This window comes from Pseudochaenichthys georgianus, chromosome 1, assembly GCF_902827115.2.
Source record: "Pseudochaenichthys georgianus chromosome 1, fPseGeo1.2, whole genome shotgun sequence".
NCBI classification, from domain to species: Eukaryota; Metazoa; Chordata; class Actinopteri; order Perciformes; family Channichthyidae; genus Pseudochaenichthys; species Pseudochaenichthys georgianus.
Window position 1 is genome coordinate 10,271,609 of NC_047503.1, and position 264,963 is coordinate 10,536,571.

At 40.6% G+C, this 264,963-nt stretch overlaps 10 protein-coding genes and 1 pseudogene across 18 annotated transcripts; 9 read left to right on the forward strand and 2 right to left on the reverse strand.

Moving 5' to 3' along the window:
* The first annotated feature begins 24,427 nt into the window (after positions 1–24,427).
* Positions 24,428–27,889, forward strand: LOC117452203 (uncharacterized). Its single transcript, XM_071203941.1, is given in 6 exon segments — positions 24,428–24,843; positions 25,263–25,354; positions 25,545–25,927; positions 26,351–26,420; positions 27,173–27,335; positions 27,775–27,889. Coding segments are annotated over 6 exon segments (1,239 nt in total).
* Positions 27,890–30,655: 2,766 nt separating this feature from the next.
* On the forward strand, positions 30,656–83,319 carry ctnnd1 (catenin (cadherin-associated protein), delta 1). Of its 7 annotated transcripts, none has more exons than XM_071204386.1 (23): positions 30,666–30,746; positions 49,608–49,755; positions 52,439–52,513; positions 53,350–53,475; positions 53,879–54,159; positions 54,723–54,813; positions 55,397–55,590; positions 56,374–56,635; positions 58,303–58,374; positions 61,089–61,239; positions 64,663–64,864; positions 69,740–69,857; positions 70,922–71,078; positions 72,343–72,360; positions 72,580–72,645; positions 72,774–72,901; positions 76,201–76,351; positions 76,440–76,635; positions 77,500–77,693; positions 79,835–79,882; positions 80,001–80,083; positions 80,705–80,799; positions 82,504–83,319. In XM_071204386.1, the coding sequence occupies exons 2-22, from the start codon at positions 49,615–49,617 to the stop codon at positions 80,762–80,764; spliced, it is 2,814 nt and encodes a 937-aa protein (XP_071060487.1). In that variant the 5' UTR covers positions 30,666–30,746; positions 49,608–49,614; the 3' UTR covers positions 80,765–80,799; positions 82,504–83,319. The 7 variants fall into 7 exon arrangements, with proteins under 7 accessions (XP_033940993.1, XP_071060487.1, XP_033940676.1 ...); XM_034084785.2 differs by having other exon boundaries at positions 80,705–80,759; XM_034084869.2 differs by lacking the exon at positions 30,666–30,746 and adding an exon at positions 30,760–30,981 and having other exon boundaries at positions 80,705–80,759.
* A 1,173-nt stretch (positions 83,320–84,492) lies between these two features.
* On the forward strand, positions 84,493–109,208 carry LOC117441562 (titin homolog). The gene is made up of 8 exons (XM_034077658.1): positions 84,493–84,574; positions 84,684–84,704; positions 85,419–85,534; positions 86,867–87,828; positions 88,685–88,783; positions 92,998–93,484; positions 105,440–107,455; positions 108,412–109,208. Exons 1-8 carry the CDS (start codon positions 84,567–84,569, stop codon positions 108,801–108,803), a joined length of 4,101 nt encoding a protein of 1,366 aa, XP_033933549.1. The 5' UTR covers positions 84,493–84,566; the 3' UTR covers positions 108,804–109,208.
* Positions 109,209–109,494: 286 nt separating this feature from the next.
* On the forward strand, positions 109,495–112,275 carry timm10 (translocase of inner mitochondrial membrane 10 homolog (yeast)). Its single transcript, XM_034085309.2, has 2 exons — positions 109,495–109,726; positions 111,130–112,275. Exons 1-2 carry the CDS (start codon positions 109,656–109,658, stop codon positions 111,323–111,325), a joined length of 267 nt encoding a protein of 88 aa, XP_033941200.1. The 5' UTR covers positions 109,495–109,655; the 3' UTR covers positions 111,326–112,275.
* A 146-nt stretch (positions 112,276–112,421) lies between these two features.
* Positions 112,422–123,814, forward strand: LOC117452209 (protein unc-93 homolog B1-like). The gene is given in 12 exon segments (XM_034090709.1): positions 112,422–112,611; positions 114,050–114,166; positions 114,279–114,414; positions 114,488–114,641; positions 114,735–114,896; positions 118,737–118,866; positions 118,993–119,086; positions 120,627–120,656; positions 120,659–120,750; positions 122,638–122,820; positions 123,472–123,763; positions 123,810–123,814. Coding segments are annotated over 11 exon segments (1,395 nt in total). The 5' UTR covers positions 112,422–112,611.
* Positions 123,815–125,161: 1,347 nt separating this feature from the next.
* On the forward strand, positions 125,162–146,273 carry LOC117452216 (protein unc-93 homolog B1-like). The gene is made up of 12 exons (XM_071203951.1): positions 125,162–125,185; positions 126,014–126,149; positions 126,223–126,376; positions 126,470–126,631; positions 130,447–130,576; positions 130,703–130,796; positions 132,334–132,458; positions 134,344–134,526; positions 135,179–135,452; positions 135,716–135,837; positions 136,025–136,147; positions 138,522–146,273. The coding sequence occupies exons 1-12, from the start codon at positions 125,162–125,164 to the stop codon at positions 138,765–138,767; spliced, it is 1,773 nt and encodes a 590-aa protein (XP_071060052.1). The 3' UTR covers positions 138,768–146,273.
* Positions 146,274–146,504: 231 nt separating this feature from the next.
* Positions 146,505–195,337, reverse strand: LOC117454776 (beta-crystallin A1-like). The gene is made up of 6 exons (XM_071204478.1): positions 195,262–195,337; positions 151,701–151,777; positions 151,395–151,513; positions 149,545–149,686; positions 148,419–148,561; positions 146,505–146,838 (listed from the first exon to the last, which is right to left on the reverse strand). Exons 2-6 carry the CDS (start codon positions 151,773–151,775, stop codon positions 146,691–146,693), a joined length of 627 nt encoding a protein of 208 aa, XP_071060579.1. The 5' UTR covers positions 151,776–151,777; positions 195,262–195,337; the 3' UTR covers positions 146,505–146,690.
* LOC117454753 (beta-crystallin B1-like) lies at positions 156,430–160,501 on the forward strand. Its single transcript, XM_034093918.1, has 6 exons — positions 156,430–156,467; positions 157,680–157,774; positions 158,158–158,276; positions 159,043–159,175; positions 159,314–159,456; positions 160,330–160,501. Exons 2-6 carry the CDS (start codon positions 157,685–157,687, stop codon positions 160,499–160,501), a joined length of 657 nt encoding a protein of 218 aa, XP_033949809.1. The 5' UTR covers positions 156,430–156,467; positions 157,680–157,684.
* On the reverse strand, positions 181,056–191,875 carry LOC139434235 (uncharacterized; annotated as a pseudogene).
* Positions 194,549–198,402, forward strand: rtn4rl2a (reticulon 4 receptor-like 2 a). Its single transcript, XM_034090665.2, has 4 exons — positions 194,549–194,759; positions 195,289–195,515; positions 195,667–195,900; positions 196,526–198,402. Exons 1-4 carry the CDS (start codon positions 194,702–194,704, stop codon positions 197,378–197,380), a joined length of 1,374 nt encoding a protein of 457 aa, XP_033946556.1. The 5' UTR covers positions 194,549–194,701; the 3' UTR covers positions 197,381–198,402.
* A 31,196-nt stretch (positions 198,403–229,598) lies between these two features.
* On the forward strand, positions 229,599–234,350 carry LOC117448208 (CD209 antigen-like). 3 transcript variants are annotated; one of them, XM_034085433.2, is made up of 7 exons: positions 229,599–229,918; positions 230,213–230,349; positions 230,887–230,985; positions 231,081–231,875; positions 232,409–232,551; positions 232,971–233,080; positions 233,165–234,350. In XM_034085433.2, the coding sequence occupies exons 2-7, from the start codon at positions 230,244–230,246 to the stop codon at positions 233,301–233,303; spliced, it is 1,392 nt and encodes a 463-aa protein (XP_033941324.1). In that variant the 5' UTR covers positions 229,599–229,918; positions 230,213–230,243; the 3' UTR covers positions 233,304–234,350. The 3 variants fall into 3 exon arrangements, with proteins under 3 accessions (XP_033941324.1, XP_033941404.1, XP_033941486.1); XM_034085513.2 differs by having other exon boundaries at positions 230,236–230,349; XM_034085595.2 differs by having other exon boundaries at positions 229,600–229,918; positions 230,261–230,349.
* Positions 234,351–264,963: the final 30,613 nt, after the last annotated feature.

Here is a 264,963-nt window from a genome sequence, read left to right on the forward strand (position 1 = left end):
AATGGTAATGTGCATTATGTTTTAATTATACTTCTTATTATTCAGAAGCTTTTTGTGTGTGTTTATGTTTTACTGAGTGCTTATAGGCAATTTCCATCCCAGTATTCAGTTAACTATTTATTTTCTGGAAACAATACATAGCTAATATTCTACCTACTGCTTGGGACTTTGAGTCTTCAAAATGTCCAATGTCACAGACTGGGACTTACTTTAGAGTCAGTTGTATTTACATTCAGTGTGACTTGTTATGATTCAATGTGAAAGAGTATACTGCTCAATAAATAATGATCACTTCACCACCTCTCTTGACATCTAGGCGCTTGAGAGTGAGTCAGAGGCAGAACACAGGGACAGTGGAGAGAGGTCCGTTGCTGAGGTGAGTGATGAAAGGGAAATGACAGTTTAGAGTAAATTGTGATGTGGACTCTCATCCAGAATGTTAAGGAAATCAGTGGGGATATTGAACAGGAAACATTTCAGTCAAGGGGCATCATATGACCAATATAGACAGAAGAGCAACATTTATTTGAACATTTAAGTCAATGATACCATTCCGAGGTGAACTTAACATCTGTATGGAGTCAGATCAGTCTCAATATTAATAAATGCTCACAGAAGGATTCACAAATGTATTTTGCGATTTATATATAAATGACTCTCCACAACAATATCTCTCAATGCACTCACAAATATTTATTGTTGTTTATAAATGTACAACAAATTTAAACTGCTTTTTATTAATTCAAAGACAGCTCTGAATTAATAATCAAATATGTTTCCTTTCTTTACTACTGGATGAAATTACAGAATGTACCCATCATTTTCCTCATGCTAGTATAGCCACATAAAAGTATCAAACCACCAGTTAAAATGCACCAGAATATAGAAAACCCCACACCCCCCGTTACAAATGTCCCCCCCACATTCAGGATGCTTCCTACGCCCATGGGGCCGCGGGTCAGGGTGAAGACGTCAACAGGGTTGTGAAACTGTCACAGTAACATTCAAAAGGTCAGCGTGACACAGCTCAACTAATGCAGTTATCCTTGCATTTCTTGTAGCAAGAATGGGGTCTACTCCCACACACACACACCCTAACAAAAATGATACATTACATTGCAATTATTTATTGCCCATACCTCTGTCTCTGCACCTCAGCCTGAGAACATCTCCTTGCTTACTCTGAACACAAATTGGCTGCTCTCCTTTTAAAGCCTCAGTCAAGGCTTTGGGGTTGGGCTTGTTCAGATAAGGTTGGAATATCATTTGTTTAGTGTTGAAAGTAGAAAATTGCTTGGAAAAGACAGCCACTCCAATAATTTTGGAAAATATTGGTCGCTTATAATGAAGCAGTAACACTTTATCTCTGGAGAGATGTTTTAATAAGAAAAGTGCATACCTTTTAGCCAAAAGTCAAAACTGGGGGTCCCTGGTGATAAGGTGGAAAACGCTGGATGTGCTAAACTCATCTTTTGTTGGTGGCTCTGCATTACCACAGTATTTAACAAATTCACACTGTACAAATATTCACCGTGAATTAATAATAATAATAATAATTAACCTGGCAACTTTTTGCATGACTTTCACAGTAAGGTTCACAGCAATTTACTGTGAATGTCTTCACAGCAATGTATTGTAATTTCACATCCATGATAATACAATGCATTGTTGTAAAGGTAACACTGTATACTGTAACTTCACAGCTTCAATGACTAAGGAATTACTGTGATATTACAGTATGTTACTACTGATTAACCACGTCATCCAATAGTGTTTGACAGGAAACCAAAGTGTGACCATCCTCCAGGAAGTACTGGAGCTGGACTACAAAAATGCACCTAGGCTATTGTACAATTAAAAACAACACCCCAAACGCACAAATGAGGAGCCCACTGGCATATGTATTGACAAAATTAACCTGCAGAGTAAACAAACAGGTTGAAAACATCATGAACTAGTTCACCTCAACTATCCATAAAAAACTGATAATCCCTTAACGGATCCTTTAAATAAACGGATCCTTTAAATAAACAAATAAATGGGTGAAATCGGCTATAGGCATCTCTGGTAGGAGGGTTCGGGTTCTTCAAACCTCAAAGCGTGATATGATTGGCCGTTCTAGCGATGACGTTCACTGCCTGCGGCTGCGTCGCGTGCATCCGCACAGGCGCGAAGATCACGCTCCACATACAGCAAGCAAAAATGCACAAAAAGCATCTCACCCGTGAGTCCAGTTGGGTCAAATCAAATAGGCTACACTGTACAAAAAAACTCCTAAAAAAACGGTCAAAGTACTGGCAGCAAACAAAAACTGCCAAACAAAAACCCTTAAATTAAAGTAAGATACTTTAACTGAAATAAAGTGCAAAAGCCATTAATTTACGGGAATTGTCCTTAACAGTACAGAAATTACAAAATGGCGACATATGTTCACATTGTCAATTTGAAGGAACAGTGTGCAGAATGTAGTACGTCTAACAATGGGGACATAGGTTCCAGTGTTTCCCCTACCATTGTATTGGAGGGGCGCTGCGCCCCGCCAACGGAGCCCCGTGCCCCCCCTGAAATTCAAGGTGTTTACAAAAAGAAAATGTATATATATATATATATATATATATTAGGGGCCTGGCCGATTATCGGGGCCGAAATTCCGCATTTGACCGATTATCGGTATCGGCCTTTTTTTTTATCAAATTGCCGATACAACTTTGGCTCTGATGCGGCCGTTTCTCTGGCTGCAGTCACCACTCTGTGTACACGAGCAATGTCCCACCCACAGCGCTATCTGATAGGCTATTACTGAAGTGTCAATCAACACTGAAGATTTTCCGGGCGGGAGCCAGCCAGAGAGGCGGGACCTTCTCAGATTACAGGCATGTGCGAAAGAACGCAGACACAGACTGAAGCAAGCAGCAGCGCTGAGCAGCAGAGCCATACATGTGTTTCGAAGGTTGAAAGCCGAAGTTGCAAAAACACCATGATCTTATGATCCAATTCTATCAGTTTCCCAGTTACACAGGGACGCGGGAAGTCAGTCAGAGTTGGGGGTGCGTGCTGCGTCTCGCAGCGGAGTAACTAGGCTTGTTTGAGACAAGCAAGACCTGCGCAGACCTGCCCAGTTGCGATCAACGTCTTGCTCGTGCGTTGCATGATGGTTAGTCATTTTGTCCGACTTGCTCTGGAGGCTGGCCCACATGAGACTTTGAAATCTCGCGGGACAAAGACGCCCGCAGCCTTGAGAGCGAGGCGAGGAGAGTTGGCGCAGTTGCTCTCCACGAGCTGCGGAAGCGAAATGCTTGATGGGAAACGGCTCGCTGGTATCTCGAGCTGAGCGCTTATTGGTGGTGTTTACCACGTGCTGCTGATGAAACTCTCCAATTGGCTGGCAAAAGTGTGTTGTTGTTTTGTGTCAGTTTTACGTCGCCACATCCATTCCCATTTTTCATCATTGTTCCACAATGTTTATCATCATGAAATTAATATCTATATATTTTATACTATACTGCTTACCGTTTTCATACTTTATATATCTTAGCATATTCATACACACTGTTCATACTGCTCACAGGCTGATATCTAGTGTATTCATACCCCTCACTGTTTATTCATCATTCAATTCATTCTATATTTTATTCTGTAGATTGTGTACATTACTTTTCACTTTACTGCTTGTTGCACCTGGTTAGAAGCTAAACTGCATTTCGTTGTCTCAGTACCTGTAATCTGTGCAATAACAATAAAGTTGAATCTAATCTTGAGCAGGAACAAATGTATTTACTTAGTACATATCTGACATTAACGATTAAACACATGTGTGCATTCTTTATAAATGCAAACCGAGTCAAGCCGACTCCGGAGGTGGCGGTATGCACCTTAAAGTTGTTTGCAATCCGCCAAAAAACCGAGAGAAGAAGAAGAAGAATGCGAAGAAGAAGATGAAGAAGAAGAAGCCGACTCGGAGCTGTCCGACTTCAGGCGAGCTTTTTGACACCTCCCCCGGCTGCGATCGGCTACTCTCGTCTACTTTCGAGGCGAGCCGCAATGTGTCTCAAACAAGCCTAGTGTGTGGTGCGGAGGGGGGGGGGCTGCGAGTGGAGCCTCGCAGTTTTTCAGGTTGATATGTGAAGCTCATTAGCTAGCCAACATCATGTATCTAGCAAATGTTTAGCAAAATATTAGAAGTGAGGCTACTAGACTAACGTTAGGTCTACTGTAATAGCCTCACTTTTAATATTTTGCAAAACATTAGCTAGCACTTGTGTTTTGCAGTTGCGAGCAGCTTATTGGGATTTTATGAGATAGACAGGCAGGTTTTGATATAATAAATTAAGCATTATCGTTAGTTAAGCATGTCAGCCCCACTTTTAACTCTCGGTCTCTCTCCAACGGTACGTCCACACAGCAGCTTTTCAAAAATCTTGAAAATCTTGGAGCTGGGCGTGTCTGACAACTTGGGGATTTTTTGCGAGCAACGCGACCAACAACCAATCACATGAATCTCCCGCCCCCGACATACAAAGCAAAAAACCCCGGGGATTTTATGCGAGCAATATATATATATATATATATATAAACTCCCCAAACAGGCGAAAACCTACCAGTTTCACCCACTGTCTCTGCCACCTCCCTCCATGCCTGGTTCCTCCGGTTTGTATACCGGTAAATAGTCTGGTCGTAAAGAACCGGGTGATTTGCTACCGTAATTTCTCGTTTGGAATATGAGGAAATGAACTGCGGTCTGGCTCTCCCATGGTTTGATTGGCTAGCGCTTGTACTGGCAGATTTGCATAAACAGGATTTGATTGGCTGACGCTTCCAGCTCAGCTTCAAAAGTTGAACATTGCTCAACTTTTGAATCCTGAAAATCCTGGAAATCTTCGCTTCGCTCCCCCACAATGCAGTTCGGCGAAAAGCGAGGCAAAGTGACGTCATCCCCATTCAAAGTCAATGGGCAGAGAAGCGTTGGAAGCGGTGGAAGATTCGTCTAAAGCTGCTGTGTGGACGTACTCATTGCAGATGGCTGCACTAAAGAAAAGGGCACAGAGAGGAAACCAGTTGTAAGATGTTTAAAAGTTCATTAAACATAATATATACTTAAATGCATTTCAAAGAAGTTGTGTTGGAGTTTGTGTTATTCAATCAATCAATGTTTATTTATAAAGCCCAATATCACAAATGTTACATTTGTCTCAGTGGTCTTCACAGTGTGTACAGAATATCAGTATGACAATATGACACCCTCTGTCCTTAGACCCTCACATCGTAGGAAAGACTTCCGGAGAAAATCCACAGTTTAAAGGAAAAAATGGGAGAAACCTCAGGGAGAGCAACAGAGGAGGGATCCCTCTCCCAGGACGGACAGACGTGCAATAGATATCGTGTGTAAATTGAAAAGATAATACATTTGCAACATAGGTAGTCCAAATGTTTGGAAATGCACGTGTGTATAATAGGAAGATGAATCCACGAGGATATGTTTGTTTGTTTGTTTGTTTGTAGCCTTTATTTAACCAGGTGAAAGCCCCTTGAGATCAAAAGATCTCTTTTTCAAGGGTGAACTGCAGGACATTAGTTACACATGTAACATAAAAACAACAGAACAACAATAAGGATGACATACAACATAATGTACAGGGTACAGTTTACACAACTCTATTTACAGTGACAGGTACCATGAGTATCAAACAGTATGTCATCCAGGACCTATGATCCAGGACCACAGCCACGACTCAAGATCCAGGGCTCGCAATGCAGGACACAGGACCGCAGGATCATCCATGACTCTGGATCCCAGGGTATATAGACACCAAAAAGAAAGAAATTTGGGGAAGCTGGGTTAATCGGAACATGAGAGTACACAGGTATAGACAGAGAGAAGGAAGAAGTAAGATGTCCCCCGACAAACTAAGCCTATATCAGCAAAACTAGGGGCTGAATCTAATCAGCCCTAACTATAAGCTTTATAAAAAAGGAAGGTCTTAAGCGCACTCTTAAAAACGGATAGGGTGTCTGCCACCCGAACACAAACTGGAAGCTGATTCCACAAATGTGGAGCTTGATAAGAAAAGGCTCTGGCTCCCATTGTACTTTTAGAGACTCTCGGAACAACCAACAACCCTGCATTCTTGGAACGCAATGCTCTAGTAGGACAGTATGGTATAATGAGTTCTTTAAGGTAAGATGGCGCCTGCCCATTAAGGGCTTTGTAGGCGAGAAGAAGAATTTTAAATTCTATCCTGTGTTCTATAGGGAGCCAGTGTAAGGCAGCCAGAACAGGAGTAATATGGTCCCTTTTCCTAACTCTGGTTAGTACACGAGCTGCAGCATTTTGAATCAGCTGAAGCGACTTAACTGACTTCTTGGTACACCCTGATAATAAAGAGTTACAATAATCCAGCCTTGAAGTAACAAATGCATGGACTAGTTTCTCTGCATCGTTTTGAGGCAAGATATGCCTGATTTTTGCAATGTTACGTAGATGGCAGTAGGCGGTCCTTGAAATTGATTTTATGTGGGCGTTAAAGGATAAATCCTGATCAAATATAACACCAAGATTCCTTACAGTCTCACTGGAGGCCAAATTAATGCCATCCATAGTTAATATATCTTTAGATAATTTGTTTTCGTAGATTCTACGGGCCAAGTACAATAACTTCAGTTTGGTCGTGTTTAACATCAAAAAGTTTAAGGTCATCCAGTCCTTAAATTCTTGAATTTTATTTAGATGATTAATTTCATCAGGCTTGATTGATAAATATAGTTGAGTATCATCCGCATAACAATGAAAATTTACAGAATGATTCCTTATAATATTGCCTAACGGAAGCATATATAATGTGAACAAAATAGGTCCGAGCACTGAGCCCTGTGGCACTCCATGGCTAACTTTGGTTTGCGTGAAAGATTCATCATTGACACGTACAAACTGAGAGCGTTCAGATAGATAGAACCTAAACCAGCCTAAAGCAGTTCCCTGTATGCCAACTAAGTGCTCTAGTCTTTGCAATAGGATATCATGGTTGATAGTATGAAATGCAGCACTGAGATCGAGCAAAACAAGAATAGAGACAAGTCCCTTGTCAGAGGCTATTAGAATGTCATTTGTGACTTTAACCAGAGCTGTCTCTGTGCTATGATGTGTTCTAAAGCCAGACTGAAAATCTTCAAATAAATCATTGTTTTTTAAGTAATCACACAACTGTTTTGCGACTGCTTTCTCAAGAATGTTTGAGAGGAATGGAAGATTAGAAATATAATTGGCTAAAACCTCTGGATTGAGGTTGTGCTTTTTAAGAAGCGGTTTTATCACTGCTACTTTGAATGATTGTGGAACATAGCCTGATAAAGACATATTCATAATATTTAATAAAGAAGTGATAATTAATGGAAAAACTTCCTTCAACAGCTTAGTTGGAATTGGGTCTAACATACACATTGATGGTTTAGAAGAGAGAATCATTGAATTTAATTGTTCAAGGTTTATGGCTGAGGGGTGGGGAATCTCCGGCCCCCGGGCCGTATACGGCCCGCGAGACCATTTGGTACGGCCCTCGAGGTAATTTATAAACACACACAAAAAAGAAAAAAATTAAAGAAATCTAGACCGTAACATTTTTTAAAAAGCGAGTGCCTGTGTTTCTTGGCCAAGGTCAGGGTCCTTGAACACAACACGAGCCTAACGTGTCATCACGTGGTATGTCTCGTCTGACAGGGGTGTTAGCGGTGTAGTGCTGACGGAGAGCACCAGAACACCTCTCCGGCACTTCCAAATATTGCAGTAGCCTACCCATAAGGAGCCATACACATGCCGCAGTTTTTGCATGGCTGTGTCTTTAGTTGAAAGCCCAGTGACGATCTGTTCATCTGTCATAATGATCATACAGTCAATAACTTTGTTGTTATTAGCATCTGGTTAGCTAGCTATGCTAACACATATAAGAAGCTTCTTATATGCTAACACATATAAGAAGCTTTTTCTCCAACCAGTGAGGTTGGACATCTTTATATGATCATTATAGTTATTATAAAAAAATAAGATAATAAAGTAAACAGGTATAAAATACTATGACAGTAAGGAAAAGCTGTTATTAATAAACAAGAATACAGTTTGAAAGGAGAGTGATTTGTAAAATGTCCATAATGAAAAAGAAATCTGCTTACAGTTGTGTTTCATATGGGTGTTGAGAGATGTATCCATAGATCTCCTAATGTTGCTCTCAGTGCAACAGATTGATGCTTTTAACTTCAACATGTAAAAAAAAATCTTTCCAGGGGAGCATGCCCCCCGGACCGCCCTGGAGGTTAGGCCCCCCCCCCCCCCACACACTTAAATCATGTCCACATGGATAGGAAACTAAATACATTTGCACACATCTTGTGTCCATATCTTTCTGTTTTGGTGTTCATGCCACAACCGTGCACGTGCATGCATGCGTGAGTCATGGTAAGATATCTGGATTAAGAGCTTGCTTTGTCTTTGCAAAGCATGAAAGAAAGGCCAAATTAATGGGCTGTGATTTTAGTTTTTTTAAGCAGAGGTCAATAAATTATATGGCCCTCGGACTATGTTGAAAAAATTGAAATGGCCCTTGAGAGGAAAAAGGTTCCCCGCCCTTGATCTAGTTCTAGTGTAATATTATAATATACGTTTCCGGGAGCTGTTGATAACACTATACTGGTCAAAGGCAAGAGGTGTTACGGTGTGTGAAGCAGGTAGGACCCAAATGCAGATTAACGTGAAAATTCCTTTATTTCAAGGCTATACTAACAAAGACAGAACAGAACACTCACCGAGGACAAATCACAAGACAAACCAACACTGAACACAGGAAGAGAGCAGACTAAATACAGGGAGGGGTAATCACAAGAAGAGAAACAGCCGGGCAGGGGAGGAGAAACACAAGAGCCACAGGTGAACACAATCAGACAACTAGACACACCAGGGAAACTAACGACAGGGGAAAAACACAGGAAGAAGGACCAGACAATATACAAGGAGGAAAATACCCATAACCAGACATACAAAACTACAAACGTGACAAAACATGAGAATCCTGACAAGAGGTCATTAATTTTGTTTCTAAGAATAACAATTTTATCGTTAAAAAAGCACATAAAATCATTACTACTGAGTGCTATGGGAATAGAAGGCTCAATCGAGCTGTGGCTCTCTGTCAGCCTGGCTACAGTGCTGAAAAGAAATCTTGCATTATTCTTATTCTCATCTATTAATGAAGAGTAGTAGGCTGCTCTCGCTTTACGCAGTGCTTTCTTATATTCATTGAGAGTAATATGCCAAGTTAAACGAGATTCTTCAAGTTTAGTGGACGCCATATCCTTTCAAGTTGTCTCGACTTTTGCTTTATTTTGCGGGTTTCGGCATTATGCCATGTAGCTAATCTATGTTGTTTTATTTTCTTCTTTTTCAAAGGAGCAACAGAGTCTAATTTTATTCGCAGCGCATCTGTAGCACTATCAACAACATGATCAATTTGGGGTGGTGTACATTTTGTATAAGTTTCCTCCCCTACATGCAGACATGCTATCGAGTTAAGTATTGGTGGAATCTCTTCCTTAAATGTGGCTATAGCACTAACAGATAGGTTTCTGCTGCAGGAGCTTTTGACTAATGCTTTGTAGTCTCGTAATAGTACTTCAAAAGTTACTAAGAAATGGTCGGATAAAGCAGGGATTATGCGGTTCGACTAATAGTTGCTCAATTTCAATACCATAAGTCAGAACAAGGTCGAGAGTGTGATTATAGCAGTGGGTTGGTTTATTTACACTCTGAAAAAACCAACAGAATCTAATATAGAGTTAAATGCAACAGTAAGGCTATTTTTATCATCGTCAACATGAATATTAAAGTCACCTACGATAATTACTTTATCTGTTTTAAGAACCAAAGTTGATAAAAACTCAGAGAATTCTGATAAGAATTCTGAATAAGGACCTGGTGCACGGTACATTCACTATTCTACTTGTTGACACCAAGATTTTCTGATTTTACTGCAAATGTATATCGTTCCAAATACCGGTTATCGGTCCCCTTGATTACTAATAATCGCTATCGGCCTTGAAAAAGCCATATCGGTCGATCCCTAATATATATAGCACCAAATTGTAACTAATCTATATCTACTGTCACTTTTCACATTGAGCATGTGCTCTTTTATTAAATAAACTAAACGCTTTCATTTTAAGTTGTGAGTTTAGTGTTTTTGACCCTAAGAAACACTCATGCATTAATCAATAACATTAATCCACAGCTTCTCTCTCTGCTCCAGAGGATTTAAAAAAGATATATCCCAAAGGACCTTTGAAGCAGGGTTGGAAACTTAAACACACTATTGATTGCAAAACAGTTCTTGATAGCATCCCAAGGGAATTTATCCTATGCTAAACCCCTTCCAGAACACCAACTTTCTAATACCTTAGAAACTACAACTAGGCGTTGGCACGAATGTAAGGCTTCAGCTTCCTACAACTTTAAAGCTGTGTGGATGTGGCTCTATGAAGAGTCGTTCATATTTTTCTCATTCATTTCATACGTTTAGAAGGGGGGAACATAGTCTAACAACAGTTAGCTTTTGTTAATGTTACCTCGAGCTAAACTTGTGAGACTTGTTTCTGAAATCCCTTTCTCTTAAAGTGAATACATTAAAAAAACAAAACGATGAAGCTTACCCTAAAACTAACCAGTGGATTGCTTGTCTAACATGACCTAGTCCATAAATGTGGTAAGGGTGGGAACAATCAAACGCACCCTCCCAGGCACTGCGTGTTAGCGAAGTACAACTGGGATTTTGAAGAGGAAGATATGCTTGGTAAATTCTTAATAAAAAAGCAAAAGTAACTAATTGAGCACTTGAGTTTTCATTAGCAGCTAGCTACAGTACAGCTGCTGAGCTTTGGTCAACATCGCTAACAGTCTATTTCCTTAAAATGGTACATATCGCTGAATCTATATTTTCATCTTCAGTTGATGAAATCTGCATAATGTCCGTGTACAATAAGATTCGAGCATTTTGTAATCCAGTGAGGAAATTCAAGACCAGTAAATATTGATTGATTAAACAACACTAAATAAAATCGAAGTGTTTTCTTCAAACTCAGACTCTCTGCTGCGGCTGTACCTTAAAAGACAAAACAATTGTCTGATGATCTTTGTTGAACAAGGTCTGATTGTCCTGTACATGTACAATGTGGGGTATTTTTAAATACTTTACTAAACCACATTGAATATTATGTTAGACACAAGTTAGTTATTACTCACATATAGGGTTGCAAAATTCCGGGAATTTTCAAAGATGGAAACTTTCCATGCAATTGACGGGAATTTAAGGGAATAAACTGGGAATTTTCAAAATTGAAGGTTGGCTCTTCATAGGGAACTTATATATAGTTGGGAAAAGTATATTTCAGCATAATGTGTGTGTTCGGGCGGCAGACACCCTATCCGTTTTTAAGAGTGTGCTTAAGACCTTCCTTTTTGATAAAGCTTATAGTTAGGGCTGATTAGATTCAGCCCCTAGTTTTGCTGATATAGGCTTAGTTTGTCGGGGGACATCTTACTTCTTCCTTCTCTCTGTCTATACCTGTGTACTCTCATGTTCCGAATAACCCAGCTTCCCCAAATGTCTTTCCTTTTGGTGTCTATATACGCCGGGATCCGGAGTCATGGATGATCCTGTTGCTGTGGTCCTGAGTCCTGGATCGCAAGCCCTGGATCTTGAGTTGTGGCTGTACCTGTTGTTGTGGTCCTGGATCATAAGTCCTGGATGGATATCCTCGTGGATTCATCTTCCTATTATACACACATGTATTTCCAAACATTTGGACTACCTATGTTGCAAATGTATTATCTTTTCAATTTACACACGGCATCTATTGCACGTCTGTCAGTCCTGGGAGAGGGATCCCTCCTTTGTTGCTCTCCCTGAGGTTTCTCCCATTTCCCCCTTTAAACTGTGGGGTTTTCTCTGGAAGATCTTCCTTGTACGATGTGAGGGTCTAAGGACAGAGGGTCTAAGGACAGAGGGTGTCGTATTGTCATACTGATATTCTGTACAAACTGTGAAGTCCACTGAGACAAATGTAACATTATTATGCTATTATGGTTGAGGTTGTTGTTCAAAACTAAGAAGTACAAGTGCTGTACAAAACGTTTGATTAAATGAATGTAACTGATTCTCCATCCGCACCGATGTAATCAACATGTGGTGTTGGCCTGTGATTTCACATACCACACACTCCTGCTATACTGACACACCTCAACAGTGTGTGCATGAATCATTGCATGTACAGTGAGTGTAAGACGTTTAAGGCTGCATAATGAGTCTTTTCAGCGTCAACACTTTGATGTGCCCATGAGGAATAGTCACAGAGCTGAGGTATAATATCGTGCTACTACTTTTTCTGGTGATCGATGCTTGAAGAACTTTACAGTCCTCATTCGCCATGAATAATCTACAAAAGTCTGTGTGATATAACATAACTTAATCAAATGTAAGGGTATACACAGTTTGTTTCTTGCAAGTTACATGCAGGTTCTACTTGAACAAGGAACCGTCAAAAACTACAATCGTAGACAATTTCTCAACCAACCAACAGGACTCTCTCGACTATAACTTGAGAATAACCGAGGAACTGTAGAAGAACAACTGAAATAAGGAGATGTGGTTGCAAAACTAAACATAACGACACTTCTTGTATTGAAATATTTCAGCTACAGACAGGATGATGTTGACCAGAAACAAATACTTTTATTTCTTCTTTTGCAATGTATAGCAAAACAAAAAATATTGCATGTTTGTTTCCAATATTCTTCATCAATAATGCAGTTTAAGAAGAGTCAAAACCAAACACGCAATGACTCAATATTCCCACCACCCTTCATTGCTCATGTTTCATTTCTGCTCTGAGGCAATCGCTTGGTAAAAAACATTTAGTCCAATTCAAGTCTGAGCTCCTCCAACTATTACATGAGTGCACAACCTCAAAATAGGATTTGACACTTGTGCTAACATGATGCCAAGATTTTCAGCAGCAGATTTGTAGCCTGGCAGAGATTTGAATACCAAAGGTGCTTAAAAAAAGCCTCACAGACGTATTCCCTTCCCGGTTAGTCAGTGACCATGCTTTTAGTTTAAGGGACACATTACTAGGGTTGCAAAATTCAGGGAATTTTCAAAGATGGAAACTTTCCATGGGAATTAACTGGGAATTTTCTAAATTGAAGGTTGGCTCTTCATAGGGATATAGTTGGGGAAAGTATATTTCAGCATAATCTTCAAGTACACTTGAATATCCATGCCATTCCTCAATCACATGCACATGGCACACTGCTTACTGCATGGCTATTGAGACCACACCCTATGGGCATATTATATATGTCTCATAATTATTTGTGTGAACATAAAAATAATTTGTGTGTAAATATGTGATTTGTAAATGTAAAACACCATCCACAAATGCATTTAAAAGATTTGCAAACTCACAAATAAATGTGCAAGTGTAAAACGGATCTGCAAATACGCTAAATATTTTCACAAATAAAAAAAAAGATCTGTGAATATCTCTTTAACATTTACAACTTTCGATGAGGCATTTGTGAATCCATTTTGTATTTGTTGACCAAAAATGCGCTTGCGGATCTCAAATCTCTGCTCGTGGATCTCACATTTCTGCTTGTGGATCGTCTTTTTACACACACGGAATTTTACTCGGTTATTTTCGGAAACCACGTGATGGCCTGCTGATGACGACATTTCCGCATGATTTCAAAGTAAGAGCATGATGGTTTGTTTAATGCTCTGTTTTTTTATTATAATGAACAGCGGAACGTAAAATACACAACCGGAAAAATCTGCCACTCCTCCAACACAAACGAACGTGCACAAGACCAATGAGGGCACGAGATAAGTTTGTTCACAGATGGAAGGCTGACAGGCAGGTAGGCCATCCACTTATTTGATCCGGGCCGGCTAAAATTATTGGTCGTGCTTTTTAAATCTTTTTATGGATTTTTTGTCAAAGCATTTAATATATTCATTGCTATCGGGATGTTAAGAGCATTCCATGGAATATAACAAAAAGTGTTTCTGAAATAAATGACATTTATTTCCTTTAAGTTTCACTTTCAATTGCAGGATATAGCCCAGTGCAACACCTTCGTCACACATGTTGCCACGTGTTTATACCATTTTCATGCGATTTGTAATCTGTTCTAGAAAAACAATGTGTTTTTGGATATTTGGGGAGTTAGGTGGTCCGCGAGTGTTTTTTTATTCGTTAAGTGGTCCTTGGTATGAAAAAGTTTGAGAAACACTACTAGATGAATACATGTATATGTGATATTTGCTATTTAAACATTAAATACATATATTACCCCATAGGATGGCGGCAGCACTGCAATAAGCTGTAAACTAACGTTAGCAGCCACCTGTTAAGCCCAGTTTCCCAGGCGCAACTTCTTGCAAGAAACAGCATCTCAGGGCTTCTTAACATTTAACAACCTATTAATGATGCATACCCACTTAACGGGAAGAAACTCAGCTAACTGACGATATTAACAATTTTTAGCTAAACGAAACTCAAGTCTAACGCCAAGCTCTAAATCGGCACTTATCGAAAACGGGCTAACGGGGCTAACGCTACTTTAGCACATAAAAGCGATCTTTTCTTCATATTATCTGCACAATCGACATATCATATGAAAGCTGAGATTCCACAGATTCCATTCTTTCACACACACATACGGGTATTGGGCCGAGGGCAACACCGTACTTCCGGTATCCGCCATTTTACGCGAGGTGCAAGCAGGCCAAGGGTTTAGCCGTAGGCTACACCGTCAGGTGTTGCTAAGCTTCCTGTACTGAATATCATAGTCTATTGCCTTAATCAATATCTAGTCAACTCTAAAATACCACATATATGCAATGGCATGATAATATTATTGTGACAAGTGGGGTATTCACCTGGTGTTTCCAGAAATTAGACGTAGATGCAGCCAAAATCGACGAAGGCCACTTTCGAGGGTCGTTTTTCCATACATCTGCAGGCAGTCTGTAAAGGCAATCCGACAACCCACACAGCTCTAGTTTACGGTGGTAATGACCTGGAGCACACCCCTCAAGTCCAGAGATGTCGTTAATTCAGAAAAAAAAAACTAGTGCGCTCTGCCTGGCTACGTTAGCTAGCTGTTTATATTTGCACCTCCAGGATATTTGCACCTCCAGGAAAATGGCGTATTTATATATATATATATATATGGCGCGCGTTGCATTGTGGGTAGTGTTAGAAATTAAAATCAATGTTGATATGGCGTAATTTGAATTAAATACACTATTTAATTTAAATCAGTTTTATTCTGAAAAACCTGAAGTTCACTAACTATTAACTTAATACTTTTATTCTGAAAATTCTTCACTGCCGGTTAGCATTAGCATCTGGCGAAATGCTGCATTTTCAAACCATGAATCAACGGTGAAATGGCATGTGATGTTGTACACTGAGCACACACACTGGGTTTAGCACTCATTTATTACCGCTGAATAACGTTTATTAGGGAATGTTTAAATAACCACAGACACCAGAATGATATAATTTAACAACAGAAAAAGGAATTGCGTTGGACCCGCCCCCCGACGACGCCGGCCAATAGGAGAAGACCTCAGATGACAACAGGAAGAGCAAGCCAAGAATTGACCTCTTCTACCTGCTGACCTGGACTGACTGGTCGGATGAGGAGAGCGCCTCCACTCGCACATTTCATTTTGTACACCACCGCATATTTTGTGTAATTAAATGCTGTTAACTTTTATAAGCTTCCCTTAACTCTTTTCAGTCTCTCCTGCTTTCAGGGTTCTAGAATACACTAACATGGCGTCCCTGGGTGGGCTCTGAAGCGGGATAGAGCTGGAAGAAAGGGGAAGGCTGCAAGCTAACTAGCATCACACTAGGCTGCAGAAAATGAGTTTTTGGCTGGGCCTAAACGAAAGGTGAGACAGTTACCTGTTTAATTCCGTGGTGATTGCGAGTGGTGTGGAGCCGTCCGATTAATGTGAATATTACATAGTATTAAGCACTAGGTTTTATCTGGGATACCTCTGGGTAGGTACCAGACCTGATCTGTTTTACGCTGGACTGGGTCCATTCATGTTAGTCTATATGTTTGATGTGTTAAACCTGCGTAGTCTGGTTTAATAAAGTATATTGTGTGGAGTTTTTAAGCCGAAAAGTATATTTTTGTGTGATGTTCTAAGCCGAAACGATTGTGTACAAGATTGGTATGAGATCAGCTTTTAAGGTCAGCATCTATAGAATTTAGAGCTAAGATAAATGAAGATTGTGTTGTCATGCGTCACATGAGGTTAATGCTATACTGCTAAGCTAGTTAGCTAGCCAGTTAGCATTACTAGATGGTGAAATAGTTTGAGTAAAGATACAACCGGTAACTACTGATTAAATACACAGGGATGGTGTAGATGAACGTTGAGAGTAGATTGAGTTGTTTTGTTTTTCATGCTTTTCAAAGAAAGTCATTTGAACTTTATATTTTGAGAAAATAAACAGGAAGTAGGTTTATGAAGCGGAAGTACTATTTGAGAGGAGTAAAACAGCCTAGTGGACATAATAAGTATTACAGTTAATACATTCTTAAAGATTACATGTGGTTTCTTTGAATTGAAGTATTGTAGTTGTTTTTATTTTAAATCGTATAATGTCGGACTTTTTTTGTCGTCTTTGAGGAAAAGAAATGGGGCTCAGAGCCTCAAAATACTGAAATCTGTATTTTTTTAAATCTTTTCCTTCTAATTTGTTATTCTTTTCTAAATAATACACTGTTATTTACTCAACAGTAACACACAATTATCCTTGTTTTTATTTATTCGAAGAAATGCATGCCTTCTTGAAGAGATGTGAAGGAGTGTGGGAGGACTACACTGGAGAACGGCATGACGTTTCTCCGGCTGTTGTAATGTTGTGGAAGAACGCTGTCAGTAAAGCCCTTCCACGATCAGTGCAGGCAGACCTGGGAGACGTGGTGGGATTAGTCACTAAACCCATTGAAGAATGGAGACTACATCTCATTCACCACGATATGAAATACCAGGCAACAAAGTGGGAAAATTACGAAGAAATGAAAACACTACAACTAAGACTTTTGAAGATACAAGTAGCTGAGAAAGATGCCAAAGCTAATAAAAACAAGAAATCGACAAAGCAGATGACCATACTAGCAGAGAAGGCAGGGCGGACACCTCCAACAGTTCAACAAAGCGGAGGAGGGAGTGTATGTCCACAAAACCAGGTTCAGCAGATACCTGTCCTGTGTATCTTCCTATGCAAGTACAGCCACAAGCACCACAGTATCTTCAACAGCAAACACCTGTGTATCTTCCTACGCGTGATTGGTATTGAAATCCTCCTCTTCCAGCCGCTATCAATGGCATGGAGGTATGTGCACCGGTCTTGGTTCTTTTAGTTTTCTTGGTTCTTCTAGTTTTGGGGCATGTCCCAGGGTAATGTTGCTCGTTTTCGTCGCTACTATTATTCTCAGGAGGAGATGCAAAACTGTGTTGTTGCTGTGACTGTTCATGGTATGGGGCAACCCTGTCTCCTAAAAATTACGTTCCCACAGAACTAAACTGCATTCTGAATTACGTTTAGCTAGAAACGTATTTACTCCCACGTTACGTTTGTTATGAACGTATCTCAAATACGTTTATTTTCTACATATCTTCTAGAAACATATTTTCTCCCACGTTACGTTCCTTATGAACGTATCTTAAATACGTTTATTTTCTACATATCTTTGCCATTTATTGTCTTGCTTATAATAATGATAATAGTCATTTATAAATATCATTTTAGAGCACACCTTTGAAATCGACAATCGGGCTCGATATATGGTTAAATTAAAATCAGTAGGAGAGGCTGTAATTTCTCCAGCTGTTACTCTCATGAGCGAGGCAGAAAATAATAGTTTTAACATGACAAAAAGCTGCCGTGTCGTTTATTACACCTCAAACATTAAAACAAATCCAGAGTTACGTGTTTCTGTACTTCCTCTAAGAAGAAAGGACAGTAACAGAAGAGCTCTGTGGCTTCAGGCTTGATCGCTGTTCAAATGACAGCGTTGGTTTCCCCAAAAGTGGGCGGGGCTGTAAAGTGAAGTAGATTTTACTCTCATCTATTATTCAAAACCATTCTATTTATTCTAACGTAAATTACATGCCAGTGTTTTATCTTTTTATTTATTTGTTTTTATTTTAAATCGTATAATGTCGGACTTTTTTTGTCGTCTTTGAGGAAAAGAAATGGGGCTCAGAGCCTCAAAATACTGAAATCTGTATTTTTTTAAATCTTTTCCTTCTAATTTGTTATTCTTTTCTAAATAACACACTGTTATTTACTCAACAATAACACACAATTATCCTTGTTTTTATTTATTCGAAGAAATGCATGCCTTCTTGAAGAGATGTGAAGGAGTGTGGGAGGCCTACACTGGAGAACGGCATGACGTTTCTCCGGCTGTTGTAATGCTGTGGAAGAACGCTGTCATTAAAGCCCTTCCCCGATCAGTGCAGGCAGACCTGGGAGACGTGGTGGGATTCGTCGCTAAACCCATTGAAGAATGGAGACTACATCTCATTCACCACGATATGAAATACCAGGCAACAAAGTGGGAAAATTACGAAGAAATGAAAACACTACAACTAAGACTTTTGAAGATGCAAGTAGCTGAGAAAGATGCCAAAGCTAATAAAAACAAGAAATCGACAAAGCAGATGGCCATACTAGTAGAGAAGGCAGGGCGGACACCTCCAACAGTTCAACAAAGCGGAGGAGGAAGTGTATGTCCACAAAACCAGGTTCAGCAGACACCTGTGTATCTTCCTATGCAAGTACAGCCACAAGCACCACAGTATCTTCAACAGCAAACACCTGTGTATCTTCCTACGCAAGTACAGCCACAAGCACCACAGTATCTTCAACAGCAAACACCTGTGTATCTTCCTACGCAAGTACAGCCACAAGCACCACAGTATCTTCAACAGCAAACACCTGTGTATCTTCCTACGCAAGTACAGCCACAAGCACCACAGTATCTTCAACGGCAGACACCTGTGTATCTTCCTACCCAAGTACAGCCGCAAGCACAGGCATACATTCCCATACAGCATCAACAAAAGGGACAAGGGAGAGGAAAGCAACGATCAAGAGGAAGAAGGGATGATGGCTGCTTCATATGTGGAAATTGTAGACATTTGGCTAGAGATTGCCCCACTCAGCAATATCCACCACAAGGTAGCACCTCACAATACAGAGGAGAACCAGTGTTAGAAATTAGAAAAATTGAGGCGGAAGCATATGCCAGGGCCATGACGAATATTTCTGTTGGATCAGGTTATTGGGTAAATGTAAAAATCCACAAGATGAACTCGTTGCAACCTGTATGGAGTGGACCATGGGAAGTTGTAGAACGCACTGCAGATGCACTCCGGATCGAAGTTAAAAAAGGAACATGTTGGCACCCACTTACACATTGTGTAGCCGTACCGCCACCTTTCCTGAAACGGCACGGCAGTTAGAACTGATTTTGGAAAACTGGTACAAAACAATAAGGAATTGAACATTTGTAGGAACAACAGCACCAGGATATGAGTAAACTCAAGAATCCGTAGAGTGTAAATACATTGAGAAAAACACATTTTTACACTCAAACTGTTTGCATATCATAGACATGGAATTTAGACAATATAAATAAATGTTCAGCAAAGGTAATAAGTATAATGGAAAGTAGACCTACACTTGGGTCAAATTACATTACTGTGATCTGATTAGTGTGCTCTGCAGGTTTACTATTGTTCTAAGTAACAGTGGGATTTAAAATATTGGAAAAAATATGGAGATGTTCTTTCGTAGTGTGTGGAATATTTGATGCTTGAAACATGTAGGTATTTCAATTATATGAAAGAGTTATGTTGGGTAAATATGTAACAATGGATGAAACCATTTTTAGAGTGAGTTTTTGTAATATCATTAGTAGACATTAATTGTGTTGTTTAGATGGCATTTAACAACTAAGACAGATAGTATAATTAGAAAAAGTGGAAAGGGTTGGATTTATTTAACCTCAGTGTGCTAGACTTCCTATAGGTAATGCGTCCCGAGACCTGGACTCCCCCTCTGAGTCAGAAAGGCTACGATCCCGACCCTCCAAGCAGACAAAAGACCTAACCCAACAGGAGACTCCTCCTTCTCCATTGGACAGACAGAGAACCAGAGCTGAAACAACAACAACAACAACAACAACAACAACAACAACAACAAGAAGAAGAAGACTGCACCCAGAACTGCAGCCAGAACAATCTCCACCTGTGGCATCCAGAACCAAACAGCATGCTGACTAGGGCTGCAACAAACGACTAATTTGATAATCGATTAATCTATCGATTAATGAAACGATTAATCGATTATTCGGATCGTTAAGGTTTTAACTGTACTACTCAGGGTTCGTACGGGTGCTTGAAATCCTTGAAAATGCTTGAAATTTGACGTGGTGTTTTCAAGGTTGGGAAAGTGCTTGAATTTTGGAAATGGTGCTTGAAATTGAGATAAAGTGCTTGAAAATGTAAATGCTTTACTTTTACAATAAATTGCTGTCTGACTGAATAGTTCGCTTTTTAGATTAAAAGAAAAGAATTGCTTCGCTTCTACATAAAACAGCTCCGCTGCGGCCTTCCCGCGCTATGCGCGCGACCTGCAAGTGTTTGTTTTACGTCACGTGTGACCTGGGCATTCTGATGAGAGATAGATGACTGTGTGCCAGGAGGTTGCAGTTTCAACGAGCGTTGGCTAGCAGAAGACAAATACAAGCCATGGCTAAGACGAGGGTCAAGCCCACGAGTAGCCTCCTGCAAAGTTTGCAAAAATAACGATGCGAGAGTCTGCGCTGACGAGCCACATGAAAGGTACGCCGTAGTAAAGCATTTTAGATTAGGCTAACGTTGCATGTTACGTTTGTTTAAGCTAACGTTAGCTAGCTGAATAGCGAACTCGATTGAGGGATAATAATAATTGCAGGGGACAATCATTTCAGAGGAGCGCACCTATGTTAATATGTGCGTTACAGACGCCATCCTGTGGTGTTCAGAGGATGAAGCACTCACTGTATTTCGTGTTATAGTCACGAAATATAATCTATTGATTCGACAGACAGCGATTTTGAAAGCAATGTATTTCTACTGGTAGTATGTTTCGGGCCTAAACCAAATGTGACTTGCTCTATCGAAATCAGTCACATTGACCCGAAGACACATTTTCGTTTGTATTACTGGTCTGGGGGAAGCTCGCGAGTGTGTGTGTATTTTTGCGTTTGTGTAACGGGGAAACACTCACAAGAAACACAGGCTGTTGTTATGCTTGCTGTGATGTTACATTAGTCCGTTCTCTGCTTGTAATCATGCCGTTACAAGCTTCAAAGTTGTATTTATCATCTGAACAAGTTTAATATTCTGAAAGCCAATACTTTGTTTATTTGAAAACAGATGAAAACAAACTGTCTTTTATATCAAATTGAAGTATTATACAAGTAAAACTACATTTTGCTTTAATCCCATGTAATTGTAGAATGAACACAGTCTTCCTTTTTAGATGTATAAGTCAGGTGTCTTGAGTAGTCAAAATTACCTACAAATCATTGTACACATTTGTAAATATTATTTTCCACTTGTTACCATTGTGAGTCTATTTTTATGCAGCTCTGCGTGATTATGTGGCTACAATTCAGACTAATACACTACTACTAGAGGTGGAATAAGTACTCAGATCTTGTACTTGAGTAAAAGTACAAGTACTCAGATCTTGTAGTGAAATTATAAGAACTCAGATCTTGTACTTAGTAAAAGTAGAAGTACCAGAGTGTAGGAATACTCTGTCACAGTAAAAATCCTGCATTCAAAATGTTCCTCAAGTAAAAGTAGAAAAGTATTATCATCTAAATATAGTGGAAATAGCGACAGTAAAAGTAGTCATTGTGCAGATTGGTCCATTTCGTAGCTGGTTGAACCAGGTTGAACTAAAGTCTGATTTAACACTGCTCTCAAAACATGCTCAGACATAAAAAGTTGAACTATTTTTTAGCCTCATTGTAGCCTGTGGCTTACTTAGAGTTTAAGCCTCGCCTAGCGAGCAAAGTTTCAATCACTCAATACTTTCATCAACACTACTCTGGATGATAAAGGATTACCAAACTCTCTCTCCCTTGCCTCTTCACAATGTTTACAGGTTCGCAATGTTTATAGGTTTGAAATGTTTATAGGTTATTGCCAGGGTTGGGTTGTAACGGAATACATGTAACGGCGTTACGTAATCTGAATACAAAAATCAAGTAACTGTATTCAGCTCGCGTTACATTTGAAAAACGAGTGATCTGATTACAGTTACTTTCGTAAACCTGAAGTGAATACATTTTGGATTACTTATTGGAATTATTGGTGGAAAGATTTCCTCACAACATTTAATATTCATTACTAAAGGTACAGCGGAATCACAGCGCACACAACCTATTACCGCCGCAGATGGGCCAAAAAAGCGTTTGAAAAAAAATCGCGGGTCCGCTCGCTCTGAAACAATAACAACGAAACATGGAGGAACAAAAGTCTGCGTTTAAATCGCGTGTGTGTATATAGAGGTTTGTGTGGTTAAAACACATCAGCCTGCGGTCGCCTTACTAATGATTATTTCTGAAGGTAAACACAGTGAAGGCGCTGCGAAAGGCGGTGCGAGCTCGTCTTCTCAGAGGCGGAGTTAACCCTCCCGCTGCCTCCTGGCGCTGCAGAGATGTCATGAAGTGAAGCAGGTTTTCCTTCTATAAAACAGCTGCGGGCAGCAGATACTGTGAGAGTCACAGAAATGAATTCATAGATCAAGGCAGACTGGTGCACACACTCTCCTCTCCTGTTTTGCCGATTAGGTGCTTAAACAAATATAGCTCTACACCCCTGGCCGAAATGTCCTTAAAATGAAGTCCGAGTTCGACATTTTAATTCATGTCCTGCCAACACTGGCAGGACAGAAGGCGACACGCCCTTTCTAAGCCGTGTCCCTCACTCACTCCTCACATCACAAGCTGCATCCCCAACAAGTGTATTATGTTGTTAAATCGTTTCAGATGTGATGTTTCAGTTGTGCTCTTGATAAGCCATTAAAACAGTAAAAACACGTTCAGTTTCCTTTTGCTTTTTGTGTCTCCTGTTCACCAAAACATACCCATTTTAGATGGAAAAAGAAAGTAATCCAAAAGTAATCTAAAAGTAATCTGATTACGTTACTTTTTAAAGACCTGTAACTGTATTCGGATTACTTTCAGAGCCATGTAATCAGTAATCAGTAACTGATTACATTTACAAAGTAACCCTCCCAACCCTGGTTATTGCAATGCGTAATGTTATTTATCTGAAAACACAATTTTTTTTAATCTTATTTGACTTCTATACTATTCTAGCCTAAATTAGCTTCTACTTTTACCTGCATTTTGTACACTGTCCTGTTTTGCACTTGTCCTGTCTTGTCCCTGCACCCTGTCCAATGTTGTCTTTATGTCAGTACCTACCAGCAACACATTTCTAGTATGTTGTAAAACTACATGGCGAATAAACAGATATTGTATCTTGTATCTTCCTCTAGGCCTACTGATTGCCTGCCTGGTGTTGACCGACGCGACGAGGTGTATTGCCTAAATCCTAAATCCAATCCACGGATTGCTTCCTAGTTGGAGGTAGGCCTAGTATGCAACACAGACCGTAGTTTATAGACTGTGCATAACTGCAGTCCCAGCTCCAGTGCTTCCCTCCATGAAGTACTGAAGCTCAGACATTTGTTATCTGTGCAGCACACCTGAGATTAATCACTTCATCCAATACTGTTTGACAGTACATTTATGTGAGCTTACCTCTCTTGCTTCCCTGTGGTGGTTTTTTACTGCCTCTATTCCAGATTTGACATCCTCGTGATCCTGGTGTGCGTGCGCCATCCTCGAGGAAATTGCTAGTGACTGTTCGAGTGTTGTTGCAGCTAAGGTAGTTAACATGGGATGCTCGACTACCTGACCTTGAACACCTTTACAACATGCTCATGTTCATAATCTGCATGCAAACTGAAAAATTCCTTTTGTTGGTTGCCTTTGTAATTTCTCCTTTCTCTGGTCTCCTTTTGTCTAGGTCATCAGAGAGGCCAACCATCCTCTTCAGTGTCAGGCAGCCAGGCTAACCGTCCTGTTCAGTGTCAGGCAGATTGAATTATGTTTGGGTAGGTAACTAGTTACCACGCACAACAATGTTCCACTGTAAATATATTGGATGTCAGCATGTGTCTGAGAAGGTGCATAACTTTATTCAGCACACAAAGCTGCACAGTAATGCCCCCAATTTTCACTATCAGTGTGGGGTGCCTGACTGCTCACGGAGGTACAGAAAACACCATTCAGCAAGCGGTGGAAAAAGAAGAGAGACCAATGCCAGATGAGAGAAGGGCCTTTGTGAACGCGTTGGTGGATCAAATGATGCAGCACGAGCGCAACCCAATCAGAGCCATGTGCCACAGCATCGTCCGATTAATAGTCAGGAGCCACCCAAAAAGCTTTGCTGACATTAGCAGGCGAGGTGAAGTTGTTGGAGATGGATGCCCCTCTCTTCTCCAACAAGTTAAAACTAGAGTGGAATATAAAACTAGGAACAACACTCTGGCTCGACGCCGACGAAGCCGAGAGGGAAGAAGGAACACTGGAGTGGCAGAAGAGTCCAGACTGACGAGAGGTCCTGTCGACCAATACGGGTATGTGTAGGGGTGGACAAAATATAGATATTGCAATTATTGTACGTTGAAGGTTTTGAAGATTACAGTAATAATAATTCCTTGCATTTACATAGCTCTTTTCAGGACACCCAGTGCTTTACAATGGTCTTCTCATTCACACACTGAGAAGCGGTGAACATACAGCGCCAGTGTCCTCTCCATTCACACTCACACACTAATGGCGATCAGCAACCATGCAAGGCACAGGGGTTAAAGGGGCACTGCCATGATAGACTAACTTAGGTTATTTGAATTGAATGTTTAAATGATGTGTGTAGATTTTGTATAATCGCCGTCAGTGTAACTGTGTCCATGATAATTGAAATGTTCCCACTCCAAAACCAGTCCAAATGATCGGCCCCAATAGTATTGATTTAACCTATGATTCCTATCCCTAGGTGTGTGAGGTGGTGCCCAGCAGAGTTACCAGGGGGGGAGACCGAGGCAACGTTGGAGGATTCGAAAAAGGATCTGCGGAACATCTACTCAGGCATTTAGGAATTGACACCTAAATAAACATCCCACATTAAGCAAAAAGGCCACCTTAATATTCAGAATGAGTAATGATGAGAGCATGAAATTAAAGGTTTGACACTCAAAATGTCCCAGAGGTGGGGACATTGAATTGAATTGTTGTTACTTGGGTACTCTCAAACATGTATTTGTATGTCTGTACACAGAGGAAGGGATGGGTGGGGCAGAGAGAGCAGAACCTCTGATGGTGAGGACCTACATCATCCTGCGGAGGTACCTCAACAGAATGCCTGCACCAGCGATGTTGGAGGTCAAAGAGGAATGGCCTTTTCTCTTTTCTCAGAGAGGGCTTTTCTCCCACTTTGGCATCCTGACGGACGTCAACATACTTCAGAAGCTCCAAGAGGCCCTGGGTCAGAGAGGACAGACCATCCTGCATTTCTGCCAGAAACGGGACAACCCGAAGATCAGGGAATTTCTGGCCAGCTATGATCCAGAGGGTTCGGAGAAGGCTGCCTGCATCCTCCAGCTCCTTATGGTCTACTTTAAGGAGCCTACGGAGAAACTGATGCTCGAAGTTTTTTAAAATGTATTTAAATATTTAAAATGCTAAACGAGTGATTACATTAGGGGCAACTGAAGCTCAGTTGGTAGAGCTGGTCGTTCATCGACCGTAGGGTTGGTGGTTCGAATCCTGGCTCTGACTGTCCGCATTTGTCGGAAGTGTCCTTGAGCAAGACACTTAACCCCCAAGTTGCTCCAAATGGGCCGAGCTGATCTGTGTTGAGCTGTAGTGCGCGGATTAGCTGTTGCCTTAGCATCACCCAGGCGGGGGCTACACATTGGTTTGCGGACGTCCATTTGTAAGCGCTTTGGGTGTCTTGAAAAGTGCTATATAAATGCAAGTAATTATTATTAGACCATTTATTATGTTCTGATTTACCTCTGACCAATGAACGATCTTCATCCTTGCATAATGTTAAATCTATGCTATTGTGTTACTTTGTTACAGACCTGTGCCACTGCTGCTGATGTAGTGAATACTGCAGCACTCCCAAGCACCCCCTGCTTGCTCATTCAAGGTAATGTAATGTTCAGGGGTGGGATTTTTCCTGTTTATACAGGATTTCCTGCTTTTCTGACCTGAATGGCTAGACTTCACTGCTGCTTTTATTCTTGTTATATAATTTCTCTTAGGACATCCCTGTTCTGCTCCACCATCGATGAGGTATAGGATACTGAATGGTTACTCTAAAGAGCTTAAGTGTTCCTTTGCATCGAGGGGAGAATCTGACTGAAGGCCTTCCATCTCTCCTGCACTCCATTCAAGTCCAGTCTGTGAAACGACACTTACGATACTCTGACGCCATATGTTTCAGCGATTCGCGTTAGTTAAAATCTCTAGCCTGTTTCAATGATTCAGGGGTCTGACGAGTTGACATGTTCTCGTTCCAGCTGGGCTCGTAAACCATCTACCCATAGAGGAATGAGGTTAAACCGTCTATCCATAAAGGCAGAGGGAGGAGGGCTAGGGAGTTGCTTTGTCTTTCAGCCAGATTCTCCTATCTGCACAGGGACCTTTGATGCTTTTACAATGACTGTTAAGTAGCCTACCTCACTGATGGTGGAGTAGAAAAGTGCTGTCCACCTGGAGGGTTCTGTTTCATGTCCTTGCATGCTCTGCACTGTATATTTTCCTGCTTTTTGGTCCTTGGCCAATCATGAATGTTACTCGGATCTGGTATTGACATCTCTAGCTCAAGTATTATTTTTGATTGATTCTAGGAATGTACCTATCCACAATAACGCATGACGGGGTGTCTGTTCATTTCAGGTGACACAATGAAGCCTTCTGGGTGGATGCTATCCATCGAGGGACAAGTGGTAATGGGCCCACACCCATTTTTTTTGCATGGGGTAGCTGCTTTATTCAGCAGCTACTATGTCTTCAACCTCAAATATCCCGTTGGATCATGCACACTGGAGTTCATCCAAAGGTATTGTAACACTCAAACACATGATCAATGTCATCAGTAAGACTTATCATGCAAAGTTGTGTTTCACTATCTGGCTATTAAGTCCATGCCTTTCTACAGAGGCCATAAAGTAGATTAAATGCTTTGAGTATGAAGCCTGGAACCAACTATGCGAATTGGGACCACACCATCACTTGATGTTGCTGGGCTAAAAATTGACATAATGGTTTAATTCACATTATAGTATGGCTTAAAAATTCAGATAAGTAAGTAAACCTTATGTTAGAGGTACCTGAGGTACTCTGCTAGGCTACAAATAATGTTATTGTGAGAGGATGATCCAACAGGTTTGGACTAGTAACAGTCGGTGTGGGAAAAGACACAGGTGAACACCTTGATAAATGCTGCCTGCAATACATGAGTGTATTTAAAACTGAAACTTATCTTTGCTTATTAACAGGTGCTTCTTGGGCATCAACCCAGAGAAAGGCTCCGAGGCAAAGAAGCGAAGCTCCATTAACCCTCACGTGAGCACCCTTCACCGGAAGCTGATAGACTTAGAATGGTCTGCATAGACTGCATGGTGTGCGGGGACAAGTCCAGTGGGAAGCATTACGGTCAGTTCACCTGCGAGGGATTATTTGTTTAAAGGATCCGTTAAGGGTTCATCTGTTTTTTATGGATAGTTGAGGTGAACTAGTTCATGTTCCTGTTTGTTTACTCTGTTGTTTACTCTGTTGTTTATTTTGTCAATAAATATGCCAGTGGGCTTCCATTGATTTTACCTAATTTATGCGTTTGGTGTGTTGTTTTTAATTGTACAATAAGATTATGTGCATTTTTGTAGTGCAGCTCCAGTACTTCCAGGAGGAAGCTCACACTTTGGTTTCCTGTTAAACTTGGACAGGAAACCATTGTATGAGCTTCCTCCAGGAAGTACTGGAGCTGGGGATTACAGTTATGCACGTGTATCATTGTAAATTCACAGAAAATTACTGGCTACTCCTGCAGTACTTTCACAGTACACATTGTAAATTCACAGTAAATTACTGGCTACTCCTGCAGTACTTTCACAGTACACATTGTAAATTCACAGTAAATTACTGGCTACTCCTGCAGTACTTTCACAGTACACATTGTAAATTCACAGTAAATTACTGGCTACTCCTGCAGTACTTTCACAATAGAAATGTAAAAGTACAGGCCCTTGTTGTAATGCATGTACAACAAAATGATGTAATTCCCCAGTAACATACTGTAATATCACAGTAATTGAAGCTGTGAAGTTACAGTATACAGTTGTACCTTTACAACAATGCATTGTAATATCATGGATGTGAAATTACAATACATTGCTGTGAAGACATTCACAGTAAATTGCTGTGAACCTTACTGTGAAAGTCATGCAACAAGTTGCCAGGTAATTATTGTGAATTCACGGTGGATATTTTTACAGTGAATGTTTTGGGCCGTTGAAACGTGTTTGCACCTCTTGAAACAACCCAATCAGACAAAACTAAAACTAAGTTTTGGCAAGACAGCATTTCCAGTCCCACACACAGCCAGTAAGTAGCACTATAGAGTAACTAGAATGACTACTAGAGAGATGCAGTGTAACAGAGAGATGCAGGTCAGAGTTCCTCTGCACCTCCATCCATGACAAACAATGATGTAGCAATAAGAACAAACAGCCCAAAGCATGACCTGATGCTCTGAGAATTATTGATATTATAAAGAGTATATCATATATCAATATTAATTAATTTAGGAAGTGTTATTGTATCACTTAAACTTGATGTCATTATAAATGCTTCCACATAAGCTGATTAGAAGTGATGTCAGCTTTCTATTAGGATAAATGCGCTGAAGTGTTGAAATCAATGCAAATAAAAAACACAAATGTGCCAAAACACATGCAAATGAAAAGACATCTTCAACAACTTGACAACACATGTGCAGCGTTTACTAAAAGAACTGCAAAAAGCTCAAAATACAATGGAAACGGGGAAACTAAAAAGTGATGAACACAGCGTGAATAAAGTTGGCAAACTGTCAATGGAAATGTACCTGCTATGTAAATTCGGTTTTGGGCCAATGTAGCTGGTTTGCACCTTTCGGCCACCAGTCTTCTGCTCAGTTACATAGATTTTCTGTACAGTGCAGTAGAGGCTGAAGAATTCAGTTACTTTACTTAAAGTCAAGCATTTTTTTAAAGAAGCAGCTCCATGCTAAATTATCTTTACAAACACATTTTTGTGGTCATATAGAATGTTCTATTAATATGTTATTATATTGTTGGTTATGGCTAATATTATAAATGTATTATTATTAGCAATTACAAGCACATTTTTTATTGAAGCTTAAGGCGTGTCTAAGTTTTTATAGCCTAAAATCCATCAGTCAATTAGTCAATCCCCCAAAAAACTAAATAATTATCCAATCAATTAGCAAAAAAGTTGCTTAAATAATTTTGTGATTTTGTCTATTCAATATTCTTCTGGTGTTGGACTGTCGGTCAGAAACAAGCAATAAGAGGACATTACTGTCGGAAATTGGGAAGGGGTTTTCATTTTAGCTTCTGGCCTTTTTATACAAATGATTAAACAACAAATTGTTTAACTGAAAGATAAAATGATTATTATAATCGATATTTGCAGCAATACATATTTACTACTGGGTAGTTTAAGCTACAGTACAATGTTTGCCCCTGACATGTTGTAGAGAACAAGTATAGAGTAGTTAAAATGAGGATACTGAAGTTAAGTGCAATACATAAAATGCCTATAGTCTGCAGCTAGGTAAATGTACCAGTATAGTTACTGACCAGTCTCCCCCAGTGCAATATCACAACACACTTCTAAAACGGTTATTCTGCTCTGTAATAGCACAACCACGGCCACATGAGGGCAATATCGGAACGCTTGAAGTGGCGTCATTATTTTTAGAGAATGCTTCAATATGCTAAATTGAAATAATGTGGGGTGTTGTGGCTGGAAGCTGAGAAAAGGAGAAATGCTGAATTATTATGAAGGTGATGGGCTAAAAAAAAAAACATCGACTGAGGAATCTGAAAATAGTCGTTTTTTTCTTTATTTTATATACGGTACATGCAATTAGATTAACGATTCATTTTACGTTTTAAATTGTATTTTACATTTGGCCTATTAAAGTCAAAAGCCATCCCAAATACAAGTTATTGTAACGTTTTTTGTTGAAGTGATGTAGCCAATCAACAAAAGTTCTCCTACGAATGAAGAATTATAGAAAGTAATATAGCCGGTATGTCAATTTATATTTCAAAAAACGCCCCCCTCCCTCCCTCCATGCTCTTCCATTCCCTGCTGCCGACCCCCACCTCTTCCCCCCAGCGGAGAGGAAGAGCAGAGACAAGTGAACAACAAGCCAAGGCAAGGAAGATAGGACATTACAGAGGTGGGTGTTTTCTCCTTCTTCTCTGAGAGTCTCTCGCCCCGCGGTGGACACTTTTCTGTGCAGTTGTTCGGTGTGTGCTTGACCACGCCGAGCTGTTTTTGTTGCCTCATCTCAACTCTTCTCCGGCTCTAGCTTCGGATAGTGTCAGCACAGCAGCAGCGGCTAGGCTAGGCCTGAATCCACATCGCAAGCATTTATGGACTTTGAAAAACAAGCCTAACATTCTCCAGAATTGGTAATGGCCTGTCTTTTTTGTGTCAATGACCGGTACTGCTGTTTGAGATTTGTTATGTGTGAATAGAGTGAATACCTTTTTATTTTGGGGAACTTGTTTGTTTGTAAACGGAGCGTTAGCAGGTTAGCTAATATAGCACGAGCTAACTCAGCTAGCACTGGTGTATTCCGGTCGTTAGCTTGATGAATAACTTATCTAGAGTGAGACTTCGGGAAAAGTTATATAGAACCAATACATGCAGTTAAAATGGGTTGATATCACGATGATTAAATATGCTAATTAACCAGCTAATGTAACATTGAAAAGCTACTATAGCAGTCTATTACATGAATGGTCTAGTGTACGTTGTCTGGAATAACGTCATGCCATAACATGTCGAGTGGTTTCTATGTGTTGCGTTTAAACACCGAGGCAGCAAGACTTCTGCGCCAGTTTTTTACCGAGCTATCCAGGTAATTACGACAGGTGAGAGTACACGGAAGTGACCGGCCAGCCCGCCCCGTCACAGACCGTAAGATAGGAGTCAAAGTCCAGTCTCGGCTTACTTGACTTTCCTATTATGTATTCTACCTGAGACGCCCACTCTCTGCGGACAGGGAAGCTGCACGGTGCGTTCAGGTGAATATGGGGGGTGTATTTGTCGGTTTATTGTAATTGTTGTTTAGGTATGTGTGTTGAAAATGTACAGTGGAGACACACTGTTTAATGTTTCAGCAGCTGTCTTTTGATGTGGTCTGCAGATGAAGGCAGGAGTGGTGGTGGTGGAGCTGCTAGGGGAAAAAAAAAAAAAAAGCGAGAACCTGTTGTGTGGGTCTGGAAGTGTGGGGTGTGGTAAGGTAGCAGGCGTGATTGTTGCTTCATTATTCAGTCCCTTGTCTACTTTTCAATGTACAGTTCTTTGGTGTGAACGGATGCTGTATTTCTCAGAGGGGCCTGGCTAAAATATGTCTTAGTGGAGCACTTAGACTGAAAGTAGCAAGCTTACTCTATTTCTTAATTTCTGGTTGAGACATTACACGATAACAATACATAAGCAAACATGAGACATGTTTGACAGCTTCAAGTAACTGTGATTTCTCGATTTTCATTGGTACAGTCAGCTGATTGATGAGTTTCAGTGCATGACTGTCACACTCATCTAAATACCCAGCCGGCATGTCTGCTTTTTTGTGTTGACCTGCTGGAACAGAGATGGGGAAAGATTGTGAGCAAGTTTGGACATGCAAGTTTTTCAGAAACGTCCTCTCAATGAGATTAAAAAAGGAGGGGCTGAAAAAAGTTGTGCATTTCTTTTTGCTGCCTATAGTGCCTAGAGTTTGTTACGAGCCATTTTTTCTGTGGGGGCTGAAGTCTTGCTGCTCAGCCAGTTGTTTTAACCAGGGCTATCATTTGTGAGCCTCTGTAATGACGGGCTTTCAGAGCACTCCACGGGTGTGTCCCTCTGACACACAGAAGCTGGGGTTTTCTTTTATTTGCTCCTCCTCCCTGTCGGTTTTCTCTCTCTCCCTTCCTCTCTATATCTCCAACGGTTACACCTGCAGTCTGTGTTTTTATTTGAACTGTGAACACGGCTTTCCGTGCAGGGGCGGACGTGTGAGAAAACAAAATCAAAGTGCACAGATTTATAAAGCCGTGAAGCAAAACTGTCGCACTGTACCCTCTCTCAATGTTCATGGTTAACTTCCTTGGAAAGGGTGCGAGTAATTTTGCACTTTTATGGTCCTCACTGCAGCAATTTATTTAACCCACTTCCTTGTTAAGTGGTAGCCACTCTCTGATTGCAAGTCACCAGTGGGAAATCTTTACCAACTGCTGAGTGCTGGTTCTTAGTTTGCCTGGCTGTTATCATATATGAAATGGCTGGAAATGTTCATTATTTGTCAAGTTTTTACATGTGTTTTGAAAAATGATACTAATATATTATGGATTCTGGTTATGGTAACATCTCATCATTTATTGAGTTGAATTTAAGGACTGATTCCAAGATGAAGAGCTGTTTTATGTTGACTAATGGCACGTTTCCACTGCAGCGGGTAGCTCGCTTTAAGCGTGCCGAGCCGTGCGGGGCCCGTTTTTGGTTGCGTTTCCACTTGGCCTAGTACCGGCTAGCGGGTCCTAATTCACAGTTTTTCTGGCCCCATAAAATCGTGGTTCTAGGGCCAGGAACAACCAGGCTGAGTCGGGCTGAGTATGCTAAACTAGAGAGAGAATCGCTGGCAAGGGGGCTACAACTACAAAAAGATGAACATATTTGACCGTGATTTAATTGTAATACACGTTTCAAAATGATGCCGAAGTAACAACATACTGATACCGGTTAGTAAAAACCATAAATTAATGCTTTGACAAGTCTGTAGACAGACGGCAGGCGAAAAACCCTTTTTTAAAATGCGTGTTTTCTAAATGGAGCTTGGCTAAGCTAACGTTATATATGCTCCGACCGTCCACACTCACAACAACGGCCTATACAGACTAGTGTTGTCACGATACAAACATCTTGGTTTCGATACCGATACCAAGTCAAGAATTACGATTCCGATTATTTTTCGATACTTTTCTTAAAAAAAGGGAAACAGTCTTAAATGTAATTATTGTGCTTTATTTCACACCAGAACCATAACCATAACACAAACTTTTAAACAATGAGAACAATAAACAAAATAAATGACAAGAATTCGTATTAAATAAAATTAAGCATCATCTCAAACAACTTTTTTGTTTTATAAAATATAATTTTTTTAAATATTTTATTAACATGTAATAGTACAGTAATATAAATAACTAGAGAATGCAATTCCTGAAGAAATTGCTAGTGGGAATGCTTTATGCTGAAAAGCTGACGCTAAACTGTTATGCTGAAATGTAATGTGTAAGAAGAAAGTGAATAATTTAGATTGAAATGAAATGTGTAAGAAGAAAGTGAAGAATTTAGATTGAAATGATACATGAACACTGGGGGCTTGAATGTTTGATGAGAGAAGAAAAGAAAGTAAAAAGGCTTGGAAAAGCAGCAGAATATTTGAACCGCAAACTTCTGAACTAAGTTGATGGCGAATGATCTGTCGCCATGGCAACGGCATTTGATGACACCCCATAATACGCTTAGATGCGTTGATGGCTGCATCGTTACCAAACCTATGAAGTCTTGGGCTGTTTGGAGTAATTTCACTGAAGCTATGAAAAAACCGTGTTTCAAGTCGAGCATTGTGTTGCCATTAGGGATGCCAGCGATTATTCGAATATTCGCTACAGTCTCCATAATCGAATATTATTTTTAAAAATCGATTTTATTTATATATATCTTTTTTTATTATTATTATTATTATTATTTTTTCTGGCTTAGTTTCAACCAAAATATATATAAATATATATATGCTAATAATAGTAATAGTATTAATAATTGTAAATGGTCATTGGTCACACCACCAGTTTGTTTTACTGTAAACTTGGAGGAAGCCTGCGTGCAGAGCAGACTGCTGCTGCAGCACGCTACACACCGCCCCCGCCCCCGCCCCCCCTCACACGTGCGACTAAAGATGAACAAAGCGGCAGGTAAAAAGAGTTCCTCCTCGTGGAACTACTTCGAACTTACAAGTCCAAAGGAATTTAAATGCAAGCTCTGCGAAAAGACGTTGGTCTATCACAGCTCAACCTCAACAATGCGTTCGCATTTGAGTGCGAAGCACGCCAAAGAGGTTCCAGAGAAAGCCGCAGCCCAGCCGGCCATTACCAACTTCACTTCAAGGCCACGTCGTTGTGATGACATGCTTGTTTGTTGTTTGTACTGTTAAACATGTTCCAGTAAAGAAAACAACGGAATTCCTTTTTTTTTTCAACGGCATTTTAAGAAATCTCAAAACTGTCCCGTAGATGTCTTCACGGCTGGACTGTTGGCACACTTGTGAAGTTTGAGCACTTTTTGAACATTTGCATAGGAGTTCGAGCGACATCATGTTTCATGGCGAGTGATATGGAAACGGCATATGGTGAGATCTCAGATTTGGCGTAGAGCTGTTGAGGCATGGACCGGTGATATACAAGTGAAGATTGGGGGACGATTGGACCGTGTCCATTGGACTTATAGCGACATCTTGTTTTATGGCGAGGGATGCGTTTCCATGGAAACGGCATATGGTGAGATCTCAGATTTGGCGTAGAGCTGTTGAGGCATGGACCGGTGATATACAAGTGAAGATTGGGGGACGATTGGACAGTGTCCATTGGACTTACAGCCTCATCATGTTTCATGGCGAGTGGTCTGTCGCCATGGCAACGGCATTTCATGACACCCCATACTACGCTTAGATGCATTGATGGCTGCATCGTTATCAAACCTGTGAAGTTCTGGGCTGTTTGGAGTAGTTTGACTGAAGCTATGAGAAAACCGTGTTTCAAGGCGAGCATTGTGTTGCCATGGCAACGGCATTTGAAGAAATCTCAAGGCTGGACTGTTGAAGTCTGCTGCTCTGAGCATGTCAGTTGGAGTGATGACATCATCGTGTTCCATGACACAGGTGTTTATAGTTGAGCTAACGAGCTCTATAGAGATCACAGGTTTCCATTGTTCTGAATGAGAGATGAACCTCTTACATGTGAACGTTTTGTGGAAGAACCGTAACAGATGTCTGTGAAATTTCAAAACGTGAAGCATGTCAAGGAAGTTGAGTATCTGAAGTTTAATTTTTGTGTACTTTCGGGTTAATAATGTGGCCTTTTTGGCAGTTTAACTAAAGGTGTGCGGCTGCTACCGTGAGGAAATATCTGCCTGAAATTACAATGGGCTTCAATGGGCTTGAACGTTTTTGTCACTTCATGCCCTCAAGAGGCATTTTGTTGAATTATTTTGCTTAATTATTTGTAATTTTTCAAGCTACGAGATGTTTTCCTACATTTATCATGACAAATTATGTCCCAGGAATGTAGGGTTTGGGAATTATGGCAGTTTTAAAATAATATATGAAGACAAATTTCAAGATTTCTCACCCTCTAGCTGTGACATCACGCACTCTAGTTAATGTTAAAATGTGAAGAAAACCACTAAAACAAGGTCTGAACAAATGTTAATATCTCTAAGAGTAAGAATCAGATTTAAAAGTTGTTTCACACGAATAATGTCAGAATAATTTGTAACATTTTAAAGTTGGAATGAGGTTTCTGAGTGAAAGTATGAATGAACAGTTAGCAGTTGAAGTCGCATGAAGATTTGTTGAAGTCTGAAGATTTCCTCCATTGACTTCAATGTTAAAAATGTGATGTATTATGGGATGTAGCTCTGGAATTATGAAAGTTATGAATGAGAAAAGTAATAGCCATCGATTCCCGACCGAGCTGAACGTTTTGATGTTTGAACGGAGTTTCTGCGATGTTCAATGCGGGAGAAGAAGAGGGCCAAAATACCGGCGGAATAATAAAAATGTTGTCCGTAGAAGAACAGTTAGTTGGAATGCTGTTAACAGCATTCCCACTAAATTATTGACAAAATGTATATTGCAGATGTTAGCCACATTGATAAGTTAGCTAAAAAGATAGCCATATCAGACAGTTGGGGGTGGTTTTGGTGCAGTGGTTAGAGCGTTGGTCATCAGATCAAGGGGCGTTTCACTCAGAACTCCAGTTCGAATCCCGCCTCGGCCGCCACTGCTTCAGGCCGTTGTGTCCTTGGGCAAGACACTTTACTCGCATTTGCTCCTGTGGGTAATGTCCGCGGTAATGACTCTTACATGTCTAATATGTGTAATGTGTACTTGTAAAGCGCTTTGAGCACCTGTAAAAGCGCTCTAATAAAAAAATGTAATTTATTATTATTATTATCATTGCCATTAATTGCCTCGTCAAACTACGAAAACGTTCGTTTGTCACAAAATAAATAACACTAGTTTGACTTAGATTTGAAAGCATGGGCTTGAGCATGATGTAATTATGTTATCTATCACATTCGCTAACCTGTCTGTCTTTAAATTCTTTAAACAGCTCTGGATGCCGGTCGGCGGGTGCTTAGCCAAGTTTGATGTGTTGGCTCCCTTGGTTTGCAGGGATCTAAAACATTTCTTACAGACAGGCCTCGTGGTGTCCGTAGGCTTGCCTTCACTGTCAGAGATATAGCTCAAATACTTCCAAATTTCGCTTCTGGCGTCTTTTTTGTCAACAAGCCGAGGCGCAGCGGCAGTTGCACTCCCACTTGCAGCCATGCTTCTCGTTTGGTTTTCTCACATGCTCTGGCAGCTAGCGCGTGGCCGAGTGCACAAGAGAGCGGAGGGACTTAGAGCGTACTTGAGAGGGGAGGACCTTATAGCGTGTTTGAGAGGGGCGGGACTTCAGACACGGCTGCAGTGCAGGGAGTTGAAGCAGAGCGCTGAATACACACGGCTCTTATTAAAACGGCGCTTTCTCACCGGAGTACTTTTCCCCGTCATTCTTAAAGTACCGATACTAATGAAACGGAGGAATCGTACCGTTTTTAACGGCAGGGTATCGCGGTACCTTTCAAGTATCGGTACACCGTGCAACACTAATACAGACATACATAAACCAGCGACTGTATTCGCCATGACACAGGCAGTCTGTGGTTTGTACTTGTTTAACTTTTGTCTAGTTTCTGAACAGATATGAAGAGCTATGAGTGCTAAGAGCTAACGGCTGTGTTGTTTTTCTGGGGCGCTCATTGAAGATGACGTCACGGCTCCGCCTACACTGCGTTACTATAGTAACTGCCCCAGTTCCTAAACTGTAATGGAAGCGCACCATTAAAGTGAGCCAGGCCTAACCAAACCGAGCGAGGCCTGCAGTAGAAACGCGCCATATGTCAAGCCGGAAATTATACACCCAGCCAGGCCACTACCATTTGTTTTTTTGTGCCATTTTGCTAGATTTATTTGTCAATATTTACAGTGTTGCTGCCCATAGTGATAGCCCTATAGTTTAGATGTACTACCCAAAAATAAACATATGGACATGGGTTACTATTTATAAAAAAAAAAAAAAATGTATTTGGGAACCTATCAATGTGATTTTAAGTGTGGGTGGACCTCAAATCCTCAAGGGGGGGTACTCCCCCGGTAAGATTTTTTTTAATGTTGGAGTTGAATGCATCAATCTGGTGCACTTTGAGGGGAAAATAAAGAGACTAGATCTATGGGAACACCTATATGAAACAGAACTGTATACATTTCAATAATCATAAAATCATGGCCATAACCAATAACATACCATTTCCAATACGAAAAAACACTGAAACTTGTTTATTTATTTATTTTTGGTTCATTTATAGTTGTGAATGAATGAAAACATTATTACAGACTCAGGGTCCAGATAAAAGACAAGACATTACATAGATAAAAGACAAGGCATTACATATAATAAATTACATACACAGTATAAAAATAATTCATAGTTTAAGAATAATTTAAATCAGTGTCCTACAAAGAGACAACTATACCAATGTCTCCACAGCTGTGATTGGTAGCGTGTAGTACTATACCTTATGTTCGATAAGGCCAAGAGGATTTCATTATCAGTCATTAAGCCGGCAAATACATTTATACATGAGATTTCTTAAAACAGCTTGTAGAGAATTGACTCCTGCAGCCACAAACATTTCACTTGCACTAGATCAGGGGTTCTCAAAGTTTTGATGAGTGAGGGCCAATTTAGGTACCCAATATTGGATTGAGGGCCGCCCAAGAAAAAACGGAACACAAAATAATTCCAAAACAAATCCTTTCTTTATTGTACTAACCAATTACCGCAACTCGCGAGATGCCTAGTTGCCATGCAACCAGTAGTCTAGCAAACTTTCCACAAGCCGTCATTCATAATTTAGGAATGACAACCCAGGGGGCGCAGTTTTACCATTCTTAAGCCTCTTAACCCTGTTTTCTTAAATCACCGTTTAAATGTATTTCTTCTAACATGGTATTCATGTGTTAAATATCAAAATGTTCAGGACAATCTCTGGTCTTGCTATATATGCATATTGCTCACCTTAGAGCACTGTTTGATGAGATAAGTAGCTCAAAAGCTTAAAATGTGACATCCGATTTTTGGAAAATCTTCAAAACTCTTGTGAAAACTCAAATGTACTCATGTGATCGAATTGTTTTGGTGTTTTAGATTTGGTTATCAAAGTCATAGGATCACAAAGCAGTGAAATATTTGAATTACACTGTATATAAATGTGTTATTCATGTCTAAAATAAAAAAAAATTAAATTCAAATTGAGTAAAATAGGTGTTTATCACTCTACTTTCACCACAGCAGGGACTGAGATACATTAGGACTGAATAATGACTTCATGTTACATACCAAGGTTCATGTGATGTGTACAAATACAAATTGAGCATTCAACCTTTTTTTTTCAACCAACAATTTATTATAAATATGTTTTTTTTCAACCAACTATTTATATAAATATAAGAAACTGGAAAATCTCACTATTTACAATATTGAACATCAGAACTTTCAACCAACTATTCATTATAAATGTCAAGACAGTGTCAAGGTCTTTGTCTGTCTTCCAAGACAGTGGGTCTGGCTGCTGTGTAGGTGGGGGTGATGGTGCATGGGCTGCTGTGTAGGTGGGGTGTACAAGTGCTATACGAGACCTCCACGAGACCTCCTTGCTGGCTGGGTTGAAGCTGATGGCTGTGGTGGAGCCTTTGTGCTGAGGTGTATCTTGACCTGGTGGCAGCCGCAGATGGAGGTGGACTGGAGGCAGCTGTAGTGATGCTGGTCTGCTGGTCCTTGGTGGTGATGGCTCTGGTAAAGGCCCTTGAGCCACAGTAGATCTTGACCTGGGGGCCGGCACAGATGGATGTTGTGGCTGCTGGATAAACGCCGCCTGTGTAGGACAATAATTACAACTAATTTAATTGAAATAAAGTTCAAGTAAAATGTTGCTCAAGCACAAATAACAATGCACACATAAAAATAAAGTTTGGGAGGTTGCAGAAGGAGTCTCTCTCTCTCTCTCTCTCTCTCTCTCTCTCTCTCTCTCAGGCACACACACACACACACACACACACACACACACACACACACACACACACACACACACACACACACACACACACACACACACACACACACACACACACACACACACACACACACACACACACACACACACACACACACACACACTTCCAGTTACTTTACTTCAGTATAAAATCACAGACACACATATACATAGGCTACATCTATGACACAGTCTCATCTGTACAGAACAGTATGATAAAATAATCGATGGCAAAAACTTGTCACTGTAAATGTCTCCGTTGTGGGACGAATAAATGATTAATTTAATCATCTACACATGTAATCTCACTTTTACACACCAAAATAACGTTAACACAGAGTAAACGTTTGCTAATGGAGAGTCTGTTTGGTCCCAATATAAAGTTCGTGACTATCGATAAAAAAGATATATCAATAAACCTATTGTTCATTTTTGCGGTATTCCCCACACATTGCTAGTACACTATTACTGTAATATTTACACTTACCCATGTCCAAATGGACCCTTGTTGTTGTCTTTGTATTCTTCTTCTTCAGAAGAGTCGAAGACTTCAGGTTCTGAGGCTGCTAGCGAAAAAAATCTCTAGCGAAGTCGGCAACTGTAAAGTTTTTTTTTTAGCCATTTTCTCTGTCTCTCTCTCTCTCCTCACAGACGTAAACTGATGGGAGACACGTGGTTTATGTTTTTTTTACTTGGTGGGTAGGCCCTTAGTGATTTCTTGATGTCCATTGGTCATTTCAGACCATGATGGCTGCCGGCCGAGATTTCCTTGACGGACACACAAATCCACCAATCCCACACAGTGTAAAGTCAAGCTGCTTTGAGCGGCCATATTGGCTGCTGTGCCCTGGTTACAGTCTCACAGGAGATACCGCTGGAAAGCTACTCTTCCAGCGATTCCGCGGATATCTGAATCATATTTCTACTCCTTATAATCGAAAATATATGATTAATTACGTAAAATTATGCGCACTCCAGAGGGTTAAATTCCATTCTAATTCTTTCTAGATACAACCATGGAGGATTAAAATATAACGCATGCATTTCAGCGTGTCACATTAACTATCGCGGGCCGCCAGAAACATTTCCGAGGGCCGCCATTGGCCCGCGGGCTGAACTTTGAGAACCCCTGCACTAGACCATCGAGGTCTCTTCAGCAATATTCTCATGGCATCATTATAAGCTACTTGAAGTTTCCGTAAACTTGCTTTTCTGTAGTTTGACCACAAATGTGCAGTATAGAGTGGTGTGCAATATGCTCTGAACAGAGACATCTTCACTCCATCTGTACAGTGAGTACATCTGTGCTCCTGAACCAGCCTCTCCTGTCTCCTTCCTCTCCTCCCTCTGCCCCCTGCTCCTCTTTGACGCAGCAGCAAAGACTAGTTTTAGCTTTAAAGTTTTAAAAGTGTATCTTACCTTTTTTCACCTAGTTAACTTTTTGTTTTTAATGCATATTTTGACTAATCACTCCCCTCTCAAATGGAAATATGTGTTTACATAAAACTGTTTGAGACCCACTGAGAACTTAGACTAACTTAACTATCTAAACACTCAGTCCTTTATCTTACCTGAGCTGAGGTTATCCCGAGCTTGAATGACACACAGATTCATCGATTTTTAAATCGAAATCGCGATTTGAAATGATGCGATTATCAAATCGCAAACCCTGCGTTTTTTTTAACATTCTTTTTTTTTACAATTTGTTTTCTTTCTTCTTGTGTCAGTCATCCACACCAATCAGAAGTGCTGTGCTACACATGTACCAGCCATTGTTAACCAATCAGAAGTGGCCCATGATTGAAGGTGATAGACAGATTGATCCAATCACCTGCCAAGTATTTTTGAAAGTGCCTGCCCTTTCCAAATGGCTTCCAATGGAGCTTTCCTAGATGAATTGGTGAAACAAATCATCTGAGTCAGGTTAGTAATGCTCCATCACATGTTTCTATTACAGGGTGAATCTTTAACTGAAGCTTGACTTTAAAGCAACCCAACGGAAGTTTCATGTAAGTTTAGTTCTTTCACTCGTAGCTCGGGCTGCGGGGCTGCTAGAGACGGGAGCATGTTGATGCGACCTTCCTAGCCGCAGATATGGCCGCATTTTACAGTAAACTTCCGTTGGGTCGCTTAAAAACAAATATCGCAAATCGAATTGCAATCGCAATATTTGTCCAAAAAAAAAATCGGAATTAGATTTTTTTATTTTTATTTTTTCCCAAAATCGTGCAGCCCTAACACAGAGACCAATCAAGGGCTTTGATTTATGATCTGTATGACAGTGGCCATGTCGGCAGGCCACATCATGTAGACAGCCAGTCACCCTGTGTGAGGCAGTCGGACCCACATTTGCGCAGCGTTGCGTTCACAATACATAACAAATAAATAAATAAATCCTCAGGCCAGCAGGCCACTTAACAGGGTACAGGAGGCGTAGATCGAGGGATCATTGTCCACAAGTTAATTTGATCGCAGATGGCGTCGTGGCCGCGGATGGATAAAAGTTAAAAAAGAAAAGAAAATGGGACGCAAAATATACTTGGGCGGCCGTTAATATACCTGGGCGGCCCGCCCAAGTAAAGTCTATGTGTGGGAAACCCTGTTGTAATAAACAAGCGTTCATTGTTCATTTCCCACAGCGAAACATTCAGCAGATCAGTCTATCAACTGAAAAATAACAAACAACATTTTATACTAGTAATAAATAAATGATTAAGCAAGAAGAAATACCAAACATTTTCTATTTCTATTTTATTAAACATGTGGTTTTACCTTCATATCCGTTGATATCATTGTTAGTTCAATATCTTGAACTGTTGGCTGGACATGTTTCCTTTTGAAATGGGCAGAAATCAACTATGGATTTATCAAAAAATAATAATCAATTTCTGCCCTCATTGGACAGGATATTTCACCCAAACTAAAAGTAAGTCCATATCATGTCTTAGGAGGAATTCATTTGTAATGTGGGCATGATAGCAATAGTGTAGAGGTATTTATGGTTTATTTCCCAGCTTAATCATCAATATATCTCTTTGCTTCATCGAGGTGGACATAGACTTAAATGGTTGCTCTGTTTTTCGCAGTTTTTTTTGCTCTGAGTTCCAGTTGCCTGCACGTTTCCTTCCTCACTAAGAATAGTAAGTTGGCATTCTGTAGACAGCTGGCCTTGCAGCGGTCCGGAAAAGTGTGAGTGAATGAGTGTAGGTGGGCGTGTGTGCATGTGCAGTTACCACACTGTAGGCCACATGGGAGATAGCTAGCTAGAGAGGGGGGGGGTGTTCATGGTTTCATGTTAGGACGGCAAAGGCGGTAGTATTTGGACTAAAGCCAAGGTTAAAACACACAGCTCACAGACAAAGGCCAAATCTCTCTGTGACCATTCAAATGAGTCTGAGTCAGCGGAGCACTTGGCCAAGCCACAACAGCATTTTACCATAGCTTCACCTTGTGTGTGTGTGTGTGTGTGTGTGTGTGTGTGTGTGTGTGTGTGTGTGTGTGTGTGTGTGTGTGTGTGTGTGTGTGTGTGTGTGTGTGTGTGTGTGTGTGTGTGTGTGTGTGTGTGTGTGTGTGTGTGTGTGTGTGTGTGTGTGTGTGTGTGTGTGTGTGTGTGTGTGTGTGTGTGTGTGTGTGTGTGTGTGTGTGTGTGTGTGTGTGTGTGTGTGTGTGTGTGTGTGTGTATATATAAACCACCAGAGCTGCTGAAATAGCAATGATGGCATATGATATAGTGCAGTCACAATACTCAGTGGGGCACTGGGTGATAGACGAAAAGCCTCGATGCGAGTGTGTACTTCAAACTTTTCAGTTAGTAGTCGACACCAATGAGCAGTAGTGAAAAGTGTACCTTAATTTTGACAAATAGCTTTGGCTATTCTTCCTGGGGTCCACACACATGCACTGCAGTCAACAGATATTAAGACACTAGTCACATGAACACAACAAATGTGAACAAGCTCAACAACACAACGATCAAGTACGGAGGTGAAACAAAAAGGATCCTCCTTTTTAACCATCATTAAGCCAAACACTATATTAATAATCACACTATCTCAATAATTAAGCTGACACTTTCACAAATAAATAGTAATTCATAGCAAATATAATTCCGTAATTTGTATATTTGTCTATCCTGTGCTTTCAGCCATATTTTAATCCAGGACAAAAGTAATGTAATGTAATTGTAATACTTTAGTTTGCCAATGTTCAGCCAATTTAAGTTACTTTGTAAAATCTGGGTCGGTAGTTCAGTAACCCATCGTGTTACATTAATGTAGTTAAAAGTACACATTTTTCCTGTAAAATGTGGTGGAGTAAGAGTATGCTTAGCCTACAATAAATGTAAATGCTGAGTAAAGTACAAGTATGACAAAAATAATAGTAACGTACAATACTTGTAGTAAATGTACTTGGTTATTACATTACATTGCATTTAGCTGACGCTTTTATCCAAAGCGATGTAGAATAAGTGCGTTCGACCAACAAAATATAAACTTGAAGAAAACCGAATCATATAAGTACATCAGGTTTCATAGAGCAAAAACATTTCAAGTGCTACTCAACTAGCTTTCGATAAGCCAGTCCTTTATTAGTATATAAGTGCTTTGTTAATAGTTCTATCGCTCGAAGTGGATGAGTTTTCAGTCTGCGCCGGAAGGTGTGTAAGCTTTCTGCTGTCGTGATGTCAATGGGGAGCTCATTCCACCATTTTGGAGCCAGGATAGCAAACCCACGTGTTTTTGCTGATGGGAACTTGGGTCCCCTTCGCAGCGAGCCGTTTGGTTGATGCAGAGCGGAGTGCACGTGCTGGGGTGTACGGTTTAACCATGTCCTGGATGTAGGAAGGGCCAGATCCATTCGCAGCATGGTACGCAAGTACCAGTGTCTTGAAGTGGATTCTAGCAGTTACCGGAAGCCAGTGGAGGGAGCGGCGTGGTGTGGGAGAATTTAGGAAGGTTGAAGACCAGACGAGCCGCTGCATTCTGGATGAGCTGCAGAGGTCGGATGGCACATGCAGGTAGACCAGCCAGGAAGGAGTTGCAGTAGTCTAGGCGTGAGGTTAGGGTTATATTCCACTGCTGCTGATAAGTGTGTTGGTTGTTGGCTCCGGACTAAGTGGCTTAGTGGCGTAATTCCACACCTATCCCATTAGCAGATATGATTTAGCGCTGCGGCTAATGGCCTTCCAATAGCTCAATGACACTGGCTTTAAGTGGCTAAAGCCATTTCTAACTCTCTCACAAGAAACTGCTCCCTGCCACAAGAATGTAAGTGGCGGGACTCGCATAGCTGTGGAGGTTGTGTGTGTGTTGCACTGAGGCACAAGAGACTATCTTCCTCTCGCTATCAGAGAAGTGTTGATGTTTTGATAGAGCCGTGAGGAACAACCCACACTGTGGTATGTCGACTTATCTGATGTACGGTGTCAGACTCGGTCCCTGATACAAAACTTGATGCCTGCTATAGACTTACCTCAAACATTTATTTGCAGTTTTCTGCCACATCAAGTTTCCTTTTTGTGTTTGGGATCACAGCCTATACCCTAACCCTAGTGGCGAAGGAATGAGTCTAAAAACCTTGAAATGAGTTAGCATTCTAGTACTTTCGGTTCCCTCGTCTTAAAGTCAAAGCGTTTATTAATGGGTTTTTGGTTAGATGCCTAAAATAAAGTTGGTGGTTTACACTAGCTTAAGTGATGTTCTCCTTATGTTCCCCGACATGAATAATGTCTGTAAATACTAGGGATGCTCTGATCAGGGTTTTTGGGGCCGATCACTGGAATCAGAATCGGCCGCTACCGATCCACTCATAGGGTGGGTGGGGGCTATGGGGATCTTCCATTTAAAGTGATGTTTAAAACTCAGTTAATGGGGCTAATTTTTATATTGCTTCAGTTTATAATCGTAACGGATCGAAAAGTTCAGATTCATTTTTCAATAAATGATGCGCTTCCACAAACAACATAATTATTACATTCAAATGAAGTACATTATTCAAGTTTACATTAACTTTGGATAATAACACGGGAGAAATGAGCGGAAGCGCTCTCTCCCCCCTCTCTCTCTCTCCTGACAGCCTGTCAGTATCGTCTCATGCAGCTCACTGATCCAGTGAGTGACCCGACCGTGAAGAATAAACATATGTATAACTAGTTTAGCTAGTTCCAGAGGTAGATAAAATGGCTAAGTGTGTTAGGTCTAACTCTTACGGAGTCTACACACGGCGGCGTGCGTTGCCGCTTGGCGGTGGGCGTGTCTTGAGCTTGGGGAGTCAACGCGAGCAACGCGACCAACAACCAACCACATGAATGTCCCGCCCCGGACATCCAAAGCAAAGCATTCATGCTACATCCATGCTGGCTAAATATACTGTCTATGCTTGCTAGCTGTCCATTCAAACGAAGTAAACTGGATATAAACTCCCCAAACAAGCGAAAACCTACCAGTTTCCCCCACTGTCTCTGCCACCTCCCCCCATGCCTGGCTCCTCCGGTTTGTATCCCTGTATGTAAAGAGGGACTGGTCATATAGTACCGGGTGATTCCCTACCGCCACGATCATTTTCTCCTCCATTATTTGACATATGGGAAATAACTGCGGTCTGGCTCTCCCAACATACACGCGGTTTGATTGGCTAGCGCTTGTACTGTCAGATTTGTATACGCGGGATTTGATTGGCTGACGCCTCCGTAGAGGTGGCAAAAGTAGAACATTGCTCTACTTTTGCAGCGAGCACCGCGAGAGAAGCTACGCTTTGCTCCCACAATGCAGTTCGGCGAATCGTGATGTCACCCCATTCAAAGTGAATGGGCAGAAGCGTTGAAGCGGCAACGCACGCCGCCGTGTGTAGGGGCCGTTAGTGTGTGTTTTGCTCCGCTGACCGGTCCGTCACAGCAGGCGGAGCTGCAGGATTTCTGCTTCACACACACGTTGCATTCCGCTATTTTATTGTGTTTTTCGGACACCTTGAACAACTGCCAGACAGGTGAAGCCATTTTGGCGAGCTTGTTTTCCCGCGCACAGAGAAAAGCGTCATGTATTTTGCGTCATCTGATCGGCTCTCACACTATTAAGAGTGAATATCGGCCGATAACGATTGGCGGCTCATCGATCGGAGCATCCCTAGTAAATACCCCACTGGTGATTAATGAAGCCTCTATGTGTCATAACAATGACAGTTGCTAAGTAGTGACTAAATAAAGACTAATATTTCAAGTTAAGTTGTAATGTACTCTTAGCTTTTCACAGGGGGTTACTTATACCCACTTGAGATCATTTTAAACCATCTATCCATTTGCGACCATTATCCACTGAAGAGGATGTAATGGGGCCCACGCTCTCTTTCCAGGATTGAAGTGTTTGTCTGGGAAGAGCAAACACGTGCTCGTGTTAGAGATGGAGGGGAGCAGCACAATGAGAGAGAGAAGGGCTCCCTTATTAGGACAGCTTCCAACAGCTGAGACAGGATATAGCACGCAAAATCTCACTGTGGAATGTATGACAATGGAGCGTGAATGCCTGTGCTTCTGTCCTGAAGTGTGTTTTACCCTTACACAAATGGAAAAGAGAAAAGTAATCGAGGATATTATCGTCAGCTACGCACACTTGCCACCTTTTTATTTAGTCTCTGACCCACATACACAATCACTCGGCCTGCTCACACAGATGCGTGCTCACACAAACTTCATACAGGAGTCTTTGTTCGCTCGGCCTAGTCCTTTAGGGGCACATGACAGCAGATGTGATCTCCATGAGTCACTGAACTTTGAAGTAGAAAATGTATTTAGCCCTGGTTTGGAGATGAGCCACGCTCATGTCATCCCGTTATTAGACAGACACTGTTCAAGGAAACTTCCCCCGATTCGTCATTCAGGACAAAGTCTGAGAAAATACACTTTGTCATTGTCTTAATTTGGTCTGTAGTGATGTCTTTTTATTTTCATGACTCTGTCTTAGGTTATCTATGGCATGTTTTTAAGCGGCATTGGATTCCACATGTTCTCTTTCTTGCTCATTTGTAACGGAGTGAAAGGACTTAACTTTATTTGTGCAGAATGGATCATTGCTATTCGTCCTGACTCCTGAGTGAATGCTTCCACAACTAGCGGTCTTCTAATTGACCTGCTTGTTTTGAAGTGCATGTTGCGGTCACTTGGAACAGAGTGGTGTGAATCAGCACTCCCTTTTTACATTTGAACAATCATTAAACTCACCATGATAGGAAAGTGAAAGTTCAGGAGGAAGATCAGACCCGCTCCACCAACTTTTGAAAAGTGTGTCAAAGTTTCTGAATTATTCCTGTTGTCTGAGATCACCATTGCTTGATTTGTTTGTTAGAGGGAATACACCTTGGATTATACAATTGTTTGGCACTATTGTGCATCTGGTTTTGTCTATAACATTCAAATCAGCTTCTTGTTGTTGTAGCTCCTAATGTTTTATCAATGGAAGCTATTCGATGCTGCCGTAGCTTCTCATTTTATCGGGTTTATAGATTGAAGTCCAACGCATATATAAGGTAATTGAATTGCTGCACCTTTATGACTTTACTTCGGACTCTCTTTTGCTTTTAGTTTGTAGAAGTAAAAGCGGTAAGGCCTTAAATAATTTGACCTAATTTAATCTGTGGTTACAGTTAACTATCATGTTAAAAGAAATGCACTATTATACCTTGCAGGGTATAGTAAGTGTAGTACCAATAAAGAAAACTAAAAGAATATTTTAAAGGAAAGACATTTTTTGGGGCATTTACAACATTCGTGGGGAACTTTTTAAAAAAACTGTAAATGTAGCTTAAAATGAATGAAATGGTGTTTTATTACGATAGTGGTCTAAACTGGTAAATCATTGTATTTTATCTTGGTGTCACTACTTGCCACAATCAAGTATGTTTTTGGGCCATTCTGATTAAGCCCTTTTGCCTCTCAAACTGGAAAGGAAAACATCTCCTGCCAACTCTCCTCTGAGCTCGGGGATGCTCCTCCCAATTAAAAACATCTCTTGCGTCTTGCGCTCTGTAACTCGATGGTGCGATGCCTTCTCGATAACTCCCCTGAATGCTCTCACATTTTGCACTCGTCTCCCCCTTCCTTCCGCACTTTCTCAGCACCTTGGAATGAAGAAGTGTTAACAAGCTTGGCGGGCTGCTGCAGCAAAAACACCTGCTGTAATCGTCTCTCGTCATGCATCTCACTTTTCCTCTATTTTTAACCGTGCAATGCAGTAGGTGAGGAAACGTGCCGAAGATGTGACGGCTTTGCTTCTACTGGTCCCACCTTGACTTCTCAAGGAGCTCTTTCTTTGTGCCTGCTGTTCCTCTTGCTCCTGTTCACATTTTCTCTGTACCTGCGTCTTTATCTCCGCAGTTCTCGTTTATTTTCCCTTGCCTTTCCTGCGTCAGCACCTGCTGCTTTCCAACCTTTACGTTTCAACTTCATTAGCACCTCCCAGATGTTCACTGTGCCACAGCTCTTCTGCCTTTTTATATCTGTCTACATGGGTGATTTATATGTCTGTTCTTTAATGAAATCCCGGTGTTGGTTTGAATCTCTTCTGCTCTCTGGTGTTGACCTTTGTCCTGTCCTGTCCTGTGCTCTGATCTGCTCTGCTCCCAGCGTGTGAATGGAGCAGTGTGCGAGTACGGCCTCCCTGCTGGCCTCGGTGCGGGAGCAGGAGAGGCAGTTTGAGATGCTGAGCCGAGCTCTTGAGGAGGAGCGGAGGTCGTGTGCCGGCACCCTGCCCCGCCCCCTCCCCAACATGCAGGTAACACGGAAAAAACTCCCCTCGCCCCATTCCATTTTTTTCCCTCCATCACGCACATTTTCCATCGAAAAACGTCCCTCGCATTCAACCTTGATCCGAGCAAGTTCTTCCTATGTTTCATCTCCATGGTCACCTCCATCCCTTCTGTATAGCCTGGCTGGATTGTAGTGCATAAACCAAACCTGCTGGCTAGGTTAAATGTAGATGGTAATGAAGCATGCTTGAATTTTGGGTTAAATAAAGGAAATGAAGCTCCCCCAGAGTGGTGCAGGGATATTTGTAAGCCGACCTGGAAGTTAGAATCGCAAGTGGTCCCTCAACAAAAGTCAAAGGGATTTTTTACTGGATTTTATTATACATCCGAAAAAAAGGTTCTGGGCCACACATTTAGTTTAGCAGGATAATCTCCACATATTAACAACAACTAATGTCAGGCTATAAATAAAACGACATCAAAGTTCCATGGCCTTGCGTCCCAACCGCTAAGGTGTTTGCCGTGATGTCGTTTAGTAGTCTCTTTTAAACATTTGTTAGCAACTGCTGTTTTATGACACAAGCTTCAATATTTTATTTTGTAGAACAGTAACATTCCTTCATGTTGTTTTTAAATGGGCCCTATTATGCTTTTTGGGGTTTTCCCGTTCGTGTAGTGTGTTATTTAGTTTTTCAAAATGCATGCATGTTAATGGCCTTCAAATGCTAACATCCCCAAATTCCCTCCAGACGAGGGAGTTTTTTCTCCCACACATTGTCACAGTAGAGGCACAAAGTACAAATATTAACTTGAAAAAGAGCACATGATCTCCTCTTTAAAAAGACTCCACTTGGACAGGAAGGAACCAGAATTGGTTGCATTTGAACTCACTTCTGGGTTTTGGGACTAATTCCTGCACCACTCTTTAGCTTTCCCGAGGAGGTCCTTTGCACCCTCTGTTGCTCCTCGCGGCTTTTGCTGACCAATGTTTTTCCAGCCTCCAACGGTTCCTCAGTATTCTTCTCATTCAAAACCAAATGTATTGCATCGTCATCCTATCCCTTCACCAATACATCTTTACAACCAGCTGTAACTCATCATGTGTGTCTTGTCCGTGAGAGTTTGCATGCAGAGCCATGACTTGTTTAACATTTTGTATGTTGTGATATTGGCCTTTTTCTGGACCATCATCAAGAGTTTACCTTTGTAGCTACAGTATGTCAGCCGGCTGGTTTATCTACGAATCGCTTTCATGTTCTGGAATAAGGAAGACGTCCTTGGCTACTTTTTTCAGCGGGACAAAGTCCGTTAACTGGTTTTCCTTCAGCCCTGTTTCATCACCTGTGAATTCTTGGGTAAAATCTGAGTCCGAGTGTGTGTGTGTGTGTGTGTGTGTGTGTGTGTGTGTAGCGAATACCATTTGTTTCACTATTTGCTTACACACCCTGTGTAGCATGCATGAGTCATGCCTGGTTCAGGCACTGTCGGGTGACTTCATACTCAGACAGGCACACCTACGCACTCTCGCTCATTCTTTTACTTCCTTATTGACACATTCTGCTATTAGTGTGCGTGAATAAACTGGCACACACACACACACTAGAGTGTGTGTGTGTGTGTGTGTGTGTGTGTGTGTGTGTGTGTGTGTGTGTGTGTGTGTGTGTGTGTGTGTGTGTGTGTGTGTGTGTGTGTGTGTGTGTGTGTGTGTGTGTGTGTGTGTGTGTGTGTGTGTGTGTGTGTGTGTGTGTGTGTGTGTGTGTGTGTGTGTGTGTGTGTGTGTGTGAAATGTAGCCTGTTCTAGTCCTTATCTCTGCCGTGTGTGTTTACATAGCCCAAAGGCTTCGGCATGCCTCTCTCCCAGGCAGCGCAACACAACCTGAGTCTCCACTGACAGGTTCCCACACGCTCACATCTGCCATAACACACTTTCTATTCTTCTCCGAGTCCTTGCCTGAACTAAAGTGTGTGTTCATATAACAAAAACAGATTTAGGCAGAGAATGTAATTACGAGCAGCATTCACTTGTTTAGGTTTTTAAGATTGAGAATACAACATTACTGTCAGTATGACATGACTGTATGCTATCTGATCACAGAAGGGATCTACCCCCCATGCAGTGGAGATGAGAGAGGTGCGTAGAGCTCCCCCTGTGGCTGGAATGGGAAGTTAACACCCATCACCACTCCCTGGCTGGACATGCCGGTGGTGTCGAATTTGTTGTTTTTGTTTGTCTCTCTTTATGGGTCATTATTTATTACTAACTATTTCATCTTTTCATTGCATTTCACAGTTCATTCACAAGATTGTTAGATGAGTGTGTTCATGTCATCATACTGTTTTTCTTTTTTATGAGAAACACAATGCAAACATACTTTTTAACTTTCTCTGACTTTTGATAGGTCTTTTTGAGAAGGTTTGTTTCTGGTCGGCTGCCATTAAGAAGTTGCTTGGGTTGAAGAATTGAAATGCTTGCTTAGTGATTATTTTCATTGACAATTCCTAGCGTAATGTATTGTAGTTGCATCACTGTAAGGAAACGCATGTAGTTGAGCAGCACGGTAATCACAGCACTGAAGCCTTCCAGAATAAAGCTGCTTTCTCTTTACTGTACATGAGTAGCCTGTCACTCTGGACGCCTTAAACGGCTCAGTCATTCCAAGCAGTGATTGTGTGTGTTGGATTCCCCTCATGTATGTTTCTTCTCTTCAGAACGGTCGCATTCCTTGTGATGCAGACATAGAGAGGCTAACACTGAACGAGGGTTACATCAACGGGACACATCACGTAAGCATATTCTGAAGACAACTTTTTCTTTCCGTGCCGTTTAAATCCTAAAAACGTAAGGGCCGCCATATACACCAGGGACCAGGGTTCAAATCTGGCTTGGCACCACTTGACGCATGTCATCCCCTCCGTCTCCTTGTCTCTAAAATAAAGTCACTTACCGCCCAAAAACATATTAAAAAAACATATCCTTAATAAGACCTATATTTAAGGGTGGGCGATATTGAAAAATATATTATCACGATATTTTTCAAGCAGTATCACGATAGACGATATACATCACGATATTTTTTCATGTCGGTTATTATGGTTATTTTTCAAGTTACTTAACAGTACAAGCACCTACAAGGTAACAGAAACTAAAACAAAAAGGAGCAACAGACCAAAATAGCATTTCAAGCTGGTTTTATTTCTGAAATGAATCTCTGAATGAACAATTCAACATTTTGATATGGCTTCAAGGCACAGTTTCTCAGTATAAAAATGAACTTTCTGAGGTAGCACTAGCAGTGAACATCAATAAACATGGAAATGAGGGTAAACATAACTAAGTAAAACATAAAACATCAATGAGGAAAAGTCAGTGCCAAACAATTCAAATGTAAACTTTAGACTTGAAGTGCAATAAAATACTTTAGCATAACTGAAGGGAAAAGTTTATTTTTTTTATAGTTTATTTATTTTTTTATCACGATAGATACGATATCTCTGAAAAAGCATACCGTGGAGACCTAATATCGTCACGCCGATATATATATCGTCACGACGATATATATATCGTCATATCGCCCACCCCTACCTATATTCAAGTTTTTTTCCCACTGACATATGTGCAGTTCAGGATGGATCCTGGACAGATGGTGCAGGAGACGTACACGGTGCAGGAAGACCCTCAGGAGGCTCCACCTGTTATCTCCATGGAGACCAATGAAGACGGGACCACGAGGCGCACAGAAACCACGGTAACTTGAGAGGATAAAAATGGAAATGACGAATTGACTATATAAAAAAGAGTTTTGAGTTGCATACATCTGAAGCACGTCAGTGACATTTTCTTTAAGATTGCATCTCTAGAATTACTCCTAAGTAGGGATGCACCCATTGCAGTCAATACCAAATAACAATTTGGCTGAGGCTGATTCCTAAAAATAACTGCAAAACAAGCTTTTAGTTTATGGGTTAATGGGGACATAGAGTACCTAATGACATGGCCCAGCAACACGGATACACATTAGCTCCTGCCGTCAGCACATGTCACATTATTTTCCAATATGGCTAACATACATTGGTGCGTCTTTACTTGTAAGTGACATCATTTTAAGCTTACATACTAAATGTTGTCTCTTCACCCCTGCGTTCTTTCAGGTAAAGAAAGTAGTAAAGACCACTACCACTCGCACAGTCATCCCCTCCGTGTCAGACACACTGTCCCTGGATGGGGGGGGTTCAGTGACAGGAATGAGTTCCTGCACTGGACCGGTCTACAGACAAGCACAACCAGCTGGACCCATGGATTACCCCACTCACACTGTGCCCCGCAACTACCAATATGGACCGCCAGCGGGCTACGAAGACTACCGCACCGGGCCCCCGTCGGAGGCCTACACCAGCCTGAGCCGGGGGGCGCGCATGGACGATCGCTACAGGTACAGTTTGTTGTTGAAAGCCATCAAGAGAATCTGAATACTTCATTTATCCCGATGGGAATCAGGGTATTGTGATAGTTTCCTACTTTAGAATAAAATAAAATGCAAAGATATATAAAATGTTTTAATTGGTGGTGGCTCAGGGGTGAAATAGGCCTCTGCCAATAGGAGCGGCAGTGGTTCGATCCCGACACATGCTGTCCGTACGTCGAGTGTCTTTCTGCGAGATACCTGCTCCTGTAGGCAAATCTATGGGATGGAAAAGTATGCAAGTTGCTTTGGATAAAAAAAAAAGAAGAGAAAAGCATCACATAAATGACGTCATGTAGCGTAACATAAACAAGTTAAATTAAATAAAACTGATTATGAAATAAAAAATATGAAATATTTGTATTGACCTAAGAGGTCAAATATGTGCACGTTATACTATATAAGTAGCAGTAAAATATGTAAACATGTGTATTACAATATATACCGTGGTGTATGAGCATTAAAAAAGACAAGTAGACTTAAACTTTGAAACTTAAGAGTCATCTTCTCTGCCCCTCCCTCCCCCTCCCCAGACCGGTCCATCCTGACGGTTACAGAACTCTGGATCTGAACTACAGAGCCGTCAGCAGGAACCAGCTGGACCCCTATGCTGCTCAGCCTCAGGTATGATCAACAATCAGCAGCTCTGACATGCTTTCACCTCTGAACCCAGAGGAGAGTCTCTGAGGCCTCTACGGAAACACTTATCACACTATACATCATAACAATTATACAATTCAGGTTCAATTCCGCCTGCAGTTCAGTTTAAGTTTAATGAGCTTTTATCACATGACTGTCTGTCATAGCTGAGTCATTAGTGACTTTCCAAGTTGCTCCAAGGTGTGGAGAATTTTATGTTTTCACAAGATATGCTGTCTGGAAATGAAAACTGTTGTCAAAAAGTTATTTTGATAAAAAAAAAAAATCACTATTTTAGATTTTGTTCCTGACCAAAGCAAGGATAATTATAAGGAACGTTTGAATTTGAAAATTAGACAATCATTTCTGTTTTGCTAGTTTCCGACTATGATAAATAAGTGCAATAAACAAATCATCATCATCGTTGTTGGGTTCAGAGGGTTAATTGTTATCTGACACACTAAATTCAGTGCTTTGCTTCCATGCTGTATGTAGTGAACACATATGCAACCCGTAGCATGGGTTTACCAGCAGTATTTGACTTGTATGATTTCTTGTCCCTGTGAAGGTCGGGCGTATGGGAAGTGCCGTGGAGCTCTCCTCCATCCCCAGGTTTGTCGCGGAGCCGTACGGTCTGGAGGACGATCAGCGCAGCATGGGCTACGACGAGCCCGACTACGGCATGGGACACCAGATGCACTACAGCACCGTGCCCCGCAACCTGCATGGCTACCAACATGGGCCCCCCCCACGCAGGGCTGGGTAAGACACGTTTTTTTTAAGTGACACGAAGAATTATGATTCTATGTGTGTATATGAGTGATGTCCCGTCTGCAAACAATTATATTTGAGAGAAACGTCAAAGTAAAGAGAAAAATATATCGGATTTATATGCGACAGGTGGAAGTGATATTGGCACACCAGAGAGGGCAACGTTTTGTTTACCAGACACAAGGAGACCACAGGAAAGACAAAACAAGAAGACAGGAACAGATACTGCCGTTGTACTATAGGATATTGTATCTTTGAAAATAAACTGCACAAAACAACGTTCTTGCCTGCGTAAGATTCACTAGCTGGTGCCCGAGCAGCAGTTCACATTTTGATTTCATTTTCAGTTTTATTTCTTTGCAGCTAAAGACTGCCGTTTAGTAAGTAATGTTATTCTCTTAATTCTCCAATTCCAAGTGTGTTATATTGCCTTTATCCACACAACATCAATATATAGGGTTTTCTGTCTAAAACATTTTGATATTGCAGCGGACTCTAAGGACCTTCACACTAACACCGTAACAGTTAGACAGTGCAACCGTAGGAACATAGAATATTGAGAGTTTCCAATTGTTTTCTGGTTACGTTTTTAGCTTTGTTAGTAGACGACTCACACCTTGTGTATTCAAAGGTAGTAGATGTTTGTCACTGCTTTCTCCCAATTTCTATTGCATATGATTTTCGGCCCTAACACAAACTTTTTTACACTTTCCCTCTCTGCTTGCATTGTTGGATGTCTATTATCCCTCAACTCATATTCTCCTTGCTCCTCAGGAGTTACGAGGGCACGTTGGATGGCGACATGAGCGGCCCAGGGGACCAGTACTACTGGGGAGCCGGAGCCCCACTGGCGCAGGGGGAGAGGGGCAGCATGGCCTCGTTGGACAGCACTCTGAGGAAAGGTCCGGGTCCCGGCCCCGGAGGCTGGCGTCAGCCAGAGCTGCCAGAGGTCATCGCCATGCTGAACTACAGGCTGGACCCCGTCAGGAGCAACGCAGCGGCCTACCTGCAGCATCTCACCTACAAGAACGATAAAGTAAGAAGTGCAAGCGTATATGTTTACGGTTTATATCGTATCCAGTGTGATTTAGACTGGACTTTGACTCAGGGTAATTTGATGGGGAGTGCAGAGGTCAGAGCACCTTCTGTCATGACTCATGATAATGAGTCGTGTGTCTTCTATGCTTGATATGGGCATGTATGATGGAAGAGCAAGACAGTCTGTTGTTTTTCTACCAGAGTGGGAGTAAAACAAGTAGTGGATGGATGGGTAGAACCCTTCATTTAAGAAAGTTTTGAGAGGAAAGCTTTTTTTATTGCTTTTCTCTTATTGGATCATTATCTATCTAAATCAAAATACTTTACTTTCCTGGGGGCAATTGCGTTTTGTCACAGTTGCTCTATTTTCAAATGAAAAATTATTTGAAAGATAAAAAAAATTGATTGATTATTTAATAATAAAGTTTCCTACCATCAACGCAACATAAAGTTTGTTCTTCCTTTTCTCTGTTATACGGCATAAGGCTGCAAAGTTGTTGTACTGACTAGAGAGGCGCTCATGTGAATTCAGGACCCCCTGCAGTTTGTTTTGTCCATAGGCTATTCTAATAAAGTTTATTTGAAGATAACACACTGCTGCATCCTCAATAGTGTGGACAAAAGATAGCAGTGTTACTTTGTACAGATCTACAAAGTAACACTGCTTTAGTGTCGTCGTCGTCCCCCTGCCGGAGCGGAGCAACGAAACGGAAATTAAGAAGCAGTTTCTTACGGCGCGTTATGCATGGGGCCCCCTTGAGGGGGTTTCCAGACATGTCGTTTGTTTGTTTGTAGCCTTTATTTAACCAAGTGAAAATCCCATTGAGATCAACGATCTCTTTTTCAAGGGAGACCTGCAGCACATTGGTTACACATACAAACAAAAAGGACATCAATACAACATAATTACAGGAGTATACATTAGCAACCTATTCACAATGACAGATATCTAATAACATTTCATCTATCCGAGCTTTAAAATGATGCAAGGGAACCAAAATGCTCAGTTTCAATTTGTTTTACATAGTGTTCCAAGCTAGAGGAGCAACACACAGAAAAGCTTTAGTACCTAAACAGTCCTAGCCCGTGGCACATGTAATTAAAAACACATCCTGGGATCTCAGGCAATAGCTACTTGCCACTCTCTGTGAGATCAGAGAGCATATATAAATTGGTAGTTAACCCCAGCATGGCTTTATAGATGAACATGTACCATATCGCTGCAGTACATTAAAGGGTGTTTCATGCTGTCGTTGCTGTGGACCTACTTAATCTACCTTCTTTGGGGCCCCCTTCTGGTCCAAGCACTTGCCTGTCGACAAATGGCGCCCCTACACACACACACACACACACACACACACACACACACACACACACACACACACACACACACACACACACACACACACACACACACACACATATATACATTATTTACATCAGAATCAGAACGTTTTTATTTATTTTTATTTTGTATAATGTAAAACAAATTCTAATGGGACACAGGGTTCGGTCCGGATTCGGACCTTGGTCCGGAGTTTGAGAAGCCCTACAGTAGAGGAACAAAATACAAATACAAATGAAACCTGAAAATGAGCATTGAGGGCCGCTTTAAAGCAGCCCCCTTCCACATCTCCGCTTTATGTCCATCCTTTTGTTTTCCAGGTCAAGACTGATGTGCGTCGAATGAAAGGCATCCCAGCACTCGTCTGTATGCTCGACAATCCAAACAGAGAGGTGAGGCCTGCTTTCTGTTCATTCCTTACTCAATAGAAGGGTGTTTGGAGAGGACTAGGTGGGGTGAAAGAGAAGCTTAAGGGATGTAGTGTATTTGTACAGTGCGTGTGTTCATTGGACTCCGACAAGGTTAACTTAACAAAGGAACTAGAAATATGCATTACGTGTTTGACATCTTGACTTGGTCAAATCCTGTAGGTCAACATTTGTGCTAAATATGGTTTTGGCCAAAACATTTTGTACGTTTTTCTTTCTCCATGATTCCCTTTCATTTAGCAGAGGCTGTGGCTAGGTTTTGCTGATCTTAGTGTGGGCATTACCAGACAAACCACATCATACATTCCGTTCTGAAAGCAGAGACACATCTAAATTTGACATTACATGCTCTAGAGCCAGGGACAAGTTTGATGTCTGTGTGTGTCGGATGACTTACTGGCTGGAGAAATGGGTCAAACAGCGACTGCATCTTGAGAACGTTTCGAAAGAGGCCCTTTTCCTTTCCTATTAGTCTGTCGTATTTGTGCGGGCCCCTCAGGGCTCATTCTGATCCTATGGACCGATAAGACATATTTCAGATAATTCACAGATATAATGCATCTGACATGGTGGTAAACCAAGAGACAATCAGGCTGTTGCTTCTCAGTTACACTCACGACATGTTTAGGTTGATGAGTTTTATTACACTAAACTATTGGACTGTTTGTCTTCATGAAATTGAGCCCTAAGGTAACGAGAGCTTCTCTTGAGATGTGTAGGTATTTTGGTATTTAGAAAAAACAAACAGATTTTTTCCATTAACATTTTTAACAGAAAACTCAGATAATAATCGTATTAATTCAGAAAAGCATGCATTACGTTTAAGTATATGTCCGACTAGGGGTGGGCGATATGACGATATATATCGTCGTGGCGATATTAGGTCTCCACGATATGCTTTTTCAGAGATATCGTCCTATCGTGATAAAAAAAAAAAGCGGGAGGGGAAGAAGCTCTCCGTGCGCGGCGCAGGGGGCTATGACAGCGGACGGAGAGCCTCTTCCCCTCCCGCTCCCCCAGCCTCACCTACTGATTTTAATTTCACCATATATCAAGCCCGATCGATTTCACAATGTCAGCGCACCTCTGCTTTCGTTCAGTCCGAGTTGTTTGACACGCTCCCAAAGTCCCCGCCCCCTTTCTTTGCTGCGAGGAAAAATACACTGTTGGCAGTCTGCACGCACAGCAATAATGGACGGAGAGTCAGATTCTGATGTAGAAGAATTAGATTTAGTCCCCAAAAAGAACTCTACGTCTGTGGTATGGAAATATTTTTGATATAACACAACAGACACGGAGCAAACAAATGTAATTTGCAAAATGTGCAAAAAAGGAAATTTCAAAGCGACAGATGGCAACACGTCGGGCTTACGAGACCACCTCAAACGCAAGCACCAGAAAGAGCATGCAGAGACTGTAGAGTGCAAGGTCCCCCGCGTGTGAATGCAGCGACTGCACCAAAACAAACTACCATAGGGCAGGCATTTCATAAAGGGGCTCCTGATGAAAAGACTAGCAAACGGTGGAAAGACATAACTGACGCTGTGGCGTTTTATGTTTTTACCTTCAGTTATGCTAAAGTCTTTATTACACTTCAAGTCTACTCTAAAGTTTACATTTTAATTGTTTGGCACTGACTTTTCCTCATTGATGTTTTATGTTTTACCCTCCTTTTCATGTTTATTGATGTTCACTGCTCACTTGTTCATTCAGGGATTCATTTCTGAAATAAAACCAGCTTGAAATGCTATTTTGGTCTGTTGCTCCTTTTTGTTTTAGTTTCTGTCACCTTGTAGGTGCTTGTACTGTTAAGTAAGTTGAAAAATAACCATAATAACCGACATGAAAAAATATCGTGATATATATCGTCTATCGTGATACTGCCTGAAAATATCGTGATAACATATTTTTCAATATCGCCCACCCCTATGTCCGACTATCGAATATACACGATGACTTGCACGAGTAGAAAACCTCAGAGCTGTGTAATCAGTAGGGATGCACGATATTGGTTTTTTGAAACCGATACCGATAACTTCCTGCTTCTCAAGACCGATACCGATAACCGATAATAATATAATATATATATATATATATATATATTAAATGTACCTGTAGTTTTTGCACACCTGGTGGTAAAAAAAAGACTAGTCGTGAGCAAATGACATGAGCATTACTACTATGAACAAAAGTAACCCTGGGGTCGTCTCTGGCAAACTTCTTGCCTTTTTCAAAAGCCTCGTCGATAGGTAAAAGCCCCGGTGCCTTTGCAGCTGGCTTTGGATTCGCCACTAGTTTAGCAGCGCAGGCGTCTTCGTACGCTTTTAACACCATCGTAGCCATGGCGATGTTTCAGGTGACTAATCAGGTTGGAAGTATTATAGCTCGTTGCCTTTTTCCCTCCTCGTGGAACTTCTGCATTGCATTTGTTAACACAAATAGCAAGCGAACTATCTAACTCTGAAACTTTGAAATAGTCCCATACTACCGACGACATGTTTGTTTACTGTCCTGGCTTCACGGCCGCTCACCATTTACGTCACAGCCAGGCATGAGTTAGGGAGCGCTGGATTTGTGAAAAACTCCCCTCTTCCTAAAATGTGAGAGCAGTGCTCTGCCTTAGTGCTATTCCATTGTTACTCATGGCTCAATGACCTCTTAATGCGTCTTTGTTATAGGTTCACTACGCAGCCTGTGGAGCGCTAAAGAATATTTCCTATGGCAAAGACCACGACAACAAGATCGCCATCAAGAACTGTGACGGAGTGCCCGCTCTGGTCCGGTTGCTGAGGAAGACCCACGACCAAGACCTCACTGACATCATCACAGGTGAGAAGGTCACATGACCAATCGGCTCAAGAGTCACAATGCAGAGGTTTCTATTTTCAATGCACACTAGCTAAAGTGTAGTTGTTGGCAATAGTAGGGATCGACCGATATGGCTTTTTCAAGGCCGATACCGATTATTAGTAATCAAGGAGACCGATAACCGATATTTGGAACCGATATACATTTGCAGTAAAATCAGAAAATCTTGGTGTCAAAATATCTCGGCGGTTGACCTGTCACAACCAGAGCTAACTGACTAAGTGCAACTGATACAGTGGTGCAAGTAAAATACAGGAATAAGCAAAGATTGGAGAAATGGCAATCAGTGAAAACATGAACACATTCATTAAATATGAATGCTGATGATAGCTGCGTTTTCAATAAGCAGTTTCTTCAATATCTGACTTTTATCACTCTTGTTTCATCACGACTTTGCAATAATAATTTTAAATGGAAAGCATACATGTCTTTTTTATTGGGGAATAGAACAATAAATGATGAATGCCCCATTTATAAATGCTTCTTCCTTTATCTTCCTTCGCTTCTGCCTTGGCACATAGTTAGTCAATACCAAATATGTATACCAAAGGATTTGCGGAAAAAGCCTGTGTGCGTGATATATTTGTATGTTTCTCCAGCTTCATATAGTATTAGAGTTGTTTGTAAATGTTTTATGCTCTAGCCATGTCGTTTATTATGCAAGAGTGAAAGTATATTTTGGAATATGTTTTTGTTTAAAACCAGTTTAGCCCCGAGCCTGTTGTTCAGGCCTCAGGCTCGAAAATGACATTCCCAGAACAATTGACTATATCTTCCCTCCTAAAAGGGGTAAAGTAATAATCTCAAAGCAATGATAAACCTGTGAGTTGGATGTAGAAAAGTCAGAATCAATACAGATCTTTTTTTATTTTAAAGTAAATTCAGATTGAACATAGTAAACATTATTAAATGATATAGTGTCCGTCCAAAAAACATTACTTATAGTGAAAACCACCCTTGAATGATGATAGTAGACTAAACGTTTTAGGAATCCAAACTATAACATATAATAAGTACCCTGTATCAACATTGATGCAAAACAAGTGAAATTTGACCTTTTTAGAGAGATTTAGAAAAAAAACCTCTTCTGGGGTCATTTGGGTGCATTTTCCATATCTCTGGAACCCATCGGACGATTTTGATGATTGACATCTCTTTTTAACCGTTAGAGCCAATATTTGCTTCCCCTGTCGCGAGATCTGATCGCTCAGTGATGATACTTATGTCTGGAATCTGTGGAATCTCAGCTTGCTAATCAATATCTTGTTTGTAAAGATTGCGTTAGCATTTTTCGTTCAGGGCTAATTCAGAGCCTTTGTTATCACCCTTTTGTTTCGTTTAGCTAAGCATGGTTAATATTGTCTGAAAGCTGAGTTTCTTCCCGTTAAGTGGGTATGACACATTCATAGTTTATTAATTTTTAAAAAGCCCCCAGACGCTGTTTCTTGCAAGATGTTGCGTTTTGCCCCGTGGGGTTTAACTGGTTTTAAATGCTTTATTGTGAAGCTTAACTTCTAGAAGGTATCAAAACATGGTATTACTGTGCTACTTTTCCATTAAAGCCAACATAATACCAAAAGAAAAAAGAATAACTCTAAAACAGTGGTTTTCAAACTGTGGGGCGCGACCCCTGGTGGGTCGCAGAGGTACTGCAGGGGGGTCGCGGGAAGATTTTATTATTTTCTCCTTTTAGCTTTGTGAAGCACCTTGAGAGATGACATTGTTTTTAAAGTGTGCTATATAAATCAAATGTATTATTATTAGGGCTGTCAAGTTAACGTGTTAATAACGCGGTAACGAACATTTAAATTAACGCCACTAATTATTTTAACGCGATTAACGCATGTGTATTTTTTGTCCTCGGCCGCCCCGTAGTTTCAGAGCGCATCGAGATTAAAATACCATCTACAAGCTGATGCTGACAGCCCCGCTCCTGCCGCCCGCTTGCGGCAGACCACACTTCCACGCTCACCGGCAGGCACCGACTGGCCATCGGGAGGACCGGGAGGGTGTGTGTATGTGTGGCCCGAGCGAGCGAGAGAGACCTTACGTGCATTGTTGTTGTTAGCATCTGGTGCTAGCTAGCTGCGCTAACGGATATAAGGAGCTGTTTAAATGAAAACAGAGGAGCGACATTTCGCCACAACTGCGCCGAGCACTTGACTTTATGCAGGAAGCAGACAGTGGGACATTGTAGGAGAAGTCAGCACGGATAGTGCAACATGATTGCAGCGTCCAGGCAGCTCCCGTTCGAGCATATGCCTTGAGTTGCACACACACACACACACACACACACACACACACACACACACACACACACACACACACACACACACACACACACACACACACACACACACACACACACACACACACACACACACACACACACACACACACACACACACACACACACACACACACACACACACACACACACACACACACACACACACACCATTTGTATTGAATGAGAGAGCTTCCAGGTTGTTGTGTTTAATATTCATGAGAATATTTGTCATTGTTCAAATGATAATAAACATTAGCATAAAGCATATTTGTCCACTCATATGTTGATAAGAGTATTACAAACTTGAAAGATATTCCTCTCAGGTACATTTAGAACAGATAAAAAATGTGCGATTAATTTGCGATTAACTATGGACAATCATGCGATTAAATATTTTAATCGACTGACAGCCCTAATTATTATTCAATTGTAAACAAACACTGCTCGAAAATATCTCATTGGTCAGAGAGCTGTGGGCATAATGCTGCCTTTTGCAACATCCTACTTGTGTGAATAGGCTTTTCTGCTGTTGCTGCCATCAAAACGAAATGGAGATTAAAGCTGAACATTGAGAATGAACTGAGAGGGGCAGTCTCAAAACAACAGCCCCGGTTTGAGAAGATCTGCAAGGGAAAGCAAGCACACACAAGTGATTGATAGGCTATGTGTGGAATAGGAATGGTAAAGTGTTGTGATCGTTTGCAACCTGCAGTAGAAATAGTAGTTCATTAATATATTTTCCTTAAATACATTTGAATTTAAAAATCTACTACTCAGGGAAGAAGGCCAACCAGTTTTAATTAGGCCAAATTAATTCACAGTATCTATTACAAGCACTTTTGTTCATGTGTAATCCATAATAAAATATAAAATTATAGTTGGATCTTTATGTCTTCTTATTATCAGCAGAGAAATGTTATGTTTTTACAACAATATACAATTAATCCTACCAATATAGATGGGAACCGGGTTGGGGGGGGTCCCGAAAATATTTCCAATTACCCAAGAGGGGCCCAACTGAAAAAGTTTGGGAACACTGCTCTAAAATATAACTATTAAATAAAGTACAACTCAATATTATCTGTTTTCACCAGGGACGCTGTGGAACCTGTCGTCTCACGACTCGGTAAAGATGGAGATCGTGGACCACGCACTCCACGCCCTCTCCGACGAGGTGATGGTGCCCCATTCTGGCTGGGAGCGAGGGAGCAATGGAGCGGGAGGGGGGGAGGAAAACTGCAAGCCCAGACACCTGGAGTGGGAGACGGCCCTCACCAACACGGCTGGCTGTCTGAGGTAAGGGAGGAGCAGGGCTATTCAATTACACAATCAGTTGGGCCAGATTTTATAACTACACAATTCAGCTGGCCAGACATTCAGCGGCCTGTAAAAAGCGGGTAATGACACATTTTAAACCAACACATATTACTGCGATGAGAAACATGCCATTATTATTCATTGTTCATCTAACAAAGGTACGTCAAAAAAGTGCATACAAATACAACACATTAGCATTAATTTAACAGAATCTGAGGCATCTCAAAGTGCATAAAAAAAGTACATTACATTTGTTTGCTTTAGAAGTACAATATTCAGGTTAATTTTTTTGAACCAGGCACATCACAACGTGCATTTAACTGAATACAATAATAGCAGTCTTAATGAATGTCCTCACATACAAAATAAAATTGGATACATATGACACATGCACATCAAAATTGGACATTGGTGAAGAGTGCTGTCAGACAGGGAGCAGTGAGTGCTACTTTGTATTGAGTTAATGTGGGAAAAGCTTGATTCACGTGTATGTTGATCCAAACATACTGAGCACACAGATCGCTACTTTCCGAATGTTAGGGAACTGCTGTTTGTTAACGTCACTCCAAATCTTCGCTGGCCCGTTAGTGCGCTGCTCTTGTGCCATGGTTACGGATGAATGCATGTCAATAAGTTCCAGTATAAATGTCCCCTCGTCGATGGAGGGGACCACTTCCTTTGCTCTGGTGGATACGTCCCCCTCTATTGCAACAGTGAAGGGGTCTCTGGCAAAGCCCATCACCTCTGTGGGCAGAGCAAGTCCATCCAATCGACCGGCAAAGTTCTCTTTCAACCTCGCAATGAAATCTGTCATCACATCCGTGATTTGTGCCGGGGATGTGATGTGTTTGTGGAGCGTTGGAAAATGCAGTATCTGACCCGTACTCAAGTTGGTCGTGAAAAGGTCCAGCTTGACTTGGAATGCGCGCATCTGCTCCACAAGATCAATGACCGTTTTGTCTCTGTTTACGCTTCAGAGTTGAGAGAGACATGTTTTAGAGTTGCTATCATAGGGCCACCGTTGCTAGCAGCACTAGATGCACTTTGAAAAAACGTGCTGCGTTTTGGTTTGGTGGTTTGGAGTGTCGTGTTCATGGTCTGTACTGCCGTGGGAGGCTGGGCCGCATCTGGCCCGCGGGCCGCCATTTTGAATAGGCCTGAGGTGTGAGGAGGGAGGGTTCATGTACTGAGGAAGATGGAAACAGGCCTGCTCAACAGAGTGGCAGAGGTGGATGAGGAAGGCCATAACAATTCAACCGAATAGAAAAGAATGCGCCAATCAGCTGACTGGCCCATTCTACAAGCTTTTGTTGCACTTCAAGGAATACTTCACCAGCTAACTGTACATTTGTACATCATCTCTCACCCCATGTTAGCTTTTAAACTCTTGTACAGACTTCATTTTCCTAAAATGCCCTCTGTTGCAAATATGGTAAATTCTTGATACATTTAAGTTAACAGAAGCCGTGCTCAACAAACAAAACTATATAAACACATCAGTTTACAGACTCTCGTTCAGCTTAATCCTTAAACTCTTATATAAAACACTTCAATGAAGGTCGTTTGTGTGAAAGTGCTTTGAATGATACAGTTTTCTTAAAAATGAATATGTCAAGAAGAAGGAAAAGTTAGTTTTGCTGTCAGACAAGGCCCACATTTAATACAATTCCACATTTTATTTAAAAGGTTTTTCAGGTACTTAGGGTAACATGTGATAAACAAATAATGAACAAATGGTTATTTTGTGGGATTATAATTTAGCTTCAGATTGCTTTTAAAAAAAATGTTTGGGATAATATCCACATTGACAGCATTTAAACCAAACGTATAGAAAGCTACTCTTTCAGTAAAAAGAAATAGAAGGATTCATGTGGTTTATTGTGCACGTCAGAAGCCTTTACTTTGACAGAAGATCTTATTTGTTTGCCCATTAAAAGACTTAAAGGTTATTTATTAAATATAATATCTGCTTATATTTAATAGAAGTGTGTCCTCACAGTGACTCTGTGAGACCGGGCGGGGGAGGAGGGTTCACAGGGAGAGGCGAGCAGAGGACGGTGGGGCATTGACTCGCACAGTGAGAACAGTCTGTTCAGGCTGTTATCTATGCATTCCCTTTGACCACTCGGTTCATTACAGAGAAGTCTGTGGGAATAACTCTGTATGTTAAAGGTTTATAAAGTTCAGTATTCCCCGCAATGATCTGGACAGTATCATACACTTATGACCAGACGCTTGAGTTCAAGATCATTACAAATAAAATTGACCAAGAGTAGCACCGCATAATATGTAAAAAAATAGCTTATTGCGATTATTTGACTGGTTTTTAAATTGCGGTATGGTCCTCTAAATAAGAGGGAATGACCCTATTTGTAACACAATTTGCATTATCCTTCAAAAGTCCAGGGACTACAGATAAAAAATAGCCTCTTGGCACATTTACAGAAATGTGTAATAATGTGCAGCATCCCTGTTAATTAAATACAAATATTTAAAATGATCATGGTGTAATTTACTAAGAGGATCGGTAACAAACACGTGCTTTTTAATATATCTTTAAAATACTATTTGTAGATCTAATTAGGTAATGTAGAGAAAATGTGTTTTGAAACTGAGTCTATATACAAATTAGACTTTATTTTGGTTTAGTCTTTTAAGAAGAGTTTTTTTTAATATGACTTGGGAATTTCAGAAAGGCAAAGAAATGAACATAAAGTATAGAACTTGTCAAAAGCCACGTTCAGATGTTGCCTCAATGGGACTCACACTGACAGTAGTATGTAACACTGACGCTTCTATTGGCTATTGCTCCAACACATTTAAGTTGCGGGTATCTCCATCAGGTTGACCAATCACAACAGAGCCAGCCAGCTAACCAATCAGAGCAGACTGGGCTCTGGTTTCAGACAGAGGGTGAAAAGAGGTGCTGCAGCACAGGCAGTATGAGGAAAAATAAAGAGCTTTTTGAACATAGAAGCATGGAGACATGTCACAGTAGGGCAGGGGTGCCCAGCCTTTTTTGAACCGAGAGCTACTTTTAAAGTTGCCAGTCTGCCGAGATCTACCAGTCCAAATAGAGAGGCGTAGCCATTACTGACAGCCTGCTACCAGGTAAATACACACTTCTACTTGTATAAAACTGACCTTTGTACGATTAATACTCCATAAAATACTGCAGATCCTTTATCTTACCTCTTTCTAATCTACACACATACAAGTATTTAACTGAAGTTACACAACAGTGTTGTTGATACAGAGTTGGAGTTTATTCACACGTCACTACAGTGGGTAATGTTTTCAAGAAACATTGAACAGTGCTGCCACATATGACACAGGAAAAAAAGAAAAGACTCTGAACGCTTTCTTTGCCATTATATACAAATAGTGTTGCTACAAAAGTATAAATTAGGCTTACTAACAAGACAACTCAGATCTGAAGCTACACAGGAATCTGCTGCCAAAGCGAAATAAAAAGACAAAATGAATAGAATCAAACCCTTTTTTTTGCATTTTAGTCGAGTATAAAAAGAAATGCCTTTAAAATAGGATGCAAGCAACACTAGTTTCTTAACCTGAATTGATAATAGACTATAATCAATTTAAGTTTGCATTCTTATACCATTTTGTACAATAATTATAATGAATAAGTTCAAACTAAAACTTACAGCTGATTAATAACGATATCTAACTTGAGTTTTTATTACATCAAAAACCTGTTGAAATGCTTCTGTTATTTTTACTGTCCCCCAAAGGTGCGTCGCATTATATATTTTGGGCTTTTTTGCTTCTGCCATAATTGCGGTCTTGTGTGTGTGCGGAATGTCCCTCCTGTTGCCAAGGACAACGTCAGCGAACTATGCCCACTACCCACCAGCCACGCCCCGACACATGGGGTCACGCCGGCCAATCACAAAGCTTTGATGCGTTCAAGTGCATTATTCTGGCACAGGAAGATTATGTTATAGGACATTAACGATAAAACAGAATATTGTTGTTCTATTTTTAGACACATCTCGCGATCGACTGGGAATCTCCCCGCGATCGACCGACTGGTTGGGCACCCCTGCAGTAGAGGCACCACATACACATATGAACCTGGAAATTAACATAATATGGCCCCTTTAAGTAACTTGCTGAAAGTGGTTGCTCCAGACTCCATTGACAAAATAAGTAAATTACTCGCCAAACATAAAAGTTGCTTGTATCTACTGTTGCCTTGATTCGTCAGCCATATTGTGTTATTGTGTGACTAGTTAAACCGAACCAACCCTTAAACACCAAAGTCACACAATAACACAGACCTTTGTTTGCCGCCTACAACGTGTAAACAAACCTCCTGAACTACGCAGTGAGGTTAAATCAGTGCCCCATCCTCTGGTAGGAAATGTGTCCTGGCATTGTGTGAGAGGGGCGGGGCCTGTCACTGGGAATATCGAGCCAAAACAAAAGAGCAAGGCTGAGTATCATTCCAAACAGCCCCCCCCCATCTTCCTTTCTTTACATGCCTTCCTCACCAATGAATGAACTCACCGGGTCTCAGTTTCAACAAGTTTCAATCCATCCTGTCCTAAGTAGCACTGAGTCATAGAGAAATTGGTCCAGAGCTGAAACTGGATCCCCCCCAAACTGTACTCTCTTTGTAAAGCAGGAGTTTCATTCAAACAACTCTTAAGGTGGGGGCGTGTTCAAGCATTGTGTGCAGGAATCCTTTTGTAGTCATTTTAAATGAACTCGTTCCCCTCCTCTCTCACCTTTAACCTCTTTAACCGCCTCAATTATTCCCCCGACCTTTCACACCACTAATCCACGTTTTGTTTTACATTCTCCTCTTCTCAACTTTCCTCTATCCTGAAGAAATGTGAGTTCAGAGCGGAGCGAGGCACGGAGGAAGCTGAGGGAGTGCACGGGATTGGTGGATTCGCTCATGTACATCGTCCAATCCCAGATTGACTGTAAAGACGTCGACAACAAGGTAAATGAAACTCTGATCTGTTTGCCCGTCTATTTTTTTATTTTATGTAAAGGACGACCACCAGGTTTTTATTTTTTTAATTAATGTTGTATCTAGCAGGAGCAAATTAAGACACTGCTCTACAATCATCAGCATAATAGTGGGGTTGTGTTCAATTTACATTTCAATAAACTCCTAATGACTGGGTTCTTAAATGTAATAAAGATTACATTTAAAGTAATTTATTTGAAGAAAAGGACAACTGGTCACAACACATATGCTGTGTTTTTAGAAGGTATTAACTAAAGACATCAATATTTTGTCTCCACCTGTCTTTTCACTGACTCAGAAATACTTTTTACATTGTTATTAAATCTAAATATTATTATATACATTTTAATAAACTGTTATATTAACATAGAGTTAAAGTAAAAATGTGCACATTATACTACAATATATATATATATATATATATATATATATACAACAATAAACATGTAATAAAGTGTATATTACAGTATATAAAGTAGAAGTAGTGTATTTGTATTAATAATGATAATAATGCTAAAAATCAGTTTATATGACTCAAACATGTTTTATTTCTGGGGGAAATTTAATTTTATACCAGTTGCTCTAATTAATTTTATTTGAACCTGCATATAGTCAATTTAAAATAAAAAATGTCTATAAACATAGAGTAGTTAAAGTACCAATGTGCACATTGTACTATAAAACATAATGATGAATATGAAACATGAGTGTTGACTATATTAATGCTGAAAACCCCATTCTTACACAAAATGTGAGAACAGTTATGAGTATTGCTCTGATTGATAATGAATTGAGAATACGACACAGTTGAATAAATACTGCAGAGTATTGCTTAATCCATATTTCACAGTTTAGAAGGGATCAATCTGCTCCACTGCAACACCCCAGCAGCTTGGCTCTGTGTGATGATGCGTGTTTGTGACTAATCTTTATCACGATCACGGTCCAGATGTTTTAAAAACACGTTGCATGGCAATAATTCCCCCTCGTCTCTTCTCTCCACCTCACACGCCGTTTTCCCTCCGTATTTGCAGCTGATAGAGAACAGCGTGTGTCTGCTGAGGAACCTGTCCTATCACGTGCACCGTGAAATCCCCGGCTGTGAGCGATACCAGGAGGCCGCGCCCCTCAACCAGGGCCCCGCCCCCTCCAGCCAGAAGGGAGGCTGCTTCAGCTCCCGCAAGAGCAAAGGTCTGTGTCACAGAGAGTCAGGAGGAGGAGCAACATCTGTGGGGGGGTGTCACTGTGACAGCAGTGTGTCGCTACACTGATACCAACACACACACACACACACACACACACACACACACACACACACACACACACACACACACACACACACACACACACACACACACACACACACACACACACACACACACACACACACACACACACACACACACACACACACACACACACACACACACACACACACACACACACACACACACACACACACACAACCACTCGCCCACTCAGGAATGTCAGCAATTTCCCCAACTCTGAGAAAGCTCATCCTCTCTCCTGCTGCACTCTGTTTGTGTTTCGCTGAGAGTACAACCCCCCCTCCCCCCATCCCCCTTTCTACCGTTTTGTGGCTTTGACCATGTTATTATAAAGTCCCTCAGCATCTGGCTACAGTGTTAATACCCTCCCTCATAGTTTCCTTTTGTTTTTGAAATGTTCCTTTTACTTTGATATAATGAGGCAATACAGAAACAATGTTGGGCATATAAGTAACATATGAATATCTATGTTTTCCCTTCTGTCTCCCCATTTCAACTCTGTCTCTACAATGAGGGCACTGGTTTCATATATAAATATTTTCTAGTTACACAAGTCTATTGATGGTACTCGTTTTATTCGAAATAGCCTGCTTTTCTGTGAAATATAAACATACATGATTCTTTATATCAATGGTTTTTAAGCTTGACAATAAACAGATAACATTCGACATTTTGAAAGCACACACAGTTTATTAGTTTGTGGATGAAATGCTTTTCTGTGTATTTATAATATTCAGGTCGGTTAAACGGAAACATATAACCGCAACAAACTGATACATAGCTGTGTGTGTGTGTGTGTGTGTGTGTGTGTGTGTGTGTGTGTGTGTGTGTGTGTGTGTGTGTGTGTGTGTGTGTGTGTGTGTGTGTGTGTGTGTGTGTGTGTGTGTGTGTGTGTGTGTGTGTGTGTGTGTGTGTGTGTGTGTGTGTGTGTGTGTGTGTGTGTGTGTGTGTGTGTTTATAAAATGACCTGCTTTAATTGGCCTTCACACTTGGCATGTCTCATTGCTGATCTGTGTGTGGTGGCAGGAAGTGCTGTCGGGATTTGAGCAGGTGTTAACTGGGTGGCTCAGTTATGGCTGCTTTCCTCTTACTTACTATAAATGCTTTCTCTTCCTCCTCTTCCTGTCTTCCTCTCCCTATCTCCCCCTTTCTGCGCTGGGCTACAGATGAGTGGTTTTCCAAAGGTAAGCTCTTTACCTCTGTATGACTTCACTTTGCTTCCGCTGCCTGCTGTTGTCGTAGTAATGGAGTAAATGACTAGCTAACAGGTCGGAAGTACTAACATGCACGCCTCACGCATCTCAGTGTTCAGTCATAGCATTCATTTCACCTAACGAGAATAAACAGTAGAACTAATTAATCTAAATGAATGTATTATATTTAGATTCTGTGTTCAATTTCAGGTAAGAAAGATGACGATGCAGCTGCAGACATAATAGACATTCCAAAGAGGACCGTGCCTGCTAAAGGTAACTACACACGTTTACAGTACATAACAACTAAGAAGAATTATGTATTTCTTCAAATTATATATACGTTTGCTTACCACTTCATCTTCCCCTCTCTTTCCTGCTATCCTCTCTTCTTCCCCCTGCAGGCTACGAGCTGTTGTTCCATCCCGAGGTGGTCCGCATCTACACCTCTCTGCTAAAAGAGTCCAAGAACCCCACCGTGCTGGAGGCCTCGGCCGGAGCCGTTCAGAACCTGTGTGCCGGACGCTGGACTGTAAGACCTCCTATCCATTATCATCTTCTTCCTATTTCTCCAACACTCCCTGTGCTGAGGAAACACACAGTGTCCTAATGCATTCACATAATAAGGGATTCTGTCTTTACTCACTCAGGTTGGGCGGAAACAAGTCAGTTCCATTTAGATTGTATGGTTAGCTCCCCTGCTATCTTATGCCGCTACATACAGCTCTCATCTGATTGGTTGAGCATGGGAAGGTCTGTGATGTCAAAGTAAATTAACTTGAACTCTGAGCGGTGCGCAACGCCGAGGGGGAGAGCTTCCTCCACAGAAACTAAACGGTGACATCGGCACAGAGCCGTTTGGCTGCTTGTCAAGTGAATGAAGCTTTAGATTTTAAGAACCCGAGCTAGCATGGACCTGTGTACAGCTCCTAAATCATGCAGCATGTCTAACAGTAGGATATTAGTCGTTTAAATGTTTAAATGTTTTGGGAATGGACTAAGGCTTTTTTATTGGAATTGTCCATGACCCCAAATACCTCTTATTTGATCTTGTCAATCCACTCATTACTGCAGAGGAAACAGTAACTCCTGGGTTAAAGGACTTATATCCAGTCTTGAATGACTTTATAAGGACTGTGGCTAAGAGGTGAAGACTGCTGCACGTAGATTAGTGAATGGAACAATCCGGGGAAATGGGAGTTTGAATACTAGTTGTTCAATAATAATAATAGATGTATTTTGTTAGCGCTTTTACAGGTGCTCAAAGACGCTTTACAGATATAATGAAAAGAAAAAAACAACAAATAAATATATATATAGTTAAAGTCAAATAATACAAAAACAATCACACATCAAAAGCCAGATTGAAGAGGTGAGTTTTTGTAAGTGTTTTGAAGGTGGTCAAATGCCTTTATTTAGAAATGTCCACTCCACATTGTGTTCAAGCCCACCTCCTTAAATGTCAGAAATTAAGAACTAGAGGTATGTCAATTGTTTTTCATTGAAATACCTTGAAGAGCCCAGTAATACAATTGTCTAACCCTATTGTAGTTATGTGACTTTATACAAATGGAAGGGATTGTGGGGCTTAATTTATTTAAATCAAAAATAATTATTGCAAAAGAATCGATAACATTTTGTAACTTGTGATTATCATCCCTAAGAATCAGTCCTTTCGCACTTGTTTATATAAGAATATATTGAAAAGGTTAGAAATAATTGTATTGCTTTGTAAAAGGAGACCACTTAAAAAATGACTCATGAATAGGGTTGGCTACCGAGAACCGGTTCCAACATTTCGATGCCAACGGCATCATTTAGAAATGTGAATTTCGGTTCCGCTTTTCGATGCCTGAGGAAATGTTTCTCCCGCTCTCCGTAGCCTACTGTATGACTGCGGCGGGGCGGGAAATGTAGCGTTGTACCTACACTTCCTGAGACCAGGGCCGGCCCGTCGCACTGGCGTTATAGATGTTCGCCTAGGGCGCCAGATCTGTGGAGGCGCTGCGCTGGCAGCTCTGGGAGGGAAAACAAATGTTTTGACCGTTGGGGCTCATCCTAATTTTCGGCCTTGATGTAACAACATTCATAATTAAGTAAAGGTAACACCCTTTTCATCCGGTTACACTTTTCATTCTCCCTGTACGATGGGCGCTGTAACGGCCCCTACACACGGCGGCGTGCGTTGCCGCTTGGCGGTGGGCGTGTCTTGAGCTCGGGGAGTTTACGCGAGCAACGTCACCAACAACCAATCACATGAATCTCTCCTGTCAATTGCATAAAAGGTTTTACATGTCACACTTTATATGATGAACATTTATGACATTAATGCCTATGGTGCTATTTTACGCAACATTCCATGCTGGCTAAATACTGTCTATGCCTGCATACAAAGCAATAGCAATGTTCAAACGAAGTACACTGGATATAAACTCCCCAAATAGGCGAAAACCTACCAGTTTCACCCACTGTCTGTGCCACCTCCCTCCATGCCTGGCTCCTCCGGTTTGTATCCCGGTAGGTGAACAGGGACTGATCATAAAGCACCGGGTGATTCCCAACCGCTACGATTATTTTCTCCTCTATTTTTTGGCATATGAGGAAATGAACTGCGGTCTGGCTCTCCCAGCATACACGCGGTTTGATTGGCTAGCGTTTGTACTGGCAGATTTGCATAAACGGGATTTGATTGGCTGACGCCTCCGTCGAGGCGTCAAAAGTAGAACATTGCTCTACTTTTGCAGCGAGCACCGCGAGAAAAGCTACGCTTTGCTCCCACAATGCAGTTCGGCGAATCGTGACGTCACCCCATTCAAAGTGAATGGGCAGAAGCGTTGAAGCGGCAACGCACGCCGCCGTGTGTAGGGGCCGTAGTGATGAAAATGGGGGATGTTGGCTTATCTGGCGCCCGCAGCTCACAGCCAAAGTGCGAGTGAGCGAGGGAGAAAGGGAGGGTGCACTGGAACCGGCGCTGTTGTTATTAGCATCTGGTGCTAGCGGCTCTAACGGATAGAAGAAGAAGATGTTTCTACAATGATGTGGAGGGAGAGTCCTCTCCAGTCAGACTGAGAGGCTGTTGACTACAGCTCAGTGAGGTAAAGGACTCTGAGTGTTTAGATAGTTCACTTTAGTCTAAGTTATCTCAGTGGGTCTCAAACGTTTTGATCACAATTTATGTAAACACATATTTCCAAGGCTCTCCTTTATAATTATTGGGATAAAACAGGTTTGAAATCATTCCAATGTAAACTATAGGACAGTAAACCAGACATATCGTTTTAAACTGGAGAGATAAAAAAATATGCATAAACAAAATAGTAAAATAAGATATGAATGAACAACAAACATAAAATACATTACATGTATTTGTTATTGGTTATGTTCACATACTTATTTAATTATTAAGATGTGAACCGATCTTTTTCATATGGGTGTTTATGTACCCCCTAGATCTAGTCTCTAGTCATTCTGCTTAAAGTGCACCAGATTGAAGCATTTTGCTTTAAAATGTTCAAACATTTCTTCCTGGTATGCCTGAGAAGGCAGATATGCTTGTTTTTCTCAACAAGAACGTAATCTTTTTTTTTACCCTGCCCCTCAAAATCGAAAAGTAGAATCAGAATCGTGGAAATTCAAACGATACCCAACCCTACTCATGAATCATGCGTTTAAACACAATAGTCTTTAAGGTCCCTTATAGCACAGTGGTGTTTCTACTCAGTAGAGCTCCTTTAGCAGGAAATACACACATTGCTCTCATAAAATGCAACAGTCTGTGTCATAAGGAGTACTTGATGCTCTGATTTAATGAAGGAAAATTGTCTGTTTCAGTATGGGCGCTACATCCGCGCCTTGCTGCGGCACGAGAAGGGGCTACCCATGATGACGGAGCTGCTCGCCCACGGCAACGACCGCGTGGTCCGTGCCATGTCCGGAGCCCTGCGCAACATGGCCATCGACGCTCGCAACAGAGATCTCCTAGGTGAGACTAGGAGGGAATGAGCTAAAAGCGTCAGTATTTAAGTATATTATCAACATTTTTAACGCTCTTCTCATGCTGCTGTTGTCAGGGAAACACGCGGTGCCTCACCTGGTGGCCAACCTGCCCGGCGGCGGGCAGAGTCAGCCGGTGCGAGCGCTGTCGGAGGAGACGGTGGTGTCGGTGTTGAGCACGCTCCAGGAGGTGCTGGGCTCCAGCCTGGAGTCTGCCAAGACCCTCAGATCCTCGCAGGGGATCGAGAGACTCGTGCTCATCAACAAGGACGGGTAAGGGTTCATGTTTGAGATCGTTCTCTGCCGGGTCACATTCACAACCAGGGTAATTGCCAAGTAGGTTTACACATGGACATTTGATGTAGTGTTTAATGGTGCATACAAACAAATAAGTGCAACAATAATGTGAGAAATTACTATTAAAGAATATAATAATGTGCATTATATCTGAATTTAGGTGTGGAAGAGCTGTGCAATTTTTAAGAGGTGTTTTACAGGTTTTTCTCCAGTTAAACCTGCACCTTTTGAAATGCGTGCATCCATTATGAGTTTAAAAAAAGAAAAGTAATTATTGTTCATAAAAATACTATAATCATAAGAGAAGAAAGGATGGTCTTAGCCTATTTACCTACTTCTATCTGCAGTCCCTCCCTGGGCAGATACACGACTAACAATGAAACTAACAGTGAAAACATTAAACAGTTTTACACTTAAAATTGTAAAACTGATCAAATACAAATAAATACAGTCCATATACAATGTTACAGTTCATTGCAACTAATACCACCATTTGCAGTCAAGGCATGACTGTTTGCTCAATAGCCATTGTGTAGCACCATGGGAACAAGAAAGAAAGTCTGTGCTCGTTTAAAGGTCAGCTGGAAGCATATTCCAATGCTTGATTGTTGTGAATGAGAAGGCCGATTGTGCGAAGTCATTCGGTCAGGGTGCTTTAAGGATTTGTTATCAAACACTTTTTATGAAAAAGCTCACTTGGTTTCAGCGCAGTCTCACTTGAGACCAGCAGGTGATGCAATACTGAAGATTTAAGAGAATCATAGCGTGCAACAATGTTTCAGGTGCTTCTATAGTTAGATTGTTATTGTGAGAATATGTCTCACTCCCTTCCCTCTCCAGGAATCGCTCTGAGCGGGAGGTGCGTGGAGCCGGCCTGGTGCTGCAGACCGTGTGGGGCTACAAGGAGCTGCGGCGCACTTTGGAGAAGGACGGCTGGAAGAAGACGGACTTCATGGTCAACCTCAACCCCCCCAGCAACAACACCAGGGCCAACGGAGGATACGAGGACAGCACCCTGCCGCTCATAGACAAAGGTCAGGAGCCAGAGTGGAAGCAAGTGTCTGATGTCTATTCAGTAAAAGGATTGTTTGTTGAGAAGAATTTGCGTGGCCTCCTCACATTGTTTCTCTAAGCCACTTCAGACACCTTTTAAAATAGACCTTTCCAACTGGTAATCTTTCAAGCTTTTAGCCTGATCCTAATTGGGATGACTTGTCTGGCTTGTGAAGCTGGCTTGATGTTGTCCTTCTGGAGTGAAAATATAACAATTCACAGAGGAAATAGGCCTTTCAGAGGTGAAACAAATCGAAAACTCAAACAAGATGATTCAATTGTCTTTTTTCTATTAAATATATTTTAATCTCAAAGAATCCAACGGTTAAGAACTTTCTCGAGCTTTCACGCTGCCGTAGAGCTCACCTTTCAGACCTAGCGGCCCATGTATTGGGGCTCAGTTACTGTGCGGAGAACCCAGGTTTGAATCCGGCCTGCAAGCGTTTACACATTGCACCCACTCGGTCTCCCCTTTCAACACCGTCACTTTCCAATAAGAGAACACTGTTGTTGCTTCTTCCACACAGTTTGACCATATTGTCTCTTTTTAACAGGCTTCCTCTTCACTTTGTCCCAAAACAAAACTTGCTCTAACAGCATTATTAGTTCATAGTATATTTCATTGTTAATTTAAAGTCAAAAACATAAAGATGACTTATTGTATACTGGTCGAAGTTGAACCGTTGGGGGTTAGATGTAGATCTTTAGATGTAGCTTTGTACTTGACTTCTGAATGACTTTGCACACAGGTCAGATTCTGGTTGATTAAAGACTGATTTAATGAAGATATGGAGTTTGCCGCTTTTGATGTAGGGCATTGAAGAGCTCTAATTCTAGTGTTTCTTTTGGGGAAACACTAGAATTAATCTCCACAGTAATGCTTCACATTTTACAAATGTAACCGATGTTTTAAAAATAATCTGCACTCCATTTCCACGTGCTGCTGATAATAAGTTATTCATATAATATGACAATAGGCTGTTTGCAGACCTTTAGGGAATGAAATGGGAGTTGTAATGGACTCGTTTGTCTCAACCTGCTTATCATAGGACACATTAAAGGGTTTACACTGTGGGGATTTTAAGATAATCCTTAACAGGGTTATCTGTCATTACCTTTATGGAAAAGAAAAATCCCCTTCAAATGTTCAAAAGATCTTTTAAGCTATTTGGCCCTGATTTGTAACGTTACTAAAATCCACCCATCACACAGTGTAAATAATATATTTGCAAAAACTCGCTGGCTCATGTCTGACACTTGAAACTCTTCCAAAACACTCCGACACACTAGGGATGTAACCATACCAAAAACTCACGGTACGATAATATCGCGATAACAAGTCCACGAGAGAGGGAGGGAGAGGGGAAAAGAGAGGATCCGTTTCTCCCGTGTTATTATTCAAAGTTGATGTAAACTTCTGAATAATGTACGTTATCTACTACAAGTAGTTTGTTTGAATGTAATAATTATGTTGTTTGTTGTTTGTGGAATCATTTATTGAAAAATGAATCTGAATTTTTCGATCTGTTACGATTATAAACTGAAGCAATATAAAAATGAGACCCGTGAACTGAGTTTTAAACTGAAGCATATCTGCTCATAGTCCGGTAATTACATGCTAACGGAAACTCTGCTACACAACTATTATTATTATTATTGAAATATGACCGGTAAGTTTCAAATTAGTCCGGTAAAATAAATTCTGCCCGGACATTTGACCGGCGAGAAAAAATCCTAGCGGAAACCCTGTTGTCAATGTCTCTAGGTGTGTAAATGTAGCCCTGTAAATATGATGTCCTTTTGTGTTCTGTTGTTTTATGTTCATGTTGTACCCTACTTGCTGCCATGTTGGACAGGTCTCTCTTGAAAAAGAGATCGATGATCTCAATGGGACCGTCTGGTTAAATAAAGGTTTAAAACAAAAATATATTTTTAAAAAAATTAAAAAAGCGAGGTAGATTGTCAGTCTCACGACGGTATTGGGACATTTATTTACCGCGATATTCGGTATATCGTTGCATCCCTACTACACACTGATCTATCTTTGGCAGGAGATGGTCCGGCTGCTAACACTGGCTCTCTAACTGCTATAACATTTCTCATCTCTTTTTTGTACACACAGGGGGCAAAGGGGACCGGGAAATGATTCCACTGAACGACATGGGACCAGGCAAGTGGGACAATTAAAAAAACACACGCACACAGCTTTATAATAGGCTAACTTGTCAATGTTAGTGATATTTCTGCATTAAAACACCTGTGGTTTAACATATGATTTTCTCCCTCAGATGCCTACTCCACACTGGACCAGAGAGGCAGAAGGAACACTCTGGATAACACACTCGAATCTGCTGACAGAAATGCAGTACAGGTAAAAACCTGGACACAGACACACACACACACACACACATTCTTCTCACTCTTCCCACACACGTTATCCTGCATGACTGCACTTTAAGGGGATAGTTTGGATGTTTTGAAGTAGGGTTATGTGAGGTAGTATCCATATGCAGTGTATATATAAGTATGGAGCAGCAGATTGGGGACCCATCAGCATTCTGGGCACCGAGCTGAAACATTTGGAAATATGAAAGTTGTTAATCATGTGCAACACACACACAACTTTTTAAGGTTTCAGGACAACACACGGACCAATATCCTCACCTCCTGCTAAGAATGTTAGCGTGTGAACGGACGTGCTCTCACACACACCCACAGACAGCATGTCTATGCATGTCTTGTTAAAGCACTGCGTTTTGATCCGTGTGTTTCACACACATTTCTCACCGATGTTCTTTTTTCTCCCCCTGAAACATGACCTTACAATAAACTAACCTTTTTATAACCCTTCTTTCTTTTCTCGTCTGATGACCTTATTTCCCTTTTACTCGTTTTCCCTCTATAACCCTCTCTGTTCACCACCTCCTGTATGTCACCTTTCTCTATCACACACTCCTGCTCTTTCTTGTGTATCTCTCCTTCTCTCTCTCAGGGAGGGATGTATGGGGAGAGGCAGGCCTCTTTGCCTCTAATGGATTCTTACGATGGTTAGGCTTCACCCACTGTCACACTGCATGTCAGCGCATGGTATGTGTGTCCCACCAGCTGCTCCTCTCACGGCATGGCCTAATATCTCAGTGGACTAAGAGCTGTGACTATTTGTGTTAGACAGTGACCAGTGTTGCCAATGAGCTTCCATTGTACTGTTTTTGCTCCCCCTGCTGGTGAAAAGTGTATATTTATTTCTCCTGAGATGTGATGTTATTTATTTCTCTGTGCACAGTTTGTGTGTCTTTGTTCGTCTACCATGTGGTGACTTTGTTGCCAGCAGCCACTTTTGTGCAATGTGTTTTTTTTTTTTAAAGCCTCGTCTGTGAATTCTTTGATTTTTATTTTATTTCTTTCCCGTCTCACATTATGTCTAAATTCCAAACCGACCCATACACAAGCCATCTCAGTGATGGAGTAAACTCCGTCTGTAGTCTCATTTTTTTATGTGGAGGGTGCAAATACAGCGGCATGCTTTGGGACTCACTTCGTAACCATGGTTTGGTATCAGTATAAAAAAAATTGTCGTAAAACTCAAAGAATCTTAAGTGCCATTTCTTTTTAGTCTAGTTTGTAAAATGTGATGATTATGAGCTTCTTGGTTTTTGTTCCTGTAAATATAGAAAAAAGCTATCAGGCAAATGCACACGTCAACCATTTTCTAGACCACACCCAGGCATATATGGTCCCAAGTAAACCCTGAAGTTGTTACATAAAACTAGCTTAGTTTGCACAGTTATTTGTAAATGTTTGCACAAAACTATTTGTACTCATTCGTTCCATAATACGTTGCGGATTAGCTGTTGAAGGGTAAATTACTACCTGTAGGAGAGTTCGATAACCCCCGCTCCCCACAAGTTAGTTTGGAATGGCACTTAATGTGGGGGACACTCTTTGCGAGGGTGTAAGGGTTGGTTATGACCCAACTGCCCAGTTCCAAACCAACCCCTACACCCTTCCATTCCGTGTTGGTGTGGAGAGTCCACCACATTAAGTGATGGTCCAAACCAACACGGGGGAGTGGGTTATCAAGCCCTCCAACAGCGAGTCTGCATCGGCCCTGACTATCCACCTGCACTATCTGATCACATGCAAACAGTGTTTGTGTATGTCAAGAAACATGCTGTCGACAAACAGTTCCATATCAAACATTTATGAGTAAACTGCGCAAAATAAAATACATGTAATACTGTCATCCAGATGATAACTTGAGGGTTACTATAGAAGGTTATTATACCTGTGTCTAGTCTAGAATATGGTAGACTTGTTAGATACTTTATTGATCCCACTTTGGGAAATCATTTTGTTACACAAGCAGCAGTGTGTTCAGACATTGATATACAAATGCTTAAAAAGTGGAATAGAGAATTTGATTGTAACATTTTCTATGGACTGTTGCAAAAACCAAGCAGCTGATAAACATCTGATTTGAAAACAAAAAGAGGTTTACAGAAAAGTAATTGCCACAAGTTTTTGGGAGTTTTATTATATTATAATTTAAAAAAAATTTGGTCCGAGTGGTGCCTATTTGAAAGCGTTATTGTGAAAATGACATTTTTCTGGCGGAGAGAGTGTAGTTGGACCCGAAACTTGCTGCTGTATCTATGCCCTCTAACTGAAAGAAGGGAGCCTCCTTCAGCTCTGAGTGTGACTACAGACGGATTGGGACCCCATAGGGGTAGGTTTAGAATTGACCCTACCTGTCACATGTGATCACCTCTGACCCTTCTTCTCCTCCTGCAGAAAAACTGATAGTGTGCATCACGAGACGACAGCCTCCTCCCACCTACTGCCCTTGCTGAACTGACAAATGGGGGACCACAACACTACAGATGGGACTCAAAGCTCCATCCTTTACACTCAACTCTCCTGTCCCCTCTTCACTCTTTTTGCAGCTCCTCTTCTTTCTCTCTTTCCCTTTTGGTTACATTCCTTTATCGCAGCTTGGAAAACTTACCAGAATCACACGGAGACAAACGGACGTGGATCTACGCTCCCTGTGGAAAACCGGACGAGACACTTTGACCACTTTTGTGCGCCACGAGACCCTTAACTCCAAAACCACTCGATCAGACACCACGGCTACAACACTACATCTCCAAGCTACACTACGACACTACAACTCGCCTGGACAACATTAATTCTCTCTTCAACCAAAGGCAGAGACTGTGGTCAGAACAGGACCCTTTTTGGTGAACTTTTACACAACACTTCAAGGACATGTCTTTTTCTCTCTCTATGATTGTTCAATACTACAAACAAATGTTTTTCTTACCATTGATAACCAATGTTTAATGATCTAATCAGATATGTGTGAAATCTTCTGCTTCTGGTTGTTCCTCTTCTTGCTCTGCTCTGTACCACAGTTAATGCTCATGTGCCAAATGACACTGCTACCGCTGCCAATTCTAAATGCAACAAACCGGCATCTGCTTTGTTTTGTTTGCAGCTTGTGACGTCAACATGATGCATGGGGACTGCTTCGTATTTCTGTATAGGTTTGTGATCTGTAGATGTAAAAGGGTGGAGGTGCCAGTATAAATACAAAAATAGAATTATTCTCCATCTCGTCGGTGTATTCTACGTTTCTGTTAAGTGTAAGCATCTTAACTTTGTGATTCTTGGGAGATATTACAGGATTCCTGGGCAGCATTTCCGTCTGTAAATCTTATGAATGTGTTCAAACAAACAGCATCTCTGTATGTGGGCTAACTGGAGTGCCTCGCTTATCAGGATAGTTCTGATGAGTGAACATGAAATAGGGGAGGGGGGAGGTAACCAAACAAGGTGTCTTTTTCTCAGCAGTTGGGGAATACTGTACATTAAACTCGCCTGTTTTCTATTCTGCAAAAAATAATGGGACAGGATCTTGTTTGTGTGATGTATTTGGAAATGACTTTTTATAAGGTATACAACTCTAATGTACTGCTTCAAAGTCTACCTGGCTTTAACACTACACAACAGTACATGGGAGAAGACACACCCTACATTTCTTACATACAGTTATGTAGAAAAATGCTTAGTGCCGACTGAGATGTAGATAGAGTGGATGATTAAGGGGGGGTGGGGGGGGGTAATGTATGTTTTCTACCTTTCCTCATGTCAATTGAATCACGACAGGATGCCTCATTTTTCTCAAATGTAACACGTTGTCTTCAAGAGTGGACTGAAAAGGGGAGAGTAAGGGTTGGAAAGTTGCAGTGTATTGAGGCATAGACCAGAATTTGCTATTAGCAAAAAAGCAGAGAAAAAATAAAAGCACATTTAAACTATATATACAAGAGAATATTTGTTAATTTGAATGGTTTTATGTATTTCCTTTTTTTAAATATTGATTTGGGTTTAATTTTTTCGGGTGCTCTTGGTGAATGCATATGCAATCAGTTTTTATGTTTCAATTAAAAAACATTCAGCTTCATGTCTTAATTAAATGCAAAACGAGTTAGCTAAACAACAATCCACCAACGCAGCCATCAGATAGCCTACTGGAACATTCTTGGAACATCTGATTCTGGACTACCACTTAATCTCTTTGCCTTGGCTCTTAAAAGTTGCACATTCTCATTTATGAATGAATTATGTAACTAGCAATACTGTTTTTAATAAAAAAAGAAATGATTTCTCGGAGCTTTTGTTTTTATTGTCACCTGTTTATCAGCCTGTGCTTTTATAAAGAAGAATAACATTAATTTGTCAATTTGTCAATTTATGCTAGTTTTCCTAAGTGTCATTTCACAGAGCGGCTAGCAGGTGGCGCTTTGAGATTAAGACGCAACACCTTTAACAGTCTATGCGCAACACAACAGATGCGACGGTAGGAAACGTGTTAGTTTATGCATGTAAAGCTTCTTCTCCTTTGGAAAACATTTGTCATTTTTGCAAATACACTTAAGTAACCCAAAATACCACTACTCGTGCAACAGACGGTGTGTAGAATGCTCCAGGTGAGTGTACTTTCCTGCTAATGCTATCCGACGTTAGCTGCATAGCGCTTAGCTAACAACTTGACCACACTGAGTTGCACTGCTGTTAGTTTAAATAGGTTAAATACACATGTATTGTAACAGACTGAATTATTAAACCAGTGAGTGTGAATACGGTGGACATTGCATGTTTATTATTTATTTTTGGTTTATTTTTCTGCTAACTTGCTAGCTAAATTCTAGCCCCAATGTGCTGAATGTTGACTATGGTTGGTAGAATAAATGGGAGCGGGAAAATACAATATTACAAACAAATGAAATGTTTAACCATCACATTCACCAAGGTTGACATTGCTCGAGTGCAGTTCTCCACGTGCTGCGTAGGCTATGGTAATTATTCAAAGCTAAAGAGTGACATTTGTATATTTTAGGAAACTCAAACCTTGCTTGCATTTAGAGAAAAACTAGCTTTAAAATGTAGTAGATACATCTATCGAGTGTATATGCATGTATCCGAGGGGCTTTAACAATTGACAATTAAATAAACGAATCGAGAATAAAACCCATTCTAAAATGGAAATGACGTTTAATTTGGGCAGTAGCCTACCAGTGGTCAGGTAGACTTATACGTACATGGTAGCAACAGTAGAAGGTGTAAATGTGTGAGTTTCATAATAATTCAAGCCATACTGCTTTATCTGTCCTCCCCTTGTCTTTCGTCCCTCCTCCTCCCAGTACCCATGTGGACATGCAGCGTTACAGGTGGCCAGATTATGAGATGAAGCTTCTAGAGGAGCTGCAGAAACAACAACACAATGCCCGATTCTGTGATACCTTGCTGCAAACTGAGGGTGAGGATGAGCTGTGTGGCAACCTTTAACGTTAACGTTTTAAAGCAGGGGTGGGGAATCTCCGGCCCGCGAGGCCATTTGATGCGGCACTCGAGGTAATTTATAAACACACGGAAAAAAATTAAGAAATCTAGACAATAATTAAACAAGAGAGTGCCTGTTTTTCCTGGCCGAAGTCAGGGTCCTTGAACAAAACACAAGCCTAACGTGTCATCATGTGGTATATGTCTCGTCTGACAGGGGTGCAGTTCTGCCGGAGAGCACCAGAACGCCACTCCAGCATTTCCAAAAATTGCAGTAGCCATAAGGAGCCGTACACATGCGGCAGCTTTTGCGTGGCTGTGTCTTTAATTGTAAGCCCAGTGGCGATCTGTTCATCTGTCATACTGATCATACAGTCAATAACTTTGTTGTTATTAGCATCTGGTTTGCTAGCTATTTCTACAACCAGTGAGGTAAAGGCACATCTTTATATGATCATTATAGTTATAACAAAACAAGAGAATAAAGGAAAAACTGGTATAAAATACTAGATGACATTAAAAAAAAGTTGTTATTAATAAACAAAAATACAGTTTAAAAGGGGAGTGATTTGTAAAATATCCATTAAGAAAAAGAAAATCTGCTTACAGTTCGGTGTTGAGAGATGTATCCATAGATCTCCTAATGTTGCTCTCACACCAGATTGATGCTTTTAACTTCAACATTTAAAAATATATATTCCCGGGGGAGCATGCCCCCTAGAGAAGGTTAGGCCCCCCCCCCCCCCCCCCACACTTAAATCATGTTCACATGGATAGGAAACGAAATACATTTGCACACATCTTGTGTCCACATCTTTCTGTTTTGGTGGTCATGCCACAACCATGCACATGATTTATTTTTATTAAGGATCCCCATTAGCTTTTGCTCTTGGCAAAAGCTACTCTTCCTGGGGTCCAAACAATACAACAATAATACAACAATAATACAACAACATTCAAGACATAATTCCTGACATCATTAACAACATCACAATATCATCAACAATTTCCAACATCATCAACAATCTCATCCACTTCCAATATTAATCTCAGCCAAGTATGGTACATGGTAAGAGTCATGGTAAAATGTCTGGATTAAGAGGTTGCTTTTTCTTTGCGAAGCATGAAAGAAAGGCCAAATGAATGGGCTGTGATTTTAGTATTTTTAAGAAGAGGTCAATAATTTGTACGGCCCTCGGAGGATGTTGTAAAAATTGAAATGGCTCTTGAGAGGAAAAAGGTTCCCCACCCCTGTTTTAAAGAGTAGTTGAACATTAACCCATATTTCTTCTTCTTACTACTTGTAAAGGTATCTCAGTCCCAACCCACAGTTGCATCCTTGCAGCGCTGAGTCCTTACCTGTCTGAGAAGCTGTCAGCCTCCATGTCTCCTCCAAGGGGCCAGAAGCGGCAGCTCCGGCTCCAGGCCCTGAAGGGCCAGACGCTGCTGAAGCTGGTTAGCCTTCTGTACTCAGGGGAGCTGGAGGTTAAAGGAGGTGTAGAGCAGGAAGACGTGCTGTCTGTAGCCCGAACGTTTGGGATCACAGACCTTGTTCAAGGACTGGAACATTTGGAGGAAAAACAGAGGAATGAAAGCAGAACAATGCAGGATGCACAAGTTCAGAATGAGATGGCTGAGAGGAGAGACCAAGAATCTCCATCCAGAATGGGAAAATGTGTATCCATAGGCACGCAAACTGCTGAAAATATAGTGGGAGGTTATTTTACGCAGTCAACCCAAACTGAACATCCAACCCCAGGGCCTTTATCCTCTGGAGTTCAAAGTATGGATTTCTCACTCCAATCTCAAAACATCACACTTGATAAACATTTCCGTTCCACTTCCTGCCCACATATTCCCACTATGCACAATCAAACACAGAGCAATGGAGAGTCTACGTTAGACTGCCCCTCTGACAGTGAAGAAAATCCCACGCCGGCTTTGTCCAGCAACGTTGTGACCTTTCCTATTTCACTTAATGTTGACTCAATCTCAACACCTCAGGAAGTGGCCGCCCACCAGCAGTCATCTAAATGTGAGAACACCCTACAGGTGCTGGCTAAGGAAGGGACTAAGAAAGGATCGGAAGATGGAAAAACAAATGGCAAAAGAGCTGACGATAAAGAAAATGCGGAGCAGCCAAGCCACAGAGATGAGATGATAAGACAGGGAAAGTCTACACTGAAGAGACTTGCACATGTAGCGAGTAAGAGTATGTCTAAGATGAAGCAGGTGCACCACATGATGGAGACCACACAGATTGCTATTAAGGTAAGTAGTAGTTCATTATTTCAAGTAGAAAACAATCTGGAATCTCGCATAGTGAGGTATTTGCATAAACTCTGACGCTTAATTATGTTAAGCTTGTGAAGCATGTCGAATACACATTTCCACTGACTTTTATACATAGTCAAATATTTAAGGCCAAATTATCCCTGGGATATGGAGGCTCCCTTTGGGCTGAACGAAACCAAAACAACGTGCAAATATATTGACTAAAATTGCAATTGCGATATGATTCACAATTTCCGAGGAATTGATCATTTATTTTCAGCATCATTGAAAAATATATTAAAAAAAGTGTGCCATTTGTATCTGTACTAAACAATGATATTTGTTATTAAATCTGTAGAATACCATTTGTATGCCAGACCTCTATGCAGCAACACAATACAATACTTCATTTAGAAACATGTTTACACTTATTTTGCCTTAAAACCTATTGTGCCTCCTGCCATTTGACTATTACACTAGCCCACATCATTTTGCAGCACAAATGGCAGACATTTTAACTTTTCCTGCTGTTTCCGGTTATTTATCATTTAAAAATGAATATCTATGGAATTATTTCATAAACAAAAATGACATTTAAAGATATCAACATTAACTGTTGTAGCTAATTACGTTTTCATCCATCAAATATGTCAGGCTATCAAACTCACTCAACCACTGCAGCCTTACATTTTGAGTCACAACTGCACTAGAGTAGAAAAGAAAGGAACAGAATTTAGTTTCATGACAGAATAATGGCGTCTAAGCTATGATGTGTTTAAAATGCTTTCAGACTGTCATAACATATCTCTTTTTTATCCTTGATTTGAATCTTTTCCCTGTATTGTCTTCCCAGGTGAAGCTGAAGAAGAATACGGAGACAGGAGAGGTGTGGGAAGTTGTGAGCAGGAGAGAAACAGAGGAGACGCTGACACTTCCTTTCACCCTGACACAGGTAGATAAGTGTGACCATGTTTTCATACACAGACAGTTATCATCCAATTCACTTGGATTCTATTTGATGTTTGTTACAATTGATCCCTCACTAGAAACAATGCATGGAATACTAAAGGTGTTTAAAGGGACAGCAGCTCAGCATCACGCATTGTGTAATGAGGGGGCAGACACAGCTTCAGCTGTGTGAAATAGAGGATTATATTCAGTCTAGGGCTGCTCAATTCATCGTATTTTAATCGCAATTACGGCTTGCAACGATTACGAAAACAACGTAATCCAAAGATAACGATTTATTTGTATTGGTTTTTCAGTTGAGTTATACTTAAAGTTCAGGGTAATCACCTGTTAAAAACATACTGTTCAACATTTTTTTCTCCAATAATTTGATGTTTTCAAAGTAAATGGATAATCGTTTTTAATAATCGTGATATCAATTATTGACCCAAATAATCGAGATTATAATTTTTGCCATAATCGAGCAGCCCTAGTTTCTAGCAAAACATTTTTAAGAGATGACATGAGCAGCCCTACCACCATTTGCCATGGTGGCCAAAACATTTTTATTTGGTCTTAAATTGTAGTTCAACATTTATTTCCTGTTACTTCTGGACCATGACGGTGGGCCAGCCTTTAATGTTTAACTGAGTTGAATATGTTTTACCAAAATGTTGGCTATATGGTAAGGAGTTGTCAGGTTGTGACAGTGCACTGCAACATGTTTGTTGATCTTGTTTATTGGTATTTATTATTTTGATATTATTTATTTAAATGTAGATACAGTGTATGATATTAAGGATTTTGGGAGATGGCCCTTTGGGCCATCTAAGCTAATTTACAGATGGCCCTGAGCCCAATAGAGATTGCCCTGAAAAATGTGTGCGGACGAAATGGCACGAAGGGTTTGGGGGGCCTCCCCCTAGAACATTTAGATTTTTGCAGGTCTTAGATGCTGTCTGGTGCATTCTCTAGACTGAATTATAAGATGAACCACCACAATATTATATTGTACAATTTCAATTGTATTCTTCATTTCACTTGTTTGTTTGTGTTTGCTCGATTGCATGCCCTGCATAGCTATAAGAAATACTTAAGTTGTTGGTCAAGACCAGGGGTGCCCACACTTTTTTGGCTGGTGAGCTACTTTTGAAATGACCAGCTCACTGAGGTCTACCAACCAAAAATAAAATCCCAAATTGCAAGGGTTTCTGAATAACACGTTTTATTTATACATGGGATAACTACAATAGGGCTGCAACAAACGACTAATTTGATAATCGATTATTCTATCGATTAATGAAACGATTAATCGACTATTCGGACTATTACTGTATGCCTTGCACAATTTCTCAAGCGCTCTTATTTAGCCATCAACTTTTAGATTTAGCTTGAGGTTGTTTTAGGCATGTGGAAACTAACAATGAAGACAATAAAGATGAATACTTGATTAAAAAATACATATATTATTAAATTAACTTAACAAATTGTGAACAAAATTAACATTGCTTTTTATTTAAATTAAATAAATAATATTTCACATCAAAAGAAACAACAATGTTTTAACAAATCGTATTAAATAATCTGATGACAGAACTGTAAACAGAATAGCTGAAACTTTAACAAAATAAAGAGTAACTCAGTTACCTCTAATCATTAACCCATGCTTGTATAATTGTGTTAACTCCGTGTGTTGCTGCTAGCATACATAACACCTGACGTGGAAACGTTACTCGTGGATGGGGGAGCTACAGAGCTACTAGAAAGACAGTCGAACCCGGTGCATTCCTCCGTCTGAATGTGGAGCACTTTTGCTAAATGTTTAGACAAATTGCTCGTGTTACCGCCCTTACATGCTAAACTCTCTTGGCAACGAGCATTGTTCACCTCAAGACAGGTAACATTTAACTACACCTTGGAGCGCTTCTCTCCGCCATCCCCGCCGTGTGTTACTGCATGTAGCAGCCGAGTGTGTGTAAACTGCCCCGCCCCCCTCGCACACGGGGGAGAGAGATCCCGTTTCGATTGGAAAGATCAAAAATACACCGACCATAGACGCATTTGTTTGTCTTTTAGAAACGAGTTGGCGACACTAAGACTGCGAGATAATGTTTGTGTAGCAATAATACATGACCTTTCTCAACTCGCTACTCGGAGGGAAGTCGCTGTCATATGCCTTGTGAACACTCCGATAATGCCTCCACGTTACATTTCTTTGGCAGAGCGACGCTTGCTTTACAAATAACCTTTGAATGTGACATCACAAAAAAATATTCTTCCTCCCATTCTGCGTGGAAGTGGTATGTCTTTAGCTTTTTGCTCGGTCCCGCACTCATTTTGTTGTTTGTCTCTTTAACTTAATTTGAGTTTTCCCGGCACTTAATAATAATAATAATATATTTAATTTATATAGCGCTTCTCATCTGCCAAGACAAATCTCGAAGTGCTTGACTGATTTTGTATCGCTTTGCATTCTGGGTTAACAGACTGGAAAGCGATAGGTCGCTTTTTCTGTCAATCAAGTAAACTCCTGAAGTAAGTGGCAGGGAGGCCAAGGGAGGAGGGATCAAAACCTGTTTTGTCTATTTTAACGGTCGACCGCGGTCGACGTACTAGGCACCTCTGGTCAAGACACTTTCCATCTGATGAAGGCAAATGCCTTCCCAGATGTAAAAAAGTAGAAAACATTACATTCAGTTATAACTGCCAAAACAAACATTATTTACACTATTATAGCCCCTGTTAAAAATGTTTGTAATGTTATCTACTGTAAGTTGGTCGAACGAATACCTCTTCATCCGGAAGCTGACCGAGCAGACCCGAGCAGCAGTCGAAAGGAGCCGAGCGCATCCGCGAATCACACAAAATGGCGACGTCAGAGTTCCCGTTAGCCGGCAAATCTAAATCTCTTCGGTCAAAATGTCCGGTCAAAATAATTTTCCTTTAGCGCAATACCGCTTCAGTTGCGCCACTTATGTGACAGACAAAAGAGTATGTGACAGACAAGAATAGTCAACTCTAATGTCTAACACTTAATGTGTAGAAAGAGATGTCCTGTATGGGTTGATTGTGCGTTGATCTGTTGGTAATGCCTCGGGGTTCCGGTGGGCATGTAAACAAATGCATAATGCTGCGCTATACTTTGCGGCCTCACCCAGTTGCATAGCGACACTTATTGTGTAGGTGTCTTTTAATAAGCAGGTAGTCATATCATTAGCTAGAACTAGCTGGATCTGATCGATATGGACATAAACGCGAGTGAAGTCTAATCTGACGGGAGAGAGAGATCAGCTGCTGCTGACAAGTCGACACGCAGCTCTGCATGATCACATGCAGCGGTGAGCGGACAAAACACACTTCAGGTTAGAATATCACACGTAGCTGTTTTAATTACCTCTCAAACTACCTAAAATAGTTATAGATATGTTTAGTTTTACTGTCGGGTCACTCATTACTGGATCCGCGAGCTGCATGATACTGGCATAATAGATTGCCCGATCGGGCAACCAGCAGTTGAGGTTTCATTGCCCGAGCTAAATACTAGATGGCCCCGGGCAGTCGTTAATGTCGAGCCCTGAGATATGAATGTATAATTTATTTTATTTTATTTTGTATTGGTTTTTCAGTTGATTACCCTGAACGTATAATTCAACAGTTAAAAAGTATTTCTTTTAAAGAACAATAAATGGATTTTTCAAAGTCAACAAATAATCGCATTTAATAATCGCAATTACAATTATTGACCCAAATAATTGAGATTATGATTTTTGCAATAATCGATCAGCCCTAATTCAGTCGGTGTGTAAGTTATGTAGAAAAAAAAATAGTCTGTTCCACGGCGTACCAATTGCTGGAACTACGGCTACAGCAACGTAACTTGAAATGAAAGCGGCACTGATCAAGGTTTTCTGTAGCTGTCCGAGTCTGTTCACATTTTCTTTTCTATTAACCAGTCTTTTAACGTGTCTTCTCATACCGTGTTACCTTAAGTCTTTACTTCCTGTCTGTCTTCTTCTGCTGATGTCTCTGACGTCCAGCACTCTTTTTACCTCGCTCCTTCTCTTGCGCTGCAGATTGATACGAATGCACATAGTTCCTTGATCCTCCTTAGCAAAGGTCTGTCCTCCTTAGCAGCCGTGTAATAAGGAACAGATATGATTTGAATCTTATCAACTTGACTTTTTTTAAAGATATGTGATCTTCATTTTTTTTCTAAAGGATGGTTCCAACAACAAAAGGCCACAGAAAAACCTTACAGACGGTGAGCCTCCTACCTCCTCTGTCCAGCCCGAGACCCCGATTCTTCAACCTATTGCTGCTACCCCTGAACTACATTCTCCCCCCAACCCCACCTCTGACTCCCAGCTTCTCTCCACTGAATGCTTTGCCCCAATCCAAAACCAAAATGTCCTCGAGTCAGCCCCCCCCCCCAAGCTTCCTGGCCCAACTGAAGAGTGTGATGAGCAGATTGGCAAGCTGCTGGAAGACATCATGATGGACCTGAACATCCTGCCAGGCGTGGAGAGAGACTCCAAGAAGTCCAATTATCATCAACCAACCCAAAATGAACCAACCGCCATTTGCCATACCCAAGCTTCCGAAAATGAGCAGCCTACGAGTCTGATGCATTGTGCTGCTAGTGCTGCCGGGTGCGTGTGTTACCAGGATTTTGGGACACAAATTGGTCACTCATCATCAGCTACAGGTATTTAGATCAATTTTTTTTCCTACAATTTATTATTTCCTCCACCTAACGTAATATTTGCAAGGTGTTCTTTAACAATAGAGTGGTGCCAACCCGGATGTTGGCATCACAAGTGATCCCTCCACAAGCAATAGGATTTCCCCATTGGGGTTTTTCTTTTATTGCAAAAAATAAGCTTTGTGTTCTGCAAATGTCTATCACATGTACACGTTTTTTGCAGCAGGATAATCTCAACATAAATCTCAACGTAAACTTTTTAATATGTTGAGATTATCCTGCTGCAAAAAACGTGTACATGTGATAGACATTTCAGTGTGCGAAAAAGTGCACGTCCCACCGTCCGGGACGTGTTATTTACAATATCGGACAAGTAGATCTTTCAATTGACTTGTCCGGCAGACAAGTGACGTTTTTCGCCCCGATTTATTGACAAATTATTGATAAATTCAGTTTACAAAAGGCAGAACTCATCCGCCATTGTTCGTTTAGAAATGTTAGTTTCGGTTCTGCTTGTCGATTTCTTGGCCGGGTTGGGAAGCAAAACTCGGTTCCGAGTAGGAACAAATAACAATTGTCCGGTACCGGGATTAATAAGAGTTGTGAGGACAGGAGGCGAGGCCGAGCCCCGCGGACTGCAGCTCTCTCTCTCTATGCTCCGTATCAGCTGATCGCTGCACGGTGCAGCTCAGCGTCTCTCTCTCTCTCTTTCTACACACAGCGGATCCGCTGCCCGTTTAACAGCCTCATCTTTGTCAAACTTTCTATGTTCTTTCTCTAACACGTAATGAAGGTTATTAAGCGTTTTAGCTCCTGTGTTGTTAATATTGACTGCCATTTCCTTTTATGAAGTGAAGCAGCCTTCCTGTCTGTGTCCTCGCGCTGTCCTCACATCCCCGAAACCCCAGACTCGGAGCAGCGCAGGGATGTCAGTATTGTTTATGAAGCAGGGTATAGAAAGTACATTATTGAAATGAAAATACTATTTATTTACTTTTACAAACAATGAGCAGCTGCACCATGTGTATTGCAGGACATGTGTAAGCGTGCAAGCGTCTTTGAGTTGTAGAAAAGCGCTAGGCCTATAGGCTATAAATATAATGTATTATTATTATTAGGCCTATGTGTTGGACATGTGTGGTTGGACTCTGTCTCACAGGCAGGTTGCAGTGTAACATCAGAGGAGACTGGGCCAATTGTACATTCTCAAACTGCACCACTTAGAACTAACTAAACAATGCAGAGATTATTTTTATATAATTTTATTCAATAACCGTAAGAAATTCAACAGTATGAAGTGATTTGTAAATAGGAATACAGATTTGACTTAATGTTTTCATAAATATATTTTTCTCCCAGTTTGTCATGGGACTTATTTTTACCCTCTCAAAGAACCGGAATCGAGAACCGAAAATAACTGGAATCGAAAAGCAGAAACGGAATCGTTAAAATCCAAACGATACCCAACCCTATGTGTGATGCAGTAAAATCTTACTGCTCACTTACGTTAGCGGTGTCGTAAAAACCGTGGGAAAATGTAAAATACGATGGCGAAGAAGAAGATTCCAGTGGCCCCAATTTTTGTCCATTCTGGACAAGTGAAAAATGTATTCGGACAAGTAAATTGCCAAACTCACTTGTCCATGGACAAGTACTCTCTAAAAACTTTTTCCTCACACTGGCTTTAACCTGAGCCTGTTTTTCAGGTCTCAGGCTCGAAAATGACATTCCCAGAACAAATGACCATATCTTCCCTTCTAAAAAGGTTAAATTAATAATCTTTTTTCTCAAAGTAATGATAAACCTGTGAGTTTGATGTAGAAAAGTCAGAATCAATATAGATGTTTTTTATTTTAAAGAAAATTCAGATTGAACATAGTAAAAAACTGTAAATTATAGTGTCCGTCCAAAAATTATTGTTTACTTATAGTGAAAACTACCCTTGGATGATGGTCAGGGAGACTAAAAGCTTTAGGAATCCAAAGTACAACATATAATAAGTACCCTGTATCAAGATTGATGCAAAACAAGTGACATTTCACCTTTTTAGAGAGGTTTAGCAAAAGAAAACTCCACCTCTGAGGTGATTTGGGTGGAAATGGAAGTTTTACCGTTTCTCTGGAACCCATTGGTCGATTTTGGTGATTGACATCTCTTTCTGACCGTTAGAGCCAATAGAATCAAAGGGGAATCTCCCCACTCACACACATACTAAAACAAAAAGGTGGGGGCTTCGGGCACGCAGTTTGCATCAGAGTGAAAATATTTCTAGCTCTGACATCTAGAAACGGAAAAGCAGGTTTATTGTTTATGGATTATCAGAAATCATTTCAAAGGGACTCAGACACATTGGATTAACCTATGGATTAACTTCAGCGGCGTTTTTATCGTTTTAATGCCATTGAAGACCACTTTTGACCAGACTACGACACAGGTGAGCCATGTTAGCGTTTTTAGCTACCTAGCGCCACATGTTTTGATGTCTGTTCTTGTTATTTTCTCCGCGAGTTCGTATCATTGAATAATAATGTCTGCACCCATCGATTCTGTGTCACCTCACGATGTGAAACGATGTGTTGGATGTGCAGCAAAGATAAATAATAAGGTTTTGTGAGTGTATTTCGGTGCAGTCTGTTAGCATTTTTCACTCGTTGCTAATTCAGAGGCTCAGCGTTAGCATTGTGTTTTTTTTTGAAAAAATTTTAAATGATCAGTTGGATGAGTCTCTTCCTGTTACATGGATATAAAACATTCATAGTTTATTAAATGAACATGCCCTCCGACACTGTTTCCTGCAAGAGGGCCCCGGTACCGGCTCTCTCGTGCTTAACAGGAGGAAATATGTCACAGTCCCATGGCTTCACATTACCACCGCTAAGCTAATGACAGCTAATGTACAAGTGACATGTAGTCACTTGTTAGCAACTGCTGTTTTTACGACACATAGAAGCTTTGGACTTTCACCAGGGGGGTATTTCCTGACATATTTTATCTTGTGGAACAAAACATTATAATCTGTTCAGCTTGTGTTAACCACATATTATAATAACCATAAACACATAAAAAAAACGTTGAATTCAATACAATGGAACCAAATTAGTCAAATGCTAACTAATTTCCGGGTTTTATAACTCATCTCTGCACCAATCTATTGTCTCAATGATACATTTTAGGGTTAAACAGACAGCAGTGTTTCCCATACATTGATTTATTTGTGGCGGCCGCCTGGATAGTGAGGTGGGCTGATGATGATCGGAAGGTTGCGAGTTCAAATCCTGCCTGGAACACCACTTGCCCTTGAGTAAGGCACTTAGCCCTCGGTTACTCCAGGGAGAATGTCCCTGTAATTGGTCATTGTAAGTCGCTTTGGAATAAGGCGTCTGCTAAATGCCTAAATTGTAAATTATATTTTTGGGAGAATAAACCCCACAGATCCTCAACTCCGGTGTAACAAGAGCAACAAGAACGTTGTCTGCTACAGTAGCCATGAACTCACATGTATTTTGTTATTTGAGGGGGGGTGGATGCGTGGGCCACCCGAATAGGTTAAGGGGCCTTTGGCTTTTCTTTTTTTGTGCGGTGCCCCCACAAATAGAATCAAATTCTGTGGGAAACACTGGACGGTTTACTCCAAAATAAAAAAAAAACCCATATTTTTTCGTTTTATCTGTATTAGGGCTGTACCAGAACGTATTGGAGTATATTACTCCAATACGTTCGTTGGAGTACTATTCGGGTTTCAATTTCGTTATTCGGATATTCGTTGCACTGCGGCTGTCAAATTGAATTTATTGGAAACTCCAATATCAACGTAAGAGCTTTTGCCTCTTCGGGGGGTGCTAACACTTAACCATAAATGTTATCGTTTACTTTCTCTGTCTTTATACGATACGATACGATATACTTTATTGTCCCCGTAAGGAAATTTGTTCTGGGCTCCATCCAGCAGTTCTGCATACATGTACATAATATACAAACATAGTGGACATTTAAGAGGCATACACATATCATCAATCATACACCGTTTGAACAAACACAATACACACAGACGCACATACTGACAATGGCGACCTATTGCACAACCCTTATGGCCAACATTTAAAAAGTACATTTCATTACATTTGACTTTTGACTAAATTTCATTTCCTGTGAATGTTAAGAAGCTTAACGGACATTGGTAGGAATGAGTGCTTATAGCGGTTCAGCCTGCTCTTGGGAACCCTGAATCTTCTACCAGAAGGTAGGAGCTGGAATTCTGGGTGGAGTATGTGGGTGGGATCAGACACTATTTTGTTTGCCTGTCTGATAATGGACTGCTCATATATGTTTTGAAGAGATGGGTGTTTTTTAACCCCCATAATTTTCATAGCCGTCTGTACCAGGCGAGCGATCTGTGACTTTGACTGCACTGTCAAGTTACCGTACCAGGCAGTGATACCATACCTAATGATGCTCTCCAACACTGCATGATAGAACAGCAGGGTTCCCCACACATAGACTATACTTGGGCGGGCCGCCCAGGTATATTAAAGGCCGCCCAAGTATATTTCGCGACCCATTTAGGTTTTTTTTTTATATAATTTTTTAATAATTTTTTTTTTAATAATTTTTTTTTTTATTTGTCCGTGACCACGACGCCATCTGCGATCGATTAACTTGTAGACAATGATCCCTCGCTCCCTTGCACTGATCTCGCCTCCTTCTGGCCTGTTAAGTGGCCTGCCTCACACAGGGTGACTGGCTGTCCACATGATGTGTCCTGCCGACATGGCCACTGTCATACAGATCATAAATCAAAGCCCTTGATTGGTCTCTGTGTGTCATTCAAGCTCGGGATAACCTCAGCTCTGATGAGGTAAATGACTCTCTGAGTGTTTAGATAGTTAACTTAGTCTAAGTTCTCAGTGGGTCTTAAACGGTGTGGTCACCATTTATGTAAACACATATTCCCATTTGAGAGGGTAGTGATTGGTCTAATGCAGGGGTGGGGAACCTCCGGCCCCCGGCCGTATACGGCCCGCGAGACCATTTCGTGTGGCCCTCGAGGTAATTTATAAACACACGCAAAAAAGAAAAAAATTAAAGAAATCTAGACCGCTAAATAATTAAACAAGAGTGCCTGTTTTTCCTGGCCAAGGTCAGGGTCCTTGAACACAACACAAGCCTAACCTGCCGTCACGTGGTATACGTCTCGTCTGACAAGGGTGTAGTTCTGACGGGGAGCACCAGAACGCAGCTCTGCTCCGGCACTTCCAAAAATTGCAGTACCAATAAGGAGCCGTACACATGCTGCAGTTTTTGCGTGGCTGTGTCTTTAGTTGTAAGCCCAGTGGCGATCTGTTCATCTGTCATACTGATCATACAGTCAATAACTTTATTGTTATTAGCATCTGGTTATCTAGCTATGCTAACGAATATAAGAAGCTTTTTCTACAACCAGTGAGGTAAAGGCACATCTTTATATGATCATTATAGTTATAAAACAAATAAGAGAATAAAGTAAACAGGTATAAAATACTATATGACAGTAACAAAAAGTTGTTATTAATAAACAATACAGTTTGAAAGGAGAGTGATTTGTAAAATATCCAAAAAGAAAATCTGTTTACAGTTCTGTTTCATCTGGGTGTTGAGAGATGTATCCATAGATCTACTAATGTTGCTCTCAAAGTGCACCAGATTTATGCTTTTAACTTCAACATTTAAAAACAAATCTTCCGGGGGGTGCATGCCCCCCGGACCCCCCTAGAGGAGGTTAGGTCCCACCAACTTAAATCATGTTCACATGGATAGGAGTCTAAATACATTTTGCACACATCTTGTGTCCATAGCTTTCTGTTTTGGTGGTCATGCCACAACCGTGCACGTGCATGCGTGAGTCATGGCAAGATATCTGGATTAAGAGGTTGCTTTTTCTTTGCACAGCATGAATGAAAGGTGAAATGAGTGGGCTGTGATTTTAGTATTTTTAAGCAGAGGTCAATAATTTGTACGGCCCTCGGAGGATGTTGAAAACATTGAAATGGCCCTTGAGAGGAAAAAGGTTCCCCACCCCTGGTCTAATGGATAGTGAGGTGGGCTGAAGATCGGAAGGCTGTGAGTTCAAATCCCGCCAGGAACACCACCACTAGTGTGCCCTTGAGTAAGGCACTTAGCCCTTAGTTACTCCAGGGAGAATGTCCCTGTAATCGGTCATTATAAGTCGCTTTGGATAAAAGTGTCAGCTAAATGAAATGTAATGTGATTAGTAAAATATGCATGAATAAATAAATAAAAAGTTAACTAGGTGAAAAAAGGTAAGATACACTTTTAAAACTTGTTGAGAGAAAACTAGTCTTTGCTGCTGCCTCAAAGAGGAGCAGGGGGGGAGGAGGGAGACAGGAGAGGCTGATTCAGGAGCACAGACAGACTCACAACTATAAATGAACCAAAAATAAATTAATAAACAAGTTTCAGTGTTTTTTTCATATTGGAAATGGTATGTTATTGGTTATGGCCATGATTTTATCATTATTGAAATGTATACAGTTCTGTTTAATATAGGTGTTTTCATAGATCTAGTCTCTTTATTTTCCCCTCAAAATGCACCAGATTGATGCATTTAACTATCTTATCGGGGGGGGCATGCCCCTGGACCCCCATAGAGGATATGAGGTCGATCCCCACTAAAAATCACATGGATAGGTTCCTAAATACATTTATAAATACATTTATTTTTTTAAGTAACATATTTCCATATGTTCATGTGTGGGTAGTAGATTTAAACTATAGGGCTATCATTATGGGCCCTGCCTGTACCTGTTCGCTCTGCCATCGTGTGAAGGGTCTGCTAATAAGCGACCAACAGAAAGGTTAATGTTGTTGCACGTCACCTCCCCCCCCCCTCGCCCGCTACCACCACCCCACCCAAGTATATTTCAGATCTGTGGGAAACACTGGCAGTTAATGGACCAGCACCAGAGGTGTTCCCATACACACAGGCGTTGGAGCTGTTCTTCATGAAATCCCAGAAGGATGAAGTGCTCTGACAAACAGTGCCATCTTTGCGCAAAATGATTATACAGGAATGAAAAGTCAATAAATAAACATGTTGTTAAGTTTTCCGCACTCTCACAGGAATATCTCCGCAATGGAGCGAGCTTAAGTTTCATTTTCAATTGCATGATATAGGCCAGCGCAACACCTTCATCACACATATTGCCACTTGTTTGTACCACTTTCAGGCAATTTGTAATCTGTTCTAGAGAAACGATGTGATTTTGGATATTTGTGGAGTTAGGTGGTCCGCAAGTGTTTTTTTATTGGTTAAGTGGTCCTTGGTATGAAAAAGTTTGAGAAACACTGCCTTAGGGTCTTCCAGGTGTTTAGTGACCAGGTGTGTGATGCTATTTAGAGCATCGTCTGTGCCACGCCCTTGCTTGTAGGCAAACTGAAAAGGGTCTAAATGTACATCAACCTCCATCTTTAGCAGCGGCACCATGATCCTCTCAAAACATTTCATGACAATGGATGTCAATGCAATAGGCCTAAAATCATTGTTTACCTTTGGACAAGGTTTTTGAGGGACAGGTTTTATTAGTGATTTTTTCCAGAGGGTGGGGATGGTGTGAAGATCAACAGATTTTTGAAATATGGGACACCATGCTGGTGTCAGTTCTTCTGCAAATGTCTTGAGGAGGAATGCAGAGATGCCATCTGGCCCTGTGGCCTTCTTAGTACAGGTGTGTTTGAAAAGTGATTGGACCTTTAAACGGTCAATCACCACCCTTTCATCCTGGTCACTAGCAGGGATTGTCTCTATGATGTCTGTACATTCAGAGGAGAAGTCCTGGGTTTCAAATCTCATGTAAAAGTCATTCAGTTCATTTGCTTTTTGCAGGTCATCAGAGGTACAGAGTTTTTTTAGCTGGGGTCATATTTGTGATTGCCTTCATAGTGTCCCAAAGTTCCTTGGAGTTCATTGTAGAAAAGTTTTGTTCTATAATGTCCTTATGTCTCCTTCTAGCTTCTCTAAGCATGTGGTTGAGCCCCTTTTGCACACATTTCAGTTGCGTTTTATCCCGGTTTTTAAAAGCTATATTTTTACAATTTATGCAGTCCTTAACCTCTTTAGTTATGTATGGTTTGTTGTTGGGGTACACAGTTATTTCTTTCTGAGGTATTACATTGTCAACACAGAATTGTATATAGTCAGTTATCGTCTCAGTAGCATTATCCACGTCCCTCTCATGAAAGATACTCCACTCTTGGTCTGTGGTTTACTACGCTTGAGAACCGTTTTGTAGGTAGGTATTAGATGAACAGTGTTATGGTCCGAGTTCGAAAGCGGGGGTTTGGCTCTACTCACATAGGCGTTGTTCACATTTCCGTAACATTTGTCTAGAATTTTATCTTCCCGGGTCTCACATGTAACGTATTGCTGAAAACCGAGTAGTGACAGTTCAAGTTTGCAATGATTAAAGTCCCCTAGAATGAAAACCGGAGCGTCAGGAGTGTGTAGTAGCTGCTGGTGAACACAGTCTGTGATTTGAGCTGCTGCACTTGCTGCGTTCCCGCTGGGTGGAATATAAACAGTGCAGAGAATGATATTCCCAAACTCTCTAGGCAGGTACAGGGGTCTTAGGCTCAAGCACATAAGTTCAACGTCGGGGCTGCAGATAGTCTTACGCAAAGTGTGTTGTCTGCACCACTTGTCATTGATAAATACACAGATGCCCCCACCTTTGCCTTTCCCTGACGTTTCACTCCTGTCCGAGCGGATGAGTGAAAAACCCTCCAGTTCACACAAAGAGTCGGGAATATCCTGATGAAGCCATGTCTCACAAAACACCATAATAGACGACTCACGGTACTCGAAACAGGCTGTAGCGTTGATCCGCAGCTCATCCATTTTCCTCCGTAGCGACCTCACATTACTGAGTATCATGGAGGGTAAAGGCGGCCTGTTGCCTCTCCGTCTGAGGCGCTGCCGTACTCCTCCCCTCCTTCCCCTTCTATGGAGACGTCTCCTCGGAGCAGTAGATCATATGTCCTCCAGCAGGTCGGCGGGTGGGAGGCTTCCCGCAGCACGGAGTGCCAGCAGTGCGTCTCTGGTGTATGACAGGGCCAAGTTGTTTCCTCCCCGTAATGTTTGGCATGGTTGAAAAAGTTCAAGAATAAAGAGTGCCAGTAGAAGTTTTGTGTGCTGGTGGACTACCTGAGAGATAAACAGCAGGAGAACACGCCGTCCACCGCAACCATGCTCTGGGGTCTTCTTCGCTGCTTTTGGTGTATTTTGTAGCGGCAGCAGCGCCACTTACAGGCCTGGCATATGTACTACAGCGTTTCCAGCATTTCCAGCGGTCTAGTGTGAACGGACACGTTAATGAATCGAATGCATGTGAACGGAAGCCTTTTTTGCGTTTGCGTATGTGTTTTACTGTATGCGTCCTCGTGGGGTCGGGGTCTAAGCCAAACTATATCCGGTCACAGAGATCTGCTATTTTAAAGTAAGGTCAACACATATCGACCCTAAATATAGTCTATATTAAGAACGAGAAAAGTCTTAACATATATATCGTTTTTTGTAAACATATGACAAATGTGTGAGGGTGATGACGTCAGAGCATCGTCCTATGTGCCGGGCTTAGCCCCGGACAGCCCCAGCCCAATTTAACCCCTGGGTAGTTGTGAGGCAGCTTCTATATGGCATTACCGCTGAAGCTCACCAAAGTTTAATATATTTCATAGTTCAAAGTTTTGTCAATTGTTTTGTTTATTGGTCAAATACTGGTTTCTACTGGTTTCTGAGGGTTCTACTGGAATGAAAGAGCACAGAGGCAACAAAGCAGCACGCTGCATTAAACCTGACCTTCACAGAGAGGTTGAAGTTCATGTGGAGAGGAGGCTTCAGTAGTCTGTCTGCACTCTGTTTAGTTGTGCTATCTTACAATCACTATAGTAAATGTGAGGTAAAGTGTGTCGCCAAGGTAACCGGTTAGAACTCAAAATTGCGATGAGGTCTTAAAATGTATGGAAAGGGTCTTAAAAAAGGTCTTAAAAAGGTATTAAATTTGACTTCAGGATTCCTGCATATACCCTGTATATGTAGATATGACTTTTTCTACATTAATCTCCATCATGTTGCTTCCATAGCAACAACAACTTCCTGTCAACAGCGCTAACTCTCTTTCAAAAATAAAAGCATGTCCATACAAAATAGGAAACCAAGCCTAATTACACTTAAGACGTATACAACTGCAACGAAAGTAACAAACACAGAATATTTGCTGCTGATTACTACCGAATATCCGGAGCCCGAAAAATGGTATTCGGGACAGCCCTAACCTGTAGTAATCTAGTTATAGTTAGGTATCCCTTATTTCATAAAATGTATGACTGAATATACAGGCCGTTGTTATGAAACAAATATTAAAACAAAATCGCCAAATGTTTTCACACCACATCCAATGACCAGTTAGCTCAGGGGTCACCAACCTTTTTTAGGGTGAGGGCTATTTTAAAAAAATAAAACAAGTCGGGGGCTACTTTTACTCCTCTTTTTTTTGTTTTTTGCAGTGTATATATTTAGCACATTTTAACATTATTATATGCTTACCTTTAACCTTTGTGTGCTGTTTGGGTCTGTGGGACCCGTTTTCAGTGTTTACTAAAAGAACATGTATTCAATTTAATTATTTTAACCTGCTTTATTTAGGGGTGGACGGGCCTCACCTCCTCTAGGGGGGTCCGGGGGCATGCTCCCCCAGGAAGATGTTTTTTTAAATGTAGAAGTGAAATGCATCAATCTGGAGCACTTTGAGCACAACATGAATTTATGGAAACAGCTCTCAACACTCATATGAAAGGGAGCTGTATACTTTTCAATAATCCAAACATCTTTAGAATATGATCACAACCAATAACAAATCATTTAAACTGGTTTATTCTTATCTTATGTTACCTAGTTAGCATTCTTTCTTTTTATTTATGCATATTTTTACTAATCATTCCCCTTTTAAACTGTTTTTTGTACTGTCCTATAGTACACACTGGAATGATTTCTTACTTTATCTATATTAAATAGATAAAGGTGTGCTCTCCCTAGCTCTCTCGCTCTCTCTCTCCCTCCCTCCCTAGCTCTCTCGCTCGCTCTCTCTCTTCCTCTGTCTCGCTCGCTCACAGAGGCTGTGTGCTCCTCCGTGGCGACGACGGCTTGCGTTAAAAAAAGAAGCATATTTGTAAAGTGGGGGGACACAAACGGGATTTCGAAAAAAGAGCGGGGGACATGTCCCCAGGTGGAAATTACGCCATGCGTGTCTGCGTCAAGTGCAATAAATATATAAGCAAGTTGCAACACACACAGAGTAAAACTCTGCCCCTCATGTGTTGTATAGGCTGTTCAATGGGGCTGCTGTGTTGTGTAGATTCTGCCAGAAGGAAAATCAGCGGGGAGGTGCCACATTGCTTTTCTTCCCGACTGCAACGCTGGTCCCGCAAATCAAGCAAGAACGTGATTGGTCGATATTCATTGTGGGGGTGGGTGGAGGAGGGGTGTTAGATAGATATAAAGTTGTAGATAGAGTTCGCTATGATTTAGGTTTCGTTTATGCATAGGGTAGATTCTTTTTATTACATTTCCTTTTTTTCGTTTTGTGTATTATATACATTTTGGATTTGCTTGGAGAGCTATTTTTAGAACATGCCCCGCGGGCGACTCTCGTTGCCCCTGCGGGCGACTAAGTGCCCGCGGGCACCGTGTTGGCTACCCCTGACTTAGTTTCATTCCAGACCTCCATGACGTTGTATAATTATCTCTAGTGGATTGAACAGAAGAGATACAAATGAAAGGAGACTCTTTGTTCCCTATTGACTTAAGTTGTTGTTTTCCTCACGTCTGCTTCTGCTTTCCTGTTTGCTCTCACTCAAGATGAATACACTCAAGATTAATTCATGACATTGTTCTTACCTGTCGTACAGGTATCTATTGTTTAACAGCGCAGAACCAGCCCAACTGCTCAAGCCTTTCATCTGTACAGCCCTCTTCTTTGCTTATCCAGCAGCAGCAGCACTTTCCTCAGTATCCTCCACCCTTCACAGCCATGGTGCGAAAAGATGGATCGTCAATGCCCAAAACTCAAAATTGTCCATATCCTGAAGCACCCACAACACGATCAGTCATACCCACAGCTCTATACTCCAGTGGACAGAAAACTGTTACTGCCCTTACCTATTACCCGGTATGTCAGGAACCGTCTGCACAAGGCAATCCGAACATCCTTGAGTTTTTACCCCTGACAAATGGAAATGAGGCGCTCTCCTCACATCCTTTATCTTCCATGGATGATTTGCGGCTTGCTACATGTCTCTCTCCGTTAGATCTCCCTACCATCAACAACTCAACGCACCAAAGCAGTAAAATCCAGCCACATACAACGTTAGACAGGCCACCTTGGCTCAGAGGTAACCCCGGACCACTACAATATCCTTTTAGTGCCATCAATCCCAAACCAAATAAAAGTGCATCTGTACCACAGTATACAAACGGCAGCAGTTGGTCAAGGCAATGGCATCTGGAGATAAATCCTCAAATTTGCGAAACACAGGCCGCATCTTGTACTGTGAATGAGGTGGAGGACAGAGGAGCAATATCTGCTGGCCCTGGAAATCTGGCAAAACCGAAATCTGATCCCAGGATAATGAAGGAAAGTTTAAAGAAGGTTGAAAAGATTGGAGCAATATCTGCTGGTCCTGCACATGTGGCAGAAGAAAAATATGATCCCAGGAAAAAGAGGAAGAGGGTTGAAGACATTGGAGCAATATCTGCTGATCTTCCAAATGTGGCAGAACAAGAATCTTCTTCCAGGAAGAAATCGGGAGGTTTGAAATGCAAACAAGTACAAGATGTCATGATAGACGATGCTGAAGTACCTAAAAGGAGGAAGAGAAAGCACAAAAGTAGTCAACAAGAAGCCAGTTCTCTTTTGTCATTGGAATGCGTGAAAGTCAATAATGGAACCAAAGAGCAGACAAACCTGAGCATTGGTTCGTCAAGCAACAATGTGCTGACGAAGGAAAGAGAAATGGCCGATCATTCTAACAAAGATTTAGAGAAACCAGATGAACCGTCAACCATCAAAGAAGATCTGAGAGAGGGAACCAAAGGGTCCGGGGATCTCAAAACTGAACAACGGACAAGGATCCCGACCAGGGGCTTTTTAAAAAAAACTCAAGAGACGCCAAGTGAATCAAGCATAGAATATTCAGCTTTAAAACCAAAGGCCTGTATAGCTCAGATTGTGAATAAAGAAGGAGAACCTGTCAAGCGGGGACGCGGAAGGCCAAAGAATAAAAAAGTTGTAAGTCCACCGCAGAGCTCTCCTACCGCTGTTGACATTAATTTTGCGGAGGAGGTGAAAGATGAAACAAAACCAAGGTCTAGAAAATGGAAGAGGAATAGAAGTAAAGTAGCTGCAATACCACTGAAGAAGACCAGAAGTGCGAAGAACACCGTCAAGGCCGTAGTAGACGATAACAATGTTGTTATCCCTGCAGGAAGAAAACGTGAGACAACCCAAAAGCCACAGATGGTAATTTTGAAGGAGTTTCAAAAGCTTATCAAACAACGACACTCAAAAACAAGCAGGTCAAAAGAAAGCCAGGAAAATGAAACAAACAGAACCTCAAGATATGTTGAAAGTGAAGGGAAGGAATGCGGGAGCAGAACTGAAAAATTGACTAAAATTGACAATGCTCAGTCTCAGAACAAGGATGGGATTAAGGAGTCTCACGTCTTCAATGTCCCAGTTGATGAAAATCACAATCAAATCTTCCACAAGTCAACAGAAGAGTGTGGCCAATCACAGCGAGATGACGGAAACGGGACCGGTTTGTTTGGGGATGAGCCCCCTCCCGTGTTTTCCTTTGAGTTCTTAGGAGAAGACCAGGCCAAGGTAGCAGCTGAGAGGGAGCATCCGCTAAAGAATCCTGATGAAGGTAGTGTGTTTTTTTCCCTTTACTTGTAATTGAAAAATGTTCACGCCCTTGCATTGTTAACAGAGTAAAACATTTGAAGTATGAACAAATAGGGAAAAGCTACTACTTCTACTTTCACAATTTCATTTATTGGTTAGGTTGGAAAACAACATACTAATGAGACTATGTAACCTTGTCGCATGGTTAGGGGTTCATTTTTCAAGAAGAAACTCAGAAACAACAAGGTATGAGTTTTGTATGTTTAAAGAGGTAATTCAGAAAATACAAGCAAAAAACTTGATTAAAATGTATAAAGTCCAAAATGTATTGGGAAATAAACCAAAACTCTTCGGAGATTAAAGTTGGGAATAACAAGAGAAAGTCAAGAAAATAAAATTGTCAAGGAACCCCTCCCCTTCGCTTTTGAAAGTTGGATCAAACTCTCCACACCACAGATTCTGCCTCTTGCATTGAATAATATCTGGATTGGTTTAACGTAATCACATTTACTTTGTAGTCGGATTTAGAACAATTAACAAACACTTGCCTCTCTTTAGTGCGATGAGGTCAATCCAAACTTGCAAAGTGAATTGATGAAAACCTTTTACCATTTTAGCTGTACATTAGTGACTAAATCTGAGAATTTCATAAAAGTTTTTTGCCATTTTGTTTATTTTCAAATATTATACAAAATATAGTTTTTTCTTGTATATGTTTGAGTTTTTTTTTGTTACATTTTCATTTCATTAGATTTTTCAATTTCACCACTGACGGCTTTGCTACTGTTAAGACAATGGAGTCTTTAATCGAAAAGATCAAAAGATGGGTTTTTTAAGTGTTCAAACTATTTGAAAAGATGGGCTAAATGTTATCAAGGCTGATATCAACACATTTATATAAATAATGTACTAGTTTATTTCCCCTAAAAATGTCTCAAAAATATCTGGATAAACCATCTTGGTTTCTTATTTTTTCAGCTCTAAAAGCCCATGATGCAGGAGTGTCAGATACACATCAGACTTCGTTCAACAATGAAGACTCGTCGCGCAGTGACACCCATCTGCCTCAACAAAACATAACTCCTTTAAACCCACAGACCCCCAAGAGAACTCCCCCCCCTCCTTCAGACACTGTCGGCTTCTGCAAAACCTCAGGCTGCGATCAAGAAGAAAATGAAGAAGAGGAGGAAGTGGAAGTGGAGGAGGAAGTGGAGGTGGACATCCTTCATTACTCCCCAGACAAAGTGCCTCCGAGCAGAGAGTGTTTGAACGGACTTGACAACATTGAAATAACTCCAGAGGAGGAGGAAGAAGAAGAGGAGGAGGAAGATGTGAATGATGTTGATGTAACTGGAGATGAGGCAGAGTGACATTTTGTATTTGAGCATAGTTTTTTGGCTATGTTGTGACAGGTTCAGCACTTGTGGGCAAAGGCTTTTGTTCTCTTTGTTTGTGTATGTTCACAGAGATGCCAGACTTGAGTGAATTTTGCTGTGAAGTATTATATAACAGATAATGTCCTTTTTTACGTTTTACCAGTCAGTTGGTATACATGGGAGAAACACTTCTGGGTTTGACCTTTTGTTAAGTTCAATATACAAGGTTAAAATATGTTTATATTATTTTATTCATGTTTCTATTAATAATATGCAAAAGTATTGATTACATAGAGAAAAAAGTTCTACGTGTTGTTCACATCTGTCTTCATTTGATATTTTCAGTGAAATTTGAATTTTCAGACTGACAGTGTTGTGTCAATTGCATAATTATGGTTTATTAAAAAAAATCTGTATTTTCATGCGTGTCAGTTTTTTTACATAATCATTCAATCAAAATACATTATTTGAGTGCTCAGGTACTGTTGTACATTATAAACAGTAAGACTTTACTAAGGTTAAACACACAAAAACACAAGTAAGTTAATGAGTTTGCAGTTTTATATTTCATGATTTTAAATGTGATAGTGTCAGAATAAATATGAATTATATATTAATCTGGGGAAATGTACAGAAAAGCTAGGAGAGGGCGCACTGCTCTCAGTTTGAATGCAACTTTATTGACACCGGAAGTGCGAGCGTGAACGGCACACGTGTTTTCTTTGCAGGTTTGAAGGTTAAGGAAGAAGCACCGGGTAGTTTCTTGTCGTCTGTCCACTGCAGAGGATCACCAGGGCGACGTGTTTGTATTAAAAGCCGGGGACAGAGCAGCACTGAGGAGCAGACATGGATCCCATGAAGGCGCAGCAGCTGGCGGCGGAGCTGGAGGTGGAAATGATGTCAGACATGTACAACCGGTAAGCCAATACAAGTTAGCCATTAAGCTAGCTATAACACATTAATGCTAGCTTTATGACGGTATTAAACTGTCTTCTGGCCTTCATGCGTAGCTTTTATTAAACGTGTCGTGTTGCAGTTACAAAGGCTCACCTTAATGTTAGCCAGCGTTGACCTAGCTGCACATGAAGAGTCCCTACAATACATGATGCTAGCTACCTAATAACTGTAGACTGACTGCAGTGCATGTGACAGCTTAATTGGTACTCAGCAGAGCTCACACGCTGTAATATGACATCGAGCAACTCGTTTGGAACATGCATGCCACCATTGAAACGAACAGTTGATCGATGTTGAACGACTGAAAGTCCTAGACAAAAAAATCACGGAATGTATGAAACGACAGTAACACATGACCTTACATTAAGTTGACAGCATTGATCTTGTCTCAATATTGGATATCATTTATTTGTTTCTGTAATGAACCGCAGTTTAAATTTGTAGGGCTTCAATTATGATCAAGGCAAGTTTATTTATATAGCACCTTTCAACACAAGGCAATTCAAGGTGCTTTACAAAAATGAAAGACATTCAGACAAAGGCATTTAAAAACAGTCATTAAAAAGAAAAGATAATAAAAGAAAAAATACATGAATAAAAAGTACATGATGTACAATGTAAAAGTAACAATGTAATTGCTATTGCATCTATTAATGGTCACACATTAATATTATTTCGTGTACCCTAGGTGAAGTTGTCTTGAAATATGTTTTATTTATTGTACATATATCTTAGTGATGCAACATTAGTTTACATTTTTTCCCAAAGAAAATAATAGTATTAATGATTATTATTATTATATTAAATACACAATGATACCTATTATTTGTATTATTATGAAAAGTACTACACTGCAAGTATTTAATAGTAAAATAGCTCAATCGGTCTTTGTTATGAATCTGAAATCTAAATCAAGCTTCTCCAATTTGACGTCACCATCCCTTTTCCTAAAAAGTGTAATATTTGTAACAAGAAGAATTAGGAACGATCGCACGATAACTGCTGAACGATCAGAAATAGTCTCTGGTTGCTACGCTTTTTCTCAAGGCAAAAGCATGCAGTCACTCCTCAAACACATTTTAGTAGCAAGCACCAATACAAGAGTGAATCTGAAAACAAGCATACTATGTCCCCTGTAAGCAATGTACTTGGTCAAAAAAGTTGCACTCAAGATCTAGAAAAATGTTTTAGTTCCAGCAGATGGAGCTGTTTTGTTTGCCAAGTGACATTAACTATCTGCTAATATTGGTGGGACATCATATTAAGATGTTCAGGCATTAGTATGTGTTTGCACACAAGCTTTAATATTTTTTTAAACGTGTTTTACAAATCTAACTGTCTCCTGACTCCCATGTATTCCCAGAATGACCAACGCCTGCCACCGGAAGTGTGTGCCACCACATTACAAGGAGGCGGAGCTGACGAAGGGGGAGTCGGTGTGCCTGGACCGCTGCGTGGCAAAATACCTAGACCTCCACGAGAAGCTGGGACGCAAACTGACAGAGCTCTCCGTCCAGGACGAGGAAATTATGAGGAAGGCAGCAGTAGGGAGCGAATAGAGACACTGTTAAACGGAAAGAAGTAGAGCATTTTGTGGGATTTAAAAGTTACGGGATGGGGTCGCCATATCTTGTTTTTTAATGAGTGGTTGGGGTTGGAAATCAAAAAGCATAGAACTATAAGGGTCCAGTGAGAGAAACTACTTCCTCCACTGCAGTAGAGGATAAGGATCTGGTGGAACGACAGCAGGAGGACATCTTGAAACTTCTCCACCAGCCTCGTGTACATTCAGCTTTGCCTGGTCCTTCAAAAATATCTCATGAAAAATAACTGGAAAGAAGAAAAGGATATTATTTCTAAAGTCATACTTTGTGCTTGTTTTTAGCTGCTCCGAAATGAAGGGTGCAGTTTCTACTGAAGAAACTCAAGTAATTTGAAGTTTTGTGGCACCAACCGTCTGGTACTTGTGGCAGGTTAAAACAAACACTAGGAATGATTTGCATTTAGTCCCTGTTTTCCAAATCACCCTTTGAACATGGTTAAAAATCAACTTTCAAAGGGGGTAAAAGTAAACTGGGGTCAAAATGTTGCTACACTACATTGTCTGTTATGCAGACAAGGTTTTGAACAAAACCTAAAAATACAGTAATTTATACACGGATGGATCAGAACAAGCACTGAATGAATCATGTCTTTTTAAACAAGACGCTATGCATAAAGTTGACTGTCAGGGCTGGATGGTGCTTTGTTGGCTCAACAATATCTCCAATGCAGACAGCTGCATCACTCCGGCTTAACGTGGACGTGTGTTGAAGATGGACTGAACTCATAATTGTCATGCTTGTGTAGACTGTATTGTGCCCTATGTGAGAGGACCATGTTTTGACTGTGATGTTTTTTTTTTGTGCTCACCACTGTGGCAGCTTTTTGCTACATATTGTTGAAGCTACACAGTGTTTTGATGTTATTAAGTACTCAAATAAAAATGTCTATTATCATAACAACACAAGTTTTGCTATGAGGGTATTTTTTCTTTTTCCTTCATATTTCTTAGCTATTGAAATTGCCTCCTGTCTCACTACTGTTACGGTAGCACTCAGAGGGCTGGGTTTCCTAAATATGTGCCTGTACCTTTAAGACAGACCGTCAGGCAGATTGGGGTGAGGAAGTGGAGACTTTCGTTTCCTTCACTAAACTTATTTATACCTGCACGTTGTACATGAGAAAGGGGAACTGACAGCTGCTGAAACAAAAGCGGCCCAGGGTAGGAGGGGGTCTGTCGTCTCTATGTTGTAGGTGGAATAACGTTTCAGACCGGTGCGAGGAGCACCGCGCGAGAAACACGGTAAGTGATGTTCAAGGTGTTTGTAAAAATGAGGCTTGTCGTTAGGTAAGTATGCTAGATGAGTTACTTACAGCACACTTGGTATTTCAGAATAGTCTTTTTAAATAATAACCCTAAAATGTGTTTCTGTATTAGGCTACTATTACTGCAGAAGTCGCTATAGGTATGCAAAACTATACCAAAGCATCGTTTGATACCAGACAGTACTATAATGTAGCTCTTTGACCCACCTTTCATTATTCCACTGTTACGTTCAGGATTAAAAGGAAGTCGTTACACGAGTTCTAAAGGTAATGCTGGGGGGAAAGAGCACACAACGTGGATTTTATTTTAATCTAGATAAGGATAGTTCAATGACCCTAAAATAAAGCTTGAAATGTCAATGCTATGTCTTGCTAACATTTTGGAGAACATGTTATGGGCTATATCCTCTTTTATACCAATGTGGTCATGTTTGTTGAGTTGCACTGAAGAACATTTCAGAACATCACTTAGAATCACGTTGCTAGATATAGTGTGTCTATTTTTGTACCTTTTATTGTCTTATTTGCACTGACGTAAAACTGCATACAATCTAGATATTAAATAAAAAGAACTGTAACATGAGGGGTCAATAGCCACAACATTGGACTTTCCACTAACTTAAAGAAAGTAAAAAACAAACACACGTACACCAAGAATTATTTAATCAAAAAACGAATACAATTGAATTGATTTAGAAATATAACACACTTTAATAAAGTATTTGTTTTTTCTATTTCTTTAGAGGAACGTTTTATCTAAAACATTTTCTTTAGCGGAGAAAAATAGAGAAATGAATGTCAACGACAAGAGAATGTACCACTGAATATGTCCCAGAAATACAAAAATAAGCATTTTCCCTGAGCCCAAACATAACCTTTAATATTGTAACATCCGAGGTGTTCAGGCTTCAATGATACTTCAACCCAATGCTTACAATATTGAAGAGACTTCTTAACTCAAAGAAGTTCCAAAATATCATGACTTTTATCTATTGTTATCCAAATAAGGTAGCTAAAAACTCACATAACAAACAGTAATAGCCGACCCTTATCTCACAGTCATCGGAATTCATAGACAATTAAGTACTAAAAAGAAGCACTTAAAATGAAGTAGTCTCATTATAAATATAACAGCTGCCCATGTTATTTACTCCAACATTAAAAGTCCACAATTTAAAAGAGTAATTATATTGAAAATCCAGATGTATCCAGCCTTACATTTTATCTGGAATGTATCCTGAATTTTTTTATGACCTGTGATAATTCAACAAAAAAACCTCTGACTGTATTCTCATGAGTATGAACTGAAGATGGTTTCTACAGAAGCATAATGGGAGTAATGACACAAACACATTGATTGGGTTTGGTCGAGTAAACAAGTAATAATCCAGAGTACTGCCGGGTTTGGTCACTAGATGGAGGCAGCCGATCGAGAGGTGTTTATCAGGGATGATGATCAGTTCGTAGCGCCTCCCAATGGCGGCATAAATGAACTGCTGAATGTGGACCAAGAAGAAAACGCACCGGAGCAGGTACGTTTTCCTGGGAAAACTCCAGTTCTAGTGTTCCAGAGAAAGATGTGATTAAATACTACCAACAAACCCCCCCACTCACCTCTCCTTTGCTTTTTCTTCTTGAATAAAGGAGTTTCTTGGCCCACAAGCAGAGTACAACGAGGAGGAGGAGGAGAGGAAGTACTACAGGAGGAAGAGGCTTGGAGTCATCAAGAACGTCCTTGCAGCCAGTGTTGGAGCCATGATTCTGTACAGTGTGTACATGGGTCAGTATGGAACACAAGACAGTGCATTGGATGAAGGAAGAAGAGCATAGTTCTATTAAATCTTTCTCTACAGGTCTACTGCAGATGCAGCTAATACTCCATTATGATATGACCTACCGCGAAGTGAAGTATAGCAACCTTGGCCTGGAGGACATTGATCACAAGATGCTGATGGGCATCAACGTCACGCCCATCATAGGTCTGCTGTACACCCCCGTACTTATCAGGTAGCAAACGCACAAATGATAAAACCTTTCCTTTTGTAACTGAATGTCCTTGCTCTATAACAACAACATTTCCTCTATTTATATCCCTGGAAGGTTTCTAGGTACAAAGTGGATGATGTTCCTCGCTTCAGGGATCTACGCACTCTTTGTGTCGACCAATTACTGGGAGCGGTACTACACCTTGGTCCCATCGGCCGTGGCTATCGGCGTGGCCATCGTGCCGCTCTGGGCCTCGTTGGGAAATTACATTACAAGGTGAGCAAGCGGATGTGGAAGGGTGGGCGGATAAAGATGTAACATAAGAGGCAGAGGCTGGACCTACGTCATGTGGAAGTACTCATGTGACGTGGACTGACGACCAGTTTCCGATTGTTGGTTTTACCTTCACTGCAGAGAGGTACCAGTTGGCAACCTGTGGCCCTGCCAAGTTGCCCTTGAGCAAGGCCTTTGTTCCCACCGCTGCTTTATAATAGCTGCCCACTGCTCGTAATTCTAGGATGGGTGAAATGCAGAGGTTATATTCACTGTGAGTGCAGTACTGTGTACACGTGGACTTCAATTCCTCAATTCTATAAACCCTAAATATATCTTTATTACTACCCTTTGACCTTTACCATAAATCTTACCATGATCCTTAATATTGAGCGTTTCTAATGGTCATCAGCGCTTCAATTATATAATTTAGGAACTTTTATCCCCTCACATCCAATGAAGGTAGCCAAAAAATCAAGTCACAAACATATAAGGGAGATTTGAGACAATCTAGGAAAATTGCAACTTACAGTAAAAGCAATTAGCTGAAATAATACAGGATTTCAAACCAAAACAACCCTTTAAACACAGGGCCTGAAAAAGAGAAAGTAAAGCGGACCCGCCCCCATGGGTTCATCAAGTCCTGCTGTAGGGAGGCTGTGGCACAGTGGGGTAGTGCGTTGGTGTTCGGATCACAGGTTCAAACCCCACTGCAGTCAGCATGTCGTTGTGTCCCTGAGACACTTCACCCCAAATTGCTCCTGTGGGGATTGTCCACATGTCCTGAGTATGTAAGTCGCTTTGGATAAAGCGTCTAACAAGTGACATGTCATGTAGTTACAAAAAGAAAATCTGACATCACTGATGGAACTTTCTTAACTATCAGACTTTTGTTTATTTAATCCTTTATTTAAGCAGAGTCTCTCAAGCATGTGAGCAGTCAAAGTGGGCACAAAATATGAACCTGGACATTTGCATAATAGTGCCCCTTAATAGAGATATGTGCAAAGTTTAAAACATTAGTTTTACATTAAGGAAAGCAATCACAAGTGGAATTACAAACACTTGATAATAGTTTTTTGAAATGTGAAGTGAAATGAGAGCTTTTACTTTCAAAATCCTTGCTAAGGTGCTGTGTCAGTCAGTACAACTGGAGCTGAAGCATCGTCAGCCGCTGAAGGTGAATCATCTTCATGTCTGTTCACAAAGAGGTGTAGGAATAACAATACTTATTGTTTCCATCAGTGCAATGCCCAAACAATAGTTTACGAGGCTCTTTGTTGTGCAGCGCTGTGTTGGGAACTTTGTCAGCTCTTTTTTTGTGTTCGTGATACAATGCCGTTAGAAACCCAATTCACCAATCCGATCTACGTTTTTTTATTTCCATGCGTTGAATATAGAGCCTTTATAAAAATGAATGAAGAAAAACAGATAATGGAAATCTATATTTCATGCGTGCAAGTCATTATTTAATTTCCCAATTGAGTGGTGCAGTGGTGACTTCTTTTTGTTGGCCGACCCGGAAATGAGCCTACCAAGGGCTGCCTCGACTACAAGCACTGGAATCTTTCCATTGGTTTAGGGAAAGTTGAAGAAAATAAGATCTGTGGCTAACATTTATGATACTTTGACGTTTGCTTCAACGGGATTATCTCGAACATATTGACACCCCTTTTTAGGATGTATTAACTGTAAATCCAATCGCCAAAAGTTAAAAAAGCTAATGCTATAGGCTAGGGGAGAAGGGGGTAAGTTGAGCCAGTGGGTAAATTGAACCACCCCCTGTAACCAGGCAACTTCTTATAGTTGTAATCAAGTGACCAGAAATTATGCAAGCTCCACCCATTTCTCATTGCCTGTGAAAGAGAGATACTCATTGTGGTCTGGTAAGTAAACATTTTTACAAAAAACGTGTTTTGCTTGTCAAAGTAAATGTTCTAGATGTCAGCTATATCGGCTGCCATGTCAAAAAAAAAGTATCCAGGTTTAAACACATATTGTATGTTGATGTGTTGGCAGCGTATTAACCATGTGAATCATCAAGCTAAAGATGACTGTATTTCAATGCTAGGCTATTTTTTCTAAAATGGTGGCTATGGGGTAAAGTGAACCACGGGCCTTGGGGTAAAGTGAACCATGGGCCTTGGGGTAAAGTGAACCATGGGCTTTGGGGTAAAGTGAACCACGGGCCATGGGGTAAAGTGAACCACGGGCCTTGGGGTAAAGTGAACCACGGGCCTTGGGGTAAAGTGAACCATGGGCCTTGGGGTAAAGTGAACCATGGGCCTTGGGGTAAAGTGAACCACGGGCCTTGGGGTAAGTTGAGCCATGGGCCTTGGGGTAAAGTGAACCACGGGCCTTGGGGTAAAGTGAACCACGGGCCTTGGGGTAAAGTGAACCACGGGCCTTGGGGTAAAGTGAACCATGGGCCTTGGGGTAAAGTGAACCACGGGCCTTGGGGTAAAGTGAACCACGGGCCTTGGGGTAAGTTGAGCCATGGGCCTTGGGGTAAAGTGAACCACGGGCCTTGGGGTAAAGTGAACCATGGGCCTTGGGGTAAAGTGAACCACGGGCCTTGGGGTAAGTTGAGCCATGGGCCTTGGGGTAAAGTGAACCACGGGCCTTGGGGTAAAGTGAACCACGGGCCTTGGGGTAAAGTGAACCACGGGCCTTGGGGTAAGTTGAGCCATGGGCCTTGGGGTAAAGTGAACCACGGGCCTTGGGGTAAAGTGAACCACGGGCCTTGGGGTAAAGTGAACCACGGGCCTTGGGGTAAGTTGAGCCACGGGCCTTGGGGTAAAGTGAACCACGGGCCTTGGGGTAAAGTGAACCACGGGCCTTGGGGTAAAGTGAACCACGGGCCTTGGGGTAAGTTGAGCCACGGGCCTTGGGGTAAAGTGAACCACGGGCCTTGGGGTAAAGTGAACCACGGGCCTTGGGGTAAATTGAACCACGGGCCTTGGGGTAAAGTGAACCACGGGCCTTGGGGTAAAGTGAACCACGGGCCTTGGGGTAAGTTGAGCCATGGGCCTTGGGGTAAAGTGAACCACGGGCCTTGGGGTAAAGTGAACCACGGGCCTTGGGGTAAGTTGAGCCACTTTTCAATGGAGAAATGAATGAAAGTAGGCCCAGTTGATAATAAGAGCTCATTATAGGCTACATTTAAAGTTGAATTTACCCTGTGTTTGATTGGTAAGATGTATGACATTGTATCTTTTTCCTTTTGCTAATGTTAAAAAAAATCAATTTATATTTGAAAAACTAAGCTTGTATTTGGTTTGTTATTTATTGTTTATAGTTACCTTTAAGATGTGTTGGAGGTATGCCCAGGTTTGAACAGTGGTTCAATTCACCCCCTGACCTGGATCAACTTACCCCTAACCCGGGGCAAGTTGAGCCACAAGACTTTTTTTTTTTTTTGAAGTAATATTTTCACTGCCCTTGATCAAATATGAATTATTATCATTGCCATTGATAGGAGACATCCTGAATTATAGGTGTGTGTTTTTCATTTTTACTATGTGTCATTTCTCCTTGCTTAGAGGACAGCATAACTAAAAAATGGCTCAACTTACCCCACTCTCCCCTATACACAAACTACATGAAACGGCATCGAAACCGCTAAGCTAAAGGCTCCGCTATTATTCTGAATGATGACATGACAACAAGTCACTCGTTAGTAACCACTGTTTTTAGGACACAATAGCCTCAGATAATAGATTTGGAAAGTTGCTCCAAAATGTCTAACACATCCAGAAGTGTACAGGTAATTCTGTATACAGTCTTCAAATGGACACACACCTACTGAACATAAGATGAATGATTGAATGTATCGGCATGCAGGATGGCGCAGCAGTACTACGAGTATGTGAACTACAGAGAAGAGCATGTGCAGGAGCAGAAGAAGCTCCCTAAGGGCGCGTGCCACAGCTACATCATCGTCTTCCAGTCCATCTTCTTCATCATCTTCCATGTGAGTCTCATTTATGCTGCCGTTTAATCAAATGAACCTAAGATTCTTCTCATGTCATGATCAGTTTAACGTTGGAAAGATACGTTTGAGCAGCTGCAGAAACTAATGCTCTCTCCTCCTCACCAGCTGAGTTTTGTCTTCGCTGAGTTCCCGATGCGCTTCGTCCTCAACGGCTACCTGCGAGAAAACGAACATATCCTCAAAAATGTCCATAACTGCGGTAAGGGACAGTGTCACTTCCCGCCAGTGATGAACCATTTCTAACAGCAATTGAGGATGACTAAGTATTAGGACTTTTAATTCAGTCCATTTTGACCAATGATTTGTATAAAGATTTGGAAAGATGCTTTCAGCTTTTTACTCTCTAAACCCTTTTTCCAGTCTTTTAAGGCAAGGCAAGTTTAGCGATATAGATATTTAAAAAAACAAGGCATTCTAATGTGCTTAAAATATTTAAAGAATCAAGACATAGTGTAAAAGAATCACATATAAAATGACATTTTCAAAACAGTCATTACACAGCTATAAGTAAAAACAAGCTGAAATATAATAAGACATACATAAATGACAAGAACAAAAGTTACAGTACAAATATTTATTGCTATTTGATTTAAAAAAGGCAGAGGCAAACAGATTTGTTTGCTAAGCTAAGCTAACTAGCTGCTTTCCCCACCTAGATATTTACCGTTGTTTCTTTAACTTCAACTAGGTATATTGATTTTGCATCGACTCTCCAAAACAATGTTAACTGATTCAATATCCTATATTGACAATGAGTAAGGGGATTTAGATCATTGCTCATTTTAAATGTAGAGGAAACATATATGCATGTAACTACTGTGCTCTCCTAAAAGCCACCAGACTTAATTGATCAAACAGGAATTGTACCATGCTGATCAAAACACACTTTATTCAACCTAGACAGAATACAAGCAATAACTAGGTTAAATGTTCAAACGTATTTAGACCTAATACTATTCGCATGACTTAATGTCAACACCACTAAGCTTAAGGTGGACTTGGGTTGGGCGTAATGAAGTTTGGCAGTCTTTTGTTTTGTTTGCATTTTATGTCGTGGATCAAAACATGAACATCTTGTGAGCTTGTAATAACCAAAGACCTTACTTTGGGAATACAACCAAAAACGTGGAAATGCTAACTAATTTATTCACTCTCTATTGCGTCCAGAAGCATATGTGTCCATGTCTCGAACTGAAACACAATCCGAGAGGTTCCAGACCAACTAGTATTTTTAATTGGCCTGTGGATGTTAGGTAAGGTCAGTGGTTCTGAAACCTCTTGTGTCAGTCCCCCCTTTAGAAGAAACATCTCCCACCCTTATACTTGAATGTTTTGCATTGCTCACGTCTTTCCACGGCACGTTCTAGACCAACGTATTTTAGGAAGAGAACAGGTAGAAGTTCAGTGCTAGGCTAGTATACATCATTTCTACTTCAGTATGTAGCAACGTGCTACATGAAACTCGAAGTGGCCTCACAGAGCCGCTCTGAAACTCGCGAGGTGCATCACTTCTCCTCAAGCTGTGATGTTTATCATTTTGAACTTCATGCATCATCACTCCTTTTTGATTGTTCTCAACAAAAGGAGGAAGTAAAAGTGTAGCGAGGTAACACCTCAAAAATATGACCTGCTTCTCTATCAGCTTTGGTTATTTCCAAAGGTCACAGATGCGTGTGTTCCGGGCTTCAGCTCTGAGTGGGACTGAACGCTTGTTTTCCCTCTGCTCTTCCTAACGACAGGAGCAAACATCAAAGGTGTGATCCCCGGCTTCACACCACCGTGCTCAGTACGCTGCCTCGCTCCATGCTGCTCATCCAAGTGGAAAGCGTCCTCATGGGCTTCGCCTTCCTCTCCATGATCATCGTAAGATCCCAAAGGCCCCGACAAAACACACACACCTAGAGTTCAGTGTTTTAAGTTGTGTAACATTTATTCATCTGATTGTCTTGTGTCTGTCCTCGTGTCCTTCTCGTTGGAAGAACCAGCAATGCCAATTATATATATCATATACAAATGGCCCTAATCCTATTCCGTACAGTCCCAACAAGATTTAGAACCAAAGTGTTTTGCAGTCTTACTTGCATCTGGATGTGTACTGCATAACTACAATCAATGTACTGTTGGATGTTCTTGTACTTTACATTTGTGTCCAACGCTACTTCAATGAAAGCTTTTATTTCTGCTGGAGGACCAACACACACATTTTCTAAATATTTTCTTTTGAACACCAATAAATAAGAAGCATAAGAGCCAGTACTAAATAACTGCGTCTTTATTAAATTGCTTGTAGAATTACCCTGACTGTACCCCTACCTGGTCTTCTCACGTCTAAGACCCATGTCGGGCTCTTAAACTGTGTGCGCAGGAAGCTTCCAAGCTGCCTGGTGCAGGAAACAATGCTCAGGAGAGCTGTGAGAGTGAACCCAAACAGTCATATCATAATAATAGATACATTACATTTATAAGCACTTTCCTGGTGCTCAAAGCTCTCACAAGCAAGTCAAACAAAATAACAAACAAAGTAAAAAGTGCTAAGCTAGGTGGAATAAGGGGCAAGGGTTAGTGATTAGGAGTTGAAGGCAAGAGGGACAGGTGAGTTTTGAGGGATTGTTTGAATGGTGTGCGAGTGTTGGCGGATCTGACGTGGCTGGGGAGGGGGTCTCCAGAGTGTGGGGGAGGCTGCTGCGTTATCATGGGCCATACAGCTCAGTGGAGCAGAGGGAACTTGTAGGGTGGTGATTCTGTGTGGGTTCATAGTTCAGAGCAAGATCTTTCACATTACAAACATTCACTGATACATTGCTAGTTTTCCTCATACTGCCTGTGCTGCAGCTCCTCTTTTCACCCTCTGTCTGAAACCAGAGCCCAGTCTGCTCTGATTGGTTAGCTGGCCTGCTCTGTTGTGATTGGTCAACCGCTTAGAGATGTCCCTCCCCTAAGCCTTTTATGTACATTGTGTTGGAGCGCTAGCCAATAGAAACGTGAATATAACATAGTGATGTCATTATGTTAGGGTGGCAAACAAAGGAGTTCACTGGAGGTGTTTTAGGCAGGGGGGAGGGAGTGTGTGGGAGAGAAACTCCCTCTGGAGGGAATTCTGGATCTTAGCCTTTGCAGACCGTTGACATGCACACAAACCTATAGAAAACACTACAGGGAAGAGATGAACCCCAAGAAGCAGAATAGGCCCTTTAACATATTTGAGTCGCACTAAGAACAAAGTGTGTTTTGGTCAGGGCGCACTCAGGATTTAAAAACATATCCCTGGACAAGCAGTCAATCATTCCATCTCATTTATTTAGCTGCAATTTTATCCAAAGCGTCTCGTATTGTATTCAACGGACCAAAAGTGCAAGGATCATCAAAGTACAGCAACTTTATTAAATGCTGATCTAATTCTACATTTAGAGACAATAGGAGATGGAGAAAGAGTCTGTGTGTAGAAGAAGCACTCGGATCCTCCAGTTGAAAGCAGTTTAGAGTCTGGCTGTAGAAATGGGTTGATGTCAGTATTGCAGCTTGGCCCATGCATTTCTCCCAGCCTAGCTGTAGTTACAGAGGCTTATTCAGCAACGTGTTTGCATTCAGTTTGCCTTATCATCCAAAGTATATTGTAGAGCCTGTGACTTAGGTTTCCATTGCCATATCTACACTGTAGCTAATGTGCACATGACAATAAAGCCTTGAATCTTGAAACGTATCGTATCAAAACTATTTCAAATGAATTGTTGCTTTTGCTGCTTCCCACAGTTCCTGGTGCTGTGTGGCGCCGCCTACCGCCCCACCGAAGAGATCGACCTCCGCAGCATCGGCTGGGGAAACATCTTCCAGCTGCCTTTCAAACACCTCAGGGACTACCGCCTGCGCCTGCTCTGCCCCTTCTTCATCTACAGCGGCTTCGAGCAGCTGTTCGCCATCACTGGATTCTCCCTGGTACTGCACTTGTACTCGCATTGCTTCATTTGGATAGTGCGCTACCAGAGAGGAGCCGACACATTATAGAAATAAGTACAGATTCAATCAGATTTCAGTCTCTTAAACACAGAATGGATTGTAATATACATCCATAATATTTTAGTACAATGTGCACATTTTTACTTTAACTTCTTGTGTTTACATTAATATTCTTATTTGATCTATTATTGGACATTTTACATTAACTTATATTTTTTTTAATTTTATGTTTTTATTGCACACTTATGTTTATATAATAATAATTCATTTCATTTTCATTAGAGTGCTTTTCCAAGTGCTCAAAGCAATTTACAAATTACATATATTAGACATTTAACAGTTATTACCACATTCTTTTTTATTTTATCTTTTTAAAGCACATTCTTACTTTAACTTTTTGTTTAAAGTAAATACTTGTATTTAGTTTGATGTTTTTTTTAAATGAAATTCTTAGGTTGATATACACATTTTTACTTTATCTTATCTTTAATTGCAAAGGTTACTTTAACTTCTTATGTTTATTTGAATATCTTATTTTCATTCTATTTGTTTATTTATCTTTTATATATTTCATTCTAAAATGAAGCAACTGTGACCGGGAGCAACAGCCTGTTCTGGTTCTCTCCTCAGTCCTATGGCGTGTGCGCTCTGGGCCTGGACAAGCTGTGGCTCCTCATCCTCGTGTACGGCCTCTCCTGCTCCGTCTTCTCCTCCCTCTCCCTCTGCCTCCTCCGCCTTCCGCGCTGGGTGTGTCTGGTGGGGGGGGCCGTGGTGCACCTAGTGCTGCTGGTGGCTCTCCTGGCTTTCTCTCCAACCCCGAAGACGCCTTCATATCTGGGTCCTCTGCTGGTGATCTCTGTGCTGTGGGGACTGGGCAGCGCCCTGAACAAGACGGGTGTCAGCAGTGAGTCACGCTGGTGCTGTTCGAGTTGTTGGTATGTAACTTTGTTCACACGTGACATTATCAGCCTGACTCTCTCTCTCTCTCTCTCTCTCTCTCTCTCTCTCTCTTGTGTAGACTGTATTGTGCCCTATGTGAGAGGACCATGTTTTGACTGTGATGTTTTTTTTTTGTGCTCACCACTGTGGCAGCTTTTTGCTACATATTGTTGAAGCTACACAGTGTTTTGATGTTATTAAGTACTCAAATAAAAATGTCTATTATCATAACAACACAAGTTTGCTATGAGGGTATTTTTTCTTTTTCCTTCATATTTCTTAGCTATTGAAATTGCCTCCTGTCTCACTACTGTTACGGTAGCACTCAGAGGGCTGGGTTTCCTAAATATGTGCCTGTACCTTTAAGACAGACCGTCAGGCAGATTGGGGTGAGGAAGTGGAGACTTTCGTTTCCTTCACTAACTTATTTATACCTGCACGTTGTACATGAGAAAGGGGAACTGACAGCTGCTGAAACAAAAGCGGCCCAGGGTAGGAGGGGGTCTGTCGTCTCTATGTTGTAGGTGGAATAACGTTTCAGACCGGTGCGAGGAGCACCGCGCGAGAAACACGGTAAGTGATGTTCAAGGTGTTTGTAAAAATGAGGCTTGTCGTTAGGTAGTATGCTAGATGAGTTACTTACAGCACACTTGGGTATTTCAGAATAGTCTTTAAATAATAACCCTAAAAGTGTTTCTGTATTAGGCTACTATTACTGCAGAAGTCGCTATAGGTAATGCAAAACTATACCAAGCATCGTTTGATACCAGACTACTATAATGTAAGCTCTTTGACCCACCTTTCATTATTCCACTGTTCGTTCAGGATTAAAGGAAGTCGTTACACACGAGTTCTAAAGGTAATGCTGGGGGGAAAGAGCACACAACGTGGATTTTATTTTAATCTAGATAAGGATAGTTCAATGACCCTAAATAAAGCTTGAAATGTCAATGCTATGTCTTGCTAACATTTTGGAGAACATGTTATGGGCTATATCCTCTTTTATACCAATGTGGTCATGTTTGTTGAGTTGCACTGAAGACATTTCAGAACATCACTTAGAATCACGTTGCTAGATATAGTGTGTCTATTTTTGTACCTTTTATTGTCTTATTTGCACTGACGTAAAACTGCATACAATCTAGATATTAAATAAAAAGAACTGTAACATGAGGGGTCAATAGCCACAACATTGGACTTTCCACTAACTTAAAGAAAGTAAAAAACAAACACACGTACACCAAGAATTATTTAATCAAAAAACGAATACAATTGAATTGATTTAGAAATATAACACACTTTAATAAAGTATTTGTTTTTTCTATTTCTTTAGAGGAACGTTTTATCTAAAACATTTTCTTTAGCGGAGAAAAATAGAGAAATGAATGTCAACGACAAGAGGAATGTACCACTGAATATGTCCCAGAAATACAAAAATAAGCATTTTCCCTGAGCCCAAACTAACCTTTAATATTGTAACATCCGAGGTGTTCAGGCTTCAAAGATACTTCAACCCAATGCTTACAATATTGAAGAGACTTCTTAACTCAAAGAAGTTCCAAAATATCATGACTTTTATCTATTGTTATCCAAATAAGGTAGCTAAAAACTCACATAACAAACAGTAATAGCCGACCCTTATCTCACAGTCATCGGAATTCATAGACAATTAAGTACTAAAAAGAGCACTTAAAATGAAGTAGTCTCATTATAAATATAACAGCTGCCCATGTTATTTACTCCAACATTAAAAGTCCACAATTTAAAAGAGTAATTATATTGAAAATCCAGATGTATCCAGCCTTACATTTTATCTGGAATGTATCCTGAATTTTTTTATGACCTGTGATAATTCAACAAAAAAACCTCTGACTGTATTCTCATGAGTATGAACTGAAGATGGTTTCTACAGAAGCATAATGGGAGTAATGACACAAACACATTGATTGGGTTTGGTCGAGTAAACAAGTAATAATCCAGAGTACTGCCGGGTTTGGTCACTAGATGGAGGCAAGCCGATCGAGAGGTGTTTATCAGGGATGATGATCAGTTCGTAGCGCCTCCCAATGGCGGCATAAATGAACTGCTGAATGTGGACCAGAAGAAAACGCACCGGAGCAGGTACGTTTTCCTGGGAAAACTCCAGTTCTAGTGTTCCAGAGAAAGATGTGATTAAATACTACCAACAAACCCCCCCACTCACCTCTCCTTTGCTTTTTCTTCTTGAATAAAGGAGTTTCTTGGCCCACAAGCAGAGTACAACGAGGAGGAGGAGGAGAGGAAGTACTACAGGAGGAAGAGGCTTGGAGTCATCAAGAACGTCCTTGCAGCCAGTGTTGGAGCCATGATTCTGTACAGTGTGTACATGGGTCAGTATGGAACACAAGACAGTGCATTGGATGAAGGAAGAAGAGCATAGTTCTATTAAATCTTTCTCTACAGGTCTACTGCAGATGCAGCTAATACTCCATTATGATATGACCTACCGCGAAGTGAAGTATAGCAACCTTGGCCTGGAGGACATTGATCACAAGATGCTGATGGGCATCAACGTCACGCCCATCATAGGTCTGCTGTACACCCCCGTACTTATCAGGTAGCAAACGCACAAATGATAAAACCTTTCCTTTTGTAACTGAATGTCCTTGCTCTATAACAACAACATTTCCTCTATTTATATCCCTGGAAGGTTTCTAGGTACAAAGTGGATGATGTTCCTCGCTTCAGGGATCTACGCACTCTTTGTGTCGACCAATTACTGGGAGCGGTACTACACCTTGGTCCCATCGGCCGTGGCTATCGGCGTGGCCATCGTGCCGCTCTGGGCCTCGTTGGGAAATTACATTACAAGGTGAGCAAGCGGATGTGGAAGGGTGGGCGGATAAAGATGTAACATAAGAGGCAGAGGCTGGACCTACGTCATGTGGAAGTACTCATGTGACGTGGACTGACGACCAGTTTCCGATTGTTGGTTTTACCTTCACTGCAGAGAGGTACCAGTTGGCAACCTGTGGCCCTGCCAAGTTGCCCTTGAGCAAGGCCTTTGTTCCCACCGCTGCTTTATAATAGCTGCCCACTGCTCGTAATTCTAGGATGGGTGAAATGCAGAGGTTATATTCACTGTGAGTGCAGTACTGTGTACACGTGGACTTCAATTCCTCAATTCTATAAACCCTAAATATATCTTTATTACTACCCTTTGACCTTTACCATAAATCTTACCATGATCCTTAATATTGAGCGTTTCTAATGGTCATCAGCGCTTCAATTATATAATTTAGGAACTTTTATCCCCTCACATCCAATGAAGGTAGCCAAAAAATCAAGTCACAAACATATAAGGGAGATTTGAGACAATCTAGGAAAATTGCAACTTACAGTAAAAGCAATTAGCTGAAATAATACAGGATTTCAAACCAAAACAACCCTTTAAACACAGGGCCTGAAAAAGAGAAAGTAAAGCGGACCCGCCCCCATGGGTTCATCAAGTCCTGCTGTAGGGAGGCTGTGGCACAGTGGGGTAGTGCGTTGGTGTTCGGATCACAGGTTCAAACCCCACTGCAGTCAGCATGTCGTTGTGTCCCTGAGACACTTCACCCCAAATTGCTCCTGTGGGGATTGTCCACATGTCCTGAGTATGTAAGTCGCTTTGGATAAAAGCGTCTAACAAGTGACATGTCATGTAGTTACAAAAAGAAAATCTGACATCACTGATGGAACTTTCTTAACTATCAGACTTTTGTTTATTTAATCCTTTATTTAAGCAGAGTCTCTCAAGCATGTGAGCAGTCAAAGTGGGCACAAAATATGAACCTGGACATTTGCATAATAGTGCCCCTTAATAGAGATATGTGCAAAGTTTAAAACATTAGTTTTACATTAAGGAAAGCAATCACAAGTGGAATTACAAACACTTGATAATAGTTTTTTGAAATGTGAAGTGAAATGAGAGCTTTTACTTTCAAAATCCTTGCTAAGGTGCTGTGTCAGTCAGTACAACTGGAGCTGAAGCATCGTCAGCCGCTGAAGGTGAATCATCTTCATGTCTGTTCACAAAGAGGTGTAGGAATAACAATACTTATTGTTTCCATCAGTGCAATGCCCAAACAATAGTTTACGAGGCTCTTTGTTGTGCAGCGCTGTGTTGGGAACTTTGTCAGCTCTTTTTTTGTGTTCGTGATACAATGCCGTTAGAAACCCAATTCACCAATCCGATCTACGTTTTTTATTTCCATGCGTTGAATATAGAGCCTTTATAAAAATGAATGAAGAAAAACAGATAATGGAAATCTATATTTCATGCGTGCAAGTCATTATTTAATTTCCCAATTGAGTGGTGCAGTGGTGACTTCTTTTTGTTGGCCGACCCGGAAATGAGCCTACCAAGGGCTGCCTCGACTACAAGCACTGGAATCTTTCCATTGGTTTAGGGAAAGTTGAAGAAAATAAGATCTGTGGCTAACATTTATGATACTTTGACGTTTGCTTCAACGGGATTATCTCGAACATATTGACACCCCTTTTTAGGATGTATTAACTGTAAATCCAATCGCCAAAAGTTAAAAAAGCTAATGCTATAGGCTAGGGGAGAAGGGGGTAAGTTGAGCCAGTGGGTAAATTGAACCACCCCCTGTAACCAGGCAACTTCTTATAGTTGTAATCAAGTGACCAGAAATTATGCAAGCTCCACCCATTTCTCATTGCCTGTGAAAGAGAGATACTCATTGTGGTCTGGTAAGTAAACATTTTTACAAAAAAACGTGTTTTGCTTGTCAAAGTAAATGTTCTAGATGTCAGCTATATCGGCTGCCATGTCAAAAAAAAAGTATCCAGGTTTAAACACATATTGTATGTTGATGTGTTGGCAGCGTATTAACCATGTGAATCATCAAGCTAAAGATGACTGTATTTCAATGCTAGGCTATTTTTTCTAAAATGGTGGCTATGGGGTAAAGTGAACCACGGGCCTTGGGGTAAAGTGAACCATGGGCCTTGGGGTAAAGTGAACCATGGGCTTTGGGGTAAAGTGAACCACGGGCCATGGGGTAAAGTGAACCACGGGCCTTGGGGTAAAGTGAACCACGGGCCTTGGGGTAAAGTGAACCATGGGCCTTGGGGGAAAGTGAACCATGGGCCTTGGGGTAAAGTGAACCACGGGCCTTGGGGTAAGTTGAGCCATGGGCCTTGGGGTAAAGTGAACCACGGGCCTTGGGGTAAAGTGAACCACGGGCCTTGGGGTAAAGTGAACCACGGGCCTTGGGGTAAAGTGAACCATGGGCCTTGGGGTAAAGTGAACCACGGGCCTTGGGGTAAAGTGAACCACGGGCCTTGGGGTAAGTTGAGCCATGGGCCTTGGGGTAAAGTGAACCACGGGCCTTGGGGTAAAGTGAACCATGGGCCTTGGGGTAAAGTGAACCACGGGCCTTGGGGTAAGTTGAGCCATGGGCCTTGGGGTAAAGTGAACCACGGGCCTTGGGGTAAAGTGAACCACGGGCCTTGGGGTAAAGTGAACCACGGGCCTTGGGGTAAGTTGAGCCATGGGCCTTGGGGTAAAGTGAACCACGGGCCTTGGGGTAAAGTGAACCACGGGCCTTGGGGTAAAGTGAACCACGGGCCTTGGGGTAAGTTGAGCCACGGGCCTTGGGGTAAAGTGAACCACGGGCCTTGGGGTAAAGTGAACCACGGGCCTTGGGGTAAAGTGAACCACGGGCCTTGGGGTAAGTTGAGCCACGGGCCTTGGGGTAAAGTGAACCACGGGCCTTGGGGTAAAGTGAACCACGGGCCTTGGGGTAAAGTGAACCACGGGCCTTGGGGTAAAGTGAACCACGGGCCTTGGGGTAAAGTGAACCACGGGCCTTGGGGTAAGTTGAGCCATGGGCCTTGGGGTAAAGTGAACCACGGGCCTTGGGGTAAGTTGAGCCACTTTTCAATGGAGAAATGAATGAAAGTAGGCCCAGTTGATAATAAGAGCTCATTATAGGCTACATTTAAAGTTGAATTTACCCTGTGTTTGATTGGTAAGATGTATGACATTGTATCTTTTTCCTTTTGCTAATGTTAAAAAAAATCAATTTATATTTGAAAAACTAAGCTTGTATTTGGTTTGTTATTTATTGTTTATAGTTACCTTTAAGATGTGTTGGAGGTATGCCCAGGTTTGAACAGTGGTTCAATTCACCCCCTGACCTGGATCAACTTACCCCTAACCCGGGGCAAGTTGAGCCACAAGACTTTTTTTTTTTTTGAAGTAATATTTTCACTGCCCTTGATCAAATATGAATTATTATCATTGCCATTGATAGGAGACATCCTGAATTATAGGTGTGTGTTTTCATTTTTACTATGTGTCATTTCTCCTTGCTTAGAGGACAGCATAACTAAAAAATGGCTCAACTTACCCCACTCTCCCCTATACACAAACTACATGAAACGGCATCGAAACCGCTAAGCTAAAGGCTCCGCTATTATTCTGAATGATGACATGACAACAAGTCACTCGTTAGTAACCACTGTTTTTAGGACACAATAGCCTCAGATAATAGATTTGGAAAGTTGCTCCAAAATGTCTAACACATCCAGAAGTGTACAGGTAATTCTGTATACAGTCTTCAAATGGACACACACCTACTGAACATAAGATGAATGATTGAATGTATCGGCATGCAGGATGGCGCAGCAGTACTACGAGTATGTGAACTACAGAGAAGAGCATGTGCAGGAGCAGAAGAAGCTCCCTAAGGGCGCGTGCCACAGCTACATCATCGTCTTCCAGTCCATCTTCTTCATCATCTTCCATGTGAGTCTCATTTATGCTGCCGTTTAATCAAATGAACCTAAGATTCTTCTCATGTCATGATCAGTTTAACGTTGGAAAGATACGTTTGAGCAGCTGCAGAAACTAATGCTCTCTCCTCCTCACCAGCTGAGTTTTGTCTTCGCTGAGTTCCCGATGCGCTTCGTCCTCAACGGCTACCTGCGAGAAAACGAACATATCCTCAAAAATGTCCATAACTGCGGTAAGGGACAGTGTCACTTCCCGCCAGTGATGAACCATTTCTAACAGCAATTGAGGATGACTAAGTATTAGGACTTTTAATTCAGTCCATTTTGACCAATGATTTGTATAAAGATTTGGAAAGATGCTTTTCAGCTTTTTACTCTCTAAACCCTTTTTCCAGTCTTTTAAGGCAAGGCAAGTTTAGCGATATAGATATTTAAAAAAACAAGGCATTCTAATGTGCTTAAAATATTTAAAGAATCAAGACATAGTGTAAAAGAATCACATATAAAATGACATTTCAAAACAGTCATTACACAGCTATAAGTAAAAACAAGCTGAAATATAATAAGACATACATAAATGACAAGAACAAAAGTTACAGTACAAATATTTATTGCTATTTGATTTAAAAAAGGCAGAGGCAAACAGATTTGTTTGCTAAGCTAAGCTAACTAGCTGCTTTCCCCACCTAGATATTTACCGTTGTTTCTTTAACTTCAACTAGGTATATTGATTTTGCATCGACTCTCCAAAACAATGTTAACTGATTCAATATCCTATATTGACAATGAGTAAGGGGATTTAGATCATTGCTCATTTTAAATGTAGAGGAAACATATATGCATGTAACTACTGTGCTCTCCTAAAAGCCACCAGACTTAATTGATCAAACAGGAATTGTACCATGCTGATCAAAACACACTTTATTCAACCTAGACAGAATACAAGCAATAACTAGGTTAAATGTTCAAACGTATTTAGACCTAATACTATTCGCATGACTTAATGTCAACACCACTAAGCTTAAGGTGGACTTGGGTTGGGCGTAATGAAGTTTGGCAGTCTTTTGTTTTGTTTGCATTTTATGTCGTGGATCAAAACATCTTGTGAGCTTGTAATAACCAAAGACCTTACTTTGGGAATACAACCAAAAACGTGGAAATGCTAACTAATTTATTCACTCTCTATTGCGTCCAGAAGCATATGTGTCCATGTCTCGAACTGAAACACAATCCGAGAGGTTCCAGACCAACTAGTATTTTTAATTTGGCCTGTGGATGTTAGGTAAGGTCAGTGGTTCTGAAACCTCTTGTGTCAGTCCCCCCTTTAGAAGAAACATCTCCCACCCTTATACTTGACTGTTTTGCATTGCTCACGTCTTTCCACGGCACGTTCTAGACCAACGTATTTTAGGAAGAGAACAGGTAGAAGTTCAGTGCTAGGCTAGTATACATCATTTCTACTTCAGTATGTAGCAACGTGCTACATGAAACTCGAAGTGGCCTCACAGAGCCGCTCTGAAACTCGCGAGGTGCATCACTTCTCCTCAAGCTGTGATGTTTATCATTTTGAACTTCATGCATCATCACTTCCTTTTTGATTGTTCTCAACAAAAGGAGGAAGTAAAAGTGTAGCGAGGTAACACCTCAAAAATATGACCTGCTTCTCTATTCAGCTTTGGTTATTTCCAAAGGTCACAGATGCGTGTGTTCCGGGCTTCAGCTCTGAGTGGGACTGAACGCTTGTTTTCCCTCTGCTCTTCCTAACGACAGGAGCAAACATCAAAGGTGTGATCCCCGGCTTCAACACCACCGTGCTCAGTACGCTGCCTCGCTCCATGCTGCTCATCCAAGTGGAAAGCGTCCTCATGGGCTTCGCCTTCCTCTCCATGATCATCGTAAGATCCAAAGGCCCCGACAAACACACACACCTAGAGTTCAGTGTTTTAAGTTGTGTAACATTTATTCATCTGATTGTCTTGTGTCTGTCCTGCGTTGTCCTTCTCGTTGGAAGAACCAGCAATGCCAATTATATATATCATATACAAATGGCCCTAATCCTATTCCGTACGTTCCCAACAAGATTTAGAACCAAAGTGGTTTTGCAGTCTTACTTGCATCTGGATGTGTACTGCATAACTACAATCAATGTACTGTTGGATGTTCTTGTACTTTACATTTGTGTCCAACGCTACTTCAATGAAAGCTTTTATTTCTGCTGGAGGACCAACACACACATTTTCTAAATATTTTTCTTTTGAACAACAATAAATAAGAAGCATAAGAGCAGTACTAATAACTGCGTCTTTATTAAATTGCTTGTAGAATTACCTGACTTACCCTACCTGTCTCTCACGTCTAAGACCTGTCGGGCTCTTAAACTGTGTGGCGCAGGAAGCTTCCAAGCTGCCTGGTGCAGGAAACAATGCTCAGGAGAGCTGTGAGAGTGAACCAAACAGTCATATCATAATAATAAGAATACATTACATTTATAAAGCGCTTTTCCTGGTGCTCAAAGCTCTCACAAGCAAGTCAAACAAAATAACAACAAAAGTAAAAAGTGCTAAGCTAGGTGGAATAAGGGCAAGGGGTTAGTGGATTAGGAGTTGAAGGCAAGAGGGAACAGGTGAGTTTTGAGGGATTGTTTGAATGGTGTGCGAGTGTTGGCGGATCTGACGTGGCTGGGGAGGGGGCTCCAGAGTGTGGGGGAGGCTGCTGCGTTATCATGGGCCATACAGCTCAGTGGAGCAGAGGGAACTTGTAGGGTGGTGATTCTGTGTGGGTTCATAGTTCAGAGCAAGATCTTTCACATTACAAACATTCACTGATACATTGCTAGTTTTCCTCATACTGCCTGTGCTGCAGCTCCTCTTTTCACCCTCTGTCTGAAACCAGAGCCCAGTCTGCTCTGATTGGTTAGCTGGCCTGCTCTGTTGTGATTGGTCAACCGCTTAGAGATGTCCCTCCCCTAAGCCTTTTATGTACATTGTGTTGGAGCGCTAGCCAATAGAAACGTGAATATAACATAGTGATGTCATTATGTTAGGGTGGCAAACAAAGGAGTTCACTGGAGGTGTTTTAGGCAGGGGGGAGGGAGTGTGTGGGAGAGAAACTCCCTCTGGAGGGAATTCTGGATCTTAGCCTTTGCAGACCGTTGACATGCACACAAACCTATAGAAAACACTACAGGGAAGAGATGAACCCCAAGAAGCAGAATAGGCCCTTTAACATATTTGAGTCGCACTAAGAACAAAGTGTGTTTTGGTCAGGGCGCACTCAGGATTTAAAAACATATCCCTGGACAAGCAGTCAATCATTCCATCTCATTTATTTAGCTGCAATTTTATCCAAAGCGTCTCGTATTGTATTCAACGGACCAAAAGTGCAAGGATCATCAAAGTACAGCAACTTATTAAATGCTGATCTAATTCTACATTTAGAGACAATAGGAGATGGAGAAAGAGTCTGTGTGTAGAAGAAGCACTCGGATCCTCCAGTTGAAAGCAGTTTAGAGTCTGGCTGTAGAAATGGGTTGATGTCAGTATTGCAGCTTGGCCCATGCATTTCTCCCAGCCTAGCTGTAGTTACAGAGGCTTATTCAGCAACGTGTTTGCATTCAGTTTGCCTTATCATCCAAAGTATATTGTAGAGCCTGTGACTTAGGTTTCCATTGCCATATCTACACTGTAGCTAATGTGCACATGACAATAAAGCCTTGAATCTTGAAACGTATCGTATCAAAACTATTTCAAATGAATTGTTGCTTTTTGCTGCTTCCCACAGTTCCTGGTGCTGTGTGGCGCCGCCTACCGCCCCACCGAAGAGATCGACCTCCGCAGCATCGGCTGGGGAAACATCTTCCAGCTGCCTTTCAAACACCTCAGGGACTACCGCCTGCGCCTGCTCTGCCCCTTCTTCATCTACAGCGGCTTCGAGCAGCTGTTCGCCATCACTGGATTCTCCCTGGTACTGCACTTGTACTCGCATTGCTTCATTTGGATAGTGCGCTACCAGAGAGGAGCCGACACATTATAGAAATAAGTACAGATTCAATCAGATTTCAGTCTCTTAAACACAGAATGGATTGTAATATACATCCATAATATTTTAGTACAATGTGCACATTTTTACTTTAACTTCTTGTGTTTACATTAATATTCTTATTTGATCTATTATTGGACATTTTACATTAACTTATATTTTTTTTAATTTTATGTTTTTATTGCACACTTATGTTTATTATAATAATAATTCATTTCATTTTCATTAGAGTGCTTTTCCAAGTGCTCAAAGCAATTTACAAATTACATATATTAGACATTTAACAGTTATTACCACATTCTTTTTTATTTTATCTTTTTAAAGCACATTCTTACTTTAACTTTTTGTTTAAAGTAAATACTTGTATTTAGTTTGATGTTTTTTTTAAATGAAATTCTTAGGTTGATATACACATTTTTACTTTATCTTATCTTTAATTGCAAAGGTTACTTTAACTTCTTATGTTTATTTGAATATCTTATTTTCATTCTATTTGTTTATTTATCTTTTATATATTTCATTCTAAAATGAAGCAACTGTGACCGGGAGCAACAGCCTGTTCTGGTTCTCTCCTCAGTCCTATGGCGTGTGTGCTCTGGGCCTGGACAAGCTGTGGCTCCTCATCCTCGTGTACGGCCTCTCCTGCTCCGTCTTCTCCTCCCTCTCCCTCTGCCTCCTCCGCCTTCCGCGCTGGGTGTGTCTGGTGGGGGGGGCCGTGGTGCACCTAGTGCTGCTGGTGGCTCTCCTGGCTTTCTCTCCAACCCCGAAGACGCCTTCATATCTGGGTCCTCTGCTGGTGATCTCTGTGCTGTGGGGACTGGGCAGCGCCCTGAACAAGACGGGTGTCAGCAGTGAGTCACGCTGGTGCTGTTCGAGTTGTTGGTATGTAACTTTGTTCACACGTGACATTATCAGCCTGACCTCTCTCTCTCTCTCTCTCTCTCTCTCTCTCTCTCTCTCTCTCTCTCTCTCTCTCTCTCTCTCTCTCTCTCTCGCTCTCGCTCTCGCTCTCGCTCTCGCTCTCTCGCTCTCTCGCTCTCTCGCTCTCTCGCTCTCTCGCTCTCTCGCTCTCTCGCTCTCTCTCTCTCTCTCGCTCTCTCTCTCTCTCTGTCAGTTCTGCTGGGCATGCTGTACGGTGAGGAAAAAGAGCGTCTTGACTTTGTCTTCACCATCTATCACTGGTGGCAGGCCATCGCCATCTTCATCGTCTACCTCTGGTCCAACATGCCTATGAGGGTATGATTTGTGTTGAGAGAAAGTTCAATGTGTTTGTGTCTCAAGTTTAAAGGATTCAAAGCTTTATATGTCCTATGCACAATAGCTACAGGATAGTGTTGGCAATGAACATCTAAAGCCTCCGACCCTTCCAACTATACAATATACTTACACTATATTATTTTCCTATTTCTGCCCCTTTCCTCAGGCTAAGCTCTCAATCGTGTTGGCCACCTTGCTGCTGGCCTGCTTCTGTTACGGGGTGATGGAGCGCCGGCTGGCCAGGAAGATTCCTTTCAGACTGCCTCGCATCCCTCGGCCCCGGCACAAGGTAACCAGTCACCCTCTGACAGCTGAAGAATAAAGGTCAACCTTTATTAGTCCCTAAGGGGAAATCAGTTGCAGCTTGCAGATAAGGAGAATATATTTTAGGGTATTTAAATGAACAAATTGACAACAGGAATTCATTCTCCACTCCACAGCAAAACTAATATTGATGTCCTTGTGATGTAGAGAAGCAGCCATTATCTATTCTGTACACGTGCTGCTATGTTCATTTGTTATTTTTATTGCAATTTCACAAATAAGCATTTTCTGCTAGTTTGTTTTATATTTCTCATTTCAAGTCAATAAAATGTTGGTATTAAGTTAAAATGTATTTTTTCTGCCTTCAAAACCCCCCCAGAAAGAACCATGTGTTTAGCTTATTGTTCCATTAGTTGGATGTCACCCAACACTGAACGGAGACGTTTCCGTGCACTCCCTTTATATCTCACTTTAAGCCTTTTATACGTGCATTATACATCCCAACTTGTCTGGAGCCATTCATAGTCAAATATGCATCACACAAAAGTGTGATGCGGACATTTGAAATGTCCAGTGCACATACATTGAGGAACCGCAGTGAGGTCAGTCATCTTTTTAAATTAATGATATTTGTTTCTATTTGTTTTAGATTGATTCTAGGATTTTAAGGAAGGAAGAAGGAGTACAGTACAGTAATTGAACTTATTTTTGGAAAACTTTTAACACAAATTGTTATTCAAAGCAGAGTACTTAATATATCTTGATACACAAAAGTAATACTTAGTCAATAGTGTAGTCACGTTTGTGACTACACTATTGACTGTCAAATTAGAGCCATGCGTAAATAGCCTATAACGCCAATTTCTGAAAAAACTGAAGGAACAAACCTCTGTAGAGGAAATCTTTTCGAAATGTGAGTCAGTTATTGTCCATCCATCCATCTTCTCCCGCTTATCCGTGGTCGGGTCGCGGGGGTAGCAGTTCCAGCAGAGAGCCCCAAACTTTCTTTTCCCTGGCGACATCAACCAGCTCTGACTGGGGGATCCCAAGGCGCTCCCAGGCCAGCGAAGAGATATAATCCCTCCACCTGGTCCTAGGTCTACCCCTTGGTCTCTTCCCAGCTGGACGTGCCTGGAACACCTCCCTAGGGAGGCGCCCAGGTGGCATCCTAACTAGGTGCCCGAACCACCTCAACTGGCTTCTTTCGACGCGAAGGAGGAGCGGCTCAACTCCGAGTCCCTCCCTGATGACCGAACTTCTCACCTTATCTCTAAGGGAGACACCAGCCACCCGGCGGAGGAAACCCATCTCGGCCGCTTGTATCCGCGATCTCGTTCTTTCGGTCATGACCCATCCTTCATGACCATAGGTGAGGGTAGGAACGAAAATGGCCCGGTAGACAGAGAGCTTTGCCTTCTGGCTCAGCTCCCTTTTCGTCACAACGGTGCGGTAAAGCGACTGCAATACCGCTCCCGCTGCTCCGATTCTCCGGCCCATCTCACGCTCCATTGTTCCCTCACTCGAGAACAAGACCCCGAGATACTTGAACTCCTTCACTTGAGGTAAGGACTCATTCCCTACTTGGAGTGGACAGTCCATCGGTTTCCTGCTGAGAACCATGGCCTCAGATTTGGAGGTGCTGATCCTCATCCCAGCCGCTTCACACTCGGTTGCGAACCGATCCAGTGAGTGCTGAAGGTCGCAGACCGATGAAGCCATCAGAACCACATCATCTGCAAAAAGCAGTGGTGCAATCCTTAGTCCACCGAACTGCAGACCCCACCCCCACGACTACGCCTCGAAATCCGATCCATGTATATTACAAACAGGATTGGTGACAAAGCGCAGCCCTGGCGGAGGCCAACCCTCACCGGAAATGGGTCCGACTTACTGCCGAGGACCCGGACACAGCTCTCGCTTTGGGAGTACAGAGATTGGATGGCCCTAAGTAGAGACCCCCTCACCCCATACTCCCGCAGCACCTCCCACAGTAACTCCCTGGGAACCCGGTCATACGCCTTCTCCAAGTCTACAAAACACATGTAGACCGGATAAGCGTACTCCCAGGCCCCCTCCAGGATCCTTGCGAGAGTAAAAAGCTGATCCGTCGTTCCACGACCAGGACGGAATCCGCATTGTTCCTCCTCAATCTGAGGTTCGACAATCGGCCTGACCCTCCTTTCGAGTACCTTGGAGTACACTTTCCCGGGGAGGCTGAGTAGTGTGATGCCTCTGTAATTGGCACACACCCTCTGATCCCCCTTTTTGAAAAGGGGGACCACCACCAACCAGTTATTGTGAAACTTTTTATATGTAAATAGAATGAGAGCAAACACATTTTGACTTTGGAACACCTCTCTTTCCCAGCCATCAATAACATATATTATTTGTGTCCGCAGGTCAAAGGCTACCGCTACCTGGAAGAGGACAACTCTGATGAGTCAGACTCTGAGAGGAGTGATGACGAAGAGGAGGGGCTGGACGACGACGACGACGAGCATGTGGCGGAGGAGATGGAAGCTGAGGACGGGGACGGAGGAGGCCAAGACGCAGGGGGCCAAGAAGCAGGGGGCCCTGGAGCTGAGTCACCCGGAGCTCGGAGGAGAGGAGCCGAGGGTCAGCACCACAGAGGGGCGGAGGCCTAACTGAGGGAGCAGGGGGAGAGACGAGGAAGGGGCAAGAGAACAGATGGCAGATATGCAGAAGAAAAAGATAATTAGAGAAGGGCTGTTGGGCCCATTACTCCGTTCATATTTTACACATGTTTTTATACAATCTCACATACGACAATTAACTAAAGCATTTCATATTGCCATTTCTTTTAATTAAGGGCTACCCCATTATGGCAACATCATAGTCATAATAATGAAAATATATTAAATTATTTTATAACAAATATGTATTAACAGTGGATTTCTATTTTAAATTCAACTCGGCTGCAAAAAATACATTTAAAATGTTTAACATTATCATTAAATATATAAAACATACACTTTTAAATAAATTATTTCAAATGATAAAAAAAAGTATTTATCATAAAAAATTAAATGTAAAAAAAACCATGTTGTAATATTCTCAAGAGCTTTAACAACAGAATAAGGTACACAATACTTTTTTCATTATCTTGTTTTTCTTTCCTTGGAAGTCAATATCACAACAGAAGTCCAGAAGAAAGGGAAATCAATGTCAATAATTAAAAGCACACACTCGATAAAACACGACTACAACAAATACTTTTCTTTTAGTGGCCCATTATTATAGATCATCATGTATATAACATATCTGAAAAGAAAAGAAGTGGATGCAACAAAAAGAGATTGCGAAATAGATTTTCTAAGTTTATCCTCAGTGAAGTCTGTTTGGATGGAGTCATGTTTAGAGCTCTGCTGAATGTGAACAATCTTTTTAAAATGTAATTTATGCTAATTTCTACAAAAGAAACGACCTAAATGGAGCTACTAGCTCAGACAAGATGCCTGGCATGTGTCTTTGGAAAATATCAGTTTCATTAGCTTTTTTACAGACAATGAATGTAATTGTTTGCTTTTATGCTTCAGGTACCGGACAATCAGTCATGTATAGCCAAAGTGAGTGAAGTATGTCAGTTGAGGGATATTATAATTACTTATACGTGAAATAGTTTTTTGTATAATCTACAATACAATAAACAAGATTAAGAGTCTACAAAAATGCTAGCAAGTCTATTATGTGCTTTATCAGCTACCTTTATCAGAGTGAAAATGCTGCAGTTGGCTTAGTAAGCTAAGATGTTAACGTTGGTGTATCAAAGTTCAGTTAAAATCTGCAAACATTAGGATGCTAACTTGACTCGTGTTAACTGGCTTAACAGATCTAATGAATGCTCTGTTCACCACCTAACTTTAGTGTGTTAGCATGCTAACATTAGCCATATAGCGCTGTATAGAAAACACAGAATTAACTGTTAACTGCCAAGCTGGTACAGAAAGATTGTGCTGACTATTTCTTAAGAAATGCACTCAAATTAAGGTGTACACATTAAGGTACAAATATTTTATAGATTTGTAACAGTTGAATTAGTTAATGCCTCAAAATGTCTTGAAATTAAAAATGATGTCATGATGCAAATTTCAAATCTTGTTCAACTCCACAGGAGTTATTAAGCTACAGGGGTTTATAAAGTAAAAATATATAATGAATGTATCATTGACATGAATAGCTGGCACATGCAAATGTAATGAAGTTACTTCCAAAAAAACTAAAGAGGAGGGTCTACATGCCTACATGTATGTTGAAGAAAATAATACTGAATACCTGACAGCCTTATTGCCTTATATCTCTATCTTTTATACTTTTCACTGTCTAAAGCAGCCTGCATTTCTTCTTATCCTTTACATAAATTAAGGCATTTCCACCATCATTTGGTACAAAATCAATTTATGGTGGAACATTTGATAGAAATCCCAAAATGCAATGTTTGACTCTTATATTTAGTGCAAATTCTGCATTTTCAGCTAAATTCAGCAACAAATCTACACAGTTTACAGCATTCACACGCATTTTCAGCAGGAAATGCATTTTCTAGTTATTATTATTTCAACCAATTTTTGCCGTCGAATAACTTCAGCCTACTTTCAGCTACAGAAACCATTCAAATATGAAAATATTCAGCCTTTTCATCACATGATGGGAAACCTTTAACCTTTTCAAAATATTTTATACATTTGGAAATATTTAGCTTTTTAAACTCTTTTCTTTTTTAACATGTAACTCAATGGGAGGAACCTTCAAATCCTCTTTTACCTACACCGTGCGCCAAATGCTACTCCTTCCACATACTTTCAGCTAGAGACTTCATTCCAACTTTTAAACGGTCACAAGACCTTCAGCTATAAAACTTATTCTTCAGATTTTTCATATCTTTTACACTTTTTGAGATATTCAAGTTAGTTTGGAGCTTGGTAAAGAGGCCTTCTTCAGATTTTAACATGTGTGTATTGAGCAGCTCGTTAAGGCTTAGTGTGTGATGTCACAGCTAGGGTGAAACGGCTTGAAATTCGCCTTACATTTTTTTTTTTAACTGCCATAATTCCCAAACCCTACACTCCTTTGACATAATTCTATGCTTTAATTGTAGGAAAACCTCAATGAAAAAGGTTGAAAAATGAAAAAGAAAAATAAGGACAAGAATTAAACAAAATGCTTCCTGAGGGCATGAAGTGACAAAAACTTTCAACATGTCTCCATTAAGGCCCATTGTAAATCAAGTCAGATTTGTCCTCAGAGCAGCAGCTGCACACCTTTCGTAAATCTGCCATAAATGCCACATATGGATCCGAAAGTACACACAAAGCAGATTCCGACGCTCCTCACGGTCCTGACATCCTCCACGCGTTGACATTTTATGAAAGCAGCTACCGTTTTTAAACTATTCATTTCATTTCATTTCAAACCTTTATTTAACCAGATTGGTCCCATTGAGATCATATATCTCTTTTTCAAGGGAGACCTGCAACTATAGTTAGATATGTAAGAGGTGTATTTCTCATTCGGAACAATGGAAAGGCTCTCCTTTCACAGCACATCTCCATGGAAACCTTTGATCTCTGGCCTCACATACACAGATGTTTGATAACGTCATCACTGTGGTAACCTTTGATCTCTGGGCTTACACACACAGGTGTTTGTAAACATTCATTCACTATTACTTACATTTAATATCTAACTCCTTCAGCCTACTTTCAGCTACAGAAACCATTCAACTATTACATTATTCAGCTATTTCAGGACATTGAGGCTATACATTTAGTTGTTTATACCTTTTTTTTTTAATATTAAGCTTCTTCACTATTTGTCCTACTCTTCCAGTTTAACATTTCACTTTCAAGTTTTCAACAAAGTCATTGCAATGCATTTGAGCTGTAACAATTTTGATTCAAATCATTTCACTTTTCTGCATTTCTCCGCTAAGTTCAGCAACACACTTACTTGGTTTTTGTAGCTAAGATCTACGGTGGCCGGCAGCTGCAAACGCTGAACAACGGCCAAAAAACGCATACATAAGCAGGAAACACCTACAAATAATGAAATTAAAAACAAACAAACCCTGAAAACAAATACAACAGAAAAACGCTGCATTTACAGAAATAGGTCTCTAGGGGGTGCGCTACGTGGAGCAGAATGATGTATGACCAGACATAGAGAGAACGAGTGATGGAAAGAAAGTTCATTTAAAGGTGGGGTATGTCATTTTAGAGAAACCAGCTCGAGTGCGTTAGAATTTGAAAATACACAACCGGAAAAAATCTGCCACTTCCTTACAGAGCCCCTCCTCCAACACACACAAACGCGCACATGACCAATGAGGAAAGGAGATAAGTTTGTGCACAGATGGAAGGCTGACAGGCAGGTAGGCCATCCAGTTATTTTAGCCGGGCCGGCTAAAATGATTGGTCGTGCTTTTTACAGTACTACGGCTTCCACAGATGACATTTTTGTATGTATTTATTGTCAAAGCATTTAATATATTCATTGCTATCGGAATGTTAAGGGCATTTCATGGAATATAACAAAAAGTGTTTCTGAAATAAATTACATACCCCATCTTTAAATGAAATTTCTTTCCTCCAGATTTCCATCACTCTTTTTCGTTCTCTCTATGTCTGGTCATACATCAATCTGTTCCACATAGCGCGCCCCCTAGAGGCCTGGAGCACTTCAGGTATGGTTTTTTTTTGTATGTGTTTTGGGATTTGTATGTGCATGCTTTTGACTTTGCATATCGTTTTGATATTTGCAGCTATTTCTGTTGCGCTTGTTTTCGGGGTTTGTGTGTTGTATTTAGTTTGCATCATTTCTGTAAATGCAGCGTTTTTCTGTTGTATTTGTTTTCAGAGTTTGTTTGTTTTTCATTTCATTATTTGCAGGTGTTTCCTGCTTATGTATGCGTTTTTGGCCGTTGTTCAGCGTTTGCACCTGCCGGCCACCATGAGGGGCTGGGCGGTGGTGGCGAAGTCGATAGGGACTTGGCTTGGCAACTGGAAGGTCACCAGTTCAAGTTCCGGCAAGACCAAGTGCTACCGAGGTGTCCCTGAGCAAGGCACCGTTCCCCACACTGCTCCCCGGGCGCCGTTCAAAATAGCAGCACACTGCTCCTAACACTAGGGCCCTTTCTCATTTCTCTAACTCCCCTCCTCGACTCCCCTCCTCGAGACTTAGTCCCGCCCACAGGAGATGCGAGCGGAGGGGAACCGAGGAGAGAGGAGGGGAAGCAGCAGGCGGTTAGAGAAATGAGAACTCCTCTCCTCTGAGCGGTCATTTTAAAGGGACGTCCATTAATGATGACAGGAGGCACAGCAGCCCTCTGTCTGACGGACAGATGTGTTCATGGCGACTTCTATATTTACTTTGATTCATTCACAGTGCGGTATAATGAGACAATAACAGGCTACAGATGCGGACACACACATATATATATATATATATATATATATGTGTGTATATATTTATATAAATATATACAATTTCAGAATCAAACAGAGCACTCATAATAACGTAACACTATCAGAGATTGGATATATCCCCCCTCTCCCCTCTCTGGTCGCTGCAATGAGGGAAATAAATTACGGGCCAAAAGTTGTATTTACAAGTATTACAAGTAAGCAGAGGACACCAAACCAACTGAGACCTGTCTGTCCGCTGCATCTACGCACACCTTGTGTATTTTATTATGTGAAGCACTAAATGGTTTTAGAAAAATATCGACTCTTTGTTTGTAGATATCTACTAAACTAAAGCAAATAAAGAGAGTAGGCCTGTTATACTGAGTGATATATATTATACACACTGCTCTGCTTTCTGCACGGACCTCACAGCTGTTCTCACTGGAAACATCGCGTCGCGATGAAAGCAGTTTCTAAAATAATATCCAGGGGATGCATGCAGAGCTGTCATTGGCTGAGATAAGTCCGGCCGTGCGTCACGACTCTTTGAAACATCTCTGTTCCCGGAAATGCATCCGCGAAGCAGCCGTGGAGGACCGTGGAGGACCCATCAGTGTATCCTCGGTTATAGCTCCTCCAGAGAGCCTCCTCGACGCTCGATGCTCGGTCCTCAACGTGCATTTAGAGAAATGAGATGTCCTTCAACATGGTGGCTAAAATTCATTTCCGGGTCACTACCGGAGGACAGAGGAGTCGAGCAGGGGGATTTGATGAAATGAGAAAGGGCCTAGGATGGGTCAAATGCAGAGAAACAATTTCCCCACGAGGGATTAATAAAAGTCCATCTTAATCTTAAAAGCAGCTACAGAGACCATTCAACTATTAACATCAGCTTGTTCGAAAGGGGTCTGCCTGCAGGCCTTCACTCTCTTTGTTGTTCAACTTTAGAAGCGAGCAACGCGAGCACAGCAAAGCGACGCTCCCAAAATGCAGTTCGGCAATGCGTGACGTCACCTCATTCAAAGTGAATGGGCAGAAGCGTTGAAGCTTCAACGCACGTGTGGAGGGCCGTCAGGGGTCCCACCACGGGTCCCGCAGCGGGGTGGAGGTTCCCGGCTAGAACCTCCGCCGCGGTGCACCCGGCAAACACGGTTGTTTCTTGAACCCTCCACTGTTGTCTAGCGGGTGTAACTACAATACAAGATGTCGTTATTTATATATATAAATAATATATATATATCTATATCTATATAGATATAATAAGTGTCAGTGTGATTTCATTTTGTATTAGCGTGCATTTCCTGTTCGGAAAGTGGTGCTGTACTGAGAGTAAACAATACAAGGTGTCCCTATTTGTATATAAACATATATATATATATATATACACATATGTATATAATAAGTGTCAGTACGATTTTATTTTGTATTTGCGTGCATTTCCTGTTCGGAGAGTGGCGCTGTACTGATAGTGAAGATTTTATTTTGTAATTCTTAGCATGCATGCACTTCCTGTTCTGAGAGTGGAGGTGTCCTGAGAGTGGAGGTGTCCTCAGAGTGGAGGTGTCCTCAGAGTGGAGGTGTCCTGAGCTTTATATATACAGTCTATGGTCCTGAGACTGGCACCTGCAGGCAGGCTCCCATGGCTTTTTCTGCACTTTCAGCTAAATTCAGCAACAAATGTACACAGTTTACAGCATTCACACGCATTTTCAGCAGGAAATGCATTTTCTAGTTTTATAATAGAGAACCGAGACCAACTGCCTAATGTTGTTCTAAGTGTATATAACACTTACTGTATCTCCTGCGCCTATTTGTCACTAGAGCTGGGCGATCTGAAGATAACCAAAAATCACATCATTTTCGACCAAGTACCTCAAAATCTAAATTTTAACAAGTGTTTGGAAAGACCATCAATGCTTCAATATTACATTTACACAATGATCATTTGGATAAATTATAATCAGTGTAGGAGCCATATATTAAAATGTATAGTTTGATATATTTGAATATTATAATCCTTTGTTGTTAGTGCTATTATATCATTTATTTGAACCAGCCGTGTGGAATTGACGTTATAGCCGACGGCAGCTGCTGGTGATTGTGTGTGTGTGAGAAGGAGAAAGAAGCACAGAGCAACATTGTTTTTTGACCTGTGAAAATATGTGTTTGTAATTGATACCTTTTGGTTTGAAGTAAAGAGTCAAACAAACTATCCTGAGACGTATCTTGTCCGAGTCAAGCTTATTGCTAACTGTAAATCAAATTTTGGATTACTGGAACTACAATCAGTAATGTGCATTTCTTTAAGGGGCTCTATTAGTAGGGTTTTACCTCTCCTATAGTGTGTCATATCATGTGATGTGCATGTAAAGGCTAAAATCCCATAAGAGTTTCTATTTTTATGACTTTATTTGTTGGCATTTCTTTGGTTTTCATGACCATTTCAAGTGTATTTATAGAAGTTACATCACATTCAGTTGGGAATCACCTGACTATTTTCAGGACTGTATATTTTAGGCTGAAGATCCAGTTCATGCAAGAAGAATAACTGCAGTAACATCACTCCCGACTTTACAATGATGCCAACGCTTTACTTATCACTTTGAAGTTGTTAATGTATGCAATGTCATGTCACTGACTCAATGAGTGCGAAAACTCTGTTTATGCAACATGTTGTACTTCTCACTTGATAATACTCGTACATTTAATTAAAGATGGTGTTGAAGTTAACTGGTGGCGTGATGTCAAAGTCAGCGACTTTATATATGGTCCGGGTTCAACGTTTGTCGCTATGGGAACTCTAAAGCAAGTCCAATGCAAAGAAGACTTCATTAATTTCATTGTAGTAATTGTGACAATTCACATACATACCCACACAAAATATAAATATAGACTACATCATTGAAAACGACTCACAGGAATGACAGAAACGACTTGTCAGGTTTTCAATCTGGGCTTTATTTTATTTGTATTAACAGAAATATGAATGTGAGCTGGGATAAAGAGGTAGCTGCTAAGTCACTGATGGTTTGTGTTGTAGTTAAACCCAAAACCGAAGCTTAAAGTTCAGTTTTCCGGCCTTTAAGTCAGGCGTCCAGGTGTTAGCCTGAGCCGATCCTGCTGGTCCTGGTCCTGGTCCGGTCCTCCTTAGTGCCTGATGCGTCTGATGGACTGGACCTTGGGAGTCTGGCAGTGGGAGCCCCAGTTCCTCCAGTGCTGGTAGTCTCCGCTGTGCTTCTCACACTCCATGATGTACTGCTGGCCCCTGTAGCCGGGGTACTCGTAGCACACAAAGCTGCAAGAGGAAGATAGCAAGTAGGTAAGTAGGAACTGAAATACCTTTTGCTGATCGATTTACCCAAATCATTTTCTCCAGGTGGTTCTCAGATTAAATTTGGATATTACAGAATTAAAGAAATGCTGCTAGGGAGGCTAGGAATAAATATCGAATAGTCCAAAAATCAGCTCCTAACGTCTATTCCTTGACCTCTGTGTGAAACATCACGGGGTTAAGGGATAGTGGATAGGAGAATTCAAAAGGACTTAGGAGAAGAGGCTGCGGTACTTTAGAGAATCCGACTGCACTTTCACTATCCGACGTGTTTATGATGCGCCAGCGGACGTCATGAATGTGCGTCTGCTGCTGTGGGGAAACTATGGAAACTACAGTTTTCTATACAGCGGACTACAACATGGATGTTTAATAAGAACGACGGACTCGTCTAGAGACTCTGCACCGTGCTCTGATGCTGCCGTTTTGCTTTATGAACGTGGACAACAGAGAAACATATTCTTCATGACATGAAGTTGGAATTGAAATAAAAAAGGAAAGTGAAACTTATGCTCGTCACCCTCTCCCTCCGGTCCACATTAATACCAATGATCCCAATACGTATGATTGTATGAAAAGATCTAAAATCAATACAAATGTATTTATTATAAACGTTAGTCCTTAACATCTATCTCTGTGTATATCACCATTCAAACATCTTTTAAAAAGTTGAACAAACCCCACACAGCTCAGTAAAGACTGTGAGATGTTGACTTTATTTGATAACTTCAGTGAAAACTAACGTTCATATTTCTCTCTTTGATTATAATACTGATGACCGTTTAAAACAAAGCACTTTGGTAAGTTACCACCTATGTTTTAAAATGCTTAATAAGCACCGTAACTTTCATGATATCATTTCTCGGTCATAATCGGTTGTTTCCGTGAACGGCCGACTGTTGTGTGACAGCAAATGCTGCGGCTGCAAGGCATTGTGGGGCAGCACTTTCTCCTCTCCTTTAGTAAAGGGAGGTCCAGTGGTTCCTAAGCTAAAGGAGATTATAAAGGATGTTTGAAACCTCCTTTCCTATCATCTAGGGAATTGGAACGGCACTTATCATGGCTGCCACTGAGGGACTTCCGGGTCATTTCACTCCGTTAGGAAGGTTCCTAAGCTAAATGGACTATTCCACTGCAACCCTTGAGAAGTGGAGGGGGAAATTAATCTAACTAAACTAGTTAAATGGGCAGGAGGTGCTCACGGGGTAAATGGGGTCTACCAATCAGAGTTTCAGGGCTTTAATCCCTAGCCCTTGCAGTCAACATGTCAAAGTGTCCTTGGGCAAGATATCCCAAATGTATCCTGTAAGCATGTCTGCATTATAGAAGTGTATGTATGTCGCTTTGGATAAAACTGTCAGCTAAATGTAATGTAATATATATATATATATATATAACTACATTATGGATGACTGTTGCTGTACTGTATAGTACTCCTTTCTGCTCATATCTACAATCACTGCTTCTTTATTTCACTCTAAAGCCGTCTCAAACCTATTTATGCTCTCATTTAACTGGAACTGAAAAGAGTTGGGGTTACTTACGCTCCACTCTGCACGTGCATGGAGCCCACCTCGGGGGTGGCCCAGCCCATGGCCTTCAGGGAGGGGTAGTCGTCGCACAGCTCGGTGCTGCGGCCCAGGAAGTTCTCCTTCTCGAAGATCATCATACGGCTGTTCTGGTGGGACTGTGGACGAGAGGAAGCGGGGAAGGAGGGGGGGGGGGGGGGTGGATAGGGAGGTATTGTTAGGCCTTACAGACCAACTGTTGTATTGTTTCTATATCTGAGCTGTTTCAGCCCCTCGCTGGGTGACTCCTCCTCCAGTCCCTAACTATCCTCCTCTTTGGCCCATGAATGTATAATGAGAACTGGATACAACGTTGGAGGCGGGGCATCGTTCATGCCTAAAGAAGTTCCACATTGGCGCCACAAAGTACAAAATGGCCCGACTATATACAAAATGACCCGGATCATCCAGGAATCTGAGCCCATAGAGCATGCGCAACTGCGTTTTCTTGAAGCTCTGCCTCCAATTCGGGTCAGTCCAACTATTGTAGAGGAATAAATGGATTTGGCTCAAAGCGTATTTTACAACTTCTGGACCTAATGATTCAAATAAGGGCTATTCAAGTGTTTGTGCTGTGGCCAATGCACCTGGGAAGTGAGCCGGGCATTTAAGCAAATTCTCAAAGTGGCCAAACGGTGCCACTATTCTGTTTCACTGACATCATTGGGCCCAAAACGACTCTTTCCTATTGACTTACTTTGGGAAAGGGACGTCTTTAAACAGCAGTTTTAGGTAAATCAACTTCCCAGTACCAACATTTGGATATACCTAATTTAAATCATTTGGTTCTAAAAGTTGTAAAATGTGCTAAAAGCCAAATCCAGTTATTTTCCCTCCTTACATCCTTTGACTTAGTCAAGAGCGGACGAGACAGAGCTGATCGAAGGAAAGCGTAGGAAATAACATATGCTCATGCTCTATGGGCCCAGATCCCTAGATGTTCTGGGCACGTTTGTACTGGAGCCAGGACATTTTGGCTTCATTGAGTAACTGTAGGAATGAATGGGGCTCCACCTCCAACACTCTATCCAGTTATCTTTATACATCCATGATCACTCCTTCCTTCTGTCACTCGCTATCCTCCTTTTTGGTAGATACTCACAGCGCAGTAGATGGGGCGGAAGGACATGAAGTACTCGTTGTGGTAGGACAGGGAGCCGCTGTAGGCCTCCCAGTTGGGGTACTCGCCCCTCTCCAGGATGAACTGCTGGCCCTGGAAGTCATGGTGCTCGAATCCAACCCAACTGTAAACATGGGGGAAAGAAGAGGTGAATGTCAGATGGGTGAGTAGAAACGGTCAACATTGGTTTTAAGTCAGTGTGAACATAACACAATGAGGCGACATTACACAGGGTGAGAGGAGATAAAGAGCACGAGGAAAAGTAGCTGCAGATGGGACATGAAGATGGTCCGTCCCTCTAGTGGTCACAGGAAGCACTGCATGGTAATCCTATTTTCCTTTTTCACTGAATGAAACGTTTTACCAACAAAAGTCCTGATTCTTTTATTTTTTTCTATTACACCCCATAAAAATGAATTTGTTTTCTGTATACTAAAAAAATCCCCCTAGTGGAAACCTGAAGAATAGCATGTATTGGCCCCATAAGGCAAATGTGGAAACATTTCTCAATCTGGTGATACATAGTAAAAAGTAGCATGCATTTCATTGATTGCATATGCCGTAAGCGTAGTAGAATCCAAAAAAGGGATTTTTAAAGTCTTTCAATTGGGACCTTTTCTTTTGTTAAGGCTTTGCTACACAGTTTATAATAGACTTATTATAGGTGCTGAAAAAAACCTCACATTGATATTCTTACATTGAATTGACTTTTGGTTCTTCATTTAGGGTGTAACCTACGTGGCTTGCCCTCCACACACTTAGTTTCTGCAAATGGTTTCAGTGGATATACAGTGATTTAATTTTCCATTTTTTTGAGTCTTGAATTATAAAAAAGGTCCCACCATTTTCCCTCTGGAGCTAAATCTGTATTCATCTGCTGCAGTCAGCATGGGACAACAGTTCAGAGTAACATTTTGTTTAGAAGTGCGTCATAATACAGCGGGGGAACACGTTTGCAAACAGGAGAGGAGAATTGAGCTCTTGAATTATTTAAAAGAATGTAGTGAAGGGAGAGACTGTGCTCTTTCAACCAAAAAACACGCTTTTAAAAATGTATGACATGCAGTTGGTAAAACTCAACTGCATGATTTGGGCCTTAAATACCCACGAGAGGAGAAAGAGTTAATGATACGATGGGTTAATCCAGTTTATTTCCTTAGGTTAACATTAAATACTTTTAAATATATGTGTAAAATAGCGTAATTATAGCGTTTTATTTTGAAATCCTAGCTCCAACTTATGGAACATTTCCTTTCCATGTTGGACTTACCTGGACTTAAAGTCACGACGCCTCCACCACCATTATCATAAAACCAGTGGTATATTATTTGATCAATTTAAATAATGAATATAAACAATGTATGGGATCCGTTTCTTTTTTTTGTATATTTCCTCCGCATACACTGATAAATGGTAAAGTATCACACCATTGCCTTAAATGATCCTCTGCTGACCACAGGTGAGGTATGTACACCAGCTCTGCTGCATACAAGAAGGACCTCAGAGGCCATACGCCTTTAGTGCGAGCCTGGAAACTACTTCCTCTCTCATTGTCTCCCTGCCTCACAGACACAGACTTACATAAACACACACACACACACACACACACACACACACACACACACACACACACACACACACACACACACACACACACACACACACACACACACACACACACACACACACACACACACACACACACACACACACACACACACACACACACACACACACACACACACACACACACACACACACACACACACACACACACACACGTCAGTCAGCTGTCCACAGAGACATGCGGGTGTACAGGCTCGGTGACTCACGCTCCACTCTCCACTCTGATGGAGCGGATGTTGTCCAGGCCGCAGTTGTGGATGTTGCAGCACTCGGAGGTGAACTCGATACACTTTCCCTGGAAATGCTCCCGCTCAAACACAGTCACCTGCACACAGGGGAAGACAGGCATGAGTGTGTGTGTGTGTGTGTGTGTGTGTGTGTGTGTGTGTGTGGTGTGTGTGGAGTGTGTGGAGTGTGTGTGTGTGTGTGTGTGTGTGTGTGTGTGTGTGTGTGTGTGTGTGTGTGTGTGTGTGTGTGTGTGTGTGTGTGTGTGTGTGTGTGTGTACATTTACCTTAAAGTAAGGGGCTGTACCCATGCTTGGGAAAGACATGGGAGAGGTCATGTGGGTTCTGGTAAATCTATTCATCTCTAAATTGAAAAAAAAGAAAAGAAGTGCATTTATAAGAGAAATCATATACATAGTGAAATGTATGAGCAACATTAGATTTATTGGATATCAACAGAATCATTTTCCCTTAAAGGTAAACTTTGAGTGCATTTAAATATGTCCTAATAGTTAATAATAATTGTTTCATTGAACGTGTCATGCAGCAAACATGTTTCTAATGAAGAAACTAAAATGTCTTTGTTAGGAGAAGTCAAAACAAACATTTAATCAGCAAAAACAGTAAAGTCCATCCCGTGGGAAACTTCTGTGAACATTTATTTCCCCGCTACTGCTTACCTGATGCTCTCATCGCGCTCCTCATACTCCAAATCCTATTTACGTAGACTCTGTGTGAACCTGGCGCGCCCGTTATATATACCAGCGTCCATGCGAGGAACCTCGTGCTCGCGCATGTGCGCGTGTTGCCCCATCCACGCCAACGATGTAAATTAAGCGAGTGTGTGTGAGGTTGGCCTGAATTCAGGATCACACTTCCGGTCAGGGCTTTCAAAATACATCTCTATTGTACAATGTAACCCCTGTACAGTGTTACAATGATTATTTGAAGATACAGAGAATAAAAATGAAATATATTTTCTTCTAGATAGTGGGATCTTTTTTGAGAGTTGTAGGCATACATATAACATTTATCAGCAGCTCTTTGGATAATTTAATAATTAAGCCATTTTATGTTATCTGTGTCCTTATGTTTGGCTTGTCACTAATATTTAACAATATTACTACAGTAAGTAATGTTATATACATGACAATTAATTGATTGTTATCCATACATAGTACTCACTTTTAATCAGAATAAGTAAAACATTGTAGTTTCTAAAGAGGACATTGAGTTTCGTTGCATTTGTTCACATTGCAAAATAAAAATATAAGTATAAATAATACATATGGGGAAATATTTATACTTATAAAATATCAGTGTAAATATAAAAAACATGCTTACAAATAAATGCTTTAGATGAAAGTTATCCTGCCTCAGAACTATTTAGGCTTTTATTTTGAAGGCCAGTGGTAAGAGAGTGTCTGTATTCCTATGGCTAACTGAAGCCAACTTTACTCAGGTGAGCATGAACCTCCCATGCGCTCCTCTGTGTTCGTGTTTGTGCGCGTGCGTCGGTGAAACCCCCGCTCAGCCCTCTCTCTCTCTCTCTCGCTCTCTCTCTCTCTCTTTGTAACTCATGGCCTGCAGACTCAGCAGTTTGCGGGCTATACAACAGGCAGAGGTGAGGCTGGGGAATGCGGCCTGTTGTTGCTCTATTCGTATAGGTCAGCAGTGCCTTCGTAGAGCGCAACAATGGCGGGGAGTCCGGGACTATAGGCAGAGAATTAGAAGGATTTGGAGAGCTTGTTTCAATGGAGCCACTCTAAAGTTGAGGTAACAGGCTCAATTAAAGTGAAATAGCCTACTATTAATGAATAATATTAAAAAAAATGAATAGCTGGTGCAGTGATGATGTATGACACATCAGTTAGCATCACAAGGGCTCCCTTGAGAGAAAAAGCAGTGGGATTTTTCAATTTTATATTGGAACATGGTGGAGAATTAGATCTATGGTTAACACACGTTTATGATACTTTCACGTTTTGTTCAGCAGTATCATTTCCACATATTTCCACAACTTTTACGATTTGTTAAGCCTATAATAATCCCCAGAAGTAAAATGCTAATGTTAGGCTGTAAAGGAACTACATCATAGTCACATGGCTGCACTCAACCACCGCTAAATTAACTGCGGCTAATGTTCGGCGTAATGATGTTTAGCAGTCCCATTTAGTCACTTATTCGCAACTGCCGTGTTAAAGACACATAGAAGCTTCAGACATTAAATATTGGAATATTTACTGACATTTAATTGTATTTGTTATGTCAAAAAAATCAAACGTGATAATTCCTTAAACTTGTGTTAATCAGAGATCCAATTTCAGTCACATAAGCAACATGTTCAAACATAAGTGACTCATAACCAGGTCTAAGGACTCATTCCTGCACCACTTTGTAACGTTGAGCATTCATACAATACATACATAGAAAAGTAGTTTAGGAGAATATTTTTGTTCAGGAAAAAAGGCCCTAAAAAATAAAACTTTGTGTTGAAATACTGTCAGTCTGTCACAACCTCAGAATATGTTTGCACTGATGTTGTTTTCATGTAAAACCACCAAGTCAATCACTTGTCACATTTGGGATACAGTTGCACAGCGACATCTCTCCCAGCCTCACCTGGTCCTTGACATATCACCCAGAGCCATGCTCATTGTCAAGCACTCGCCAAAGTCACGACCAGCATCATTTCCCAACAGTTTCTAAAGTCACTGCCCTTCAAACTATCTGCGCCAACATTAATCCATAATCAGAATGCATATTTCAAACAACAATATACAACTACTACTGAATAGGATGAAAGACAAAGGAAGAAAATGAAATATTAAATGTTTTGCTATGTAAAAGCATCTCACTTCTTTCGGGAAACATTTCAGTTTTATACTATCAAAAGCAACAGGACATAAAGATTTATAATGCTATGTTTGAGATATTGAATATCACATTCCTACTGATGAATTGCTTAAAAAACTCTTTTTTCTGGTTCTTCTTGGAAATAAACAAAACATGTGTGTACATTAAAACTCATTTATGTAAAGCTGAGACCTTAAGCATCAAATTGCTGCTAGTCAGAATAATAATAAGACACATGATTATTCAAGCTTGCATTTTTCAGGAAGTGCATGCAAATGTCTTGTTAACTTTTTATATTTAAATTTATCCAACCAATGATTTGCACTTATTTCAAAATTCTTGTTTAAATGTTTTTCATCTTTTTGTTGATGTTTTGCTTTTCCTTTTCTATGTTTATGTAATCAACTGGAAGTCATTGTGGATGAGGGTTCCCCCTTGAAGATCACTCGAATACACTTCAATGTAATGAGATGCTCCAATCAACTTAAGAGAGCTGGGTTATGACGTCATATTTCCTTTCTTATGAAGTACATGGTACACTTAGCGAATGGACATATTCCCTGTTAGTAGTATCTGTGAAAGCATGCAGGACATGGAATTGATTAGACTTTGAAGTTGAATTTCACAAACTTCAGCCCCACTCAGGATATTGATCAAAGGGCTTTTTGAAGAGCATGTTTCTGGTTTAGTTCATCTAGATTAGGCGCTGCATTTTATAGCTCCAGCTAAGAATGAATGATCTCTTTATAAGGAGCTGGATCATAGTGTAAATGATGAAGGCGATGTTTCCACCTGCGCCACGTATAAATGGGAACATTAATTATCTTCCAAAAGTGTATTAATGAACTAATTACAATGATGCTTATAGGGATACTGCCATTTATTACATTTTTCACTTTATTATTTGCCCCTTTTGTTTGTTCACTATGTAAAGTGACCTTGGGTCCCTTGAAAGGCGCTATACAAATCATCTATTACTATTATTATACACATTCCTTTGTTTCTATTTTTTGTTTGTTAATGAATGTCATTTTTGAAATTGGCCTTATTATGCTAATTTCCGGTTAATATTTGTCATCTGACATGTTTCCATGCTTTAGTGTTCAAAAAGCACGTTGTCTTTCTCATACTGCTGCAGCACCTCTTTTCAGCTCTGTAGTGATTGGTCAACGCCTTCATAATGAAAGACTTAAGAATCAAGTCAGAAGGGAAGCACCCCCTTCGGTCTTGTGGAGAGGAAGGAGAACAAGGACAGATGATACTCCCCTTTTTTGTATTCGTTCTCTCAGGACGTCCAATCCTCAATGAGAGGGACGTGAGATCCAGGCCTTCAATCAGTACCCAGTTGACCTTTCCTTCATCCTAACTTGAGCATGAGGATGTAAGGACATACTAATACCATGCACTGATTGATGAGGCCAACCTCTGAATCCAAGACACAAGTAGCTTTTCCTTCAGGTTCTCGCCTGGTGAAGAGCTGCAGCCTTGATTTCCCTCCTGTCCTCAGCAGCACATGTGACCTCCCCTCTAAATTGGGAGATACATTGGACCAGGGTTGCTTGTTCCCTCTTGTGCACTTGAGAATAATCATCTTGCGGATGAACGCCCACCGCATGAAAAAGGCTTGCTTTAATTTAATAGCCTTCTCCTACAATGCTGAGAGAGACATTTAGATTATTGTACACCTGAACCTCTTTCCCAAGCGGAGCGAGGTTATTGCTTCTCGCAGCTTATTGCTTTTCCTTTTATTGTTTGTCCCAGCGCCTCTTCAATTACAGTCCTGGAAGGGATAACCTTGTGACAGGCTCTTAAATGATAACCTGGTCAGGCTGGCCGTTGTTGTTGTTGTGGAACTATTGGTGCCCGCGCTTTGGATGTGACAACTCACTATTGTTTTATTGAAGCTATCAGTCTTCCATCAAGTCCACCGAGGCTAACCACACATTGATTTTTCAGTTTGTCAAATGTTCTCATATTTTTCAAACCTATACCTCTCTGCCTCTCTTTCTGTGTCTCCCTCTCTCTTTGATGATGGGGGTATTTCTATTCTGTGGGGGCTGTGAGCTCAGCGAGTTTGTTTCTGTGTCCATAATCCCCTCTCTCTGGGCGCCAGCATATAAAAGCCACGAGGGGCCTGGAGCAACACACAGACCACCAGTCTCAGCCCCGCATCTACTCGTACGCACACACTGCCACAGGTAAGACAGTGGACACACACCGCACAGAGAGCAGCAGAGACAAGAGGGAGGTAGAGGGTTACAATTACGTTTGACCTCGTAATGACAAAAGTATTTAGTAGTTTGAGCTCGTGATTTGAGAGTCCAACATTGCTTATAGATAGTATGCTAAAACTAATGCTTGTGGAACCCAAAATAGAACTTTAAAATGAAGTTGGTCCTACAAATTCAGAACTATTTTAAATGTAATTTCAAAACTAAAAAGAAAGTTGTATTTTATGCTATATGCTCATGTTAAAAGGGATCATTAGGTTTTTATTTATGATAGCAAAGCCTGCTATTGCTTACAGTTCTATTTTGGACATGTTTGTTGTTTTATTCTAGAAATGTGAAGAAAGGGTGAGAAGGTAGTAGTCTCTATGGTCTGAATTATGCTTTGTTAGAGATTGTATGAACGTTTCTGTGGGGCTCGGAAAAGGGGGTTATTTGTTTGATTATTTTCCTAAACATATGATACTCTTAATCTTTAAACATAGAATCATGTCATCTTTACTTTATTGTGGATACATTTTTTTTCTTAGTAAAGGTGATATTCAAAAGAAATATCAACATCAGTGTTTTTATATATTTAAAAAATAATGTTTTACCTCCCGGTCAGATAATGGAAGCCATCGTGGAAAACCTGTACTCTTTAAAACAGCCAGCAGGGGGCGACTCCACTGGTTGCAGAAAGAAGTCTAATTGTTTAAAAGTCAATGAGAAAAGGACCCTTGTTCTGACTTGATTGATCACCTCAGTAAAGATTGTACTGATGACTTTATAGTCTGAATCACTAGTTTCAAGTTTTCAGAAAAGCAGTATGCAGGATATTTTGTAAATGGGGTTCCCATTTAGACGACAGTGCAAAGGGCGTGACTCGATTGACAGTCACATCCACAGTGCTACTACGATGGCGTTGTTCAGCGTTTTACACTGTTATAGAGTCAACTGTATTTTTGTATGGGAGGTACATTTTAAGCATGTTCTTTCTTCCAAAATGTTCATCCCAATTTAATACCAAAGTTAACGTGAATTATGGATGCACAAAGCGCAACAAGCTCGTGTTAGCAAAACAACATGGCAATGGCTGAAACGCCAGACTCAATGCCTCAGATACAAACCAGTCGTGATGTCGGGTTGGCTTGTCTATGGTTGAACCACTTGTCATTGATTCAAAGCATCTTCTTTCCTCAGTAATCATGTCTGCTGGAGGAGAGAAGTCCAAGTCTGCTTCCCAGACCGACGGGAAGGCCGCTAACAACAAGATGTCCGATATGGGCTCCTACAAGGTGAAGTACACACACGCACACACACAAACAACACTAGATGATCAAACATCTACAGATATACCATACAGTCTTGTTCACACCATGTGATGCAGCTGGCTTCATGCTAACTGGCCGGATGTCTATTCTCACAACCTGCTGCTTCTTAAAGCTCAGTGAGGGGGCGGTCGACAACTACAACTGACAGGAGAATACCATGTAAAGCTTTTGTGCTTTCAGTCATTGTGGAGAAAGCTGTCATAGCATCACAGTCACTTCCTTTTACCAAACTTAAAGCCACTTGTACTTTTCCATACCAATCAGGGTTCTACTCTCATTAGCTTTAACTTTGAAACCACGTTTGCGACCACATTTTCACTGCCATTCTCTTCCCCACAACAATCCAGATGTGCGTGTACGACCAGGAGAACTTCCAGGGTCGCTGCATCGAGATCAACGGCGAGTGTATGAACGTGTGCGACATGGGAATGGACAGAGTTCGCTCCCTGCGCGTCACCTGTGGCCCGTAAGTAGCCTCTGCTGCGGATACACCACCCACCTGCAGTCATCATACTCAATCAATCAATGATACTGCACCCGGCACCCACACTCCTCTGAGCACAGAGCAGGTGATAGCTAAACTGTCCCTCATCATTATGTGACATTTCCCTCTTCACATTTTGAGAATGTATCTGATGCTTTTATCCCCAATGGTTTGCAAAGAGGGCAGATTTAGAGTGAACTTCAATGCCTAGCAACATGAAAAAGCAACAAACAGAAACGACTGAAAGTAGTGCAGCAGTTTTCCACTGATTGGACCAATTAGTGAATCATGAATCAATGTGGACCAATTGCCATTAAGGATATTAGTTATTTCAAGATGCAACAACAAGTAGGAAGAAAGCATATCTTACTGTTATAAACAAACCGTCCTCTTTGCAAGCAGCTTTTTACATTCTACTTCTATTTTATTATTAGGTGGGGACCTCTAGTTGTCGTAATTGTAATTGGATCAAAGAAAAAAGTTGTGATGTAACTAACGTTATATTTGTCACATAGACCGACAGTACATTTACAGTACAGTTACGTAACATTATTCCAACTCCGTAAAATAAATGTACTTACGTAAAACTCGTAACTTACGTACATAATACAGGTTACATATCAAACACATTTATCTTTGTACGCAATCCATGATCTTCTCCTTAACCTTACCACATGGTTTTGTTACAATGCTTAAAAAGCTCATCCCCTTGCCCCCTCGTCCTTGTGACCTTTCCTCCCCTCTTCAGCTTCGTGGGTTATGAGCAGATGAACTTCTGCGGAGAGATGTTCATCCTGGAGAAGGGAGAGTACCCCCGTTGGGACTCCTGGAGCAACTGCCAGAAGAACGACTACCTGCTGTCCTTCAGGCCCGTCCGCATGGTAAATCTCCCGTCCGCTTGTTGGGAAACACGCTCTGAATTCAGCGGCTTCTATCCATTTGGCCTGCTTGGATTCATGTTCTATTTGTACTAATTGCAACTACTTCTCCGTGATTTTCATTTCCCCACAATTTTGTAGGACCCCGAGAAGCACAAGATCTGCCTGTATGAGGTCGGACAGTTCAAGGGCCGCAAGATGGAGATCATGGACGATGATGTCCCCAGCCTGTACTCCTACGGTTTCACCGATAGGGTTGGCAGCATCATGGTCAGCTGTGGAACGTAAGTAGTCTCGCACCATTTTACGGGTCTTCTATTGACTTTTCTATAGATAGAGATAGTTCGACTCATCCAAACAACTTCCCATAAGGCAGCTCACCTCCTGTGGTCCTTATTGACTGTTTTTGGGAACTTAACAGGCAGACTCATTCCATCGTTTGTGTTTCTTGGAAAAAACCCTTAATGGCTTTCTTGCAGAGACTTGAATGAATACCATCTCCATGTTTTGAGATTGGTATTGATCTTCTCATCCCACTGCTCAAGGAGCTGCAGCATACATCTCTATTTGCAGCTACCAGTCGAATCAAAACCTTTTTCATCCTTGTTCTAAGCAAATATTACATTGCATAATTGCACCCAATTTGCAAACGCAGTTGAACCCACATATCCAGCCGCGTGTGTTAAGTAATTTTCAAATTGTGTCGTCATTCTCAAGCTAGCAGAATTCAGAAGGATCACACACTATGTGAAAGCGGCAGGTGTGTGTTAAGGAAAAAAGGATTTTCCATCAGCAGCTCGCAGAGGGTGACATGAACGTCAGCAGCTCTGTCTGCTCTCAGAGGTGTGCCTGACTTCAGACACTTCACTTGTTAGGCTCCGCGCTGTCTGAAACATCTGCGGTCTGACAGCATGACAAACAGATCGATGTCTTTATTCGTTTGATGTTTATCCTCCCTCTACATCTGTGCTAGTCCTTCTCTCTATATATATATATTGTGTTTACCTTTCCTGGAAACAATTTTCTCCTAATTTTCTCTCATCGATCTTGCCACTTTGTCGCAGTCACTTTCTGTATTGTCCTTTCTCATCACATCCACTTTTAAAATGTTTTTCTCCCCCCTGACCTTCTCCCTCTCTCTCTCTCTCTCCCCTCAGCTGGGTGGGTTACCAGTTCCCCGGCTACCGTGGCAGCCAGTACCTGCTGGAGAAGGGCGAGTTCAGGCATTTCAATGAGTTTGGTGCCCGCTGCCCCCAGATGCAGTCCATCAGGCGTATCCGTGACATGCAGTGGCACCCCCATGGCTGCTACACCATGTCCTCCAAGTGAAACGCAGTGAAGGCGAAGAAGAGAGGGATCGGAGGAGGGACGGAGGCCAAGAGCGAGCAAAGAGACGGAGGGATCGGAGGAGGGAGGGCCAAGAAGGAGAGGAGGAAGGAGAGGGTGTAATGTTTTCTCCTCTGACCAAAAGTCCCTTGTCGCTTTGAATACAGAATGAAGGGAATACAGCATGTGATTTTTCGCTGATGGAACAATGTAACCTAGCAAGCAACGAAAAAGTGATTCAAAGTGGAGGAGGAGATGATTACACTGCCCTTCGTGACTGGATCTGATAATAAAAACGCTCTCTCTCCATTTTTGTTCTTCCTCTCTGTTTGTGAGCTCCCAATTTGAATCTCTCATTCCCTCCATGCCTCCCTCCCACACTTCCCTTCAACATCCAACTAACGTCAGCCCTCACACAGCCTATTAGAGCCTCACTGAGAGGGGGGGGGGGTTTGAATATTTGTTAGGCTTTATCTGTGTGGTAGGGGATCTGAGCCACAGCAAAAGGAAGTGGTGGTAAATTCTCGGTGCTCGGCTCCTGCTGTCACATCGACCTTAAACCCCAATAAAGCATCTCACATCCTGCATCCGCTCACAATGACGGCTTATTTGACAAACATGGTTGTGATAATTAAGTCCCAGATAAATGGATCCGATATTTCCCTCAGGAGTTTGAGGAGAATTCCAAATGAATGCTTTCCATCTATTGGATATGGGAATACTAAAAGGAACCTGTAATATCAACATAGAAGGAAATAATATGTCAAGTTATGTTTTAAAGCTTGTTTTTGCCGCCCCCAGGTGACCAAATGTGTTTAAGGGTAGTCATATAGAACTAAAACAGATAATTAACTTAAAATAATACAGCCGCTGAGGCACTAGTTAGCGGATCTTACGCAGGGCAATGATCCAGGTCCAGACAAGATTCTCCGTTGTGCATTTTATTCCTATAACAAAATACAATAAACAGGTTTCCTATATCTCTTTCCTTAAGCCTTTCCTTTGTGTGGCTTGAAACACCCTAGTGCTCTGGCTCCCACCTCCACCTGTCTCCAATATATACAATTACACCAGGTGCTCTAATCACAGTGCCCAAACATGCCTTCAAAATAAGAGCATAGAAAAACTTTAACTTATGAGACTAACTAAGAATACATTTACAATAAACACTATAAAACAGCAAGAAAATAAATGTTAAACTATTAAATAATATAAAGAGATATATAGCTCCAACATTCCGGTCCCTAATTGTGACCAGTGTAAACACACAATTACTTAAATATATATGTATATAAATGGAGCTACTCTATCTTTATCCCATCCATACAACATACAAATAATCATCTGCATAGTTTTCAGGCAACAGCTTCCTGGAAAAGAAATGGAGAGAAAGAAAATAGTCTAAAGAACAAAGAATAAATGTTCATGATGCTACGCTGCTGCATCCAGGAGCAGGCGGATCTTCAAACAGGTCTCTCCATGACACTGGTCTTCATTTGGGGCTCACCGAGCTGACCAATCCTTTTCCGTCCATCCTTCATCCAGGGTCCACTTGTATTTGCAATGAAGAACATATCTCCCGTTGGAAATAATTTTCTGAGCCTTTTCCACTCGCTCTGTCATCCAAATCCTCTTCATAAGGAGGCTCCTCTGTGTCTCCATCACTGTTCACACAATCTATCTGGAGGTTGGAAAGCATTTCTTCAACCTGTGTTTCGGTCTGATGTTTATGACTTTGTTGACTCTCTGATGTCTTGGAGCTGGTCTCCTCTTTGTGGTTTCTTCCCTGCTCCTCACTCTCCGTGTGCTTTTCCCATTGCACTGCTGATGTTTTTTATTTTGAATCATGATGAATGTGAAGTTTGATGAGCATCTTCTCTTGTTGTTCCACTGCAAGCTGGGAGGTTAATACAACAGGGCAGCCAGAGCTGAATCCATTGTCCTGTCGTCCACCGGCCCCAGTATGAACACTTGTCTCTGACTGTCCAGGTGAAACGTGTGCTTTGTTGAAGGATGTGCCTGTATCCTCATCTTCAATGTGAAGGGCTGACAGTTGCTTCTGGTGACAGTGCAATGTCATTAGGATTTACCTCGTCAGAAGATCCACTTCTGTCCTGTGATGTGGCGTCTTGCATCATTTTTCTTTGATTGGCGTTATTTAAATATCCAAATTTGTTATTTTAATCCACAGGAGAACACGCTGATGCATGCGCATGCCTGCGCGTCAGAGTGCGTAATCACTGTGTGCACCTGTTCCACGGTCCGACTATTCTTTAAACTTGTTCCACTGTTCATTAATATGCGGCGAAACAATGACTCCAGCACTCCACTAGCGAGGCCACTTTCCAGCCACTGGAGAAAATGTTCATATCCCGCCCATGTTCCTGTGCCGTTGTTGAAGTCCAGAGCCCGATGTGTCTTTTAAAGTGAAATACAATACTCCACTTCAAACGCGGGCAATCCAAAAATCCAAAAAAAAGAACTTAAAAAAACAAGTCCGCTTTGACGGCACGGTTTTTTACTTTGTAGCGGCCAAAATCATATAGAACTAAAACAGATAATTAACTTAAAATAATACAGCCGCTGAGGAACTAGTTAGCGGATCTTACGCAGGGCAATGATCCAGGTCCAGACAAGATTCTCCGTTGTACATTTTATTCCTATAACAAAATACAATGAACAGGTTTCCTATATCTCGTTCCTTAAGCCTTTCCTATGGCTTTCCCTTGTGTGGCTTGAAACACCCTGGTAAAAAAAACATTTGCCTACTAGTGCTCTGGCTCCCACCTCCACCTGTCTCAAATATATACAATTACACCAGGTGCTCTAATCACAGTGCCCAAACATGCCTTCAAAATAAGAGCATAGAAACAACTTTAACTTATGACACTAACTAAGAATACATTTACAATAAACAGCAAGAAAATAAATGTTAAACTATTAAATAATATAGCCATATTTCACAAACCAACATTGGCCTTAAATTGTATTGCATAAAGGTTTACGGGGGCTGAAAACTACACAAAAAAGTTGCACTTTGGGCAATATGGGAGTCAATGTTCAGACAAGGAAGAAGTAATAAGCAAAAAAATACATATTTCAAGGGTTTGTTCATGCTTGTGATAAAAAGAGGAAAAGTATTCTTTCATATGAACTTAGAAAATTCTCACAAGTTGAACAGTAGTTACAGGTAAATCTTATCATTCAACAAATGTTACGAAAACGTGTGTGACTACAGTCAGACTACAGTCAAACCCCTTTTTGCTTTTTACTTTATATCATGTTCCTAGCCAACTAGACTAATAGCAGGGCAATAATGCGCACATTTCAACTAATGAACTAACATTCTGAGGGATTGGATCGAACAATCTTCAATTGTTCCATCAGCCTATATGTTATTTATTATTTAGCACTCAAAATTGTTAGTTAGGCCTCAGTTAAATGTTAGTTCATTTTCTTTGCTACCGATACCGATTTGCTATAGGAGCGGGTGGTTGGGATGGTGATAAAGATTGATTTCTAGGAGCTTCAGCCATCTGGGAGTTTCTTGAGGACCATCCAAGTCTTTGGGTTTAGTAATCCACCCATGCCCAACTGAGTAGCTTGTCTTGTTCACTGTAACCTTAGAGCTTCATTCACATGATACGCAGTAATATGGCTCTGCAAAGACGTTGTGTTTCTTTGGAGAGAGCCGTGCCACCCAACTAGGCGGAAAGCCCTCAGCATCGCCCAAGAATTGGCAACAATTTTGATTGCGATGCAGTTCAAATGACTTAAACTTACACCTTGTTACCAGACCTTTCAAAACTCTATGTAGCGCCACAAGCTAGCAAGGGAAATAATCACGGAACATAACTAGTTGTTTTCACCAAGAGGCTTTGCGCCAAACCTCACAGTGAGCAAAACGTGTATCATGTCATTGCAGCTTCACCTACTCAATTACACATTACATTATAGTATTTCAAAGGCCTAAAGCATCACATGCACCACTATCGACTTACTTGAAACTCTTCAAATAACTTGAAGAATTGAACGGTTTTGGTATTGTTGGAGCACATTTCAGGTAATTTGAGTTTTCTATCCCCAGTCCAAGCACACTGTGATCGCTCAACATTATGCCTACTGCAGAGATAATGATTTGATGTATAGTGATAGAAAACAATTATTAATGTGTGAAAAAAGAAAGCACTCCGTCTCCTCTACCATAGCACTCTCACAGGAAATATCACATTATGTTGCATAGCTTTTTATGATTTCATGCATTATTTATACATGACTTGAGAGAAAACAGATGCCTTATATGGTCTGAAAAACATCAGCCCCAAAATGGACTCAACCACATATTTCTTTAGAAAATAAATTATTCAATCCCCCCTAAGTCTAATTAAACATTACAAATATCCAAACTAAATCATTTATAATGTCTTCATTTCCTGCGTAATGTGGTTGACCCACAATGTGACGTAGTTGATCAGCTTTTTATAGAACAGGGCTTTGAAGTTGCTGAGAGTGCTTCACATCCTGTAAATACAATGAGCTACGTTTCAGTAAACTGCATTCAATCATTGTTAGCATAGAAAATTATTCTTACAGTAAATTAATATGATTCACTATGTCTTTCAGAATTTTTTCTCTTTTTGCCAACTTGCTGAACCAAACACGTACACACTCAAATATCAAATGTAACACAATAACATGTTTTGTTCCAGTGTCTCAAATGCATCAGCTCTGAAAAGTGGGTTAAAGTTCATCCTCTATGTGATTCCTCAGTACACAGTAGCTATTCCAATATCCTGTGCTAATGCATTAAGCCGTTTTGTTGAGTTGTATTCAGCACAGTGAATTCACAATAAAGTAAGATACCAAAAGAGAAAGGGTCAATAGACTGATGTCTTTCAAGTTTGTCAAAAAATACTGAGTAGCCTATAAAAGCTACAACAAACAAGGAGTTCTTACAACACACCTGAAAAAAGCTGATGCAATCCAACACAAATCCTCTGCTAAATGTAGTCCCTTTGAAGCTTTCAATGTTCAGTCTTGGTTGACTCGGTCACATTGAAATATGCCAGGACCAATTGGTGTCACTTTTGAACGCATTGGTTACCCCATTGGGTTATCTGATAGAAATAAACACATGAATGTTACAGTATGTACGTATGTTAACTACGTAATGTAGGTGATGCAGTTATAGAGTAGTTTAGTGATGACTTAATTTTGTAGGCTGACCTGGTAGTTAGCATCGGAAGGGGTCCCTCGATAAAAAGCAAAAGTATTTCCCCGTTGGATTTATTGAAGAAAAGTAGCTTTGTGGCAAACACACGTTTATTATTCTTAACATGTTTTGTTCAGCAGGATAATTTCCACATATTGACTCCACTTTGTGATTTATGAAGCATCAATGCAATTGGCAGAAATAAAAAGCTACTCTAGCGCTATGAACAAACTACATCATGGTCGCATGACTGCACATCACCAACGATAAGCTAAAGGAGGACTTGTGTCGGCTTGATGCCGTTTAGTAGTTTAATTTAGTAATTTTTTAGTATTTACTGGTGTATTTTATGTCGCAGAATGAAACATGGAAATCACTTCAGCTTGTGTTAACCCCAGACCGTTTTTCAGACTGCTAACTATAAGGGAAACTTCTGCAGCAATGGAGAGTCAGGACTCAGAGAGACACGAGGAGAGTTGGAGCTTTGATGTCAAACAATGATAGTTTATTACAAGGATACGGCCGGAGAATTCATATCACAAGTCACAGCAGCAAAAGGTTCTGACTGCACGGGTGGGTTGTCATGTCAATTCTGATCAGCCTCGCATCTTGGTAGACCTTTTAACTTTACAGAGAGTCAACCCACATATTGGGGGAAGGTATACGTGAACACCTGGAGACACAGGAGATGTCTTTCACATCTGTGGAGCTTAGAAAGACAGTGTTCCCACAGCCGTAAAACTCCCTATCAGGCCATACAACTTGACACTAAGTGCTGGAGCACATTCCTTTAAGCTGGCGTCACGAACAGGATTTGTTATTAACGTCAACAGGCAATAAGGTTAAATATCTTAGGAGTAAGGAAGAAATATTCTCTAACAGTCCTCTCTTTTTATCATCTTTGATAACCTGAAAACATTAGTCTAATAATAATTTGGTCAATACTTAAATCAATAGGCGTCTTCAGATTTGAGTGTGGTCTCACCGTACATCAATTACATCACAAAGTAGAATAAGACTGAAACATTCACAATGATTTCTCAGCCAATCATAATAAAAAAATCATCTCTCATCAATGTTTGGATCGTCTGGTGTCAAAAGCACAATAATGAACACACATAAAACACAGATGCATAATAGCAAAAACATCTATTTCAAAATAATATGTTTTAACAATTAACCATTAGTTGATCTCACTTATCAAACTATAAAATCAAAACCAGCTTGCAGTTTAAATATTTACTTCAAGGCAATCACTAGTCAAATGCATTTAAAACTCAGGACCATAAGAGATCCAGTTAAGGTATAGACTTGTGTGATTTTGATCAATCTGTAATCTGCAAAATTGCAGTGTCTTCAATTTTAGGATTACTTTACATTTACTTCATTACATATTAAATCAAAAGACTATGGCGCATGATAACATAATTACATTACTTCAACTATCAATCATTATGTCATTTCAAAATTAAACAATTCTCAAAATGTTTAACAATCTGAAAAGGAAAAGTTAGGCAAATATTCAAAGACTTTTGTAACAACCTGGAAAGGAAGGTTTACACGTTTAAAACTTGAAACATCATTGTAGGTCTGTCTGTGCATGGGTAATACGTTGAAGAGTAGTGTTGTTAAACCTGATTGCTGGACAATTAAGGATAGTAACATTATCTGTTATAATATTAGAAATATCTTATTGTTCAATACCTTATAATCTGAAAATATCAATTAATTTATTTTGTTTATTGTGAAAGTGTAATCTGATCTGACAAAATATATTTATCATCACTATTTAACACATGTCTGGTCATTCGAAATATAAAAACAATCATCTGGTCATTCAATTCAAATGTTATCTTTGAACAAGAGCTGGAAGAACCTGTCCTCCTGACTCGTCCTCCTCCTCTCTTTATGACACAGAATGTCTGGTGTGTGAAGGCATCCTGATACTGTATAGATTAGCACTGAGGTGCTGATTGGCTCAAAACTGTTCTTCATCAGAGCGCCATATTTCAACCCCCCAATTGCTCTGCTTTTGTGGATCATTCAGTGAGCACTTTATGATCTCCCAGTGAAACAGAGGCTCATCTGCCTGCATTCCTTCTGCTATCTGCTTGAGAGCAGAGCCTATTCCAAGTGGCGCATCCAGGTCTCCCCCCGTGATGGGAGAGATTAGGAAGACATCTGCTCCTCCAAGAAACATGGAACCTTGTATTATAGAAGCCTCTGAAGCCATCGCTCGTCCGGCAGAGTTGTCTGCTTGAGCCCACCGAGCAGAAAGATGAAGATTATAATCCTCTCATCTCGAACGACCTCGTGCCTCCTTGTCCGTGGCTGGGGGTGCTCTCTGCAGCCGGAGAGTGTGACCCTCTCTCTCTGACCCATGGCCTTCAGAGCTGTCCTAGTTATTGGGTTAACACTTGATAGGGATGTTTTCCTGAGTGAAAACAACTCAAAGTAATGGATTAGCACATTATCATTTAATTACAAAAATAGGATAGGCCCCTCAGAATTATTTGGGAGCCTTCCTGACACATGCACATGCATACATGTAAGGTTTGTGTTAGTCATTTAACATGCAAGAATCATATACTCATCAGTCCAAAGCAGAGAAATGTTATTGTAAGTTAAATTTGAGCTAGTGCCTGGATATAACCCCTTCTCAATGATTCTAAATGTTATATTAATTCACCATTTCCCATTTGATAAAAGATTAGTTTATCAGAAATACATTTCTTCTTCCATAAAACATAGGTTTGAGAAATAAATGTTCCAATATGAAATCAATTACTCAATATAATTGACTCTCCATAAACACGTTCAAAAAAACGTTGACTTCAAACAAGGAAGCCGGAAGTGGTAGAATGCTAAAGTATGCTGCATGCAGTACTATTCTGTTGGGTTTAGCCAATACAACTTAACGGTTAAGCATAGGAGAAGATCATGGTTCGTACGTATGTTGCGTTAGTTAAATTAAGTACATAGGTTTAAATAATGTAATATCTACCTTTGGTTTCAAACAGGACATGTACAAATGTTTACGACTTTAAAGAAAATGAATTAAAAACAGAATTAAAACTGAGATGTCTTTTAAAAGGAAAATTGGACTCATTGATTATAAAGTAAAACAGCAGGAGGGAAGTAGACTAAAACTGCAAAAAAAAAAAGCACTGCAGTAAAACAAACTCAAAGACTGAAGGGTAAGTTCACATTTTGTAGACTTCTGTTAATATGTAATGCTTTTCATCTCTGACTCAAGCCAATGTTGGGAGAAATATACATTACATTACATTACATTGCATTTAGCTGACGCTTTTATCCAAAGCGACTTACAATACGTACATTCGACCAGGAAGACACAAACTTGAAGAAAACAGAATCATATAAGTACATCAGGTTTCATAGAGCCAAGTATTTCAAGTGCTACTCAACTGGCTATAGATAAGCCAGTCCTTTATTAGTATATAAGTGCTCTGTTAGCAGTTCTTTGTTAGTAATTCTATCGCTCGAGGTGGAGTCGAAAGAGATGAGTTTTCAGTGTGCGCCGGAAGGTGTGTAAGCTATACAGTTGCAAAGACCTCTGAATTTAATTCAGCTCTGCTTTATTCTGGCTGGCTTCTTCTCAATAGTTGCTGAGACTAATGGGTTAATAAGATTAAAGTAATTATCCAACACAAACTGAAAAAATGTGATAGTGTTATATTAGTATAATTAAACCAATCCTTGATGCCATATGACAGATTCAAATGTGGCTCCACTCTCTCTGCTCCTCCTGGGGACACTAATTGACTGACAGGTGTGGGTCATTCAATTTGGAGAGTAAATTGAACGTCTCATTTACTACATGAATGGATATAATACAGCAAAAGGAGACCTCACAGACACAAAGGATACAGCTGTAGCACGCTGTCGTCACCACACTAACATGTAGGAGGTGAGAACAACATAAATAGCAACCAGGAGGTGGCCTGCCAGCTGAGAAACAACATATTCACACTTAAACAAACACAACTTATAACGTAATTGCATTCACCTGATGTTTCCTATTTCTTGAGTCCCTTTATATCTGCACAGGAAAAATGTCTCTGTGACGCCACATGGAAACATTTGGACCCAAATCTAAGCAGAAGTTATTTTTGTTAACGGGGTAAAGTGCTTTTAAGGTGTATTTGCATATGTGATGATGACGCATCCCTTTTCCTCATAATTTTTTCATCCAGTATCTAAAATACTTCTGTACCTGCACTAAAAACCCAATTCTATCACAACAAATGTCAATGCCCTCAACCAAATAAACTCCAATTATCAGCTTTGCGGTCTTTCTCCATCAAACTAAAGAGGGAGAGGATCACTTCACCTGTCACAGACTCTCACCAAGTTTAGATCAGTCTATAAATACTGTGAGATAAGACACCTACAAGGTGCTATAAGCCATTCTGGCTATAGAGTTAAATATGGATTGGAGGAGGTATTGACGTCACACTGACACACACGCGCACGCTAACACACACATTTGCACGTTCATCTGTGAGGAGTCACACACATACAGGCAGGCAGGCAGGCAGGCAGGCACACCTTCTTTCCAACCCTGCCTCTGATGTCATTCTGTGAATTGGGACTCTTTCAGCAGCAGTGCATTATGGGATAGCTTATAAGAGCTTAATGACTCCATGCGGTTGAATCCTGCAAAATTAGAGGTTGAGAGAAATAGAGATAGACTGTGTTCAACACACACACCCTCACACACGTACAATACATATCCGCCCAATCTCCACCTTCACACTTCCTATTCCACCGCAACACTTCTCACTCTGTCTTCTGAGTTAGTAGCTCTCACAGCTGATTGGCTACTCAGACGGGTGGTCATTCACAATTGCAGATAAAGACATATCCCGTCAATAAGAAGCTGATGTAGATAATGAAGTGTGTGCTCACCAATCAAATTCTGCTTCCAGAGGGATGAAGTCCCAGAATGAATTGTGTGTAACGACAACACATAGATTTGCAATTTCCGTGGAAGAGAGGAAGATGAACTACTTAATGTCTAGGTTAAACCATTTAATCCAGCAAGTGCACTTCGCTCAGCGGCAGCATCGACTTGCTACTCCATCACTGCGAGTGGGAAAAACACGCCTGTTTGTTATCCTGGCTCCTAAATGGTGGACGGAGCTCCCCATTGACATCAGGATAGCAGAAACTCTGCATATCTTTCGTCGCAAACTGAAAACGTATCTATTTTGATTATTGCTGAAAAATAAAAGAGAATGAAGCACCTGTTGAGCTAATTTAGGCCTTGTAACTGATTCACCAGAACTTGTGTGATCTTGCTTGAAGTGAATATATCTGCACTTCCCTTGTTGTTCGGAGTTTGAATCTTTATGGTTCCTCCACTTATTGTAAGTCGCTTTGGACAAAAGTGTCAACTAAATGATATGTAATGTAATGTAACAAATATGTGTTATTATATATTTTTACATTATATATATATTTTTTTACAGAGGATGGAGCCTGTAGGTAAAATAACAACAACACGACTTATCTCATGATCTCTCAAAACCATTTTTATTTTGGTCAATGCACTTCAGTTCAGCATCATGGAAACAACCATAACAATGGAGCATACACACGAAGATGTTCCTGGAAATTAATTTTGATATTGGCCTCCACTCTAAAGACGAGCTAGCCAGCCAACTTTGGATCCCGCCGCCTTCCGTAAGGGAAATATGACAGCTTCAGTTGCTTGGAAAAGGGTGACATGGGGCACTAAGTTTGACAAAGTTACTTTTTTTTCAAACCACAACTGAGACAAGAGTTAGCTACCTAGCGCACACCATGGTTAAACCCTGTCAATCCGATGTGACCATGGGGTTAGCGTCGGCACAATTTAGAGTTACAGTTGCTAATTAAAGCTTTTTTTTATGAATTCTTCGTCCTCCCTGGCGGAGTGCAATAAGGCGAGGGGAATACGTGTTTCCCTAGCTGGCAAACTCTTGTATTCATTATTCAGATCAATGTCAAAATAATATTCTATTAACCTCTACCATGTTTTCTTTTGGTGCGGAAATTGAAGTTTATATATCGAACTTTAAACGTTTTGCAAAAAACATATTTTGAACTCTTTCTCTTTTTAACCTTGGAACCATCCCACTCTATGTCACTTCTGGGACTCATTAGTTTCTTATTCACATAATTTATTTGACTATTATGTTTATTTATTATGCACTTCCATCTTGTGTTAATGGGTCATGTTGATCCTTCATAAATTCGGCTGCCGACTTTATCTTCCTTTCCACAGAGTGCATTGCAACTGTTTCTCAGGGAGCTTAATAGGGTTTAGTCAGAGTTACAGGCAGATCAAATACAATCAGAGTGGATGATTCTCTGTATTGCTTACTCGTATCAAAGCCACAGCTTAATGCTGGCAATCGTGTGTGTCATCAGTACTAATTTTAACGTGATATTTGAATAACAAAATCCTACGAGAAGCCTTATTCATCATTCATTTACATCCTGGCATTGTTAGGTGCAGGGATTGTGATGTATACTTTTGAGAACTGCTTGCACACGTAGGAGTGAACTGACGATTTTAGTTTCATTGTCCAATTATGAGTAATGTTAACTAATCATTGTAAGTTGGAGGGAAATGGGTAAGGAATCGGACCATATGGAGAAAGAACTCTGTGCTGTTAGAATCTGTGGAGCTACTTTATGCCTAAATCTGTTCGGCAGCTACACAAATCAACGATATGCACAAATCAATTGGCACATATATTTACTCCTTTTCACACACACATGTATGCAAACACACACAAGCACATACTTCAGCCTGACAGTTGGTGTGCGTCATGCAGTGTTGATGCTCATTCAAATGCCTCTATGAAATGTCTGCGGCTGACGGTTGAGTGATGTAAGATTGATATGTAACTCCTCTTCTTTCAGCTCAGACAAATCAGGGGGTGTGTTCAGCTTTCAGGACGATGGAAGGGGGGATAGGGAGGGGTAATAATTTGGAATAATACAATGCTGATTATGTTTTAGGATTCTTGACATGTTTTACAGCACAGCAAGGGAATACATTTTTTTTAGCTGGCAGGTATTTTAAATGATGTGACAGGTGACACGTTCTAGGAAGGCTACCTGTTTCGCTCCTGGTGTTAAATCAGGGATGAGAACATTTGTGCCTCCGTCTCCCTCCACCTCTCCCTTGTCTCCAAGCCTTTAACTGAGTCTCTCTAACAAGAACCCCTGTATCTGCCTGTTTTCCTCTCTCATATCAGTCACCGCCTTCACTGTCTGCAGCCCAGGCCTCTTCCCTTTTTAGTTTACCATGTCCACATTGCGTGCCCATATGCGTCACGCAAGAGGCAAGGCTGAGGGTTAAAAATAAAATATGAGAGGGGAACAGACGGATGCAAGGAGAAAGGAGAGGGAGTCTGATGACTAAAGGTGACGATATGGAGGGGAGAGGAGGGAGGCCTAGCCTTAGAAGCAGCAGTCTGTGGGAGAAAAGCAACAAATCCAACCATTAATAGTTGTTTGTTCTTGTTTTTACTCTGCAGTCCGTCACCTATACAAGTGGAGCCACTGAAAGCTCTCTGTCCTGCTCTGTGTCAGTGGTGCAGATCCAAATGAAAGTGTGGGAATCCTGAGTGATGGGAGATAATCCACCGTCGATACTATAACCGGTAATGTCATGTTATTCCACTTTGACCCAGGCCGGATGATGAAATAATACTTTGAAAACTGAAAACAAGTTATTTGAAACTATCTGAGTTGTTTCTGTGATTTGAAGATTTAACTTGTCTTCTAGGAGAGACTGTCTGGGAATGTGCGTCCAAAGTTTTCTGGACACATGTCTTGCCCATTTAAAGTTTTGTTTGGAACAGTTTCATACGCTTTTGCATTTGGATGTGCTCAGAAAACACTTTATACGAAGGGATACACTTGCTAAGGGGCACCTGGGCAAAAAAAGCTTAATTTCTATTACATCTCTAGCATTTATACACCCCCTAACCTCTTTAAATAAGTCACAAAACAGCTAGGAAATCCAAGAATGGATCGAGTATAGAATTGTATGGATCAGGATATTTAATCATCATTTGAAGAATGGCTATTTCATATCTTACAATGTATTACCATTGCAGGTTACATCGTGTAACCTAAAATGGTTGTAGATTACACAAAATAACTGAGGGGATGTAGTGGTAAAAACAAGGTGGGTAAACTTTACACCTTCGCTGACTAAACTCAAAACCCACCTGTTTTTAATGCAAGTAATAGTTAATTCCTACACTGTAAAATGTTTGGCTGTAAAATTACAGTAAATTACTGGCTACTAGTTGCATGGATTTCACAGTAATTTACTATAAATATTTCACAGTAATTGACAGTAAATATTTCACAGTAATTTACTGTAGATATTTTACAGTAAATTAGAATACAAGTACAACTAACTACTGTGACTTTACAGTTGCCATGCCCATGGAATTACTGTGATATAGCAGTACAGAGCTGTGGTATTATGGTACCTTGCTGTACATACATTACAGTAATTACCTGTATTTTTACACTTTTACTGTAGAAGTAATGCAACACATTAGCCAGTAATTTACTGTAAATATAAAAATGTAAATAATACGATATTATATTGTAAATCTGACTAGTTAACTGGGAGTTTACCATAACTACACAATTCAATCAGCTCAATCAACAAAGAAAAACAAAGAAAATGCAGATTTTAACTTTGTATTACTTCATTGAAGTGCAAAGTACATTTCACAGTGTCTTGGACATGTTGTTACGGCCCCAACCTCTACTCCGCAGTAGTGGCTCGTGCTGAGACCCGCAACATGAAAGAATACACGCAATAACCGGTACTTGGTATCGAGCATTTATTGATAATCAGCCGTTTGCTCACACAAGCGAAACGGGAAACAAAAAGAGGTCTGGAGGACTGGCCAAAAGGTTGCAGGCTAAGAGCTCAACTCAGTGAAAGCACTGCCTGCTGACCAATCAGAGCTCAGTGTGTGGAGTTTAAAGCGATCAAGTCATATTACAGGAGAAAGGAAATACAGAAAAACTGCCGTTGCAGGAAAGATGGCCGGCAAAAATCACCGACTGTGTGAACGTGAAAATGAATAGAATATCACCTCCATCTTCAGAGCAATCTGACTATTATAACATTAGCGTTAAGAAAGCTTACTTAAATATCTGCCACAACATAAGTACACTGAGTGCAGACGTCGATGTGTCCAATTATCATTCATATCACATCATATCACATCATAATGTATCATATCTCCTTATCTGAGTCAGCTTCTTGAGCCGTATCTGGCCGTGCAACACTTACAGTGTCACATACTGTATGCAGAAGTATTATTTTAAGCAACACATTAAGTTGACGAAACACTCGAGTCAAATGTAATTAAAGTCAGATCGTGTTTTAGACGGGCAGTGATATCATAAACCTGTTAATGTACGCATTCAAACACTTTTTCTTGTACCAGCTGTATTCACCTTGCAGGTGCAGCTATGTGGCTTTTATCCTGGATAAAGTGTTTAAGTCATGGATGTTTAAAGTTTAACTTCTTCATATTTGACTAGTATTAAAGTTTCAATGTAAGTAAAACCTGCACCAAAGAAACACATTTGTATTTAAAGCCAAGCAAGAGCGATAAAAGCAAGAAAATCACTTAATTTGTTGTGTTATCACAGAGGATGGTCTGAATACAGTATTTTACTGTGAAATAATACAGTGTTGTGAAATCCTGGTAATCATTGATCCTGTACATTCACAGTAATTAACTGTGCCTGCATTGATTTCACTGTGAAATTCTAAATTACAGTATTATATTGTGAACATTACAGGTAAAGACTGTAAAGTGGTAAAACAGTAATTTATTGTAAAATATTACAGCTAAATATTGTGAAATCATGGTAATATTTTACAGTGTAGATTACTTTCTGATCAGCAAAGATTTGCTGGAGAGTGTTTCAGACTGCTTGATTGGACCTAGCATTGACTGATCATGCTGCAGTTCAACTATAGATAGAATCGGAGGGATGAAACCCTCTTTAATGGTCACACATGCAGAGCACACAGCACACACAGCAACATTTGGCCTCTGCATCTGACCCTTCCTAGTACCAGGAGTCTAGTGGGCAGCTATTGTACAGCGCCCGGGGAAGTTCTCTGCATTTGACCAATCCTATTATTAGGAGCAATGGGCAGCCATTAGGTACGGCGCCCGGGGAGCAGTGTAGGGACAGTGCCTTGCTCAAGGGCACCTCGGTAGTCACTTGGTCGTTCCGGGACACAAACCCGTAACCTTCCAGATCCCACGCCAAGTCCCTACGGCCTGAGCCACCACCGCCCTAGTGCTAACTATGCTTAGTAATGGAGCCAGATGGGGTTAAGAAAAGCAAATGGAGGATGAATGTTCCCTTGCTTCAGGACACAGACAGAATGTAATAGTTTAATGGCAGAGAATCTTGAGAGTTTCTTTCAGGTGAACATTGGGTCAACAGATAAAGTAGGGACAGACTGGGAAGCCTCTAAAGGCCCTGACACACCTACCCGATTTTGGGAGTCAGAGGCCGCTAGAGGCAGTCAGGCATTCGCGGCGCCCTACTCAGGTTGGTGTGTCCCGAATCGGCCAAATAAATCACTCTGATTGACTGTTGCCTCTTTTGAATGACGAATACACACTACCGCTGCCTGCTGGTAAGGACAGTTATTGCCACTCGTCGACTGAAGTCTTTGCGGAGTGTTCGTAGGCAGGCGGTGCAGGCGGGCGGCGTAGCCGACGCAGGCGACGTAGCGGACGTAAAAGTCGGGACGCATTCGGTACGCGTTCTTTGGCCTCAGGTTGGTGTGTAGCGGCCTTAAGGCATATATCAGGGGGAGACTAACCCCTAGTTTCCACCGGGTCCGTCTGCGGCGCATTATGGGCGTGTGGCGGCTGCACCGCGGCATCCGCAAGGATCGCGGCCACTCTAGTCAATGGGTGCTATTCCACCAGACGCGCTGCGTTACGGCTCAGAAGCGTCCCAGAAGCGTCTTGCCGCTGGGCTCCGCTCGAAATAAGATTGAAGTCTATTTTTCGACACAACGCAGCCGTAAGGTAATGTCGGGCAGGAAGTGGAATGGTGACAGCATCCGGCCCACCCCCCAAATAAACTAATTTGCAGACCCCCCTTCACTTCCAACCCAGTCTCACGGCATTTCGTGTTCACCAACACGATTTTTAATCTATTGATTCGTGTTCACCAACACGATTTGCCCCTTTTTTTCGTGTTGCACAGCACGATTTTAAAAGCAATGTATTTCTACTGCCTGCAGCACGTCTTTTTCTCCGGTCGGGTCGAGGAAGACCGGAAGCTGTGTGGTTCATAAAAACATGTTCTTACTCAATATCAAGCCACAGTTATTGCTTTTATTTGAAATCGTATAATTTCGGACTTTTGTTGTCGTCTGTGAGGAAAATAAATGGGGCTCAGAGCCTCAGGATACTGAAATCTGTATTTTTTAAATCTTTTTTTCCTTCTAATTTGTTATTCTTTTCAAAAATAACACACTGTTATTTACTCACCAATAACACTCAATTATCCTTGCTTTTATTTATTGGTTTAATTCCATAATCTCGGGCTTTTTTGGCGTCCGTCAGGAACTGAATTTCAAAATAAAAATAACCGGAAACAGACGTAGGCATTTCGAGCGATTACCCAAGATCCTCAGCTATGGTTTTAAGCTCGCTTATTGGATGTTTTAGCCGCAATGTATGCTGGGATTTAGTGTTTATATGATATGAAATCCGGAAAACATTTTAAAGGAATAAAATAATACTTAATTCCGAGTGTTCTTGCTTTTCTCTTTGAAAGTAATCACATAACGGCATTGTAATACACGGTTCGGCTCCATTGTATATTACAGATCTGCCGTAGTTCTTTATTTATAGAGCCCTGATGAGAAGACCTTTGGAAAAACTGAGAAAATGCCGCCGAAACTGAATACTTGACGTGGATCATAAATATATTCAACAATTAAACAACATCTTCAATTTCTCTTCACACAATACATCTCCTTGCAGTATCAACACTAATTCGGCTGACTTTTACATTTGATCTAATTCACAGATAGGTTATATTTACACCATAACGGTACACAGCTGATATAAAAGGACTAGTAGTTTTTAAAGATATTACTGATTTTCTTTGAATGTAAGAATGTAAATACTGAATCTGAAATAGTATAGCAATATGCTGTAAAATTATGTGAAAGCATGAATAAAACGTGTCCTACACTAATAATACAAAGTTATTATGGCTGTGTGTACCTTGTGTGCACCGCCTAGTGGTTAAAGCACGTTATTGAATTATTGTTTTTATGTGTTATAATATAACACATAAAAACAATAATGTACTCTTAATATTTTTTTCATCAAATATTATTTGAATAAAAATATGAAGAGTACATACTTTCATAGGGGGAAAGTAGAAGGTCTGTGATAGAAATATAGAATATAAAAAATCAAGAAGATACTATAAGTGATCTCTACAATAAAACAGTTTAGTGCAGGATGTACAAAGATATTAATAGGAGAATGTGCAAAACAGAAAAACGAATTAACCTTTATTTAAACATTAAATAACAGATTAAGGTCTTCTTTTAAATAAGAAAAAAACTTTGGGGGTATCTATCTACAGATAAATATTAAGCCTGACAAAGTACTTTATGTCTAATATATTGCTTTCCTGCAATGTTAACTATGTTGAAGCACTTATTTTAACTGATATTATACATATGAATTATACTCTTATGTATGTAGATAGAATAAGAAATGTGCAGAATATGAATATGTTTAATGGTGGAGGTACACACATATTGATAGATGTCTTGTAATGCACTGTTGAGGAACCTGTGACCCAAGTTTTTCATTCATTGCATAACTACACCGTAGTTGTGTATATGATATGTCAATAAACCTTTGAAAATCTTGAATGGGATGTGCAAAATAGCCATAATATACAGTCTTTAATTAACTATTAGAATAACGAGTAATGAATATACTTTATTACTCGTTTCCATTCATGTCAATTGCAGATACATGTTTAGTCTTCTCAAGCACCAACTATCAAATATCTCTCCTGATTGTTGGCACTTGACAATCACCTTACCTGAATTTTACTCAGGTCACGTGTAACTAAAGTCTGATTTAAGGGTTGTTTATATTTCACATAATTAATCAGAATCTGCAAAGTAACTCAAATAAATGCAGTGGAGTAAAAATACCAGGTTAACCTCTGAATTGTCGTGGAGTAGAATTACAAAGTAACAATGAGCTGTCATGTGGGTATATATTAATGCTGCGCATTATGGACACAAGCGATTTTCACCCATTTATTAATTATATGTTTTACATTTGATAACACCAATGTGTTTAATATTGGCAACTTCTAATTGTGGGAAAAACGAAAACGTTCAGTAGAGACGTCCCATAGAACATTTTGCGAAACACAATAGCCAGCATGTGTAGTTCTGGGGGGGCGTTCGATTCCAATTTTGGATAGTCTGGCGTGGTTTCGTTCCATTTCACACAGCTGTTTGACGCTCTGCGTAACCTTACGGGGACTGTAGTCCCAAACGATAGCTGGGGATTATGGGTAGTGTAGTGTCTTCGGCCATCCTAAACTCAGAGATGTTGACAATCGCAATGATGCTCGAAATGTCCCTTATAGGCCTACGTCTGTTTCCGGTTATTTTTATTTTGAAATTCAGTTCCTGACGGACGCCAAACCAATAAATAAAAGCAAGGATAATTGTGTGTTATTGGTGAGTAAATAACAGTGTGTTATTTTGAAAAGAATAACGAATTAGAAGGAAAAAAATATTTAAAAATACAGATTTCCGTATTCTGAGGCTCTGAGCCCCATTTATTGTCTGAGCCCCATTTATTTTCCTCACAGACGACAACAAAAGTCCGAAATTATACGATTTAAAATAAAAGCAATAATTGTGGCTTGATATTGAGTAAGAACATGTTTTTATGAACCACACAGCTTCCGGTCTCCCACGACCCGACCGGAGAAAAATACGTGCTGCAGGCAGTATAAATACATTGCTTTTAAAATCGTGCTGTGCAACACGAAAAAAAGGGGCAAATCGTGTTGGTGAACACGAATCAATAGATTAAAAATCGTGTTGGTGAACACGAAATGCCGTGAGACTGGGTTGTCACTTCACTACATCGTCTCCACAACGACACGCACAATGGACGACAACGTTTTTATATTGGAAGTGGAAAAAAAGTTGATTTTATATGACACAATCGCTGGAATTTGTGGAGTGGAAGGTGAAAACTACTAATTAGCCAACACATTAATGTAATGAATACTTGTAGGTACAGTACGGAGCCATTCAGTAGTTTCAAATCTTGCGAAAGTCATTTAATAGCTTTTCAGTAAACTTGCATTTCACAAGAAAGTAAGATCTTATTTCCTATATCAACATATGCCTGTTTATATATATATAAATATAAATATATATATTTTCATATATCTATGAACTGTATACATATATGTATATATATATATATACATATATGTGTACATATGTATACACTTATATGTATAAATATGTGTATACATGTGTATACATATATTATATTATTTTTTATTTATTTTTTGATATATATTGTTTTTTTAACTATACTTTAGCTTGTTAATTTCACCCAGGGATCAATACAGTTTTGTGTTAACCTATTATAATGATAATACATTTTTTTATGATAATTGTTTTTTATTCATCTTAATCTGCAAAGTATAGCTGTCCGAATTTTTTTAAATTAAGAAAATAATATTTCCCTCTGGAGGTGTATTGTAGTAGAAATAAAACAGGAAATGGTATTTCTCAAGTATGCACAAGTGCCATTGTACTGTAATTGTATTGTATTACATTTTATTGTAATAGTACAGTAATTAATCAAATCTAGGGCTACTACACTTTAATTGAGATTTTTTTTACATCATTGAAAGAAGTTCACTTAGCTATGTGAGTATAGTGTTATAACAACTACACAAAGTACTGTCAATAATGTTTAAATACAGTATGCTGTGGTGGTCCTTTCATTTCTAGTCTGAAGATACATTGTGAGGACAGACAAGAATCATTTGTCAGACAAAACAATTTATTTGAAAAGAAATAACATAACATATTACAAATAAAGAAAACTTTTTTACAAATGCAAATGGTAGTAAAATAACTTTTTTGCTTTTTATAATTTTCTGGAATGAAAAAATAACACATTTTTCAATCGATTTGGCGGTGTAATAACTATTGTGTTCCAGTAATCACACCATCCTGTCCTGCCAAGTCACACTGCCCTCAGGAGAGTTGAAGAAGGTGCAGAAAGCCTCCCTCACATTACAGGCATCTCTTGATGGCCTGTTTCCTCCCATGTTTCTCACTGGTGCCATGCGTCTACCCTGCTGCTCTGCCTCATCTAGCAACCTCTGGTTTTCACTAGGGGCAAGCAGGAAGTTGTGAAGGATGCATCCTGCCACCACTAGCGTGTCTACGTTTTTCGGTAGCAGGTTGATACGGCGATGGAAGATTCTCCACCTGGAGGCCAGAATGCCGAAAGCATTTTCCACCACCATCCTTGCTTTTGACAGTCTGTAGTTGAAAATCCTCTTTTGATGAGTGAGGTTCTTTCCGGGGTATGGTCTCATGAGGTATGGGGGAAAGCTGCGTCACCCACCATGACAAATGGCATCTCACCCAGGTGAGCAGCATCAGGTAGAGAGGTGCTGGTTGGTACATGAAGAGTTTTGGTCTCCATTCCTTTCCCCAAATCCGATCCGGTATACGTCCCACCATCACTTGTTCTTCCGAAGTCCCCCACTTGAATGACTCGGAACCTGTAGTCAGCATCAACAAGTGCCATAAGCACTATGGAAAATGTCTTCTTGTAGTTGAAGTACTGACTCCCAGACAGTGGTGGTGCTTGAATGACGATATGCTTTCCGTCTATTGCTCCCAGGCAATTTGGGAAATTCCATTTTTCCCAGAAGCATTGTGCGACCTCCTTCCATGTGTCTTCTGTTGGCCTGGGTAGGAACCTCTCCATCATTATCTTCTCAATGGCTGCATACACCAAATGGACAGAGTTTGTCACAGTAGAGCAGGGGTGCCCAACCTTTTTTGAACCGAGAGCTACTTTTAAAGTTGCCAGTCTGCCGAGATCTACCAGTCCAAATAGAGAGGCGTAGCCATTACTGACAGCCTACCAGGTAAATACACACTTCTACTTGTATAAAACTGACCTTTGTACGATGAATACTTCATCAAATACTGCAGATCCTTTATCTTACCTCTTTCTAATCTACACACATACAAGTATTTAACTGAAGTTACACAACAGTGTTGTTGATACAGAGTTGGAGTTTATTCACACGTCACTACAGTGGGTAATGTTTTCAAGAAACATTGAACAGTGCTGCCACATATGACACAGGAAAAACAGAAAAGACTCTGAACCCTTCCTTTGCCATTATATACAAATAGTGTTGCTACAAAAGTATAAATTAGGCTTACTAATAAGACAACTGAGATCTGAAGATACTCAGGAATCTGCTGCCAAAGTGCAATAAAAAAGATAAAATTAATAGAATCAAACCCTTTTTTTGTTGCATTTTATTAGAGTATAAAAAGAAATGCCTTTAAAATAGGATGCTAGCAACACTAGTTTCTTAGCCTGCATTGATAACAGACTATAATCAATTTAAGTTTGCATTCTTATACCATTTTGTACAATAATTATAATGAATAAGTTCAAACAAACTAAAACTTACAGCTGATTAATAACGGTATCTAACTTGAGTTTTTATTATATCAAAAACCTGTTGAAATGCTACTGTTATTTTTACTGTCCCCAAAAAGTGCCTCGGAAGCCTCCAGGAATGCTTCTTTCACAACTTCGCCATCTTTGAAAGGCTTCATGTGTTTCGCAAGAACGTGACTGACACGTTAAGATGCTATGGTAGCAGCCTTGCTCTTGTTGTTGGGCCTGGTGAAAATGGACTGCTGTGCATTTAGCTGTCCTTTCAGGTCCCTCCCCTTTTGGAGCGTAGGGCAGAATTAGGAGGGAATTCCGTCTCGTAGCGTTTGTGCACTGTTTTGAAATGCCGCTCCTAAATTACCCTTCTTCGATAAAGCCACGCTCGCATTGCAGATGAGACAGATGAACTTTGAATTGGAATAGATACAAAAATAATCATCCTCCCACTAGGAGTGAAAATTATATATTTTGGGCTTTTTTGCTTCTGCCATAAAGCCACACCCCGACACATGGGGTCACGCCGGCCAATCACAAAGCGTTGATGCGTTCAAGTGCATTATTCTGGCACAGGAAGATTATGTTATAGGACATTAACGATAAAACAGAATATTGTTGTTCTATTTTTAGACACATCTCGCGATCGACTGGGAATCTCCCCACGATCGACCGGTCGATCGCGGGGAGATTCCCAGTCGATCGCGATCGACCGGTCGATCGCGATCGACTGGGGAATCGACTGGTTGGGCACCCCTGCAGTAGAGCATCCCAGGTGATAGCTGAATGCTAGGCTGACCAGTGAGTCCCAGGAAGCCAAGTATCTGTGAAGGGAAAAACAAGCAAAGAAAAATGTGTGAAATCATTTTATTCATCTGAATCTATTCTTTATTTCAGTTGACGTTTGCAAGGCGAGGTGGAAGTCACTGAGGGATGCCTTTGTCAAAAACAAAACAAAAACTCTCCCAAGTGGATCTGCAGGTGGAACACATAGGGAATGGAAGTACACAGAGATCATGTCCTTCCTTTTGCCCTATATACAGCCAAGGAGGTATGTATGCAAATATTTTAAATGTATGTAATTTTGCATGAAATTAATGAAGTCTTTCACAATAAAAACTTTGTAATTTGTCATGATGTATTGCAAAGGGTATGAAAGAGTTTATATTAAATTACATAAATATGTTACTATTGCATAAATTAATCCCAAGAAAGAAGCGTACATTTTTTTCCATGCTGTTGTTTCTTTTCATATAGTTCAAAAAGCAGCTTGGGGAATCCTTCTCCAGTTGACATGGAGATATCATTTACACCAGATTCGAGAATCACATCTGCATCTCCAGCAGCACTACAGCCAACCACACCACCTGAGCCCCACTACATCCAACCCCACCACCTCTGGTACCCACAACCTCTGGGGAGAGGCAAAGGCCCTCTAGGTCCCGTAGCCCTAGGGATCCCATTTCCGCAGCAGCGGCCCAGTGTTCCACACGGGACCAAAGGAGGAGGCCACAGAGCACAGACCTGGGAGAGCAACTGTTGTCTCTATTACAGGAACCTCCAGCCAAAGCACACATGCCAGAGTCAGAACTGGAGGAGTCCTACCACTTCGCTCTGAGTCTTGTGCCCATTTTACAAAGACTGGACAAAGACAGGCGACATCAGGCCAAACTTAGTATTTTAAACACCCTCCATAACCTGGAAAACACACAGCACCAACATTGGCAGCCTATTGATCATCCCCCCATGTCACAGCATTCAATTCACACCTCCAGGCCAGTAGCCTTTCGGCCAAGTGTACCACAACCCCCACAAGGCCCATCAACACCTATAGGGCCTTAACACAAATGCTGTCCTCCCCAGGACAGCCAACCTGGGGCTCATATTATGAAGAGTTGTAGTACTCAAATTGTGTTTGTTGTAAATAGTTTGTTTGTTGAGTTAAGTTTCCAATGTTTTTTGGGTGAAATTGTTATAATTAAAACGTTTATTAAACTTGTGGTCAGGGATTTATTGTCTGTGAAATGTGCATCTTACCTCAGTGCAACAGCCAGTCTCTGCTTGGGTTCGATGGCAGCTCTGTAATTTGTCGATTGTCTGGTCAGTTTAGGGCCGAGGAGGGACAGAAGTTCATCCATCTGCTCTGCACTCATCCTAAAATAGCGATGATGCCGTTGGCTGTCCAGCCTCAGCTCAGCCACAAGGTGATGGAAATCACCTCGTTGTCTCCTTTGCTGGTTGAGGGGGTGCACCCAAAACCGGTTCCTTCTCCTCCCCCCATCCCTCCTCTGTAGCAGTAGCAGAATAAAGGCCAGCGTTCTCCTTCGGTTTACAGGCACTGTGTGTAAATTATATAGAATAATTATGATGATGAATGCATTTTTTTTACCACTAAAATACAGCAACCCATCTTTGAATCATGTTGTTTTTAACTGGACTATTACAATTATTATTAATTATGTCTGTACAACACAACAAAATAGGAAATAACAACAATATGCACGATTTAAACAGACAAAAAAATAAACCATTTAACTACGTAGCCTATACTTACTTTCTTGTAGAAGTACAAATGTCCAGGAAATATGCCCAAATCAACAAGAACTGCGAGCCGGCATGCACGACGCTCCGCTTCCGTAATGCTTCTGAAACGCTCCTGAAACGTGCCCAGTAGGCTATGACGCCGGAGGAGGCCGGACCAAAATCACGCCGCAGCCCTAACGCGCCGCAGCCGTAACACGCCGCAGCCGTAACACGCCGCAGCCGGACCCGGTGGAAACTGGGGGTTATAGCCTATTCCAGTAGAAAAATAACACAGCAAACACAAAGGGTAACAAATGTACTCCTCCATATGGAACGAACAACCCCTCAATCTGTATAGGGAAAAAGGTATTTTTATGGCATACATGGTTGGCAAAGGGATACATGTTGTCAATGATCTCTACAGAGATTGCTTGTTTATGTCATTTGAGGACCTTAAGAAACTATTTAACTTGACTGATAAGGGGATTTCTGGAAAGATCTACAGCTGAGGAGCAGCGTTGATTCGGTATTTGGACTGATAAGGGATGAGGAAGAAGAGAATAAGATTCAAGAGTTTCTAAATTCTCCCCATACTCTACACTCTGCCTCACTATTCTATAGAAATATTTCAAATATTCAAATTAGACTATGTGAAATATGGCAAAAATATCTAGGTAGTGAGATTAGGGAGGATCTATGGCAGGATATAATCTCGAATGTAGGTTGGGCTACAAGGGATGCGAGAAGCAAGGTTATCCATTATAAAATTGTGCATATATTATTTCCCACCCCTGAAATTGTTTAAAATGGGCTTAACTTAGGACAATACATGTTGTAAATGTAATAGAGAAGTGGGCACATTTCTTCATGCTCTATGGGATTGCCCAAGGGTACTGCCTTTTTGGAAGGTGGTATTAAAAAACCTTGAACACAGCTCTGTTTGCTAGAGCAGTGGTTCTCAAATGGGGGTACCCCTAGGGGTACGTTGGAGTACTGCATAGGGTACGTGAGATTTATTTTATGTTAATGAAAAAAAAACATGAATGCATTTAAACAAACTACTAATAGTAGATTAACTACTTTATTCAAAGGTTTACAGTAATTCTGAATAATAAAATGGGAAAAATAAACGGGGTGCTCTCTTTTCTTTTCCCTCTCCTGACAGCCCGTCAGTCTCGTGCAGCTCGCTGAACCTGTAATAAGTGACCCGACAGTAAAGAATAAATATATGTATAACTAGTTTAGCTTGTTCCAGAGTAGATTTACTAGCTAAGTGTGTTAGGTCTAACTCTTAGTGTATTTTGGTCCGCTCACCGGCAGTGGCGTTTTCTCCCGGAGGCCAAGGGAAGCCAGGCTTCCCCTGTTTTTTCAGATTTATAATTTAAATAAATAAATAAAAACACTTTGTTTTGTTTCGATAATTCTCCTTTGCTGTGTGTTGCTGCCGGCCGTCTCTTCCCCAGATTTGGCGTACTTAATCAAACATAACTTTACTAAACTTCCGCTACAGCAGCAACTAAAAATTAAATCAGATGACAGGCCAATGCCCGCACTCGAGCTGTGTGTACTGTACACAGAGGAAAAAGGGAGAGAATCGGATGTTCAATGAGGACAATTATGTCCACACGGAGTGGCTAACTGGAAGCGCTAAACTTCATCGTCTATTTTGCTGGCCATGTCTTCTTTTTGACAAGGATTCGTGCTCCCTGAACAATCCTTGGGCAACTTCAGGATTCATCGACCTTGCCAACCTGTCATGGGCAATTGAGAGGCACGGTAAATCCAAAAATCACATAGATTGTGTGATTGTCTGCATACATTAATAAGTAAAATGCTTAAATGAATAAGGAGAGAGTTTCAGCTAGAGAGTGCGTGACTAAAAAACACCAGATTATCCTTGTTAATTACACAACATTGATTGGTTTAAATTGTGTGCAATGCTTTTGTATTTTTCCCCTTCGATTCGGAGAAACAAATATATTTTCGGAGTAAAGGATGGCAGAAGACACTACACTACCCAGAATCCCCAGCTATCGTTTGGACTACACCATGTGCTCTACTGACAAGGCAATTCATCTTTCTGTGTCAACACAAAAGACAAAGGTTTGTTCAGAAATGCAGATCAGACGAAGTAGCTCGAGTTAAAACAAAAAAAGATAAATAAAACAGTGTTTTTGAGCTGAATGGAGTATAAACACCTATGGAGTACAGAACAAAATTATGTATTGTGTATCCTTGAGACCTGACAATCATTTAGTTGGAATGCTGTTTACAGATTATCCTGAAATTACATTTCAGCATAGCAGCATAGTCAGCTTTTCAGCATAAAGCATTCCCACTAGCAATTTCTTCAGGAATTGCATTCTCTAGTTTTAAATGCTTTTCCTACAAAAAAGCAGATAATAGATCCTGAGTATCATTTTCCAAGAATTTGCAACATGCAACAGCCATGACTGAAATTCAACCAGGGACCTGTCATTGTTAAAGTTATCGGTAGTATACAACTTTTTAATACGGACTCACATCATGACATCCATCGTCGACAAAACGTAACACACTTTCAAACTGCATGCTACGAAGCCCTAAGATGCAATTGAAAAAAAATGTACACAACTCTGACGTGGGGGGGGTTGACTCGTGAATCGTGAACGGGAGCACGCCACAGCGTAAAGCAAAAACTCACAGACATTTCAATGATATGTACGGCAAAGTTAGGTTTGGAAACTATATCATTATCTCAAGTCTAGAAACTGTTACTGTAAAACAACATGGAACACAGTGGCACCAATAACAGGTTAAAAAACAAGCCCTTCATGTTTCATTGCCTGGATTTCAAAAGATCGTTTTCAAACTGAAGAGAGATAATACAATTTTAAATATGTTATTCATTATTTTGCTAGTTAGGGTTTGGTTTAAACGGTAGACTTGACGTGATTAAGTGTAAGACCCTTAGACACTCTGCATCTTCCAGAAATTGTATACAGTACAGCTCTGGAAAAAAGATACCACTCCACATTTGTCTTCAATCTCAATCTCTACATCCAGCCATTCCATTCCAGTGTCTGTTGAATTCCAAGACAGAGAAACGTTGTCAGTAGTTTATAGAATAAAATAAAAATAAATCTTCATTTTACTCAAACACACATATAGTAAGACCAGAGAAACTCGTAATTTTGCGGTGGGCCCTTCATTTTTTTCAGAGCTTTCCTTTTTCTATTGAAATGTATAATTGCTTTTTTTTATCGACATTCTTGAAGACGCTGTGCTTACTACACTTATGTTGTCAATTCATTCTTTCAGCGACAACATAAAGGACGAAGGCTATCTATTCTGGTATATTTGTTTACCCCATAGTAATAAAACGTAACCATTCCTCTACCATAGTGCTATTGGGGACCAGTTCATAACAAACTCATCAGGAGTTCCTCTTATCACATATAATAATCTCTCCAATGACATTTTCATATATTGTCCCATCAGCCGAGGTAGCTACATTGATAATGAAAGAAAGAGAGACAGAGAGAGTGTGGAGTAATAGCTTTCATGTTGGTGATAATTTGCGAGTGAGAAAACAATGAACACATTGGCTGTGAAGACAAATGGAGCGAGTGAGTGAGCGAGATGTTGAGTGAGGGAGGGACGGAGGAAGAGGAGGGAGATTGGACAATATTGATCACAACACATGCAAAACACATATGGCTGTGTGTTACACAATTGTTTTGCTGTTGATGAGAGAGGAGGACAGGAAGTCGACCAAAGAAAGCAGAGTGGGCTCAGCCTCTCTGCTGTTGAATGTACTTCCTTTAGTGAGTTACTGAATGTCTCCCAGTACAAAGGAACGGATGTCCAAAATGTATTAGGTTCATCATAGCTACTCTACACTTCTAAACTGTACTTCTGGCCATCCTTGTGTTGACACACAAGGATAAGTATGTCCGTGCTCACAGACAATATCACTCACCAATAATTCTTGACCAGATTTCTCTCTTCTACTACAGAGTTTAACGTTTCTTTACCCTGCACTCTAGGCTGGGTGGTATTTAAGAGCAACAACAGTTCATGGAGAGTACGACTGAGAGTAGGAAGTTCTTGTTGTTGCTCATTCAGCAACAACAAGAACACTGCAAAGTTGCTACAAGACCCGTTTGTTATGATTGTGGCATTTGTGGTTTTCGCATACTACTCCTTCTTCAGCAGCCTGAGACATATATTCTTTGGTTTACTGGGTAATATCAGTTTGAATCAATACAAGTTTTCATATCAGACAATCAGAAGATAGATCATAGCGATTCAAAGTATTTACATCTAATATGCGTATGCCCACTTAATGCTTTTAATGAGCTGCAAGTTTAATAAAATGGGTTATAGCATTCTTCCATTCAAAACGCAGACAATAATGCAAGGGTTATTCAATGTCTGTTATTGATTAGTCGGACTGGCTTTGGTGGCAAAGTGGTAGGTTAGTGTGTGTGACGAGAGAAACATCACATCATACAGTCCTCAATTGATGGTGCTTTGTTTGGCAAAATGGTGCCATAAATACAGGAATTAAAACATCATTATGCATCAAGGGATGGTACAGACAGTCTGACAGTGGATACATACTTTATAGCATCACCTGCTGCTAGAAAACAATATATTATTATATATTATATATATAATATCTTTCTGGAGAAGAGTAAGACGTTTTTAGAAGAGCTTCGTAATAGCCCATAGAACACACCTCCTACACAGTATGCCATTGTTGGTCGGAAAAGCAGCTATGTAAACGGTGATGTCATGACGACGCTCGGAGGAAAAAAGGTTCTAAAGTGGTTACAAGTTGAACTAACTGCAATTAAAGTTAGCCCCAGTTTGGTTCTAGACAGCAACTCATGTTAGTTAAACCCGGTATAGGAGGAATGGCATACTCAGTTTGCTCTTCATAACTTACAAATACACACAGTTGGTGAGGATCACAGTTTTTTGGTGAAAACACAAAGGTATTTTCTTGTAGAGAGGTCTTCCTTGAAAATTGTAAAACATTTAATATTTCAGATCAAACACTGTAATTGTTCTAAATAAATTCTTAAGAGGATAACCAACTGCGAGTTCGTTTTTTGCAATTTGATCATTAAAGGTTGAACATGTCAGCATGCATAATTGCAGAGCAAAAGGAAAAGTACCATGATTAATTTTCTTGAAAATGAAACCCTGATGACATTATCTCACTTTGCATGGATAATTCTTTCAAATGGTGCTGTTGTAATACTAATTTCAGCCACAAGAGGCTGAAATGCACCTCAATATACAGTAGATATCAATATCAGCTCACCTTGAAGAAAACACAAATGCTTTGGTTCGCTGAAGAGCATGCCAAGAGCACCTGTTTTTACAGAGGATACAAACAAGGTCCTTGCTAAAACATTTGTTCACATATGAAAAACTATTTGGTCATCTAAAAGAGATTATCCTGGCAAAACTTCCTCAGGCATTAACCTGGCATTTGTATTTGTCTCATTTGCCTTTCAGGGCTTCCGTAATCCTAATTGGCTGTCTAGCTTTTTACAAAATCCATTTGTTGTTGCCTTATAAGAAGAACAAATAATTACATTGCACTAATGCAACCAGTGTTCTGCAGACCGTGTGCCAGTATGTGGAAGAAGGCAGCAGTATATGGTTGAGCGGAAGCAGTGACGCAGAGGGGACCGAACAAATGAAAGACGGAAAAGGGAGGGAGAATTGGAAGACAAAAAGAAATGTGATGTAGCAGAGCGGAGTTAGACGCTGAAATATCACGTGTGTCTTTGTCGGACACAATTGAACAGGCTCTGAAACATGCTGCTGCTGCTGCCTAGTTTTCTGTAAAGCAATATGACACGTTGAGTCACCTTTCACGAGTACTTCTGGTTTTCTTTCACTCGTTGTTTTTGTGCGTGACACAACTCTGTCTTTAATTTCTTTGTGTCTTTTGCTGCATGCACATCACCTACCACCTTTCTCCATATTAGTCCTGCCCAATGGGAGGCAAACATGTCTTTTGTGTCCACTAATGAGATAAACCATGACAAAGATCTATCCTGACTCCCTAAGTGACCCCATTACATCTACCACACTCCAGGATGTTAATGAAGAGAAGCAAATGTGCAAAAAGGGGTTCAATAACCGGAAGACATTATATATATTTAATAGCTTCGAGACCGGCCGGAGAACAGTGTGATGTGTGTTGTTACCTTGGCAACAGTCACACCTATACAGTATTCCATGACCCTCACTAACAATCCCTACGAATTCCTATCAGTGTTGACGTCACACAGGACCGAATTGTTGCCGCACTTGTAGAAAAGAGTCCAGGATTTGGATTAGATGATCGAAAGTGCAATTAGTTCATCTCCGGGAGTCTCCTGCCACGCAGAGAAAGATACCAACACCGTGACGCACAGTGGATCAAAGCCGAGTAAGGAGAAAATAAAGTGAGATGCAGCGAGATGCAGATAGAGGGACCGATAAAGAGAGCTTGGACAAAGAGACGGGCCAGCACATGTGCAGGAGTGGGTGTGGGCCGGGGAAGCCTCTATTTGATTCTGTGTGGGTATTACACAAACACCACGTTGTGAGCATCACACTCATTGATGAGACGGTGCCTACACACGCAAACTTGCTGTGTGGGTGACTGGCACAACAGGGATTGACTGACACTCCGTGGTGGCATTTAGACAAACTTGTGCCTCAGCAGCCACACACACTGGCACAGCTGGTGCTGTGGGTGAGTGTGGAGGGGTGGCCTGTGAGGTTTTGGTCCCGGATGGTCACTGGGTACTGGAACTCGTCCATTAGACCAGTTAAGGACAAGGCAGGAGGTGTGAGGGAACAACAAGACCACACACACCAGGTTATGGGTCCATTCAATTACTCATGTCATTAAAGCCTGATGCTTCTGTTTGCACACCACTATATGTGACGATTTCTTCCATCATACTCATCTGTTGAGTGTTAATATAAATGGATGCACTTCTGTCTCATGACTTTCATTCTGAAAGCCTACATTTACTTCAAATGTCAGACATACAAAAAAGCAAATATTTGCCATGGTCTTCTTTTTTTCTTCTTGTCAAGTGTTCCACTAAAATGCTCTTAAGAAACTATGCTATAGTCACTGTATACCATTTTATATTGTGGCTAGTTCTAATGCCGGAATCTGTGTTTTGTGATTCATCACGGTTACAGGTTCATAGCTCTATTAATTTATGACTGCTATTTCACATATGGGCAATTCTAGTGCTACACATGAACTTGTTATAATGACATTACTCATTATGAAAAACATAGCAAGTGAACTAATTTGTTAACATGACAATCATCAAGCGGATACAACAACCCAAGACCTAGCAAGTGAACTTGTTAACATGACAATCATCAAGCGGATACAACAACCCAAGACCTAGCAAGTGAACTTGTTAACATGACAATCATCAAGCGGATACAACAACCCAAGACCTAGCAAGTGAGCTAACTTAGTTCTGTTACCCACCTAGCTCCAGGTCTGGCACAACACCAGCACTGCTCCCAACCAGCCATCACCCCAGGCTTGAAAACCTTGTTCTAGGTAAACAGCAACACTGCCCTAATAGGCTAAATGAGCTACCAGCTAACTAGCTACGGGCAGTTAGCAGATAGCAGTTAGTGTTTAGCTTTACTTTTGCAACAGCAAAAGCTTTCTGTTTTTCAGGAAACTCTGTATAGGCCTATCACAAGGCAGAGCAACCAAAATACATCATGATATCAAATCAAGTTTCACCGAAATGTATTTAGTGCCATAAAACTGTCAGGGGATATCATATCAAAGTTACACGTTGCAGACATTAGAGTTTGGGCTGCAGAGGGGGACTGAGAGAGGCACATTTCCCCGTTTTTACAATTATGTTTTTCATCAAGTTTTGAAGCTGCTATTATAAGAAACAATAGGGACATAATGTTGCATTTCTTCAAGGAATTTACAAGTCTGACTTAAAATCTCATTTCATCTTGGAAGCCTGCATAAAACTCTTGAACTGATTATGTCCCAGAGCATAATCTGTACCTTTCTGTCCCACTCAGTAACTAGATGTCGAGTCACTGCAGGAGTGCACTGCAGTAACACAATAGGAAAGAAATGCTTTAAAAATCTAAAATGAGTATGATGATAATAATAATGAGATGTTAATGTTTGTAATAGAATGTTGGCATTACCAGGCGTTAATATCTATTAGCAGCTTCCTATGATGTTAAGAATTGCCCAAAATGGTAATAAATTCTGTTTAATGGTATTTAGCTATAGTGATATTTCCACCTTTACTATGGTTAGATATTTATTTTGCAATGGATCACTGGATGACAGAGCAATATGTACATACAGTGACCAGGAATATAAAAACACATGTTTTATGTTTTATGACAGGCAACATTTAAGCAATATAAAGTACACAACATCTTTTCAGTAATACACAAACATTTCAAACATAATGCAACTTTACAGAGCTGTTGTATTGCTTTGCATTAAAGAGCTTTAAATCATTCCATTAAAATAGTAAACATTTTGATTATATTTGTAGAATGAAAAGGCAATCATTTTATTTATCACACTAGTATTATTGTCACCATTGATGCTATCTTGCTGTTTGGTAGTGTCATCAGCAGCTCGACAAAACAGACTAGAGAAAGGCGAGAAAATGTAGGCGGTTGTGTGTTGCTGTCTTTCTGGATTAATGGCGTCCTCCGTTTTCCTAATTGATCAGCTTAACATTAAGTAGTACTTAAGTATTTGTTCTTCTTTAAGTAAAAAAATACATATTAGAGCAATTGCACTTTTACTTGCTTCAACAGTCTTTGTATAAAAATATCCAATGGGGGAAAATAAGAAAAACCCACTTACATCTAACCACTCTTGCCTAGTGCATTCACTTCTCCCACTTCATCTAAGAAAGCAAACAGCTTGATTGGAGCATGTCGTATTTAACCTCTACAGCACATACTACTCAATCATGGTTGTTTTCAATGACTCTCTTCTGGCACTGAATTGTCCCTTGTCGTTGAATCATAATTTGGGGGCATCCTCTTTTCTTAAAACAGAACCATCTAATCTCTCTGCATCTCTGTGTCTGGCTGCAGCGCGCCGGAAGTAGCCCATAACTGTCTATGAGAGAGCCAGCCAGGAAACGAGCCATGCGCTCTTCTCCTACCCGTTCTGCGCTCCTCCACACACAGAGCCCAGTCATCATCAATGGGCACCGTGCCTTGCCCCCCTCTCTTTACTGTGTCTTCACTCCATCTCCCTTCCTCCGCTATGTGCGTCGAGAACGTCTCCTCCTCTCATTGCCTGAGCGCATGTCTCCAACCAGCCCAATCTTTACGCGCGTACAAGCTCTCCAAGAGAATCCCCGACGGTGGGGCCCCTCCCCTTTCCGTTCCCTGCCGCCCTCACTCATTCATGACCCGGGATTGGTGACGTAGGAGATTCCTCCTTGCCCACTGCCGTAGGCAATAACGGCATGCTTGAGTATATATGGGACAGAGGTAGCCAACAACCGGCACAGTCGCTCCGAATCGGGAACTAGGCATCAGCAGAGATAGCAGGCTTTACCTCGCCCTATTAGGCTAACTCGCTTTACGCTTTGGTTCAGGATGGACACCTCTTCGATTTCTCGGAGCCGACGATGCTTCTTTATGCGCAACTGCAAAAGTAAGTTTGTCTTCTTTGGTTTTGGATTCCTGGATGCTACAGTCTTAGAGCTAATGCTGAATTGTAATACTTGTACGACTACTACATTTCTAATCTAAGAAAGATTGATGTACTTTTGTATACATTTTAAATGTAACATCAAATATGGATTAAATAAAAACGAGACTTTGACGTTCTGCTTTGCAACTGTCTTATATTATGACTTATAAAATCTGATTTATATACACACTTATATAGTCACATTTCAAAATGTAGAGAGGAATACAACAATAACGTTGTATAGAGCTTAGAAGAGCTGTTGCGTTTGAGATTGTTGTGATCATTGTGTGCGTAATGGTCCGTTTAAGTGTACTCTGATGCGTAAACTCCACTTATTGTAAAAATAGAAAGCTCTAAAGTTGAGACCAAATCTAGATTTGACTCGAATGCCAGTGCAATAATAGCAACCATACTCATTCAGCATGCTGGTGTGATGTGTCAGTACCACGGACAACTCGCTTACCTTCCTCTCTCCCCCGTTATCTTTCAGGCGGTCTCTCCCTCTGGCTGGTGGTGTGGCTGGTCCTCGGCAAGCCAAGTCCGGCATCGGCGTGTCCGCACAATTGCGTGTGCTACCCGACGCCCATGACTGTGAGCTGCCAGGCGCAGAACTTCACCGCCGTCCCAGTTGGAGTGCCCTATGAGTCGCAGCGCGTATTCCTCCAGAACAACCGCATCACGGAGCTGAGAGTTGGCTCTTTTGGATTTGGGACTCAGGTAAGAAGGAATTTAAAAACGGTGTTTTCAGAATGGGAAGGATAAAGCTTGATTTTTTACTGAAATTATTATTTGTATTTCACATTTAATGTTTAATAATATCCACCGAGGAGAAAAATAACCGTTCAATTCATGCTTTTTCTCGCATCAGGTCCTGTGGCTGTTCTCTAACAACATCACGTGGATTGAAGCTGGGGCTTTCAGTGAGCTGAGGGACTTGGAGGAGTTGGACTTGGGGGAGAACTCCAACCTCCACAGGCTGGAGGGGGGAGCCTTCCGCGGCCTTGAGAAGCTCCAGAGCCTCCACATGCACCGCTGCCGGCTCACTGCTCTGCCCCATGACATCTTCCACAAGCTTTACAGCCTGCAGTTCCTCTACCTGCAGGTAGGGACGCTGGAGATACATGCAATTAAATGCGGTTAGACTCAGTGCTGGCCTTGTTGAGCATCAAATGAATTATTCTGATCTTATTACTTTAATGAAAGTAGCAATACTATGATATAGAAATATTCTCTCAAAGTAAAAGTCCTACAAAATCTTAACGCAAGCACAAAATATGTTTTTTTAGCCTTAACATTTAGAAAGTAAAAGTATTCACCTGATACAGAATAGCTTTTTTCTTAATCCCATGTAATATATATTTAGATTTTAATTAATCACTTTAATATTGCTAAAATATTTGCCTCAAATTATTTGCTTTATACACTTTTTGTAATTGTTGTTTTGAAAATGTATTATTATTTCGATTTTTTATTAAAGAATATGAAAAATAATATGATCTACAAAGTAACTAACGTTAGCAATTACATCCAGTGGAGTAAAAAGTAAAAACACTTGCCTCTTAGATAAGTGGAGTAAAAGTATAAAATGAAAGAAAATGTACTTAGTTACTCTCCACCACTGGATACATACAAACATATATCAACATCTTGTTACATATGTTACAAATACCATTGTGTCTCTTCTTTTCTTGCTTAACCTTTTTTATTCTTTGATTTTTCGTCCCCAGGAGAATAATCTCCACTTCCTGCAAGACGACATCTTCTCTGACCTCATCAACTTGAGCCAGCTGTTCCTGCATGGCAACCGAATCCGCACCCTGTCAGAGAACGTGTTCCGTGGCCTGGTCAACCTCGACCGCCTTCTCCTCCATGACAACCGCATCAGGCAGGTGAACCGCAGAGCCTTCCGTGACCTCGGCCGCCTCACCATGCTTTTCCTCTTCAACAACTCCCTGGCTGAGCTACCCAGCCAGGCCCTGAGGGACACCCAGGGGATCGAGTTCCTCCGCCTCAACGCAAACCCCTGGTCCTGCGGCTGCGAGGCCCGCGGCCTGTGGGAGTGGTTCCGTGAGGCCCGCGTCTCTTCTTCCGAGCTTATCTGCGCATCCCCTGCTGCCCGCCGCAACCAGGACCTCCGCTTTCTTCGTGAGATGGACTTCGCCCCCTGCCCCCTTCCCGACGTCGGCTCCATCGCTGGTTCCACCACCACCACCTTCAGCACCAAAACCCGCTGGTGGTTCCACAAGAACAAGCCTCAGTCGTCAACGAAAGGTGTCTTCGAGAAAGCCTCAGAGAATGTCAAAGCTGGTTTATATGGTAAAGGCCCATCCACAACAACCTCAGTAGTCAAGTACGAGTTGGGGGAGGAAGAGCTGGCGCTGCCCAAGCTTGACGCAGAAGAGTACTGGGCGAATTACGGCAATGAGGACTCAGGTGTCACCCTGCGATGCTTCGAGCTTGAATGCCCGCCTGACTTTGACCTGCCTACATCTTCTTCTTCTCCCTCATCGCCCTCTTTCCTCACACTCCTAGCCCTTTCTGTTTGCAGTCTCTGCTTCAACCTCCACCTGCTATTCGGCTGAATCTGACTCTTAGCGCGACATCCCATTCCCCTTTCAGCCTGTTTTAAAGGCTGCCAGGAATCCTGTTAGACTGACACCCCCTTTGCCCGCTTTGCTGTAAGCCAATTCTCAAGGCACAGCCAGGGAGATAGGGGGACGGTGAGATTCTGAATCTACCACCTACAGGGCTTAACACTTTTCTAAGAGTTATTCAACTAAGGTCAAGTACATCTACAATACTCTACAGGTATGGCTTTATGTCACCTGTATGGTGTCACGTTGAGTTTCCCTGCAATCAGGGCTAGGAGGGCTGAGAACATCACCGATATCAGTGCAATTTGTAAATGATGTGTTCATTTTGTCACCAATAATGGCTATTAGTGCATCCAATGTACTGGCTGCTACGAATACTACGATTGCTGTTAGCATCAGTGCAAGACAATACTGTAACCACTTAAAGTGTAAATAGGTATGATCTTTTGTGATATCTGTGGTTCAACTTTCATCTCCATTTAGGAGTGCTTCTACAGGGCAGAGCACAGTGTGGATTAGAGTTTGCTCAAAGAGGGAACAGAGAGGAAGATATACTGTGAAGCTTGGAGGGGAAAGAGAGTAAGAACAAAGGAACAGCAGCGAGGAGAATGTCAGGGAGAAGAAAGAGAGGGGTTGTTCAACGAAACAACATTAGAAAGAGGAAGAGATAAAAAGGGAGGGAGAAGTGGAGACAGTGTTCATGCAGCAATAAGAAAAGAGGCGGAGATAACACAGCGAGGCACTGTGACAGGGACAGTGCTGGCCGTAGAAGCAGCAACATGCGGGAGAAAAGTAATAAATCCACTCATCAGCTAGTTGTACCCATCCATCTCACTACCATCCACCATTTTCTGTAAACGTGTTGTCGTCTGAGACAACAACTGTTAAATAATGCTTCCTATCAGGAAGCCAGATATTCTGCTTTTTTGATGTCTTTCTGTGACATATTGATATACTGTGTTAAGATTGTTGACATGGATGCAGATCAAGATCTTGATAAAAAATAATACACCGAATATTTCCTGAATCATGCTTTTTCTTTGGGGCTGAACCAACTTTAGAAAAAGGGATTAAAAGGGGAACACCATTACAATTACAATGGTTTATGCCAATGGCCTGACAAATATTTGGAAACTACCCCCATAATCCAAAAAGTGGCAACCTTGTGATGTCATGAAGTATATAGTCTGCAGCTGCTTCATATAAATTGGCATCAATCTTCCCTGATATTTTTGGATCGTCTTAGACAGTAGACCCAACATGAGTTACAAACTGTTTAAAGTTTGTTATGGTAATTCAGTGATGAAAGCAAAAACAACATGGAACTGAAAAAGATAGCAGATTGCCGCTATTTGACTAAACTGTGACTAACGTGGAGTGAGAGTACTGACCACATGGAGCTGATGTCCCCTGATGGGCATCTGTCTGTCTTGTGTGTGGGTGTGTGTTAGTGTGGATGAAAGGGGATGAATGGAGTCACATGCTGGCAGCTCTGCAAAAGGCAAATACGTCAGTAGGTTTGTCACCCCCATGACTCATCGGTGGGCGATGCAAGATGGATGGAAGAGGTGCAAATTGGCTGATTTGTAAATACGCTAAGAGAGCAAGAAGAGAGAACAGGAGACAAATTAAGATCAGAAAATGATGTGAAGCGATAGAGGAGTGGGCTCAAACCTAAAAGGGATTGGTAATTGCTGAGAATGCAAGAATAACAATAGATGCTTACAGGGCCGGACTGGGACAATAAGTCAGGCCGGGAATTATACACCCAGCCAGGCCACTACCAGTTTTCTTTTGTGCCATTTTCCTGGATTTATTTGTCAATATTTACAGCGTTGCTGCCCATAGTGATAGGCTATCACTGATAGCCCTAAACTTTAAATCTACTACCCCAGAATAAACATATGGACATGGGTTACTATTTAAAAAAAAGGTCAACATCTATTTAGGAACCTATCCATGTGAACATATTTTAAGTGGAGGTGGACCTCAAATCCTTTAGGGGGGTCCGGGGGCATGCTCCCCGGTAAGTTTTTTTTTTTTTAATTTTGGACTTAAATGCATCAATCTGGTGCACTTTGAGGGGGAAATAATGAGACTACACCCATATGAAACAGAACTGTATACATTTAAATAATCATAAAATCATAAGAACATGGCCATAACCAATAACATACCATATCCAATATGAAAAAATATTGAAACTTGTTTATTTAGTTGTGAGTGTGTCTGGGCTCCTGAACCAGCCTCACCCGTCTCCCCCCTGCTCCTCTTTTGCCCCTTTCACACCAGCGCCTTTTCAGCTCCGGCTCGGAGCTAGAGCCTGAAAAGCGCCGGGTTTTCCAGTTCACACCGGAGCTGCGCCGGCTCTTAGCTCCGGAATCCGCTTCATTTCCAGCTCCAAAAAATTGTCGGTCCAGAGGCAAGAGCTTTGGAGCTAAGAGGTGACGTCGCTTACGTCGAGGCGTGCAGGAAACTAAACCCACCTCCCCTGAACATGGGTCGACTGTTATGCCTGCCTACAAGCAGTAGTGCTTATAAACACACTTTATAAAGTCAGGCAACACTAACCAGGCTTCGTGTGATTCTGTTGATTTGTACCTTACTTTGACCATCCGTTCGCTGTTATCGATCATTGTGGAGAGAGGCAGACGTGTTGTTTTGTATTATTGCAGCTATCGGATGCAAGTAGTCAGTTTAGCTTCGGTTGCTATGCTAACATCACCCGTTTTATACCAGAGAAACTTTCATAACAGCATACCAAACAGTGTCAATTCAGACTGACACACATTCACTTAGGCTAAGGGGAACTGGGGATATGCATCAGCTGCTTGTGTGAGTCAGACAGTGAATACTTTAGAGCGGCCGCTGCAGTGTGAGCTAACCGGGAGCTAACGGGAGAATAAACTCCCGTGGAAGAGCAGCACTGCAGCGGTCGGTAAATGCTGCAGAAACACATTAATAAACAATGAACCACGGCACTCTGGAGCAAAGTATAAGGTTGGAGAAGTCGTTATTCAATTTATTCTGGCTTCGTGTGATTAAAAGCAACACGATCATCGACCCGACGCTGTTGTTGTTGTTGTTGTGAGCTTCCGTTGGGGAGCAAATCAGCGATGTAAACGGTGACGTCATGACGCAGCAGGGGCAGCTCTGGGGCGCCAGTGGGCGGTGTGCACAGAGCGGGAGCTGAAAAGGGAAACCGGAGCTGAATCAGAAAAGCTCCCGCTCGGAGCTAGAAACTGAAAAGCGCTGGTGTGAAAGCCGCATGAGAGGCAGCAGCAAAGACTAGTTTTAGCTCTCAACAAGTTTTTAAAGTTTATCTTACCTTTTTTCACCTAGTTAACTTTTTTTTTAATTATTCATGTGTATTTTACTAATCACTCCCCCTTCAAAAGGAAATATATGTTTACATAAATGGTGACCAAACCGTTTGAGACCCACTGAGAACTTAGACTAAGTTAACTACTCAGAGTCCTTTACCTCACCTGAGCTGTAGTTATCAGTCTCTCAGTCCAACCCTGTCTCCTAAAAATTACGTTCCCACAGAACTAAACTGCATTCTCAATTACGTTTAGCTAGAAACGTATTTACTCCCACGTTACGTTTGTTATGAACGTATCTCAAATACGTTTATTTTCTACATATCTTCTAGAAACATGTTTTCTCCAAGGTTACGTTCCTTATGAACGTATCTGAAATACGTTTATTTTCTACATATCTTTGCCATTTATTGTCTTGCTTATAATAATGATAATAGTCATTTATAAATATCATTTTAGAGCACACCTTTGAAATCGACAATCGGGCTCGATATATGGTTAAATTAAAATCAGTAGGCGAGGCTGTAATTTCGCCAGCTGTTACTCTCATGTGCGAGGCAGAACATAATAGTTTTAACATGCCAAAAAGCTGCTGTGTCGTTCATTGCACCTCAAACATTAAAACAAATCCAGAGTTACGTGTTTCTGTACTTCCTCTAAGAAGAAAGGACAGTAACAGAAGATCTCTGTGGCTTCAGGCTTGATCGCCGTTCAAATGACAGCGTTGGTTTCCCCAAAAGTGGGCGGGGCTGTAAAGTGAAGTAGATTTTACTGTCATCTATTATTCAAAACCATTATATTTATTCTAACGTATTACATGCCAGTGTTTTATCTTTTTATTTATTTGTTTTTATTTTAAATCGTATAATGTCGGACTTTTTTTGTCGTCTTTGAGGAAAAGAAATGGGGTTTAGAGATTCAAAATACTGAAATCTGTATTTTTTAAAATCTCTTTAAAATTTGTTATTCTTTTCTAAATAACACACTGTTATTTACTCAACAATAGCACACAATTATCCTTGTTTTTATTTATTCGTTTAATTCTATAATCTTGGGCATTTTAGCATGCTTTTTAGCCGTAAATAAAGTCACCAGAAACAGACGGGACATTTCGAGATTTAGGATGGCCCAAGACACTACACTACCCATAATCCCCAGCTATCGTTTGGGACTACAGTCCCGTTGACAAACCCCGTGATGTTGCGCCAAGGTTACGCCGAGCGTCAAGCTCTTTGAAATGGAACGAAACCACGGCAGACTATTCAAAACTGGACTCGAACGCCCCCCCCAGAACTACACATGCTGGCTATTGTGTTTCGCAACATGTTCTCTATGGCACGTCTCTACTGGGAATTGTAGTTTTAAAAGACGTTTTTGCCCAAATGTAGAAGTTGACAGTATTAAACTGTGTACAGCCCTGGAGGTTTAGGCGATAGGAAACACATTGGTGTGTACACATTTAAAACATGTAATTACTAAATGGGTGAAAATCGCTTGTATCCATAATGGGCAGCATTAATATATACCCACACGACAGCTCATTGTTACTTTGTTATTCTACTCCACTACAATTCAGAGGTTAACCTGGTATTTTTACTCCACTACATTTAGTTTAGTTACTTTGCAGATTCTGATTAATGATGTGGAATATAAACAACCCTTAAAGCAGACTTTAGTTACACCTGAATACAATTCAGGGAAGGTGATTGTCAAGTGCCAACAATCAGGAGAGATATTTGATAGTTGGTGCTTGAGAAGACTAAACATTTATCTGCAGATCTTTATAAAGTATATTCATTACTCGTTATTCTCTACTAATAGTTAATTAAAAACTGTATAATGGCTATTTTGCATATCCCTTTCAAGATTTCAAGGTTTTCTAAGGTGTATTGATCTTATACACAACTTGGGTCGCAGGTTCCTCAACAGACATCTATCAATATGTGTGTACTGTATACCTCCACCATTAAACTGTCATATTCTGCACATTTCTTATTCTATCTACATACATAAGAGTATAATTAATGTGTATAATATCATTTAAAATAAGTGTTTCAACATAGTTAACATTGCAGGAAAGCAATATTTTAGACGTTAAGTACTTTGTCAGGCTTAATATTCATCTGTAGATAGATACCCCCAGAGCTTTTTTCTTGTTTAAAAGAAGACCTTAACCTAAAGTATTTTTTAATGTGTTAATAAAGGTTAATTCGTTTTTCTGTTTTGCACATCCTCCTATTAATATCTTTGAACATCCAGCACTAAACTGTTTTATTGTAGAGATCACTTCAGGCCGAGGAGGTGGAGTTGCAGCAATCTTTGACTCAAGTTTACTTATCAATACTAAACCAAAATGTAATTATACCTCTTTTGAAAGTCTCGTTATTAGTCTTACGCATCCGACCTGGAAAACTTTGCAGCCAATCTTATTTGTTACAGTGTATCGTGCACCAGGTCCTTATTCAGAATTCTTATCAGAATTCTCTGAGTTTTTATCAACTTTGGTTCTTAAAACAGACAAAGTAATTATCGTAGGTGACTTTAATATTCATGTTGACGATGATAAAAATAGCCTTACTGTTGCATTTAACTCTATATTAGATTCTGTTGGTTTCTGTCAGAGTGTAAATAAACCAACCCACTGTTATAATCACACTCTCGACCTTGTTCTGACTTATGGTATTGAAATTGAGCAACTATTAGTCGAACCGCATAATCCTGCTTTATCCGACCATTTCTTAGTAACTTTTGAAGTACTGTTACTAGACTACAAAGCATTAGTCAAAAGCTCTTGCAGCAGAAACCTATCTGTTAGTGCTATAGCCACATTTAAGGAAGAGATTCCACCAATACTTAACTCGATAGCATGTCTTCATGTAGGGGAGGAAACTTATACAAAATGTACACCACCCCAAATTGATCATGTTGTTGATAGTGCTATAGATGCGCTGCGAATAAAATTAGACTCTGTTGCTCCTTTGAAAAAGAAGAAAATAAAACAACATAGATTAGCTCCATGGCATAATGCCGAAACCCGCAAAATAAAGCAAAAGTCTAGACAACTTGAAAGGATATGGCGTTCCACTAAACTTGAAGAATCTCGTTTAATTTGGCATATTACTCTCAATGAATATAAGAAAGCACTGCGTAAAGCGAGAGCAGCCTACTACTCTTCATTAATAGATGAGAATAAGAATAATGCAAGATTTCTTTTCAGCACTGTAGCCAGGCTGACAGAGAGCCACAGCTCGATTGAGCCTTCTATTCCCTTAGCACTCAGTAGTAATGATTTTATGTGCTTTTTTAACGATAAAATTGTTACTCTTAGAAACAAAATTAATGACCTCTTGCCTTCGACCAGTATAGTGTTATCAACAGCTCCCGGAATCGTAAGTTCTAATATTACACTAGATAGTAAACTAGAATGCTTTTCAGCCATTAACCTTGAACAATTACATTCAATGATTCTCTCTTCTAAACCATCAACGTGCATGTTAGACCCAATTCCAACTAAGCTGTTGAAGGAAGTTTTTCCATTAATTAGCACTTCTTTATTAAATATTATGAATATGTCTTTATTATCAGGCTATGTTCCACAATCATTCAAAGTAGCAGTGATAAAACCGCTTCTTAAAAAGCACAACCTCGATCCAGAGGTTTTAGCCAACTATAGACCTATTTCTAATCTTCCGTTCCTCTCAAAAATTCTTGAGAAAGCGGTCGCAAAACAGTTGTGTGATTACTTAAAAAACAATGATTTATTTGAAGATTTTCAGTCTGGCTTTAGAACACATCATAGCACAGAGACAGCTCTGGTTAAAGTCACAAATGATATTCTAATAGCCTCAGACAAGGGACTTGTCTCTATTCTTGTTTTGCTCGATCTTAGTGCTGCATTTGATACTATCGACCATGATATCCTATTGCAAAGACTAGAGCACTTAGTTGGCATACAGGGAACTGCTTTAGGCTGGTTTAGGTCCTATCTATCTGAACGCTCTCAGTTTGTACGTGTTAACGATGAATCTTCCACGCAAACCAAAGTTAGCCATGGAGTGCCACAGGGCTCAGTGCTCGGACCTATTTTGTTCACATTATATATGCTTCCGTTAGGCAATATTATAAGGAATCATTCTGTAAACTTTCATTGTTATGCGGATGATACTCAACTATATTTATCAATCAAGCCTGATGAAATTAATCATCTAAATAAAATTCAAGACTGCCTTAAGGACTTAAAAACGTGGATGACCTTAAACTTTTTGATGTTAAACACGACCAAAACTGAAGTTATTGTACTTGGCCCGAAGAATCTACGAAACAAATTATCTAAAGACATACTAACTATGGATGGCATTAATTTGGCCTCCAGTGAGACTGTAAGGAATCTTGGTGTTATATTTGATCAGGATTTATCCTTTAACGCCCACATAAAATCAATTTCAAGGACCGCCTACTTCCATCTACGTAACATTGCAAAAATCAGGCATATCTTGCCTCAAAACGATGCAGAGAAACTAGTCCATGCATTTGTTACTTCTAGGCTGGATTATTGTAACTCTTTATTATCAGGGAGTACCAAGAAGTCAATCAAGTCGCTTCAGCTGATTCAAAATGCTGCGGCTCGTGTACTAACCAGAGTTAGGAAAAGGGACCACATTACTCCTGTTCTGGCTGCCTTACACTGGCTCCCTATAGAACACAGGATAGAATTTAAAATTCTTCTTCTCGCCTACAAAGCCCTTAATGGGCAGGCGCCATCTTACCTTAAAGAACTCATTATACCCTACTGTCCTACTAGGGCATTGCGTTCCAAGAATGCAGGGTTGTTGGTTGTTCCTAGAATCTTTAAAAGTACAATGGGAGCCAGAGCCTTTTCTTATCAAGCTCCACATTTGTGGAATCAGCTTCCAGTTTGTGTTCGGGCGGCAGACACCCTATCCGTTTTTAAGAGTGCGCTTAAGACCTTCCTTTTTGATAAAGCTTATAGTTAGGGCTGATTAGATTCAGCCCCTAGTTTTGCTGATATAGGCTTAGTTTGTCGGGGGACATCTTACTTCTTCCTTCTCTCTGTCTATACCCGTGTACACTCATGTTCCGATTAACCCAGCTTCCCCAAATGTCTTTCTTTTTGGTGTCTATATACGCTGGGAGCGCTGGATCTTGAGTCGTGGCTGTGGTCCTGGATCATAGGTCCTGGATGGATATCCTCGTGGATTCATCTTCCTATTATACACACATGCATTTCCAAACATTTGGACTACCTATGTTGCAAATGTATTATCTTTTCAATTTACACACGGCATCTATTACACGTCTGTCCGTCCTGGGAGAGGGATCCCTCCTCTGTTGCTCTCCCTGAGGTTTCTCCCATTTTTCCCTTTAAACTGGGTTTTCTTTGGAAGTTTTTCCTTGTACGATGTGAGGGTCTAAGGACAGAGGGTGTCGTATTGTCATACTGATATTCTGTACACACTGTGAAGACCACTGAGACAAATGTAACATTTGTGATATTGGGCTATATAAATAAACATTGATTGATTGATCACTTAGTATCTTCTTGACTTTTTATATTCTATATTTCTATTATTGACCTTCTACTTTCCCCCTATGAAAGTATGTACTCTTAATATTGTTTTGATCAAATAAGATTATTCAACAAAAATAATTCAATAACATGCTTTAACCACTAGGCGGTGCACACAAGGTACACACAGCATACTAATAATAACTTTGTATTATTAGTGTAGACACTTATGTATAACATCTGAAGATGTGTAATTTTATTCATGTTTTTACATAATTTTACAGGATATTGCTATACTATTTCTCTTGTTTTACTTCTTCACATTAATATCTGATTTGTAAAACATCACAGACAGAAAGGCATAGGCTATCCTTCATTTAATAGTAAGCTATTGAAATTGTGATTCCATAGATGTGTCTCCCATCACCCAAATCCCCTGACTATTCTCTCAACTCAGTATTTAGATTCTTATATTCAAAGAAAATCAGTAATATCTTTAAAAACTACAAGTCCTTTTTTATCAGCTGTGCACCGTTATGGTGTAAATATAACCAATATACCAATTGGATCAAATATAAAAGTCAGCCGAATTACTATTGATACTGCAAGGAGACGTATTTTGTGAAAAGAAATTGAAGATGTTGTTAATTGTTGATATATTTATGATCCACGTCAAGTATTCAGTTTTGGCAGCAGTTCTCCTGTTTGTCTCTCTCTATAAATAAAGAATTACGGCAGATGTGTAATATTTAATGCAGCCGAACCGTGTATTACAATGCCGTTATGTGATGACTTCCAAAGAGAAAAGCAAGCACACTCTGAATTAGGTATTATTTTATTTTTCGTTGTCGGATATCATATCTCCATATAATATCAACACCATATCCCAGCGTGCATTGCGGCTAAAACATCCAATCAACAAGCTTCAAGCTGAGGATCTTGGGTAATCAGTTTAGTGGGTTTGTGGTGTGTATCGCTCAAAATGTCCCGTCTGTTTCCGGTGACTTTATTTACGGCTAAAAAGCCCAAGATTATAGAATTAAATGAATAAATAAAAACAAGGATAATTGTGTGTTATTGTTGAGTAAATAACAGTGTGTTATTTAGAAAAGAATAATAAATGAGAAGGAAAAGATTTTAAAAAATACAGATTTCAGTATTTTGAGGCTCTGAGCCCCATTTCTTTTCCTCACAGACGGAAAAAAAGTCAGACATTATACGATTTAAAATAAAAACAAATAAATAAAAGATAAAACACTGGCATGTAATTTACGTTAGAATAAATAGAATGGTTTTGAATAATAGATGAGAGTAAATCTACTTCACTTTACAGCCCCGCCCACTTTTGGGGAAACCAGCGCTGTCATTTGAACGGCGATCAAGCCTGAAGTCACAGAGCTCTTCTGATACTGTCCTTTCTTCTTAGAGGAAGTACAGAAACACGTAACTCTGGATTTGTTTTAATGTTTGAGGTGCAATAAACGACACAGCAGCTTTTTGGCATGTTAAAACTATTATGTTCTGCCTCGCTCATGAGAGTAACAGCTGGCGAAATTACAGCCTCGCCTACTGATTTTAATTTAACTATATATCGAGCCCGATTGTCGATTTCAAAGGTGTGCTCTAAAATGATATTTATAAATAACGAATTATCATTATTATAAGCAAGACAATAAATGGCAAAGATATGTAGAAAATAAACGTATTTAAGTTACATTCATAACTAACGTAACGTGGAAGAAAATATGCTTCTAGAAGATATGTAGAAAATAAACGTATTTGAGATACGTTCATAACAAACGTAACGTGGGAGAAAATACGTTTCTAGAAGATATGTAGAAAATAAACGTATTTGAGATACGTTCATAACTAACGTAACGTGGGAGAAAATACGTTTCTAGCTAAACGTAATTGAGAATGCAGTTTAGTTCTGTGGGAACGTAATTTTTAGGAGACAGGGTTGCTCAGTCTGACAGGAGAGGACTCTCCTCCACATAGGAATCAAGATACGGGAGGTGTTCTGATGCTGAAGTTGTTCTTCCCTTTTATTTGCACACCGGTTTCCTCCATCCCTTAACGCATTGCAAGTAAGACAGGCAGGAAGGAGGGGTCCCCAGCGGCAGTAGAGGTGATGAGGGCAAGGCCAAGATGTAGGAGGAAGAGTAGGAGGTAATGTAAGAGATGTACACATACACACAAAGATCCACTTTTGAAGCCAGTTAGCCTCAGAAACATATGAACACATTCTTCTTTTTTCTGTATGGCTCAGAGTCACTGGCCTTGTCAATGCAGTTCATAGATAATGATGTTTTAGCGAAATATTTGGTGTAATTACTCTTATTGAGTCTCATGGGAGGAGGTCAAACTGAGCCTGGGTGCTCTTCAGTGGCCATGACAGGGAGGTCACTGTCAGACGACCAAAGTGCCAGTTATACAATTTTCATGTTCTATGTTTTGTATCTGACACAGAAATAATACTTCTATATGACAGATAATTTGGTATGTTGTTTTTTTACTGTTAAAGAATATGTAATTAAAGGAAGGAATACATTCATACTTGTTTGATCAAAATGTGCTAGTGTGGGTTTTTTTCTTTAATGTCTTGGCGATTGTCTATTCAAACACCACACGCACGCACACACGCACGCACGCACACACACACACACACACACACACACACACACACACACACACACACACACACACACACACACACACACACACACACACACACACACACACACACACACACACACACACACACACACACACACACACACACACACACACACACACACACACACACACACACACACACACACACACACACTTGTCCAGCATTCTTAACGGTGCAACTATTGAGCTGAGAGAAATGGAGAACAGGAAGCGTGGAGAAAATAAAGCACGTGCACTGTAAACTTCCTCATTTACCCGTATGTCAAACTCAAGGACTCTGGATGGTACAACGCTCCAATGACAAATCACACCTGCTCTGACAATATGCCGTAGTGTTTATTTATGAGAGACAATACCCACTACGATAGTATTTAGATGACAAATGAGTATTAGCATTGTTGATCATCACATAGAGATAATAATAATCTAATTTGTGTAATCCAAATGCACTACACCAAAAACTGTTGTGGACATGTGTCTATGTTCTCCTAAAGGAAAATATAAACTTCAAACTGTGATGACAATTTACATTGATTTATACACATGAAATCATCTTAACTGCAAAGTTCACATAAGTACATTTAAAAGATTGTTGGCCACTGTAATCATCACACTCCAAAGATCCCTTCATATTTTGTGCCTACTGTGACATGTTTACATGCTTTACTGTTCTTATTTTTCTCATACTGCCTGTGCTGCAGCACCTCTTTTCACCCTCTGTCTGAAACCAGAGCCCAGTCTGCTCTGATTGGTAAGCTGGCCGGCTCTGTTGTGATAGGTCAAGCACTTAGAGATACCCTGCGCCTTAGACTATCACATACAATGTGTTGGAGTGCTAGCCAATGCAAGCATGAGTGTTACATAGTGATGTCACTATGTTATGTAAGTAAACAAGGCATTAGATCCGAGGCGTTTCAGGCAGGGAATGAAAACTCCCTCTGTTGGGAACTAGGGGATTTTAGCCTTTGCAGACCATTTATATGCACATAATTATATAACACACTACAGGAAAGGGAAAACCCCAAAAAGCAATATAGAGCCCTTTAGCCCTCAGCCTGTTTTTCAGGTCTCAAGCTCGAAAATGACATTCCCAGAACAAATGACCATATCTTCCCTTCTAAAAGGGTTAAATTAATAATCTTTTTTCTCAAAGTAATGATAAACCTGTGAGTTGGATGTAAAAAAGTCAGAATCAATATAGATGTTTTTATTTTAAAGAAAATTCAGATTGAACATGGTAAAAAACTGTAAATTATAGTGTCCGTCCAAAGAATATTTTGTATTTATAGTTAAAACTAACCTTGGATGATGGGTTAGAAGCTTTAGGAATCCAAAGTACAACATATAATAAGTACCCTGTATCAATATTGATGCAAAACAAGTGACATTTGACCTTTTTAGACAGATTTAGCAAAAAACCCTCTTCTGGGGCCATTTGGGTGAATTTTCCTTATCTCTGGCCCCCCTTGCTGGATTTTGACATGTGACATATCTTTCTGACCGTTAGAGCCAATAGAATCGAATGGGAATCGCCCCGCACAAAAAAATGGCGTCTTCGCGCAAGCAGTTTTGCTCCAGAGCGAAGCTGTCTCTATGGTCTGACATCTCAAAACCGAAAAGCAGATTTATTTCTCATGGATTATCAGAAATCATTCAAAGTGACACAGACACATTGGATTAACCTATGGATTAACTTCAGAATCGTTTTTATCGTTTTAATGCCATTGAAGACCACTTTTGACCAGACTACCACACAGGTGAGACATTTTGCCGTTTTTGGCTAACTAGCCATACCATATATTTTGATGTATGTTCTTGTTATTATCTCCGAGAGTTCGTATGATTGAGTGATAATGAGGATAACCATCGATTCTGTGTCCCCTCACGATGTGAAACGATGGGTTGAGATGTGCAGCAAAGATAAATAATAAGGCTTTGTGAGTGAATTTCGGTGCAGTCATCTGTTAGCATTTTTCGCTCGTTGCTAATTCAGAGGCTCAGCGTTAGCATTGTGGGGTTTTTAAAAAAAATAAATTAAAATGATCAGTTAGATGAGTTTCTTTCCGTTACATGGATATAAAACATTCATAGTTTTGTTAAATGAACATGCCCTCAGACACTGTTTTCTGCAAGATATTGCAGGAGGCCCCCGGAACCGGGGTCTCTCGGGCTTAACAGGTTAAATCTATCCCAATGCAGGTAATGGGGAACAAAACGTTTTATTATGTTTATGTTGGAAAATAGTTGATGTGCTAAATGGAATATGGAAACGCTTTGGTCGAATAAGCTGACCTCACTGATCAGCTGTTTCCATACATCAGAATCATTGCATTAAGTGGAGTTTGTATCTACATAGCATGAAACATGGACAATACTTGCTGACACTATTTAACAATTTTCTCCTGTAGCTGGTTTGATGGCCAAGGTGACTGGTTTGGTTTCTGGTTTGCAATGTATTACTTCTGAAGGGTAGCCTACAGCAGCAACTTTTAAAGAGTCTACGCTTTGCATAGTCTGGTGTCTGCTCCAAAGCATTTGATGGAAACTTGCATAACATCCACATACGTATGTAATGCCTCATTTCAAAAAGTTTGCTTTAAATGAGCTTGAACTGCAGTGGAAGAATAGTACGGTGGCCAACAGGTGCAAGCGCTTTACAATGGCCCATAACATTTCCAATACAAGAAATGGGCTTGTTGAGGTCATGGGATTATAAAATTGGTTTACGATCACTGTCACTGGAAACATACCCAACATTTGAGTTTTATTGACTTATTTTAAAAATGTCATAGCATGATACCTATCGTAGCAAACTCATTTCAAATATACTTACAAGACACAATCATAAAACAGACTAACCCTTCCAGCAGTGAGAGTTGGCCAACTTTATAATCCCAGAACCTCAACAAGCGCTCAAGTCCCAGCTGTGTGTGCAATTAATGTAGCTTTTTAGTGCAACCAGGAGTAAAAACTTAATTCTATTCACCTTCAGTCTCAAAATGTCATAAAATGTGTTTGGCAATTGTCTAGACTCTGGAACTTACATTTTTTTTGTAAGGAGGGTATCTTGTGATGTCCTGACGATTGCCTTTAACTTTTTTTTAAAAACTTTTTTTATATTAAAGGACGATATGATGCACCAACCATCCCCTCCCACCCCACATACTGTAAAGATATGTTTGATAAAAAGCACATTGATTCCATTCACTAAAAATAATATAGAACCATTTTGATAGTGATTTCACTATGTAATTTTAATAATATTCCCCAATATTCATGGGTGTTTGGAGGATAAAAGAATGTATCAAGCACAGTAATTTCTCATACAAATGGTCTGCAGAGCTGCCTTCCATCATGCATTTTTGCTGATTATTGCTATGGGTTATGTTGTAGCATTTAATAAGTCAGGCTTAATTTGTTGTTGTCATGGGAACTTCGTATCCCACATTTAGGTATTATACAAACATAATCATTTGTCAAAGGAGGATAAACACACTGTACATGCACAGTTTATTAGGGAAGCATAAAACATTAAAAAAGCAGTTATGGGACAGAACCATTACTTATGAGCAATGTTCTCTTTGTCCAAGGTCCAGACCTTGCTATGAGCAAACAGACAACACAACTGAAATGTGTTACATGAAAAAATGTCACAGACCCACACTGCGAACACACACAGATCACAAAATGTGGCACAGAGCTAACTCACAGCCTGTCATGCCTATATAAGGATGAAACAAGCGCATCACCCTGCTCATTCCAATTGGTCTTCCAGCCTTTGTGTGGCAGGAAAAAAATCCATGACGCACCTTCTCCGTCAAGAACATGTCAACTGGGTGGATTCCATTGGAGGACGTCCATGTCACTCACCCGTCAGACGGGGGCGGGAGGAGCACATAACTGTGGAAGCTCCAGCACTGTTTGTTGGATAGATGAATATGAATGATTTCCAGTTTATTTACGAGATGAGAAGGAGCACATCAGAGATGGGGAGGGGGGGCTGGTTACTGCGAGCATGTTTAAGTGCGTCACTACTTTATCACAAGTTGCCTCCACCTGCTGGGCCCGTCCCTTCTTTCTCTCCCTCCCTCACAAACACACAAGTATATTCATGAACTGTTTCACACTTTCTCATGCACATACGCAATTTGCATGTTGTTCGCCCTTTCATGTGTATTTTGAGCAGTTCAATTCATGAATCCTCTCAGACTCTTATGTAACACATCTGACATTCTGTCACCAGGCCTCTGCGTTCTTGCTTTCGCACGCACCCTCTTTTTTCAAAAGCGCCCTTGACGTCGTGTCTCCTGCTCCTCTCCTTGCATCTCGTCATTATTTCGAACATGTCGCCTCAACAAGAGGCAAGAAACTTCAAAGATTATCTTTAGAAATCCATCAATCCGATCAAATTAACTAGAAAATTTTGGAAGTCATGTTTGGTTGACTTTCAATTGTTTATCGTTCCGTGCATCTTCTTCTTCTTCTTCAAAAGAAAAGCCGATAGTTTATTTTTCATCTTTATGCTTTTGTTCTTTTTCACAGCCGGTAGGAATCAACATATTTTCCATTTCAAAGAGATGAAGGTGTTGCTGCAACAAGCAACAACATGAGAGAAGACTTTTGATCTGGTGTGAAGCCATGAAGCAATTTGGTGGCATAATGCATGGCTACAAACACGAGATCATATGGACACATACGCAAGAGATGGTTTGGAATGTAATCAAGAATAATAAACAGCTCCTTAAAGAAGCTCAAAATGATTATCTGTGTGGTGATGCTGTGTGTGATGGCCTTTATGCCACCCACTGCAGACACAAGCCTCCCGAAGTGAGACAGTCACTTAGCATGTGTGTGTGTGTGTGTGTGTGTGTGTGTGTGTGTGTGAGCATGTGTGTGTGTGTGTGTGTGAGCATGTGTGTGTGTGTGTGTGAGCATGCGTGTGTGTGTGTGTGTGTGTGTGTGTGTGTGTGTGTGTGTGTGTGAGCATGTGTGTGTGTGTGTGTGTGTGTGTGTGAGTGTGAGCATGTGTGTGTGTGTGTGTGTGCCAAACAGACTGAAAAAGGTGAAAAGTCACTGATGCCAATATCGCCTGTAAAACAGAGCTGGCTGTTGAGAGAAAATGAGAATTTGTGTAAATGAGAGGGAGACAGAAAGATAGCAACAGAAGAGGTGTGACGTTTGAGTCATGTACTTGGATCTCTTAGCAGGCGAGAACATTTGGAAGGCTTAAGTGTGCACACGCACACACGTGCGAATGCACCCTCATTGGCAGCGTTCACCGTTGCTGGTACGCCTTGAGAGAGGCCCACTGGGAGACAGACGTTCCTTATCGCATCACAGAAGTGGGATCCACGCACAAACATGCCCACGCACGCACGCACGCACACACACACACACGCATGCACGCACACACGCGCGCGCGCACACACACACACGCATGCACGCACACACACGCGCGCACAGACGCGTGCGCACAGACGCGCGCGCACAGACGCGCGCGCACAGACGCGCGCGCACAGACGCGCGTGCACACACACACACCTAGAAAAACAAACCATGTATTCTTATGTGAGACATTTTTGTAAGTAAATATGTTCTTATAGCAGGAGGCCCCAACAGAGTGTGTCTGTGGGAATTTCATCCAGGAGAGCATTTGTGAGGTCAGACACTGATGTTGGACGAGAGGGCCTGCTCTCCATTCTAGTTCATCCCAAAGGTGTCCAATGGGGTCAGGGCTCTGTGGGGGCCAGTCCAGTTCTTCCACACCAAACTCATCCAACCATGCCTTTATGGACCTTGCTTTGTGCACTGGGGCTCAGTCATGCTGGAACAGAAAAGGGCCTTCCCCAAACTGTTTCCACAAAGCTGGGTGCATAGAATTGTGCAAAATGACTTGGTAAGATGAAGCATTAAGAATCCCCTTCACTGGAACTAAGGGGCCGAGGCCAACCCCAGAAAAACAACCCGTAGCATTATCTCTCCTCCACCAAACATTACAGTTGGCAGAATGCAGTCAGGCAGGTAATGTTCTCCTGGCATTCGCCAAACCCAGACTCGTCCATCAGATTGCCAGACTTGCGGCTTTCACACCAGCGCTTTTCAGTTTCTAGCTCCGAGCGGGAGCTTTTCTGGTTCAGCTCCGGTTTCCCTTTTCAGCTCCCGCTCTGTGCACACCGCCCACTGGCGCCCCAGAGCTGCCCCTGCTGCGTCATGACGTCACCGTTTACATCGCTGATTTGCTCCCCAAAGGCAGTCATTACGGCAGCTCACAACAACAACAACTGCGTCGGGTCGATGATCGTGTTGCTTTTAATCACACGAAGCCAGAATAAATTGAATAACGACTTCTCCAACCTTATGCTTTGCTCCAGAGTGCCGTGGTTCATTGTTTATTAATGTGTTTCTGCAGCATTTACCGACCGCTGCAGTGCTGCTCTTCCACGGGAGTTTATTCTCCCGTTAGCTCCCGGTTAGCTCACACTGCAGCGGCCGCTCTAAAGTATTCACTGTCCGACTCACACAAGCAGCTGATGCATATCCCCAGTTCCCCTTAAGTGAATGTGTGTCAGTCTGAATTCACACTGTTTGGTATCACAACGCTGTTATGAAAGTGTCTCTGGTATAAAACGGGTGATGTTAGCATAGCAACCGAAGCTAAACTGACTACTTGCATCCGATAGCTGCAATAATACAAAACAACACGTCTGCCTCTCTCCACAATGATCGATAACAGCGAACGGATGGTCAAAGTAAGGCACAAATAAACAGAATCACACGAAGCCTGGTTAGTGTTGCCTGACTTTATAAAGTGTGTTTATAGGCACTACTGCTTGTAGGCAGGCATACCAGTCGACCCATGGGAGGTGGGTTTAGTTTCCTGCACGCCTCGACGTAAGCGACGTCGCCTCTTAGCTCCAAAGCTCTTGCCTCTGGACCGACAATTTTTTGGAGCTGGAAATGAAGCGGATTCCGGAGCTAAGAGCCGGTGCGGTGTGAACAGGAAAACCCGGCGCTTTTCAGGCTCTAGCTCCGAGCCGGAGCTGAAAAGGCGCTGGTGTGAAAGGGGCAACAGAGAAGTGTTGATGTTGATGTTATCTGTCTGAAAATGTACCCTACCCCAATTTGAAAAGATATCCCAAATGTAATAGACAAGTATTTACATTTAAGTGTGTATGTTAGTGCTCCTGAGAAGAGTAGTAATTTCAGTTGTCATCTTGTACCCCTTTAAATATATACGAATAAATGATGCCCTTTTACAGAAAAACACTCCACACAGAAGGCTGAGTGTACAAAACACACCCATATGCGAATATGAGCACAAACAAAGAGCAGATGGACCAACGTGCATACAGATGTCTCAGAGGGATCCCATCCGTCCTTTAAAGGGAGCTGATACTGTGAAATGGAAGAGGAAGGAGAGAGGGTTGGAGAGAAATAAAGGTAGAGAGTGAACAGAAAAGAGAGCAGGGCAGAAAGTGTCGACCACTCAAACTTTAAGGCTTGGGTTTTTGAGCCTGCACTACTGACCGGATCCACCCTCATCTCTTGCTTCTGCACCAGCCCAATTCGCAGCAGCCTGGCCACTAAGAAAAGCCCCAGCGGCTTGTCCAACAGCTCCTGACCCAGCTCCTGACCCAGCTCCTGACCCTGCTCCTGACCCAGCTCCTGACCCAGCTCCTGACCCAGCTCCTGACCCAGACACTGACCAAGCTCCTGACCCAGCTCCTGACCCAGACACTGACCAAGCTCCTGACCCAGCTCCTGACCCAGCTCCTGACCCAGCTCCTGACCCAGCTCCTGACCCAGCTCCTGACCCTGCTCCTGACCCAGCTCCTGACCCAGCTCCTGACCCAACTCCTGACCCAGCTACTGACCCAGACACTGACCAAGCTCCTGACCCAGCTCCTGACCCAACTCCTGACCCAGCTACTGACCCAGACACTGACCAAGCTCCTGACCCAGCTCCTGACCCAGACACTGACCAAGCTCCTGACCCAGCTCCTGACCCAGCTCCTGACCCAGCTCCTGACCCTGCTCCTGACCCAGCTCCTGATCCAGCTCCTGACCCAGCTCCTGACCCAGCCCCTGACCCAGCTCCTGACCCAGCTCCAGCCCCTGATCCAGCTCCAGCCCCAGCTCCTGACCCAGCTCCAGACCCTGATCCAGCTCCAGCCCCTGATCCAGCTCCAGCCCCTGACCCAGCTCCTGACCCAGCCCCAGCCCCTGAACCTGACCCAGCTCCTGAACCAGCTCCTGACCCAGCTCCTGACCCAGCTCCTGACCCAGCCCCTGACCCAGCTCCTGACCCAGCTCCTGACCCAGCCCCTGACCCAGCCCCTGACCCAGCTCCAGCCCCTGATCCAGCTCCAGCCCCAGCTCCTGACCCAGCTCCAGCCCCTGACCCAGCTCCAGCCCCTGATCTAGCTCCAGCCCCAGCTCCAGCTCCTGACCCAGCTCCTGACTCAGCTCCAGCCCCTGATCCAGCTCCTGACCCAGCTCCAGCTCCTGACCCAGCTCCTGACCTAGCTCCAGCCCCTGACTCAGCTCCTGACCCAGCTCCAGACCCTGACCCAGCTCCTGACCCAGCTCCAGCCCCTGACCCAGCTCCTGACCCAGCTCCAGCTCCAGCCCCTGATCCAGCTCCAGCCCCAGCTCCAGCTCCTGACCCAGCTCCTGACCCAGCTCCAGCCCCTGACCCAGCTCCTGACCCAGCTCCTGACCCAGCTCCAGCTCCAGCCCCTGATCCAGCTCCAGCCCCAGCTCCAGCTCCTGACCCAGCTCCTGACCTAGCTCCAGCCCCTGACTCAGCTCCTGACCCAGCTCCAGACCCTGACCCAGCTCCTGACCCAGCTCCAGCCCCTGACCCAGCTCCAACCCCTGACCCAGCCCCTGACCCAACCCCTGACCCAGCTCCTGACCCAGCCCCTGACCCAACCCCTAACCCATATTTAATTCAATATAATGTATATATTAAGAGTAATTGGCAGATTTGTATTGTGTATTCTTTGCACCCTTTTTACGTTATAATGTTTTCTATAATATTTAACCATTGATTTGCACTTCGAAAACACAGAGATGCATTACAAATACAACTTGTAGGATAAATGTGGTATCCCTTTCTCCTTTGTTTGGAGGTGACTGAGAGTTAAAAACACAAATGATCCGTATACTAGGCTAGTATTCACCTTTTAGCTTTGACTTTTGGTGATTTAATGAGTCCAACCTTTTTTCTCCTTAAGTTTTGCCCTATCAAAATGAGAGCCATGAATCGCTGCAACAGTCCATATCATATTAAGTATACAGATACATAGTTGGACAACATTTGTATCAGGTTTATATTACATGCGAAGAACCTAGGACCCTGGGGACATCATAATTACCCATTTTGTCCCACAGTTCATTCTTTTTGGCTAATATTACTAACTGCCAAAGGCTAAAAAGCTGAGATAATATTTATATTTTTGGAACTAAAGGAAGCGGGCATGTCTGATCGCTCTCTCATATAATCATGATGCAGAACCAAATAATAAATCCTCCTTAACACAGTACCCAACCCTCTATCCTCATTTCTGTCTGTATTTCATGGATTAAAACTGTCACCATCTAACTACATCACAACGAGCCCATGAACATCACTGCCCCCTTCTTTCTCTCTGTTTTCTTTCTATGTTTTTCTGACTCACATGGAGCCTCTCCACCTGTTTTCACCTAATCATCCCTCTCTCTTGTGTCCTGCATAACATAATTAAACTGTGTACTTCTTCCCACCTCTTTGTGTCTCTCTTTCCCTTTCCAACTTCATGCTGTCTCACCCCATTCTTCCTCCTATTTTAATCTCCTTCTCCGCCTTCTCCGTCACCCATCGGGTACGTTCCGCTCTGTTCTGTTCTACTGGAGATGACTGGCCGTGTCACTGAGGTGTCACCAGTCAGCAGTCATTTCATCATTCTACTTCACTGTTGTTTTTACCATTTTCTCTAAAGTGTAACTACAGAACTGTAGGCGCTTTACACTTTCAAGGCCAATGCAATGACAAACCATTCTTGATCACGTAAAAAGCCTCTTGTCCCTAAATTAAAACATTATTATGTGATTTTTCTAATAACCAAAGATACCAAAGAACACTTAATGTTATCTTAATGTACATTTTTCTCAGCATGGAGGGTGATCAATAGTCCTTGTTATATATATAATACATTACATTTATAAAGTGGTTTTCCTGGTGCTCAAAGCGCTTACAAGCAAGTAAAACAAAATAACAACAAAAGTAGAAAGTGCTAGGAGGAATAAGGGCAAGGGGTTAGTTGATTAGGAGTTGAAGGCAAGAGTGAAAAGGTGAGTTTTGAGGGATTGTTTGAATGACGTGAGAGTGTTGGCGGATCTGACTTGGCTGGGGAGGGAGTTCCAGAGTGTGGGGGAGGCTGCTGCGAAGGCCCTGTCACCCCAGGTCCGGAGCTTTGTCCTGATGGGCTGCAGGAGGTTAGCTTCAGCAGACCTGAGGCGACGGGTGGGGTTGTGTCGTTGGATGAGGTCACAGAGGTAGGCGGGGGGCAAGGTTGTTGAGGGCTTTGAAAGTAATATTTTAAAGTCAATGCAGTGTTTGATGGGGAGCCAGTGGAGGTCATGGAGGATAGGGGTGATGTGGTCGGAGCGTCGGGTGGAGGTGAGCAAGCGGGCAGCTGAGTTTTGGACATATTGAAGTTTTTTTAGTGTGAATGCAGGTGATCCAAAATGTATGCTGTTGCAGTAATCCAGTCGGGATGTTATAAAGGCATGGATCAGAGTTTCAGCAGCGGTCTAATGCGGGCGATGTTCTTTAAATGGAAGAATGCGTTTTTTGTGACCTGGTTGACGTGAGGGAGGAAAGTGAGGGTGGGGTCGAGGATGATGCCAAGGTTACGGATGTGAGTGGAGGGGTTGACAATGGAGCCATCGATGGTAAGAGAAAAATCTTGGGTTGAGCGGGTAAGTGAGTTTGGGCCAATGATTATAAGTTACGATTTGTCACAGTTAAGTTTTAGAAAATTGTTTTGCATCCACATTTTAATGTCAGTGAGGCAGGTGCTGAGCTGGGAGTGTATGGTTGGAGAAATTGATTTTGTTGAGAGGTAGAGCTGCGTGTCATCAGCATAACAGTGGAACTGGAGTTGGTGTTGACGGAGGATTTGTCCAATTGGGAGGATGTAGATGATGAACAGAAGGGGACCAAGTACAGAACCCTGAGGGACGCCATGATTGACGGGGGCTGTGGGACATTTGGAGTTGTTAATGGAGATGAATTGATGTCTGTCAGAGAGATAGGATTTAAACCAGGAGAGGGCAGTACCGGTAATGCCAATGGAAGACTGGAGGCGGTTGATGAGGATGGAATGGTTGATCATGTCAAATGCGGAGTTAGGTCAAGGAGAATGAGAATTGAGAGGGAACCAGAGTCAGCAGAGAGGAGAATGTCGTTGGTCATCTTGAGTAGGGCAGATTCTTTGCTGTGGCGAGTACGGAAACCAGATTGAAAAGGTTCATGAAGGTTATTGCAGTCCAGATGGGATTTTAGTTGGGAGGCAACAGTTCGCTCCAGAATTGTTGACAGGAATGGGAGGTTAGAGATGGGCCGGTAGTTATTGAGGGAATCAGGGTTGAGACCAAGTTTTTTGAGTATGGGAGTGACAGCAGAGAGTTTCAGATCAGGGGGGACGAGTCCAGTGGACAGAGAGGAGTTAATGACTGTGGTGATAAGATGAGTGAGTTGGGGGAGGCAGGCCTTGACAAGGGTGGAGGGCATGGGGTCCAGGATGGAATTTGAGGTATTCATGCCGGTGACTTGGGCAACTATGTCCAGTGAGGTAATTTGTCTGAAGGCTGTAAAAGGGTGCCTGGAAGGAGGAGGGTAGGCAGGTTCCAGAAAAGGATGGGTGGTGGACGAGACGGAGGAGTTGGCTATGTTGCTGTGTATTATTTCAATTTTGCTTTGGAGGAATGAGAGGAAGGATTCACACTTTGAGGTGGTGAAGGAGTTGGAGATATTATCCATGGGGTTGAGGAGCTTGTTAATAGTTGAAAAAAGGGACTTTGGGTTATTGCTGCCAGATTGTATTACAGAGGGGCACTGTTGAGGGCATCTTTGTACTGCTGTTGGTGCAGTCTATTAATGTCTTTGTGGATAGTGAGACCAGTTCGTTTAGCATGTCTTTCGAGCTGGCGACCTTTCGTTCTGAGGCAACGGAGATGATCGGTGTACCAGGGGGCCGAGTGAGTGAAAGAGACATACTTGGTTTTTATTGGAGCGAGTTGGTTGAGACAGGAGGAGAGGGAGGAGGGGTGTATGGACTTGATATTCCGGAATTGTATGGTGCGCTTCTGCTTGATGAGGGGGTTTGTCGTTAGGATGTCCATGATGAGGGCCAGGTGATCGGAGATGGTAAGGTCATAGGTGGTCAGGTTGCTGATGGCGATGCCAGTGGTGCAGATCAGGTCCAGTGTGTGACCTTTTTTATGGGTGGGAAAATCAACATGTTGTGTGATATTGAAACAGTTGAGTACAGTATGTCCAGGAGTTCTGAAGCGGTATTGAGTCGTTTGAGTCAACATGAATATTGAAATCACCAAGTAATAATACAGATGGAGAGATAGAGCAAAGTTGTGTGAGGAATTCAGCAAGATCCGAGGGGAAAGCAGGGTTTGGTTTGGGGGGACGGTAAATGACTGCTGTAACCAGGGGTTTTGGACCAGACAGTTTAAATGCAAGGTGTTCAAATGAGGAGGGGCAAGGGATGTTTATTGCAATTGTTTTTATATTATTTCTTAGAATTGTGGCAATTCCATCTCCACGCCCATGGTGGTGTGGTTTTTCAATATATGTGTATCCTGTGGGTAGGCCCTCTGACTGCACTAGTGTGTTTTATTAAAGACCATTTTTATTTTATTTTACAATTATTTATTTAGAAACATATATGTCAATATTGATGTGGTTTTTTTCATCTTAAAGGTCTCCTATTATACTCTTTTCTTAGGCATATATTATAGGTCTCAGATATATAAAAAACATGTCTCCGTTTTTTGCTCAAAATACCAAACAGATCATGCATTTAAGCATGCCCCACATCCCTCTGTTTCAGTCTGTGGACTCTCCGCCTCCCCAGCATGGCCGGCCGGCCCGAGCGTCATGTGACCATGCTTACAGTATGTTACGGGTCCCCGATATGAGGACCACAGTACCAGTAATAATACCTGTATTGTGCAGGTGAAACAGAAGCAATGAGGACACATTGCATTCAGTTTCCTTCCAGATCACTTCTGCAGTTGTTTCATTACACAAAATCATGTAAACATATTAATTATCTTATGCATTTCAGTTTCCACTTACATTCCTCAATAAACCATTCACATACCTTCACTCTGTAGGTTACTCTTGTATGTGATAAACACATATTTTCGAATTTAATTTCACATTCAATAAAATCTGTTGTACCTTAAATACATTTGTATACAGTATTAAATACTACTCCTCTTTTTACTTTGACTTAAAAGTAGTATTTCATGACCCCTTTTACCTGTCATGTTGACTATTAACCTTATGTCATTAATGGCAGGTCACTAAAATGCATTACAGAAAATAAATTGAAGTGTAACAAACAAGCTTACTGTTTTACCAACAGTAACTAAGTTGTAACCCTTACAAAGTACATATTTATTACAAACTCACAATCACTATACATGTATGCAAATACTCAGTGTGCGGGAGCCTTCAGACATACTGACACATGTGTATCCTTACCAGAGATGTTCACAAGTCTTTTTTTGCAAGTCCAAGTCAAGTCTCAAGTCTTTGGTCACGAGTCCAAGTCAAGTCTCAAGTCTTTGTGGGGTGAGACTTGATCAAGTCTCTATTTTTTTAGAGACTTGAGACTTGACTTGGACTCGTGACCAAAGACTTGAGACTTGATCAAGTCTCAAGTCTCTAAAAAAATAAAAGTCTCATGTCTCTTCTGGTTGTAATAAGCCTTCTATTGTCTGCTGCTATCCAGTCTGTTAAGAATACTGCACAGCTATATCTAAGAAATTCAAAGCATTTACTGTGTTATTATCACTCCTCTATCTATTAGCATACAGTATCAGTACTGATTAGTTGTTTGTTATATGATCACTTTAAACAGGCTATTGCAATGCAATATGAGGAAAAACATCACACTTTAGCTAAATGCAAACAGCTTATAAGCAAAACACTTCAGAATCAGAAATCAGTTAACATTACATAGCTGATGCTGAGCTAAACATGTTTGCTAACCGTCCATATGCGTTAATGTGACTGACCTCTCCGGGTGACTTTTCAAGTGCCTGATGAAATTCGACGTTGTTGCGCCAGCATCCTTGATTTTGATATTGCAGACTTTGCAGTGTGCGCTCCTTTTGTTGGTGCCGCCGGCGTTTTGTTCGAAGTGTTTGTAGTTGAACCTAATTACAAGCGGTACAGCCGCAGGTGTGCCGCCGGTCGCCATTGTGTTACTACGAGGTAGTAACAGAGGCGCGCACGTCTGCGTAATGAGCCCGGCTAAAGTAACTGGATGGCCTACCTGCCTGTCAGCCTTCCATCTGGGCACAAACTTATCTCGTGCCCTCATTGGTCATGTGCACGTTCGTGTGTGTTGGAGGAGGCGGGCTCTATAAGGAAGTAGCAGCCTCTAGCAGATTATCTCCGGTTGTGTATTTTCAAATTCTAGCGATCTCGAGCCGGTTTCTCTCAAATTGACCTACCCCACCTTTAATACGCCAAACATAGAAAACACAATGATTGTTCACGAGTCCCAACACACGAGTCCAAGTCAAGTCTGAAGTCTTTTGGTCACGAGTCCAAGTCAAGTCTGAAGTCTCTGTGTGTGCGACTTAAGTGCGACTCGAGTCCGAGTTGCAGACTCGAGTCGCCATCTCTGGCCGGATGTAACAGGTACCTGTGGTAAGAGAAAGCGTTTGAGCTCCATACTGTTTCAGACAAAATCCTTAATGTCGTTTGGAACATAATATGGCGTTTAATCACGTCAGCGTTTAGCTGAGTCTCTGCCGGCAAACACTCTTCTCTTCTCAGATATCACTGCACCCCATTTCCAAAGGTGGCGTGGCCAGCAGCAGCTTGGGTTACATTTGAAGCTAGTTTAAACGTTGGGCCAACGTTTAAACGTCACACCGTTTTCACTGATTAAATTAAGGGTTTAAAAGCAGTTTCCAGACATAGTTTCTTTATCTACAGGAATTGTTAAACTGGGCAGATACAATGCAGATATAATGCCAGGTCAGCTGTGCTCCTTACTTTAGATGATTGTTGGAGCATTGCAATGAAAGGCAATGTCCAAAAGAGCAAGCATTTCTACTGTATGCTGTTCATAAATGTGAACATGCTCAAACATCCCTTAGGGTTAAGATAACCACTTTAACTAAACCACTTTAAACATATCGATGTGTTTACTTTGAATGTGACTCATGCTCACCAGGAAGCAGAAGAAGCAGCAGCGAACACAGTTTTACCTGAGGCGTGGTGGGGGAACAGGGAGAGATGGACTGGGACAGAGGCCGCTGTAGCCCAGTCAGCACAAACTGAAGAGCCAAGGCCACCCTGGGATATAACTCAGTGCATCACTCACTAACAAACATTACAAGGACACTTGTTTCCATGCACTATAAGTTAGCTGCCTTTATGGCTCTCCTCCTGTTCTGTATTTTGCTTTCCAGCCAGAGCAAATAAATCAGTATAAACTATTGAAGTCTTAAACAGCTGCAGAGGTCACTACCTCTTGGTTACTGCTTTTGTATATCATTTAGTTTCCATCAGACTGACAGTTGAGCTATGGCACATTTCTTCATTGTTTCTGTAGTGATCAACATTATGGTTGCAGCTTGAAAACAAGCTAATACCTTTTTGCTTTTCTCAGAGCCTTCTAATGTTGGGGAAATATTTTCTTAGGCCCACACCTTTGACCCAGTGTATCAGTTTGTACTGCCCTCGTTGAGCACAGACCTGCAACCTTCGGCTGGTGAGCTCTCAGTGTTTGGTCTCCCTATTCCTGCCTGTTGGCGGCAGCTGATAGAGGTGTTATAGTGCTTTGCCTGTTTTATCTTGTTATGCACAATGTTGATTATTCTCTAAGAACCAGCTAAATTCATGGGTCTGGGGTAGAGATCTTCCGAATTAATTTGGCATCCGCTGTGACACCTCGTGGCGGCAGCTCATGTCTTATCAGTTCTCCAGCCATTAACTTAAAATAAACCATCAGTGTTTGCCATCAAGCTCCAGCTCTCCCTGTGTCTCGCTGAGTTACGTCTGCATTGCTTCATACGTTTCCATCACAACTACGACAACACACACATTTTGCAATTTGGGACCATCAGTTCAAAAAACAGAAATGTATTGAAATTCAATATGAAAATGAGGATATGACAACATCTGGCAATTTTTTGAAAATGTTGGAGTTGGTGCCAGCTGCTTTACCTTTGATAGACAGAGGGCAACACTGCACGGGACATACTGCCTTTTTTTAACAGTAACTTAGATTGCCCCCACGCCCACCATTTCCACTTCTGATGATAGTGAAAGCAAAAAGCTTACATGGATACGCTTTGGGGATGGATATTAGTGGCTAACTTGGCAAATACAAAACGGCTAACCTCCTCATAACTTTCCCATATTATATATTGAATTGCAGAAATGTTCTGAAAATGTTTGAATGTTTTATTTCAAAGTCGTGGGTTGCTAAGTAAGATTTGTTTATACAAATTGATAATGTTCTCTTGAATGATTGCTTGAACTGTTGGTGTGCTTTACATTTGAGCCATCAGCTTTTAGCAATTAGATGAAATCAAGCCACTGCCACTGCAACTCTAGGATAAAAAACCCAGAACATTTTTAAATCTTAATGTGACTCGGGGATCAGCAGATATACAGTAGTATACAAAATAATACATCACAGGCTAAGGAGAAATCCAAAGTCAGTCTGGCCTTGTGTTGAATCAGAAGATGATGGAAAGCAGCAAATATTTCCCCTAGCAAGGATGAAAAGAAATGATGTACCAGTGGCGGCTGGCCAATAGTGGGCGATAAGGCGCCGCCCTCCCTAAACCACAAACAAAAACATTATTATTAATAATACTTATAATAATACTAATTAATTACATAAATTGTCAATATTTGAGTGTTAGCAAGTAAGCAACTGCTACGCAGCTGGACGACGTCCACAGGATTGCGGTGAGGAAACACAATGAGGAGGTGGATAAAAACAGGCATATTTTATCCAAAATAATGAAGTTTTGTGGGGCTTTTGAGTTGGCTTTGCGTGGGCATGACGAGACTGACTCTTCAGTCAACCCTGGCATTTTCAGGGGATTGGTGGATTTTGTTTCCTGCACACTGTGCTGGAGGAGCACCTGAAGGCCGCCACCGTTTTGAAAGGCATGTCAAAGACGTACACATTGATTTTAAGAATAAGAATAATTATTATTCGTTTATTACATCTTCAGCTTTTTGTATTACTGTTGATTATACCGTTGTTCTGTAATATATATATATATATATATATATATACATATATATATATATATACATACATAATATTATATATATATATATTTCCAGACATATATATATATATATATATGATACGGAAGGATGTGGCGCAGTGGACTAGTGCGTTAGTGTTCGGATCAGGGCAGCACAGGTTCAAACCCCACTGCAGTCAGCACGTCGTTGTGTCCCTGGGTTAGACACTTCACCCCAATGTAATGATATATAAAGAATAAAATATAAGATGCTGGAATATAATTGACTTTGTTGAGATGTATTTACTTTTGATTAAATGTTAAGTTTAATTGTAACTTGATTACATTTAAAACCATAGAGCAGAAATGAAAGTGCGGCATGTTTTTCATTGAAATGTTTATTTGCCTAAAGTGAATGAAAGTATGTTTTGTGTTAAAGGTTTTCAACCTAAAGGATGCGACAGGAAGCTGAATGAAGGCTGAATGAAGCAAAAAAGAAATCTACAATAACACAAATAAAGAGGAAGGATTCAAATTTGAGTTGTCCCGTGTGTCCTTTTGGAGTGAATTTCCATTTTCAAGTTTAGGCAGGAGTCAATCTAGCAAACCAAATCATAACTTGACAATATGGAATATATGTCCTTGCACAAATGTTATATAGCATTGTATTTCTATATTTGTGTATATGTATTACACATTCTCCCTTTGATGCAGTTGAATATGAATGAATAAAACATATTTATTTTAAAGACTTGATCTTGTGAGTCCCCTTTTTGTGTGGCCGCGTCAGCCAGGTCAAACGGAACAGTTGCTCAAGGTTTCTGTTGACATGTCTGAGAATGATCACAGGAGACATTATATAAATGTGCCCAGAGTGAAGTCCTTGTGGCGAGTTACCTTCGAATGTCTCTCAAAGAAGAGAACAATTGTGAATACATCTATAATTTGCAAGTCTTTCATAAATCCCTGCATGATTTCTATTTCAAGCCCTTACCCACACACCAAAGCATGTATATCTGGGGGACCAGCATTGTTTTCTGTATACTCATGGTTCTTCGTCTCAGACTCCTGTTCACATATCATCTGATATAAAAAACACTGCTCGTACACGATAATAGAAGGGTGTAGCTTTTGGTGTCTGCTTTGTCAGGACTCCTCACTTCCTCTTAGTTTCTCTGCAGTTGAATCACTCATCCACAAGGCCCTCAGCAGCCGAGGAAAAGGGTCACCACGGATTTCAAGTATTTCATTACGGTATCCTCCAAAAGCCCTCAGAAAAAAAAGGAAATGTACAATGTAAAAACTATGATATTAAACATTTTCTATCCTACTATCTTTTATGTAGTATCAAATAGCTTTGGGTTACTGCATATTAACCAGGATTTACCATTTAGTTCTGCTATTTTAGTTTGTGCCATGGTAGAGCTTTTGCCTGCAACTCGATGCAGAAACCATGAATATGCAGAAGAACAAGCTGTGTGACAAACTAAATGTGGATTACTAAAACATCCCCGACATAACATCGTGAATGAGATGGACTGAACAAATAGAACACACGTTCCCGCCTAAGTTCCTGACCTGCAATGCATGTCATTCTTCCAAACAATTCAAGCAAGGTTGAATTGTTGGTTGCAGGTCTCCCTTGAAAAAGAGATCGTTGATCTCAATGGGATTTTCACCTGGTTAAATAAAGGCTACAAACAAACAAGCAAACAAGCAAACAAGCAAGGGCCGATTATGAGACAACAGTCATGGGCAGCGAAGTGCCAAAGGATCCACCACCTTTTTCACTCTGGGGACAGACACACTTATCGCTGTCGTTAAGCTTCTTTCTGTTTTTATTTGTGTTTCTTATTTGTTGAGAATCTCTCTGTGATTTGGTGGCTCTTTGTTTTGGTATTTTTCTGTTAACTTATTTCCCTTTCTTTTTGTAGAGGCTTTGAGTCTCTTTCTGTAGACCATTTTAATTTTAAAAAGAGTGTTTTTGATTCTCTTAACAGCTCTTTTGCCTGTTTTTGTAATCTTTTTGTGTCTTTTGTGTTTGAGTGACTTTTAGTAGGGGAAGTTCACGAGGGGCCCTGACACACTGTAACCCTGGGATTGTGCTAGCGATAAATCCATGCGAACATACAAGAGAACACTTTCGCAATAGTCCATTCTTTGAGGATTTTGAAGATACATAAAAATAATCATAACAATTTCCAATTAAAACAAGTCCATTGTAGTCCATTTGATGAGCACATTTCATATTTTTTATAATGAATTGTATTCAATATGAGACAGAAGTTGGACAAAATGAATATAAATGGGGGTCACATACTGCCACAGAGATGCAAGGTCTTCTGCAGTGTTGAGGTCCGGACAGATGGGAGGCATCACTCAAACAGCCAATGACCTCGATGCAGCTGTTTATTTCCTGTTACTGTTTGTACGTGGTATTTTCAGGATGGTTTGGGCCATATAGAGAATGCTGATGAATGGCTGTTTCATGTTCATCCTGAGGTAACATTCACACAGAAGCCTGACATAGCAGAGTTAACATACTATGGAATCGTTGGCAAAGGTCATCAACTTGAATTGTCCAATGGTCAGAGTTTTTCTGAGTAGGGCATGGATTAAAAAAAAAAAAACTGTCATTGACTAACATTTTAACTTAACAGATTGATGTTACCCTTATCAACCCAAATCAATGTGGACTCGCAAAAACATGTAGAAACAATAATGAGATACTTATAATATGTCCTTATGGGGAAAATAAAGTTTGTTCCTATTTTAGCATGAAGTTACGGCACAACCTGCGTTGAATTAACGAAAGCCCAGTGTAATTATTTGAACTCTTATATCGGGTTTTCTACTCACTGATAATAACAGAAGGATGGATTTTCTATTCATATAAATAATTATCAAAATACTGTAAGATATTGTCCACAAAATGCATTTCCTTAATATACATGTATGCTGGAACAAAGTTGTGTAATGGATCTGACTCAGACTATTCCCCAATATGCTGAAGTAAAAACTGCACATTCTGCATCTTTGTGTTTTTGTGAAATCTTTGACATCCGTTCAATGTAACATCTGTTCACATTGTGAAATATTCCCTTGTGACCTTGGAGGAGGCAGGTGTTTATTATAACCAAAAACACCAACCAATTTCACTGAAGAGTTTAAATGTGCTTATGGTAGAGGTGTTAAGATCAGTCTTGGAATGTTACATATATCCTGAGTTTAATTTTAATCCTACCTAAACCAGATTTTTTTTGATTAACTCAACAGCAATAGGAAGGAAGTGGCTCTGGCTCCGCCCACTGAACAAACATCAATTTCTAGTCAACTGGCCACAATTGTAAAGAGAGTATGTCCGGACTGTATTGAAGCATAAGCGCAATGCTTTTGCAGGGTGAAGTTCTAGGAAGCCAGTAGGTGAGATTCTGCTATCCAAGATATCCAATACTTCATAGTGCATCTTTTCAAAAAGCACAGGTAAGGTTGACTTTGTTTATATCCTCAATTCTTGTTGTTTCAGGTGTACGTTTGGTATTATTGCCCAATAAAATACTAAACCTAGAGATTTATATTTGTATTGCAACCAGCAAGTTTTAGCACCAAGACAATGTTTGCAGATTCATAAAGTCTGGATTATCCTATTCATGTCAGGACAGGAATTTACTGACAGGGAAGGAATTAAAAAGGGGGAGATGACTTATAATGACATTGTTGGGAATACCTATTCATGATATTTTAGAGGATATTACTACTGTTTTTTGTATTTGTTAGTGAGATCCCATTTCATGAAGCAGATCCAAACATGACCGTTGAGTACAGTTCCTCTACAGTGACAAACATGGATATGGACAACAACAAAGTTGGCTATAGCCAATTCTTTGAAGATGGCAGCAAGCTTAGGCATTCAGGTAATACACTAAGAATTTCCTTCGAAATAATAAAAACATAAATGCAACCGGACAAACAAAGGTAATTCCCCTTTGGTCCACAGAGCTTTCAAAAAAAATGTTCAGCTCACTATTCAGTTCCACATCTAACTACTTACCAACTTTGTATTTTAAGAAGGTACACTTGGCACTTTGGGATAGCAGGGGGAAGTCAACTAACACTGATTAAATGTTGTCGACTTATGATGCTGATTATCTATTGGACATATGTTTTGGATTTTTTCCACGAAGAATCCTGCAGAAGCACAACTTAAATCTTGTGTTAGGTGAATTTAATTCCTCCGTTTATATAAATCAAAATAAAACTACACATACTGTAATATAGGTTACTGTCAGTATCAGCAGACTCAAGTTAAAAATGATATTGCCACCATTTTAATAAAGGTGGTACCTCATAAAAAACATTTGAGAAGCTTTGTGTTGGTATTTGTAATATTTTCGAAGGAACCTGCAGTTTCAATCATTTAAGTTTCTGCGTCTATTCTTTCTGTCCCTCAGTTTATGCTCTGAGGAACAGACCTTTCAAGCTTGCTACAGTCTGCCTCGGGCTGCTGTGCGTTCTCCTGTTGGCTGTGGTCATTGGTCAGAGTGTCCACTGTAAGTCCCTTCCTTGTCTCTTTCAAATATACTAGTTTCAAAAAGTTGGCAGATGTCATTTTCAAATAACTGTTATTTATCTCCATCTCTCACAGACAAAGAAGCAGAGCAAAACCATCAGAACAACTTAACAGCCATGAGTACCGAGAGAGAGAAGCTGCAGGAGGACTTGAAGACGATGCGAAATGGAAAAAAAACCATTGAGATAAACCGCAATGACTTACAGCAAAGAAATGATTACCTATCTAAAAGAGAAGATGAACTACAGATCAATAACAATATATTGAAAAGAGAAAGCAGCAGTCTAAAACAAAGCCAAACCGAGTTAAAGGCCAATAACGATGCTTCCATCAAAGAGGTAGAACAGCTTAAAGCCAGTAAAGCACAGCTGCAGACTACTAACAATGACTTGACTACTGCTAAAGACGTGCTACAAAAACAGCACGATTCAGTGTTCAAACGCAAAAATGAGGTACAGGCCAGTTATGAATCAGTGACCAAAGAGAGGGACAATTTACAGAACACATTCAATATTGCAACCAGATCAAGAGAGCAGCTACAGTTGAAGTTCAATGAAATGATTAATACAGTTGAGCATTTGAACGACAAGTACAACTACTCCAACAGTGAGAAAGAGAAGATAGAAAGCAGTCACCAAAATCTAACAATATCCAAAGAAGCGCTGCAGGCCACCTACGACGTGCTGGTGAAAGCCACAGATGAGTTGCGGACTAATTACAAGTCCTTGGTTCAGGAAAGGGATGAGCTTGAAAACACTTTCAAAAATGCCGCTGTGGAGAAAGACCTGTTGAAGGTGAATAATGACAACCTGACTACTGAGAGGGACGCGTTGCAGGTGGAGGTTGATAGACTAAGGGCAGGAGTTCCAGGTAAGCAGAAAGAATAAATAAGTAAAAATAACCAATTTGGCCCGAAAATGTATATATCTCGAATGAAAGGGGAACATGCAACAACATTTGTTCTGATTGGTTTGAAGTCTGTCTATCTGTACCTGTAACAGTAAAAGATACATTTCTTATATCGCACTTTTAACAATTGACAAAGTCAGGATTGGGGTTTGATGGTGTCTGGATAGTCCTTGTGTCTTGCATTTTTTTTTTATACTGCATTTATGTGTTATTACTTTTTCTGCAAATATAATGAACCCTAACCCTAAAATCAGTATTCCCACGTTCCTAAACTATACACATAGTATGATAAGAAAATAAACTAGCTTTTCAAGTTAACCACATTTTTTAAATGTCTCCAGATTTTTTTTTAAGTAAACTTCTACCAAAGTAAAATCCAAATTTCAGTTTGCGAACAAAGGGTTTTAAATGTTCCAAACTAACCACAGACACGTGCAAAAAATGCATTCTAATTTGTAAACATAATTGATTAATTCCTCTTTGGCATTTTTCAGCTAGTAACTGCCCCACTGGTTGGACGGGATTTCAGAGCAGCTGCTACTTCACCTCTGTTGAAAAGATTAGCTGGCGTCTGGCCAGGGAAAACTGTCGAAGCAAAGGCGCAGATCTGGCAATAATAAAAAGCACAGAAGAAATGGTTTGTCTGTTTCTGTTCATATTTCTGTTCCTGCACAAGTGAGTGTCAACATAGACATTGTCATTGATGGTGTTTTATTTTGTAAAGCTGCACCAAACAATATTCTCACATTAACAAGATATCAATTGAGTTTTGCTCGGTTTTGGCTGGGAATAACATAGCATTCACAAAAATTACAACGTTGATATGGCAAAAGTGTTCGGTGAATATTCACTAAATCGGAGTCGAGGGTCCCATATTTACTCTTTTTTATCTCTGTTTTTGGCCACCACCACCAACCGTGTGCATCTTTAATATGTTCAGCAATTTTTTGCTAACTTGACTTATACCATAATTTCATCTATCATTAATAAATGAAATGCATCTATGACTTTATGTTTGCAAAACCTCTGCCATTGATTTTTCTCTGTCTCATATAGACCTTTGTGAATGGCTTATATTCAACTGATAAAGAAGTCTGGATTGGTTTGACGGATGCAGGAGTCGAAGGGCAGTGGAAATGGGTTGATGACACACCGTTGACCACCACGTAAGAAGCTTAACTCATCTTTAACAACCTCTGAGAATAGACAAGTATTTATGCTAATTGTATATGTCCCTCCTTTTTCTGCAGGTTCTGGGGTAAAGACCAGCCCAACAGCTTTGACGGTCGGAACCAGGACTGTGTGGAGTTCTGGCACCGTGCAACTGGGAATGGCGACTGGAATGATGAGAACTGTAATTTGGAACAAAATTTCATCTGTGAGAAGTAGTTTGCCTGTACAGAAAGATATATATATATATATATATATATATATTTGGCAAGTACTGATAATCATAATATCATTTGTGTGTAGCATATAACAAAAATGTAAAGACTGTAAATTGGAGATCATGGTTCTACTGTATATGCATATTATGTGACCAATTTACAGAGACTGACACAAAGCAGCTAAGAGCTATAACCGGAAATGGTACATATTTTTATGATTTTTGTATTATAAAGTTACATTTAGTACCTATCGCCTATTGTGCTAGCGCAGAAAGTCATTGTATTGTGGCTTAGTCTAAGCGGGATTGATACTCTCATATACATCTGCAAAATGCTTTAAAGTGATCATATTAGTGGTTTAATTCATTTACGGAGTGTCAGCTTGCTTTAAAATGTGTCCTGAGCCACCAGGTCCTGGTCAGCCAACAGCCTAAAGAAAGACAAACATGGTGAAAGTCAAATATTTTCAGTCAATAGATGAATAGTTGTTTTTCTTATATTATATATTGTATTAACATTTGTTGTACATGTTGATTCATGTAAACACATACAATAATTGATTTCAAATGAGAGAATTCAGCTTGAGCCACCACTCTAATGAGTTAATCTTCATGCAAACAATTAACTTGATTGTGTATGACATTTAGGGACAACACAAAATATATAACTTCATTAATCTGTAGTATAGTGAATATGATCCAGGTAATGTGATATGGAAGTATTTGTCTGTATGTATGGAAGCCTATAGTGGACCTTATTAAAATGGCAATGTTATATTGTGAAAAAAAGAATGTACTATTTTCACACAGGACTACCTACTGAAATCTGAATTGAATGCCATTGTATAGCAATATCGCACTAACAAAATATGTCATGACTCTAACAAATTGCCAAAAGGTAGCCTATGGTGTCCTGAAGATGTTTGACTTCCTACTCAAAGCCTTTCTTTAAAGGACAGTGCAAAGAGCATTGTCACAAAAATTGGGGCTTTTAAAAAAATGTGAGTTAAGTAATGCTTGCACAATGTAAAATAAAGCTACATTGTTTACATTGCATTTTCATTTTCAAATGTATTTAACATTTGAACATTGTCCACTGTGAAGCAGGTAAATACTCCCAACAATTATTGTCAAATGCTGTTTTTAAATTGTTGGAATATTGCTTTTTTTATTTCCACCTAAATATTTCTTGCTTACTTGTTACTTATATTTAATTTAATTTAACATTTGAATAGTGCCCAATATGCAGCAGTATGACTGTAATAATGTCTCATACTTGAAACAGTCCCAATCAAGCAGATGGGTTTTCGAGTGTTAAACTCGCAGTAATTAAATACTCAAATGTGTTTTATTGTTTGTTATTTTCAAAACACGAGAGGAACACCATCCACAGCATGATACAACAAACCAGTATTACATTTAAAGGTGGACAACTCTGTCACATTGTTGACTGAATCCCCTCCAGCCTTTGGACTGGCAGTCCCATCGAAATCCTACTCATTCCTTTTCAGACCGCCTTCGCATTAGATGAAGAGTGTGTTCTCGTTTCTCTCTCAGTGCTGTAGGCGTTCCTTTCCAATTGATTTCTCCTTAGTTCCTCTTGAAAGATTTAAATCAATGTTTTACCGAGTGTTCACAGAATAAAACACTTGAATAATAAGGAATCTTCACCGACATAAACTAAATGTTATCTGAGCATGATCTATTAACTATAATAGATTAGATTACCAGCACATTTAATTTAAGGACGTTTTTCATACTTGTGACAAAGGTATACCACTTATACTGCCACCACCCTTAACAATAATAATCATCATTTATGATAAAGAAATTCATAGTTTAAAATCAGATTGCTGCTTAAAGGCCTGGTACACTGAGTTTAACATATAAGGGTACCTTTATTTCTAATGAAGAGTATTACCAATTCTGGAGAAAAAAAACAGCTAACAATATCCTCTGTTGCTCTCGAGAACCTTTTTTGAGTTTGAAATAAATCACCTAGATCAGGGATGGCAGACCCGGCGGCAGACATAGGTCTCTGGGCGGGCATTTGATGTACCAGGGCGGGGGCGCCCACCCCGAAACTTACATTTCCCGGGAAAGATGAATTGTGAAAGAGCTGACATGCTGAAAACCCAACCCCTGCAGCGGGGTCAGGGGAGATTCTCCCCCAGGAGATTTTTTGAAATACTAACATAAAATACACATTCTGGTCCTTTCTTGAGAAGAAAAATAAATAAATCTATTACTACACAACATATTTAAAAAAATGAATGCCATTTCAGTTTTTTGTTACTTTGTTCTGAAAGCTGAACCTGCTGCTCCTCACAGAGAGAAGAGGGAAGAGGCTGTGAATTACTTTACATTGCGGATAAGGGTGGATAGCCCCCATTGTTCCGTGTGTCAAAATGAAAGACAGCCCACACACCTATCAATCATCACACCGTGGGGTCTTATTTCATTACGTGTTGATTTTTATCAACACGTAATGTTGTATCGATGTATAGAGATGTAACAGCAAAAGTATTCTCCGTCGGGACTTCCTGCAACAACACCACGCCGTTATCTTGATTCTGATTGGCCAGACGACATTATCAAAGATGTTCTATTGAGAAGACGATCACTACCTGACAAAAGTTTTCAAAACCGTTTCTAGTCTTCGGTATTTCCAAACAAGTGACTACTGAAATCAATCTTACTAACTGCTGTCTGTGATTGCTTGTTTTGGCGTGAGAATAGTTTGGGCAGAGTGAGAGCGTGAGATTGAGAGTGAAAGCGTGTGTCACACGCCAGATGCGCAGCGTGAGAGTTGGCAAACCTGCACTAGATGGCTCATGGGAGATTTTCCAGTTTAGCTGACCGGCCGCCATCTTGCTACAGTCAACAGTTACTCTGATTCGCGTTATGGTAGCTGTTGTAAGGTGAGTGATCTGCACAAAAATACTCTTAACTCGCTGAAATATTGACTGATTTACAAACGGTTTGGTTTATTATAAACATTATTAGCATGGCTATGATACAGGATGCTTGGACATGTTGAAATTGCAGCTTTTCTTTGTGTATGTGGTTGTATTTATTAGCTGGCTAATAACAAGAGGCTGTGAGTGACATAGTGTTAGAAATTAAAATCAATGTTTTATGGCATAATGTACCTTAAACATACCGTCAGTTTAAATGCTATTTTATTCTGGAAAAACCCGGAAGTTCCCAATACCAAGCTTTTATTCTGAAAATCCGTCATGACGACATCCGGGACTACTGCCCATTAGTATCATTAAAGTGGCTATTGACGCCGTTAACATATAAAGTTATGAAAGAGATAAGGAGGAGAAAAGGCATGTGGAAGTAAGCAATGAATGTAAAATGTCGAAATCCTCTGTTTAACGCGATATCGGACACAAGAGAACGAGGGGGGGAAGTCCCCTGCGTCACTACAGCTCCCAGAGAGGAGGAGCGAACAGCCAGCAAGCGGGAGAGACGAATGCTTGGAAGGTCTCTTCTGCACGGCCAGCACCTGGGAGAGGAATGCTGCAGACTTTCTCTCCTGACTGAACAATATCCTGCTTGTAACATTACCGCGCTTTTTATTAATTAAAGTACCAATTTTGAACCTTCTCAGAGACTCCATTTAGTCTCCTTTTTAAGCTTCTTACCTGGACGCGAGAATAACGAATCCAGCATAACATTTGGTGACCCTGACGTGATCTCGTGACACCGGGAGAGCGGTTGCAGTTTTCAAAGGAGTTTGAACAATGCTGGCAGACATACACTCGGGCCCAATACAGAAAGGTAAAGAAGTACCTGTTTATTCAAAATCTTGATCAATAGATTACATAGGGAACAATAGGAGTGTGTGTCTGTCTGGTAAGTTGGACTCCTGAGAGACTGCCTAAATTAATGTTAAAACAACCAAATTTATAACAATAACAATTATATACCTTGGGGTGTTGCTTTGTCGCAAGCAGGGTGAGTTCATATTTCTTCTTTTTCTTACATTTAACCCTGCATGTTACTAATTTGTGTGTGTTAGTATTTTAACTATAAATGTGTGTGGTCATTGTACTTTGGATAGGTGTCTTGTTGCGTTTTCATGTAGGTGTCTCTTGTTACGTTAGTAGTTAGCCTATGACGTAAGGATATATATGTCCATTTAACGATTATTGTTAAGATCTATGAGACATAGCGAGTTGGTTACGGGCCAAGTAATTGAAAACCAGCAGGGCATAGCGAGTCAATTTAGGGTTGAGTAACTGAAGACAGTGCTAGTCGAAAACAGTTGAGAACCAACTGTTTTAAAAAAGTCCTTTTTTGAGGAAAAGGCTTGATTTAAGGTGTAAGCCTTTATCAGTGGTCATAACTGTTCTATTTTCAACCAAGATATTGCGGGTGGAATACAGTATTTGGGGTTACAACAGCATTACGTTAAATTGACGACGGTTATTTAATAGTCGCTGATTGGTTCCCATACTACATCCACCTAGCGTGTCTAAATGGCAGCAGTTGACTGTAGTGGACTATAAAGTCAAATATTACGCAGATAAGTTTATGGCTTAAGCGTAAAGGGTTCCTAACTTTAAGTGATGATATCAATAAGATAAAGCCCATTTGTTCATAGTAAACTAGATAGAAATGTTATTTTAAACTGCAGTGTTGTTTTGTGTTGAATTTTCTTGACAAGATTGCCCCGCCATTATTTAAACCACCCCTGTGAGAGACAGGAGGTGTGTTATCAAATCCCTTTGTTCTTCAGGTTAAAGGTTGGAAAATCAGTTGCCATCTTGTTTTGCCCTCATGCTGAAAATAAGACACACGGAAGTCGCCATTTCGTGAAATGCTAATTGAAAGTACTCTGTTTGTTTTTACACACTCAGTCACACTCACATGATGCTAGGCACTCCATATTGAGAAGGACAAATCATATCTCTTGGCAGAGTTGGAACTATAAAATAGACAGGTTATCTTACCGTGGGAAGTTTGGTATTTGTAGGAGTCTGGTTTTGGAAGTATTTCTGCTTCGGTTTATTTGAGATATTCTTGTTTACAAGTGTGTATTGGCGTTTTTCATTTGAATATTCTTGTTTGCAAATGTGTTTTGGCGGTTGTGGGCTGTGTTGTTTAACCATATTCTAATTTTCTTCCCATTTTTAAGGAAATAAGCTACTTGTTAAAAAGATGTCAGTTTTGCAACAGCTATCCCTAGTGGATTGAGCTGGAAATTACAACCGCGCACTCTGTTGGTAATACAGAATTATTCTTGATTTTAAGTGTTATGAATGAACACATGCGCCAATCGCCAGGATAGAATTACAAAGTGGTTTCTAATTATAAGACATAATAGACTTTCAAACTACACTGTAGAATATTCAAACACCAATTGATTGACTGTACACAGGATTTAGATTAGCATATCTCAAAGTCAAAACGATACACTGTACAATTTTTGTTCAACATTTCAGATTTAAAAAATATGCATAATTTGTATCTTTTAATTTACTTTATTAATATTTTATAACCAAAAAAACGTTCTCATAAAAAATAAATAAAAACTTTTATAAAAAAAACAAAAACACTCAGATTTCAAGTTAAGTTCGGGTGACATAGGATATTATTTATCAGGAACGAAGGTGCTAGTCAGATGATTAGTGTTTCAATGTTTGCTAACTTAATAATATGCATTCAAATAGGAAGAGCATGTCACCGAAAGAAACTAAGTTGAGACCAGAAGCAGAGTCAGGCTCAACTGCAGATATTAAGGAAAGGGTAAAAATCAGATCAGATGCTTTAACCTTTTCAATTAAAAGACAGAAGACATGGAACCAAATAGAGAAACTGTTGGAACGGTGGCAAACAAGAGGACTGATTCCAGCAGATGATCAACCTGGACCAACCAAAGCCCATAGAAGAGCAGTGCTTGACTATGAGCATGAACAATGCCTACAACAGCTAACTATATGGAGGGAAGCTGAAGAAAGATTTATAAGAGTTACAAGTCTGATACTCCATCTGGAATATGCCAGCCTATTGGCACACAGCATAAATGAGGTCCGAGTAGCAGACCTGCCAGTGAGGGAAGACATAGCAGAAAAAACAAAAGACACCGTAGCTTGTAGGAACAAGACAAGGAGAAGGGAGGGGAAACTTCCAGAGATTCAGGTGCAGAATAAAAATTCCGAGGAAGACAAAGTGGCAGAGGAGGAAAGCCACGATCAAGACGAAGAACAGATGAAGGCTACTACAAATGTGGTCAGCTGACACATTGGTCTAGAGAGTGTCCGCAGAACATTGCACCAAACAACGGCCCTCCATGCAGATACCCCGGGGAGGTTTACGACGGAGGCAGGGGGTCCCAGAGATGTCAAAGGCGAACAGGGGTGCCAAACATGACCCAAATGCCACTGACACCCTGGTATCAACCACAACAATGAGGAAGCTCAGAGGACCAGACCACCAGGTGATGCATCTTCAGCACAAGGGTATTTTGAAATCATCAGCTACATTGAGCCATATCTGTCACCACAGAAGGGAGAGGTTTAATGTAAAACATGACAGTGAGTAGCATATTGCATTTACACATAAAGCATAAAACATAGTAGAACATTTAGCAGACTATTTTTGTAATTATGAGAAGGAAAGAGATTACGAGTGATGTTGTTCCCCTACACAGAAAACTATTGTGTCCACACAGCTAGTGAGGTCAAGACGATGGGGTTCCACCCAAAAATATGAAGACGGAAACCTAATACTCTCCCAAGACGGAGGATCCTTACCTCCTGTTTACACCGACTGCAGTTCAAGGGGCGGCGATACACCAGACGTGGAACTGTTGAGACCTAAAAACAGAAACTCGATTCTGCTGTGGTGAAGTCTGGCTACAAAGGGAGGTGTCCGATAGGGTCGCTTGTCTCAAACCAGTGAAGAAGTCAACAAGAACCCAGCAGAACTAGAGAGTGACTGTTGGCGGGAGAACAGAGACGGAGCGACAGAGACTGGCTCAACATTCTCCAGCCAGTACATAGATAGACCCCATCAGAAGACCGGGGCTGTGTTAGTGGAAGTATAGTTTTTTAGTAAAAAATTATGTGATTTTTGGAGTCAGATTACATTTTTTCTCATAAACACAATTTTATAATCGGTCTGAAGTATGTGTTTTAAGGCAATGAGCTGCAGATTAAATGACATAACACTGATTGAGAGCTTGGATGAAGAAGTTGTAGGGTTTTTACAACAGTTTCAAGAATCAGTTTTTATTTATTTATTCTTGAGTGACTTTACTGATTTATAGTGTAGTGCGTAAGGCAATATCTCATTTTGAGTGAGGGGCACCAGCCCTCCATGCATGTCACCCTCTGTGAGAATAGTTCGTATTTTCCCTCTAGTTTGGAGAAATATTATTTTATCATATGTTTGTTCAGCAGTATCAAACAATCCTCTAATCCTAGAGTTATTGAGACGCATTAGCGACATCAGGGGTATTGTTTTTCGCAGCAACCAGATGCACAATACCAGGACAAAAGCCTTTCCTGAAACAAGTAAACACATTTTTGTGCTAATGGCAGATTTGAGTGAATATGTTTGTATACCATCAGAAAGCCATACATCATATGATATATTTTGTACGCCTTATGGCTACACGGAGAAGTTATATTTATTTTGTGCAACGTTATGGGTTTTACATGTCCTGTTCAGAATAGGGTAATCATTGCAATATTGATTGAGCATGTTATGCTCAAAGGAGGGAGTGTCATGATTATACAGATATGTTGATTTCAGTGACGTTGTAGTTAATGAATAATAACATGTATTTAATAATAGGTCACATAACGACAAAAGGTATGCCGAAGCCTGGGCCTCCTCCAAGGAGGGAGTATTCCAGTTTTAGATATTAGATGAATAGAAGTGATGAATATGTCAGAACTCTGAGTAATATTATCCAAGTTTTGTCTACACAGGCTGGGAAAGCTACAGAGATACCAGACGAGACACCAGAAGAGACTCCTGTTCGGCCAGGTGAATGGGTGAGGGTGAAAGTTCACAAAGTGAGCTGATCCCGGTGGACGGAACAGTGAGAAGTTGTAATGCACTTCACACGAGCTCCGGTTTAAAGGTAAAGAAAAAGGAGCAAATTGACACCACCTCACACATGGTCACCCTTCACCGGCAACTTCCAGAACATTATTGGGAGTTAGGACTGATTTGGCAGAGCTGGAACAAAACAATAAATAGAAATAAGATAAAGATAGAAACAGCTCAAAAGACGAATTGTCTATATATTTTTATAGATTGTACACTAAAGTGAAAACCTATTTTTTGTTTTACATCTGAAAAAGAGTCCAATTTTCGTATACGTTATTATAGTACTCATTATTTAAATTCTGTAACTGACACAACCATGGACAAAATAGAGATGATGTCAAGAACAAAGCCAAATCAATTGTGGGGTCCCCTAGGGATAAGAGTCAGAATAGCATTGTTGATTGTGCTCATTACACTTGGCACCTTTCTGGTTGGATGGGGAGTACAATATCAAGTAAGACATGGATCCATTAGTCCACTCATAGAGAATGCCCACATCACTAACAAAACTCCAGCTGTGTTTCAGAGACTTTCACTTATCCCCAGAGCCAAAAGATCAGCTGAGCAACAAGAGGAGGAGTTAGAAATACTCGGTCCCAAAGGTGAGGCGGTTACAATCAAGATGATTCACCCTATATGCAGTTCTTGTATCAAATGATGAGATGGGTTTAAGTGATCGGGATAATCAGTGATGGGGATTTACAGATTAGAGGAATCTCCAAATACACTGGATCCATGTTTTAGTCAGTACCAGAAACACTCCCTGTTAAGTTTATGGACAACCGACCGGTGACCTGAGCACAATTATTGAAAATGATTACAGTAGAAACTGGCTACTAACCCACAAGCACAGCTTTGTACGTACAAACTCCCCAGCTGCAGATTGTGGCGACATTGCAGATATGTCCAGTCACAAAACGTACTTATGTTCTAAATAACAGTGAGATTTAGAGTAATGGAGAAAATATGGGGACGTTATTTTATAGTGTGTGAAATATGTGGTGCTTGAAACATGTAGATATTTTTAATTTATAGAAGAAAATGGTTTCCTGAACGAGTTATTTGGAGTAGCCATGTTACAGTGGGTGAAAGCAATGTTTAGGGATATGGCACAACCATTAGTAGACATTAATTGGGTTTAGATGACATTTAACATCTAAGACAGATAGTAAGATTAGGAAAATGGAGTAGAAAGGATTGGATATATTTTTCCTCAGTGTGTTGGAATTAGCTATCGGTAATGCGTCCCGAGATCTCTCTCTCTCTCTCTGCCTGTCAGACTGCTACGACCCCATCTTCAGACAAATGACCTCACCACAGGAGACTCCTCCTCCCCTCCTCCATCGAACAGACAGAGAACCCGAGCCGAACCAACAACGACCTGAGGCATCCAGAACCAGCTCCACCTGAGGCATTCAGAACCAAACCAGCACGCTGACAAAGAGGCAAACTCATCGGTCCCTAAATCAGGAAACGAAGTTGCAAACTGAGCCACGAGATTTGGCACAAAAGCAGAGTGGGTGACATGAGTGCGGAATACGCCCTCCATGCAACAGCGTAGAGACTGAAAAGGAGGAGATGAAATGCAAAGCAGTTGGGCCACTGGAAGGTCTCTTCTGCACGGCCAGCACCTGGGAGAGGAATGCTGCAGACTTTCTCTCCTGACTGAACAATATCCTGCTTGTAACATTACCGCGCTTTTTATTAATTAAAGTACCAATTTTGAACCTTCTCAGAGACTCCATTTAGTCTCCTTTTTAAGCTTCTTACCTGGACGCGAGAATAACGAATCCAGCATAACAATAGGTAAGGGATAATGTGCTGCGACGCGGTCATTATGGGGAAAATAACACCGACAGGCTGATCAGGAGCCCAACGCGAAGCGGAGGGATCTAGATCGGCAAGAAGGTTCTCAACAATTGTTGAGCCACATTCTCAACAAAGTAACGACATGAGTCCCAATATTAATTGAAATGCTTTTATTGATTTATAAAATGTTTTTAATGATTAAAAACATAGTTTAACTGATTTAAAATGACATTCATCCGCTACGAAAAATTGTCCGGTGTTGATGTTTGAACTAGGCTGTTGCAACGGCAGGAACTGCTTCGATAGCAACTAACTCTGTTCATGTTAGCATTTGAGCCTTAGCTGTAATTAACATTGACCTGAACGTTTCCATTAATGGTACAATGTGACATGGTGAATGGGAAATCTTTAGGGATATTCAGATCGACGTTTCTGTCCTCGATCCTCTCTCCTTGCGGGGGTTTCGCATATGACACATCTGAAAGCACAATTCCCATGTAAAAAAACGGGAAACAATATTGCTACAGTTGTATCGCTCCCGCTAATGTGTGTGTAAGGACAGACAACATGGAAAGGCACTGACCCGATGTGGTGGTATTTCCTGGGTTGGAGGACAGCAAACTGCATGCAGTTTGCTTTTCGGCCCAACTGTATACAGTTAAATCGACCGGACTTCTTTCTGAAGATGTGAGCGTCCTTAACAACGGTCAATAAGTCCTTGACAGCGGTCTGTCTGTTCGGTAGTGCTGGAGCGACTTCAAAATATCGTTGACGACATATTTCCGCGTCGACGCGTCGCTACACACACGTGGGTGTGTAAACAAAGCAACAAGTCGTTCGCAATCGCACTTCAAACACAATGGAGACTGAAACGGTTACCACCTCCTCCTCACAGGATTGCGCACGAAGCCCTCAAACGAAAACATCTCGCCCTAGGTCTTCAAAAGCATGGGAATATTTTAAAGTTAGTCCAAAACGCAAAGATATTGTCATTTGCAGTCTTTGCCAAATGGAGTTGGCATATCACACAAGCACAACGGCTATGTTGGAACATTTAAAGCGGCAGCTAGCTGTGGTGGCTACCATTAGCAGCTAGCATTTGCTCTCCGATTTTTACATAAAAATGGAATTATGGATTATAAATTCAATCATTTGTTTATACATAGACGTTAAAAACCTATGGATTAACCGATTCAGCCGCGTTTTTTCTCATTTTAATGCCATTGAACACGTCTTTTGATCAGATTGACAGCTACGGTGGTGAGACGATCTCCCTAGAAGCTCTGTAAAGGTACGTGTTGTGATGACTGTATTTGCTTCCCCTGTCGTGAGTCCGGATCACTCAGTGATGATACTATATACCTACATAATCTGTGGAGTCTCAGCTTTAATCGGATATCTTGTATGTGCAGCTACGATAAGTAATAAGGGTACTTTTATATTGAGTTCTGTGCCAATGTCCGTTAGCATTTTTCGCTCATGGGTCATTTAGATGCTTCTTATGAGACTTGTGTTTTGTTTTGGTAAACATGGTTTGTATCGTCAGTTAGCTGAGATTATTTCCGTTAATCTGGTATAACACATTAATAGTTTGTTAAATATTAAGATCCCCTGAGACACAGTATCGTGACATTTTTTTTTTTTACATTACGTTTTTTTTACATTACGTTTTTTATGAATTGAACAACAGAAAAATAATCGTTAGATTAGTCGACTAATCGATCAAATAATCGCCCGATTAATCGTTTTCGAAATAATCGTTTCCCCCCAGCACTACTGTTCGGTATTAACAACGTGTCACGTGTTCTGAATTGACCAATCAGAATCGAGTATTCAACTAAGCCATGTAATAAATATATATAAACACTAGATGGCTCATGGGAGATTTTACAGCGTAGCTGACCGGCCGCCATCTTGCCACAGTCAACAGTTACTCTGATTCGTGTTATGGTAGCTGTTGTAAGGTGAGTGATCTGCACAAAAATACTCTTAACTCTCTGAAATCTTGACTGATTTACAAACGGTTTGGTTTATTAGAAACATTATTAGCATGGCTATGATACAGGATGCTTGGACATGTTGAAATTGCAGCTTTTCTTTGTGTATGTGGTTGTATTTATTAGCTGGCTAATAACAAGAGGCTGTGAGTGAGACCTAGTATTACAAATTTGACCCAGCAACTTTACACTAGTGGGAGAGGCAGAACTGCTCTTTCTTTTCAACATAACTTAAGTTACACATGATTTCTTCCAAGTGGTTTGGCTTGTTAAAAACATCTTGCATTATGATACAGGAATTTGCTGGCTTTGTGTTTACAGAAGTACCTGACTATGCCGGACTTTTGTGCAGCCTACAGATGTTTAATGGCGAATCGCTATCACTGGGAGCATATATCGCCAACTACTATGTATTTATTAAATATTCATGTTCCATGAGACGCAGCACTATGTTCCCCACATATGTTTATGTTTGCTCAGTCTAATAAACCCATAACATGGTTGTGAAAGAATACCAAAGCTGAGGCTGGACGATGATTGATTGTTGGTGTGCCATGTGTCACCGTGTGTCTTATTGGTTTTGTGTTATACTGTATTTAATTGTGTGCAGCTGGTCCTTATCTCCAAGACACATTTAAAACAAATAACCTTGAACCTTGAAGCCCCATCTCTCCCCACCTGCTCCTGCTTTCTACACCACACCAAGTTGTTCTTTTTAATAATAATAATACATTTATTTTGGGGGGCCGCCTTTCATAACACCCAAGGACACCTTACAGGGGCATAGGGGCAATATAGGGAACAATTTAAACAATGGATTTTGTGATATATCAGCCGGGGTGAGACAAGACAAACAGAAGGACACAAAATGACATATGATGTACAGTTTATATTATTCTTGGTCTGTTTTCAATAACATATTTCAAAGGTTCTGGATTTGTTTACAAATCTAGAAACTAAATACAAAACTAGGATGATATGAAGATCTCATGTCAAAAATAATTGTGATAAATGAGACAGAACTGGCCTGTCTGTGAGCACATTTTATGTTGGTTTGGTTCTTCTGATAAAGGTGTGAATACGATACGATATTACTTTATTGTCAGATCAAGTCTGAAATTTGACTTGCGTCACAGCAGCTCCATGTCCAACATCAACAGACAAATATGCATACACAAATACATGAAACACAAACATTTAACATAACAGCACAATCAGTGAGAGAAAAACATGCTCAAAGAGCCTTCAGCGTGCATTTGGTCTGGGATTTAGCTCTGTATTTACTGTGAGGACTGACTGATGCACAAAGGAGTGCTTCAGTCTGACTTTATTGAATCGTGGGATCCTGTATCTCCGATTAGATGGTAGCAGTTCATATTCACTGTTCAGAACATGGTTTGGGTCGGAGATGATGTTGTTGGACAGCCTCACTAGGTTGTTATGATAGGCTGAGTCATAGAGTCTCTGACAGGGTTGACCAACAATCTTTGAGCAGATGTTTAACAGGTGGAGCAGTTTTGAATTTAACGCTGCCGACAGACATGTGTACCAGGTAGTATTGCAGTACTGTAGAATGGACATGATCACAGATGTAAAGAACAACAGAAGAATTTCTCTGCTCGCGCCAAAAGACCTAAGACGGCGGAGAAAATAAATTCTTTGTTTTGTCCTTTTGCACAGATAATCAATGTGATCCTTCCATGACAGCAGATGGTCAATAATTACACCCAGGTATTTGTATGAAACTCCCTGCTTGATATCATCTGTATGGATGACAATGGGGACTTTATGGGAGTCAGATGGTGAGCAAAAAATGATTTCCTCAGTTTTCTTGGTGTTGATCTCAAGAGCATTGTTATCAGTCCACTCGACCACCTGATTTACAGCCTGTTGGTGCAGTGCAGGGTCGTCTCTGTTACTGAGCAGAGATATTATTGCAGTATCATCAGAATGATGAATTGATTTGGTGTGTTGGTACGACAATTATCAGTGTAGAGAGTAAAGAGCACAGCTGAACTCACGCAGCCCTGGGGGGCCCCTACATTGGTTGTGATGGCAGATGACAGGGTTTTGTTAACCTTCACAAGTTGCTCTCTACTAGTGAGGAAAGCCGCATACCAGTAAATCAGGTATGGATTTACTTCCATTTTGGCCATTTTTGACACCAAGATGCTTGTATTGTGTTGAATGCTGATGAGAAGTAGGAAGAGGGCTCTTGCATAAGTGTTACGTTTGTCTAAATGTTTAGTGATGATGTGAACCAAAGTGGCCACAGCATCTTCCGTACCGCACTCTTGTTTATAGGCAAATTGGTATGGATCAAGTTTGTCTTGTGTTGTACTGATAAGGAATCGGAGTAGAATTCTTTCTAGTGATTTCATAATCACTGATGTGAGGGCTATTGGTCTTTAGTCCTTATGTTCTTTTGGGCATGGAATTTTGGGCAGCGGTTTGATGTGGGAAGTTTTCCATGACAGAGGGATGGTGTGCGTGTCAATGGAAGCCTGAAAGATGGGTAATATCTAAATAATATACCAACATATGCTATTGTCATTAGTTGTGTCCCTGTTCTTCAAGCTAAGGCATTGCTAAATTAACAACTCTTGGCTTACAGAGTGGTAACATGAGACCGATTTTTATATATAAAATATAAATGTATTTTAATTTTATAATTTATTTATAATTTTAAATATTAACAATATAATAAAATAAATGGAAATATATACACCGGCAAATATTTAATATAAATACCTTGTGTGTGTGTGTGTATAGCTATTGCTTTATCTGATTAATGTTATTTTCATATGAAAGTCCATGATTATAAGTATGCAGTATCATAACTACATCTTTGATGTTTATAAAAAACCAAACCGTTTGAAAATTGGTTGAAAATTGAGCAAGCTATGGTTATTTAAATAGTAAACCATAATGTTATGAAAGAGAGTACTGGCTGTAGCAAGATGGCGGCCAAGTGGCAACGTCGGTCTCCATTGGCCAGCAGCGCGGGTGAGTCATCTAGTGTTTATATATATAGCTATGGAGTGGGCTATCAAGCCCTCAAACAGCGAGTCTGCATCGGTGCTGACTTGAGACCGGTCTCTACCTGACCGGTCTCAACGCTGTGTGTGTCCGTCAGGAAACACGCTGTTAACAACTAGTTCCAGCAAACATCCACTGATAAACTGCGACGTTAACAACCTCATGATAACCTCATGTTAGAAAAAGGTAAATGTGTGCATTTTATTATAAAGTTGTGTATATTTACAGACTTGCAAAAACTAAGAAGCTTATAAACATCAGGTTTAAAACTAAAAGAGCTCAATGAAAGATGTTTGGAGTTTTATTTGAGTTATTAATTTACATTTGTACTCCCTCCATCTGACAGCAGGGAGCCTCGTTGAGCTGCGAGTGTGGCTACAGACGGAGTTCACTCCGTCACGGAGGGGTAGGGTCGAGGGAGTGGTTTGGGATTGGACCAAAGAGTGGAACAGGCTAGCAAGTCATATGAGGCCCCACCTTACATTTTCCGCCACAGATTTGAGAAGGGTCCAGCTCTTGGATGTATAATAAGAACTGGATACAGCGTGGGAGGCAGGGCCTCATGAGCGCATGATGATAACATGGCCCAACTTTTGAGAGAGTGAAACGTCACAGATTACCCTGCATGCCTGAGAAGTATGTGCACTCATAGAGCATGCGCAACTTTAACCAAAATGCTCGTTCACATCAAGCACGTCAATTTGCGTACACGTAACAGCACCGTGCGTTCATGACAAGCCCCCAGGAAGTGAATAATCATAACCTCTGCAGCGCATCAATCTGCTGCTGTGCGCGCCACATTCGAAATGGCTGAGGTGAAGCTCTCTAGTGGAGAATACAGCATTTTCAATAACACTTCCTCAAGAGCGAAATCCAACGTCTGGGAGGCTTTTGGTGTCATCCTAGATGGAGAAAATAACCAACATCCCACGCTTTTTGAGACAAATATGCAACTGCGTGTGTTAATAATTGCACGTTTTCACTACTCTTATATAGGCTAGGCTATGCGGGTTCGGGTCGGGTTGCGGATCTTGTGCCGACTGGTCGGGTCGGGTTGCGCTACCCGCAATATGTGCGGGTAGCGGGGCGGGTTCGGTATTGCACGTCGCGGGGGCGGGAGCGGGTCTTGAAAATTAGACCCGTGCAGGACTCTGCATCAGGCACCTTCAAGTTAAACAATACTACAGTAAACAATTAACTCAGTAGGCCTAAATTATGTGGATTAAACCACATTTATTTCGTTAAAAATAAACGAAATATGATTTTGTTTGAATGATTAAATGTCATCAGGCACCTTCAAATTAAACAATCTGGTGCACACTTTAATGTGCCGCCACCTCCGGACTCGGCTTGACTCGGTTTAAAGAATGCACAAATGTGTTTAATCGTTTATGTCAGATATGTACTAAGTAGCCTAAATACATTTGTTCCTGCTCAAGATTAGATTCAACTTTATTGTTATTGCACATATTACAGGTACTGAGACAACGAAATGCAGTTTAGCTTCTAACTAGGTGCAACAAGCAGCGAAAAGTAATGTGCACAATACTACAGTAAACAATTAACACAGTAAATTATGTGGATTAAACCACATTTATTTCGTTAAAAATAAACAAAATATGATTTTGTTTGAATGATTAAATGTAGGGTGAATTGCCCTAATGTGGGACATTTTTGCATTTCAGACTTCGGGAATATATTGCGATATGAAGCCGATACAATAAATCAAAATCCAGTACCATTCCGAAATCCCCAGTAAGATTAGACACTAATAATAAAGTAAACTATTAACACTGTACATATTATTGTTTGCCCGTGGGATTAGGATGATCGGTAGTGAGAGCCGCTGCATTTTCCTCCGGTCGGATGTGATATAAAAACAAAGTGATTATTTTTGTTGATTAAATTTAGTGCATTCATTTCAACTCGCGAACATATGATACATTAAATGATCGTGAGGATGATGATTGAAAATCGTTTGTTTGAGCCTGGATGCATTTCCTGATCTAAAAACATAGCGATGGTTTTGTACTTACGCCAACGTGAATTAAACATTATTTTGTTAAATAAAAACATGGTGATGTTTAGTAAATGATTACATGTCTCTTATTTAGCACAGAATATGATCCTATCCGTGACATATGGATCTTAACAAATATCCGCTATATCAGATACCTGTAGATCAGCTGTTTATTTCACATGAGTTCCAGTGTGGCAGCTTTTCACGGCTCCCCCTGGTGGATCCATGATCCATTGCAGCTGGTTTCATTATAATTAAATGTATTTATCAAGGGGGCGTTTCAAGTCCTGTGGGGGGGTTTTCCTATTCAGCAGGGGCCCACCCCGTGCCGATCACGGACCCGCACGGGTACGTGTCTGAAATGAAGCGCTACATCTGTATTGTGTGAAAATAAATGGAAGATGTTGTTTAATTGCTAATATATTTATGATCCACGTCACGTATTCAGTTTTGGCGGCATTTACAGTTTGTCAAAAGGTCTTCTGATCAGGGCTCTATAAATAAATAACTACGGCAGATATGTAATATTTAATGCAGCCGACCCGTGTATTACAATGTTATGTGATGACTTTCAAAGAGAAAAGCAAGAACACTCGGAATAAAGTATTATTTTATTTAAGAAAATAAATAATTCGATTTCATATCATATAAACACCATATCCCAAAATGCATTGCGGCTAAAACAATCAAAAAAGAAAGTGTCTCTCAGAATCTAAGGAGAAAAACCTATGGGAAAAACACAAAAGCATTGTACACAATTTAAACCAATAAATGTCATATAATTAACAAGGACAAACTGATGTTTTTTAGTTGATGAGTACTGCAGATATCACTGTTAAATCATTTGATCATTGGTTTTATTTTGAAAACATCGAGACCGGAAATACTGTTTTCAACCCGTAACGTCTATCAAACTATAGATCCTACATATCGACTGGACGTAGATTCTAAAAGTACAATATACATTCTCACTAGAAATCTAATCACAAAGCATTTTAATGACCAAAGTATCCTACAATTTAGGATTTTACAGAGAGGGTTATTTGTGAATAAACGACCATCTGTAACGTTTGCATTCAACGGGAGCACTAGAGGGCGAAAACTTTAAAACGTAATTATAGGACGTATTAAGCGCTTTAACAAACGACATATTTGGTCGTAATAAGGGCTTGAACAATCGGCCCATTTGGTCGTATGAGTTGGAGGACTTGTTGGTCTAAAGCAGGGGTGGGGAACCTTTTTCCTCTCAAGGGCCATTTCAATTTTTACAATATCCTCAGAGGGCCGTACAAATTATTGACCTCTGCTTAAAAAAACTGAAATCACAGCCCATTCATTTCATTCTGTACAAAGAAAAAGCAACCTCTTAATCCAGATTTCCCACCATGACTCCCGTATGCATGCACGGTGTGGCGTGGTGTGACCACATGCGTATGCATGCACGGTGTGGCGTGACCACCAAAACAGAAAGATATGGACACAAGATGTGTGCAAATGTATTTAGTTTCCTATCCATGTGAACATGATTTAAGTGGGGGGGGGGGGGACCTAACCTCCTACAGCACCCCCGGGAAGAATTTTTTTTAAATGTTGAAGTTAAAAGCATCAATCTGGTGCACTTTGAGAGCAACATTAGGAGCTCTATGGATACATCTCTCAACACCCATATGAAACAGAACTGGAAGCAGATTTCTTTTTCTTTATGACTATTTGACAAATCACTCCCCTTTAAACTGTATTCTTCTTTATTAATAACAACTTTTGTTTACTGTCATATAGTATTTTATACCTGTTTACTTTATTCTCTTGTTCTCTTGTCAACTATAATGCTCATATAAAGATGTGCCTTTACCTCACTGGTTGTAGAAAAAGCTTCTTATATTCGTTAGCATAGCTAGCTAACCAGATGCTAATAACAACAAAGTTATTGACTGTATGATCAGTATGACAGATGAACAGATCACCACTGGGTTTTAAAGACACAGACACGCAGAAACTGCGGCATGTGTACGGCTCTCACAAATAATTGACAAAATGCTGGATGTTAAGATACCTCTTGATCCTAAATTGTTTATTTTTGGACTTTACCCCTCCGCCCCAGTCATACAAAATAATAAAAATAATCTCATGAACATGTGTTTACTCCAAGCAAAAAGCTCGATTGCCTTGTCATGGAAGAACACTCAGAGGCCACAGGTGGGCCAATGGCTGAGGGAAATTAGTTATTGCTGTTCTATGGAAAAGATAACGTATATTCTGAAATGGAAAAATGAAACCTTTGATAGGGTTTGGGGCCTATTTACTCAACTGTTAGGGAATGTTAATGTGTCAAACATGCTAAGAAATAACAATGGTACAGTTTTTAGGATTGCTATTGCCCAATTGTTTTTGTTTTATTTTTATTTCATTTCATTTAATGTCTTTTTATTATATTTCAATTTATTTATTTTTGAAATGATGTCCTGTCCTGTCTTGTCTTTGCCTCTGTTTTTCACATTATTATTATGTTTTGTGAGTTTGTGTAAGGTAAGGTCTTGTTGTCTAAAAGAATGAAAAACTAATAAATATATTGTTTTAAAAAAAAAAGAGGGACGAGGTGCGTCAGGTCAATGTATCATTGGTGCTCGAGTTGACTGCCTGAACTAGCTCACAGGCTTCGCCCCATTTTTATAACTTATCATAAACCAAAGTTCGTACTATTCCCATGCTTACTGTGTTACTGTGTTACTGTGTCCGTGAAAGTTGAGCTTACACACACATCAATGACATAATATGGAGCCCAAGTCTTCATTATCAAATGAAGAGATTATGGTAAAAATCTAAATAACATGAATAAACGGATAAACCTGTGAAAAATGATTTACTTTATACAAATGACTGTAATAATCACCTCAATTCAGTTACTAGGAAAATACATAATGACAGTACATTTGATTTGTTGGTAAGTCCACCATTTCACAATTTGTTTATGTATTGTACGAATTGATAATTTATTTCATAATCATTTTTTTTTAAAGCAAATATTGAACACCATAGGCTTTTATACAGGAATGGTGGCCTTGTTCTATATACTGTAATGCATACAGTATGAGGGAACGGTCAGACACTTTTCAAATGAGATAACAAATGTTATGCAATCCTGAGCTTTTATTTCCATTCTTCCTTCCAGTTCACTCCCTTCCCGGTACTGTAAATCAACACATTAAGCTCTGTTCATGTTCTCCGAGCACCGATTCAGCAGGAGACTCATTAAGGTAGGCTATATATGTAAACATTTTACTCAATCTAGTCAACAGTATACATAATGTATATTTGATGTTCCATCTGTTCCAGTCTCTCCTATATACCTTTTGATGATAATCATGTGATTATGACAATATAGGAGACACTGATCGCACTCATGTGCATGGTTGTTAATATTCATTGCTTTTGAATAACCTTTAAAAAGTTTTAATATGAATGTATTGAGTGTGTCCGTGAGCTTGAATAATTTTTGTTTCCTTATTTTTCTTAATGTCAGGGACCCAAACCTAACCCCCAAAATATGTAATGCTTCTTCATTTTGAAGATTATATTGGATTATATGTAACATTTTTGCTTACACAATCACTAAAAACATGTCCTTTCTATATTAATAAAAAATAAAAACTTGGCTAGCTTTACATTTAGTCCCACATTCAGGCATCGCCGTGTAAACAGGACTAAGTGATAATACAACTTGCAGACTTTTGGCATATATTTCTTTAAGTACTGTCCTTAGATCCATTATATAGTTAGAAAGTGACATTCCCAATATATGTTTCTCCACTATATTTAATGGTAAAATGTTGTATTTTGTAACACTATAAACGTTTGCACGAGTGCTCTAACTGAGATAAGGATATTCTATTGATTATTTTGGATTTTTACTAGTGTAGTTTTTATTGTAAGATATATTATGTGACAAGGCACTTTCCCAGCCTTGTTTCTACTTTCGATAAAGTAAGAATACTTGAACACTTCTTCCAAGTCTGGGATACCTACCTAACAGCATTTAAAAAACATATGGTATTTTAATCAATCATTTATCGGTATGGAAGACCGGAAAGGTAAGTGAGAACAACATTCTGGTCAATCATTTTATGTATCTAATTTTTGTTTTTTTTGCAATGATAATAAATGATAATCTTTTGAAGGTACTATAGGTACTTGCTTGTTCTTTTAACAACTTATTTAATCTATCAAAAAATGGTTTTGGTAGGTACATTTTTTGTTTGTTTGGTGTTTTGATACTAACTCTAACCACGAGGGTGCAACACTAAAACATGCTTTAAATGGATCCAAAAGCATTCAACGTTTTCTTCCGGGAGAGTTTTATTGTGGTCATGCACTCTAAGCCCTTATCTTGAAGAAAACTCACCTGAATAAAACCATGGATGCATTTAGTCCTCTATAGAGTATGCAGTATGGGGTAGTGTTGCAGACTGGTGGACAAAATTAGTATTACATCAAACACAAAAATAAAATCCCCCTGACAAACGTTCTTCTTTGATCTGTTTTGTCTTGAGCCATTAGCACAAGAAAGAAAACCAATTGCATCACTTCTTCTATGAACAGATTTTTTATTCCAGAGAGATTACAGTTAGTACCATGAGGCAGTGGAACATTTCCTTCATAAAGTCATCATTCAGTAGCATATCGCAAACATTAATTACTAACCATCATACTGTAGATTACATGGATGAATGGTCATACATATTTAATGTGGAAAGAGGTGGAAGATGTAACTTACGCTCAATGTTGATACAAAAAAGTGATGGCTTCTTCAAAGAAAGACGAAGCAAGGTAAGAATCCGTACCATATGTTTGACCTTTATGCACATCAAGAAAAGGTTATTTTTTACATACAATCATTTGCAAGTGTTTAAGACTCAAAATAGGCATAAGTACTTTTGCCCAAGTAAACTTTTCTTTATACTCTTTGTGATACAAGGAATTATATTATTATATAATTATTATAATTATACCTAATCTATTAAGAGTCTGGTGATGCCTGTATTGGCTGTTTTAGTGTTTTGTTATTGCCTCAAATTGCAAGTGGAGTTACTGTCTATCAGTTTAATTTCCCTAAGTAGGCCTGCATGTTTTTCTCTCTATAAAATATTGTCTTTTCAAAAAGTAACATCAGAGTAAGTACTTAGGTCATCTTAATGACAAGTAATTTACAAGTAATGTTACTGTTGGTATGACAATGAAGTTATCAGAGGACATGCCTCTTTCTTTTTCAAAGAGTAATAGGGTGAAACAGAATTGTCCAGTTAGGTCTAGGAAACTATCAGGGTTTTGGTTAAAATTAGAACAAGACATAGTCATTATGTTACATGTGTGTGACGTAGTAACCTTTTGACTCTTCGTTTCACATGGGACACGGACACATGTCCTCTGGATGCATGTTGAAAGTAGAAAGCTATCTTTTATTGTTAAAACATAACACAAATGAATTTCAGATCGAAGACACACCAATCAGTGCCCAGTGGATCTGTGAGCGAGTAATCTGAGTGGTCCATGGATGGCCAACCACCTTTCAAAGAGTGAGTACAAATAAATGCACTGCCTCAAATTAATTATGGCGACTAACTCTCTTTACACGTTGTGATCTAAAAACCTTTCTCTGAAAAGTAGGTACTTTTCCTCAAGTAAGGTTTTACATGTTTGTGAGACAAGGAAGTCATCAATGGACCTGCCTCTTCATTTAAGAAAAGTGCAATTTAAATACGTATTATATGCCTCAATTATTTAAATGAATGTATTGCCTGTAATTACTGAGTTTTGGTGTTTTGTAATTGGATAACATCTCAGCTTAGTTTTAAATATTCGGCACGAAGACTGAGAACTTTCGGACACACAACTAAAGCATAGACAAAACCGCTGTCATGACCCTTAGTATAATGTGCACTACACAGGGCATATGCTCGTATGATATTATTCTTGCTGCCGCTATCATATTGAGAGCACTTATAACTTCCTAAAGTTATGAGCTTGTCCACTACTTCCCACTCCTGCACAACTTCAAGAAACTAGCTAGTGCATGCTTTAGCTATATGCTTTTCCTTTGTTTTCACTGCACCTAAAAAGCAAACAAGAGCCAAGCATTTACCAGCCAGGGATTAGTTTTGCTGTTACGCCGGGTTAGTTATGGCTGCTTACTGATTTCCATTGGTCTCCAGTCAGTGCAACACATGTAGCTTGTGTCAGTTCCTCCACTTTCTCTGCTATTTTACTGCCAAGCTATTCATGGTAAAAATCTGTACTGGAATTACGGGAGGAAGTTGGGGTCAAAATTAGTAATTTCTAGAGCCGGGACTCGATTAAAAAAATTAATCTAATTAATTAGAGGCTTTGGAATTAATTAATCGAAATGAATCGCATTTTTAATCAAATATACACATTTGACCTGAGAACAGTGAGAAGCAATTTTCACATGGATTTTACTCCAAGTGGAGTGCAATCCAGTGAGCCAGGGAGTTGGTTATTTTCTCAGACGTGGACTTACTTATCCTGGCCCTGAAACCAGTCATCTAGTTGAGTGTGGGTTGGGTCAGGGTGTGGTTCCTTGCACTCGGAGTCGGGCTAACGTCCACGCTAGCTGCTACATGCTTTGCATTTAGGTGATACTTTAGGCTTGATGTGCTGCGGTGATATGCACATTCTTTTTTGCATAATTTGCACACAACCGTGCTCTTATCGACGCTTCCATCCGTCCGTTTAAAAAAAAAAAAATTCTCATCCACGGGGCCGACTAAAGCGGTCTCATCAGCTTGTTCGTTCATGTTTGACTATTGTTCACCGTGGTTTGTTGTTGTTTGAAGTCCCATGCTGAAGTCATGAACGTTAGTTGGTGCTCCAGTATAATCGGTACGCCTGAAACTCATCCAGTGAGAAACGTTCCGCTGTGCAAAAATAAGTGCGATTAAAGTGCGATTAAAGTGCGATTAAAATGCGTTAATTTTTTTACCGCGTTAATTTTTGTGTAATTAATTAATCTTAATTAACGCGTTAAAGTCCCGGCCCTAGTAATTTCATTCATTTGCTTTAATTAGCTTTTTATGCTTTAAGGTTTCCATATTAATTGCAGGAGTTAACATACTGTAAGCCCCAAGCCTGTTTTTCAGGTCTCAGGCTCAAAAATTACATTTCCAGAACAAATGACCATAACTACACTTCTCAATATAGATGTTTTTTATTTGAAAGAAAATTCAGATTGAACATTGTAAAAAACTGTACATTATAGTGTCCGTCCAAAAATTAGTTTTACTCATAGTGAAAACTACCCTTGGATGATGGTAAGGTAGACTAAAAGCTTTAGGAATCCAAAGTACAACATATAATAAGTACCCTGTATCAAGATTGATGCAAAACAAGTGACATTTGACCTTTTAGAGAGGTTTAACAAAAAAAAAACACTTCTGGGTCATTTGGGTAGATTTGACCTATCTCTGACCCCCCTTGGTCGATTTTGATGATTGACATCTCTTTTTAACCGCTAGAGCCAATGGAATTGAAGGAAAGTTCCACATACACACATAGGTTACTAAATAAGGAGTGAGAGTGACACGTAGCCAAAACCGGAACTGCGACACACTCTGGTGGCTACCATTAGCAGCTAATTTGTATTCTCCGTATTTATCTCTCTCTCGTTTTAATGCCATTGAACACGACCTTTGATCAGAATAACAGCTAAGGTGAGCATATCTCCGTGTTTTGATACCTAAAGCTACGTCGTGTGTTGTCTGTATTTGCTTCCCCTGTCACCAGTTCTGATCGCTCAGTGATGATCCTTATATTTCTATAATCTGTGGAATCTCAGGATGTTAGCTAAACTTGTTTGTGCAGATCCAATAAGTATATTGATCGTTATAGCTAGAGTTCTGTGCTATAGGCGTTACGATTTTTTCGCTCAGAGCTAATTCAGAGGCTCAGCGTTAGTCTTGTGTTTTTTTTTGCTAAAAAAAAAAGATCATCAGTTAGCTGAGTTTGTTTCCATTTCATGGATATTAAACATTCATAGTTTATTAAATATTAAGAAGCCCTCGGACACTGTTGCTTGCAGATGTTGTGGTTTCGGACCTGCTGAAGGGTCCGTGGGGCTTAAGAGGTTTAATGTTCCCAGCCCTAGTTTCCACCTGCACAACATCATTTTTTCAAAAAGTTATGAAATGTCTCAGTGAGTACTTGGATCATCTTAATATTAACTACACTGAATCTTGATAAACAGAATGCCCTGAAAGTTTCACTTAAACTGTGTTCCAAGTGCATACAGTACTAAGAATGAACAAACATCACATACAATCATTTTCATAATTTAAATGAGTTTTAGGGGGAATGTGGAGAGTCTTCGATCTGTTTTCCATAACGGCGAATTCTCAGGAGTGTCTGCTGACTCTAAGTCTAAGAAGGACGAGGGAAAAAGGTACAGAACTGACTCACAAGAAAAACTGATTTCTAGCGTTAATGAATTGCAAGTAGATAGGTCTGAAGTTACTGCCAAAAAGTAATGTTGAAATAAGGTAAATGGATATGTGTGTCAAGTAGAACACCAAATGTTGTACTTTAAACATAAAACTAAATGTATTTCAGATCGAGGACAGCTCCATCAAAGCCCAGTGGAACTCTGAAGAAGAGTTATGCCAGTCCATTGATGGCAATTTGGTTTCGAAACAGTAAGTAGACATAACTTCACAGCCTCAAATACATTTATTGTGGATATTAGCTCTCTATGCATTATGTGATCTATATACCTTTCAGGGTGCGAATACATTTTTTTAGAATTGTTTTTTTTAATACTCTTTATAATTGCTATGAACAAAATCCCGAATCTGGGATAAATAAAGTATATCTTATCTAAACTCACAATAAGATGTACTTTAGCTCAAGTAAAAGTTGTTTTTACTGTTAGTATGACAATGAAGTCTTCAAAGGACATCCCTCTTTCATTTTAGAACAGAAATGTAAACAGTTAAAACAGAAGTGTTTGGTTGGATTCATAAGAAAAATCGTGGTTTGGGTTGAAATGAAAACCAGGTGGCGTCAATATGTTACCTATGTGAAGTAGAATGTGATGTAGTAACCCTTGACTTTTTGTTTCACATTGGATATGGACACCTGTCTTCAGAATCAGAAATCCTTTATTAGTCCCACAGCGGGAACATTTACATTTTTACAGCAAAAGTGGCATAGAAGCAATGGCTGCATGTTGCAAGAAAGCTATCTTTGATTGTTAAAACACAATACAAATAATTTCAGATCGAAGACACACCAATCAGTGCCCAGTGGATCTGTGAGCGAGTGTTCTGAGTGGTCCATGGATGGCCAACCGACTTTCAAAGAGTGAGTAAAAATACATTTGCAGCCTCACATTCTTTATGGTGATTAACTCTCTAGACACTTTGTGATCTAAAAACTTTTCCCGTAACTGAAAACTCAAAGTAGGTACTTTTCCTCAAGGAAGATCTTTACTGTTTGTGAGACGAGAAGTGATCATAGGACATGCCACTTTCTTTTTTTAAAAGAACAATAAGATTAAATATTACAAGCTTCAATCTTTTAGATTCTGGTAAAATGTGTAATGACTGTTTTTAGGTATTTTGTAATTGCACTTACCTCACTTTCCATGTGAATAGAGTATTGCGTATCAGTTTAATTTCCTTTGAATTCAAATGTGTGTTTTTCTATGTATAAAACATAATCTTGATTAACAGAATACTATGAGAGTTACACTTTAACTCGGACATGAAATAGAATCAGTGTCAGTTTACAGCAAATATGACAATTGTAATGCCTTTCAGGGGGACCGTGAAGGGTCTGCAGTCTGTCTTCAATAAAAAGGAATCATCAGGAGTGTCTGCTGACTCAAAGTCCAAGAAGGACGAGGGCAAAAGGTACAGAACTGTCTCAGATGAAAACCTGATTTCTACCAGTAATAATTTGCAAGTAGATAGGAATGCAGTTAAAGACAAAATGTAAATGTTGAAATTCATTGACTGAATGTTTGCTTCCCTTTCGGACACATACTGTATGATTTATTATTATTAATATGAAGATATTATTAAGATAAGATGTTAATTTCCTGCCTTTCTACAAATATATTAGCGACTATGGTGTTAAAAAATCCAATACAAATGTGTAGTGTTGGGAGGGTTACTTTGTAAATGTAATCAGTTACTGATTACTGAATACAGTAAAACTCCTGTCTCCTGTACACCAAAACATACCCATCACAGTATGTTTTGGTGAACAGGAGACACAAAAAGAAAAAGGAAACTGAACGTGTTTTTACTGTTTTAATGGCTTACAAAGAGCAAAACAGAAACATAACATCTGTAACAACATAAAACACTTTTTGGGGATGCAGCTTGGGATGTGAGGAGTGAGGGACACGGCTTAGAACGGGCGTGTCGCCTTCTGTCCTGCCAGTGTTGGCACATGAATTAAAATGTCGAACTCGGACTTCATTTTAAGGACATTTCGGCCAGGGGTGTCGAGCTATATTTGTTTAAGCCTATTGTATGATAACTGTGTGATTAGCCTACTATTTCTTTTCAAATGCATATAGGCCTATGCCACCCATTTACATCGCTCTTCCCGTCAAGAATTGGAATTTGAATAGAATTTAGTTTTAGTTTCTGGATCTCACGGAGAACACTGTCCCGCTTCATTGTAGGATTTCTGCCTTGTCTCCACTTTATAAATAAGTAATTCGACTACCTTACCATTAGGCTACTGCGCTCATAAAGTGCCGGCGTGATCAGATCACATGACCTGTTCAAGCCGGTGCCGCATAAAACAACACATCCTCACTCCAAGGTCGGCCTATGTTGACGTTATGTCAAGTCCCCTGTGTCAGCTTTTTCCAACGTAAGGGGAGGGGCCTTAGCGTCCATTTTCAGCTTTCCGGGATGTCCATATGCTTCTATGGACGCTCATGGAAGCACGGCATTCGTTTGTGTCGGCTGCCCTTAAAGGCAATGTGAGCGTCCATTCTCATTGGATAACGGAGAATTGTACACCCGGAAGTAAGTATTCCCCTTACTGTCGATTGATTTTACAGTGATATCTGCACTACTCATCGACTAAAAAACACCAGATTATCCTTATCCTTCCAACATTGATTGGTTTAAATTGTGTGCAATGCTTTTGTATTTTTCCCCTTCGATTCGGAGAAACAAATATTTGTTCGGAGTAAAGGATGGCAGAAGACACTACACTACCCAGAGTCCCCAGCTATCGTTTGGACTACACCATGTGCTCTGTTTGACGTCACGTGATCTTCAAATTTCTCCCTGCAGAAAAAAAAAACATGGCCGAACTTCGTTTTATTCTCGGTGGAAAATGCCTATTTTAAAGTTAGTTTGGCCATTAAAATGCGTTTTGATGTCATTTGATGCGAGAAATATGAGTTGTTATTTCAGATGATGTGTGCAGTGGATGTACATGATCTTTAGTTTGCTAGTTATTACGAAGATTACTTCAGGAAATTGCGTCCATAACGTTTTCATTGTTACCAAGGTGGTTGCTAGGGACGCTGCTATCGATATTATTTCTGTTATGTTGTGTAACTGTTTAATGGTGTTATCTTTATTGCTACCCCCTTCCCCGTCAATGTATAGTGTTGGTCCACAGCGCAAACATATTAGTTTAACAAAATCCGCATCTAAAGATAGCCTACGTTATTTTCCCCTGTGCAATTCCTGTCTCACATCTCACAGCACATCGTCATTAACAAATACCGGAAACAGACCGAAAACTTTTTTTTTAAATAAAATAATACTTTATTCCGAGTGTGCTTGCTTTTCTCGTTGAAAGTCATCACATACCGGCATTGTAATACACGGTTCGGCTGCATTAAATATTACATATCTGCCGTAGTTCTGTAATTATAGAGCCCTGATGAGAAGACTTCTAGACAAACATGAGGAACTGAAAACGTGACGTGGATCATAAATATATCAGCCATTAAACAACATCTTACATTTATTTTCACACAATATGTCTCCTTGCCATATCAACACTAATTCGGCTGACTTTTATATTTGATCCAATTGATAGATAGGCTGTATTTACACCATAAAGGTGCACAGCTGATATAAAGGGACACCTAGTGGATAAAGCATGTTATTGAATTTCATTATTTTTATTATTAGATATTAATAGGATCCCTATACAGTATATTCATTACTCGTTATTCTCTACTAATAGTTAATTAAAGACTGTATATAATGACTATTTTGCACATCCCTTTCAAGATTTCAAGATTTTCTAAGGTTTATTGACATATCATATAGGCCTACACAACTATGGTGTAGTTATGCATTGAATGAAAAACCTGGGTCGCAGGTTCCTCAATAGTGCATTACAAGACATCTATCAATATTTGTGCATACCTCCAGCAATGTTAACTATGTTGAAGCACTTATTTTAACTGATCTTATACATAATGTATTATACTCTTATAAGATGTATGTAGATATTTCCTCTCCGGCATTGTCAGGTATTGAACAATCAATAAATAAAGAACACAGAATTGTTGAATATAAAACACAGAATTTGTGTGATTATACTAAATGATTTACAAATAAACACCACTGCATATTTAACTGTTACACATGCTGATGTAACGCAAATGTTCCAACTTGGGATCAATAAAGTCTTATCTTAAGCTGATAATATAAACTGCCATATTTGCAAAATGTGCCTCTGAACCTTGACAAGTGCATGTTTCAGGTTTATCAATTAATGTAATGTAATGTTATCAATTAACAACAGGGGTCACAAACATAAGACCAGCTGTTAAATAAAGCTCTTCTGACCTTAGCTGGCATGTGTGTATATATATATTAATGCTGCCCATTATGGGCACAAGCAATTTTCACCCATTTATTAATTATATGTTTTAAATGTGAGTGTTTCCTATCCCCTAAACCTCCAGGAATGTACACAGTTTAATACTGGTAACTTCTTATTATGGGAAATACGGAAACGTCTTTTAAAACTACAACTCCCAGTAGAGACGTGCCATAGATAGAGACAGGGTTCTTACACCTTTTCCAAAGTCAAATTCAAGCACTTTTCAAGCATTTTCAAGGTGCATTTTCCAGCTTTTCAAGCATCTTACAGCTGTTGTAAATTACATATTTATATACACATACTCAAATGATTATTTCCCTACCTCACATTAAATCAGATGTTCTTTATGCTATAAACAACCAAATGTGTGTTTCGTGATAGCCTTCTACACGAGGATGACAAATTAAAGAAAAGAAAACTAAGTTTAATATTTCAAAAGGAGTGACCTGTACGTAGACTGGGCCTCCCATATAACCTGCCTGAGCCAATATAAAACAATCAGCCAAATAACTTTTCAATACATTATTGATTACTATTTTTGAGGTACTTTTAGGTTAGCAGTGAACATAAGTCAGAGGTACATGGTGTACTTTTCCTCCACTACATGTATTTAATACCTTTAGTTACTTCACAGATGTGGATGAATGATGTGAAATATAATCAAGTGTTGAATCAGACTTTAGTTCCACCTGGAGTAAATCCACAAGCTACCCTGCAGTCTACAAAGTACTTCAGACTAGCTGCACCTTTACCAGCTTTGAGAACACTTTCATGATAAATCATTATAAAACATATCATATATATTATTCTGAAATGGACCAATCTGCACAATGACTACTTTTACTGTCGCTACTTTCACTATATTTTGATGATAATACTTTTCTACTTTTACTTGAGGAACATTTTGAATGCAGGACTTTTACTGTAACAGAGTATTCCTACACTCTGGTACAAGATCTGAGTACATATAATTTCACTACAAGATCTGAGTACTTGTACTTTTGCTCAAGTACAAGGTCTGAGTACTTATTCCACCTCTAGTAGTGTATTAGTCTGAATTGTAGCCACACAATCACGCAGAGCTGCATAAACATAGACTCACAATGGTAACAAGTGGAAAATAATATTTACAAATGTGTACAATGATTTGTAGGTAATGCTACTCAAGACACCTGACTTATACATCTCCAAAGGAAGACTGTGTTCATTCTACAATTACATGGGATTAAAGCTAAATGTAGTTTTACTTGTATAATACTTCAATTTTATTTAAAAGACAGTTTGTTTTCATCTGTTTTCAAATAAACAAAGTATTGGCTTTCAGAATATTAAACTTGTTTCAGCAAATTCAGATGATAAATACAACTTTGAAGCTTGTAACAGCATAATTACAAGCAGAGAACAGACTAATGTAACATCACAGCAAGCATAACAACAGCCGGTGTTTCAATACATCCTTTGTACTGAAGTATTCAAAAGTAAAAATTACATGTTTAATATAAATGATTTGCTGTGGCCAATTGTTTTCATTGCATTTACAGACCCTTGTAACTCTCTGATACCACCCAATGAATGCATTGACTTGCTTGTAGAACCACGCTACACAAAACAGATAGCAACACCTATAAAAACTATTTAAAAGAAAAGGGGCTACTGTATCGACCTATATAAAGAATATTTGGTTTTTTTATATAAAAAAATATAGAAGACTAAGAGAACATGTTGCGAAACACAATAGCCAGCATGTGTAGTTCTGAGGACGGAGTGGGGGAGGGGGGGACGCAGTGGACCCGTTCAAATCCAGTTTTGGACAGTCTGCCGTGGTTCCATCCCATTTCAAGT

Excerpts from the sequence above, each read along its gene's own strand:
- ctnnd1 (XM_034084785.2), top strand. The coding sequence starts at position 49,615 with ATGGAGCAGTGTGCGAGTACGGCCTCCCTGCTGGCCTCGGTGCGGGAG. Across the intron at positions 76,636-77,499 it reads GTGCTCATCAACAAGGACGG|GAATCGCTCTGAGCGGGAGG; the intron begins GTAAGGGTTCAT and ends TTCCCTCTCCAG. Across the intron at positions 80,084-80,704 it reads CTGACAGAAATGCAGTACAG|GGAGGGATGTATGGGGAGAG; the intron begins GTAAAAACCTGG and ends TCTCTCTCTCAG.
- LOC117441562 (XM_034077658.1), top strand. Across the intron at positions 84,705-85,418 it reads CGGTGTGTAGAATGCTCCAG|TACCCATGTGGACATGCAGC; the intron begins GTGAGTGTACTT and ends TCCTCCTCCCAG. Across the intron at positions 85,535-86,866 it reads TACCTTGCTGCAAACTGAGG|GTATCTCAGTCCCAACCCAC; the intron begins GTGAGGATGAGC and ends CTACTTGTAAAG.
- timm10 (XM_034085309.2), top strand. The coding sequence starts at position 109,656 with ATGGATCCCATGAAGGCGCAGCAGCTGGCGGCGGAGCTGGAGGTGGAA. Across the intron at positions 109,727-111,129 it reads ATGTCAGACATGTACAACCG|AATGACCAACGCCTGCCACC; the intron begins GTAAGCCAATAC and ends ATGTATTCCCAG.
- LOC117452216 (XM_071203951.1), top strand. The coding sequence starts at position 125,162 with ATGAATGTCAACGACAAGAGGAAT. Across the intron at positions 125,186-126,013 it reads ATGTCAACGACAAGAGGAAT|GAGTTTCTTGGCCCACAAGC; the intron begins GTACCACTGAAT and ends TCTTGAATAAAG. Across the intron at positions 134,527-135,178 it reads CCATCACTGGATTCTCCCTG|TCCTATGGCGTGTGTGCTCT; the intron begins GTACTGCACTTG and ends TTCTCTCCTCAG.
- LOC117454776 (XM_071204478.1), bottom strand. The coding sequence starts at position 151,775 with ATGAATAGATTTACCAGAACCCACATGACCTCTCCCATGTCTTTCCCA. Across the intron at positions 148,562-149,544 it reads TCCGCCCCATCTACTGCGCT|TCCCACCAGAACAGCCGTAT; the intron begins GTGAGTATCTAC and ends TCTCGTCCACAG. Across the intron at positions 146,839-148,418 it reads ATGCACGTGCAGAGTGGAGC|CTTTGTGTGCTACGAGTACC; the intron begins GTAAGTAACCCC and ends TTCCTCTTGCAG.
- LOC117454753 (XM_034093918.1), top strand. The coding sequence starts at position 157,685 with ATGTCTGCTGGAGGAGAGAAGTCCAAGTCTGCTTCCCAGACCGACGGG. Across the intron at positions 157,775-158,157 it reads CCGATATGGGCTCCTACAAG|ATGTGCGTGTACGACCAGGA; the intron begins GTGAAGTACACA and ends ACAACAATCCAG. Across the intron at positions 158,277-159,042 it reads CTGCGCGTCACCTGTGGCCC|CTTCGTGGGTTATGAGCAGA; the intron begins GTAAGTAGCCTC and ends TCCCCTCTTCAG.
- rtn4rl2a (XM_034090665.2), top strand. The coding sequence starts at position 194,702 with ATGGACACCTCTTCGATTTCTCGGAGCCGACGATGCTTCTTTATGCGC. Across the intron at positions 194,760-195,288 it reads CTTTATGCGCAACTGCAAAA|GCGGTCTCTCCCTCTGGCTG; the intron begins GTAAGTTTGTCT and ends GTTATCTTTCAG. Across the intron at positions 195,901-196,525 it reads TGCAGTTCCTCTACCTGCAG|GAGAATAATCTCCACTTCCT; the intron begins GTAGGGACGCTG and ends TTTCGTCCCCAG.
- LOC117448208 (XM_034085433.2), top strand. The coding sequence starts at position 230,244 with ATGACCGTTGAGTACAGTTCCTCTACAGTGACAAACATGGATATGGAC. Across the intron at positions 230,986-231,080 it reads CATTGGTCAGAGTGTCCACT|ACAAAGAAGCAGAGCAAAAC; the intron begins GTAAGTCCCTTC and ends CATCTCTCACAG. Across the intron at positions 233,081-233,164 it reads GACACACCGTTGACCACCAC|GTTCTGGGGTAAAGACCAGC; the intron begins GTAAGAAGCTTA and ends CTTTTTCTGCAG.